Source organism: Zootermopsis nevadensis, unplaced genomic scaffold (assembly GCF_977971745.1).
Source record: "Zootermopsis nevadensis isolate Lab colony 2312 unplaced genomic scaffold, Znev_1.0 Znev_ptg000022l, whole genome shotgun sequence".
In the NCBI taxonomy this organism is placed as follows: Eukaryota; Metazoa; Arthropoda; class Insecta; order Blattodea; family Termopsidae; genus Zootermopsis; species Zootermopsis nevadensis.
The window spans coordinates 19,717,636-20,000,000 of NW_028259154.1; the positions used below are offsets into that span (position 1 = coordinate 19,717,636).

At 37.7% G+C, this 282,365-nt stretch overlaps 5 protein-coding genes across 7 annotated transcripts; 1 reads left to right on the forward strand and 4 right to left on the reverse strand.

Moving 5' to 3' along the window:
- The first annotated feature begins 21,476 nt into the window (after positions 1-21,476).
- Positions 21,477-236,420, forward strand: LOC110832267 (protein O-mannosyl-transferase TMTC1-like). 3 transcript variants are annotated; one of them, XM_087353257.1, is made up of 17 exons: positions 21,477-21,731; positions 22,258-22,826; positions 128,485-128,662; positions 151,120-151,193; positions 158,246-158,389; positions 161,741-161,813; positions 171,560-171,663; positions 181,176-181,365; positions 188,376-188,497; positions 188,757-188,921; positions 189,027-189,140; positions 199,137-199,280; positions 202,488-202,702; positions 204,045-204,180; positions 212,156-212,357; positions 233,700-233,927; positions 234,910-236,420. In XM_087353257.1, the coding sequence occupies exons 2-17, from the start codon at positions 22,471-22,473 to the stop codon at positions 235,093-235,095; spliced, it is 2,631 nt and encodes an 876-aa protein (XP_087209383.1). In that variant the 5' UTR covers positions 21,477-21,731; positions 22,258-22,470; the 3' UTR covers positions 235,096-236,420. The 3 variants fall into 3 exon arrangements, with proteins under 3 accessions (XP_087209383.1, XP_087209384.1, XP_087209385.1); XM_087353258.1 differs by having other exon boundaries at positions 21,477-21,727; XM_087353259.1 differs by having other exon boundaries at positions 21,481-21,608.
- Positions 236,421-249,427: 13,007 nt separating this feature from the next.
- LOC147873044 (uncharacterized) lies at positions 249,428-251,284 on the reverse strand. The gene has a single exon (XM_087353616.1). The coding sequence runs from the start codon at positions 251,178-251,180 to the stop codon at positions 249,879-249,881; it is 1,302 nt and encodes a 433-aa protein (XP_087209742.1). The 5' UTR covers positions 251,181-251,284; the 3' UTR covers positions 249,428-249,878.
- A 7,615-nt stretch (positions 251,285-258,899) lies between these two features.
- On the reverse strand, positions 258,900-260,548 carry LOC110838919 (uncharacterized). The gene has a single exon (XM_022082582.2). The coding sequence runs from the start codon at positions 260,534-260,536 to the stop codon at positions 259,697-259,699; it is 840 nt and encodes a 279-aa protein (XP_021938274.1). The 5' UTR covers positions 260,537-260,548; the 3' UTR covers positions 258,900-259,696.
- A 6,326-nt stretch (positions 260,549-266,874) lies between these two features.
- LOC110838918 (uncharacterized) lies at positions 266,875-268,251 on the reverse strand. The gene has a single exon (XM_022082581.2). It carries the CDS (start codon positions 268,202-268,204, stop codon positions 267,308-267,310), a length of 897 nt encoding a protein of 298 aa, XP_021938273.2. The 5' UTR covers positions 268,205-268,251; the 3' UTR covers positions 266,875-267,307.
- Positions 268,252-280,378: 12,127 nt separating this feature from the next.
- Positions 280,379-282,267, reverse strand: LOC147873045 (uncharacterized). Its single transcript, XM_087353627.1, has one exon. It carries the CDS (start codon positions 282,184-282,186, stop codon positions 281,335-281,337), a length of 852 nt encoding a protein of 283 aa, XP_087209753.1. The 5' UTR covers positions 282,187-282,267; the 3' UTR covers positions 280,379-281,334.
- Positions 282,268-282,365: the final 98 nt, after the last annotated feature.

Here is a 282,365-nt window from a genome sequence, read left to right on the forward strand (position 1 = left end):
ATACCTTGTAATTATGGGTTTTTTTAGCTTGGATCTAGATGGTGATAATTCACTTGTTGGACTACGTGTCATTCTGTGGCCATGCGTATGCATTTTATTTACCAGGAAACTCAAAACGTTTCTGCCATAATCTCTTACCTGTAAATCTTCAATACTGACTTCTTCCTATGCTCTGTCTTCTAGATATTATGTTGGGGGGGGGGGGGGGGTGAGATGCCTACTAAATATATCGTGTTGTGCATCTTGAAATCTTTATTTGTGCCTTATGAATCTGTAACATAGACTTACTCACCATGAAACCATAATAGAGAAAGTTTATTTTATTGCATATTTTCGGTAGAATATTTAGGGGATAGATGTTTGTTAGTGACCCCGTTTTAAAATTACTGAACTATTGTCATAATTGTTATTAGTGTGACATATAAGGGCGATGAACAGCGTTAAGCACTTTGTCAACAAATTCTAACTCGTAGTTTCGTGCTTAATCTCTGTCGATGTCCATACAGCAATAGTAAAAGGAAAGTCACCCACAAAGCGGATAAATGGAATGATAGGAAATACGTGAACACTGTTCAGCCCTTTTCATGTAATATTTTTTGCCACCAAGATTTATGGTCTGTTGCATCAACTGTGAAGATGGAAAGATTTCATTAATCTAAAGCTGACTTCCGTTTCAGCTGATGAGGTTAAGAATACGTCTACGAACATCTATTCTGTAATGGCTCTACTGTTCCCAACATGGTTATATTAATGTGTTTATCCGCACGATAGTTGTTTTAATGACTGGGAAACTAATAAGCTGTTGGCATTTTTCCTTGGAAGATGTGGTTTCTAAAAGCGGAGAAATAAGTTATTATTACACATTGTCATTAATCACATTATAACAATAAAAAAAAGTAGAACGTGTCTTTTGAAAAGCTGATCAGTTTTTAGTTCCCAAAACTTAAAGATAATTGTATGTAAACAACTACGAGGCGCGTCCTCAAAGTAAGTTTCCCACTCGTCCCACAGCTAGCAAACCTTATATTGCGCGAAGCGACTGTGCGTACGTGATAGAGCAATGACGTAGCATGGCGCATGCACTAACGGAACTTCCCGCGTTCTCACATTAGCATCGTTGCAGCTGTTGAAGATGGAGGTTCTTATTCCAGCTCCCGCCGACTGTGAAGTGCGGTCAGTGATAACGCTAGGCCGCACACGGCTCGACGGACAGCAGGTCTCCTGCAGGAGTTCAGCTGGGAGGTGTTTAATCATTCACCCTACAGCCCGGACCTCGCTCCCAGTGATTTCCATCTTTTCCTACACCTCAAGAAATTCCTGTCCGGTCAGCGTCAGCGTTTTGAGAATGACAGAGAGGCGGAGATGGTTGTCACACAGTGGTTCCAATCCCAGGCGGCAGACTTCTACGACACAGGTATTCAAAAGTTGGTCCCACGGTATGACAAATATCTCAATTCCGGTGGCGAATATGTTGAAAAATAGCTGGACACTTGCTGTATCTGTTGCAATAAATATTTCCATGAAATTGTGTTTTGTTTCTGTAAACGGCCCCAGGGAAACTTACTTTGAGGACGCGCCTCGTATATTAGCTGTTTTTCTTATGGTCACGAACGATATTTTAACCTGGTGAAAGAAATATTTTGACTATGGTACTTCTTTCAAAATAGCAACTTCGAATACCAGTACATAAATTAAAATATCAAGTTATACAGTTTGATTAGACTATTTGGCATATTTATCGCATTTGTCTTGGCGATCTGATAGTTGTGATTGAAATTAACATAGACACGTTAGTACTTTGCCTTGTGCACAGCAGTGAACACAGCTACTTATGTCAGCCATTTTGTTATAATTCTTTCTCTAGTGTGAAACTTTGTGTCATAATTAGATTACGGTGCGTATTTTGGTTGATATCGGTTGAAATTTTAAGGCTAAATATTTAAATAATTAATATTTGAGCTTTTAGACTTATTTACACTCAAATCACATATATGTTTGTAGTCCATATAAAAGAATACCAACTCCATTAATTAGTCGTTCTTGATAAGGTAGTAGTATCTCAGCTAGTCGAGGAATACATATCCTTTAATGGAACCCGAAAGTTCGCTATTGCGTGTGCAGGAACTATCCATTGTACAGTATCCTGATCCAGATGAATGAAGTTCATATGCCCACACCGTACTTATTTAAGGTCAGATTTAATAAAATGTTTTACAAATAAATATCGCAGGTCTTCAGATTTCTCGCCTGACACTTTGTAATTATTTCTCATCTCTTTCACTCTTGCTACATACCGCGCCAATCTTATCCTCCGTAATATTATTATCCGGGTAATATCCGGTGAACTGTCAATTACCAGGCTCCTCGTTGTGCAGTATCCTTCAACTTCATGTTGTGTCAAAATCTTCTGAGCACCCTGTTCTCAAACACCCTCAGTTTCAGTCCTCAGCTTGGTGTGAGAGACCAAGTTTCGTAACGCATACTGCCTCCTTCATTAGGGTGATGATGATTCAGGCAGTAAGCACCTCTAAAACGTAGGTTAATTTATACGAGACTACACGGTGCAACATCCCAGAAGACAGCAATTTTCAGGCACAATCATCTTTATTATATTATACCAGTCTTTAGTTGTATTAATATTTGATAAGAGGAAGAAATTTCCTTAACCGCGCAGTAGTAATAATATAGAGGAACTTTTCCATATGTGACGAGTGTTCTGTTGAAAACCAGAGGTTCTTTTAGAAGTTTAAATAAAATAGACTTCGTAAATGATCAATAATGTAATTAATATTTCCTATGTAATAACCGAACACGTGGAGAAGTTGCTCGATATATGGCAGCCTTTTTTTCCGTTATTCAGAGACGTTTTTGGCTTCCCTTCCATTAACTGCAAAGCCTTTTTCACATCAGATAATTGGGTTCTTCTACAGGCGATTCCGTGTTATTTGTAATGCCGTAGTTGTTTGAGTTAAAAAAAGCAACAGAAACCCGCAAGCTGACTGACAGGTTGACTGGTGGCAGCTGGAGGAGATTTTTGCCACGGTCTGTTTGAAATATCTGGAACGGTGCATGATTCCCCAGAATTTCCCAGTGTTTACATTTTAAAGTTACTTTATCTGAACCTAGTGGTATCATTTCGCATTCATTTGATCTGTTTGTAAAAAATTGGCCGTTCATGAACATCGTTCAATAGGCCTATACACGCATATTTTTGCTTTATGTATTTACAAGACCCATTGAAATTATTTCAGAACACATATACGAGACATATATGCCTGAGGTGGTACACGCAAGAAAACTAAAACACACGAGTTATCGACAGAATGAATTGATATAATATTTCGCTTAGTAATTTATTAATATGAAAGTTGCACGTTCATAAAATCATTTGCATTTTACGAGAATTGCTTATTTTGATAAAGTGTGGAATATTTCTTGTCCTTTGGTTTTCGTAAATAGAGTTAAATATATAAATTCGTCATTCTGGGATAACTTGCGTTGGATGTTGAATTCCCCTGATACATTAGCCCAGAAGATGACAACTGTAGTGTTTACTAAAACGCTGGAAACCGTCAAATTTCGGCACGTTTCACATATTATAATAGCCGTGTCTGCTGAAGCTATAATTTGGCATTTAATAAGGTATCTCTCAATATTTCTGCGTGGGCCTGGAGGAAATCCGAGTCACAGCAAGTTTCGCATCTTCTAATCCCCATAATACTAGGCAGGATATTTAACTTCTGTGCTGACCGCACGATACTTCCTTTCAGCTATGCAATTACCGAATCCAATGTTACGTTTCCTAGTCGTAGCGGCACAGCGGCCAAATACCCTCACTTGTAGTTAAACGTGAACTTTAACTTTGGTGAAAGTGATTGTGCCTGAACGTATTAGAAACTATCTTGGGAATACCATACTATTGTTAGTAGTAGTCGAAAAAAGAAGGCACTGTAATTGGAAGAACAAACTTTCGAGACTTCTAGAAACACAGAAGCGGCTGATCTATGCGATCCTGTGGGATTGTGCAAGACTCTGAGGAGACCTGAGGATAGGACGAAATGGATGCTTGAGAAAGAGAGGAGGCAAGGGAGAGAAACAGCAACAACTCTCCGGAACATTAATTTTCTTTCTCTTATCCCACATTCCTGTAGTTATCACAGGTGATTCTTGTACTCTGTAAGAATGTTGAACCAAATAAATCTATTAACGTCGTGACATTATTTGTGTGCCATTTTGAAACTAAAATCGATAATGTATTAACGCCTTTAGAAACAAGTGAATTTCTGATATTTGAAGCTGATATAACCTGTAGTTTTCCTGTAAGTATGAAATAATAAGGAAAGGAAGGGATGAAGGATGTTTTGAAAAAGTGTACAGAGGAGAGTGACAAGTTAGAGGCTAATTAGCAGTACAACATTTTCGTCAAGACACCTAAAAGCCGGAAACCACTTGAGTTGATTATATTAAAATTCATATAAAACACGTAGAATGACAGGATAGCCCGAATCCATGCGGATTAAGACAGAGCTCCCAGGAGTAACGGGCTCTTTTGAACACGGTAATGAAACTTAGAATTCCACGGAACAGAGGGAATTCATTGACTGGCTGATTGACTAGTTTCGTATTAATATTCATGTGTATTTATTCCCACCTTTTGTGAGTTTTTGTTTTTTGGCTTTATCGTGTTTATGAATTTTGATTTCTACATACTATTCTTTTACGTCCCACGGATGGATTGTGTGGTAATGCCTTTTTATTCCGGGACTTTCACTATTTTACTTTGTCCCGAGATAGGGATTAGCTCTATCTGGTGGGCCCAACTGTGTAGGAGCCTGAAGACGGAGATAGAGTCCCATCTCCGAAACGTCGTTTTACGTTTTATATTTACTAGACGATGGATAATATTAAAGAAAATTTTTATTCAGTTGACTCTTCACCATCGTCAAGAAGTTTTAGATTTGATATGATTGACTACTAGTTTTGTGAGAAGAAATTTGTTCCATTCAGTCATGTTTAAAATGCCGAAAGCACAAATTGTTTCGATTTTAAACCATACTTTACGAACCATTGATAGAATGTTGTATGGTGAGAGATACACTTATCTGAACTTACCGAATTACTGAGATCCATGATCCGTGTAGAGAAGATTACTTTTGTTGGGCAAAGGGAAGTGTAGCACTTCTTAACGGATTCGGTTGGTTTCGAACCCGAACTTCTGATAAAAACCTAGAAATTTTCCACGTAGGGAATGAAAATTTTATCAGGAGATGTTTCGTGTGTTAAGATATGTTTTTTCATAGCTTCTGAAATTTAAGGGACAAAATGCAGAGGTTATAAGAGGCAATTGTACCGCAGTCGGATTCCGGATCTGAGATCAATAACCAACGACACACAACTGCAGTGCAAGAGACAAACTACCGGGAAGTTGCGTTTGTGTCGTACATTTTCTTCTTCCACTCCCCACTCAGTTTTCGTACGTTTTAGAAAAGCCTGTCCTGTATTTTCCCCTCCATCTCTACTTGCTACCAAACCCCACGATGTAAGAGGAAAAACGCATTTTTGGGGGAATACCTCTGGCTGCTTTCTCGACCCAAAACATACCCCAAGCAAGGCAGCAGCATCATCAGCGACACATCTCAAGATGTGAACATTTGTTGTCCTTGTCTGGGCGTCTTCTTCGAGTTTAACGACTAGGTTCCCTTTCTCTCCAGCTTACTCGTCTGCAACCACTCTCGTCTTTGGAATCCAAGCCTTCAGGAGAAATCTTGTTATTTCACTCGAGATGTAACAAGACCAGTCAGAAGTCTGCCTTGTGCTGTATATACTTCTGTCATACTCATCCATAAACCCCGCACTCCAGCAGTCTCAAACTGTGTTATTGCCCCAGGACCCAAAACTCTCGTAGTCCGTCTAGTTTTACATTGCTTCATGAATCCGAAATCTTTCTTTTTGCTGTCCACCCTTCAGTAGAAGTCTCTATAACGTCTACCCGAGCTATAGATTAATTCGGTTGATTTTAATCCTGATTTTTAATATATCAGACAACGCGAAGCGAGATGGTACTAGACAGTTTTATAAAATGTGGCTCGTAAATTTCGTTTCATGATCTAGCATGACTCGTGAAACGACTGCTACCGGCTGATAGGCTGACCCTTGTTTACAGAAGGGGTCGGACTTTTCAATACGAAATTTAAATTGGCACTAGGGTCCATCCATCTCGAATTATACCGCTGACAGTTTTGTCAGGGGAAAAATCAGCTGAACAGTAAAGCTGACTACTCACCTAAAAGGAATGCATGGGGCATTAACTCCACTAATCGTATGTGACTTTCTTGCGTGGTGCGCAGAAACAACTTGACCTTTTCTGTAATTACTCAAGACAAACTAAAGAGAGATATGACCAGATACTTTTATTGTATAAATTATAGAAGGTATAATTTTGTTTCACTTTGTTGGGTCTTTATGACACTTGGTAGAATGATAAATTGAAATTTCGTTTAAAGGATAACATTCGCCTTCATCTATCTTCGTCAAGTTTGTCGAAGACCGATTTTAAAATCCGAGTGAAACCATGGCTGCAAAATAATTATGTTCAATTAAAAGTTCTGAAAACTTCTTAACTTGGAGACTCTTCTTTATGGTAGATCGTTTATAATTAGCTTTTAATAGTTACAGCTTATTACATTACGATGTTTACAGTATAAAAGAATACTAATAATCGGTCACGAGTCTTTGTCGCCGTACTTTCATTAAACGACAGTGGATTTTAAAAACAGTACGCTAATCGAGTAAAGTTGATTTCTACAGAAATTTACGTTCACTCTAAATCTGTCTTACGTATATAATTAGGTGAACGGAATAGCGTAGTGATAATAAAACATATTATAAATCTGACATTAAACAGCGTCAAACGTTTGTCTGCTTTAATATTGGCAGTTGTACTTGCTTGTGAGATTTGCATATTTTCTACTCATATCCATACATACACATCAATACAGTCCATACACTGCTACCTTATTTCTGCAATAGCCATCTTGGTATTGGGCCTGACTTTTCATTCACGCCGAGATCGTCCATGTGGTCTGTTCAGGTTTACCGATCATTTTGAATGAATTTATTTTTAGTTTGTCCCATGCATACATATCCCACTTATTTCAACATATAAATAGCATTTCGTGAAGAGTGAAAAATATGGAAATCTTTTATACGTAGAACATCGATTTCGAATTAATTATTAACACTGAATTTATTGGGTAAACATGTACTTACACGTACTTTGATACTGGCAACTTCAGTGTGTTGTAACTGTAAAGCAAATTTTGTTTCCACGTTAAATTGAATTAATATTTGTTTTCTCGAGAGATTAGATTTTTCATTTTTAGATTCTGTTACATAAACAGGAAGTACACTATTTTCCGTTGTAGTGGCAGGTGTTGAATTTTAAATGAGAAAGGAGAGACGTAGTGCCCAAGTCTCCGTCGTCTGTTGTGTGTACATATCAAATATTCAGCACGCCCTCTTTCTCGTTCGGCGTTCCTGTCTGTCTTAATTATGAAGTTTATTTCAATGGTACGAAATCTGCATCGATATTGTAACCAGCCCACACTGTCAACATTGATTCATATTAAATAATTTATAAGGTAACATTGGTGAAACTGTCGATTATTTCTTGACGCCATGTAGTATTTTGAAACGCTTCGGAGGAACTCTTTTCTGTCATCTTCAGGATGAGTCTTATTTTATTTGGAAAGAACAAATTTTAAGCCTCTCTGGGGCAGAAGCCATTTTGACTCGCTTTTACTCAGTTTCTTTAGATACTTGTGTTTTAAACTACATTTCATTGTCTCGTGAAGGTGTTTCTCTGGGTTTTGGAGCCTCGTGGTCTTGTAAGTAGATTCCAAGGCTGAAGTTGGAGACATTATGTTCGTCCGAAACGCTGGCGTATGCTGACAAGCCATGGCGCCGAAAACCGTAAGAATCCTAAATATCAATATGTGCATTTGTTTACATTTCAATTATTATGCATGATCTGAAGATATTACGACAACTAAGTAGAATGAACCCTTCTCTGGCTAATAGGCGTGTAAGGTGGTTTAATGTAGAAAACAGGAACTGAATTTCAACTTCAGTGCCCTGAGTACCAGGACGAAGATGGTTCTCGAAACGTTGGTGTTCTCTTCATTAAATGACCTTATACGGCTGGTAGCCCGAGAAGAATTTATTATATATCAATAGTTACTTTATTTATTTGATTAGAGGCTACAAAACTCTGTTTTTGATGCGGAATCATTTAATAAAGTACAGTTCAGTAAAACTGATCTAATTACTCGATTTATTTCAATGTTAAATGAAATAAAGTAGCAAATTTTACAGCATCCTCAAAAGTCTACTGTGAAAGCCAGTTCTTGATTGCTGTGAGGATAAAATGTGGCATAAGTCATTTATGAATGACAGTAAGGCCATTTTCCTAATTTATAGCTTATTTCTCATATAATACGCTATACTGCATAAAAGAATATACTCTCAAAGGACGCATTATTTTCGCGGTGCGGCACTGAATAATAGAAGCTATTCGGGACTGCGTATGAAAATTGAATTCCCAGAACACTCGCTATACAAACACAAGTTCCACTTTACGGTTTGAAGTTGCAGATGAGACACAGTGCACCCTGCAGATTTAAGCCGTACCTCAAGAGTGAAAAAGCACGTTGATGGCTGTTCACAGCGAGTGACAGTGAAAATTGTTGTACAGTACTAATACTTTATTTTGCATCGCCCAATATTTGAGGTATATTTTATATAAAGGAGATTTATAGAGCAGGTTCTGCGCTTGTCTTTTCGATTTCTAGGTATTCAAGTGTATCAGGATGGTTTTAATATAATGTGCTCTTTAAAACAACCCAAAAAATAAATATAGTGTTTATGATTTGAGGTTTTCACAGCGGTGAGTATGAAGATTTCTGTCTTCTGGGTTGTTGCGCTGTGCGGTATGGTCGGTGTTTACCAACGTTTCAGAGGTCATACTGCCTCCGTCATCAGGGCGATTCATCGTTAATTCCTGTCATGAAGATTTCTGTCTTCTGGGTTGTTGCCCTGTGTAGTCTGGTCGATGTTAACCAACGTTTCTGAGGTCATACTGCCTCAGTTATCAGGGCGATGAGTACGAAGATTTCTGTCTTCTGGGTTGTTGCGCTGTGAGTCTGGTAGAAATTTATCAGCGTTTCATAGGTCCTTGCTGTCTTCATCATGAGGGTGATGATAGCCAAGGACCTCCGAAACGTTGGTAAACATAGATCATACTACACTGCGTAACAACCCAGAAGACAGAAATCTTTAAATCTAGTGTGCTAAGTCTTAATCTTTCTGGGGAGTATAACAGCTTTTATATAATCTGCCTTGGAAAACCTGGCACCAAATATGACATACAAAAACGGAAAGAAACGTTTCTTCAGTGAGTTGCGTGTATTTATGAACACAATTTACATGGAATTCATCGTAATACGCCATGATTTGTAACTGTTCTGCCCGTAATATACATATATTATAAATAAAAATGTAGGAAAAGGTAATTTCAGAATTGAGGAGCAACTGTCCTCTGACATGTTCAGTGGATACTGGAAGGTACAAAGCGACACAGCACACGCAGAGAAGCCATTCCGTGTTAGTGCATGGATCATGTCTATTTTAGAACTCGTGACTGCATGCAATGAGAAAAGGAAGATGACCAAACGGAGGAAGACGCCGCGTGTCCCCATTCCCCTAAAATACACAAATGTCACTGAAGTACAAAACTGTTAATAAAATATACTCTTTAGTAGATTCTAGACTTTGAGCACTTCGATGTTAAATCGCTTTACAGAATTCCATAGAACTTTGATAAACGACTCGGTGGGATACGACATTAATCATGCTAACAAGCTAAATGACTATGGCCGGGCATGAAATAAACACAAAGGAACTGTTTCAAGCGAATTGACTCACTGGAAAATCGACTGATTTGTATGTAAAACATCCCCTAAAATGAATCCTGAAGGTGTTCAAATTAGGTTACCCCAATTGGGCTCTGTAGGCCTACGTGTGCTTTGGAATAGATTATTACATATTGACGTTGGTCTTTTGAGTTATAACGCCCTGTGAATTACAAGCATTTATTTCTCTCACATGCAGAATCTCTGGGATCAAGCGGCCTCTACACACAGTGTCTACATTAAGATGTATCCATGCGTGTAAACATCCACTCCATCACACGTGTACTTAGACGCAGAGATAATTTTACTTTACATTTATGAAAGTTGAAGCAACGCCAAACTGGAGAAGACGTAATGAAGATCTTCATTAGTTTAAATCCACAGTTCGAATATTAGTGGGGCTATTAAATCGATAATGATGAAATGGGAGTTGTATGTAGCACGAATAGAGAAAATGATAAATGTGTAAACAGATTTAGCTTAAAACGTTCAAGGCAGCGTACCATTTCGATGACAAAAGTTATGATGGATAGTATTAGAACTTAACTATATCCATCGAGCAGAGTTTTATTAGAAACTCTTATGTGTAGTTGATCAAGAATTTTTCCGTCTTGAATGGAACCAAGACAGAATAATCCAACTTCCATCTCTATGGATCTGTGCCATTTTAGTTAGTTGCTGTGCTATTGATTAGGAAGGCAATAAGGTTTATTTTCTTTTGAACATAATGAAGTACTGTGTATGAACACAAATTGTAGGTGAATTACCAAATTATTGACCGTAACGTCACGTGTCGCACATGGTTATCATTGACCTGCATAGGATTCGGCAGTGCGCAGTCGCTTAAACACGTAGCTTGCGTGCATAATAATTGTTTTGTTTTACTCCTACTATCACTGTTTTGTTGCAGGACCTGGTATTAACTTTTTGTCCAGGGCAAATGCGAGCTTTATTCCCTAAATGTAGTTATGGTTTGTTAAACACTTACATCTGTCTTACAAGCAAGCAAAACATATATTGAACACCATTTCTACTCCTACGTTTCCGTGTATTATATTCCGTTCAGGTTTTACCATTTTTTTTGTAATAATTTCTCATATGATAAATGTATGAAACCTATTGGTAACAAAACCTGAAGGCACAGGCTATCTACGTAGCTAGAAAGACAATATTAAAATGGATCTTAAATAGGTCCAGAAGGTTTAGACTGTATTGTAATGGCTCAGGATTGGTACGGGCTAAAAAATTATGTGAATTCTCTAATGAACCTTCAGGATATATTACATGAAATTAGTTATTTAGTTTGTAAGAAATGAACATTATTTGAATGTAAATATTTAAAAGGCGTTGAGGTAACTCGCTACAAGCAGTGATGTAAATATGATAATTTACTTGTCTGCAGGAAATGAGATTGGGACGTGTTCCAGTTGCATTTGAAAGTTAATTTGTTTGTATTAAAACAATGGTATCGGCCAATACATCACAGTATTTCATAGACCTATAGTATAGTAGTCATTATCATTGACAGGAAATACAACTGTAGCATATCCGAATGGTAACTAGATTATTCACCAACTGAATGTTTAATCAAATAAAATAGAATAAACGAATGATAGAAATTACAATTCACATATTGAAATAAATTACCGGGAGCATTTGCACAAACGCGCTAAAGGAATTAAAACAAGTCTATTTGACTAGCAAGCACAAGAAAAATAATAAAATTGTAATATTTCGTTGGCCAAGGAATACTGAAAATCTAAGTGTACCTTTCCTCCAGATAATCGTCTTGTAAGAGATCCTCAAGGGGTTCGAACTTATGAAAGCATTCTGGTGGGCAGCATTTGTCTTTCTCGTTGCATGTCAAGGGGAGTTGGAATTAGAACATTATATACAATTTCATAAATTTTCAATCACAGCCACATAAGATAATGTTTAGAAAACATCGCATTATAAATTTGTCATTTAAAGTATCACAATCAATTACTATAATCAGACGAGAATATTTCTTGCGGTCATGTATTTACTTTCCGTATTTTAAGAAATGCTCGTGTTACATTTTTGTAATACATAAATGAAGTAACTCCATGAAGCACAGTCCTCCTTTGTTATTTGTCTTTTATGTAACGAAGCTGCTGGTGGCTAAGACTAAGCGTTGAATTATGTGATGGTTAATGAATAATGAAATGAAAATGACGTGGAAGGAATTGGTTAAAGTTATCTTTCCATCTAATCCCATATAGTTTACATGAGAAGTTGAATTTTCAACTGGGTTTACACTAATCATAGAATGAAAATTACAATTTCGCCATAATTGAATTCTTTTAAATCTGTGAACGGTAACATTACCATATTTTGTATATAAGAGATAGGGAGACTTTTTGTTGAATTTTTATCCGGAAGTGCACTTATAGTGGAATAAATATTGTAAGCAGTAAAGATTTATACAACATAATTACAAGTTAAGAAATAATGGCACATTTATAATACAGACTTGAAGTCGGAATGACTTGTATCGACACCAATGCCTTTACAGGAACCAAATTTCTACTGCCAACATTCTCCTCCCATAAAGTTTAGGTTTATGTTACATTGGAGAAACATTAGCCTGTAAGCAACATCCCTTCGCATACATCATAAGTAGTTTGTGATAAGAAATTCAGAAGAAAGTTGAGTGTGACGTAACTCCGGTCAATGAAATGGCAGTAATGATCAGTCAGTGTAGATTGACGCCTGTCATACTATTATCTTCACACGGATATTAAGGCCTGCACGAAATAGTGCTTTACAAAACATGGCTAGCAACTAGCATTAAACGTTCGCTCACTCTTCTCAGGTGTGAAGTTACATATTTTATGTAAGACTAATACTTTAACTTCGAACACACTCCCTGGTGGCAGAATCCGCAGGTCAAACACCGACAACACCAAAGCCCGCCACCGGACACGATCCTGAGCCAAGCCCACTCATTTTCTATCCGCAATACTAATACACTCATGTGTTAAATATTGTTGAGTTCGAGGTTAAAATTTACGCTTTCCAAACTGTGATTAATTATGAAGATTTCTGTCTTCTGGGTTGTTGCGCTCTGTAGTCTGGTCGATGTTAACCAACGTTTCATCAGGGCGATGAGGAGGCAGTATGACCTCTGAAACGTTGGTTAACATCGACCAGACTGCACAGCGCAACAACCCAGAAGACAGAAATCTTCATACTCTGATGACGGAGGCAGTATGCCCTCCGAAACGTTGGTTAACATCGACCAGACTACACAGCGCAACAACCCAGAAGACAGAAATCTTCATACTCTGATGACGGAGGCAGTATGCCCTCCGAAACGTTGGTTAACATCGACCAGACTACACAGCGCAACAACCCAGAAGACAGAAATCTTCATACTCTGATGACGGAGGCAGTATGACCTCCGAAACGTTGGTAAACATCGACCAGACTACACAGCGCAACAACCCAGAAGACAGAAATCTTCATACTCTGATGACGGAGGCAGTATGACCTCTGAAACGTTGGTAAACATCGACCAGACTACACAGCGCAACAACCCAGAAGACAGAAATCGTCATACTCACCGCTGTGAAAACCTCAAATCATACAATTTAATTGATTATTAATCCTGGCTGATTCGTAGTTCTCTATAGATGGCTTCATGTATCTACAAGAGGACGTTAGAAATTATCTCCAGCTGGCCCAAATTGTTTCTGAAACAGATGAATTAAACTAGTTCAGAGCCATTAGCAGGTAAACAAAATATCGCTTAATGGTGGGTGAACTGAGTGGTCACGTATAATTTACGTGTCAGAGTTTTGTTCTATGCAGAACTGACATGTAAAAGCCTTCTGAGCTTTCGGCCTCAGGTGAATAGAAGCTGTTGTTCTATTATGACACACACATTGTAATGTCAGTTGGGGTTCATAGTGTTTCCATTTGGCTTTAACTAGTTTCACTTCATACACGCTGTTATACCGAAGTACAGTGCCGTAATGTGCAAATTCATTAATTTATTATCGATTCACTTGATTGTTATCCTTATTAAAGGATCTGGTCAATATAATCTTAAATTTGTAGGGTTACAGAGGATGTATAGCTTATTAACATTGACACATATTCTACTCTTTGTGCACTTTTACTCTTTATTTGAAAAATTATTAATTTGATATTTTCTTTCTTCGAAGATATATTTGTTTAAATCTTATCAGTCTAATCACAATAAAATTCCTATTAAATATTAAAATATTACCATAATTAACATTTAAATATTTAAAATATATTAAATGATATTCTCTATCGAAATGTTCGATTTACATTAGAATATCACTTTTTACTTTTTTCTTCGAAGAATTTTCAGAATACATATGTGTTTCACGAAGTTATTAGTTATGAAAGAGTAAGTTGATTTCAGATTTTCTCACAATTAAAAATTAAGACGTCGGTGGTGCCATTCTCTGTTTTAAGGGCCGTATATGAATTTCTAGCCGACATTTTCACGGTCTTATCGTATGTGAATAAAATACGATCCATGAATGGCACTCAATCGCCATATGTTGTTCTTTTATTTGCGTTCTCTGTACATGTTAATTAAAATTCGTACTGCGCTATTCCACTCTCCTTGACAAAGCCACCGTGTCTGGTATACGATGTTAAGTTCTTTGGTGTGAGAGCTAGAAGTTTCTAACAGATGTGCAGTAGAGGAAAATGAACAGAAATCACGTATTTTCATACATATGAATGCGTTGCTCGTATTACACACTCAAAAGAATAGTGGCTTAATTTGTAGAGAAATGTAACTCAGCGTATGACGTGACAGTATTGATTCACGAGGTAGCCATATTGTTCAAATCTAGGGTAAGGCAGTGGCTGTTATTATGACTGAAGATTTTGATAATCTGCTCAGTCATTTCAGCTATATAACAGCCGGGATATCTCAGTCTGTGTAGTGAGTGGTTACAAGTTGAGAAGTCCGATTTCGATACCCAGCGGGGACAGAATTTTTTTTTTCGAACCGTGGTGAAAGTACACCATTTAATTCTTAAGTTAAATTTAGTACGGTCTGTGACACACACACAGCCGTTTTGACACGGTATATTTCATAATCTTGTTACATGAGAAATGCTGGCTTACAAATGGAAAAAATGGATAGGAAAAAGCGAAGGGAGGACAACATGGCAAGAGCGGGTCGTAGTGTCTCAGCTGATTTATGAAGCCGAATTTTTATTACGGCCTCTTAACCAATGGACGCGGGTGATTCTTTCCCCTGGGCGAAAGCTTACCTGATCGTGAAGTTAATCACTCACATCAGTTTTTTGATGTGGTGAAGAATTTGTGGAGCTCGACTTTAATTTCTTACATACGCCTTCGTGGCCTGAGGATCAGGCAGGGAGAAAGACGCATCCTTTTTGCCCTATTCGGCGATAAAAAGTTTTGCAAAATCAATGTACGCCACTTTAGCATTTACTTCTTGAATGAGTACACGTATTAATGGTGGACGAACCAAGTATCGAAAGATTTATTGCAAGCAGATAATAAACAGTGGAATATTCATATATGTATGTGTGTGTGTGTGTGTCTTTCTTTGTTTGCAGACACCAAACTGCCTCCTTGCAAACACAGTTAATTTCCGGGGGGCGCTTTATGTGTAAAGACTGAACGTCACAGATTGTTCTCCACAGAACTAACTAAACTGCAAAAATTCAGATTATTAGCTTTTACATTTCACTATTAACAGAATGCATTTCGGTCGTATCGTACTGTAATCAACAGCCCAATTAAATTTGAACAGGAAATTAAAACATGTGTTATTTAAAAATAACGAATTTTAGTAGCTCGACAGAATGAAAAACAGCTGTGTTGTAAATAAATATGCGGAAAAGGTAAATTCTATGCCAGTCATGTTGTGATTTCCGCACGTTAATCACAGCCGATGGCATCGATCATTACTCTTCAGAGTAACTGAAGTTTCGAAACTTCATTCACGTGTGTGATTGGGTCTTGCCGCTACTTATCGCGGAGACCAGCATTTCTCGGGTGACTTTAGGTGAGGTTCACGAAGGACGAAGTGACACTGGACAAGATTTTCCCCGAGTTACTCGGTTCTGTCCTACTTATCATTATTCCACCAATACATCACTCACATGCATCATTGGCTCGTGATTTGTGCGAATTCTCAGAACAAGCAGCACATTGTTGTATCATCACGTCTTTAGTTGGAAGCTTCATATTTTATCTTCCACTTGGATAGTATGAGAGTAAAGGGAGAAGATGACTGTTTCAGAGGTCCTTGCTGCCTACATCATCTGGGCGATGACATATCGTTCTGATGATGGAAGCAGACCTTTTTGTACTCGCCGCCGTGAACACCTCAAATTCGTCCGAGTAAATGTAGTTTCTTTAGCTTTTAATAATATAAGTGAAAGAGAATTTGTACCAAGAACGGAAACCGACTGTTGTGTTATGCGTACATTTCCTAACTTGTGCTAATAACATTTACGTTATGGCTGTTGTAATTGTAAACGTTTGTGTATTAATACCGAAGGACACAGTTCATACACAGGAAAGTAAAGTAGATAAAAATAACGCTTAAAATTTAAGGAGAGTTTGTGACCTGTAAAACGGAGAATGTTCCGTTTATTAAATATTTATGACTAAGAATTTATGGCTTTGTATGTTTCCTGTATTCGTTTTCATCAAGAGTTAAAACAAATATTTTTACTTTGTCTGAACAAAGGATAACTGAACATTGAATTAATTATTCGGTTTTGTCCGTCTAATCACAATTATATTTAAGTTTATTGATATAATTTTACACCTGAAGATGGTTCGATGAAACCGAAACATGTTGTAAAAATGTTCCAAATGTAAATCGATTATTCGATGTGGAATATAAAATGATAATTTAATTATCTTATTTGTAAATTTTAAAATTTTAAATATAATTGTGATTAGACGGACAAAACCGAATAATTAATTTAATATTTAATTCACAATTTGACGCAATTATACTATTTTATGAACATTGAAATTTTAAGGAAACAGTTTCTCTTCGGTTGCGTATTACTGATATGTTTGGGCATATATAGCTCTTTTGCCCTGGTATAAAATTTGCGTAGATGTAGGTTTCAGTAAAACTAAGTTAAACTGCGCTACAATAATTGATGAGAACATTCATCATCAGGTATTTCACGTTACGGACAAAGCTGTCTGGCTGGCAGGACAGACCAGTGTCTCTCTACATAAGTATCTAACAGGTAACGCACACACATAGAAACGTTTCATTGTACCAGACTCACTGGCTACAAGGCTCACTCAATAATTACTGAAGACTAGTATTTTTAAAAAGTCCGTGCCCATTCATATTTAAATTTGCATGTCGTGTTATACAAAAATACAGGGCTGATCATTCCCTATTGTTTTTTCTAAGACTGCAGCAAGTGACCCATTCAAATAATTATTGTTTTTTTGAATCGTTGTATGTGTTGCTTATCTTTTGATCATAAATTAACCTGACTTTTTTACGTATTGAATCTGTACATCCGTCTTTACGTTATCGTGTCAGAAACTATAGTGCGTATTCTCAAAATAATTTTTATATTGGTAATTAACAATAAACGGTGTTGGGCGAATTCCACTTTACTCTGATGTAACCTATACTTTACGCTAAATGAAACTTTAATAACGAAAATAGTTGTCTACTGGGTTCCGATCACTCATTGTCCTAATGATGGAGGCAGCAAGGACCTCTGAAACGTTGGCAAACTTCTACCAGACTACACGGCGCTACAACCCAGACGACAGCCATCTTCGTATTCACGTTCGTGAAAACCTGAAATCCAACTTGAAACTGACAATGTTTCTAAAATTGTGTAATAAAAAAAAGAGAGAAGGTAGCTGGAATATTTAAGTTGTTAAAATGAGTGGCTACAGGTTGGATTCGATTCTCGGCGAGAGCATTTAATTTCGGTTCTCACTGCGACGAGTATGAAGATGGTTGTCTTCTGGGATGTATCTCATAGTAGGTAGATATTATCGACGTTTCAGGGTATATTACTGCCTTTAAACGTCGATCATTACTTACTAATCTAGACGGCACATCATCCGAGAAAACAGCCATCTCAGTGAATTCCTACTTTTTCGTCCAGACCGTATCTGTGACGCATCCAGTCTCAGAGACAAGAGATACCGAGGTTTAAGAGTTCTGAGTATGAAGTTTCTTACTCTCTCTCGTCCGGTGAAGAAGTCTATAGTGCGTGGAGCTGTACCTCCAAACTCTTTACGCCGTCATGGTGAAGTGCTTACCCTCAAGTACAACTTTTACCTTCTGTGGACTTCCAGGATTCGATTCCCTATTGGAGGAGGGGGGGGGTTATTTATTGATTTCTTCGTTCAAACAGGATGTGATTCCTACCTGATGGATACTGGAAGGATTTTATTCAAGATTAAAGAGACCGAAACGTGAAGTCAGCTATTAATCTCCACCTCGATTCGAGGTCTAGAATGCATAGTTTTATATGCACGCCTATCTGTTAATCTTCAAACATAAGGAAATAATTTACCGACAAAAGTTTTGACATTAAAAATTATTGGTAGTGCATTATTGGTTGTTTCATGTTCAGTTCTGTCCACGAGCTTTTTATTTTCTGTTTTGTTACTGTATCTCCAATTTTGGCAGTGCGCAATCCCCACAGAAGACCCACTTTTGGAAATTCTCTGCAACTGCTGACATCATGGAATATTTTACAGTCTTACGGCTTATCCGACGACGTTATAACTCAGAAGTAACGGTTCAAGTTGAATGAATTATTTTCTAAATCATCGAATACGGGGTTGTAAATTACTGCATCATACTGAAGAACTACCCTGATGATGGAAGTAGAAAACATCTTCGAAATTTCTGTACACGCTTAAGAATTGTGGTTGTTTATGAAGGGTAATTTATTAGTGTAAACAAAGTACTTGACATTACAATAAATCTTAAATATTGTATGAAGTTTTTGGTTGGATTCGTTTGGCATAGAATAGGCAGCAGTGGCGGGCTCTTGTAAGAGATTTGGTGGGCATTCTGATCTATAAAAGGTAGGGAGTTTGTTTATCATGTGAGTGATTATTAGCTTATCAAAAGCGACAGTGCTTTGTAGAGATAATATAATAATCACTACATTTTAGTATTTTGGACACACATAAAATAAATACAAACTATCATTTTGTTTTTGTACCTAGCTGAATTGTGACGCCCTCATGCAAAGTAGTTTTAATCGTCTCTTTGCTTGAGTAACTAGGCAGTTCAGCTCGGCACATCAATATTTCAGTTTATCACCACAGTAGAGCACGAAGTATGTGTTTGGTGAGTTGGCCTCTTTGTATCACAACATTCTGTGGAATTCCCTTGAGTCAGGACTTTACCCTGAGTATCAGCTTCTCGCAGTATGCCCACTACGTGACGGCCAGAAAAAGGATCATTCTAGAATGCTTGGTTTTGACGTTGGCTTAACTCTAGTGATTAAAGTAGTTTAAGAGCAACTTAGAATGCAGTACACAGGCATTAGTTGGATCTCATTTTGCTTCCACTGAAATAATGACATTCATTATTCTTTCTACCTTAACCCCCAAATTGTACCCAAAGTACTTAGTTTTCTCGGAGCTAATAGTCGTTCATCTGTTAAATAAAATCTGCATCTTTTATGAAGCATTGTTGGTCCATTAATGTGAACACAAGAGTCAACCACTGGTCTATATCCTGAATGAGATTAACTCTATTAAGTCCTTACTCTAAAGCTCTAAACTCTTCTTTAGTTTTCAGATTCTTCGACTGAAATTCTGCATGTATTTTTAATCTCTCCAATGCTGTTACTAACCTGTGTCTCATATATATATACCTATTTTTACAAATTAATATAATAAAACTGAAGTTGGGAGTCTCTAAGGATATCGCCGCTTCGTGTATTGTGGTATATATTGATCGATGCTTCAGAAGTGCTTATTGCTTCTATCTTCAGGGCGATAAACCTCACTGTGCAGCATCCTAGAAGTAGGCTATCTTCATACTCGTCGACGTGAGAGCCTGAAATCTCACAATAAAAGTGGTTTACTTAATTTCGTACTTCTCAGACCACTTTATTTTCGTTATTTGCCATTAGTGACAAGAACTAAAAAATATAATTGTAACTGTTAGTTCCGGAGGAAAGTGTAGACGCATTTACAGGATAGAATTATGGGGAAACTGAAAAACTTGTCGTGCTGTAGTTAGCGGCAAAATGTCCAGTTCAGTTGTGTCGGAAATTAAAAACAGCTCGATGACGCGCTTTGCGCGGTGGCTGTTGCATTTTTTTTATGAACTTCAAAGTTCAGTTTTTATTTATTGTTCTTTCCGGTTTGAACAGCGAAGTTTATATTAAAAAACATTCGTATATTCTGTTCCTATTCTCATAGATACACATTACGTCTACATTAGAAAGAGTAGTTAATTAATGATGGTCAGAAACATAATTATGTCTTAAAACAGAAAAAGTCACAAGTAATTATTATCGATAAAATGTTAGATTATTAGATGTTTAAGTCCATGGCACATTGTTATATGTTACCATTATCTTTAAAAGTAGTTACGTAATAGCCAGATTTACAATTACTTCGATAAGCGTACTTAGTTTCCTGCTTTGGGGTACTTAATGTGAATCGATCATTTAAAAATTATGTGAGTCCACTTTCTGAAAGAAAAAAGAAAGAAAGACGTAATAATCCAGCAATACACAGTTATTTTTAGGTTGATTTATTTTTCCCATGAATAATTGGCTATAATATGTTTTTCTACAGTTTTATTTTACGAAGATCTTTTGCATCGTGTTGTTTTACTAAGTATCAATATAATATTTAATGAGCATTGTACGACTCACGTAGTTCTATTCTTTTTACCACTGACGGGGTTACCAGAACCTAAACTAAAACCTAGTACCAAAATGGCAAGTGTCTAAGACTCTTACCATTTAACTTGGCAACATACTGTAGGTAAAACTTGAACCGAAGTGGTTCTTGTAGGAAACAAAGAATTTGCCTCTGGTGTTTTTCCATGGTAGCAATAGCTCATTCCTCTCAAAAAGCATAATCATGCGTTTCTGAAAATGATTTATATAGCATTGTAGCTAATTACAATAAACAAATGAAAAGTTCTAATTGTTTTGAATCTAATTATTTTGAGTATATGCTTTATTACTTCATAATGGAATAGGGAACTTTGCATTTATGTTACATCAACAAATAATAAATTTTGCATGTGGTGGTATTTGAGTAAATTCTTTCACAATACATTTACGAAATTTATGAATCAGAAACGCGTATCTTTTGTGCCTGTTAGCAGTTTATTGTTTTCGTTTGCCTTCTCCTAACGGTCTGTTACGCGCAAGTCTTCAACCATTGCGTTGTCTGCGCATGTGTTATAGACGTCGACACCGCGGCGACTACGTTCCTGGTATTAAGCTACTGGTACGCCTGCGTGAGTGAGTGTACTCTGGGCCGTATAAGTGACCGTGCACACTTGTTCTGAACCACAGTTGCAGACATTCGGCAAAGTCACTGCGACCATCAACCTTCGCTGGAGACTTTGTTTTCGGGGTCATAGCTTCATAGCTTGTTATCCGTGTATGTGAACGCATCCGATCGTAACCATAGCAACGCGACAATGCGAGTTCTAATTTCACAGCTCTTTATTTGAATCTTATATTCTACCAGTCTTTATATCAAAGATATAACAGTGCATAGTATGTAAGTCATTCGAGTGTTTATGTAGGTGTAACGAAGCGTGATGATGTAAATTAACTATTTCATGTTCCAAAATCGAAAAAAAGAAAATTGTATTTGCGTAATAGATCAATGTCGTCGTTATTATTATATTTATGTTTTTAGTGATATACCAAAATTTTTCTTGTGTTAATATGTAACAATATAAGTTCTGGAAGTTAACTGAGAGACGGATATATAATGTAGTAATGTATTACACTTTACGAAGCGTAGAGTTGATCGTTTATGTAGGCCCATGTTGTAACAGTAGTCGTTTCTGCTAATAATTAAGTTACGCATAATATTATTAACCTGTAGCAAAATATACAGAAACAGTTCGCATGTTTCTGAGTATTGGCCGCAAGCCAATTAGCATTTCGGAATAAATACCTTAATGTTATAAATGTTAAGTCGCAACATGATAAGATATTAATCTATTAATGTCTTTCTTGTCTGCTGTCATGCATTAGTGGGGAAAAGCATATTAACTCTCCTTTGGTTTTCATTCCAGTCAGTAATCGTTAAATCAATTCGTTACGAGGCATCTTAATTGAAAATCTAACGCGAAACTGGAAAAAAACAGTCTGTTTCTTTAACAGAGCGGTGTGCAACACCTTATTGCAAAACAAGCCCAGAAATAGTGCGCCTATTCGTAATTAGGAGTGGTGGTTAGTCGCGTGTGTGCTGATGAGGATTCAGTTCAGCAGCGCCTTGTGTTGTCACCATGAGGCTCGCCGGGGAGTCAGTATCTTCACCTGGTAGCTCCCGCTATAGTCGGTCACCACGTGGGCCCTCAAGGGCTCCCCTCGCCCGGGCGGCGCGGCCCCGAGATTCTAAGACCAGCAGCCACAGTAGTAATGGGAGGGTGTACGGCGTCGTGGGCGTCGTGGCGCTCAGTTGCTACCTCAACGGCCTGACCGGGGACTTCGTCCACGATGACATTCCCGCGGTCACGCAGAACAAGGACGTGCTGGGACTCAGCCCCCTGAGCCACGTGTTCCGCAATGACTTCTGGGGCACTGCGATGAGCGACGTTAACAGCCACAAGTCCTACAGGCCACTCACCACACTCACCTTCAGGTACGAAATTGTCGTCTGCAAATTATTGTATTGTGAGACACTTTGGGAAAATTATTAAAATTTTATCTATATGAGACCGACAACACACAAACCAAAATGTTAATAACCTAAAAACCTTTATTGTACGAAATTTAATCAAAACCCGTCATTACGTTGTAAACGTAAGGCTAATACAGCCGCTCAGCGAACTTCACGACCGACTAAGGAGTTTCCTGCTTTGAATTTGGAAAGTCCGGTTAAAATATTGGCCCAGGGACCAGCTGTCTTGTTCAAAATTTTGCGTAATGTTTCTCTGACCCTCCATTCATTCTGGAATGCCGCTTTAAATTAGGTCACGACTTCTTCCTTCCACAACTTTTCCAATACATTACTCGTTAATCAGTATGCGTGTATCTTTGTGACCTACTGACAGTGTCGTTAAATCAGTCACGAACAGACACAACTGTTCCTTTGTGTGTACTTATGAGAGATGGAGAAAGGCTTAGGAACATAATTGTCATTGTGAATGTATTTATCGTTTTACGGGAAACTTAATATTTCGTTGCGACCGTGTGATGAACCGTTTCGCTGCAAGTTTCTTCGATCAGGCAGTGGTGGCTTTCACTGGTAATTTCAGTGAACAGAAAGCCACACAACCGCCATTCTATCAAAAGTTGTGGAATATCTTTGTACCACAACACTCTTGCTTTCCTATTACAGGTACAAGAATAAAGGTGAACGACACGAAGCTGTGGATGATAAACGAGGTGGCATTTACGTACGGGAAACATTGGTTTTATGAATAAGATGACAATTTTTCAGTTCCAAGTAAACGCTTTCTGCATTTTAAAGGAGTATTATACACGTTTATTAAAAAATCCGAGTTGCATTTAGGAATAAATTGAGAACAAATTAAATTCAGGGAATGCGTGCTATCATTTAGGCCACAATATTTACCTTTTCCCCCCTTTTTGAAAAATAAAGAATATAAATACAAAATTTTAAATTTACCTGCTGTATGTGGATTTGAAACATTAAGGAAGAAGAAGACATTGAAGGTGTTCGAGTAATTATTTAGACCTGAGAGAGATGGACAGTGACAGCTTCAGGAAGCTTGAGAAAATTACCCGGTTTTTACCATGGAATTTGTTAATAGATATTGATTTTTTTACCGTTTTTCATATGTATTACTGCGTGGATAAAATTTGGTAGCACGAAATAATTTATTTTTCTGTGTAACTATCAGAGATGAAATCATTTGGTTTCTATGAAATCAATTCAGTTGGATTTGGTTATTGTTTTCAATTAAATCTGTTTAATTCAATTCAATTCAATTAATTTATTTACGTGTTTGCCAACAGTATATAAAAATAATGGTAAATAAATTATTTTTATTGTACAGAGTGTCCACGTGAAATCTTTGTGGTCTTCTTGTCTGGTGGATCCTTCTCAAAAACACGTCTGTAATTTCTTTTAACTGTAATAGTAGATTTCCTTGTGGAAAACCAAACTGATCATTGAGCTGCCTGTTGTGGAGACGCCATTTTGCGTATTGTCGACTGCAGCGCCGCCACTGATTACCTGCAAGACCTCTGGAAAAAAGGAAATAAACTTTTTGAGTTGCTCTACAGAGTACCGCAAACCGCGTGTTTCTATCTGATTGGTTTGTTAATGGGGAGAGATTTTATGTGGACACTCTGTATTATAGCAGAATTCCTAGTATTTGAAAAGTCGTATATTGAAGCTATAATCAAATAAGCAAGATCTATTCAATTCACAGTAGTAAACCACATTTGACCTTTAAATGTTATTCCTTTGTAGTCTTAGCTCTTTATACACGCACGTGTAGCATTGTACATCACTTTATATTCTTACTGTACAGTGAGTGTTCTTTCATAACCAGCAGGTTTGAAAATTTGAGAAAGGGACCTAAATATTTATACGCTTATTTGACCTCAGTCTCTACTGATCCTGCATTAGTTGTTTCATAATATAAAATCAATAAACGTTCGTCATAAAACAGGCACACCTATCAAACCACCGCGTGAAAATATAATTGACAAGGTAATTCAAGCAGATAATTTCGTTGGTTATTCTGAGCTGGATCCATAGACCTACGACCGTTGTGGCAAAAATAATGAAATAGGAGGTCTTCTCGGACGATCAGCCATGTACGAATGTCGTTGTAACCCAGCGTTTCAAAGACTCTCTTATCCTCTATCATCAGGCAAATGTAATCTACGAAACGTTGGATTGCATGATCGCCTTAGAACACTTCATGGCATTCAGTCGCCGTGAAGCTTCGAATCTTAACTAACACTGTGGCAGCAGTACCCGGATCCAACATTGTTTATACGAAATCACTACAGACGATTCAGAGCAACTTTTTGCCTAATTCCTCAATACCTATCTCTTAAAGGATCCATATTAATGTTTCCCATTATCACATTTTCGAGGCGATTTCCGTTAATATTCTGGATGTGATAGCCTTCTTGTCTTCCCTTCCTAGCCCTATGCCGACTCCATATTTTTGTCTAGATTTTACTATCCAGAACTGACAACTACTACTATGAGTAGAACCAACTGTCATTTTATTCGTAGTTGGAGATTTAACTAATAGGTCCGTTGAAATTCAAAGGGGATTCTTTCATTTCTTTATCCTTACTTCTTTTCTTCAAAGAGTTAAGGTGATTGGATTTTTCTCTCGTATTTCAAAGTCGTTGTCGAACTGAAAGTAACAAATTCAATTGGCCTTCAAATCAGGACGTTTTGTAACGCAACTAAAGAAGAGGATATAAGAGACCCCATTTATTCTGGTGCTCCAAAATCCGTGCAAAAAGAGTTTGTACAAGTGTTGGCAGTTGGATAGACGGGAGGTGTTGGAATCTCCCTGTAAACCTCCCTCACTAACATCGAGTTTAATCGTTATTGTCCGTGAACTACTCGATGAGTATGGTTAGTCAGAATGGATTTCTACTATAAGATCTAATTTGAAGTAAAGGCGAATGTTTTAAAAGCTATGTATACATAAACCATATTTGCATTGTATCGAAAATACTTCAAGTGATGTAAAATCAAAACTGCACGATTCCATTACTTCACTGCCCTTTAGTACTAATATGTATCCTGTTTATAAGTGATAGTATTGTGTAGAAATAGAAGCAAGCTGTATTTCCGACGTTTTGGAGATCCTTATTGGTCTAATCTTCAAGGAGAATTGTCTCTGTAGATATGTGGACATTTTATGACGCAATTGGTTATTATTAGACGAAACTCAACAGTTCCCACCAATCTATGGACATGTACTACGTATATCGACAAAGGCCGTTGGGTAGTTACTTTGTATTCTTCTTCTTCTTCTATGGCTCTCTGGTCCGCATTCGGTCCATGGCCTCCTCAATTCTCCTCTTCCATTCGGTCCTCTGTTAGGTCCGTCTGTCCAAGGCTTTGATTGAGGTTTCGAAACATCTTCCTTTTTATGGTGCAAGGTTGCTAGCCTTGCGACCAACCCCCAACCTGGAGGACCAGGGTACCTGTCTTAGTCTGACCTCACCCCCTCGACCAATCTGTCTAGGGAGGCCCTACCAGTAGCTATGCTACCGCCAGCATAGCTCTTGGGATCACTGAGGTACTCAAGCCCCACCACCACGATAAGGTGCAGGTACCATTAAGTGGGGAGTTACTTTGTATTAAGGACTTCTGAAATGTCAACACAATTTTATTATCATGTACAAAATATATAATTTATAATTATTAAAATTCAGTGGAAAGATGAATTATTATAAAGGTTTATATAGTTGAATGGGGTGAGAGTGTTCAGCTTCAAGTTCTTCTAAGTTTTTAGATTTTAGGAAATGCCCTTTATGGTTTTAAAGAAAGCGGTAACCTTAACCCAACGCATCGCTCAAGTTCAAAATAAAAGTTAACCTTTGTCCTTTTAAAGTAATAACGATTTAGTTGCGGGAGAGAGCAGATTCGGTCTTTTCGTGGCATAAATGCAGCGCTTTAAACGGCGTTCGAAACGAGCTGAAATGATAACACGGTGACGCTGAAAACTGTAAGGAATTAGAATTTCCTTCAGAAGGTTTTTGTTTCGACAGTAGCGGATTCTTCTTCGTGCTCTTCCATTCAATTTTTGTGACACAGTTTTGAGAACATGAGTTTTAACAGGCTGTCATCGTGCGCGCCAACTTCAAAGTTCTCTTTACTTTTATCCTGTGACTAGGAATAAAATGGAAATCCTATCGGATACAATATTAATTTGTACTTCTACCATTTCCACCCATGCAGAAAGAATTTTGGTCGAAGACTATTTATGTGGAGGCTTTAACTAATATAAATATGTAAAATATTTTCCACAACACTATATTATTTCAAAGAATAAATGTGCGCATCCTTGTAAGATATGACATTGGTACTCTGAATAAATTAATTTGCATTACATTGTATTACAAGTGTGTCAGAGAAGTTGCACATCAAATTAATACGTCATAATATAATGCTTTCCTTTTGGGTAGGAGAAACTTCAGGAATTTTAAGAAGAAAAGAGGTAATTTTGTTTGGTCTCCTGTTCTGTAAAAGACTATAGAAATTAAATTGTAATTAGTTGTAATAGTAGTACAATAGTAATAATAATGTTGTTCTCAGTAGCAGTTAATTTTCACCGTAATCTGACAATTTCAGTCCTGAGTTTTGGAATTTAGTGCAAGATTGTAATTGTAGTTATTTTTTTGTTTATCTGCTACTGATGTTTGACAATTTTTAAATTGATCATGGCATAAATAACTTTTGTTGTGAACCAACAACTCTGGTTTTTGTGAAAGACCGGAATAAATTATCGTTATTAAATGAAATTGTTTCTTTTTCAAGTCTAGTCGCAGGCCCTCCCGAGTGGCCGCTTGCCTTCAAGTCAGAATATTTTAAGACAATATGGTGAGAGAGAGTGGTTTCAATTCATCTGGCTCAGGATAGGAACCGATGACTAGCGGGTCATTTTTCGACACGGTAGTGAATTTTGTGGTTTCATAAAAGACGTGGAATATCTTGACGAACTTTATCATACACCACCGTAATTTTGTAAGAAGTCTTGATGTTGACAAATGTTATAGGAAAGTGATGCATTATGAAGTCTGTATCGATATTTTAAAAGCTATTTGACATATGAGAAAGACAGAATGCTAGATGGTAACATGTGTAACAGAGCTATGGCCAACTTTCAATATCCATTTGTTTTATGTACACACAATATGCCGTCTTGAGAAGAACATTTGTTTCAGCAATTTCAATACTTACGATGAGTTTCTGTTATACGAAACGGGGTAAATCAAGTTCTAATCTAAACGTGCCCTGAAATCAATCTTGAAAATCCCAGTACGTGACTTTAAAATAAAGTGTAGTAATTTCGTACATCTGGTTCGATACTTGTTTTGAAACATTTTTCAGCTTATACACGTAAGTCCCATACTTGTTACATGCACTTCAAGACTTTGCTTTCAAAGAATTTCAGAAAAGTGTAATTATTTATTATTAAAAATGCCTAGTTGTGTGTCACTATGTACTGTGTTATTTTAGGTTTAATCCAGCATAGATTAAACTTGAAATGTGAAACCAGAAACGTCTCTAATCGATCAGTAAACTTGTTATTAAGTCTCCGAAGATCTAACTTCAAAGAGCAGAGTAGTACTTGAGAAGCAAATAGTCGCTTAGCTAGTCAACAAATTACTCGGTTTCCATGGGACCTGGACTTTCATTCCAGAACTCGTATGAGACAGCCATTGGTTCTTATGTGAGCCGGATAAATTCAGTCTACATCGTCGCACCCTATTCCTCTAACATTCATTTTAATATTATCCTGTTATCTACTCTTAGGTCTCCTAAGTTGTCGCTTTCCTTAATTTTCCATGAATGAATGGCTTTATGCGTTTCTCATTGTAATCTATGTGATTGTATCAGTTATTATCAGTGACTGTCGTTACATTGACGTCTTCCGTATTATGCTTTTGGGATTAGTGCTAGAATTTTCGAACTACCGAATTTCAGATACACATTAGGATTAGTAATACTTTTTATATGTGAATATTAACTGCACAAAATCTTAAATTAACAGCCGCTGTAGTTAATTTAGCGAGAAGAAAAGCAAAATACTGTTGGATGGACTTTTAAAATAAATTAAGAAGTGTTAAAAGAACTTTACTGGACAACATAGCGAAATATAAAACCAACTGAATTTAACATGTTGAGTGAATACAAAGATACACTTCCCAATCTTTTAAAGAAATACAAACCACATGGATGAAGGAGTCATAGACGACCACTAACGAGATTTGTAGAGTTGAGGCTGGAATAGACCAACAAGTGACTTAATACTTTGACTGCTGGATGATATGATAATGATGAAATTAGTGGCTGGCAACTATCAACACCAAACTTGAGAAATTCTGAATGCAAGGATAATACGCTACTTGGCTGAATGCCTGTTCCCAATGCTTTAGTACATCCTGTACTCTTAAGAAGAACGAAAAATTGTCACAATTACGTTATTACTTTTTACGAACCCCAGAAATTCTGGTATATTTTATGTTAATTGTTTTGTTTCGAAATGCAAAACAAACCTTGCTTTCCTTCTGTTACAAGATTTGTTTCCTTTTAATCTCGTTCTAAGGCTCAGATGTTAACTTTGTTCATCTACTTTTAGATTCTCGTTATCTCGTTTCTGTTGCAAAATATATTAGGTTAGCACCAGAGAAATTGTCTTCTTCTTTTTGTGATCATCTCTCTCGGGCAATCAGCCGCGTTAGCTGGTTACCGTAGTAAACCAACTTTTCGGGAACAAACTCTGTCCCCATCTTCAGGGTTCTGATGTGACTGGATCCTCGGAAGTCGCCTGTGTGTTACACAGGCGACTTCCGAGTTTGTTCCCGAAACGTCGGTTTACTACGGTAACCATCTAACCCTGCTGATTGCCCGAGAAGATTTTATTGATTGCACTCGCCGCGAAAGTCTCAAAACCTGTATCATCTCTGTTGTCTGCCTCACGTTTCTTCATTTTTAGCTGCTTAACTATTTATAATTACTAGATGTGTAATGGTTGCCATACGATTTTAATGCCTTCACAGCTCTAAATTGGTACGAAGTGTCGACCTATCGATCATACTTGTGAATGTCATAGTGACTTTCTCCCCTCTCCTGGCCACATAATATATGTGACTCTGTACCCACTTCAGTAATAAACTGTTACCACTCCATGTTAACAGTTTACAAATGAGTGTTCTGAAATTCTCACCCCACGCAGTTATGACGTCGTCTACTCATTTAATTAAAACACGATTCCTGGCAACAAGACCACTTCAATAGGAATGTTCTGGTACCAAGAAATTATTCTTGATTGGCGTAGGGCTAACTGACGTCGTACGCCGTCTAACTTTCTGTAAGAGGAGAAGATGAAGGGAACTGTACACTTCGCAAAATATTGTAAAATTTCGGAGTAAGATACTAGGAGAACATGCAGCACGTGTGGGGAGGCTTGATATTGGATTAGAAAACGTATGTAAAAAACCATGAAAGGGAGAGACCACTGAAGAGATCTAAATATAGATGGGGTGTGGATACACTGTTTCGTAACTCATTACTTCCAAATAATGGTTTCTGCTGATCTCCACGTACAGACATTTCTGAACGTACACAGGAACATAATAAGAATATTCATAATTTTCACTCTTTACCAAACGTTAATTTGATCAAATGAAGGACGAGAGAAGAAATGAGAAATGCACACAGAATCTTCATGCAAAACACTGAAGGGACCGGATCGCTTAGGTGTAAACTGTAGGACACTGTCAATGTGGATATTAAATAAATATGTGGTGACGATGTGGAAAGCCTCGTAATGGAGTCGAGAGGAAGGCTGTTGTGAACACGAATTTTCAGCTTTCATAAATAAAGGTATATTCTTGACCAGATGAGCGAATGTTAGTTTTTCAAGAAGGAAGCACCTCAGTGGAATTTATTAACAGTGACATTATTGTAACGACGGAAAGGTCAACATTATGCCAAGATCACGACAATAAGAGTCAGACGGTATGCCAAGTAGAGGATTTTAATTATTACAAGGTCATTCGAGTATCATTTTTTAACCGCATATTTCTCCAGATCTGTAGGTATCTGAGTGCCCATACTCATGTCAGACTGAGGTAACGGACAGGTCAAAGTCATGTCGAGATCACGACAAAGTGAGTCTAAGCTAATAGGAAAATAGCAAAGTACGATCATTTCAGCGGTATGTTATCAGACTTCCCTACCTTCAATAGCCTCGACTGACTCGGGATAACTTCGGAGGACATGGATTCCTATTCGAAAGTTGTTCTTTCTGAGTCCCTCCATACGCTCCTTCAGTTTGGCCCTAACCTTTTGAATCACCCTGTATAGCAGATGTATTCATATTACTAGTAGAGGTCTTCCTCCATATTGATTGGCATAAAACCTATGAAGCTCTGTAATATTTATTACACAAATCGATGTGTTGGGTCAAAGTTAATATATTATCGACTTACTCGAATGGGGAAACCATGTATAGGACCAGCTGTGTGGCATTTGAACTTTTCTTGCAGCTAATATGATACAGTAACTAACAGCGGGCAGCAAATTCCTTGATGAGAAGGTAATAGTCGCTCGGCAGGTTTTACGGAAGGTTCATTACCGCGTTCAAAACAGCCCACAGTATGAGGTACAACGCAAGCCTTTAGTTCACTTACATATTATACCACATATATTCAACACCACTAATAGGAAAAGGATAATGAATGTTACCTTAGATTAGTCTCATATAGCCCTTCTGCTTCATTCATCCAACTTGGGTTCAAATATTATCTTTACCACCGATGTTGTGGTTTGAGTTCATAAATAAATATCAACGTTTCGGAGAAACATAGGTCACTTTTACACGGCATCACAACTCACAATTTCTAACTTCATCGTTCTCTAATTAGCGTCCAGCCGAATAATTTCTCTTATGCTGGTTTTTAATTATTTTTCGGAACCATTTGTTCTCGCAATTTATGCATTTCCTGTTTCGTTAGATATTTCATGACTTGTAGGTCGTTAGAACAAAGTGCCAGTTATTCTGTTCTCAGCAGTAGCCAGCGACGTGGGTATAATAACGAGGGCTGCTGTTTGATTTCTTGATTTGTGAACTTTGAAATAATGTGGTATTTGAACCCCCTTTTATATGACACGTTCTACAACTTAAATGTTTAATTTGCTATCCCGTAGGATGGTCACATACAGAATCGAACTTTGATAAATATTATGGTAAAATTAAGAGAATTTGAAGAGACATTTGCTTGTTCTTTCAAATTAGAACACTTCAGTACGCGATGAAGTGTGTTTAGGACAACATAAACATAATAGAATAGTGTAAGTATAAATAAAAGTTTGGTTTCGTTTTTGATAATACCTGTACGTTGTTAATACAGCCACTTCCCACAAAACTACTCGCGTAAAAAAAAAGAACAACTTAAAATGACAACGTTTTAACGTGGCATAAAGATTTTCTGCTAACAAAACTTTTTAAGTGGTCATGCATTATGTTCTTTTCTCTGCTGTGATGTGTGTTGACTAAAACAACGGAAGGATGGGTAAAAAGAAACGCGTTCTGCTTGTGATTATATACTGGAAAGAAACGGTAATTTAACACTCGTACAAGGGAAAGTAAAAGATTTATACGATAAAAGAGCATTTTTATATTGCTTCCATATTTCTCTGTCCAAAGTCTAAAATGATGTTTACTTATCGGAACTTGTTATCCTTAATGGATATTTTAAGTATAAAAACATCATCCATCAACACTAAACTTTCTTATTCTGTAAGTATTACACTTTTGTGTACAGTAGCATGCTTATAACAAGCACATAAGTTGAATTGAAGATGTGTTCTGCATGTAAGAATAATCTCGATCTAATGAAACAAAAAATATATTAGCTGTTATGAACAATTCTGATTATATTTTAAGTTTTGTATTACTTTTCTAAAATAGTATGAGTCTGTGAATACTGGCTTGACTGTAATATCGGTTTAACTCATTTGACGAGCAATAAATTTAGTGAATGTGTGCATAGTCAAACCGAGGTAAGAATGTGTGAAACACTGTACGTGTGGATGAAGTAGAACTGATGGAATTTCATTTTGTTTGTTCGGTTTTGGGGGGGCAAGAAAGCAAGCATAACTCATCAAACCCTAATGCTTTCTCTCATCATCTGCCAAAAAGAGCTATTCTTTTGACATGTTTCACGGCTTCTCAGCACTGCTTTTAAAATGATTAAAGCTCAACTTTAACTTTGAACGTAATTCTTTTACTTCATCCTAGGAGAAAGATGAAAACGTCTTTTTGAACAATCTCAAACTTGCGTTCTTATACAGCACTTCCATATTATCCATTAATAATAATAATAATAATAAACCGTTATTATTGTAATATTTGTCATTAACAGTGGTTATAAACACCACTTCCATCGTATCACAAGTTTTGAAATTGGTATTGTGTTATGATAGGTTAAACAATTCAATGAATTTCTTGAGATACTACTGCTCGAGAAATTCTCAACATTTTATAGCTCTATTACCGTATTCGGCCATGGAACTTCTTTTGAGCCAGTTTGATCCATTTCACACCATCATAACAGTGTATGTATTTTATGTGGGAATTTAAAATCATATTGAGGCGAAATGGGCGAATCTGTATTTTCATGTTATTGATTCTGAATTTCTGTGCTGAAAACTTTGTCACATAGCAAGCAAATAAAATTGACCACGTTTTTAATTTCTGCCCTCAAACATACACACAGACACATTATTGTTTCTAGTGTTTTTATTATTATTATTATTTAAATATATATTTATTATTCAAGTCTATACACAAACTTTTAAAATTGTTGATGTTAAAATTTAAAATTAATATTAATATTTTGCGCCATTCATCGTTATCCCGATGTTACAATATTGCGCTTTATACTACTACATGTTTCAATGTCATAGCATCATCTTCAGGTTTTTTATCTTTAAAACTACTCTATATTTATTAATGCAAGCTTTTCATTGATTTATTTGTTTTGTAGATTACTGTTGTGGGTGTTCCTTTGATCTTCTTATTATTTTGCATATTATTTTATATAATTAGTTCATTTGTTTTTTTTTTATGTTAATGTTTCACTGTTAGGCACATTATTTAGCTCATTTACTGTTCATTATTTTGCAATAAATTAATGAATTGATTTATTGTCATTATTATATTGTACACTTCTATATTTAGTTCATTATTTGTTTTGTATTGCTATGTTTGCTTTTATTATTTTCTTTTGTATTGTTAGTGCTTGGCTGTTATTGGCCTTTTTGGCTGTTGCCAAGCACTCAAATAAATGAATTGAATTGAATTGAATTTTTCATATTATGTTAGTTGTTCATTATTCTGTGAAACAATTAATTAACATCTGAGTTATTAATATTATTTATATGAAGCGCAATATTGTAACATCGGGATAACGATGAATGGCGCAAAATATTAATATTAATTTTAAATTTTAACATCAACAATTTTAAAAGTTTGTGTATAGACTTGAATAATAAATATATATTTGAATTTTAAACACAAACATGACGCATCTAAACTATAAACTTAATATTATTATTTAGTTGCCGGAATCATGTATGAAACGAAAATGGTTTAGGTATCACGGATTATATTGCAAATAGGATTTATTTTGTCAGTACACGTCACTAAATCCAATATATTAGAAGTCCCGGTTTCAAATGTTTAGCTAATTTGGCTGTATTTTCGTCGCATTTGACGGTAAAACGCTGTAAAAATTCTTCGACATATTTAGTCTGTCCATCTTTCCGCATGTGACAACACAATGAATTTCCATTAAAAAAGTTTTTTTTACTGAAATATGTCGACGCATTCCAGTTTTTGTTAAAATAGGACAGAAATATCAAGGATTTTAAATTAAGACTGACACGAATTTCTGCTCGCGGAGGTGACTGTGTGGGAACCCCGGTGTGGATATTTCTGCCTGAAACATCCTCAGCCATGTGGCAATAACGTGGGAATTCTGCACGCAGACTACCATTAGGCAACCCAGACAATCATAGGTCATGTATTCCTTATGCTATGCGTACATTTCGAATCTTGTTACTTACAAAAATACCATATATTTCCTTATAGATCTAATTTCCACACATGTTATTTTAGTACATTGATCTCTCATCGGTCCCTCAGGGACTGGTTATCATGCGTACCAGTTGGTTGCTTAGTACGTGTGTAAACATTATACCGCATAGAGGTGGGTGTTTCTACGTGTCTGCTCAGATCAGTCAGTAACCTATGAAATTTCTGAGCTTTACAACTGCCACTGCCATGCACGATTATAACATCATTGCACGCGCACATGTACCGAATGTTTCTCTCTCACGCATCAGCCAGAGGGAGAATATTTGTAAATATTCCCAAACACTGTGCAGAAATTCGCTTGTAGACCTGTAACGAACAAATAAATGTAACCAAAATTTTGTACAGAGTGAGCTGAAGTGTTTCACTGTTTCCGGTACATGCAAAATATTAATGTCTTATAAACTCATACATCTTAGTTTTAATGATCATAACAAAACTTGGCAGTATTGCACTTTAATATTGTAATATAAAATACAAAAGAATTTATCTGAAATATCCAAATAGGACCGACAGTTTGAATTGCGGGTTTAGGATAATCCTAGAAACATTAGGATAATTTGTGTTATGTTAAATTGTAGATTCAGTCCGTAACACTTCATAAGGTTAGCTTATAATGCGAGGAATTAGCAGATTAGCTTCTTTTCATATACGAGGTGCGATCGGAAAGTTTCAAGACTGCACCTATAAAAACCCGTACACTTATCTCAGGTATTAAATTCATCCATCACCCTCGAAGTAGTTCCCCTGGGAGTGAACACAACGATCCCAGCACCGCTGAAAAGCCTGGAAGCATCCCTGGAAATCTTTCTTTGTCAGCCTGTTAAGCACCATCTGCGATTCTGCCTGAATCTCTTCTATCGTCTCAAATCTCCTTCCCTTTAGCTGAATTTTCATCTTTGGGAAGAGGAAGAAGTCACACGGAGCTAAATCCGGCGAATAAGGAGGGTGCGGGATGACGGCCATGGTGTTTGAGGCCAAAAGCTGCCGAACTTTGAGGGCGGTGTGCGCTGGCGCGTTGTCATGATGCGTCGCATGTGCCGGCTGGCACACTGATTCACTATGAATGTAGGCCGCACACCCTAGCGGCAGAAGCTTGTACTACATCCGGTTCGCCGTCTATTGACACAGTCTTGAAACTTTCCGATCGCACCTCGTATTGTTTGTCTTAAGGGATACAAGCCACTATAAAAACGATATTTCCGTTTTTAATATAGAAAATATTAAAATGGAAGTTACTTTGTCCGAGACTTACTTAGTAGCTCAGCTTCATTGCCCGTAGATGGCGGGATACTATTAAAATGTACCTTAAATTAATTTTGCATGGTGTAAGATTTGAGGTTTTGTGAGACTTGAGGTTTTCGCAGCGGTAAGTCTGAAGATTACTGTCTTCTTGGTTGTTGCGCTTTGTAATCTGGTTGATGTCCACAAACGGTTCAGAGGACCTGCTACCTCCGTCATCAGGGCGTTTAAGGTGTTATGACTAGATTCTTGTTGTTCGGGACAGAGACCAGTAGCAGGGTTAAATGAAGATGGTAACGAAACTTGTGTTTCATACAAATCTGTTAATTTCTTGACTGGTTAATCTACAATTACGCTGTTTCCCCAAGAAGGACTCTGTTAATTGGAGTTAATTGTTGTTCGGTGCACATAACACGAAATGTTGTGTAACGAAATATCATTTTGGTGATAGGTTCTTGGGATTACTGTTCCAACAAAAAGAAGTCAGAAAGTAAATGTTTTGATAGGACGGAGGTGGGTTGCGAAATCTGCGGATGTAAGGCTCTACGAACTCGTCCCATTCTATTCATCCTGTTTTCCTTTCGCAAAAGACTTTCCATTGTGGACGGATATTACATGTTTTAAGGGCGAACACTGATATGAATGCATTGCATACAGTTTGAATGATATTTTTGAATGAACATAAAATACCACTCTCGAAGTTGATTCAAAACTTTCAGTATTTTTAAGGGGGAAAGGAACTGGTGGTATCGGTGAGCATTTCCGCTTTAGAATAGCATAACGAAATGAATGGAGATTTTTGTTGCTTTTCTATACATACGTTCCGTATTAAGTGGACAGATGTATTTTCACGTCGGCTACATCTCAATAGGGCATGGAATTCCCATAATTCCCATCCAGTGCCAATGTGATTCTGTTGTTTGCAGCGAAGGAAACATTTTGATTATCCACAAATTAATATTAGTAGCTTTTTTATCCCCTAGAAGGCTGTCTCGTATATTTATTCAGTTACGAAATCGCTTTTACCGCGGACGTGCTAAATTTCTTTGTACTTAAGTCTGAATAAGTTTTACTCACTCTATTTCATCCATTTGTTGTCTGTTTCTTATTAAAGGAGAATAATTGCTTTCGTCCCTTACCAATTTTTACACTACACCTGATAGGTATGATAGGACATAAATAGTCATAATATTGTTGATATTGGCCTTTTTGGCTGTTGTCAAGCTCTTAAATAAATGAATTGAATTATTACGATACTAATTATTATAACATGAAGAGTTTCGTCATACGAATAAGTCGATTATATTATTGGGCCTATGATGTGATCGACATGATATGCATGCTTCGTGAAAGTCGAAATATCTGATATGTAACCTTCTCCAGCATCCCGTTTCTTCGTTGATCTCGCGTTCAAGTATTCTACTCAGCACTCGTCACTTACGAGTGTTTATCACCCCTGCTTCGTGTTTGAGAAGTACCGGATTCAATGTATTCGTGTTTTTTTTTTCCGTCACCCAGGCAAATTTTGGTATAATTCATTTCACTAGAGAATGGTCGCTTCCTACCGTATCCTGTCCAATACATTATTCATCGTATTATTCGGGGCTACATAATATGAGCTACTGACAGCGTCGTTAAATTAAGTACAAATAAATCGGTTTAAATCTGTTCTGCCCTTAATGTTAGAGGCAGAGTTTAGGAATATAAAAATCAGAAACATTATATTATTATACCATCTATTCACCACTTCCATGTACCCGAGACAGACCTTGTCCCTAAGGTGCATAGGGCAGCAGCTATTTCCGAGATATATATTGTTTTTAGCAAGTGCTACATATAGTATATAATTTTATTTTATGACAGCGTCTTTCGGATTATGTTTGAAGATCCCAAAATGGCGGTCTTCTGCAGTTGCCTGATGTCGTGTTCGCCCGGGATGTTGGCCAAATATTTTATGAGTAACCTGGAGACAGTTCCTGTTGCTTCTATAATTATTGGGATTATATTATATTATTCGCCGTTTTATACCTAATTGAATTTTACAGCTAACTAAGATTGTACTTAAACTATTCTAATCTATTCGGAATTGGCTGAAGAAATCCAGTCATTACATTCTATTGGTGAGTCCAGTGTATCTGATACGAATTAGAGGAACTAATGGTCAATTATCGCTCTTGACAGTCAGTGAGTTCAATTATGTTCAAATTTACAGACAATTAATACTATTTGTGGTATACCAGGCCCCCATTAAATTAAACTTGGTCCTGATCAATAACACATGACAGCAAACTAACAAGTGATTGCGTCACACGAATGTGAGGGTGCGAACAGAATTTCCATATCTCCTGCTCTCTTATGCGGTAGTGATATTTTTGGCTTCTTAAGAGACAATGAGATTTATTCTTCGGGAGGGACGCCAGCTCTTCCCAGCAGGTCGAGGCGACCCGATGCTTCTCTGCTCTGCTATCTACGAAACTCACCGACTTTATCCATGTTTTGTGAACTGCATGTGGTTTTAAAGGGTCGAATGTGGAAAACCGAATGATTATGAATGATAAGCTGTGAAGGATGGGGAATAATGCGGGCGTGACTTTAACGTATGATCGTGTTTTGCCAGATGAGACTCACCTGTCAGAGAATCAAAGAAGAACTTCAGTTACACCAGCAAATTAGCTTTCTAATTAGTACACTGACGTACGGAATTTTCGGTCGTTTTAAACTACTGGGAGCGGAAACTCTGCATTTAATGAATTCTCTGATATAAGACCTTCCTTGAACAATGGAGATTTACGGTGCCTTTAAGAAGTTCATTACCTTTACATAATTCACTTTGCGATATTTTGAGCAGGTTTAATTCAATCAGCAACTTGTTACTGTATTTTAAGTAGGATCTGAGGTTTCCATGACAGTGGGTCCGAATATGGCTGTCTTCTGGGTTGTAGCGAAGTGTAGTCTGGTAGAAGTTTACAACGTTTCGGAGGTCCTTGCTACTTCCATCATGAGGGCGATGAGTCTACCAGACTATACGGTACTAAAACCCGGAACACTTCCATCTTTGTTCAAATTTTCTGTTTAAATTATTTGAAAATGCTTTCCTTCTATATTTAGGTGGTTCAGATTGTGTCATGTGTTGTGGCTTCCCCCTCCCTCTTATAAAAAATAATTTTAAATTTGTTGTATAATTTCCTACCGGTAGTATGGGTGGTTTAAAACTCTAATCCTTCAGGTCCCTTTAATGCATTATCCTGTGGCGTTCTTGTAAAATGTATGGAACTAAAGCATATGAAGGGCTGATTCTTCATACACCTGTTCACTTCCTCTAAGTGAAAAACTTCAAACGTGGCAGACAAGCACATTGTTTAACGGTGTGGCTTCCAGCAACTTTTCTGGGCGGACCATCAGCTGCTGTGTTCGAGTCTGAGTAATGGAGCAACCACAGGGCCGTTTGGGGATTTAGATACGTGGTTTACGTTCGCGCGGGCTTTGTCTCTCTTCCTCTGATAACCCACAGCACACCATTGTCTACCGGCAAAGCCATAGAAAAACAAAATGGTGCTGGTAACGATGTAGAACAAGTGCTGTACAGTATTAAGAGTGTTTCCGAACTTAGACCAGATTCTAGACTGCCGTGCTCGATTTATCTTGCTGTAGACACGTTTACTAACTCAGCAACCAAACCGCATAGTCAGTCCTATAATGCAGTCATCCAGTTAGTCAGATATTAGTCTTTCTTCAATTAACTCAGACACTTGAAATGAACAGAATTAAATTACATTCGAGATTAGTTCATTTATATAATTGCCTGATCTGTAAGTTATGCACTTATATTATACTTTTTTGACGACTATTAAATGGCCACTTCTTCGATTAATAATCTAGTTTGTTAATTAGTTAATAAGAAGGAACTAACACTTATGGTCTCAAGGGCCCTGATTTATGTTACAGACCGTGTGTGTTTCTCCACGGTTGTTTGTTTTAAAAATATGATGCCGTTCGTCATGGAATGTATTTACGCAGAATAATTAGTTTAGCATGTGTGAAACTGCCGGAATCGATATACTCAGATGTGGAACACCGATTTCCAGATCCAAAAGGGCAACGCGGATTTGTCACGACAATTTTCACATGTGACTCAGAGATGGGATTCGGCCCGAGATCCCTAGAGACACCAATGATCTCGCAGCCAATCAGCCACAGTGAAACATTTGTCAGGCGTCCTATGTGCGGGGATCATAGCGTAATTTCGTGATCCTGTCATAATTCCGGAGGATTTATATACAAACCATGTGATTCTTCATGTAGACCTACTTTGTAATTAACGTGTAATTCTATAATGATTCTTATTTATTATTAATTTTGAAGGTTTCATCTTGATGAGAAGCAGGAATACGCTGAAATAAGCCGACGGTGTGAAGTTTTTTATTATTAATAATATTATTACATTCACACTACATGTTTCTGAATTATCATATCATCTTCAGCCGTGTAACTTAAATATAGATACATATTGTATAGGTTGTTATATATATATATATATATATATATATATATATATATATAACTGTTTATAACTTGTTAAACTACGTTGGGTCCAAGCGAAGGTTTTTGCAATGTTCATACGTTCTACAAATAATACCTGTAGAAGGTTTATAGAACAGCTGTATTTAAGATCATTAAAAATTTCACTTTTTTATTTTTAACATTCGGTTTAAACATAGAAATGAATTTACAGTAACTTTTAAAATTTAGCAGCGCTCCTGAAATAAAATACAAAGATATAAATGTATATTTTTGTTGCGAAAATTTGTGGTGGCCTCGATACTGTCACTTGCTTCCCATATTTCAGGACCACAGGCAATGCAAAAGCGTCCAATCAGTCTCTTACGCCTGTGCCAACAATTTTGGAGAGCGATGAATTAACCGACGCAAATAATTTTTTTGTACGTATTACAGAACTCACACGAGTTTTCAGTAAAATCAGCAGAGGCGTTTATTTTTACAATTCGATAAAAATGTATTTTTATGATATACTGTATATATATAGTGTGTTTTAAAGTTAGAGAGAACCTATAAGCATCGTAACATCTACATTCATTTTAATTAAGACTCGTGTATTTTTTTAGACAGCACTGGCTAATGAAATTAGAACAGACACAAAGCACCCAGTTCATGTTTTTTTTCGAAAAGACTCTTAGTAGTTCCTTCCGCCAACTCATGCTGCCTGTTCTGTTGGAATTCAGGTGAACGTAACAATTTAATTTTAAATGTCATGTTCGCTAGTCTTTTATCAATTTACGTAGCAGTATTTTGAAAGCCTCTATTTAATTGTATCTTAAATAAAGTTTAGTTCGTGTAGGCTTTGAATGTGTTAAATACCACTATATTGGGGATTTGTGATCTGAAACAACATACCGATGGTCGAAACGCCGACGAAGGAAAAGAGATCTGACAAGGAAAAGATGTTCCTGATATAATCACGAAATGTAGACTGACACTCCAAGGCAACCACAAACAAATTATTCTGTTCGTATGTGACTTTTCCTTTATATTCGAAAAACACCGACTATGCATGGTAGAAGCAATGTTTAATCGCATTTGTAACCGTCTCTTAGCTACAGTCGTATGTCCATCCGTCCACTTTCAAATTAGTGTAATTCAACTGGCAGGGAGTCTTCAACCTGGAAGCAGCATAATACACTATATTCACTTTGGGTTATAACTAATGTATGTAATTTTATGTAACAAGGAGAGCCGAAATGTAGTATAATCTTAATCTAGTGCCAGACTTATACAGATTACATTAACAGCAGTACATTTTATGTAAATAATTTATCTGTACGTTTTAGTTTATTTCTGACGATTCAATTCCTAATATGGTGTAACAAATTTTATGCATTATGCAAGTAAATAAATTAAGTTCATCATTATTTTGTTTTTAGATGATTAAACTGTTAGTTTGATACAACGAAATGTATTATATATAGTAACTCGGGAGATACATGACAAATATTTCAGCAGACTTGAGTTGTATTGAATTTTGACTTTATAAACCAGTTCTCATTTCTATTAAGCGTTATCATATGAAGTGTTTAAACTGATGGCATTACTGGACTGCTATGTCTAAATTGTAAATGTTTCAACTCCGGAACTATTCAAGAGTATTGGTATTCGTGTTTTACGTCAAAATGTCATCCTCATTGTGCCTTGGCCTTCATTTTTCAAGCATAAACCATATAAAATCTACTTGTGGTGGTTACAGTTTAAAACTCCGAGTAGTTCCTACTGTCAGAAACCGATTCACATTTATTATGTAGCTGAAATTTTTATTATTATTATTATTATTATTAATTAATTCATTGAATTATTACAGCTATTCATAATTTTGTAGGATATTTACTTCCATGTACCTGAGACAAACCTTGCCTCTGAGGTACATAATGCAGCAGCTATTTCTCAAATACATTTTGTTTCTAATACGTGTTACTTATTATTATTATTATTATTATTATTATTATTATGTTGCTTGTTGTCTTGTGTAAGAGGAAATAAATTAATGGATGATGGAAAAAAACTGAATAATGTAAAACTCAGTAACTGTACTCTTAAATATATATTATTAGGAAAAGCAGATTAAGAAATATGAGATGGACTAAGCAGGCAGCGTGCATCGATGATAAGAGAAGTGCGTACATAGAATTTAGTTTGAAATATTGACGACTCGGGAGGTCTAGGCGTAGGTGGGAAGACAATACTAAAATGAATCTTAGGGAAAGAGTGTGGGATAGTATGGACTGAATTTATCTGGATTGGGACAGGGACCTGTTACGGTCCCTTGTGATCACTGTAATGAGGCTTCGGGTTCCACAAAAAAGGAATTTCTCGATTTTCTGAGCGTACTCCCAGGTTATCGAGAACTCTGCTACAATGAGTTATTTTTACCTGACAGCATCATTGACATCCGTCACACTATATAACTCTATGCAGTTGACAACGCGTCGTTAAATAAACGAACGACGAACTATGCATCCAAGCGCGTTATTATTCATAAACACTGTGTATGGTGAGTCCATTCGCTTGATTATCGTGCGACAACCTTAACAGCAAGCAACGGACCAGCAAAGGGCCTTCTCGTTGTTTCGTCATATTTACATAATCTGAAAGGCAAGATCCTAAACTCTGAAGGAAATGCTGGGGCAAGATCCAGTTGAGTCCAAACACAGCTGAGCCAACACACATCGCACAAAAGACAGACCACTCAGACTCCAGACGCAGCCACCATACATCAAAACAGCACAGAGTAAACGCCAGAGCTGATATATTTATTTAGGCGTGTTAGCAATTATAAGTTGAGAAATGCGCCGATTAACTTCACAGTGTGTGTCTGTATGATGGAAACACGTTTGAGGAATGTATAATTTGAGATTTTCACAGCGGTGAGTATGAATATTTCTGTCTTCTGGGTTGTTGCGCTGTGTAGTCTGGTCGATGTTTACCGATTCATCGCCCTGATGACGGAGGCAGTATGACCTCAGAAACGTTGGTAAACATCGACCAGACTACACAGCGCAACAACCCAGAAGACAGAAATCTTCATACTAAGAGTCGCCCTGATGACGGAGGCAGTATGACCTCTGAAACGTTGGTTAACATCGACCAGACTACACAGCGCAACAACCCAGAAGACAGAAATCTTCATACTCACCGCCCTGATGATGGAGGCAGTATGACCTCTGAAACGTTGGTTAACATCTACCAGACTACACAGCGCAACAACCCAGAAGACAGAAATCTTCATACTAAGAATCGCCCTGAAGACGGAGGCAGTATGACCTCTGAAACGTTGATTAACATCGAGCAGACTACACAGCGCAACAACCCAGAAGACAGAAATCTTCATACTCATCGCCCTGATGACGGAGGCAGTACGACCTCTAAAACGTTGGTTAACATCGACCAGACTACACAGCGCAACAACCCAGAAGACAGAAATCTTCATCGCCCTGATGACGGAGGCAGTATGACCTCTGAAACGTTGGTAAACATCGACCAGACTACACAGCGCAACAACCCAGAAGACAGAAATCTTCATACTCATCGCCCTGATGACGGAGGCAGTACGACCTCTAAAACGTTGGTTAACATCGACCAGACTACACAGCGCAACAACCCAGAAGACAGAAATCTTCATCGCCCTGATGACGGAGGCAGTATGACCTCTGAAACGTTGGTAAACATCCACCAGACTACACAGCGCAACAACCCAGAAGAGAGAAATCTTCACGTATGAGGAAATTGTCTACTAGTCTCCTATTCTTGGTTCAGACCAATCTCCCGATTAAATCCAAGTCGGTAGGAGATCGAAAGTTTGAACACGATGATATTGATGGTGTCATAATTGTTACGTGCTTGGCACGTATAAAACCCTGAAGATGGGTGCTATATATTCTTCCGAAACGTTGGTAACCACTACAAACCACAGTGTCACAACCCAGAAGACCATAATCGATATCTTTATCTCCGCGAAAACCTCAGATCTCATTTGCAGTAGGAATGATTAAAGAAACTTTGCTTCTGTGTTTTATTTAATGACGATTTATCATTTGCGAAGGATATATTGCGTCGGATGTCAGGATGATTATTTAGAGAACAGTGTAAAACTGCGAAGAACATGGGGTCTCCGAACCGAGAACAGAACAGGTAATTTCTCTAATGTAATGTAAGAGAGTTAATTACTTAAGTGTGGAGTCTCCTCCCGTACAAATGTTTTATTAAATTTGAATTTAGGCCTATTTTGGAGTCTGTGTACTGCACATAATGTACATTGTTAGTTTAAACTCTGTTTAAGAAAACTTATTAATAGTCGGGTAGAGACCAATTCATTCTTGGCTAGTTTGTAGCTGTGTGTACAAAGTTAGACGTAGTTTGGTTGGGTGGAGTAAGTCAATAAGAATGTAAATTGGAACGCAACCACGGAACTAGCTGGGTATAAGGCGACTGGTCTCTCTGTCTGTCTGTGTCTCTCTGACGAACAGAATTACGAGACGAGCGCCTCCCCATTTACCTAAATTACATCCCACCCATCCGCACTGCATGAACCTGCTTACGGCTCCTGACAAATCCACCCTCAGTTTCTCTATTCAAACCGTGCCATAATAACTTCAATCAAACGAAGCACAGTTTGATCGATACTGTGACATGGCTGTCTTTCAAAGTTCAGACCCAAATGGCTATGGTATTACGGTGCATGTTTTCAAAGCGATATACTCTGCATTTGAAGTTTTTCTAAAGGTATTTAAGTGTGATGGAATTTCATTATTGATAAATAGTTATTTCGTTAAATGTATTACGAAGTTTTGTCTATGTGACAGTTGTCGATTGGTTGAATAACTATCAGTTTTTTCAAGGCTTTTCAGAAGTAGTGTCGATATTACTTAAAAGAACTTTGTCCTTCGAAGGGTTAAAACAAAATAAAAACCCATTAAATATAGGTGAAGGAAGTTTCACATTTTTATAAGCGCCTTCTATTCCTGTCGGCTCTGCCCGCTTTCTGGGTAAATTTAAATTGCAGTGTATACTTTACCTTGAATTTTAGATCTTACATTAATATTTTCTTGAAATTGTTTATCCCAAGCTTTCCCAGTCTTTGCGTAAAGGCTTGTAGTACCCAGTTCACAGGACTCTGTCAATACCTTGCCCTAAAAGAAGTTAGTTACTGGCTTGCGTGCAGTCTCCTCCCACGAGGTTCGCAAGTCGGTCTACTCAAATATGAAACAGCTGCTCCATCCTACCTTCATGCTAACCCTCAACCCATTCCTCCGGTATAAAACTACAGCAGAATAACTGCTTAAAGGATCACGGCAAAAGCTCATCTGAAGTCAAACAAGGATATTTCTAAGTGCAATGAATTTTTGAATTGGTCTTCTGAGTTGTAACACCGTGGACTACTAGGTAAATACCAACGTTTCGGAATAACATGTTGCCTTCATAGTCAGACTTGAAGGTAGTGTGTACTTAAAAGTCCACGCGGAATTACAATCCAGATGACAAAAATTGGCATCTTTACCGCCATCTCTAAAAACTGATTTGTAATATTAAAGTAAAGTAAAGCTGTCCTTCTATACGCCATGTAGGCGTTTGGGGGGAGTGGAGGTATAGCTCCTCTCTTTCTTGACCTCAGCACTAGATGGGGGTGAGTGGTCAGCATCACGCCCCGGCCGGCTTTACCCCCGGGAAAGGCCCCGGTACCCATTGGATAGGAGGCTGGGTGGGCCGCAGAGCCGGTCTGGACGTGATTTGTAATATTATATTATGATTTATTTACTGCAATTGGGTTTGCACCCGGTGGCAGTGGTTGTCTTCTGGGATGTTGCATTTCGTAGTATGGTAGATAACTCATAAACAAATTTAAGTTTGAGTCCGTAATAAAATCGACCGTGTAAAAATCAATAGAGACATTCAATAAACTGGTCGTCAGACACTGTGTGTCGGTCACTACCTTACAGCAGAAAGCGTGAACTCTTTAAGTATCGGCGTATTTGTCTGGGTTTTGACGCCGTGCAATCTTATAGGCGGTTAGATTATGTATTGTCCTTTCAATAAGACGAGGCAGTGGATGCAAGCACAGAAAAGTAAGCGAACATCGCATTATCACTTGTTATAAGCGTTTCATCGTCAGTCAAGTGTGAAGGCGACAATGAACCACAAGGAACCCGCACTACAATTGATCACGTGATGATCTAGCAGTGTTGAAGTGTCGGTTAAAAGATGGCTGTCTTCTGGGTTATAGCACCTTGTAGTCTGTTAGAAGTTTACCATTCATAACTCTTATGATGGAGGCAGCAAGGACCTCTAAGACGTTAGTAAAATTGTACCAGACTACACGGCGTTACAACCCAGAAGATAGCCACCTTCGGACTCACAGCCGAGGAAATCTCAAATCCTAAGTAGTTTTTTACTGCTCACAGAGATCTGAAATTCTAGGGGAAGTTTTTAATATTACATAACCACACTCTGCCAAATAACATGAGTATATAGAGTCAATTACGTTCGTAAGCGAGAAATGGAGGAACAGCTGAACTGAGGCGGTGAGGATTCTGAGCTGGCGCAACCCTGGTTCATTTAAAATTCCAAAGCAACGACAAATATAAAACCAACACCTGGTGCAATGTGGAGCTCACACCGGGTTTCTGCTTGTCATCCCACGTGTTATTAAATTTTGTGTGCGGTGAGAAAGAAGTTTTGAAGCCAGTAAGCAAAATGGAAGGTTCAGCGCTGTATAGAACGCAATGATTACAGTATAGGGTACGTGATGGTTGGACTTCTTATTTCTCTGGGCACGTGACCTGCATGATCTCGAAGGAAACTCAAGTACACGTGCTGATAGGCTAACCAAGCCATGCATCAGCGCTTTGTTAAGCTTTATAACGCTAGTTTGACGACGGAGGACGAGTTTTTGATGTAGTGGAAGTGGTGAGTCATGGAGAGGAATCACCAAAATAGGTCTCAAACCAATGACCGTAAGGGATTGACAAAAATTTTAACACAGGATTTCCTAATATTTTCCAAACCTGTGGTCGCATTCACCGTTGTTATCAGTTAGAACATTGCAAGGTTTGAAATGAAAATGCTTTCTTCAAATGTCATGTCAGTTTATTAATAATTATGGTAGATTAGGACTACTCTTACAACTTAACAGTTTTATTAAATTTAAAGTCATTTGTGAGATATTTGACACTGCTTCGGCTGAAAGTTGTTAATTAATTTTAAAACAAAGGTAGGTTAGGCTTGTCACGCCAGTTGCGCAAAAACTATCGAGGTGTAAAAATGGAGTATTCACGAGCAGAACGTGCGTCCATTCTCGAGAAAGACTTCGCATAAAAATTGTTGCTGCTATTAGTGAAGCTTTTAACATTGCCTTCTCTGGGAAGTAAACGCCGTACAAGACAGCATTGCATCAACTGGTAACAGCATTTCGAGGCACAATTTGTGTTTGTCTGTGACAAGTGTTCATCGAGCGAGAAAAAGATGGCGTTTTGGCTGTACCGATTTCAAATTGTCCATCAGCTGAAACAGTTTAATATTGTCATTGCTTGCGTCGTTTCGTACGTAAAAGCGTGCACGTGTTTTTGTTAGGGTTCCATTTTAAATGGAAAATTCTTTGACAAAGTGTAATGTGCCAAAACAGTTGGCGTGGAACCGATGGAACTGACGAATAAAATGCTGGTACCATTACTCCTACTTAACAAATAGGCTTAGTACGTATTTTGGTGATGCATTTGTATTTAATACATGATTTGACGTAGGGTTTCAACAAGTTTATAGATCTGCATGTGGAAATGGGTATTTTTTTGAGAATTAATGTAGTTCACTGGTCCGTTCCGTAGAAGTATTATGCAAATTATATGATATTTTGCCAAGCCGGTTTAGTTGCATAACACTGGAAGGGCTGTGGTGGTGCTGGATTGTTGGATTTTGGAAAATTTACTGAGTTAACATCTGTCGCACCTCACTGGTACATACTTCCGTCTTTCCGTCCCTCTCACACATGCACAGAGAGACATTAAGAGTTTTAGGTGATGGAAGTTTCAGAATATCCCAAGCTTTCATAGCAGATTAGATTATGCACTGTTCCGGGAAGCTCGGCATCTTTAGAAGGCAAAGATGCTTTTCTGCCTTGATTTTTTCGCTCTTTTTTATTTTCGTGCGTATCAGTAAATTCACCCGACAACTTCTTGCAGATACAGTGTATGACAAATAGACCGTCTTATTTTGTTTAATGTCGTAACTGATAAGTTGTTGTAATTCTATGGAATTGAAAATAATATATTAATTTTGTGGCACTGTAATTCTCAAAATCTGGGTAGTCAGATGTAAAAATTTATTTTTATTAAAAATAAAATTACCACCTTATATTAATATATTTATTTTGTAAAGTTGTCAGTGTTGTGTAGTGGCTTATCAATGGCGATACCCGGTCGCTAACACAAATTTTTGGGTTTCTTTGCGCGTGCGTTGGGGGTTTTCAAACCCGACCTCCGTCACTGATAGGCTGTCTCGTCAAGTGAAGCTCTTGCAAGAGTTAGTTTGCAATAGCGTGTAGTTGACCGAAAATGTAACTCTCCGGTGGGGATGTGGTTAGGGAAGATCTCAGCACTTTCCTCTGTAGCTTCGTTGGGATTTTGCGCAAGATCGGCTAAGTGCACGTTGGTCTGGGTATTTACACTTGTATCAATGTAAATATTTTCAGGTCTTGTGGGAATGCGCCTGTCACTTAGCATGGCCTCACTCGGCACGACCACACAACATGGCGCAGTGTCCCAGAAGACTGTTATGTCCACGTTAACACTCTTGCTATCATCTTGGCGTAGCGTGTTACGGCGTCGATCAGGGGCCACCGTCACTCTGATGCTGTCTGGACCAGTGATCTTACGACCATCATTAACACCCGTTGCATTTATCTGACTTCTCCTTTGACCTCTTTTCCCGGGCTTTTAAGCTCTTTTTCTCCAGCCCTGGTAATTTTCTTTCCGTTTAGTGTGGGTAGGGTCTTCAGCTTGACAGGGTCCGATGGGGGGCTTTGGTTAATTCGGTGATAAACCTTCGGGTTCGGTAAGCCATCTAGTTAGTTAGTTAGTTAGTTAGGGTCTTCAGCTACAGATTGTTCTGTTTGAAACGCATCCCAGTCTGCAAGAATGCATGTAAGATTTAGTAAAATCAACATACCAAGAAAAACGTGTTGTTTTGTTTGTTAGAAAGAATTTACAGAACAGCATTACAGGATACGCTGAAAATGTCTACCACCTCCTCAAATATAAAGAAGTAAGCACCTCTGATCCGTCGGCAAATTTCTAAGAGCAACATCACAGAAGACATTCATCTTTAAACTCTCCCGTGAGCATGTCGAGATCCATTCGGCTCCTAGGCTGTCTCCGTGCGTAACTCGAAATTGTTTTGCACTGAGGTGCAGTTAATCGCATACAAAAGAAACAGTACAGTTGACTATTCCATGTCGACTGTCAATGGCTTTAGTTCAATATATCTCAGCTTCCTCTGCATCTGGAAGTAGTTTCTGTAGCCTGCATTCTAATCGAAACGGTCTAGTGTAAACTGGTATCCTACTACAGATCCCTTTTTAGGCAGTTAAGAAAAGAATACCTTTCTCCTATGGAACACGAAGTTTTGTTACAATATTCACAACAACCACTACTCGATTCTATCGTGAGTCAAAGGAATCCAGTCCACATCCTCACAACATATATCTTAAAGAGCTACTTTAATATTATCTTTCTTTGAAAGAATAACACTTTCAGTTGATAGATTTCCTTCAAGATTTTAAATTTTGTATGAATTTATCACCTCTCTCATGCAAACTGATTGCATAAAGAAGTCTTACAAAAACTATTATCTTACTGGCATACATTAGTCCAGTTTTATAGGCGTTGAATTTATGAGTTTAACTTTGTTACATTACGCGAGTTTACATGACTGTAGCTATGGTATATGAACGTAAAAAAATGCTCACGTGTGGAATTATTGAACGCTACGCTGGCTAATTTTATCTATGGTATTATTATTTCTGTGTTGGAAAGGAAATTCTAGACGAATAAAATTGTTATGTACCCCTAGTGAATTGAAGCTCTACTTCCATTGTGTTGCAGCGATGTTTATCATACTGAAGGTTTGTAGAGCGGTAGTAGGCGATTCGGACCAGTGGGTTGCGTGGTCACCTGATTAGCATCACCGGTAGAGACCTCCAGTATCATTTAACAAAGTATTGTTTGCGTTTCAAAATACTGGTCAATCGTGGTGTACTGTTGCTTCTCCCAGTCACCAATCTATAATTCATTCTGTTTACTGCGTGTTCCTATGCCATTACGTGTACATTTTAACGAAATACTGCTTTACTGTTACTCCGTATACCACTACAAAAAGGGCTTTAGTTCAAGAAAGACAATTGGGTATTGAAATGGGACTCACTCATCTCCTAATTTAATCAACGGTGTTATAAATGAGAACTATTTAATATACTGTTCGTAATTCGTTTTCTTTATGCGACACCATGTAGCTAACTAACTGACTAGATGGCTTACGGAACCCGAAGGTTCATCACCGAATTAACCAAAGCCCTCCACCTGGACCAGAAAAATTCAGTTTCCTTCAACTCCTATCTCCCATAGATCCCGCCTGACATTACCATCCCATCTACGTCTAGGTCTCCCCAGAGGTCTCTTCCCTTCAGGTTTCCCAACCAGTACCCGGTGCACACCTCTTGTCCCATCCATGCGCGCTACATGCCCAGCCCATCTCATTCTTCTCGACTTAATCACCCTGACAATACTGGGGGAGGAGTACAGATTTTTAAGCTCATCATTGTGCAGTTTTCTCCACGCCCCATCGTCTTCCCTCTTAGGCCCAAATATCCTCCTCAACACCCTGTTCTCAAACACCTGCAATCTGTGTTCCTCCCTCTGAGTGAGAGACCATGTTTCGCACCCATACAAAAACAACAGGCAAGATTATTGTTTTGTACATTTTAATTTTCAGGTTCTTATAAATCAGACGGGAAGACAAAATATTTTGAACTGAGAAGTAGCAAGCATTTCCAGAGTTTAATCTCCTCCTAACTTCCTCATGAGTGTCATTTTCATTTGTTATTGTTGTTCCCAGATGACACCATGTAGCTGGTAGGTATTTTCCAGCGTTTCGGGGAAACGTATTGCGTCCTTCTTCAGATCATGATTGGGATGTAAACTCACATATATCAGTATTATATGTGGAATATGAACGTGTTGTCAAATAGTAGGGAGACTTAGCTGCTCTTTTGACTCCACACAGTAAATGTAAATTTTATGGGTGATCTACCCATAAAAATTACATTTCTTACAAATATAAATACGACAGCGATAGACGACATCAGCTTTCATTTATGAAGTAACGAATTTCTTATTGAAGTCATTTTTAATTCTTTTAGTAAACGTGTCAGTTCCTGGTCATTTTTCAAAAGTAAAACTGAAGGTAGTATCAAATTAAGTAAAAACTGTGTATGTATACAAATGTAACATTCTGTATCGTTTGATACAGTCAATTTAAATCTTGTTATTACTATGAATAAATTATTATGCAGGAGCAAACATGTCTGACACGCCGGCTGGAAAGTGGATTGTCATTTGTAGTATTTCACGCATTCCTTTAGTCATTTGTCAGAATAAAAATGATTTCAATGTACCTCCAGGTTTACTGTCGGTAATTTCGCCGTCATGCTACACGTTTTGTGGGTGTGGGCTGTATCTAGTGACAGTAATTTTGGTTTTGTTACGACATAAATCGAGAACGTTGGAACCGTGCTCTAAAACGAACTGAATTTCTTGATTTTGTGAAGGTGGTTGAAATATCGAAATCCATTAGATTTTTTTTTTCCCTTATGCTTTAATAATATGTTAGCCGTTGGAACAGTGTCCGAGTAATAAATGTATCTTTATCGACTGTGAGGCCTCATATTATACAGGCACAACTGTTGTTATATCTTCAGCGATAAATCCTAGCAGCGAACTGCAATAACATTCACGTATCCTTAAAACCTACGATTTCATTTATTTACTAGCTGTTTGTTTTCAAATCCTTAAGTTCAGAGTGGATAAAAAGAATACCTTACGAAGGAATTTTAGCTCGTAAGTTTATTCGGTAATAGCGCCTATTATATCAGGATTAAAAATACAGCTTTCGGGCCGGTTGTTGACAATAAAAATCTTAATTATGCCTTATGCATTAAGTAGCTTGATTGTTTACTGGACGCCTTTAGATTATTCCTACTTTTGTAGTCCAGCCCGCGGGAAAAATTTATTGACGAAGTGGCCCACTTGAAACTTTCGGATAACCCTGCGTTACGTGACTGTTAATCATGCGTTTTTTACTTTGGAAGTGTGTTGTGTTCTGATTATCGGGTAATTTTATTCAAACTCCGGTATAGTTCCGTTAACGAATTCTCATGAATACATTGAAAACGTATTTATTTCTTGGTGTTACGCAACGAATGGACCAAAATCCACACGCAAGCGCCAAGCCCTACTCATAATCCATCTGACCTGTACAGTTATTCGCCGACTATATACTGATGTGCGTGTTACATACTTGCTGTACTCAAAGCATTAACCATATAGGCTATGTTTTGTTGAAAAGTATCTTGTCTCATTGTGACCTAAAGAAATTAATATTAATTGCTAGCACTGAAGGAAGCAGACTCTTCTATATACACAATTTTAGGTAAATGTCAATAATTAACACATCATTTTTTTAAAGTAATGAAAAATACAATTTTCACTAGCTGTTATTCAGTCATCGAACAAAAGAATACATTTTCATAAAATGATTTGTTAGTGTATTTAAGTCATTTTTCCTAGTCGCCTTACTACATTCCAATACACAACTGTGTATCTATCTATGTATATAAAATGTTAAATAACTTGATATGTTAGAGTCAAGTTTAGAGTTGCATAATTATTTTCAAGTTGCATTTGATTGAACCCTCAGTGCCCTAAAATGTGCCGAATAACCTGTTGGCGGTTTTAAATTGTTTGTTCAACATTAACGATACATTCATCTGCAAACCATTTGCTGCTGTTTACCAGTCCATTACTGGCGTTGCAGTCGGTTTGGTTAGTTCAGTAGTTATCATACTTAAACACATGCAATTGTATTCATTTGTACGAAGCCAAACACAGGCAGATTAATGACATTCCATTTCAGTTGGATCTGTCACTGCATTACGTGAACACCAATTTTGTGGACATAACTCGAACAACAAATTCAACGGCATCAGCTCTGATGTGTGTGGATTTGTAGTCTATTTTACAAGCAAATAGACCTGTAAAGTTACTGGCTATTCGCTGGACGACCCATATTCGATTCCCCTCGGGGGACGTAATTTCTTCTTCCTTGCCGTGTTCAGACAGACGTAGTTATTTAGTTCGCACCCAGTCTCACATTCTGTGGTTACCAGGGGTTAAGAGGCCACAGTGCGAAGTTGATAACTTTCCGCTGTATCACGACGTGATAAAGAACGCGTGAAAATTTGCTGTACGTTTTTAGGGCGTATCGCTGGAGTAGCTACAGTAGCAAGAAATGGGAAACTTTAGTATGTTATTTAATTCTTCCGTGCTCTTATTTAGTGTGTGTAGATGTTGATCCTGTTGGCTTATTTTCATGGCATTATATAGGAATATTACAACAGCTTAAATACAAGAATATAAAGGAAGAAGACCGCCAAGACTGGGAACTGTTTGCTTTGTTCCTTTGTGGTGTCTGCTCAGAAAAAAGTCTGATTAATTTTTTCGCAGTTTCTCATTTATAATTACATACCCATTACTTATGTATTAATATTATTTATACCCATGGTTAAGTACTTATTATATTGATAATTAACCGATTTATTCTAATAGATTATTGCATTAAACATTAATCATGGAAGAGCCCCAATATTTCTCTCTAAATTAAAATTATTTTACACGTGTAATATATGTCATTCTTGCACTTGATTGCGGTTGTTTGTGATAGAGATGTGCACTCATAACACACAGGAAGAATATTTTATCATTTTAGTCATTTAATTTCGATAACAGGACTGTTATTTACTGGATTTACCTTCCTGTTATGAAGAACTGTTTTCCGTTGTATTCCAATTCTGTATCCTATATATTTGACTTTTTATCATAAACATTTGTGATTATTACTACTATCCGTCAAGGTAACGTTAGTCTGTAGTTCAAATGCACCTCAAATCACAATCAAATATTTTCATATTACATATCACTTGTAGCAACGGATATTATTAAGCTTACAGTTATGTTCAAAGTTATCAGTTTTCTTCATAGTAAAAGTTTCTGCGAAGGAGAAAATGGTATGCCTCCCAACTTAAAATCTCATTCAATATTAAATAATTTCTGAGGCCGAGTCGACGTTGATGATTGATCTTTATCCACCACATCTCTTAAAACAGGGGGTCATATTTTATGCAAATCAGTATGATAATTCATCGCTGTGGTATTTGGTAATTTCAGCTTATTTAGAGAAAGGGGTTCTCAATTATGAGGGGGTGGACAACCAGTTCAAATGGTATGAGTGTGATCAGGTTAAAATATGTTATCTGGGAGTCACAACCGTGGAGGAAACACCCCCTGAAAAGAACATTGGCCGATAGCCGAATAGAGAAGGGCAGATATATGATATGTATTTCATATATTCATGATTTATATTGGTGTGAAAATTGGTTTTACACCCCTAGCAAAGAACGTAGATTGGATCAGTTTAGAAGATAGTGCTAAGGAGAATATTAGAACAGTGGAGAGACTTGGTAGCCGGAAGTTGGAGAAAATCTTATTATAAGGAGACTTTACAGTGTTAGGACGATAAATTAAAGGGAATAAAACGAGATGTGCATACGGGAGACACGAGAAACATGTGCAAGATTTTAGTCGGGAAACCTGAAAGGAAAGTACTAATAGAGAGATTGATATGTCAGTTGAAGGATTATATGAAAATGGATTTTGAAAAATATAATTTTGAAAATTATGTTGAATTGGTCTGGCTGAGTATAAGGTTGAGTGGCATACTCTCGTGAAAACATTTTGTATGTAGAAATCTGAATATTTCTCACGTAACGTTCTCCAGCAAGATTTAATTATAGTTTTACACTAATATTCACTTTCCATACACATTTTTATATTTAGAGACAAGTATTGAATGAAGAAAATAATACGTCAGTAAATATGTTGTACAGGAATTGAGGAACAGGTATTTTAAGCATTATTATTCCTGTCGTCCCGAAACTTCATTAAGCTTCAGACCAGAAGAAAGCTGTCAAGTTTTGACAGACATCTGACCGCTGCTACAACTCGCAGCGTTAGTTGTGAGTTGCATCTGCGTTCCGACAACTCTGCTTTCCGAAGGACTGGGGGGAAAAAGGGAAGAAATATCTTGACGTCCTGTCTCGTTCATTGCCTTTGCATACCGTCGTGTTTCTAAACAAATCGATTTCCATTTCCACATAAAATACTTTTTCAGCCCATGGAACAGCAGTGCAAGAAAAGAGCCCTGTGTTTACACTTGCGAACGACTGTAACAAATCAAAGTTGCATTAACGAAAAAATTGAGAGCGGGTTAAATTCCATTGCCATTCGGTTCAGAAACTTTTGACTTTCCGGCTGATACATAAAACCTTAAACATTAAAATAAATTTAAATGTTTTTGTATTATTTCGAATAACTTAGATTGTAGGAGTTTTGATAACAGGGCACCTAGATGATTATTTGATCCTAAATTGACTTGAGGCTGAAAAATACTGCGTTATGAGGAGCTTTATAATTTGCACTCTTCACCAAATATTTTAGAATGCTCAGATGAAGAAGGGTGAGATTGGTAGGCCATGTAGGGTTAGAGTAATAATAAATGCGTGCAAAACTTTGATTAAAGAACCGCATTTAAGCATTTTAAAGTTTAAATACGAATTTTATGATTATTGGTATTCCCGTCTCTTTGACAGTATGACTTAATTGAACGTTGCAGTTATTGCAGTGCGTTGCTGATTGCAATGATTACTCAGCTTCGCTCGTATTGAACAGAGGCTCCATCCGGCCATAAAGTCAAAATTAAAAGTTTCCATTTGGAATATCGATTTGAGTTTCCCATACCTGAAATAAATGCCGAAACGTTTTAATTATAATCACTGCCGTACAAGCTATTTTGTAGAAGAGCTCTGGGCAATGGGTAGAAAGGATTATGCAGTGTAATCAGAATCAGAAGTTTTTAATAGGCTGCGGTGTATTCGAAATAATGACAAAAACTATTTTTCAGTTTCTAGTATTGAACCCTATTTTAAAATAAAGTGATAATGAAAATCACTTTTATTTTCCAAGAGAATATGGACAATTAATACGTTCTCTCAAGTGTTAGTCGTACCATAAACATTTCAATTGCTCATAGGAGGTAATCTGGATATATGCTTCTTTATGGAAAGGTTTTATTCTGAAAAGACTTTGTCGAATGACTGATTAACTATGTTAGGGACTAATAAACAAAACCCTTTCGTGACTCGTGGCGAAAGCAATCTGTAACATAGCCACCCTCACTCTGCACATGGGCTCATACTAATTCTCATTTAATACCCATTACACGATATAATTTTATAAGCCAATTTTTAAATATAACCTTTTAATAATTTAGAAGACACTTTTTTATTTAATACATTCTGACGTTCTCTAATGTTTTATTAACAATATTAAATTACACCCTACTTATAAATATATAACATATAAGTCACATATGTTAAACATTTGTGCCGATATTAATCGATGTTTCTACATTATACACTCAAAATGATTGTATTTGGCGCGTGATTTATAGTTTCCTGTTTAAGCTTCATCGTACTCTCACCATTATATAACCTGTATTTTGTAGTGACTCTGCAGCTGATACTCGTCTGCGTACTTAGTGAGGTAAGCCTTGCATGTTGAGGGAACGTCTGAAGAGATATATTAAAACTGCTTTGAAACAAGCTTATGGATAATACCATTGTAGGTAATCCCTACTTTGTCTTGATTAATAAATTATATTCCCACTTACTGCCCAGTACTTTCTATGCGTTTGATTTATTTTATTGTTTGCTTTCGTTAGTCTGTAGTGGACAATGTGTACAAAATTCTAACCTGAAGTGGTACCGAAATTATATAATGATCTAAATGTTTTAATTGTAATTAATTCTATACGGGTAGTCTTATTTCAATTTATCTGTCATTTCCTCTTGCAAAGGTACGCCATATTCGGTGATAAATAGTACATCGTATTTCGAATATAAAATTCATAGCTTTTCTAAGTAAGGTGCTTTCACTTATATTTAGCTTACATTAAAGTCAATCTATTATACAGTGACAAAACTACAGGAATTACACAATTTTACAATCATCAGAAACAAGTCTTTTTTTTTACATTTTTCTTGTACATTAAGGATTGTATTTTGAAAGTAACACAGCCAAGTTTTAATGCCTGAGAAAGAGACCATTTGCGTGATGGAGTAGCTAATTATTGATCGATGTGGATAAACCATTAATATAAAAATATTGAGAAAAAGGCTACATATTACAGTAGTCAGACCTTTTAGACCTCCTAGTGAGGGCAATTTATTTTAAGGTCAGAAATCAGTTTTGGATCTCAGAACAGAGCAGGTAGAAGAAAATGTTTATGTGTAAGCGCTGAATGAAAATGGAATCATATCTACTCATATTTTAAAATGTCTGTAATAAAGATTGATGTATGTGTCGGTAAATAACATTTTCAATATTTTTTTCACATCTTTGATTTCGCTTTTCCCTCTTACAGTGATTAATTTATAATGAATTGCATTAATTCCAATGTACTTTTAATTTATTTGTTGTACATTCTGAAACTTCATTCAAATGTTCTACAATATGAACGAAGTAATCAGTGGCCACTTCCTGTGTAGAGATTATTGAACTGTGATATAATGAACGTGAGACTAAAACATGTATTTCTCTTTCAGGTAAGCAGACTGTCACTCTGTACCTGTAATACGTGTCCTAGAAATGTTGGAGAGGAGCGTAAGTTAATTTTTTCTGTTATTTAAAACAGTGTTTTCATTTTATGCATGCCGGTACGTGTGACTGAAAAAAATGGTTTGCCATTATTGTGTAATGTATTAAGTTTTAATTAATATTATTACAACTGGAAGGGAACGTACAGATTTTTCATATTAGGACTTAATACGTAAATGTAATTTGCATGAATCATAACAGAGATGGACAAATTTCAAGGAGCTAACGTAATTTTACATACTTTTGGCATTTTACCAGTGACTCTGAAATGTTTTTTCGGCTTTACTATTTCGAAGCCTTATAGTTTTCCCAAAAATAATCTGTGCAAACATTAGACAATTATTTGTTCCAGAAAATTTATATCCTAGTATGTGCAGCTTCGACAAATGTTGGTTCACTTCACCGGTCATACAAGAATTCTACTCATGAGACATTTCCTCTGCACCACTTCCTCAAAATAACACGTTCTGCACTCTCCACTAATTTCAAGCTTAGTTCTATTCAGAAGAATGTAGTTTTCCTTTATGTTGATAAAACTTATCTTCTTTATATTTTTTTTATTGTTCTGTCTGACGACAGGTCCATATGAACAGGATCCTTCCATCCTTTTCTCGGACTGGGACCTGTTCATATACGTTCTTGGCAGATGATCCAGAAGTGGTTTGCCATTGCCTTCTTCTGTGTGTGAATGGAGTAATTGTTGGGATGCCACGGAGAAACCGGGGAAGCCCCCGGAGGAAAACTCCGTGTTGCCCAGACCACGGCCTTGCCCAACACAAGTTATAAATTCGGGCGTCCTTTTACGCTGTAGTTATTTAAATAGCATGTACAACGTAATTGCGAGGCAAATGATCGATTTTATATTTTATACGATCCCTTGCACTCAGCATCGGCCAATTACAAGGCTTGTCACTGTATATCCCGTCACACAATGAAACACGTGGCCAATACATCCCTGCGACATGTGGATTTCGTAACCGCAATACAAATATTGCATTCGCCCAGGACCTGCATGTTGCAGAGAGTGATGTCTGTGATATTATTATTATCAACAAGTAGCTTTGTTACGAGGTACAGACGCGTATTTCTTTGTGCGAATTCTTTACCGCTACATAGAACATCAAAACTTGGAATATGACAGGTCGTAAATATAATTAAAGAGAGTGCTCATTGAAATTACACCCTCAGTAGCATCATTAGTAGCTCGTATTTCCTCAGTTCGCTCTGAACTCAATTTGTAGCTCAGGTTATCCGTCGACCTCGTTGTTTGTAACTCATATTTCCACCGCTTAGGTCTCTGCCGTAGGGACGTTCTGTAAGACTGGTAGTCGGGAAGGAGGAGCGTCTGCTGAGATTAGTGATTTGTATCTGGAGTGATTAATTGTTCCGCCCTGAGGCGAAAGGTAAAAATGAAATTATTCCCATTGGCAGGCTGTTCTATTGTGGTACTGAGCAAAATGATGCGAATCTTAGAGAAGAAACACCGCGAACTTAATTATTTGTGCTGGACATAAATTATGTTTAGGAATTGACGGGGAATACCAGGACGTCAGTGAATTGTCGCCACCTTCCGAGGTCTATATAAAAAACTTGAATTTGATGTGAGGTCTCCGCATACAGAGGTATGGTCAAAAACCACAAGTAGTGACTCTGGTTTCTTGCACACATTGTGATGAAACATTGTTTTTCAATAGACGTTAGATAAGAACGCTCCAACCTTTGTACTTAATCTTTATGTTATTATAACTTAAAACTTATGGACGTTATTACCTCTGTTGGCGTCCCTAAAAAGTGACAGATTTATTATATCAAAATTTTCAGATGGAACATGTTTGAAATAGAAGAAAGCATTGTTGTTGTTGTTGTTGCTGCTGCTGCTGTTGTTTTGTTTTTATTGTTGTTTGTAGTCCAGAATAACATATTGATATTTACCGGATATAAAGTTCCATCAAAATTATTTTCCTTCTGTTAGTGCCTTTTATAAACGCTGTGTTTAAGTTATTAGAAATATCCTTTTTATATGCGCCTCGTATTTATAAATACATAGTTATTTTTTATTAAGGAGGGCACGGAAATATGAAGAGGAATTTTCTTAATAATAGTAAACATAAATTTAACTCCTCCATTTTTAGAAATTTTATTTTTAAGTTCACAAATTAACCTGTACCTACTTCTAACCTCATTTTGAACCTACTGTGTTATCTTCAAAGTCCAAAAGTAACTTCATCGAGAAGAAAATGAACATTCTAGTTCTTATTTACACCGAAATTTCTCGATCAGATGAGTGTTTATTTACTTTTTAAGAAAGAGCATATTCTATGGAGATAGTTAGTAATATATAGAATGTCCCACGAAACGTTTGCCAAATGTTTCATGTTAATTCATTGGCATAATTCGATTGAAAAATATTACATCGCCTTTGGTAAAAATCTAATCTGCTAAATTTATATCAATATCCATTTGTCCTTGTTCCCCCACCATTATTTTAGTACACTTATTAGACCTGTCTGTAAATACACGTTCATTAACTACTATAGTTCTGAATCAGCAACAAACCTCTTCCGAGTAAATATTCAAAACTTCAACAACAGGTTAATTCTGTTAGTTTGCCCGTTTCAAGAGGGCGTGCACACAGCTAATTCTATTCTCTTAGAAATAGCAAACCACTTAAGTATGTACGTTAAACATGAATAGCAGATCATTCCTTTGTACCAGATTTAATTCTTAAATTTACCTGCGCATTTGTTTGATTTCCCTCCCTTTCCATCGATCATAACTACGTAACTATTCAGATTTTTATCCACGTTGGTATTAGAGTATTTAGTCGAAATAATGAAGTGAATAATAACTCTAAATTTGGCAGACGATTTGTGGGAACCATCTGTATAATGCTATTGTAATTACCATTCATTTGTGGTCCTTCCTCACGACAATCAATCTGTATACACAATTTCATTATTTTTACAAATAAAATATCATTTCGGCATTTAGGAAGCGGTGGCAATGCAAAGTGTCTCGGTCAGCATCCCATACTACTGACGTCATAAATCCAGAGGGTTGCCTAGGAATGGAGGATGCACGTATTTCAGATGTATAACCGTATTTTGTAATTGCGAATTCTGATTACAATGTACCAAACGTAGCGTAAGCTGTAATACTGGTATAATCTGCTTATCACTCTGTGAAACACAATGCGAATTCACAGAATACCTTCGCCAGGCGTAGTGTTTATTTGCTATGGTTAGTTAAAAATACTGCAGCAGGGAAGATGAAAATTTAACGGTGCACATTTGCGTTGTAAATAATGAGGTTATCTAATGATTTGGTTAAGTGAATTTGCGAGGATATATTAAGTATTCTCGTTTCAACCATATAAATTACAACTCATGTTAACTGCGAGTCACTGATGTAGTAAAGTTTATCTCACACCGCCAGATGCAATGATACAACTTGAAAATGATTGTAAATGGCATCTGAGTGCAGTGGATTATGTGTTGCACTGAATGGTTTTATGTTACACAGAATCCGTTATCAAAACTGGTACATAAGCCACATTTATTTACTTTTCTGCACTCGCATATGCTCGTATGCATAAAACTTGACTGAAAAAACTTTACTTCGGGTCATTTTGATATACTTCTACCGTAACAAAAAATAGTGTATAACTAGCTCAATTTTTAATTTAAACAGATTGTCGTGCACAAAATTCTGTTTTAATTTGCAGCAAGGTTTGTTTGCTTATGGCTCGCGATATGAGATTTAATTTAATTTTACGCTGAAAGTTCAAAATCTTTTTGTTTGTCACATGTCGAGGGAGCTAGTGATTAATATATGAAAAAGAATAATAATTTACTTGTTTTGTACAAGTGTGAAACACTTTGCCTCATTCCAAAGTAAATAAGTTGGACTAAGACGTTTTGAGAACAGTTTTTTGAGGAGGATACTTCAGAGAGATGCAACATCTGGAGGACGGAGGAGATGCATAATAAAAATATTTACGTGTATTTGTCAGTAAAAATTGTTAGCGATCAAGTCCCGTTATTACGAGGTGGGGAGAATATATGCCATGTGCGGGGGAGATAATGATGTACGAAAGATTTTAACAAAAAATGTTGAAACAAGAGAACATATGTGAAGCCCAGGTATACAAAGAAAAATTATGTTAAACATTAAGATGCTAGGATATAGGAAGGATTGTGATGGCTCGGTATTAGACTTATAAGACAGCCTTCGTCTATGATAGAGTTTAAGGAACACTTTTAAATTGAAGGGTAAGAAATTAATTTAAATTGAAATAAATGAGAAACTTGGAACTATAACATTATCCGCACGATGCATATAAAAATTTCACAAAAAGTATAATACTGAATTTGCGAAGATAAGTTGAGGCTTCTTTAAGTTTTTGAAGTACGATTTGTTAGGTAAGATTTTTACGTTACTTACGTAAGAAAGTCTGAATTCTTGGTTTAATTGGCATCAAAATTATTCTAAGGTAACAGGGCTGTTATCGAAACGAAATAGCTTAGTGCTGTGGTCGGAATATTCCGAACATATTACCCATCCAGATACGGAGAGTATATGGCTCTATTTACGATCGCAGCGAACTACTGAATCTCTTTGCGTTTTCAGTACCATTTGAAATATGGAATGACCGGAAACATGTGTTACTAGTTGCTGTATATGGCCATGTTGGAGCCACACTCATTCCTATTTCGTATATGAAACCGCGTGAGTGTTCGAGTTTTAGGTGATATTTGGATAAAGTACATAAAATTGACGCATAATGAAGAGTTCATGCATGTATGTTACATCTCTGAAATTCTGTGACCGTTGGTGTGGACGTGTACACTAAAAGCTATTAGGTTGTCCCTTTAAAGCACTGTGACAACTATATTTACTTCCTACTTCAATATTCTGTGATTGCATTTTCCAACAGAGTGTATTTTTGAGTTTCATATGATTCTCAAAATAAACGAGATTGTTTTTTTTTTAAACAGCATTAACTAAGTTATATTTGAAATGGAGATGCATTGTGCTTTATTTCAGGTAGGAGCTGAATGTTTTAACATAATACGATATTAGATTTCAGAGGGTTTATTCAATTAGTTGCTGTCTGTGTGCTGTCGGTCTTATAAAATTTTCTCGGTTCTGCTAGAAAATTTCAGCACGCGGTGGATAAGATGGAAGATACCATTAGCCTACATTTATATGTGTAATTAAAGGAAATAAATACCGTATACTGTAACGGGCGCCTTTGAAATTAATCTATATGTGTGCTTTCAGTACGTATATAATGAACTAACCAGCTACCTAAGTAACTACACCCAACAGAAACCTTCTTGGGAGCTAATATTCTTTAAGTATGTCGAGAACCTCCACCCCACACAATTTTTGTAACCCGAAGATATGTTACCGTGTTCACAAGAGCCCCCTAAAGTCTTTGTCCTGAGCCAGATGAATCCAGGTCACACTCGATACTCTGTTTCCTTCAAATTTATTTTAATATTAGTCGTCTTCTAATTCATTATTCCTTAGCCTTCTCTCTCTAGTACGTCATTTTATCATTTATTCTATTCATACGTTTCGCGCACAGCTCTTGCATTTCTGAAAGTACAATGGGGAATTTAGTGTCTGACAGAATTTGTTGGCCGTGAGCCACGTCCTTTTTGGTAGAATTGAGGCACACGCTGACGAGAAAATTTGTTTAATTTCATTACCGTAATGGACCTTCAAAATCGACTTTTCTTTCTAACACGGTACTTCAGTTATGTATACAATTATTCTGCTTATGCATTATATTATTCATGCAACAACATTTTGAATTGTTGTAACTTAATTTCAGTAATGGAAAATACGAGGTCTGATTGCCGGTTTCGTACAAGATATTCCAACACCGGTACTTTGGCGTGTTATAGATAACATGGCTGCAAGATATAGAAGTTTTTTAAAAAATATTTATTGGAATTCAGCGAGTTATCAACACATGTCCTGGTTCTTAATTTGACAGTCTTCGTTAATATGAGCTGTTGATCACAGTGATAGACACTTCAGAGACTGACGATATTAAGAAATCATATTTTCTGATGTTAGGGAACTATTTTTCATCATACAGACTGACATTAGTAATACAACGATCTAAACGGGCCTTATGTGGACTGCGAGAAGCCGGTTAAGAATCTGTCATATAGACTATAAGTCAACTGAATGAGTCTGATCTAGAACGAGGGAGAAGACAGTTGTGTCGTTTCGGATGGTTCCAGTATCGATTGCAGTTTCCACGAACTGGTGTTGTCCGCTGCGCTCTTGAAATAACGGAGCATTGCGACAGTAAATGTTGCATTGAAACTGGTTGCAGGATTAAGGTCACATGCAACGTTGTTCCCACAAACATGAGAGGACTTGGGAGTGACGAAGTCGACAAAGGAAACGAGGTCATTACATAACGCGAGACGACTTGAATTATATGTTGCTTAGTATTGTGAGGGCTGTGAAGACACAGAGATTGTGATTGGCCAGACTTTTAATTAGTATGGAAGGAATTAAAGTATATAAGATTTGCGGGGATGTACCTTGGAATGCTATGCCTGAAAGAAAGAATAGTAAATTACAGGGATTATAATATTAAGATGGGTCTTATAGATTTGTACTATAATGATACGAGATAGATGGATTTGTCTCAGTTTTAGTTTCCATTAACGTGGTTATTTGTTAGCGACATTTAAATTTATTTTTATATTATAAAGTCATTTTATGTAAGCAACTGCTGTAACTTGAGCCACAGACATGAGCAAAGAATGTTTAAAACCACGTTTATACTTTCCTTGTTCAGTACTTCTTACCTTTTTCTTTCGTCTTTAATCGTACACAACAGATGAAAGGCTGAGTGAATAACAAATAAAAATGCAGAGTAGGCATACGTTTTACCTAAAGGAGTTTTAAAAATTAATGTAAAAGCTCCGTCTTAATATGAAGAGGATTTGCTGCTAGTGGCGAAATAATTTAACAGTTTGTAGGTCTCAGAAAAGCAACAAAGTCTTACTTCTTACAGTGCCGTGGCCAACATTAACATATATTGCTGCTTCTTGAGAATGCTGTGTGGTGGTAAACGCGAAAAACTTATCACAGCATTGGCGGAAACTAAAAACTTTTTATACGTGTAAAATTTAAATAATTAATAAAAATGTAATAGTTAGTTTGTTAAGCGTTTCCTATTCTTTCTGACCCTCGCAGCTGATACGTTACCGGAAGGTCATTACGACACTGTTCAGTGACGGAGCTACGCAGTTTCACGTGGGGAAGATGTAACAGGGTACTCGGAGCACTTAATACGTCATGAGTGTGCACCCGGGGAAACATTAGAGCGTCGTTGTTTGTTGATAGCACAGCGCCTTGCTTCTTTCTCCCATCCACCCCCAGCATTCAACGGGCTGATTTTCTTGTTTCATGCGAACGTACACTTATTGCAGGACTTTACAAAAACGATTAGATTATTATTTTTTAGAAACTAAATTAGTTGCGAATTCATTCTTGATATGACTGGTCTACGTGGTGATCCAGAGATCACCATGTACATTTATCAGTAATAATTGAGCCCCACGACTGTGTGTGTTTGTGATGCTGATGGTATGTGGAACAACATCGGCATCTTCAACGGGGAGAGTATTTTGCTTGAAGAATTAATATCGATTCATTATACAACTTTCTTTTTTCCGGATTCTGTAGGTCTCATTCCCTACATGTTCTCATTATTCTTGTGTTTTCGTATTTCTTATTCTTGGCAAATTGTTAGTAGAAAGTGTATGTTTCTACTTTCATTTCTTGTCTCCTTTTCAGGATTTGCTTTAGTCCTGTCGGACATTTTCACAAATGAATTTATTACTGCTATAAATAATGTAACCAATTTCTTTAGGAGCATTGTCATTTTGTTAAAGAATTGTAATTTTCTGTCTCATCTTGTTTACACATAATCACGAATTATTTAATTTTTAGCTCATTCTGTTCTCAGGTTTTAACACGTCTTATGTTGTCGCGTTATCTGTCTGTAACGCTGATTGTACTTGGTATTCTGATATTGGCATTTTAAAATATATTTGTGTCCTGTCCAGTTATTGCGTTTTCCACTTTTATTGTTAAGCGTTTTAAGGAGTGAATTATTTACCGGCACTGATAATAAATGGACAGCAGTGCATGAGTGTATTCGTTGTTGATCCAGGGGACACATTAAATTGCATATTTTGCGGTGTGCCCTGAAAGAGTTATATTCATGTTTCTTTATGCAAAATACATACAAATCATACGTATCTGTAGCCTACTTACTGATATAGGGGTTTCGAAACAGTTGGGTTTGCACGTATGCAGGTATATTTGATTGACGTCTATGTAACTGTATATTGGTTTATAGTCACCAACAAGTCCGCAGACAGGTAGACATAATTTCTGACAGTGTGACATGCAGACAGCGCCAGTCAGGTTTCAGGTACCACTAGGGACAAATATTTCTATGAACAGGTGAACTTAATCCCAAAGCAATATCTAAATGTCAACCTGGCCTTATTAGTGACTTCAAAACTAATGTCAACATGTTGAATTACAATTACTCGTGTGTTGTACATGTCACAGTGCAACCTCAGCATGGTACAGTTACTTAAAATAACATTGTGTTCTCACGTCATATCTGTGAGTTCATTTGGAGAAAGGCGTTTTTAAAAATTATTTAACAATTATTATGAGAATTAAAATAATTGTTTTTCCGCATGAAGGTAAATATTTCTTATTACATTGAATAGCAGGGGCACTGTAAATTAAGTGAAAAGAATGCATAATTCAATTATCGTAGCTTATTTTAATGTGACATTTATGTATCTTTCAGTAAGTAGTGGGGAAAAATGCAAAATTTATTTTTATACGTCGTCCGCGGCCACTGCAAAACGTCGTTAGGTGCATTCACCTTCTGCATGCTAAGGCCTCGGTTTCGGATCCCACAGCCAATGACTGCCAGAATCTCCCTCCACCTTAATTTGTGGATTCTGCCGTAGTTTTACGTAAAATGTACTAGATAAGTCCGAACTGTGTAATCCGGGAGTCAGCGAAAATAGTTTCGAGAAAGACAGAAGTGTCTGATGAAGATGTTACGTAGTGAAATCCCATAAACATTGCTAATAAAGCTGAATTTTTATTTTTGTTTACATTTTTTGTTTTACGAAAATATCAAAATTCCTTTTATTTTGTTTAAGTATTTAAACAGTAGGATATACTTAATTTTCTAAATCGGGTGTATATTTTGTGTACTCCAGATAGTGTCCATTGTGTCATGTAATATCTGTCTGTCAGTAAATTTGCTATGTCAGTAGCACTTGCTATGTGCGGAGAAATTTTAGATTTTTTCTTCAGTGATGCCTGTAGAGGAAATGGAAAACGCTAATTCGAATTTGCTGGTGACACCAGAGGAGCGGATTAACTATTCAACCAGCGTGTGCTGCCATCTCTCGATTAGAAAGTCTCTTGAGACATTCGTACTTCGAATATTGGAATCCAATATATATATCGAATTTTATTGGGATAGGTGTCTACTTTTTAGTCCGTACCAATCGCTTATTTGAAATGGTTACAACCTCTGCATTGTATTTGAAAATTTCCTAGCTCGAGGAATTGTGTATTGAGATTTTCCTGTAGTTGAATTTACTTTCATATTTATGTGTTTTTTGGGATGACAGTATCCTTAAATGTTCGTAACAGAGATTTTCAAAGTATAATATCAAATAATTTTAAAATGGCACATGAATTTAATTCATTCATTCGATACAAGACAGGCCACTAAATTGAGATTTTGTTTAAAATAATAACTTTCTGTATTATATTGAGGATTATTGAAAATAAACTAAACTAATTTCTGATATTACAAAATGTGTTACATTCTGTCGCTCTCACATGTTAAAGAAAACTTTAACGACGCCATCGTTAGCTCAGACTGCACAGCGTTGAATGATATTGGCCTGTGATTAACAGAAATGAATTGAAGAGTATAATGTAAGGAAGCGGTTGTGGCCTAATTTAAGGTAGCTGTCCGATCTGCATTTATTGACAGGATGACGAAAAAACAAGAAGCCTCGAGATTGGAAGTTCTCGAACCAAAATAAACATCCCAATCCCCGTTTGCTACCTGCTCAAATCACCCTCCAAACAGTGCATATTCACCCTGAAGATGACTGCTGCAATATATGTCGAAATTTTGGATACGTTTCAACATTTGAGGCGGCTCACCACCGAAAGTCGAAGTTTTACAATCTATTTACTGCGTTTTAGCTAGACGGGATTTTAAATTTGCTGTTGCAGATTTGTAATTTTAACTACAATACATGTTTTAATAAGTAAGAAAGAATTATAAAAATTATAAAAATGTCTGTAATAGGAAGCTGGCCAATAAAATGCAGAGTCATTTCGTAGGCAGGCCTACGTACAAACTTTCTGTATTTAAATCAACTTTAAGATGGTCTCTTATGTCGAAAGATTTTTATGTTATAATTGTAAATGGGTATTATACATCTGACTGTTCTCCAGTAATCCACAAGACGTCATTCCTACCACATCGGCTTCTCAATGGTTACAAGGGCAACCTTTCTCTGTCCTTTCTCTGAGGCCCACTCAAGTATTTTTAAGTCAGTCAGTTTAGTGCATGGAGATGTGACTACGTGAAGCTTTGTATCAAAACCCTTGTAATCCCATGCACCTTGGTATACCTGTCTTAAATAAAAAAAATTATTATATCATATGACTATTCCGTCACACAAACTTCTACTTTATAACGAATATAATTGTATTAATACTCCCCTTTATTATGTTAGGGAAGAATTTTCCTGAAGAACCGAATCGCATTGATCCGGTTACAATTACTACATTTCTTTCTATTATCCATACCAGTACATGGAATAAATAATTCTTTCTACCCCCCTGAAATTCAATCCCCTTACATACTGTAATGAAATATTTTCCTCTAAGTTATATAAACTTTCTCTCCAACATATTAAAATATATTCTTTACGATCCTTTCAGATTCTCTTAACTTTCTCATTCTTTAGAACTACGAAGTTAATTTCCCCCCACCCCAAATAGTTACATGACATTTATCCTTGGTATTCCTCGTATTTAATTCTCTTTCTTCTTGAATTCGGCCTCCTGTAAAGTATACATATGTACATAACACATTGTAGACATAATTCATGTTGTAGTCAAATAACACAGTTAACAATCATTGTGATCTGCAATATTTGTGTCAAACAAATCAAACATTTTCATTCGTCTTTTCAAAGCAGCAGCTTAAACCCCCTATGTCGCCAGTCGTAGTGCTTGTAGAAGAAACAAGCTCACATCATAAGGACAATCATCAACACAAGTTATCCTTCACTTTAAATTTAATTTTTATTAATGTTCATGGATGTCCTCTACAAAATCGTTGAAATCCAACCTCTTGAACTAATGACCGCGCCATAAAGACGTGTTCAAAGTGGAGGTATCACGTTTTCTTAATTCCCTGCTCTGTATGTCTCACCGTAATAATATTTGACAAAGAGTACAAATAATAAATGTTCTACTTACAAAATGTTCTCTGGCCTTCATTTTCACCGCCTTATATACAAATATTCTGCTCAGTACCAACCATTAAGTTATGTTATACGCTCAATACATAAAATTCTTTACTAAAGTAAGTAAAGTTTGTCCCACTATACGCCATGTAAGCGTTTGGGGGGAGTGGGGGTATAGCTCCTCTCTTCCTTGACCTCGGCACTAGATGGGGTTGAGTGGTCAGCATCACGCCCCGGCCGGCTTTACCCCCGGGAAAGGACCCAGGTACCCATTGTAGAGGAGGCTGGGTGGACCCCAGAGCCGGTCTGGACGCAGAGGCTAGAGGAAAAATCCTCTGCCCCCGTCGGGGATCGAACACCGGTCGTCCAGCCCGTAGCTAGTCACTATACTGACTGAGCTATAAAAATTCTTTACTACGTTTTATAAATTTTGTTTGATGTATGTTTCAGTATTATGTATAGGCTTAAACCTCAGCTGAATCAGTTCTGTCATTAGGCAAACCGGCTAGACACCCTGACCATCCAGCTTCCTGTCCAAACTGTGCAAGTGTCCTCGGGGATAAATCAGACGGGACGTGAAACTGGCAGTTCACCTGCATCCAGTTCTGAGGTTAAGAATGCGTGTACCTAAACCCGAATTCGGTACAGAATTATTCACGAACGGTAGTTTTAATTGCATGTGTATTTAACTGGATGTAATTAAAGCTAATTCGAAAATAATTTTTATTTGTGTGGATAAGCTGTTGAGTAAATTATACGGGGAAGACAAAGGCTGTACTATGTACGTAGAGCTAGTGTTCTGATAATTTTATAATCTTCCTTCGAGGCTGCTTTTGACTAACGACTGTTTCTGTGTACAGTTAAACAATACAATTTTCTCTTCATCCTTTTAATCTGCTTCCCGTACAACTTCGGGTCGAGGTGTTCTGCTTTGTCGTCACATCCACCTGCTACAGAGACGGTCGAATTTTAATAAATCAAGGGAACAGGAAAACCTTTTGTCTTAGATATTTTCATCTTTTTTCCCTTCTCGCTTCCGAGAGCTACTTCCAATAAAATTATTCCAAAGGTTGGGATGAGGGACTGTATAGAAGGACTAAATTAATTAATCATTCCCAATTAACAGAATACAGTCTTGGCTTTATGAACCGTTATTAAATAAAACAGATATGAAAATAGTACGTCTCCATATCGGTTTTCAGACTGACAACTATTTTATCACGTTAAACTTTGTTTCCGTGAATGTCTGAGTACAGTGGTTGCTTCGAGTATCCTGGTTCATAACCTTGGACAATAGTAGTACTTTTATGACCTTACCTCTGACTCTGGTTTTATTTAAGACTTTCCTTTTCGTCTCACCATGTTCTTAACATGCCTTTCAAGCTGTCTGTCTGCTTCTGAGGAAGAATTAGTCCTTGTTGTCCCTGCCATTAAATATTAAAGTCTGAATGATGGCATATTTATTACTTCAATTGTAATTTCTTTAATGTCAAGGAGTTTATAAATATTCTTGTTGCTGCTTGATTTTTTTATTAATGACAATTTAACTAATATTATGTGCCCCTTACCAGGGTTTCCATACTTGAGCGTTCGTTATCATGTTGCCGTAGGTTTTCACAGAAGAGAAAATAAGTGTTTCGTATCATACAGAGACAGGGAATATTCTTGTAAAACAATTCGTAATAGTTAAAGAAACTTTGAGACAAACGATAACACCATACAAAGAGACGTGACGTATTACGGTATACCCCCAGGGTTTAAGTATACAAGTTGACGCGTATAATTTATATTTCCGGAAGATTCAGCTAAACGAAACGTCACAAAGTCAAAGTTTCAGATCTTAAAGGAAACAACTGGAAAAACACAGCAGATGGATACGAAATAATGGGAGCAAAATTCTCTAAAATCTGTATCACATATTCAAACGCATTCATGTTGAGATAAGAACAAAAGCGAATATTAAGTGGAAAACAAGAGACAGGTGTCATAATAAATCTAAAGGTTCAGTATTGGATAGGGCGCAGGTGCAGTGTTTGTAAATGTGAATTTTATAGAATTCAGTTCTTCTTAACGTGCAATTATACGAGGTGCGATCGGAAAGTTTCAGAACTGTGTCAATAGAGGGCGAACCGGATGTAGCACGAGCTTCTGCCGCTAGGGGGTGCGGCCTACGTTCATAGTGAATCAGTATGCCAGCCGGCATCATCGAATTAACATTTGTTTCTTAGTTACGGGCGTTTTGGTAGTGCATTACACCAACCCTCCTGCGATTTCGGAATGGCGTGTGCATCAAATTTTGTCAAAGACTCGCCAAAACGGCTACGGAAACCTATGAAATGCTAAAGCAAGCATTTGGGGAGTCCGCAATGAGTCGTGCACAAACTTTTGTGTGGCATTCACGTTTCAAAAATGGCCGAACCTCTGTCGATGATGACGAGCGTTCTGGACGACCATCTTCGAGCACAACGCCCGAAAATGTTACGAAGATTCGGCAAGCCATTCACGAAGATCGACGTCGTACCATCAACGACTTGTGCGACATTGTTGGGATAGGCTATGGGACCTGTCAGCTGATTCTAAAGGAAGAACTCCACATGCGACGCATCCTGTCTGAGGACCAGAAGCAGAATCGACTTCTTGTTTGTCAGGAGTTCAAAGATCTAGCAAAAACCGACCCAACTTCCTTTCTAAGCTCCGTGTGACTTCTTCCTCTTCCCAAAGATGAAAATTCAGCTAAAGGGAAGGAGATTTGAGACGATAGAAGAGATTCAGGCAGAATCGCAGATGGTGCTTGACAGGCTGACAAAGAAAGATTTCCAGGGATGCTTCCAGGCTTGGCAGCGGCGCTGGGATCGTTGTGTTCACTCCCAGGGGAACTACTTCGAGGGTGATGGATGAATTTAATACCTGAGATAAGTGTACGGGTTTTTATACGCGCAGTCTTTAAACTTTCCGATCGCACCTTGTAGTTACAGCAAGAGAATTACGAATAACAGAAAAGGAAACTCAAGTTAATGCATTCTGTTAGAAAAATACGCAAATAAATTATTTTCTTTCATAAAACTTACTCTTTTTTTCTATCACATTTTCAGTGTTGGAAATAGTCGTTCTTTTTCTTTCACTTTCTATGATGCTGTAGGTTTTGTTAAGCAGAACATTAATTACTTGTTATGAATTTTGTAAGCTGTAATTAACAAATTTGCAGTATTTAGTTTGTGTGCTTCGACTTCTTTCTAATTCTTACACTTTCTGCTTACTCTTCTGTGCCGGTTACCGCCTGTGAGAATAAAGCAGCCACTGGCACGATCTTCCGTGCGCTGGTACGAAATTATTTCAGAAATCATCCCGTTTTGTATCGGCGTGTTGTGTAAATTAACTGTTTCGTATCGGATAAACTTCATCGTAAGTAAGGAAGTCAGAGCTTGAAGCTGCTCATTGTGCTACAAGTAGTGCCGATGTTAGGAATCCACGGAGCATTACCTGTGTTCCCCATATAGGCCTTAATGGAGTGAGGCAGAGAGAATTTTAACTGAAACTGACTCTGTGGACCAGAGTATAGTATCTGAGAAGTTCTAGATGTTAATCTAGTCAATAAATTCCCCGTCACTTATAGAGCCCTGAAGGGTTCACAAAAGACCACCATCAGTTCCCATACTGATACAGACCAATCTGCTCCACACATTCTGACACTATTTTCTTCAGGTACATTTTAATTTGTTCTGTTATTTTTACTCCCTTATAAGTATTTTATTGAAAATGTTATTTCTGCATTTTTTGTGTATTTGTCTGTACTGAAAAATGTTACGATAATTTACTAATAATGTTCATATAACTTGGTTTAAATTATCTTCCTGTGCTTTTAACCCCATATGCATTGTCAAGTTAATGTTATTTTCATGTTTACATATGTCCTTTAAAAATGGAAACAACCCTTAAATTAATAGACAACAATAATTCAGTTCAAACCTTTATTAAATAATAATAATAATAATAATGCAGCGTTATTATAATGAATTACCTATAACGAACGTTGCTTTTATATCCTATTTTATGTATTTATTTAACTTCCGCAATTACTCTACTGTAATCATCAGCGATATTACGAAATGATCTGCTGAGACTGGTTTATTGCTCTGGGCAGTGGGAAATGTGAGAGCTATAGTTTTCAAATGCAAGCAGGTTCGTGCCACTTAAAAGCTGAAACGACCTCGTAAAATCTCATTCATAACACACAAGAATAAAATTCCTTATTAAGGAGTACGCGACATAAAGACTTCTATGTAACGCTCCATTTTTGTACAACGAATAGCGAGAAAATGGAATTAGAGAAACGAGAGAATTCAATTTTCTCTTATTAAAGACAAGACTTGTGTTTTTGATTTATGCTATTGAACGTTAACAAAGTCTGTTCGATAAGTCTTGCCTAATTTCTAATTAGGGCGACTTGTTTAAGTAAGAAATATACAAACGCTTTATAGTGTGTTAGGGCCTCTGAAAATGCTCTCTTTGTAATTTAATGAATATGCTTATATTTATTAGCTGGATTAACCTTTGAAATTGTCTTTATTCTGGATTGGACTTAAAGGAGCAGCTTCCTTCTGAAAAGCCTATAACCACCCAGTCACATAAATTCGCTCCTTTCATGAAACCAAAACGGTCATTACAGTGTTCACAAAAGCCTGAAACCTATCCCTGTCCTGAGACATTTCAATAATCCTCCCACTTAATTTTTATAAGATCAATATTAATGTTATTATCCCATCTACGCTTAGGTCTTCTTTTCCCCTACACATTCTTTCCAGACACTAGCAGTTTATATTAATTCCGACGATGGGTAAAATTATCGTTTGCACATTTTAGTCTTTGTAATTTGTAATTAAGAGACTAAACGATTAAGTATAGTGAACTGAACTGTAGTAAACATTATCCGATAACTTCTTTTGAGGCAGGTTTTTTTTTTTTCTTAGCTAACGACTGCCCCCTTGTCAAGACGTACTCTGCTTCATGGAGTCGGAATATCGATTCTTCTGGATTAATGCTTATACAATACATCGTAAATGTATGATTTTATATGTACGACTGTACACGGAGACTTCACGAAACCGAGTAGCCCGCATGGGAGCCCAAAGCCCGACCCTGAGCTGAACTCAGGCGTAGATTAAATATTTCAAATACTCTCGCATCTCCAGTGTAGTGCTGTTTCATACACCTGACAGGTGGTACGACGTTTAACATATTTTTGGTGTCAGAAACAATATACAGAATTACACGTTCTAGCCCATACAAAGTTAAATTATTTATCAGTCCGTTGTTGTTCTCGGAGGTAAAAAGTTAGGGTCCATTAGTAGCGTCTAACGTTATCAGATTTTATTGGCGTATCAATATCAGAAGTGTCAAAATATATACTTAATGTCAGTTTCGAAGACGCTTTCGTATCTATCTGCGAGTGCACATGGTGTCACGACCCAGAACATTGTCATCTTTACCACCATGATAACTTAAAATCTCAGATACTTAGTCTTTCGGCTCGTTTTCTGTCCACTACCTAATTCTGTCCTGTCATTTCTCATTATGTGGTTTTAGTGTTGTATTCACGATGAGCTTAAAGTCTTGGACCTGCAGGTACAGGAAAATGGAACATGTCATTAATTAGCATCCGCGTTTTCTTACATTTAACTTTAAGAGTAAGAAATATTGCTTCATACCTTGTATAAAGGTACACGGGTGTGTTCTAATTATTATTCCGCTACACCCGAAAACCGTCTATAGAAAATAAAGGTTCAAACTAATCCAGGCATGGAACATCGCTATCAGAATATTACAAACTACTGACAAACAATTTTAATGATGTGAGATAATGTACAGTTAGAGATGACCGGATAAGATAACGGCGGCCATAGATTAATCCACAGATAATCCTCATCCAGGTTAAACAATACGGTACAGAACCTAGCGCGCCATTTATGAGCATCAAGACTACTGATTGGTTTATAGCAGCAACTTCAGTTATTCCTCACATTGACCCTAAAGATGGAGACGAAGCTAGTCACCAAAACGCTGGTTTTTAACTCAGAATTTACACCGCTGATCGCCCGAGAGCATTTTAGAGCATTATTGTGCTGAGATGATTGTTTATTTGTCAAGAATTTTCTCCGTTTTTGCGTCTGATTGCATGAGCCATGCTCTGTACATCTTTCACACCAAGCCAAAGTTAATAGGGTCATACAAGTCTCCTAATTGGTCCTTTACTTAGCGTACATCCCATGGCAATCCATTGAGATGGTTAGAGGGTGGAATCTGAAAGGGTTTATGTGGGCGGGTAGGAGGTTGGGCTGACAACGTCGTCTGTTGAATATTTAAACAAGCCCCGGGTTTCTGAAACAAGATTGGTGGCGCCGTCTGCCTGTTACTGTGAGGACGCCGTCACAGTGTTCGTTGTGGTCCCACATGATGTTGGCACCTTCTTAGTCTTACGTCGGGTCATCTTGTGTTGTGCTGGGGCTGGCGTCACTTATAAGTCTGTATCTCTGTGAAGGATGCGAAATTCTGTCTGTTTCTGCAAATTTTGCAAATTTGTAGTCAGTTGGAAAGAAATATTCAGGATGTAAGTTTCAGGATTTGGAAGTAAATCTGGCGTCTGTCTGACTTGGTGATGGCGTTTTTACGGAAGTTAGCGCCACGTGGTTAAGCGTCTGGGATTCCCCACCCAGTCCATTTCCGAGTCCTGAGGAACGAGTAAGGGTTCACGTAAAGTGTTTCTTATTGCCGTTCGATTTAAAGTAACAGTGGAATGTGTTGTCAGGTTCAATATCTCCAGTATCCAATTTTATAATAATCCGTACAGCCGTTGTTAAGTTTTTTTGCGTACAGATGGGCGGATGTTATTAGGCGCTCCGCAGATTTGCTAACTCTCCTAATAATTGATATGTAACAAGATACTTTATTAAAATCTTCCAATAATATATATAACTAACTCCATGGAGCAGAGTACTTCTTGATAATCATTAGGAATTTTTCTAGTCTCCTAAAAGTCTTTCTTCTTAGGTCCAAATACCCCTCTGAGCATCCTATTATCTTTCAAAATATATTTAATAAAGCAGAAGGAGAATTTCTGGTGACTATACAGCGTGATGCCTCTTCTGTGAAAACGAATTTCATCAATCTTAATGTATAGTTTAGTTTCCAGTAAACTTCTATACTTGAAAATAATAAGCTGTGTACATTTTTTCTCTTATTTATGTTAGAGAGTTTTGCCATTGCAGTAGCAAACATGAACTGTATCAAATTAATTTGTTTTCCGTACAGTAAATGGCGTAAAAAGATTTCCTTCTCTCGATATGATGAACACATTCATTACGCGTGAGTCACAAATTTGCATTGACAGGCAGAGAAAAGCCATGAACATGCAGATCCTTTATAAAAATCTCAATTCGCTCTATGTAATACATAACGAGGCTGATGGAAGTGAGATTGAAGAGGTTCTGGAGGCGGCACGGGGGGTGGGAAGGCGGGCTTCGCTGTTTACCAAGTGCGTGATAAATTCATCATCGTTAATGTCTCCGGTATAACGCTCGACACAGTACCTAGTTAAACATTAAACCGAAACGTGTTTGAAATTTTTAACAAGAAAGGCTCTCGTACTTCCGTTGAAGAAAAAATCTTGCTTTATATTGTCTGTTGAATGGCGTACTTGGTGATTAATTTCTATTTATCAGGTTTTAGGAACCATTAGCTTGGCTGTCAGAGCGTCCAAGCTCGACATGGTAAAATTAGCAACAAGGTCATTCCTAAAATGTTACATATTTTCCTCAGAATAAAACAGATGACGAGATATGATATATTGGTGACATAAAATGAATCATCAATGTAGTAAATGGGCTGTTAATTATTATTGTACTTTATTCTTGTGAACGTTATTGGACACACCAAATGCATTAGAATAAAGTTGTCAGTGTTAGCTTCTGGTTTACGGATGCTTTCGTACCTACACACCAGAAGGAGTTTTATGTAAGGACTGAGGATAAGGGCGATTTAAGTCAGTACACCCGGTCTCGAGATCAAAATTCGAAACCCTGACTTCCCTAAAATAAAAAATGAATGCTTCTTCGCAAAACAGACGACACATTCCTATATATCAGAGATTAAAATTTAGTGAATTTATTTAAACTACCCCCCGAGGCTTTCGCATGCACGGGGTAGATGAGAAATGTTTCCAGAATTGGCGTTGAAAGACCCCGAACGGACGAAAGACTTAAGCGCAGATGGTAGGATAATATTAAAAATGATTTTATACAAAGTGGGTATAATGGTCCGTGGAGGATTAATCTAGCTCAGATTAGGGACCACTTTAGGGTTTTTACGAATTCTAACTACTTTCTGTCCATCATCAAAGAAGTCATCAATCTACTTTTGTCGAAAACTTGAACCTTGTTACTGTTAAGACTTTTCTTTAGGACTTCTCTAAAATGATGGGTAAAGTTTCAAAGTCGAGCACAAATGGAATAAAGACAAATGCTACTCTGAAACTTTCATACAGTATTTTATAAAACACCCTCAGGCGACTACTGTTTGTTCTTTTTTTAACGAATCTTGAAGAAAGTTAGAGACAAATTTTCAGCAAAGATTTTGAATAAAAACTCCCACTAATCCATTTTACTGGCCGATTTCTGTTAACTTGAGAGTACACTGACATGTTTCTTGGGTAATTTAACTACGTTCCTTCAACTACATGCATTACAACTTCCAATTAATTGTTAAGATATTTTACATACGTGTTGTAATACTTGTAACACGTGCATGGGGTGGCATTTAATTTCTGAAGACGCAGGTACAAGTTCAAAGGAATTTTAAATATGGACGTACTGTACGTAGACCGCCACGTCATTTGGAGATATCTTAAAGCGTCACGATAATTTCCTTCTACAAGTGCATCATCCATCGTATGATACTGTATGAACATACAAGTCTAGTCAGTTCCCTTTCTGGTTCTGCAGGCGTTGACAGGACGAGCAGCTTTGGGGCGTATAATCAAGTATCAGTCTCCCCGTTCCTCCAGCTTCTGTTCCTATCCTTGTCTCAGTACTTACTCATTTCTGTTGCTTCTCCTTCCTGACAATCTTCATCTTTCTCTAGCTCTTCAAGGGGAAACTGTGAATGCGAAAATCTCCTCTCCCACCCATACCCTCAACTACTCCTTTACTATCTTCACGAAATTACTTGCCATTCTTTAAAATGCAAAAAAAAGAGCCGTGGAAGTAGATTCTGTACTATCTTATGCGTTCTAATGTATTGAGATGAAGGAGTGTACATCTGCCACATCTTCAGTAAAGTTGTGTTCATATTAATGAACATTATTCTGTGGCTCTTATAACTTATGATGCCGTATAATCTTACTTGAACATGTCACATTTCATATTTAAACATCTTGGAAAATGTGCGGAACCTGCTACAAGCTAGAGCTTCTTTCCTTGAAAAGGTGGAAGTTATTTACCAGTAACCCCAACCTTCATCAACGTGTTTGCAGAAGTCTACAACTGGAATTTACTCGCAGCCCGTCTAGTCCAGTTCAGTCCAGTCCAGTCTAGTCCATTTCAGTCCAGTCCAGTCTAGTCCATTTCAGTTCAGTCCAGTCCAGTCCAGTCCAGTTCAGTCCAGTCCAGAACTTCACATAAAGTATCTGCAGCAATAAGCTTAATATTATTATTCCTATGTCTAGATCTTTCCCCTTATGTTTCTAAACCAAAACTATGTATATGTACTTCAATTCTAAAGGGTTTCGACAAAGGTTTTTGCACTTTCAGAGCTGGTCGCTTACACAGCTGTATGAGCGGTCTTATAATTTTTATTTTATCATTTAAATATTATAAACTACTGACAGAACCCGAACTTGGGTGGATAAGTTGAAATAATTGCACGATTTATATTGTCCAGTGACAGAGACTAGCTCTATCTAAGGGATCCAACAGAGTAGGTACCTCTCACCTGAAGACGGAGACTGAACCAGCCCCCGAAACGTCGTGGGTTTAAAGAACAGACGATGGAAAAAGCCCTGACAATGAATAATTTTAAATATGTATATATACGTTTATTAATTCCGACCCTGCTACATTTTCTACATGTTTCGTCCATCTTATTATTTATTTAATCACTCCAGTAAATTAGGTGAAGGTACAAACTTTTAATTCCACTTTAAGTAATTTTCTTCAAACACTTCTTATTTCCTCATCTGTCTTAAGTCTGGTTCCTCATAAGTTTGTTGTGAAACACTGAAAATCGTCATCGATGATATAACACAAAATATTTTGATGTCGATCTACAAACGATTGCAGTAGTTAATTTCTGTGACGTAAGTTCCTCTTTACCGAATCCCAGGACATACATTTAAGCACTACGTAATAGAGACAGCTCCACACATTCTTACCTTTGTTAAAGAAGTCCCGAAACCCGTCGGATGTCAAACTTCTACTTCGGGTGTCGACGCGACGAAAGAGAAAAACTCCTCGTTCAATTTCCGTGGAAATGAGAGAGTTGTTTTGACTCGTGGCTGATGTTTGAATAAAATTGCAGTTCGTAAAGCATTTCCGTCTCTCGGTTCGTAAAATATAATGTTTATGATCTCTGTGTACTTTCTCCTGAATATTTATATTAGATAAGGGTAGAAAACATATCTGTCTGCGTGGAAAACCAGTATTTCATTTCATGAAATTCCTTAGATTTTCTTTTCCTTGAATTATTTAGTCTTATCAGAAACATTGGTGTTTTCTCTCGTCCAGTCGCAACGTCCGCGGTGAAGTTACTGAAGATATCGTAGGAGTGATGAAGGTGGTGAAAAGGACGGGAGGTTGAATTAGAAATCTCGTGCTGCCTAGAACCCAGAGTGTATTCCTTCTCGTAGTGGAAGGGCGAACGGACATTGCGTGACGCAGTAAGTCCGTGTACCTTGATGGGCCTGTCTCCTCCTCAAAGGATGACCTATAAATTAAAGGAAAGCAACCTTCCTTCTCCAGCTACACATTCGGGCAATCTTTCTCCTTCCCTCTCATCTGCCTCGTGTGCAGTCCTTTGTACTGCCGTCACATAGAACCAGTAGCAGAAAACAGGACGAGCAGAACTGAGAATTTCTCGTGCAAACGTTTTCCGTGATTAAATGGCATAGTGCATGAAAGAGGCGTTTTTGTTAGCCTGCCTAATCATCACCGAGAACATTAAATTAAGTTTCCTTCTTTCCGAGTGGAATAAATCTCCTCAGGGTTAAGTAAGATACACAGAAAGTGGTGATGTTACAGACTCTGAATGTTTTAGTAGGAACTAATTTCTTTCTAGAAGTTTAGATATGTTGGCCTCTGTCTCATTCAGGCTGCTGTAATTTACGTGTAATAATATTATTACACAGAGGAGGAACACAATAAGTTTACAAGCTTATTTAAAAGATTTATATTTTTTTTAAAAATAATTTTCTTCAAAGAAAATTCTCCAGTGAACCCGAAATTGCTCGTGAATTCTAAATATTTCGTGATTAAATTGTTTCGTTTTCAATTTTAAAATAGGAATTCACTGATGCCACACAATTCATTTATTGTTTCGCATTACTTGCTCAAATTAAGGGGCATCTGTTTCTTTGTTCTGTTTCTTACTTTCTTTGAGGTTATGTGATCTGTGATGGTTAAAACTAAAAGTTCTCTTAATCATCTTGTGCTGGCTCTCTTATCCATAAGCCCCCAGGTGAAGATGGAGGCAGTAAGCCCCTTCGAAACGCAGGGCTTTGTCTAGCAGTGTACTTTTGTTGCAAATAAGAAGACTATATGATTGTGTGGTCTCGTAAAATTAAACTCTGTCCAATTTCGTGTATTTCTTCACGTACATATTCTTGTTTTACTGCACTTGAGTTATCCACGTTTTAAGAATGTATACGGTCCACGGGTTGAAACTGATGGTCAACACGGTTCCCGAAGGGCTCAGATTCCCTAATGTATCCCGCGGGTGAATTTCACGGACTAAAATTTTGAAAATTTATGATAAGTTGTATGAAATATTTGTGTTTAAAAACACAGCTGACATAGAGGTTCTAACGCTAAAAGTAAATTTATATTTATCACATATGGCCGAATATTGAGTATCTTATGGGAAAAATGTTTATGTTAACCGTGTTACCCCGGCTAACACTTTTATAAACGTAAATAAAAATCATGTCTTTCGTAATTTATTGGTGTTTTACACATTGGAAGAGAGCATAATTTTTCACAAATATTGCATCGTTAGCCAGCTAGTTGAGTCTTACGGTCGCTGCGAACATAACTACACTAATATCACCTGGTTCTTTGATAATTTCATCTCTTATCACTACATGACACCATGGGGTTAAGGCAGAATAAACGTATGATGTCACATGCTTTCATTTGTAGAAGATTAATTTAATGATAAAAAGAATTATTTAGTATGAATTTGGTCGGTTAAGGAATTAAAATTTATTGTAACTGGTTACGTCGTTAGTATGATTCCATTCATATATTTGACCTTATATATAGAAAAATATATTTCCCTTACATTCCATTTTAAGAAAACCCGGACGGAGAATGAGTACTTCGGCTAACCCTGTTCAAAACATTTTTGATTTTGGTGAATAACTTAATACGTGTAAGACTTGAGGTTCTCACAGCGGTGAGTATGAAGATATCCGTCTTCTGGGTTATTGCGCTGTGTAGTCTGGTCGATGTTAACCCAGAAGACGGATATCTTCAACTTAATACGTATTAGAACATTTGCTGTGAAGATCGAAATTGGAACCTTTTGGAGATTTTTGTCTCAAGACCTTTAAATAAGTGTGTGTTATAACTCTCATCTCTCTCAAATTGAATTTAATTTTGAACAGAAATACCATTTGTCGCTTCTACGTTCGTAACGAAACCCTAAAATACGCATTTTTGAAACCCACAAATTGTTGGTTTAATTTCGTAAAAGATAACAGGCAAATTTATTTTCACTTACATAATGACAATCAATTTTTTAGATAATATCTATTAATATGGTTGTTAACGAGATAGCAGGTTCGTAACAATTGGAAGGTAACTGGATTAGGCAATACGAGAGAAAATGTACAATGTGAAATTGCCACTTTTTCCGTCTCATCTTCTTCGTGACTTGAGAACACCTAGTTCACCAAAGTTGTTATCTAAACTGTTATTTGATGGTATCTTTTTGAATTAAACATATTTTATAGTTGCTTAATCCATGTAATGGTAGAGGGGCTATGCTCACGTCCTGGGCGTATCTTTTACAGATTTCCCTTCCCCCCTGCTACGGATGAAGGATCAGTATTATCCTAGATAACAGCAGTTGCTTTAAACGCATGAATAGGTTAACTATAATTTCCACACGAAGAACTGCGTAATGGTTGATGGAAATGCTGACGTCACGTAGAATGAAACGTGACGGCGTAAATTAGGGTTATATCTCCCTCTAATGTTTATCTTCACCTTTTGTTATAAAACACAAGCGCAGCAGACTCTGAAAATGAAAATTAAAAATATACTTATACCTATAATAAAATACTTCGCTAGGTACGTACATGACGTAATTATTTTCGACGAATATTTCATCGCAGCTAAACACATTCTAGACGATCGTAATAACATGCATAACAAGTTAAAATAAATATGGAAGTAGAAAATAATAAAAAAAAATTAACTTTTTAGATCTCAATTCCAATTAGGCATCTACAGGAAACCGACATTCTCAGACAAAGTAATACATAAAACATTAAACCATCCTAATTGTCATAAACAACCGGCTTTCAATTTCCTTTTAAAGAGATTACGTAAAATACCAATTGCCAAAGAGGAGTTTGATAAAGAGACTATGCTTATTCGAAAAATAACGTACAATAACGGTTATAATTCCAAAGACATAAAAAATCCTATGACCTAATCAAAACACCAAAAACCCCTATCAATGCACCCCAACCCACCACAAATAATAAGATATGGTCCAGATTCACATTCTTTGGCACTAGTATTACAACACTTACCAAAATATTGAAAAAACACGAATGTGAAAGTGGCCTACAAGGTCAATAATATCATAAAGTACGGATGTAATTTAAGAATACAACATAATAAATAAAATAAAATTGGTGTATATCAGTTAAAATTCGGTAGCTGCGAGCAAGTCTATATTGGCCAAACCGACAGGGAATTTAAAAGCATATTTAAAGAGCATGTCCACGACATTAGATATAAATGTAATAAAATCAAAATTCTCTCAACACATCCTCGACCATGGACACGAATACGGCCCCATGGAAGATATCATGGACGTATTAAGAATATCCTCAAAAGTCAAAATGCTTGACATTTTAGAAAAATTCTACATCGTATAAAAGTAGGAAAAAGTTAAACATCATAAATGAACAAAACACCCACGACTGTAATGTATTATTTTACCTGGTAGTAAACAGAAACAAAGTTAAATTTTATATGCAGTAGATGGCCACACTGGTTGGTCAGAATGTTTATAAACCATTCACACTTTTTTTTTAAACTGACAGTAATACCCACAGACAACACAACCATGGCTCACCGTAGACCAACAACAAAAACCTTAACTTAAGCCAGTGGACATTAAGCTAAGTAACTCAATTTAGATAATACACCAACTCATGTGTAGTTCAGTGTAGTATTACATGAAGTTTGGTTTTATAAAGTGCGACCTTTTTATGCACACCGCTTTATAAAAACCATCGTCTTATGAATTCTATGATTTAATAGACGGACTAATGTATTAATGTTTTGCCACTGATGATGACCACTTGAGGTCGAAACGCGTTTGGCACTAATTGTTTTTTTTCAAAGTGGAAACAGTTTTATTTGTATGCATGATTTGACATATTTTAGATAAATATACTTATAAGGTTAGGAGAGTTTTCTAGATAAGACGCCATGTCAGTGATGCCTGTCCACAAATAAAGACAAGTGGACTATGATAAGGTGTTTATTACACTCGTGGTGGTTCAGTCCGTCATAATTTTATCTCTGCGTGTGCCTGCGTTGATAAAACAGCTATTTGTAATGTACAAACAGCTGATTTGAAATGCTTAAAGCACTGGTAGTGCTGGTGGACTAGTTTGCAAGTCGTACTTTAATAGCTAGTCGTTTGTTTCAATAGAGCAAATTGAATGTTAATTAATGTTGATTTTGTAATCTATCTCGTAAATGTCTGTAATTCAGTTCACATAAGATCGCTTTAGCAGGCGTATGTTATTGAAATTCCATTCGCCTAAAATACCACAAATTTCTCTAACTTTATTTACCTGAGTTTTCATGCAATTATATTATTCAATCGGCGTGAGATTGTTAAATTTCTGAGATTTCGTAAGTCTCTGCGATCCTGTTTAACAACCCATTTAATCTTGCTCTGCTAAGTCTAGAATGTATTCCTTATATTTGTGTCCTTCTGCGTTCGAACCTGAAATTGTAGACCGTCAATTCCAAGGCTCTTGTTACCTTTTCAGTTTCTGCAGATGAGCACTGGTGTCGTAACGCAAAATAATCATGACCTCTGCCTTCTTCGTTAACCTCAATCATCGCTCGTAACAATTACGTGTTACGGTCTATAACCTATTTTCTTCCTCCATTTAGCTGCTTCTGATTTCAACCCCTCCCACTCATTCTGTTGTTATCCTAACCAACTGTCATTAATGTTATAATTATCAGCGTAACATCATCATTGTAAAAAAATATATGCATTTGTTCTCATATAATCTGCATCCGTTGCAAATAATATAACCGAAAGCTGTCGGTCTTTATTTCTGTTTTTATTTTGCCTTGAACATATGTACATCCAACCACACCGTATTTAAACGTGAAATAATAAAATTATATCTGCACTAGAGAACATAAGTGCCAGTGAGTTAGACAAAATTTTGCAGTGGTAAATATGTTTATATGTTTTTTTTTCATGAGCGGGAGTGTAGAGTAAATGCGGAATAGTTTTATAACTAGCCAGACATATCCATTAATACAAACGGAACAGGATACAATTATGACAGAATTTACATTGTGAAAACGGGTGATAAGGGTAAGCATGCACTTCGTTACATGCAAATGTATGGTTCACGTTAAAGCCCGGCCTTAATGGCATTTCGCACGTACATTTAACGAGGCAGCCACGAGAAGTAGAATCATGTTCTGGATTAATCGTATACGTTCTGATAATGTTCGAAGTATAGTCGTTTGCCGTTCGGTATGACCCTGTGTTGCCAAAAATGCGTTACTCTTATATCTTCCTGTTATTTATAACAATATATTGTTCGTTGTCTCAGGCATTTCCTTTCAGTATGCTCCATATGAGAAAAGAAATCTGGCTGGAGACTGTCAGATAGATTTATTTTAAGATAGCACAATATAGAAAAAAAATTTGAGCCGGTTGCTATCTCGTTCAGCATCCTGTACGACGGGATGCAATGTCACAAGGGCTCAGGTGTGTGTACCTCCATCACGTGATCACTATTGGTAAATAGATAGTGGTTTTATCGTTGAGATTTTCTGAGTAAATTAAGATTATTTTCGAATGACTGATGTAAAAATTACGTAAAGCTCATAGCTCAAAAACTTTTCCACCATACAGATTCTGTTACTGGATGCAAAATAGATGTTATTAAGATCGAAACATTTTAACTAAAATATTTTTTTCGAAATATGTTTAACGATGTGCATTGATATATTGTTTCTGATTCCATACACTGCGGAAACTGTAGTGTGATTAGTTTGCAATTCTTGATTTTTATTTTGCAATAAATACCAAATAGTATTGGTGGTAAAATTAAGGATGATAAGATGGTCTGGGCAAGTAGCGCGCATGGGGAAGATTAAAAATATTGACTGCAAACCCTGAAGTAAATAATAGGCCACTGGAAAGAACTAGTTGTAAACCGGGGGATAAAATCAAAATGTAACTCATGAAAATAAGTTTTGGGGCGTGGACTGGATTCATCTGGCTGAGGATATGTACCAATAGCATGATCGTGTAAACACCATAATAAACCTTCTGATTTTATAAAAGATGGAAATTTTTTGTCTAGCTGAGCGCACTGTAGCTTCTCAAGACGGATTGCGCTCTATTGGAGACTTGGAGTTTTCGCTGTTACACTCAGGCGCCTGCACGTAGGCTTCATGTCACACTTCTGCCTCTGAAGCTGCCGTAGAGGAACGGCAGCGATGGTTACATGAAATATTTCGCTTCATTTGCCCCAGTAAATAAACCACTTAGTGTCGTAACAATTTAAAAATTGCACATGCACATGCTCCCCTTTTGTTCGTTATAATTAGAGTCTACCAAAAAGCTTTCATGTGTAACCTGGCACTGCCTCTATGAGTAGGAAGAGTCTACTTGCCATGTGCCCAGCGCTGCCAGACAGGCAATTCTTGTACGTGATTGGTGAGTTCAACTACCCTCTTTGGAACGTTGCCACCAGTGAACCAGCCTTTGGACCGACCGACTGACCGTCCGTCATGAGGCCACTCCAAGCAGTCGACAGCGCTTCTTCTAATGAGCCCAAATTTCTGTCGATCCCCGATCTTTTCGCTAACTCGGTCAACTGCTGTGATGCCGACTAGTTTAAAATGTCGGTAATCCTAATGTTACGTCCTGTTATGTATTTTTCACAAACCATTCAAAGAATAGTGTATACATCTCCCACTGTGTCTCCTCAAACAAATTAATGATATTTGAGTCCAGAAGAGTTCAGTAATGGTCATATCTGTAGGAGGGCTTCAGGCTTGTACGTTCCATTAGATCTTGTATTTGAGGATATATGTGATACGACGAATGCAGTGAGTTCTTCCCAAAGACGCAGATGTTGATAATTATTATGACGATTGTGATGATTATGATGATAACAGCAGTGGTGGCGTCTGTAACATACTTCGAGATGTAAGTAGTAATAAAAAGAATTTTACACGAGTATGATTGGATCTTGTTACCATCTGCGCACGAGTTAAAAATAGTAAGTCGTGTCTACGTCACAGTTCATTGCTAAATTGTACACTTACAATGACATACCTGAATATAACATTTACAACAAAATAATTGTAGTGTGTTATAGAAAGTTGGCATTTGTACACAGAACTCTTTGTATGTATGTATTTCAAATTTCTCTTAACAATAAAAAAGAACCTCAGAATTTCAAAATCAGTGCCCGTTCAATGGGTAAAAGACAGTGGTTTACAGTACAGCACTGTATATAAGAATATCAAACATTGCTGTAGAATTATTAAAGTGTTAAGTTCTCGATGATGACTCGGTAATATTAAGAATCCGAATCCCTACCAGTCTCACTGAGAATTTAAGTATATTTACTTCCACCACGGTAATGCTGGGGCAGTACATTTAAGTTGGCTACGGCAGCCTCCAACACCATTTCTAAATCATTATTCTTCATCGGCTGTCTGTATCTTTTGCAGTTTCAACATTTACTGCAATGTCGTTACACAATCTAATAAATTAACATATTTAATCGCTGAATAAATTTTGTGCAAACAACTTGTCGTTGGTCTTTATTACCGTCTAGTTTATGTTAAAATTATTTACATATGCATGTGCATAAATTATATTATGAATCTATCAATTATAAACGTTAAGGGCGTCTTAATTAATGTAAGAAACATTGACTTTGTTTCCCTAGTTGTAATGCATGATATTTCCAATTTATATGCAGTGCCAATGATATGAAAGGCATGAAATTATTCGAAGTGTTCTAGAGTAACTGTGGTAAATATTTTATGTATTTAGAGTTTAAACTTTTTAACATTTTTTCTATTTGCCCCTGTGTGGTTAAATTCGAATCACAACCAGCCACAATTATCTAACCTAAATTTTTCACATTTTATTACTCGGAGACTGACCTTTGCTTGCATATAACAGCATAATAAAATTACATTTTCTGACTTCCCTTTACCATATAGAACACAGACATAGTTGTGACGGAGAATATTTAAAAATATCAGGAGTATTCGTCCTCAGAATATATTTCTTCTTCAGAAGGAGTAATAAGAATCTAGAAGGAATAATACATTTGGTAATCTATATTTCTTTTTCTCGTGATATGGCTTATATCCAGTCTACAGTAGGCTTCAGCACTCAAATGCATAATTTTATTTATGTCATAAAAGAAGAAAAATGTTGAGCAGAGTACGAGCCAGAACATCGTAGATCCAGTTTGTACCCCTTTCCATTTTCGATATCGTACTTTTCGCTACATTACTGGAGTAATGCAGATTTTCCACTCCACATACCTAATCGAAGAGTTTTTGTATAGTTATATATAGCTTCATGCAACCCATACCAGGAAATCCTCTTTATTTTTCCAATGGCGTTCGTTGGCCACATCCAGGAATTGAAAACGACTTGCGAATGTGCTGCTCCCAGCAATTTTCCTTTATTTTGAAAGACTGCCGTGGAGCTAAATATCTAATACTTGATAGACTTCAAATATTTTCAGTCAGCGGGAGATTGTATTTCGTATAAACTATAATTATTAACATTTTGCTAAGAAATATCTTATCACTTGGAGCCAGTTTTGCAGAAAGAAGCGTTATTTAAATAATAATGTTAAAGAATAGTCCTGTTTGTCCGCAATTTTACTCTAACATTAGAATTAAGGTAGAGTAGATAACATTGTCTCCTATAAAAACTAAACACCATGACACACAGACGTGTAAAGGAGTTGAGATATGACCACGCATTGCTAATCTTTGTGCTCGGTAGGGGCAAGTGGCTAGTTTCACGTTCCGGCCACCTTATCTCTGAAGAAACAATCCTGTACACAGCAGATATGAAACAGCGTGAGACTCTTAACTTTCACCTACACCTGTAACTTAAGGTTACGAGTAAAAGTTTGGGAAACAGTCTGTAGCTACTCGTAAGGTGATACCAGTTTGGTAAATAAGTTATAGCATCGTGGTTATGATATATCGATTTGTCAGTGCGAAAGAAAACGAGAAGAATAAGAAAGCAGAGGATGAGTTCTCGTGCAGAAAGGAATGATTTTGCTTTCATGACTGACTGTAAGGATGTCTGCGGAAAAGTTTTTTGTACCATGATAGAACATGCGACGAAGTCTACAAAAAATAAAGATGAACCCTTGTGACAAAATACCTTACCGGACTGAAGTAAAGATTAACACTTTTGAAAAGTCGCCCTGAAACTAGAGTAAATCCTACGAAATAATTTTTACATGAGCTTCGTCGTTTAAAGCAATAAGAAAATCTGTGAATCCAGTGTATTTTATTCAACAGTCTGTAAAAGTCGGGAAATTATTGGGAATTGTTTTTTAATTACAATTGTCTTTCATGTGACTGTTACTTCATTTACCACAAAAGTTTAGAATACAAAACTCATGTGTGTATTATCGTTTAGCTGAATACACAAAGTGCCAGGAGTGGATACATATTGTTATAATATCAGTTTCTCGTCTCGTCTCCCCATATTCCATTGCATTTAAACATGAAGATTTCTGTCTTCTGGGTTGTTGCGCTGTGTAGTCTGGTCTATGTTTACCAACGTTTCAGAGGTCATACTGCCTCCGTCATCAAGGCAATTCAACCCAGAAGATAGAAATCTTCATACTCACCGCTGTGAAAACCTCAAATCTTACGTATTTAAACATGTTTACGTGTATCTTGTTCTTGGGAACTTTATAAAGTTTGCAGATAAACACCACAAATTCTTCTAAAGAATCAAGGTTTTATAATTCACATGGATTTAAGGTCGTTAATTTCCCTGTAGAGCCCTTTATATCAGCAATGGGGACTTCTAAAGAAGTACCTTAATGCAGCTCCTTATTGTACATTACAATTATTGAGATAAAAATGTCATTATATTGACTTGAAACACAACAATTTCTATATACTAAATCAGAATCCCAAGTGTCTAAATGCCGTTTTGTAGACACTATAACGTATAAGGACTCGTTGCATTGTCTTGCGAAACAGATTCTAAGAGCGTGTTTGAGGAAGGGCAAACAATCTCTTATTATATGCCAGTATGTCGCCGGCTTGTGGTTTCTAAGATGCCATCCATGCCCGAGTTAGGGCCCTGACAATTGTCACCCTCTGCACCAAGCAAACTATTAAGGACCGAAAGGAATTTTACTTGTTCCTCTTACTTTCCTTTCTTTCACTTCTACTTGAGAGCAGTCAGACCGTTATATGGAGCCAGTGAGGAGGTAGTAACACCAGATGGCTCCACTTTAATGGCGATAATAATGACGCCGACACCCCGCAGAAAGCTGTTGTGCTAAAACCATGGCGGGCTTCTAACACTTTTTCCAATCTGGTTTTAGTATAGGGTGTTTAAGTCTTCAGAACTCTGTGGTAACTCCGCTGTATGTACCAAGTTCCTTTACATTCAGTAATTCTGTTTTTTAGCAATGTATATTTATGAGTTTCGAATAATTCTCAGGAAAACAGTAATTATTTTCCTCGGCAGCATAAACCAGTTTACTTCTTTATGGAGACGCGTTTTTCTCCTTGCGGTAGGAACAGTGTGTTTAAATATTATTCGAATTCAGTTCTCAACCCTTTATATTATTTTCATCCTACCATTTATCTTCTTACTACTCCTCATCTCCCTTCTTCTTCTTCTTCTTCTTCTTCTTCGTGTTTCAAAGTGCGAAGAGTTAAAGTTTCATATTTTTAATAATACTAATGGAGGTTTGACTACTAATAATTTTAAGTATGGTGGCAGAATGCACCGGAGAAATTATGTTGTAGCTTATCCGTCAGGTGGTAATACTTGTTCATCACTTATTCCACCCCTTTGTTTCGTTCGGGTGTTGCATACCTCTGAGGGAAATACCCTACCAATTTAAATGCAGATAACCCACAGTTCTAATTCCTCCGATAAAATGTTTATCAATATTACAACCAATGACATGAAAACGACTGTATATTGTCGAAACTTGGAATATATCAGATATACATTGTGGAATGGGCAGTTCCATATACTGGTATAATTAGCCATTGTCACCTCTGAATTTCTCGATTCTTAATATTTCCTTTCTACTACTTACATCGCGTAAATAGATCTGAGTTGCCTTTTCTTCTGTTCCAGTGGTATATTAACTTATGAATTGTGTATATCGACTACAAACACATTGCAGCTTCGTACAACCTTCACACATTAACAGACTGTCGATGAGAAAGTATGAAACGAGACAAACTTCTCGAACGTTCCTTGTAAATAATTTCTGGACATCAAATGTATATTCCGTCTACAGTTGAAGGTTAATAATGTTTGGTATTTTTAGTTTAATTTGTTACTGCGTAGACACTTGTATATTAGGAAATAATTTTGCCTCATTCAATTACATTTTGATGCTCGTGGGGTATAAATGTGACGAGCACGTGATATTACGGGGGCAATTGCTGCCGGGGAATTCGTACTGATGTCTTGTTTCAGCGAAGCGCATTACATTAGGCTTCAAGCTTCACATGGACCAATGTATCGCTCACAGATACCACATCCAATCCGACTGTGGAACACAAGTGGTCTATAAACTGGAAATCAGGGTAAATTGCACGGAGCGTGAAACTCGTCGCTCTCTGCCACCGTGGTCTTATTGAAAATTAATAAGTACCTCATTTAGTGCAAAGATAATCTGTAAAATTTTTCCATTGAAAACTTTTAATTCTCACATAAAAGAATTTGCTTTATCCTACAGTGCATAGGCCTATCTGAGATTCGAACATGGTTTTAGAATTGCGTTTTGTATTCCTTGGTATTAAAGCATACCTCTGACTTTCCAGCAGGTACATTGCAGTGAACTGTAAAATGTATTGAGAGCACAGTTAACTCCATAATCTCATTGTGAGAACATAAAGCGAAGTCAGTGAATTTACTTAGAAGCTCATACTCCATCTACAAACATTGAATTTATTATCACTTATTCATGACCCATCTCAACGACTGAATGCTATCAAATAAACTAAGAATCAGTGAAATAGGTATACGAGGTGCGATCGGAAAGTTTCAAGACTGCGCCTATAAAAACCCGTACACTTATCTCAGGTATTAAATTCATCCATCACCGTCGAAGTAGTTCCCCTGGGAGTGAATACAACGATCCCAGCGCCGCTGCCAAGCCTGGAAGCATCCCTGGAAATCTTTCTTTGTCAGCCTGTCAAGCACCATCTGCGATTCTGCCTGAATCTCTTCTATCGTCTCAAATCTCCTTCCCTTTAGCGTTGTCATGATGCGTCGCATGTGGAGTTCTTCCTTTAGAATCAGCTGACAGGTCCCATAGCCTATCCCAACAATGTCGCACAAGTCGTTGATGATACGACGTCGATCTTCGTGAATGGCCTGCCGAATCTTCGTAACATTTTCGGGCGTTGTGCTCGAAGATGGTCGTCCAGAACGCTCGTCATCATCGACAGAGGTTCGGCCATTTTTAAAACGTGAATGCCACATAAAAGTTTGTGCACGACCCATTGCGGACTCCCCAAATGCTTGCTTTAGCATTTCATAGGTTTCCGTAGCCGTTTTGGCGAGTCTTTGGCAAAATTTGATGCACACGCCATTCCGAAATCGCAGGAGGGTCGGTGTAATGCACTACCAAAACGCCCGTAACTAAGAAACAAATGCTAATTCGATGATGCCGGCTGGCACACTGATTCACTGTGAATGTAGGCCGCACCTCCTAGCGGCAGAAGCTCGTACTACATCCGGTTCGCCCTCTATTGACACAGTCTTGAAACTTTCCGATCGCACCTCGTAGTTTTGCCACTGTGAAGGGAAAGAAGGTAATTGAGGTGAAAAAGGGTGTTGAGGGCATTATTCAAGCTGTCGGCCATTTTATCAGTTGTCATAAGGTGTCATACATTTTATTACATTGTTTTTGTTTTCGACTTTGTGTCTCTTAAGGAGATTATTCAATCTCTAAGTCGATCTATCGAGTTAGATTGTCTGCGTTCCTCAAAATGTTTACGTAACTCTCGAGGATATTTTCACAGAACTAACTAGAGTTCGCATACCAGAGAATCACAGTTTTATTAAATTATTTATGGTTTATTTAAAGACGCTGTCAGCAGCTCAAACTATACCGCCGAACGAAAAGATGATTACTAAAAAATTAAGTGGAGTATAATACGGAACGAAGTGGTCTTGACTTAACTTAAGGCATTTTTCCGGCATTTGCCTAGTACAGCTGAGTAAACCACATTCATTTAGGAATGTGTCTATAGTGAACTGAGACGTGTACTCCGTTTTCACAACTCTGTCGTCTTTTTATACTGAACAGAATATTAAAAAGGAGTATTTTACTGCCCATTCCATGTGGTAAACAGCTTGAGTATGATGGTGGGGATTAGATTAATCTGGCTCAGGATGTGGACCAGTGGCTGGCACTTGTAAACACTGAATTGATCCTCCAGCTTCCATAGAAGGGAAATTTCTTTGCTAGCTGAGCGGAGCAGCTGTTAGTGATCAATGCGTTTAGTTACTTGAGAGGATCGGCTGACTGGACTACGTATAAACGTCCATAAGCTTGGAATGCATTAGGCTTGAAGCAGGGGAACATACGATATTTGTCTGGTTCAGGATTCAGTATGAGACTGCGTGAATCGAGGCTAACTACTGAAAAGCGAATCTTATATTAAAATATTCTCGAATGTCTGATCTCATAATACGGCACACTTAATCCCTAGTATGAAAATCTTTTCGTAGTAAACGCTGTTGTCTAATGAAGTGTAATATTTGTGATGCTAATGTCCTTTTAACGTTATTGCTTTGTGTCCGAGTTACAGATTCCAACATCCAACATTCCACATTTAACAGCTTCATATCTCCGTATTAGAATTGGTATAGGCCACGTTATTTGTAGAGTCCTGACGTAATCAACAGGATTCCTTTGGCATAATGACCAGTGCTCGTATATGACCGTTCGCCAATCCCTTTAAACGCCGTAGTACTAGCCCGTTAGCGGCTACCCACTGCACAGTTATCAGCTGTTCCCCCCGCACTGTTGGCTTGCAGGAGACTTGATAGCGGTTTATTAGTCTCAGGGAAGAGAAGTTACGGGTGTCCTAGGGGGAATCTCACTAGAAGCTTGGGGTGTTGGAATGCGTTTCTGCTGAAATTATGAGAAGAGCAGTCTCTGCATTACAGACTACGCTTGAAGTTAAATAACATATGGGAAGTAAAATGGGGTTTATGTGGTTCAGATTTCTGCAAGGAAAATGAATTGGAGATAGCAAGATATTTATCACTTTAAACTAAGATGCTCCAGTATCATGGAGATTTTGTATTATATATATATATATATATATATATATATATATATATATATATATACGTACATATTATAGTGAGCGGTAATTATACAAGTAACCGATAATTAGTTACCTAGACGTGTTTTTAACTCGAGTACTTGAAAGTTTCGAACACTGCTTATGAAAATAAAATATCAAACAAATGAAAGGCAGTATAAATTATTTATATACCATTGCTCATGAAATATTCAAAAACTACAACTACACTGTTTCACTTCTGAAATTAAAATTATTTTTTACTTGATAATGTTAGATAATTTTATAATTGTTTGCTGTAAAAAAGAAATGTTTCTCACATGTCAGTATCGCAACATACGTTTTTTGGAACAGGTGTTTATTATACTCGAAGACAGCACATGAAAGACAAATATGGAATAGCACATATACTTGCCCCGATCACTAGCCAAACCAAAGACATTATCGCTTCGCAAGTAATATTTAAGCGTAACTAATAGAAGGTTAAACAAAATGTAAAAATAAATAGATTGTAATTCATACTCAAAATATATTTATTAGGTTGAACGAGTGAATGAAGATGAAACAGGCAAGAGTTGAATGGATGTAAATACTTACAATTTTTTTTAAGAAAATCTGAAGCGAACAGTGTCGAGCATATATTGTGGGATTGTTTTAAAATTTGATCTTAACACAATATGGGTGGGTATTGACTGCATTAATTTGGCTCTGTAATGACTCCTCCTCATCCACTTTCAAAATGGCAACTGAAAATTTTACCGAAATGTTGGTTAACAACAAACATTTTAAATGCCTTTAATACTCATAAAGGCAGTACTTTGGGTCGCATTAACGAAGGTAACACATACGTGGCAATGTTACTTAAGTACATTCGATGGACCTAAGCTACTACTACACCGTGCTCGGCTTCACAGTCTCTTTTTTTTTCATATTTCCTCGCGAGGCCTATTCCGCAATGTCAGTAGTAAGCAAAATCATTTGTGTTCAAAATCTCAGTTCAACGGTTACATTATCTCGGCATTTACGTACGTAGGCCTACATGCAATAGTTTCTGTGAAATATTTTTAATTACATCGACAGATATCGTTATTCTTCTTAGCAGATTTTTAAATATGTTGTTTATGCCACGCGTTTTTTTATCATTACATAAAATATTAAGTAGTGCATTAAACTGCGTTTTTATTGCGGTCGGTGTAGTTTAATTATTGTGGACGAAAACAGGCATCATGCAGCCTATACGATAATATTGTAGAAAGTAACCCTTCAAAGTAGCCATCAAGGAAAGTGGTTAAGCATGGTCCTCATTTTCTGGCTATTATGTAATTTAAGTTTAAACGCTGTACTCAGAAATGAAGATGTTAACAATTTTGACACCATCAGCAACAACGTTTGGCCTAAAATGCATGGTTTAGTCGATAACCTTAAAAGTTTCTCTCTCTCTCTCCCCCTCCCCCCTCTCTCTCTCTCTCTGCAAGTTTTGATCCAGTTAATGCTAAACAAATTATACCAGAGATGAGCGTATAAACGAATTAAAGTTAAAAAAACATTGTATCTTCGTTTCGAACGCCCGGATTAAAGTGTTCTGGGAGTAAGTTTCGAAGCTTGCATTTCTTCAAGTGTGTCAGACTATGTGATGAGTTTAAGAAGAACTATAAATAAATTATTATAAAATTTTGTTTATCATATGTTTGCAGTAATTGTCTCCACTAGTACCATGTTCGAGATGTGTCAAATATGCCAGATATTCCCAAAATGGATTTCACCATTACATCGTTTCATTTTAAACAGGCAAATATTTCAGTTCGGCAGACATACATCAAGAAACTCAAACAAGACCAGATGTTTGTTGAAAATGTTACTACAGAATTTGAGTGGGAAAAAAAACCTCATGCGTATGTAGAAATTCAGAGTTTGTTGTTTTGAAATAGTAGTCCCTTATCATACAAAATTGTGGAAACATTTTATTCTTCCTTCATTTCATGTTACAACGTAGAAATGAGAAAGGAAAAAACAATTTTCCAACCTGTCATATTTAAGATCGCTCGTAGCTATTTCTCTGTTTCTTTACTTTGTTTGTTATATTCATTTCCCTCAGTGCATTCTCCGTGTTACAGTCGGCCTGACATTTCAGAGACAGTAAGCTCCAAAAATTGTAGCTGGCAAAGTACACAGACTATCGTTGGAAAGCCGTCTATGCCACAATTTTTGGGCTGGGGCTAAATTCAGATTACAAGACACAGATGTGAACAGGGTGTTGCCAAGGAAAAGAAAATTAAATTTATAAACATTTCCAGAGACTTCCTATCCTGGTTTTAAGGAAAAAATCTCTTCCATTAATCTTTGCCATGCACATTCTTTTGTGTTGTCATACTTGACAGTTAAATAGTTTAAAGTAAATTGTTACAGAAACACATTTTATATTTAAAGTCGATTCACCTTGTACCTGCCAACGAAATTCTGAATGTTAGGCGATTTAATTTTCAGTGGCATAAGTTGAGGAAAACCTAGAAAATACTTAACCTAACCCAAAAAGTGTTTAAAAGAACGGAAAAACCGATAGAAACTTCATATTTAACACCTTTACTTAAAATATTTAAGATTCTTAAATATTTTTGTCCTTCATTTTACAGTTTTATCAGTAGCGCAGACTATTATCAGTGAAAGTTTTCTATTCCGAAAATTGTCATATATTCCACAATCAGAATATTGAGTTTTCAAGTAAAGAATGCCTAATCAGTTGGGTCCGTTACAGAAAAGGACTAAGCAATATAAAATTACTGCATTTATTTTGTTTCTTTAAATATTTTAACACAATTTGTGTATCGACTTTAAGAGCAACACGTACATTCTAGAGTCGTAATATTGTCCCACGCATAAAGTGGAATGAAATTACTATTCCATTTTATTCTTTCAAGTTTGTTCTGACAGTTCATGAGTTATCATTAGTAGTTAAAGATTCAGGTCTCGCCTTTTTAAGTAAAGTTAAATATACTGTAAGCCTACTTTAACAATGAAAATCATTCTTTATTACGTCTTGTTACTGTGTGTGTCAGTCTCTGTACTTCAGACTAAGGTTAAGGACTATTGGCGAACAATTGTGAATAAGGTAATAAATGTTCTTACACTTATAAAAATTTCCAGTGTTTTGAAATTGTGGTGCCTATTACTAAATTCTTTTAAAGTGCCCCTGTACAAATTCGTGTTTCGGGTTTTAGTGCAAGGTTACACCTTTTACAGCAAGCACGCATTTACTCTTAATATGAAACACCCGGAGCACCGCAGACTCAGAAGACCTGGTTCAGTAAAAGAACAAAAATATGTTTCGTGTAAAATGAACACTATTCCGGGGGCGAAATATTATGCAAAGTGTTGTGAGCATGAGAACGAAATATGTAGGAAGAGAGCATCTCAAGAAACTAAGCGAGAAGTGAAGATCTTCATAACAATCTTACGAGAGATGAGAAGAGGTTAGATTAGGGATAATATTCCGTATCTTCTGTACTTGATGGTCGATGCTGGAACACGAAAATATGCTTCTTCCGGTGCGGACTGTGAGAGGTTTACCTCCCGACTTAATCTTGAAGGACATGTCTTCCGGTGAAACGTAGCGTGTATGACCTCCATAAAAGTTAAGGATTAACGGACATTATATTGTTTGAACTGTTGGATAATTAACGGGAACTATTTGAAAGCCTTTAATAAACTGTCAGAAATTTTGGCCACCTTATTTGAAGCCATTGTTACTTGTACCATCTAAATTTCTACTTCAGCTTGTTGTTGGGATATGTTAGTTGTCTTGACACTCGTTCTTTGATTGGTTGGTGTACAAAAATTAAGTATATATTAAATCTTGTCCATCTAATCACAATAAATTCTTATTAAATATTAAAATATTACAATAATTAACATTTAAAATATTTAAAATATTAAATGATGTTCTTTATCGAAATATTCGATTTACATTAGACCATCATTTTTCATGTTTTTCGACATGTTTCAGTTCCTAAAAGAACCATCCTCAGGTGTATATAATTATATAAAGCTTCATTTAATATTTTAAATATTTTAATATTAATAAGATTTTTTGTGATTAGACGGATAAGATTTAATATATACTTATTATATCACAATATGACGCAACTTTACCATCTTAGTGTAATAAAATGAATTGTAATTGATTGTTGTAAACAGGACAGGGGCACTTTTGAACAAATGTGTGTTCCTCCCTAATTTATATCTACTTTTGAGGTACTTCGTAGAAATAATAATGTCTTAATGTCTGTGGAATACTTCTGCCTGAACTGTTCTTAGGCCTTTAGTTTAAACTTCCTATCACCGCATGGAGGATTTTGCTGAAACTGCACATTTTCTTTGACAGTGTTCACACGAAACGTATGGTTCGCATTCTACTTCGTATCCTGTGCATACGTGGTTCATTGCCAGTCCGGAGAGTGGCTGTTTTTACTAAGACTTTTCGTGATTTTCCTCAATAACCCCATTTTTTTTTTTTATATAAAATGTTTTGTCAGTTTACAGACTTTCCTTTGCTTGTTTAAGGTTATCTATAATGTTACCAAATAAAATATTGGTTAAGTTTGGATGATATAGGGACGCTGTGGTGGTTATTCTACACTCCTCCACACGTCTTCATAGCGTGGTGCTTGATTAATCACAACGTAAAATGTTACCTTGAGCTCAATGGTCTTATAGGGTAAGGTTAGACGCAAAAATAATCAAAGCACAATGAAGCAAGATTTACAAAATAACTTGGTAGTATTATTATTACATTATATCGTGAATATACTAAGGAAACCAGTGAAAAAAACCTTAGGTTAACCGGGAGTTTAGCACAGTTTCGAACTGAAAACCTCCTGAATAAAACATATTAAGATACAGAGCTGCTCTGTAAATTTTGATTCTACTGAAATCGACTTATACGTATTTTTCGATTTATGATAGTGTAAGGAACAGAAAGACAGTCTGTTCTTATGCTAATTCTAATTATTCTATGCGGAGGTTATTTTGGAGTGAATACAAATTAAAGTCGGTAATATGATACTTAGAACAAAAATTAAATTGAACATTTGAATATACGAATGATGGAAGAGGAAACAAGGGTTCGTAATGGTGATATATTGGATCCAGATTTTCAATAAAGAGACAAAGGAACAAAAAAAAACCTCTTAGTGAAGAAGACATTGGAGAACGATGAGTGAGCAGAACATTTCCATGACAAGTGGGGCATCATAATATTAGGAAGGGGTTGCTCAAAATGAGAAATAAAGTCGGAAGTTGACGCCAAAGACCGCTCACTTGTTAATAACATTTTTCTTATTCCTTTCAAGTATAGAACTGCACGTCGTCTCCGGTTCTATTCCAGAATTTATGAGAAATACCGTCGTCATTTGTTATTCGTGGACTGTAATTCAGAATTGAATTCGGTGGCCCTTTTTTTCTATAACTATGTTTAGATTTTCCACCCACTTTTCTCTGTGCGAATTTATTTTGTCTTTTGTTGTACGTCTTCTAAAATCGTAATTATTCATCCTGTCCGGAAGACTTAATCTTCTGAATCTAATGCTAAGTTTAATATTCATGAAGTATGACACGGACTGCCAGTACTTTACAAAATACAAATTTCTTTCTTGTTTTTTATATTTGTTGGTGTGTATGCATGTTTCCGTTTATGACTTCGTCATATTCAAATGACTCATCACACCTTGCTGTTTTTTTAAAATATGAAGCTTGTTGTAAGTCTTATCTGCAAAGACAATCAACTTGTGAAAACCTGGTGTGGCATGTTATTGTGCAGAACACGGACTATGAAATTAAATAACTGTTTCGTCAAATTTCTTCGGGTAGCATCATCATCAACATCTCTGATCAATCTCTTAGTCTGTTCGTTTACAAAGTTTAAAATTGTTTGTTCTGCCAGAAGTTTCTGGCGTCTTCCCCTTCAGTTGTTGCGGATTAGAGGCTCGAGTTTTAGCAGTTGTTTTCAAATATTATACCCATTTCTTTATATGAGTCTTGGGCGACAGAAAGCGAGATTCACATACTATTAAAGTGTACGGAAACCGGGAGGTGGAGGGAACAGCTCCTGAGGAACAAGTGGTTCACCGTTGGTGAAGAGTTGGCCTTCAAGAAAATTTTAAGCACTACGAATGACACGGAGGTCAGGGATGTAGGGAAATTTCTGTACAAAGTAAGATGTAAAAGACAGGTCAAAATTAGGAATTTAGAACTGCCACTGGGGTAGAAGGCACGAGAACAATACGAAAGAGTTATGTAAATAGTATTAGGGATTAAGGAATAGTCATGTAGAGTAGAATTAGTGAATAGTTGTAGTAAGCAGTAGTGCGAATAGTGCTACGTATGTAAGGACTGTGGCCGTGAAAACCTGGTGTTTGGCGGCCACAGATCTCTGTATATAGTTCTAAACCAAATATATATATATTATATTATTATATGAGTCTTAATTATGTTGTTGCGTTGTATTGAATTCCTGCGTCCTTTCTTATTGATATTTATATCTTCATTACATTTACGATCCGCCATTCTGAATCTTGCGAGCTTTCTGGTGTCTCCATTCGAGCTAATTATTTCGTTAAGGGCCGGCACTGTATAACATGTAAAATAAAGGCATAATTGTTCTGATACGTTTTCTTTGATATTTTTTCCACTGTTATGCTTTTTGTAGTTCTACAAAATGATGAAATATATTTTGTCTCTCAGGACCCCTACATAGAAAACTAAATAATCGAAATTCCCCACTTATTGAATATTTTAATTGTATGAAACAATTTTTTTCTCTTAAAGTTTATTGTCTCTTAAATACAATTATCTCTGCTTTTGTGGTAGAAAGCTTCATGATAGTTTGATACAGATGTAAAACTTCAGACACGTATTTGATATGTACTCTACCCGATTCTTGACGGTGCTTTCGTCTTGCTTACGCGCGATTTTTTCAGGGATATTAAATCAAGAGGGACCAATTACAAATTTGTGTATATCACGTATGATCATGCTTCCATCATCTTGACTATATAAAAGCTCCAAGATTCAAGGAGCGTCGTTGTGGAACCTGTGAATCTGTATACATACACATTATCTTAAAATTGAAAAGATGTCTTTGTGTCAGAATTTCTGTTTGTCATTATTAAATACACTAAATGCTTGAAATTTCTACTCGCCCACGTGGAATCAAAATAAAACAGTCGTAAATAGCTGAATATTTGGATTACTTTTTAATCGCCCTCCCATATAATTTTAGTGAAAATAGAGTTTAACTCGAACTGCACTGCACCTAATAGCTTCTCGTTGTTTTTGTTATGTAATAGCTATTAAGTTACATTTTATTGCTGTGTATAGAATTATTAAATATATTTGGTATGCAGACTAATTAGCTAGCACAAAGGCTTCGATCCTTTTATATAAACTTGGTTCCACGCATGGACAGTGCAAAAATACGCTCAAATCTCTTCTAACTAGTATAAAAACTCTTCAATACTTTGGGTGTGTTTGTTAACAGTTATTTTATAAAGTTGTTGGTTTGTAGCAGGAATTTTCATGACTTTTCAGATGAATTAGTGATGGAGTCGCGGTATATATATTTTTATTATGAATGCGTTGCGTTACATATGTGCTTTCGAAAACGTACCTGGTATTTGAAAAGCGAGGTTAGTGCCTCGGGCTACATCGCGCCTAATAACATGGTAATTAATGAATAATAAACTTTTCAAGGATATGAAAATAAATGACCGTGGCCTTTTTCAAGGTATTATCCCGGAATTTTCTTGAAGGACCTGGGTATGTCCAGAATATAAAACAGGAGTGGTGGTAATTATAATTTTAAATTCTTTAGTAGGTCTACAATCAAAAGACTAACTATCTAGTGCAATAATGTATTGATGTATCATTCTCTTTGAAACTTGTTGAAGCGTTAGATCTCTCTGTCCTTGCCTGGGGAACATGAGACATCAGCTTAAGTTCAGTGCCCTCCTCACTGGTCTCAACAGCACTCAGTGACTGGCCGTCCGAACGGGGACTAGATGGAGAAAGATCTATCGGATGTTAATCCAGGCAGAGAGAGGAATGCTTTACAGACTGAGCTCAGTCGCTCTGCTCTGCCCTTTGGGAAATTCAAAGTGTTGAGATTTCTAGGATTTACCTCTCCCATCCTCGCCCACTTTCTGCAAACTGTCTCACTCATTCCTTGCCAAACCCTTTGGTGGTGGCTCCATCTCTTTACAATTGTAACTTCATCAGCGCGGGAATTTATCCCTAGGGAATCGTGTCCAGTGAAACACAGCTAAGTATTGAAGGAGAACAAGACTCATAACAGTGCTTGGGAAGGTTCGATAACCAGCTGAGTAAATGTTTGCTTATACCATCAGCTATGTTTCCGAAACGCACAACAGTTAATTGATATTAGGTTATAATTAATTACGTCATATTGTTTCTTGATAGCATTTGCGTTCCAGAATTCCCGAAACTTTGTTAAAAGTCTCTTAGCGTCAACTTTTTATTTGTCTGTGCATAGTCCTCGAAGCTGGATAATTATCCTTTGTTGGTTTATCCTATCTCTTTATTCGAAATATTCGCATCTGCTCTCCATTTCTGGAGGATGTCTCCTCTATCCTTAATGCAAGTGATGTACTTAACATGGCGATCCATCGCTTTGACAGTTTACCAAAATAGTTCTACTGAAGTGGAGTGAAGAACCTAAGTGGTCAGTAGAGGATATTACACAATTATGAATTTCGCGTCACAGGACGTCAATTAGTCTGTCTCAGCGCATGGAGGAGAGTTGTTCTTCAGAAGAACGTGCAGTGAAGTTTACTTTTGCTGAGATGCTTTCAAACATATGAAAAACAGCCATTCATCTTGCGTCAGAGCAAATGCTTTTCCTCTTGACGAAATCTCAGTTGATGCAGTTCTTAGTAATATATATATATATATATATATATATATATATATATATATTAATCTCATTATAGATCTTTCTAGCAGCAAATTTCTGTTTCTGTTGTCGCCAGTAACGCACTTTCGTAGCTTCATCAAAGCGAAACTCATCAATCACCAATATTAGCAGTAACATGGGGTCTCACCAGTTAAATAGCGATTTTCATTGCGGGGGCCGGGATTGGGCAAGTGATCAATCTATCACCGAAACTCTTACTTCGTGCCCGCGGGGTTATTTCGTCCCGTACTGACGCACGATGTAGGCAGTTGTTCCTGCTGTGTGGATCTGGTCAAGTTCAGGCGCGATATAGTTTCTTTATTTCTTAATTTGAACTACAAGGAGCAAATAACAGGTGAATTCGTTACTGTATATAACACAAGGAAGGACGGCTAATATATTTACAGCCAGTTTGCAAATGTACACATCAGTTCAATGCAGTAATACTCATATGAAATTCCAGCATTAGACTCGTTCTTGAACCATTTCTATCCATGACTTATCGTCAAAAGGTATTTCTCGTAGAACCAGTTTAATGTTATTCTGACATCATCTTCTCTTCATCAAAGTTGTATTGTTTCAAGACGATTTCCGAGTATAATTCCCTCGTCTGTCCGTCCTATCTATGGCATGTAAATCATTTTATAAATGAATTAAGTAACCGGTATACATAACAAAATACATAGTTATATGTCCTACCAAACTAAATATGTCATTTTTATTAGTTCTATGTCCAAATATATATTTTGCACTTTGTATTCAGACACTTGTAATATTTACCTTTCACCCAAAGCAAGTGTTTTAATATAGGAAGTATCACCCGTTTCATACCCAAACATTTATCATTCGTAATTTTTGAGACAATCGTCTATTGCTGTCCGTGTGTACACTTCAGATCACCTGTTACCAGTCATTTCGGACATTAAGCTTTGTACCTCTGCGTATGACCGACTATCCAACTCTGCGCTGTAGGATGTAAGGAAATTCCATTTTTGTGAGAACTTTAATGTTATTTGCGGTGTCCACAAGAAAACTACAGTTGAACTGGACAGATTAGAAGCAAATAAACGTGTCGTTGAGGTCATTACACAGAAATAAAAACCTTTTCTTTGTCAATTTAGCCTATGAAATTAACATTAGAGACAGATGCAAAATGTATTTTATGAAATATTTTTTAAATGTATTTGTTGTTTGTATAAAATTGTTTTAGTAACATAGAGCGCATTACACTTTACAAACAGAAAAATCGATGTTTTTGATTTAAAATTATTTCAGTTACAAGAGATCGAGTTTTGACAATTGTGAAGATATCAGTGTTGATCCCTGGCTTGTAACGACTTGCGCAATTGTAGGTTAAGTACTGACATGTCCGAGAAATATACTGTCAGTCCTGACGATGAAGGCAGAATGTTTATCTTAAATTTCACCGCCGTGGGAACCTCAAATTTCATAGAGAATTGTATATTTATATAAGTTATTAATACTGTTTTGTGAAATTTTTCATTCCGCCGTTGCTTATGATACGTGGTATGTCATCCACTGTTAAAGTTACAATGCGTTTCTACCTTGTGGTTTCGTGTCAGTTCGGCGGACTACACAACCCACACATCCCCTATACATTAAAGGTTATGTTCGCCCAGCTCTACTTAGTTTGTATCTTTCCTGCGGCTACATTCGATAGGATTAAGCATGGATGAAAAATTATACGTCAGCTGTCTATCATCGTCATATTTGCCATCAATCATCACAGTTCTACGAGACGATCGGACAAAGGGGTTCCGTGCGCAGACAGCACTCGGGCGTACAGTGTTACCTAAATTTTATGCTGCAAAAAGAACATACTGTTAGCAATGTGCGTGTGTTCGAGTAGGGAGAGGCCTCAGCAACATAATAATAGTGATTATATCTGTCCATATGTATTTTGAACCTTAATGGAAGTGGGCATGTTATAGACATTTTAGTACTCCATCAATATCCCACTTACATTCGTAATCCAAAATCAATTATTGATAGGCTGTTTTTATCCCACACTGTTACTATGGTATTTGTGATGGTAGGCACAGAGTAAATGAATGGCATATATGATACAAACCTTCGTCCAAGGAGTCCTACCGAATGTCTATAGATCAAGCCAACGAAAAGTTGGGACCCGCAGTGCTCACGCACTTGGAGAACGGGTCGTTCCCAGTATATGATACAAACTACACTTTTTCTCTTGGAGGTGTTGAGTATTGAACTTCTTTTGAATATTATCAATTAATCTCCTTCTCGGAAGTTCTCTTCTAGTCCTTGGACGATCGATTACTGTCTTTCCACATGTTTTTTGAAATATCATGCTTGTGTGCTGTCTTAACTTACTGTCCGCTTAGCTCTAAAATCATTTCCCAGTTATTTCTGTATTTTACTATTAATTTATTTGAATCTCTTAGTTATTCTCTAAAGTTTTAAATCTTTCTTAATCTGTTAATCGTTTTTTTCAGAAATAAACAACAAATATGTAATTATGGCTGGCTGTGTTCCATAATTATTTCTTTCTTTATAGTGTGCAAGGTAAGAAGCCATACAGCAGACTTAGAAAGGTCATTAATTTTCATATTTATCGGAATTAAGTGATCCCATCTGCTTTGTATTATTTCACTTCATTCTGTGTATGCGTTGTACGAATTATTTTAATAATATACACTTTGGATAATATAACTTTTGAAACTTAATTATTTCCGCGCCTCCATTTCTATTTGAGTTTGACCGGTGATACCCAGTAAAGGTTTAAAGTGATTTATTTTTCACGTTATGACGTTTTGATTATCGTTTATTAGTTCGCAATCTGTATTTCAAGTGACGTGAAATTTGAAATTTACAGTAGAGCATTTATTAGGAAAGTAAGTTAACTGAAGCAAAGCCCTTAATCACTCAGGTGTCCATGAAGTTTAGTAGCACGGTACAGGTCATTACATTTCCCACAATAACCCAAACGTAATAATAAATAACTTATTAATTGCTATGGTTTACAAAGTATCGCGATCGTTGGTACATATTATATACTGCTCTGAGTTTCTCGTTTTCTACCAAGATTTTAACCTAAGTAGACTTAATCTGTATTATGTTACTTAATCCCGCTTTTTCGAATTGAGCTACCTGCGATAGATGCTTTTTACGCAAAGAAAATTTACTAGGTTGTAAGTCGCTAATTTAAATGACATATGCATTTTCATTACACTGTTCTGGTTTTAGTAATATAAATCTTATATTGCAAGTTTAACTTATTAAATGGCATGTGTTCATAAACGAAAAATACTGTGATGCAATTGTAGACCGTCTTACAAAATTCCACAATTATACACCCCGAAGCTATTATAATAACTTAACTAAAAATGTCGTTGTGATAAATCCATTCATTGCAGCGTTTAACAAAAAGTCACTATTTTCATTCATCAGCTGGAACATCACGAGTTCATAACAGCCCGTTGAATGACTCAAACCTAAAAGTCATTGAAATATGTGTTCGTGTTTAGGTAACCGCTGGAGAAGCCTGCATTATGATTCTTAAAACCTCCTGGTATCCTCTCTTCTGATAAAAGCAAAATCATTATAGATTCATGAAGTTATAACTGCACACTGATTTTATCTAACTGGACGGACAACGGAAACTGTTTCAATTTTTTTTTTTTGAGGGAGGGGGAGAAAGAAAGTTTTAACGGTGTCAGAAATGTTGGGAACTGAAGAGATACGATAACATTCAGGATACAATTTGCTGATATAATGAAAATCCGAACAGGTTTCCATCAAAAGCCATTAAAGTCCAAAGTGCCTTATCTAGTAACGAAATTAAAATTCCTTGTCGAAGAGTAGACTGCCACATTGCCGGCACGAACAGTAAAATAGCTTTGTAGCAGAAGTCGCGAGTAGGTTATCCGTTTCTTTCTTTTTCCGTTTTGAACAGTTTCAGTTCTGTTGCTGTTTTCGTAATAATTAGTAATAATATTCGCGAGAAACTCTCATTTAAATACAGAGCAAACAAGCGTGACATCGTATATGTTTTATACAGGGTGATTCAAAATGTTAGCGCCAAAGTGAAGGAACGTATGGAGGGACTCAGAGAGAACAACTTTCGAATAGGAATCCATGTCCTCCGAAGTTATCCTGAGTCAGTCGAGGCTATTGAAGGTAGGGAAGTCTGATAACATGCCGCTGAAGTAATCGTACTTTGCTATTCTCCTTCTAGCTTAATTTTGTTCTTTATTATTGTACAAGAATTATATTAGCAATCTTACAAACCAAATTATTTCAGCGGTATGTTATCAGACTTCCCTACATACAATGGCCTCGACTGACTCAGGATAACTTCGGAGGACGTGGATTCCTATTCGAAAGTTGTTCTCTCTCAGTCCCTCTATACGCTCCTTCAGTTTGGCCCTAACCTTTTGAATCACTCTGTATAATACAGGTACTCGATTAAACTTACTCGTAAATTTAATACACAAATGTCTTGTTAATGTCTCTGTCCTTGACCGTTTGTTGTGTTGTTTGTTATGCTTGCATGTATTTCTAGACGTTAGAAGACTCAACTGCCTTACCCAGCGATATCTTATCGAATAAAAGTTCTGAGTGGTGTATCCATAACTGTGTACTAAATAAACTTTTCATTTCTTGAATAATACGTTGTCCGTTACCGTTTACATTGCCTCTGGATGTCACGATAGGTCGCGGCACAACACACACAATGTCAGAAACATGGTTTAACGGATCGATTTGGGTTAATTTTAACAGACCACAGTCGTATCTGGTTGGTATCAGTTCGAATCTCGCCCAGATTTTTCTGGTAGGGTTTTAGTGGATTTTGTAGTTTTTCTAGGAAACTATCGGGATTCTACATTTAAGAAGCCTGATAATCTATTACCGTGTTCACAAGTCCCCGCCATTTAACAAACATCTGAGTCTTTAGAACATAATCGCACACTTTTAATTTGAACCTCTCAGCAACGTCTAAATCTCGAAGAAAGATCTTTTCTCTTGTAACATTTGAGGTTTTCACAGCGGTGAGTATGACGGAGGCAGTATGACCTCTGAAACGTTGGTTAACATCGACCAGACTACACAGCGCAACAACCCAGAAGACAGAAATCTTCATACTCATCGCCCTGATGACGGAGGCAGTATGACCTCTGAAACGTTGGTTAATATCGACCATACTACACAGCGCAAGAACCCAGAAGACAGAAATCTTCATACTCTGATGACGGAGGCAGTGTGACCTCTGAAACGTTGGTTAACATCGACCAGACTACACAGCGCAAGAACCCAGAAGACAGAAATCTTCATACTCATCGCCCTGATGACGGAGGCAGTATGACCTCTGAAACGTTGGTAAACATCGACCAGACTACACAGCGCAACAACCCAGAAGACAGAAATCTTCATCTTTTCTCTTCATATTTGTATAAAATATTTATTAATTTGTTATCTTACCCATGTGTTCACAAGATCTCGCAAATATATAATGTCAAGGGGCATGGCACCCCGATCCGTTAAAAGTCATTTCAACCTAATCTCACACACCTGCCTCTTCCATATAGATTTACCTTACCAGTTTTAAGTTAAAGTATATATTAATTTCTCATCTTCCTAGTGCGTGCTGCATGTCCCACGTTTATTATCACCATTTGGAAAGGAGTATGAATCATGAAACCTGGTGTTTATAGTTCAGTGATGTATGTTCAGTAACATGTTAATTTTAAACACGAGCAGTTCTAAACATTTATGAGTGGTTTATACGCAATACGCACTTAAGGGCTCTAAATAGCAGGCACTTACGTGTTTGGATTCTGTTAGAAACGAATATCCTACTATAAAACAATCTCTGTGTTTTGTGGTCGGAATAGGTAGGCAATGCATTGCATAACCTGCAGTGTTTCGAAATGGTGAGCTTATATACCCCTGTGTATTATTCCCGGATCTCTTGCCAACATAAAACCACTTACTTGCTTTACGGAAACACTGTTTCTGCTTCATTTCGAGTAAACGAAGCAGCGCTAATGGCACCAACTCACCAACTGACCCTTCATGTCATAACTATTTACACTCTCAAAGTCAGACTTACAGAGGCGCCTCCCTCCTCGTATTGTACTCGATGAGTTCAGCATCCTGAGACCTGGCTGTGCCAAGTCAAACTTTGCGAAAGCCAAATCTGTTGCAGCATTCAAAAGCTGATATTAATGACGAAGTATATAACATTCAGTTACAAAGGTGTTTTACTTTCCTCCTTGAACTTTATAATATAATTTTCAGTTTGTTACGAAGTCGAAAGAGAAAGGACGTAAACCACAATGGACATCGGTATTTCAGGAATTATTTTAACCAAAATCGATATGAACTTAATTCATCTGGCTCAGAATGGAGATCAATGACTGACTTTTAAGAACAGCGCATTTCTTAACTACCTGAGTAATTGCCAGCTTCTTAATAAGGACTCTTCTCCAGTGCGGCTCGTATCTAAAGCAGGCCATGGGTTATCTAAGACAGTGGTATTCAACCTTTTTTGTTCGCGTACCCCCAGATATAATTTCTCTTCAACTTTGTACCCCCAAAGTTGTTGGTGTATAATTCAAGTTATACATAGTATATAATCTACATCTAAAATAAATTAAATAAATTACATTACTCATTATTCAGTGTTTATCATAAAATAATATATATATATATATATATATATATTAAATTTCACGTACCCCCTAAGATGTCTTCGCGTACCCCAAGTTGAATACCACTGATCTAAGAGACTGATTCTAACCAAAATATAATATTTAGTCGACTAATAATATAAGCTGTCTATATAAAAGAATAAAGTTCTTAGAATAGAAACACGCGGACTAACTTTCCACAAAGCGTTCATAGACTTGCTATTCCATATAAATTACCTACAGTATTGTATGTATACTTTAGTTTAAATCTGGGTTGTGGATGCCTTTCATCACAGCAGATAGTGTTTTCACTCCACTGAGATGGTTAGCTCAGTAGCCATATTTTTCTTATTCGTAAGTGAAATCCTTTAAGATGTTACTTACTACGTCTTTCAGCATTAAATTGTCTCATACAGCGTGTTCGCTCTCTTTGTTACAATAAGATTTTTGTGTGCACTGGTAGTTTGGAACAAGTGGTTTCGTTGCTTATTAATATTTTATAGCGTAAATAAAAGATTTGTGAAATAAATAGTTAAGATAGACCGAGTATGCGATGTGACAATACAACCTAAGCCTTATCTTTTCGTAGTGTCCCTAAAGACTGATGAGATATGAGAGTGGGAAGATAGAAGCAGAGATGGAATGAAGAAAGGATAGGTTATAGGAAGAAGACAAATGGAATGCTGACAATTTTGACGGATTATTTGAAGTGAGGACAGTGGTAGCAGCACTAGTTGGGGGGTTGGTGGTGTGGGGTTAAGCATAGTAGTGTTGATGGAACAGTTCTCAGTTGTGGTTATTTATCATGGAAAGAGGGATGCAGGAACTAGTTCAAGATGAAAGGGATGACTGTACCTTCCCCCTTGCTTACCCCTTTGTCTCACCCTTCTGCAAGGAGAGACACGCGGCATTCCGATGTCCTAGCGAAGCCCGCTTTTCTCTACTTTATCTAACCTGTCCCTTATTTTTCCTCTGGTAGAAGAGCGAATGGCGAATGGATTGCGACCAGATTTACCGATCGTTCTATCTCCTTCACCACTTCCTTTCAGAAACATCAATCTTTTCTTCTATCCCTTATTTTTCCCTTTTCTCTTGATATCTTGTGGATTGTCTCAAAAATCTTCCTTACGAAAGTAATTTACTTCTAAAACGTAGCCGGTTTCTTTTACGCGGTTTTTGTTTTACGTAATTTTGAATACAGAAATCGCAATTCTGCCAGATTGATCAAAGTACGCGGCGCATTAGAAGATTCTTTTTTATCGTCGTGAGAATTAAATTGAAGACGAATTTTGTAACATTTTGTCTGGGACTTAGATGAACCAGTCATTATTTTTAAGGTAAACCATCTTTCGAGTTTCCATTGTATCCGTCTGTTAATCACGGATTGACCGAACGCCAAGGTCGAGTGGTTTGCACTTTTGCTTTGTAATCGGGAGGTCCCGGGTTAAGATATTTTCCTAGTAGATTGAGTCTCCTGACTGGAAACGCCATTAAACAAGATTTTAATAAATAATCGCGGATTACATGTTCTATTAAGCTTTCACAATACAAATATGTAGTGAAGAACAGATAGGCTTAGGAGTACGGCTTACATCACTTGCTTTTTATAGAAGTCAGATGAGGCTTTTAGAACTTTAAAGTTGTGATCAGCTTAACCGTAGATGTATGTTGGGAATAACGTGTTTATACTGTAGCTATTAAATAAATGTTAACGCCAGCGATGTTTTCCAAATGACAAAGAACGCATTGAAAAATACTTGAGAACACCGTAATGATACTTCACTTACCATACGAGACGGGCATTATTCTGACTGTCAGTTCATAAACAAGTACTCTGTTCCATGAAGTTGCAGGTTTCAGTTTGTTATGAACTAAACTCGAAGAAACGTCTGTAAAGTTATATTTCCAACTGTTTTAAAGAAATGTGTTGGGAATTGGAGTTTTCTAATAGATGGATGACTTTACACCTGTAATTTGTACAAACTGAAACTTATCCTGACTGCAGATAGATACGATACCCTGACTCCAAGGTCAGGTTTCTAATTTGCAAACTTGCGTTTCCCGCAGTGTTTGTGGATGATAAATGTCTGGGGTTTTGCAAACTCAAAAGTAAGACTTGGCTGCTATTTTGTAATATAAGATTACGTATATACGTTGGTTGCTATAATTCTCAACTTGGTACATTTCCAGGATTTTCTTTACAGTGGTAGTAGTATCAATCATACCATAAACACATTAAATTCGCCAAGCAGTCGTAAACGAAGTATTCTACTTAAATTAGGTTAACTGTTGTCTGAATTGCTACTTAGTCGCATTAATTAAGTATTCCAGTGATCTAGGCTAAAAAATAAATTCTTATAACAAATGTATCCTTTCTTAGGCTAATTTTATCCCTTTTTGTACAAAATGTAGCAGAATATTCTCGTCCTATTCAGGACTGTGTTCAGGTGCAGCGTACTTAATTAAACCCCTTCTTCTTCCGAGATTTTCTTAAAATTGTCCTAAAATAACACACTTGCTTATTTCTCATATCATACATATTTAATAAACTCTTAAATAATGCTTATAATTACGTATGTATTACATTAATCTTCTATGTACATCTTTAATGAACTTCAAAATCATAAAAACCATAAAAATCATTCAATAACCAATAAATCGCTTTGAATATTATAATTATTTTCGGTTGCCTAGCAGTGTAACTTAGAAACCACCAAGCACACAAGGCGAAATCCGGAAAGATTTCCTATTGTAGAATGTATTGATTCTTACTAACAATTATTAATAGGTTCTTAGCATTCCTGATAATAGCAGCCATTGTTGTCGCAATAAATTGAAATTGTTTTTGCCCCTGTTGACAATATTAAAATGGAACTTTAAAAAAATACGTTTAATTAAAATGGAATGGATTAATCTGGCTCAGGATACAGATTTGTTGCAAGTCATTACAAACAACATAATGAACATTTGGGTTCCATAAAGTCAGCCATTTCTTTACTAACTGTGCTACTGTTAGCATCTCAAGAAGGACTCTGCACTCATGGAATTGACAATATGATGCTCTTAAGTGCACTTTTAACGTAGCTGCTTGCGAAGTATGAAACGGTAATCCTCCTTGGATGTTTGTGTTCGCAGGGTGATTCCAGAGACAATCATTGATCTTTTTGTAATCCCCTTTTAAAACTGTAACTAAGAATTCTTTCTTCAGTTTTCCTTGGGTATGCAGTGACGAGACTACGTGAACTAATTGGGGTTGAATTGGCTTCCATCTCATTTAGTTTTAAATTAAACCACAAAGTGGAGCTTCTGGGAAGGGATTTTAATTCTTTTTGTAAAAAGGAAGAAAAAGAGATAAAGAGGGTTTAAAAGGAGAGAAAGAGAAGAAATTAGGGTAGAATATTATAATGATAATAATAAAGTTGAAATTTTGTTGAGATGAAAATTAAGGAAATACGAGGCAAGGAATAAAATCTAGGTCCCTTGTACAGCTTTAAGGGCGTTCATGGAAGAGAGAAGGGGGTTAGACAAGAATGATAACTTGAAGACGTTCTCTTAATTGCGAGGAAACTGTTCTTGTAATCACTCACAGCCATCTCTTTATCCTCGACTGCAAATTAGGCACTGGAAAAGGCGTCCTTTATTTTTCAATCTAGATATCACAGCCCAAACCAACGGACCATGCCCGATACTTGCACCCGTCATGACTTTTCAGCCATTGGAGTTCCTCAACTTTCCATTAGGACTCTTTTCCCAACTCCGTTCTTCAAGTTTTTATTCACATTACGTCTGTCGACAGAAACCGCCTGTCTTTGGGCACGCCATGACGGTTTTAATCCACCTAGATATGTACTTTTTTTGTTTTTATGGAATTTTCCCTGCAAGAAATATGTTCTCGTGATGACAGCTTTCTGTTGAAATGTACATTCTGCGGCCTGTGACTTTTGATAGCCACTACCTGGCACCGTCCGCAAGTCCGGTGTTGTCCACAGTACATGAAGCTGTTCTGGTGTCCTGGCAGCTTTTGTCATTGAGGATGAAGGAGGTAAATTGTTCCTCTGAAAATTAGATAGAAATACTCTGCAAGTAGAAGAAACCAGGATCGATATAAATATTAAAGTATAAAATGTCATATTTGAGTTTAGCAAGTATGCAAAAAGCCTGGAACACCGGAATACATCTATATCTCGAAAAGTCGTGTAAATTGCTGTCTTCCTTGAAGTTAGTAATGGTAGTATTTATAGACACTACTTTGCTTCTGTTTCTAAACAAGATAACTTGTTCGCAATACGGAAACCTCGGATTATGCCTCCTGCAGTGGGCAATGTGGAACTTAAGTGTGGTGTACTCTGATAGATGACTTTTCCTGAACAAAGTGTTGAAAATGAAACTCCGTTTCAAGTCATCCAGGGAGGTGCACACGAGGTAGGTAGAATTTCCGATGCGGTGGTGGTTCAAGTTGAAGCCTCATCAACGGAGTGCCACGTGCAGAGCAAACCACCGTTAATTAACATGAGGGGGTTCACCGGGGAAAAGGTTCCACAGTGGAGAGAGTGAGATAGACGACCTAAAACTGAAAGAGAGATTAATATTTGCCGGACATGTGGCGAAGACAATATGATTGACGGAAGGTTTAGAGCAGCGAAGTGTGTACATGAACATTGTTTGAGGGCCCCGCTGGTGGTGTGTGCTTCTGATACGTTCATTTCATTTGCTGTGACGTCATAATAGTCGGGAGACGGGACGGATTGGTTACATGCCTTCAGTCACACACTTTCTCCTCCAGCATTATTATTAAAATTGATGTAAAACAGTGGCTGGAAAGCGACTCCGATGAAGTACACATATTTTAAAAGTATTGGCACATTCTTTGTTGCAGTGGCCTCTTACGAATAATATAATTGATTGTGATTAATGGAAAACATTTTTTTTGTTAAGGAGTTGATAAATAAAAACAAGTTTTAATTATTTCGTCTGAAACTGAAGACTCAAAATGGAGACAGGGTGTTTCTTCGAAACTTTTGCATCTACCGAAGAAACTACAGAGAAACTAAACTCAGAAAAACGTCATTTTAATTTAAATTTGCTGTTCTCAAAACTAAGCTCCAGATCCTAGCCTTAGTTGTAGACGAATGTTGAGACGTATGATAATTGAAGTGGATATAAAAGATGTAGTAAGATGCAATTAAAACCATTAATGAGGGACTTATAAAATATTTGGGATGCAGATAATTTATGTACATGTTTCCAATGAAAAATAAGCTATATTAAATGTGAATATGTATATATGAAATGAAACGCTTGTGAGCTAATAATTTAGCATTTATGGAGCGTCTAATGCGTTTAATATCTCTTATTCTTTTGTTTGGACAATGAGAATAAATTATTCATAGTTACTGGATTTAAAAAGTATTACGTGTATGAAAGATGTAACACACGAAAACAGGAAAACCGTGTCTCCGACATCTTGTTTAATCTCTTGTGTGGATATTAAAGAAACAAATGAAGTTATAGCGTAGAAGACGCTGTTAAATACTCGACACAGTTTAAAAAAATTTCATGGTGTAATACACTACGATGTAATAAATTCGTTTTTCAAATATGACAAAAAATTAACTTCGAGACATACTGTACCGACTTGACGAGCTATTTCATTACAGATTTTATACATTCTAAAATGTTCCACCAATTCTTTCTGCAGTCTTAAATTTCTAAAAATTAAAATTGTCGTTTCTACTTTGAAGTAAACATTTCTACTATGTAGTCTTGTGACAGGGATTATGTAAAACAACACAATATATTTTAGTCAGAGCCGATATTTCAACTCGAGGACTTTCAGATAGACAAGCAAGACAAATAGAACTGTCCACCCGGCCGCGAATTTCAGGGTCATTGAGCTCAATGTTGGAAAGGATACCTGTCCCGTGTTAAGTGGGTCCTAGAGAATATGACCTCCAGTTATAGAGGCTAGATGATAATATTTGAACAAGTCGTTATATACAGACTACAAGAGACGGGCCTTTAAGGGTTTAATCTAGGGCTAACAACGCCTCATTACAAAAGAAACTCATGTTATATAGTTTGTCTAAAGGTTTTTATGAAGGTACGTCATGCAACTGATCAATATTCTTAGACATTTTTCTTTGTGTATTAACGTTTAAAAAATTGTACATTTTGTCTCGAAAGGTGGATGCGTGTTCATCATGGGGCGAGAGTCTGATACTGACTGTCTAGACATGTAAAGATATTGACATTAGCACTTTGTGGTGGATCCAATTGATGTAGTTTCTTCAGAATACGGGAGTAGAGTCAGATTCTTAAACGCCGTGAGTTTTTAATATTTTGTAAATCTTTTAAATAAATACAGGAAGAAAAATTTCCAAATATACACATCAGTTTAATGTAACAAAATTGTATACGGGGTCTCGGACTTGGAGGATTTGCTGCGAGTTCTTGTAGACATCCGGTTTCCATAAAATACGAGTAATTTCTTGGCTTGTTGAGCGAACATTATCTTTTGAAGAAAAACTTTGCTCCAAAAGTTGGTTAGTTTTTAAAACCTGTTGTTCACAGCCTGTAGTAATGATACAGTTGTTTTTATTATTGTCGTTCAGTTGTTTACACTGTTGATAATGGCAGTGTCAGAACTTTAAATGACTCTCTCGATAACATTTCGCACCAGCAGGAATGTTAACTGGAAAACTGAGTCTTCCGACTTTGTGCTCTGATGACCAAAACTGTTTCACGACTTAGTGATACTTCGTAATCACTGCTCTTACATCAGTAGGAAAGATGATTTCTTTTCACCGGAGGAAGGATTATAGTCTCCTTGAATTACAGCTAAATGTAACGCTTCGTGTTTTGATTTGAAAGTTAGCGTAGAAGTTTGATTTGTCGTCTATTTGGTGAAGCTGTACCTTCAAAAGTATAACTATTAAGTCCTTCGAAAATGTGGCAAAATTTAAATCCATGGGAACGACAGTATGAAGTCAAAGCTGCGTTACAAAGAAGTTAAGAAAAGATCCAGTAATTTCCGTCTCTTCTCTGTAAATGTTAAGGTTAAAATGTGTAAAACCAGAAGTAAAATTTAACTCTCGTGTTATACTGATGTGGAAATTGGTCTTTTCGCCATAAAGGAAATATAAATGGTAGCCTATTTCAGAACACGTACTGTGGAGAATATTTTTATAGAACAATTTCGGATAATACGGAGCACTATTTTGCAACGTTGACCGTGAATGAACATGCATATAGCGTAGGTTTATGTCTTCATGGCCACGTCTGTAGGCAGAAAAACACTTATATCTAACTTGTATAATGCTCATTTCTAACGTAAGCATTAGTTTCGTGCAGGGAAGGGTTCAAACTCAAGATATCTCCATTTCGTTTTACCGCTCTTGTCAGTAACAGCAGATGGTGCAAATTTCGATTTCGATTTTAAGCGTTAACTGCTGGTATTTTGTAGTTATAAAGTTATAACTAGAGAAAGTATCCGGTGTGAGGATTGGTGATGATGGCGAAGCAGTAAGAGGGAATAGTATGGAGGTTACAAATGCATGGTAACTAGTAAAACGCTAAACATACCAGATGTAAGGCAAAAGTCGTGAATAATTCAAGCGCCTTCCTTCCGTCCTTGTTGCGAAAATCAATGTTGTGCAGTAGGATCGCCCTTGCCACAGAACGCCCGCCCTGTTTGAATCTAGAAAACAGGAAACGAGATCCATTCAAATGTTTTAAGGCTACTGGCACGGAGTAGGAGTAAGGATGAAATACTTTGAGAGACGGTTTGTTGTGTGTAGGAACGCACTGGAAAGCGGATGGCAGCGTTTTGTAATCTGCGCAGAGGAGAAGTTAGCGACACGTTAGAGTGTGCAACAGAAATTCCAGAATAATTGGATCGTCGTAGATGTAAGTTCTTCAGTTCTCAGAAGAAAAGGCCCCAGAATTTTCGTAGGGACAGAGTTAAAACTCCCTGTAAGTAGAAGGATCTTGCACATATTTTGATACCACAGATGTACGACCGAATATGTTCTGGTTGCATAACAAGAGTGGATTAGCATGTACATCCGCAGAATTCTCCCTGCCCTGGCTTAGGATACCGCGTAGTCTAAGTCTTGAGATTATCCTGAAGATAAAAGTGATATTTTTCCCCCCGATATCTTGCTAACTACATATGCGGTGGTTGTAACTCGTAAGACCACGACCCACATTTAGCCTGCCCTGAAAGTCTGAAATCTCGTACATTTTTAATGTGTTCCCTCGATGCTACATACTTCATAGTTATTTATGTTTATGTATTGCAGGTATAAATATGTTTCTACTGTCCTAATAAAATACATTACGCTGCAGAATACAATATATATAGGCCATTGTATTGCCCTGCATATTATCCGCAACGGAAAATTATGTAAATGAAAACTGTAGGCATATATCTTACTGAGATTTGTCTGCGTTGTTCCGTGTGTATGACTGTATATGAAACAAGCAATTTGTCTGATGGAATTTATTATTACGTATACAGTGTATTTATTTTTTATAACACAGAGAAAGTTATGATTTCTCATTATTGAGTCATACGCGAAAAGCATAATATTAAAATTATATTTATCGGAAACTGTTTGGTAGTTTCTTGGATTAAGCATACAGACGGACAGAATAAGGAAGATGGCTGTCTTCTGGGTTGTAGCGCCATTTAGTGTGGTAGACGTTTACCATCGTTTCAGATGTCCTTACTGCCTCCATCATCAGGGCAATGAAGACCTACTCATCATCACGCTGATGACGGAGGCAGACTACACTGTGCTGCAACCCAGAAGACAGCTGTCTTCTTGCTAACCGCCGTGAAAACCTCGAATCCTACTTAAAGAAGTAAAACCTTATTTAGTGATTAGTTTGTAAAGTAAGGTAAAGTTTGTCCCACTATACGCCATGTAGGCGTTTGGGGTGAGTGGAGGTATAGCTCCTCTCTTTCTTGATCTCGGCACTAGATTGGGGGGTGAGGTGAGTGGTCAGCATCACGCCCCGGCCGGCTTTACCCCCGGGAAAGGACCCCGGTACCCATTGTAGAGGAGGCTGGGTGGGCCCCAGAGCCGGTCTGGACGCAGAGGCTAGAGGAATCGGGGATCGAACCCCGGTCGTCCAGCCCGTAGCTAGTCACTATACTGACTGAGCTATCCCGGCTCGATTAGTTTGTATGAAGATGAAAATCATGATCTGTCGTGCTGAAGGAAGAAGAAATAGCGTCTGATAGTATGTTTGAGTTTAGATGAATAAATCTTCTTTGTAAGGAATCTGTAGTTTTGTGATCACTGCGCGATGGGATATCTGTCATGAGACAAGTATACGTAAATAAAATGGGGTACATTTTGTTAATGATTTTCCTTTCTAAGGTCTGAAACTTACAGTATTCTATGTAGGGGCGTATCTCCACGTCTGCTATAATGACGTATGGCATGCCAACGAATCTTGTATTTGGAAGCATATTTCTTTCCTATACTAGGAAGAAAAGCAGTCTGGAACAAAATAACGACCGCAATAAATTGCCACTTCAATTCATACGGCGACGTAATTCAGGAAGCTGTTATTTTACAATCACTATGCATAGGAGGTTTTCTCTCCCAGTGCAAAAGCCGGCTCTAAATATAGATACATTTCTATACCTATGTCCGAAGCATAGGTTCTTGTTTTATGAAGAAAGTTTTGTTGGTGCAGTCACGTCTGTGCGCATGTATTCGTAACGACGTTTGAAAAAATGGACGACATTTTATGAAAATTTTTATGAAGAATTTAACATCAGAGTCTTTGTGTTTTTAAGTTGACTGCCGTTAGTATACCAACACTACGACCGTGCTAACATCTTAGGAACTCAGGTGGGAGCGACAATAGCCCTACTCTTGAAGTTTTGTGTTTTACTCGTAATAGATCTTACGGAAAATATTTCACTTTTCCAAAGGCAGATTTTGTGTAGAACTCAGAACTACAACTTTGCGGTTGCAAATCTTGTTTTCTTTCTTTCGATATGATGTCGGCAAGGAATTTCAAGAACAGTTGAGTTAATATCTGAAATCTGCGCAATTACGTTAATTAAACGACAGGTTTATTACTGTCCGAGATAGCATCTGCTGTATATAATTTAGTCACGTATTAATTAATATGAAAAGCTAGAATACAAATTAATTAATTATGTAGATTACATATTAGTAACTCAATACCCAGGTAATTAATAGGAAATACTATCTGTCACAGGTAACACCTGTCCCGAGACCTGACAGCGGCGAAGTCCATGATAATCCATAATTGACCTCCCTTCTACATTAGTTTCAACTGACAATGAAAGTTAATGTGTGAACTGGAAACCATAGTTGGTTGGTAGTTGGCGTATTTTGTTAACACTGACAAAGGATGAATTTCGGCTCTCAGGAAAGTGTTTATTTTTGAGTTTATTCCTTTTCTTAAACTTTGTACTTCTAGCGGAAACATACCACAATCCATTCGCAATGGACGGTGTTGACAGCCTGACGCAAGTTCTGTTTTGTGGCTCTTAAAATAACCACATTTTATAGGCAGAGAAGTCGGTAGACAACTGTTTAAACATTTACAATTTTATCTCCAAATATTTTCCGGTTTTACTTACTAAAAAATGTTTCACGTTATATAACAATGTATTTGATATAAATTCCTAAACTCTTTCATGTAATTTCTGTTATTCATCACATAAAAATGCAGATATTGTGCATTTTTCCGGGGGTAGTTTCTTGCAGGAAACTGGCAAAAAGCCTTTACAGCATCTTTTATTAAACTGTTTATAACTTTTATTTTATTTTTGAGTAGAAGCATCAACATTTATTAAAATTTATACGAGAGCGAAACTGATCAGGCACCAGCTACTCTCTTTAAGAGTACCTCTTTCAGCTTTCCCGCCTTCCACGCTCCGATTACACCCACCGGGCACAATGATGTTATCGATTTCACATCATCTCATAAATTTAATTACACAGTTTCCGTTTCTCTTCGAATTTTCCTCGCTGGTGGATACCGTTTAGAAATTCGTCTGTCCTTACGCATGATTAGCTAGAATGCAGATTGCACGCCCTCCAGATCTAGCTTATACGACCGGGGTCATCGACGAAACATGACGAAAGAATCTTTTTCGGTTCATTTTAAGACTTACGTTTTATACAGCCGTAGAAGTCAACAATAACCCTGTCTTTATACGCCATCAAAATAACCTGGAATTCGTATCAAGTTTTGGAAAGACCGCCAGCTTTCCTCTCCTGAAAATTGAAATTAATTATTAATTATCAATAATGGCACATTAGTTAACCTTAAATAGCAACGGGGGACTTTATAATCTTAAGTATTCCCAAAATACTTCGGTGGCAAAATCAATAGGCATAAGATGGACAGGACATTTAGGAACAAGGTAAAAGAACTTCTGGATCTGTGAAATACGAAAATGTTTGTGACTAGCTCGGCGACTCTGTGGAATTAGTTTCGAACGAGATGCTGGTTAGCTGGTTTAAGTCCCCAACAGAGTAGTAACCTCTCTTCCCATTTTACCTGTTGACGAAAGTAAATCAAGTTTCCGAAATGTGTTTAAGATAATCAAAATCAAAATAGCATGTCCATAATAACAGCCATCTTTGTTGTAACACGCCATCTTAAGAAACGTTTGGATTGGACACCAACTGGGTATTGATTAATACAGATTTGTGTTTACGTCATGTAGCTGAGAGATTTCATCTCGCTTTTGTCGACTTAATTTTAAAAATGTAATTCAATTTATGCAAAATATGAAGGAACGAATTGGTAATAAGACTGCGATATAATAGAGATAGCATTTAAGTATAATTTTAATGAAGGAAATGTTTTTGTTAAAAAATGGAGGCTCGACCTAATCAAATCACGATAAGTTTTGTGTAGCTGTCTATACCTTCAGAATTACCGACTGTTGCAAAGGACAGACGAAATTGAAACTGGCAGATGCTAGAGACACGCACTTTGTCATGGCTTGACGAGCATTTGATTGGCTTGCAATATCTAACCCCCATGAAGAAAAATGTCATTACATTACTTTTTTATTTTATGAGGGGGTCGGAATAAAAATTGCTAACCAATTTTACTCTTGATGGGGATTCAATCACACTGCCTAAAAAGACTGGATAAAATAGACTATATAAATTTCATACTGATGTTAATTTAATTTGACCATGTGCATTGGATACACACTAGAGCGATATGTGCATAAAATTTTTCATGGTAAAATTACGTATTTTATATTAAACAAAACTGTTTTTATTTTTGTTTCATTATTCTCGTGATAAAAATCCACGTTATTAATTCACCATAATGTAATTATATTCGATCTATTGTATTTTATTAACTGTTACGTTTCTTAGATTCTCAAATTTGAACTTTGATACATTTTAATGAATTCCCTTAACAATTATTTTATAATTTCCGATTGTGTTTTTTATGTTTGCCAAGAAGGGCTTAAGTCAATACATATTAATATTTGACTTAAATCGATACAAATTAGACTATATTTGATTTAAATCAATGTTACCAAGCACCAAATGTTTTCCGGAGCACCACGGAGACGTCGAAAATAAATTATGACAACTGTATGTCAGTAGTCTTCAGAGTTCTCCTTGTACGACAGATGAAAGATGTAATATTTATCTAAGTTTGTGTTGTTGAACCATAGGGTACTCTACAAATAAAATAATGTGCGATAATAGATGAAAGGGGAAGAAAACAATTACGCTACTTACAAGACGCATGTTACGGACTGAAAAGGAATTTGAATAAAGGGGGTGACAGCCATTGGTACGAGAAAAGGAGAGGGATATGGGAAAACGCAAAGAGGTCGAAACCTGGAGTAAGATAAATTGGTGTTTGAGAGAATAGAACTGATATAACAAAGGTTTAAAAAGCATTAACTGATCTGTTTATCCTTCCCTGCACCAATAATAGTGACGTTGGAGAGGTGATTTGTTAAATCATTTAGGTATTTAACTAGCAGCATTACGTCTGCCTTGGCAACTCACCTAAATATAAAACAAGACAAAGTGATTTAATTAACATCCAAGAAACACTTCTGCCTCGAAGGAAAGAGGTTAACCCAATGCACTACATTGTATTGGAATTAAATAGGAAACTAAGGAGTTTATCCGATATCCTGAAGTTCTTAGCGGAGTCTGGTGTAAAGTAAGTAAAGCAGTGATCTTTTTTTGTAAGTATATAAGCGCGTGAGTCAATATTGCACCTCATTGCAGCCAAAATTTCTCTATCCCTTCCCTAAGTCAAGTAACTTTGTCCATGAACGTTCCTTGCGTAGTTGAGAAGCAAGTGTATCACGGTCTGGATTCGGGAAATGAGGATGCAGAATGTAAATAGGCTCGGGAATGTTCGGGGTGAAGTTTGCATTGCGTCGGAAGGTTTTCGTTGTCATGGAACAGAATCGTGTTTGAGACTCGGCCATGCATGCAAGGAAATAACAACCATTTGGAAATCTTCTTCGGCGTCTAACTTAATGCGTCTGGGGAGGTGCTTGGATATATTGGCAAGCGTGTAGCTCGACCAGGAACCTTCCTACTTCCCAATTCTACAGAAAAGAGTTCTGCGCGTCTGAGCCGAATACTTCTACACTTCTTATACACATATATTATTTAAATCTTGTCCGTCTAATCACAATAAATTCTTATTAAATATTAAAATATTACAATAATTAACAAAAAAAAAATGATGGGCTAATGTAAATCGAATATTTCGATAAAGAACATCATTTAATATTTTAAATATTTTAAATGTTAATTATTGTAATATTTTAATATTTAATAAGAATTTATTGTGATTAGACGGACAAGATTTAAATAATATATATTTATAGCACAATATGACGCAACTTTACCATCTCATTTCTTATACATAGTAATTGTTACAAGTACACAGATTTTTGAACGATAATACGTGCCATAACATTCTTATACACGTAGATTACTGCTCGTACTTTGACCTGGTTCGAAAAACAAGCTTTTTTTCTATTGATTCGCCATACTGAATGTGTGTATATTGGTGTATTGTGTCAGTGGAAGCGTATTGTTAAATATGAAATATAACTACTAAAAAGTAGTTGCGAATGGGGGAATGTTTAACTATCAATCTTACTTTTCTTCGTATCTGAAATCTGTCGATCTGGATCGTCTGCCTGCCTCATTATATTATATAACAGCCTTGTGTTGATAACGTGTGGAAGCAGCACACAGTTGTGTCTGTCATCTCAGAACCTACTTCTAGCACCTACTAGAATACGAATTAAATATGCAGGTTTTTTGTCCTAATGATTTCGTTACTAGGGAAACCATTGAAATGTCATCCTGTCTTCGTACCTTGTTTACGTTCCTACAGGCGCCTGCTATCAAGACGTATGCAATATTCAAAGCCTCCTCCAACACGTTTCTGTACTTGTGTTTTGTTTCTCTGCAAATCCACTTATTCAAGCGTCCTCTAATCTTTAAGTACAGTCAGTCTCGGAAATAATGTGAAAGTAAAATATATATTTTGAATTTGCTTCGTCATACTCGGAATAATAAGGTATTGGCATCAGAAATTACTTTATTGTTGTTATTATAATAATAACTTGTAAAACTTTAAAATAATATTAATATTTGGAATTAAGAACGACGTAGTAGATGAGAAATGAAGAAAATGTTGTAATGTGTGTTTCGCCGATTGTGACCACTACCAGTGTTTTAGGAACATGAAATGAGGATGCTTTGTGTAAGCGACGCGTGCGGAGACAATTCTTCTAGATCTTTGTTCGGAAAGCCAAAATAAAGATCAGCTTGTAGATCTAAGTGTGTGTAATGTTTAAGTAGCGATTGAGAAAAGAGGTTGTCAAAATATAAACTTCATAGTGTTAGACCTTGAATATCGGTTTCTTTTAATACGATAATGAAATTTCACTTCCTACAAAAGCTCAAAATGTGTTGAGTTTTGTAATAAATATAAACTCGTTAAAGTATATACTTCTCATGGAATTTAGTAAAAAGAACAGTAGAAATGTGTATTCTTAAAGTAATTCTATGAAATTGCTGTTCATTGGCTGCGAGAGATGCATTTGGTTGAAGAAGAAGGTCCTAGGACAATGCGTGCATTAATGCACACAAGAAGCGGTGTTAATGGGTGAGACATCACAATGCAAAATGCATTCTCTATCCAAACAGACGGAAGGATATATACAGTACAAAGGAGCTAGACTTTACAATGAAAGTAAAGAGACAAGCAGGGCACTGTAATGGATATTGTGGTTTTTTGAAGACAGGAATATAATACAAAAAGGGAAAAGTAGCTTACGGACGGAAGATTGAGCATAGAGAATTTAGAATATGAAATGCAAGTGAGAGGAATTTTTTTAGCCATTAAATAAAACACTTTTTCCTGTAAGTTGTTGAACAGCATTCATCCGATGTCTTGCAGAAATTTACAATACTGGAACTGGAAAGAAATACAGGAGAGATGAAGAAAGTAGGAGAGGAATGTCGATAGGACGGACAAATGAAATAACGGGGTACGAATGTGGTAAAAAGGACGATGTAGATACGAAGAGGTAAAGGGAAGTAAGAGTGACAGGCATTAAGATGCCAAGATAATCATTCCCCGTTGAATTTCAACGGACTTTAACACTGTTTTACATTACCGAAAGAAGGCAGAATATTTCAAAGTAATTTACAGAAGGAATAGGGTAAATACGTTTCAGAGTTTACGTGAAAATATAGACTATGATGGACCGTAATTTACACGTATTCTTATATTCGTTAATGAAATATAGGGAATGCTTTATGTTTTAAAATGAAACTCTGTATGAAATTCAGTAGGGAGGTTAGCATACGCTTTTAAATCACAAGTTGTATACACAAAAGATGGAGACAGTCTATTTTTTAGAATATTTGCCTCGATGATAGGGGATAAAAATTGGAAACAAAGTTTGAAATGCAGAGACGAAAATATGTACACAATCCCTCCCACCCCTAACATACATATATATATAAAATTCAGGAAAGAATGAGGAGTAGGAGAGTGACGTAGTCTGCCTTCAGGAGATAAAGTAACACAACTTCGTTCCACGACATCACTCAGCTTCGGTTAGTCTGACTGAACCAAGTTAGTTCAAATATTCCCCTAGCTTCACTTCGCTTCTTGTACTGCTGAAAGCTTCTCTGTATAGGCCTATGCATCCCTTAGAGATATATGGCAGTATTATACATGCAGGGGTGGGTCCTTACGTGTTTTATATACATGTATATAAGAATTATTTTCTGTATAAAAAGTTCAACTTAACCTTTCTTCACAGTTCCGTACAAAGGGTAGATAATGCAGGCGTTATTTAGTATATACGAGACCTCGTGCCCGACCATTCAGAGATAATTGAAAATTCCTTAAACTTATATTACATTTATTATATACTTAAAACATAATGTAAAGGCTTTCTAATTTTATTGTAACAAGGAAGAAAAGAAAGTCTTGGGGAATAAGAAAATTTGGTTGATATTTATGAAGTTTTTGATCGAACAATATGCAGTGGAACTTTGCTTAAGAGATCTGAGGAAGAAATCAGAAATAAGGAGAACACATACTAGGAGGAGCTTTATTATGTTCTCTATTTTGAAAAAAACATACAATTATGTAATGTTTTCTGCAGTTGCAAGTTTATACTAATTAAGCAGTGAAATGACAAAAAACATTTTATTCACTTTATGTTGTACATTAACACATCAGGGCTACTTTACATTTATATCTGCAAAAGTTATGGAGAATAATCTGACAAAACTTTATTCTAAATATATCTTCTGTTGCACTCGACGTTTCGGAACTTGACCTTACTCCGATCCTCAAGCAACTCGTTATAATTATAAAGGCATATAATATAAATTATGTTTATTTAAATATTAGATAAGCAAACGGAACTGAAACTTTAAAATTCTGAATTGCCTGCAGGCTGAAAGACCAAGTTTTATTGATCATATGAATCAACAGGCAAACTTGTAGATATTTATACTTTAATCTCATGGGAAGAGAGCCGCTTAAAAATGTATTTACTGTTTCCAGAGCTAACTACCAGGTGTCGGGGCTGCAGCCTCTTTGGTTTCACGTGTGCAACGTATTCCTGCACGCTGCTGCGTCTTTGCTGTTCACACGCGTGACCCTTGCTGTCGCCGGACTTCAGCCAAACTTCGCCGGGGCTGCGGGAGTCCTCTTCGCTGCGCACCCCATACACACTGAGGCGGTGAGTGCACAAATTTTTATATCAAATTAAAATGTCCGGATAACTTGAAAATGCATTGAATTAATCAGTGCAAACTAATATGTGCTGACCTCACGGCATCAGAAAACCAGGAGATAAAAAATTGAAATAAACTTCTAAGTTGGGAGTGAATATGTTCATATGTCCGTATTCGGAACTATTTTTTGCAGATTTATTCGGTGTTTGGTATTAAGAATCTTCACGAAAGACTGTCGGGTGTGTTTAATTTTGGTTCATATATTAGACTTGGTTGTCTTCGATGGTCTATTAACATTTAATTATTATATAAATTGATACAACGGAGTAGACCCTAACGTCAAAGAAAGCTGTTAAATAATTTCAACATTTGACTTCCAGCCACTCGCCTAAAGGCGATATCTTACAATTTTTCAGAAAAGTTAGTAAATAAAACAGCAATCTTTTGCCACTTTTGTAGTTTGAGTTGTCGTGTGCAGGCACAGACTTCGCAGTTTAGTGGTATCGTGCGATAAAAGTTAAAATAACCAAAAAATGAAAATGTGTGCTATTAGTATGACATACATGCAGAACAAATGCTTAGACGTAATTTATTTCTCATGTTTCCGAGACTGCTAGGTAGAAGAGAGGTCCGCTTCATATAATAGTGATCCCTTTTATGGAGAGGAGCAGTGGAGGTGGTCTCAATTCTTCGATAAAGTTTCGGAAAGGAAGAAGGTGAGAGAGGCTCTTCCACCAATATTTTATCCATATTTTATATGAGAAAGTTATTGTTATAGGCCGATGGAGTTACTTTGGGTGGGAAAGTTTGTTCTTCTTAGTTGTCCTCTGGCTTTCACCTTGCCCACAGAAGTTTCTTTAAAGTGGAAGACTGGATTTTCTTGCAGAACGCTTCTCTGCCACGTACCTCCCTCTTCCCCCTTGTTTATCTGAGTTCATTATAGTCCTGAAGCTTACTACACATGCATAATTCAAAGCGACTGTTCGTTACAGTAGAATTTCAGACACAGACTGTCCGTTAAATTTATACACTTCCAGAAACAACAAATTATTTGCAGCCGCTAATATGTGTACCAGTTTGAACCTAGAAAAGAGCAGACATATTCTTTATCTTTAATGAGTGACTGATAAGGAGTTCATATAGTCCTACGTTCTGCTGTGCAGCGCAAAATGATGGGATAATTGCGACTGGTTATGTGGAAACAACGTAGAAGAAAATGGTTGTGGCCTATTTTAAAACACTGTCATAGTATTTGCCTGGAGTAGGTTAGTAAAATTACTAAAAATCTTTTGTGGAAATGTTGAATATTAAACTGGAATTAAAGCGTTTTGTTTAAATCAGTATCATTGCTGTGTTCACAAAATTACTCTATCGAATCCTATACTGGACATAATCAGTCCAATGTACAATTCCACATCTTATTTCTTTGAAATACGTTTTAATATTATTCCCGTAACTATTGATAAATATTCGAAGTGATCTATTCATTTTATGTTTTTGACTAAAATTTATATTTCTTAACTCTCCGAAGCGCCGTCGATTTCATTCTCCTTGTCATTTAACGTAATTTTTGTTCAAGATCCACATTAGCATGAAATTCATCTTGGAGGTTAAAACACTGGCACAAATTCCACCCCCCCCCCCCCATCCCCGTAATATTTACTGAGCACTTTAAACATACGAAAGAGTTAGACCCGCTATGATACATTTTGAAGGGCGAAATTACTTTTATTTTGAAGTGTTTACATTCTTGAGTCCTGTACTTCATTATATTTTGCTCTATCTGCTTTAAAAGGTGAAGATCGCTTGTTCTGACGAAAGGGTTCAAAATGACCTGCTTAAAATTTCTAATGCGCAGTAGAAGTCTGGCTGTAGTTAGTTTCTCTGTAATGTATTCCTAAACTTTTTTAAAGCCTCTTTTTACCACGAACAAGCTATCAATCGTTAAGTTACACAGGATCCAACTGGAGCCTTAATCGTGTGGTTTTCTTGTTCTCTGTGATTGGTCGTTGTCGGTTATGTGATGAAGAAGAACTTGGTCTCGTTGCTTGTGCACAATCTTCAACATGCCGTTTAATAATGATGCGACATAAGAAAGGGTGTCACCAGCACCAACCTCATGAGCGATGCGCGTTGTAACAAAGAACAGCTCAGTGGAGCTCGTACTCTGATCACAGATGAGCTCTGCTGTGGATCTGAACATCCTCCCCTCAATCAAGGATCGCCCGCGCTTGGAACCCGAGACATGCAACACGCGCCTTTAGATTGAAGGTACTCGTATATAATTGGCTCAGGACAGTGACCGGTGAGGGGTCCCTATGAACACGGTAATGAAACATCCAGTAAGGGCGAGGAATGTCTCGACTATCTGGGCGATTACAAGCTTCTCAACAACGTTTTCTGTAAATTAAGTTTATTTGTTAAAATGTTATTTGAACACATAGAAGTTTGAAAATAGTGTGTAAAAGTTATATAAAATCTTGCACGTGTACTGTTTTAAGCACAATCTAAAACATAATCTCCGGATTAAAAATAGTTCGTTTAGAGACCACTAGGATGACCCAGACGTAAGTGGGAGGGTAATTTTAAAATGAAACTTGGAGAAATAGGATGAGGTGCTATGGAATACATTAATCTGGGTCAGGATAGGGCCCAGTAACGGGCTTTTGTGAACACGATAATGAACCTTTAGGTTGGGCTGTTGCGTCGTGTACTCTAGCAATCGTTTCAGAAGTGCTCCCTGCATCCATCAACAGGACGCTGTTGATGGAGGCAGCAATGACCTCTGAAACGTTGATAACATCGACCAGACTACACAGCGCAACAACCCAGAAGACAGAAATCTTCATACTCACCGCTGTGAAAACCTCAAATCCAACCTTCGGGTACCATAAAATGTTGGGAATTTCTTGAGTGTCTGAGCGACTGTTGGCTTCTTAGGAAGGACTCGGCTCCATGGCGTAAGTAAGGCAGTATAGAAAATGTAGTCTGTTGCAATACAAACACTTTGTGTTACGTATAAACATATCTTTGCGTAATAACTTAACGAATTCTTGAATGATAAGCTTTATGAATAATTAATCTTCCAAATTAAATACTGAGTTTAGGATAAAATCTTTGTCCTACCGAGAATCAAACCCCTTTGTTTGTTGTTCCAAACCTTAACAGTCAGCTGACTGCGATACCCCGGCCGCATTGCCTTTATATTGTGCGTTCTTTGTAGTTACGTCGTTCCACTAAAGTGTATTACTGGTGCTATAAATTTCAATGGCAGAGCTACGAAGGAATATGTCAGTGTCACGAGTTTCGCATTCATTTACCAGGTCAGGATTTAAGATATCTTGGCGGGTGGTCTTTGCTTTACGACACGATCAACTGCGTAGCCATGAGGTTGTGGCGATGCACGTCAACTACGTGACAGGAGTACAAGTGTTTAAAATGGGTTCGCAGCAGAATATGACGTTAACAACTGCCCGAACTAACTCGACTTGTGGCGCACTTGTCAGTATGTTTAACCCCTGCACATTCATTAAACTGAATTATAGGGGTTGGCTAAGGGAGATTTCTCCTTTCAGACAATGTTACATTTGCTTGAAGGTAGTTTTTTACTATTCACACAGAATCCGAGAATCTAACTAATGCATGTGCAATAATTAAAGACATAATTAATATTAATACAGCCCTGTCAGAACAATTATTCACTGTCCATATTAGCTATGCAGAATCAAAGGAATTACGAAGTAGTTATACTTACAATTTGTGCAGTATCCAAGTAACTGACCTTGTTAATATAACATATAAATTAATTTAACGCATGCAGTCGATATAATATTCGATAGAGTAATTCATACTCAGTGAATTGAAACAAGTTTAAGTGGCGAATTATTCACATTTAGCAAATTTTAAACATATAGAAAGAGCCGATGCCAAATTAAAACGTTGATTAAGAGAAAGTTAGAGTAGAAGTACTGTAACTACCTTCAGAATCTATATTGCTGTCTGCTACCTAAACACGTATAACATAAATACTAAATATGGCACTCATATATAATTACATGTAAGAAGATACTTGTGACATTGTAGCACTACATATTTTAGTTTGCGTTTTGAAGCAATACGATATGATCAAGTTTTCTGAACTAAATCGTAGCCAATGTCCCCCGAATATAGTCTCTATCTTTTCATGAATGTGAACTTCGCCACGTATCCCTATAATATAGTCTACTGACTTCTTATTTATGTTGATTCTGTGAGATTCTGTTATTTAATTTTAACGAATATAATATCAAATTAATGCAGCAAAATATCACTCGTCGGTCCGTGTGGCAACTCCTCCCCACCCCCAATTAGTTATTGTCATGTCTCGTAGAGACAAATTACCTTTAATGCCTGTCATATATGTTCATATCTCACTTGTGATAAGAGCATCGGGTTTCGGATTTAGTAATTTTGTCAGAGAGACTGTGTAGTGTTGTATGCAACCCTGCCCCTGTTGGCAACACATTGTTTTAAAATACAGTGCAAATTTGAATTTCTGTGCCGTGCATCACTTGAAGAACAGGGCAAAGTTTTTAAGTCAAGTCACGCCTCCTTCTTCCTGGCTGCTAGGAATTCTTCTTCACTTCTCTCTGCCTTTTTTTCTCAGCTCATTGCTTCGCCCGACTAGCGGCTCGTCTTCCCTCGTTCGTCTCGACCACGCTCCGAGTCGAAGAGGCGCTCACTGACGTGTTTCAGATCGGGGTGCATTCCTTTTCCCGACCATTTGAAACAGGCCAAGTAGAAGGAAGAAATTTGTGTCAGAAGACGAAAAAGCGATGGCAAGAGAGCAAATTTTCTTCTTACGATAGTAAATCTACGCTGCATGTTGCTGGGAATGTTGTCTGACATTGAGACAGACTGAAAATTTCTTGATTTGTGTTGGTTATGTTGTTCAGCAATTATAATTGTCTGTTTTGAAGATGGTGGCAGTACGTTTGTTACAAACATTTGTATCTACCTACAAGTCCGCTCGGCTTTACAACCCAGAAGACCAACATGGATGCCTCCACCGCCCGAGAACTTTAAATTTTTAACAGTCTGTTCCAGTACCTAAGCCCCCATGTTTGAAGGACTGGCAGTAAATCTTACCACTGTTCTGATGGGCCACCTTCATTCTCAGTCCCGATATTTCCCTGGAAAGAGTCATTATGAGATTTGCTAGGTTTCATTGCTGATCTGAATCCTCTGGTAAAGAGGAGTTTCCACGGAGTCCGGAATTAGAAGTCTGGCCGCCTAGATCATATCGTCTACCGATAATGTTATATCTTATTGAAAGAGAGAGGTTTAGGTTTTAACCCGTTCATGGATATCCATTTCTTTGGCGATAAAGAAGAATATAGATAAAATATGTATAAATTGTTATTTGAGAAATTGATGACTTCTGGTGTGTTGATCTCCCGACTCAACGCCATGAGAACTTAAAATCCTAATTCGTTATTTCAGTTTAATATTTTGGGAATCTGTATATATGTGTCTAAATGATAAAAAAAATATTATTGATGTCAAATGACTTTAATATCTTAATTCGATTGAATACAGACATTCTGTTAATATCTCGGGTTAAGTTTATGAATGTCGAGTGATAGGATGTTTAATGAACTGTAAAGGATAATTTAAAGTCCTGTTCCTTCCTTTTCCTTCTTGTGTATCGTCTGGCATATCACCAGCAGTGCAAAGTGACGAGCTTGGTTAATTTGAAGAAAAATCAACATAAGTTTGTTTCCTCAGTTTTTTTTCAATGCATTCAAGGGTAATCTGATAAGCAAATTTCAAACTGGGGCAAATATCAATTTCATATAAAATTCCACTGCATTACATTTTCCGGTACGACACAGTGGTAAGACGTTTTCTTCGTGGGTTTCACAGACAGCGCAGAAAAGTATTTCTCCGCACAAATGCAACAGAATGCAGCATACGTTTACTACGTTCTTTCGTATTTTTATCAGACTTGAAGAGCGTGCATTCTAGCCACGCATATGAAATGTTACACTTTACATGATATTTCTGCATTCCATTGTGTAGATGAGTCAAATTTTCTTCTTTGTCTGTAAAGGAAATTCAAAGAATGGATGTTCATGGCCTGTACATGTACAAAGCGAGCAGTTTCGTTGTGCTGTTTGAATACTAACCTGTATGTGTGTATATGTTTTGCATCGTCCATTTCACTGTGTATTTCTAAACTCGTGTTCCTTCAACGTGTTTTTCTTTGAACTTTTGTAGAAGGGTATTAAGTAGATTTGACGTGCTTCAGTCAGACAAAACTAGTCTAACACAAAGGAATAAAATCCTTCCAGATAAGCTAATGGTCGCTCAGATGGTCAAGCAACTCTCCGCCCCTTATGGTATATTAATGTTCAATACAGTGTTCACAACAGCCCACCACAGGAATGTATCACGATTCAGTTGATCCAGTTTACATCAATATTCTCCGTTTGTTTAAGATCCAATTTAATATTATCCTCACATTTTCATCTAAATTTCCAAAGTGGCCCCTTTTCTTTACCATTAACCACCACAGTTGAACATTGAGCGCGCAAATTTGTGCAGACACTTCTATCCAAGATGCCAAATTTCAGAGATCCTGTGTATTTTAAAATCGAAATGCAAATAAGCATATAACATGAGACACTCATGACGAAGTAAATTACACTATTGATGTAATGTAACATCAGTGAAGTCAGTACTCCTTAGGATAGGACCGAGGAAGATGATGTTACAGAATATAATAAATTCACAGAGTGACAGATGAAATAATATCAAAATTCATGTCGAATTACGGTCTACGAGGAAAGAAGTTGCATTGGCAGACTTCGTAAACTGTGGGCCGAGTTACGCTCATACTCTTGAGGAGGAATCAAGTTTCCGAACTAATGTCAGCAGCAATGCCCTTGTTATTGTATTCACGAATTGTCGGCATTTTAAGCACAAATGCAGCGCCCCCACGGAGTTACTCGGAAGTACCTGTCGGCCTGTCTCGCACAGACCGTGTCACGATTCAAAGACAGTATTAATTGTTTGCTTCGTCATTTATCTTCTCTTTGTTCCTTTACGCAAACTCGTTTCAATACAGAAACATTATTTTTTTTCTTTTTTCTTTTTGCTTAAAGTTTAGCGTTGTATATAATCACTCACTGCCAGTTTCAACATGACCTATAGTCACCCTTTCTCAGTTTGGAGATAGGAAATGAGATAAACTTGTAACCCTAAGTTTTGTTTGCTTTTGTCTGTAATTTAAAATGGTAGCAAAAATGCTCCACCCTTAATGCGAAACATGGAGTAGGACACAAAAGATTCTGTGGCAACATATTATGTTATAATTACTTGTCAAACATAAGCGTGAGACGTGGAGTTGTCTATCGTGCAACACGCTAATGGATTTAAAGCAGTAAATCTCATATAAATGGTTCCAGTAACTTATGGGTTAATAAACTTCTTGGTTCATTTGAAACAGTTGTAACCTTTGGATGACTATTGCCTCACTAATTCATGCATACAAACTTAGTAACACAATGACAAAGTTTATTCCTGAATTTTGAATATTTTCTGGAGTAAACTTGTTCGAGTCCCGATCGCCTTGTAGGCTACACTTACCGAGATGTTTAATGGGTTTTCTCAGTTTCTTTAGACGAAAGCTGGGACAGTACCTTACTCTACCCGTTCCTTCTAAATTCGTACCTACGCACGATTATTATAAAGCTTATGAGAGCATCTTCATGTAACTTAAAGTGTAGGTTAGTCATATACATCACACTTGCCTACAAATATTTATTCAACAGAGTCCAGCGTGTAGAAATTATATATACATATGACAGGTTAAACTGGGAGAAAAACAAACACGGAAAGTACATTTGCATATTACATTGATCATTGGCTTATTTAACAGTACTTTCTGAACTATATGGGTTATGCAATTTATAGCGATACTGTAATGATTTGTGATCGTGATAATCATGAAACTGCAAGCCAATAAGCATGTCCTCATATCAAGACTTTGGCTGCAACATCAGAATACTATGCGACAAGCGACATTATCTTAAATGAATGTGGTGTGACGACAGCTCTTTTAAGAGTATGACATGTTTTCAGCTAATTTTTACAGTGATTTTGCTTTAGATGAAGCACAGAAACGTGACAAGGAATGTAGCATATACGTGATAATTTTAAATTTTTATTGCAATACCTGAAGAAATAATTCAAATTAACATGCTAAATTATGTAAAACTTAGCTTGCGCAGGAATTTTATAATTTGTATATAAGTTTACGACATAATTATAATAAAAATATTTGAGGTTATGTTCTTCAATATTTAGATTTCTATGAGTGGCTGTGATAGTAGTACTATCTTATGTGAAAATAGGCGTCATTAATCTTCCACAAAACTTCTCATTCCTTTTCCATAGCACTTCCTATGATTCAAAACGTGTACAATGTTCGAGGCTCTTTGTTTAAAAGTTACGATGTAACCATGTTAACTTTTATCATACATATCGTATTATTTTCGTAATGAGAGTGAACTTTAGATTACATTGTAAATATATATCTTTACATCACATGACACTGTAAGTAATGGAAACAGATTAGCAGGCAATTACGCTAATGATCTGTTTATTCACTCCAAGCCATGTGGACGTAATACTACTACTCTGTTATGCAGCGTTGAACTTCGTGTGGGAAAGGTAATAAGAAGACAGAGAAAAGTAAATATTTTACTGTATTAATGGTTTAACGTTTCTATTCATGGCTTCCTAACCCATTCTATGCTGGGTCTCCTGCGGATTAAAAAATCCCCTTCTGCAATTTTATTCTGGGTTGAGTGGTTGGCATTCATAGTTTCTAATATGGACGTTCCGATTTTAAATATCAGGCCTGAGACTGGCTATTCTGTTAGGAATTTTATGATTTTCCTCAGTCCCTCAAGGTAATAACAGGATGCTATCTTAAATTCGGCCATGATCCTTTTGTTGTTCATTAATTGTCGCATGATCTGAAGCTCTGTAGCCTGAGTTATTGACGCGTCATCATACAATCGCAAATAAATAATGTATTTGACATGAAATTTTGTTTCTTTAAAAGACACAGATAGTTGGAATTAATCTATGGGCAATAGAAATTTTAAATTAACTCAACCCACGTGGGTGTCATTATAAAGTAAGTTATCTCTATGTCTATTCTTCTGGCTAGCTTCCTTTTCGAAACTCAGGCTGTGGATTAATTTTCTTGTCGTATGGATGATATAATTCACTGGAAATTTTGGTCTTGATGTTTTGCATTGTGACTTCGTGCATCTTTGTGGGGTCCACCCGTAAGACTACGTGGTTTCACAGCCTGGAACATGACAATTCATATTTCCGCCATCGTAAAAACATCAAATCTCATACTTTTTAATGTAAAATTAGGACGCGGCGTTAGATCGTGCCTGCTGTCGAAAGTTGAACGGCTGCACTCTTGTGCTCGCTAATACAGGTGTTAAATATAGAGAATAGATAACGAACACCACGCATTACCAGTCTGCATGATAGCATCTGACCTGACAGCTCCGTATGTAATCCTGTTTGTAGACTGCAACTGAGTGTCGTAAGTTGTGCGTGATGAGAGGCAAGGCGTCTGTCACTTACTTCAACTTTCGTCTGAGCGGCTTCGTGTTCTTGCATCCATTACGAGGACCATACAATAAATTTAAAGAGTTAACTTTGTTTTGTACCTTGTACGTGTGTAGGAAGAGTTTCGATGCTTGTTTTTTTTTTCCGCATAAACACCTTATAATTCAACTCCATATTACCGAGCGTCATACAAGTTTCCCGAAACGTGCAGTGAATATTTCTGGCAGTGGCATCTACATCTGTACTGTAAGAAGATGTTGAAGCACTTCTTCAAGTCCCGCCTTCTGATGCACTTCAGTTATCTGAGGACACACGTCTCAGCATTACAAACAGCAGCAACGACTTACAGAGCTTGTCAGGAATGTCTGAATCGTTCAAGCACTTTGGATGGTAACATAAGCATTTCCCTTCAAAATGAAACTATGTTAAAGTGAACGTGTGTGAATTATGTACCCGTCAAATGGACCAATTAACCTATTACATTTAGCAGGGTATTTCTGGATAAGATAATTGTTGTTCAGTTGATCAAGAAATTCTCATAATGTTACGGAAATCGAATGTTCTTTACCGACTACACGAGAGTCAACCACTAGTCCATCTTCAAGGTCCTGAGTTTGACATTTTATAACACGCTGGTGTTTAGAGTGAGGAATTGTTAGCATCCCGTCCAGTCCCAATACTGAAAGACTGCGTCTTGTCGGCTATTCCTGACTCTTCATTCAATATATCTGCAGCGACCCACCGAACCTAGAGGCGTTTTCCTCCATACGCCTTCTACCTGTTGCTGTTCAGTAAATAAATCTTACAGACGTGACTGTGTAAGTTTACTGAACTACGTTCAGAATAATTGGAATATCGGAGATCAAACATTTGTCCATCTGCCGTTTACATTCTGTGCCGAAACTAATAATTGTGAAGGGAGAGTTTGAATGACATACAAAGCGTACTTTAAAACCTCCTTTTTAAGAGAGTGTAGGATATGAATCAGTGGAATCTCTCTGTTTTATCATTCTGTGATCGTAAAATCATACGACAGGCTGTTGAAATTGGTGCTTCTAGGTTACCGACTACAATTCATAATTCCTGTTAGTATACAACAAACAGAAGTATAAAAAAATAGTTTCATGAATGGTTCCTTGATCGGTTTGCTAATAATTCTGTTATTTACAGTTCCATGCAAAATGTCGCATCTCATGTGTATATAGCAAATACTTCCCACACTGCGTTCAATATTCTTCTTCCTGTGTTGTATAGTTTAATTTCATCGTTCTTAGATCAAACCAATGTAAAATAAATTAACTCATATTCCTTGCCGTATGATGCTTACTACTTATGTAATTTCATGCTCATATATTTTCCATCATCATGGAATAAGCGACAACTCATAATAAAATAAGAAACTTCTTCTAAAACAATGTCAAGGCATGGATTCGATACTTCCCATTGAACGTTGTGACCATAGTTTTCTTTTAATTTTGTCAATTTATTTGCATGTGGAATTAATTACCATTATTTGTGTAATTACCTGGTCAAACAGTGGGGTAGTAGTTCATTCAAAACAAGTTTAAACTAACTCCGTGGGACAGAATCAACCGTCTGAAGTCAACCGTTGCTTATTATTTTTGGATCCAGAAGGTTCATTGCCGTCTTCACAAAAGCACGCTATTTGTTCCTTTCCTGAGCCACGTATATCAGTTTAGACTCTCACAACTTACTTTTTAAGATCCATTTCAGTATTATTCTTCCAACTACAACTAGATTTTCCAAGTGATCTTTTCCCTTTAGTTCTCCGACTAAAATTCTGCATTCATTTCTCATCTATGCGAGTTTTCTCCATTCTCCGTCCTCCTCATTCCACTTCGTCACTCGTACAGCATTTGGTGAAGAGTGTAAAGTATGAAGCTTTCTCCATTTTTCTTTTTCCTTCCTTCCACTTCGGTACAAACATTCGTCCCAGCGTCTTCTTGTAAAACACTCGAAATCTATGTAACCACGTAATTTTAAAATTGTGAATCTGATAATAGCCAGGCTGGGCCTTAGGTTACAAAGTTACTAAAAGGGGTGTTGAAAGGAAGCTGAGTGTGGGATACTCCCCAAGAGGACAATGTTATTTATGTCCGTTGTTTTGGAACAAAAACGTCTACAGAAAAAAAAGGACTTAGCAGACAGAGACCAAATACCAGTGACTTAGAAAATTGAACCAATCTCGTTTCAGAACACTGAAAGCGCCCTATAAATTATTCAAGAAACTTTCAATGTAGACTGAATGGGAAATCAATAGCATGTTTTCTGAACAAACTCCACGCACTCCTTTTCCACTCCCTCCCCCCCGTTGACGTCCCCACTACACTCTAACTGAAAAACGTCCGCTTGTCAATTATCACGTACAATCAATTGATTTGAAAACAATGAGCCTTCAAGAAAAGTTCGTAAAGCAATTTTGTTAACGATCTTACCTCTGTCTGCGTAGATACTGGAGGTATCACATTGTGAGAACAGCTTACATCTGTTCTGTTAATTACATGTGTCATCTAACGGGATAGCCTAGAAAATTATAAATTCCTTCATGTCCCTTTCAGTCGTCCATTAAATCAGGTTCAGTATTATTAAGACAGAGGCCAACAAGTACCTGTCCGTGTTCACCACACTCTGAAAGCTCTGAACTTGTGAACTAGATGGATGTGACCATCCAGCTTTCTGCTGTGGCATTTTTATCCCGCTAATAATTGCCTCCGGTAGCCATTAAACAGGAGGTTGGGGGGACCTCAGGATCTAGCTTTGACACTGTTACAGAAATGAATATAGAGCTTCGTAAATGAGGAGACCTTCTAGCCCGGAACCACAGACTTTACTGATTGAAAAGTTTATATGATATAAATATTGTTTGTTGCTGTTTGGACTGTTTCTTGTAGAATAATAGATTCTTTCAGCCACAAATAAACACGAAGGCCAACGATGTAGGAGAATCACAGTGAACAATTAATATATCATTGCGTCTAATGTGAATAGCTTTGAAATAATAGATACACATGTTCCTACGTTCGTGTTCTGAAAATAGGGGCTGTCACATGCGATTTTCATATTTGCTAAAACTTCCACGAACGTAAAGCGGGTTTAGATTTCATTAGGTTTAGTTAACACATGGGGCAACCGAATTATTATCTCAGTCCAAAGATCCTGTTTGCTATAAAATAAATTTTGTGCTGTTTTAATTTGCTAATATTAAGATAAAACAAAAATTTAGATTTGCATATGACATTCGTTAATGAATTATTCACAATTCCCTGAACCGATGTAATGGCATTTGAATAAAAAATTTCTTGGATATTATCCATCGTGTAGTAAATAAAATATAAAATGTCGTCACCATCGTCAAGAACTTTTAGATTCGTTATAATGGCGTTTCGGTTCCGTCACCAAGGTGCCCTGGGTTGGGACAATTCAGAATGGTGATTCGTGTGATCGCAGGTTCCATGTTATTGACGCTGCCATTTTAGTCCGCTATTTTGAAGCCTAACTAATCGATGTTGGCAGTATAAGGGTTAAACTAGGTATTTTACGTACAATGGCTCGTAGGGTGCCTTGGTCATGAATGGGTTTGTAAAATCTCCGATGGAGAACAACATTTCCATTTCGTTGCCGTCCACACCCGCCTGTTTGCACACGCTGCTCCAACAGTGCAATTGAATACAGGTGAGTGAATGTTGACAAATTAGTGGTCGTGCCGTTAAAATAAGCCTGTACAAAAAAGTTGAATTGGTTCGTAGCGTAAGTAAATAGATGAATAATTGAGTAGGTTTCACAGTCAAAGTAATATATTATCACGGTTATGATAACCATACATCTATTGTTTTTGTCAGCATTCGTTCAAATTTAATAATAATTAGCATAGTTCATTTACTCGGACAATAACGCGACCACCAATGCGCGTGTATAGTCAGTAACGGTCAGTTAAATCTCATGCTTTACTTGAAATATTTGTTTTCGATAATCATTTCACATGGCGTTCTTTCATTTCTAATTTTATCTCGGAGAACCGCATGTTTATATAAGACCGAAATTATTCTATGGCGGTAGTCTGTTATTCGTAACACTTATTCATTTATTGACACATGTTTTAAAATTTGAAACAGGAACTTTGCAGTAGCCTGAAATTTATGTTTAGCTTAATTCATGATTTTTTTTTTAAGTTTTCTGTCTGACGACAGGTCCATATTAACAGGATCCTTCCATCCTTTTCTCGGACTGGGACCTGTTCATATACGTTCTTGGCAGATGATCCAGAAGTGGTTTGCCATTGCCTTCTTCTGTGTGTGAATGGAGTAATTGTTGGGATGCCACGGAGAAACCGGGGAAGAAGCCCCCGGAGGAAAACTCCGTGTTGCCTAGACCACGGCCTTGCCCAACACAAGTTATAAATTCGGACACCGCCGGGAATCGAACCCGAGCTAGGCATGTTGAACATTCTATGGGAACTAACATTTAAAAAATGTGATATTTACTATTTATGTCAAATATATTTTAGTCTCTTAACAATCACCAATATGTCGACTATACGAATAATTAAGGTTACATCTGGCAAGTACAATATATTCTGAATTTGTGCTGATGAGAATAATTCACACATGTGGATCCATAATTTGAAAATAAATTGTGCATAATGTGATGTCCTTTGCGTTCCCCATTTTATTTTGGTCGTCTGTGTTTGGTGGTTGCTACCAGATTATATTGCGCAGTTTATAAAGCTAGGCGTATCTACTGCTGTTTCCTCTTTAATCAGTCATATACAGCTTAATTTATACATTATCCAACTTTCATAAGCCTTGTCACCATCAGATTACGCTGTGGTAAATAATAGTTAAACATATATAATGTCACATACTTGACTTTTAGAGCCTAAGTTTAATCATGAATTTAATTATTACATTTCGTTAAATTCACAGATATAATATTCCAGCAACTTACATGAAAATGTTTCTCCTCGGTTCTATAGTTCTGCCTGACAGACGTGTACATATATTAATTAAATTATCAGCAATTTAACAGGTTGTAATTTCTCGTTGATATATTTTTAGTTAAGCTCAGTAAGTTACCTTGAAACTTTTACGTAGGCATTTGTTGATCATGTAAGATTTAAGGTTTTCACAGCGGTGAGTATGAAGATTTCTGTCTTCTGGGTTGTTGCGCTGTGTAGTCTGGTCGATGTTAACCAACGTTTCAGAGGTCATACTGCCTCCATCATCAGGGCGATGAGTATGAAGATTTCTGTCTTCTGGGTTGTTGCGCTGTGTAGTCTGGTCGGTGTTTACCAACGTTTCAGAGGTCATACTGCCTCCGTCATCAGGGCGATGAGTATGAAGATTTCTGTCTTCTGGGTTGTTGCGCTGTGAAGACTGGTCGATGTTAACCAATGTTTCAGAGGTCATACTGCCTCCGTCATCAGGGCGATGAGTATGAAGATTTCTGTCTTCTGGGTTGTTGCGCTGTGAAGACTGGTCGATGTTAACCAACGTTTCAGAGGTCATACTGCCTCCGTCATCAGGGCGATGAGTATGAAGATTTCTGTCTTCTGGGTTGTTGCGCTGTGAAGACTGGTCGATGTTAACCAACGTTTCAGAGGTCATACTGCCTCCATCATCAGGGCGATGAGTATGAAGATTTCTGTCTTCTGGGTTGTTGCGCCGTGTAGTCTGGTCGATGTTAACCAACGTTTCAGAGGTCATACTGCCTCCGTCATCAGGGCGATGAGTATGAAGATTTCTGTCTTCTGGGTTGTTGCGCTGTGTAGTCTGGTCGATGTTAACCAACGTTTCAGAGGTCATACTGCCTCCGTCATCAGGGCGATGAGTATGAAGATTTCTGTCTTCTGGGTTGTTACGCCATGCAGTATGGTAGATGTTTACCAACGTTTCAGAGGTCATACTGCCTCCATCATCAGGGCGATTCATCGTTAATTCCTGACATTAAGATTTCTGTCTTCTGGGTTGTTGCGCTGTGTAGTCTGGTCGATGTTAACCAACGTTTCAGAGGTCATACTGCCTCCGTCATCAGGGCGATGAGTATGAAGATTTCTGTCTTCTGGGTTGTTGCGCTGTGTAGTCTGGTCGATGTTAACCAACGTTTCGGAGGTCATACTGCCTCTGTCATCAGGGCGATGAAACGTTGGTTAACATCGACCAGACTACACAGCGCAACAACCCAGAAGACAGAAATCTTCATTTGTTGATCAGTTCGGAAAACAAATATTATTTCCTCAGTAGCTGTAAGCCTCTAACTGATATTGAAATAGACTTAAAATTGCAAATGTATCTTGAAATAGTACATCCGACTTAGGTAACCGATGTGTTGGAATGTTTCTATAAAACGTAAGTGGCGTGACATAATAACATAGACATGAAACGGTTAAAGGAAACGGACACAGAGTAGGTCTGCTGTGTCTTTGTCTCTTCTGCCTCGTTTCACTTTACGGTGTTCATAGCAGTAAAATCGATACACGAAAAATATGAGTCATGCCACTGAAATGATTTTCGAACGACCGTATTAGTATCGTTTGTGGCATGACTCTTCTGAATTCAATCTCTTCTCACTTCTCATAAATAATTGTATATGTTTGTTAAGTATCCTGTGTTTTATGACGTCAGTTCATTTACAGGATAAGCACGGATTTAATGTAAATTAATATAAGAAGTGTGAGAATATTAAATATGAAGATCTTCTTCCGCTAGGTCTCAATTTCCGTTCATTAGTATCCGAAATAAAATTGGATCACTTTAAGAAACGTCGAATTATATATTAATTATTTTTGTATTTTTGGACACAAGATAATGTAGGTCGTAGTAGACTGATGAACCGAAACTTATTTCCAGTATTTCCGAGACAGTTGGCCAATAGTTTTGAGCTCGCGCTCAAAATGTTTGATGTAACGTTAAGTAGAAGTGCGTATAACTTGGGTTAGTTGCGTTAAGCATAACTGGCAGTCTGCTGCTAGCAGTATTACGTATATGAAAGTGGTGATGGAGCAAGTTTGGAGTTGACCTAAGTAGAGTGTCGTGTTATTGTGTATGTAATGACAGTGGAGTTTCGAAGCTGCGGAGAGTATGAAGGCAAAGAGATGCGAGAGGATGGTGAGATGGAGTAATTTGAGAAAGATGCTCCGACCGCTCATCTCAGAAAGGTAATATAGTAGCAGACAACTGCAGAAAGGATGGAGGCTGTGTTATATGAAAGGGGTAGGAGACGTGAGAGGTGTGCAGCCTCTACGTAACGTTGAGGGAAATATAATGACACTTTACTGAATAAATTTCTGTTATTTTGTAAAATGTTTTAAGTAGATAGTTCTCACTGAAATGGGATGCTGTCTGCGATACAGACAACTCGTATCTTCTCCCTGCGTTGGCTTTAGTTACCAGTGGTATGTTAGCTTGCCATAAAACACCTCGTATCACTATAATGGGAACAAAATATGACGTGGCACGCATATTGGCATGTAAGATGAGAACGAATAAATTTTCTCGAAAATCGAGAAACTCTAGGCTACAAATTCATCCTATCAAGGTGGATGGAAGATTGCTGAGGTCTGATTGATACTGACAAAGAACTGTAAAGTATTAAAATGTATATAATTTGGCACCAGTCCATTTTTATATGTGGTGGATTTTGATTAGGATTATGATGCTATGCAGTTTTAGAGAAAGATATTATCCCCGTCTTTATTTATATCCCGAATATTGTGGGTTGAAGGTTCCTCCGAAACGTTACTAAGCCCCTAGAAGACTGCAAGGCGTCGTAACAAAGTGAACCACAATCCGCGTGTTCACCGCTGTGAAAGCCTCAAATCTCATTTGTAATTAGTGGTCATGTGATAATGTGCCACCTGGCGTAGAATCGAACCTGAAAGCTCCTAAATATTGAACAGGAATTTGAAAGTTTTACTGTATTTCTTTATCTTTAATTACTTGGTATTGGGAAATATAATAAAACCCGAGATATTTCTTAGGTAGAGTTATTAACCCTCTAAAGCTCAGTCGTAAATATGTCCGGATCTGCCTTACCAACTCTAAATTTTGCCCACAGAGTGCATTTATTGCTCACATACGAGGTGCGATCGGAAAGTTTACAGACTGTGTCAATAGCGGGCGAACCGGATGTAGTACGAGCTTCTGCCGCTAGGAGGTGCGGCCTACATTCATAATGAATCAGTGTGCCAGCCGGTATCATCGAATTAGCATTTGTTTCTTAGTTACGGGCGTTTTGGTAGTGCATTACACCGACCCTCCTGCGATTTCGGAATGGCAGATTTTCATGAACAAATCAAATTTTGCCAAAGACTCGCCAAAATGGCTACGGAAACCTATGAAATGCTAAAGCAAGCATTTGGGGAGTCCGCAATGGGTCGTGCACAAACTTTTGTGTGGCATTCACGTTTTAAAAATGGCCGAACCTCTGTCGATGATGACGAGCGTTCTGGACGACCATCTTCGAGCACAACGCCCGAAAATGTTACGAAGATTCGGCAGGCCATTCACGAAGATCGACGTCGTACCATCAACGACTTGTGCGACATTGTTGGGATAGGCTATGGGACCTGTCAGCTGATTCTAAAGGAAGAACTCAACATGCGACGCATCATGACAACGCGCCAGCGCACACCGCCCTCAAAGTTCGGCAGTTTTTGGCCTCAAACACCATGGCCGTCATCCCGCACCCTCCTTATTCGCCGTGTGACTTCTTCCTCTTCCCAAAGATGAAAATTCAGCTAAAGGGAAGGAGATTTGAGACGATAGAAGAGATTCAGGCAGAATCGCAGATGGTGCTTGACAGGCTGACAAAGAAAGATTTCCAGGGATGCTTCCAGGCTTGGCAGCGGCGCTGGGATTGTTGTGTTCACTCCCAGGGGAACTACTTCGAGGGTGATGGATGAATTTAATACCTGAGATAAGTGTACGGGTTCTTATAGGCGCAGTCTATAAACTTTCCGATCGCACCTCGTACGATTCTCAAAATAAACAAACATTCCTCTCAAAATAGCATTTACAAATTTGTCATTGTAATTCAGATACTTTGTCTTTTCCCTGCGGTAAAAACTGGATATTTAAATATTATTTAGATTATATGTAACGACATCAGCAGAAAGACGAAAGAAACATAGATAAAGAAAGAATGGAACAAGGAAGACCTAACCTAAATAAGTAGAAGCTTGTTGTGAGGGAGGAAGAAGTACGCAGGTGGAATGTATCAGGCAGGAGGTAGAGACGTGTCGAGACACACGCGAAAGTTCTTCAAGTTCCGAGCATGGTGGGCGACAAAAGGCTACAGTGACATCAGCAGCAAGCAAGAACAACGAGAGATATATCAACAGTAGCGTGGGGGAGAAGGTTAAGGGGGGATAAATTCCATCCTGACGGAGTAAGGATATTCCTCCTACGAAACGTTCAATTGATTTCCTCGGTAAATTTATTGCAGCCAGCAGTTTCCAAGCTGGTTAATCCACGAACATAGCCATAGGAGGGGAAAAGTGTGAAAGGAGACGCGAGTGAAACTGGAGGAAACTGACTAATCGATTAGGCAGATCCGAAATTGCGTATATATTATTTAGTGAAATGCTTGTAGCTATACGTGTAAGTTCGATTAACACGTATTATAAATTAAACATTATTCAATATGGTAATTCACATCTTTGCTTAATATCTGAAAAAAGCGTAAGAGTGAGACGTAAAACATCTCTCTCTAATTATATTTTAATATATGGCTGTTTCTCAACCCGTATAATTAATCTGTTTTTGTTATATTCTTATTTCTGAGTTTAGTATAATAATTCTTAAATGTTCTCTGTTTGTCATATTTTTTATTCTACATTAAAATTCTTCTCCAGTTAGAATGTAAATATTAACCGAAAGACATGCAAATATATAAAGAAAGTGTCCTTGTACTGTTGGTTCCATATTTTAAATGTATGATGGGTCGTAAAAGACCAAGAGAGGGCTACATACAACACAGTAAGACAGGGCAGTAAAAAAGACTCGAAAATGTTTCCCTCCTTCTCTTGTAAGATTGGAGCAGGGAGAATTATGAGGCAATATGGTGCCACGCCAACTTCTTTCTCTTTTCCGTTCTGTCGGTGCGTTATTTGCTTACGTTTTGGCGACTGTTTCAAGCTGAGAACACCGCACATTTCGTTTGTCTTTCGTGTCCTACGCAGTGTCAGAGACCAAATTCCAACAGAAACTGAAGCGAAGTTTACAGCTTTCTGCAGTCCTCCCATTGCCTCTCTGAAATCCAGAGAGTTGAGAACAATAAACTACTCTGAAACGTCGGCTAGTATCTAACCCGACTGCAAAGCGTAGCACCCAAAAATGTAGCTGTAGATGCTGTTTGTTTCTTAGTTTTCTCGAAGACTATTTTGAACTGTATACGTTATATAGCATCGGTTTGAAGATGATTCTGAACGTAAAAGATTGAAAGGGCTTAAAAAGATAATATCCTGGCCTGTTTAAAGTAAATATATCGTGACTTTTATGGAATAATTAAACAGTATATCTTCGGTTACGGAATCGATATCGAAAGTCCCAGAATAAGGTACGTGTTTTATAATGAATTGTTAAATCTAGTCTTCTAATATTAATGTAATGAGGATATTTCGTGTTTATGCTGACACACCACGGCCTTTCCACTGTACGCGTTTGTTGCTTCGGTTTCCTCGTTTCTTAGTCTTAGCGGCACAGCCGATAAATGTCCTAATTGTAAAGATGTTTTCTTTTATTGGCGTGAAACTTAGTGTAAAGGAATGTGACATCCGAACCATTTAAAACAACAAAGGAAGTGAACAGAACAATGAGTGAGGAAGTATCAAGTGAATGAAGAAAACAACATAATAACAGAAGATTTCTGTCTTCTGGGTTTATCGCCCTGATGACGGAGGCAGTATGACCTCTGAAATGTTGGTTAACATCGACCAGACTACACGGCGCAACAACCCAGAAGACAGAAATCTTCATACTCTGATGACGGAGGCAGTATGACCTCTGAAACGTTGGTTAACATCGACCAGACCACACAGCGCAACAACCCAGAAGACAGAAATCTTCAGACTCACCGCTGTGAAAACCTCAAATCATACATATGCTTCATTTGATAAACACTTCCTTTTCTTAATTCACAGAATTATGAAATGTTGTAACGCTTAATTTGTTCTGCGAAAATATTATTAAAGCTCTTTGATTGAGTGTGAATGGTATTTTGGTAAAAAAAACGCTCGTGTATATTGTTAACCGTACAGGTGAAAGTAGTTTGAGATTGTAAGTGGTAATTATGGTGTAGATCGTTGCGTGCCTTTAGGAGAAATCTTCCTGATGTGAGGGAGGGTTGTGAGAGGAGGGTATACATTCAGAATGAAGTAAACAGGATTCACAAATCTCGCAAAAAGAGGTAGGAAATGGAAACGAAATTGAGGGAAGACGACGAGAAGCAGAAACTCTTGGGTGTGGGGGTGAAGTAGATGGATGGTCCAGAGGCTGGAGGGAGGGGGTGGGAGAAAGAAACAAAAGAGTTGAAAGAAAATATAGAAACAGCTCGGCAGTATTGAAAACCTGAGACATCTTAAAATGGTCGGAATTTGTAAGAAAGAAGCTTTCAGAACGTGTTTAAGAAATGCACTGTAAATACTGAGCCCTGCTGATGTTGGCACAGCATTTATACATGGCGACACCATATTTAACCATAAAACAAAACGTTCTTTGTATAGTACACGCGTTCTGTTTTCTCTATCCTGCTGGCATTCTTTACACCTACCTTTCCTTACTTGTTACTAATTGTGATGTTTCTTCTTTCAATGTGAAACTGTTAACTGGGTTGAAACTCAGCCCATTTTCACCAATTAAGAAAATTTACTAATGATCTGATTATGTTTTAAAGCGTAATTTGACTCCAATTATCAGACATAATAGACATACGAGACAATGTCTATGCCAATGATGAATGGGTCTCCCTCTGTCATATTTTCAAGACGTACGGATTCGCCAGTTCTCACTGCGAAGTCTGTTTTTTATGTTGCATTTGCTTGCTATATAATTCCGCATTCCCCAAATATTGTTCCTAAAAAACACACGTTATTTTATAATTTTGGAAAATCCGATACTTTTGCAACATAAATTGACTGCATAGAATTATGTAATAAATCAGTAACGCACAGAGGTGTAATAACCATAGAAGCATTGCACGGGGAAAATAGTAAGTTCTTTCTCTTGAAATAGTAAGGGCAAAATTATTGATTATCAGAAGCGCTGTTTTTGATCAATGGAACAACAAACCTGCTTCAATACGCATAAGAAAGAAAAACTTACTCACTCTTTACAGAAATGGACAAAACAAACACATTAACTTTCTTGTGAATAAGATCGAAATAATAAAATAGAAGGAAACAATTTTAAAAAAAAACATTAATCTTACGTCGTAGCAATGAAAATGTCTTAAAAACTGCAGTAATATTATTTAATTTAAACTTTAAATTCATAACTATATTCTAGTTTTACTTAATAATACGTAAACCAAATATATATTTATATATGAACGAAAGTTTTATATTTCTAATCTAGACTTCTTGTAAGTAAAAAAGAGTGTTTGTATATTATACTTTATATTGCAGTGTTAGTATGTGCGTTTGGCGTTTCAGATGCCCATCTTTTCTGTTTTCGTAACCTCAGTGGTCAGGAGACCACATTTTATGTGTAATGACTTACATTCTCTGCTCCCTAGCAACAGCTGAGTTATAACACTCTTCGTGTTACAAACTCAGTCCACTAAATCTTCATATATTTCCATTTTTCAGGTGACTGGTATAGTTGGGAGAGCTGACGTTTTAGCCTGCGTCTTCTTCCTACTTTCCTTTCTGGTTTATCACGGGTAAGTGGTTCTATTTATCTTAATTACGGCCTGTAGTATCATGCCTTTAAGTTTTCCACACTAACTTGCTTTAGACCTTTCTCTGTTTTGACCTTAAAGTAATTCATGTAAAATACTGAAGTCAGCGTAAAATACTATATCATGAAATTCTTTTGTTTCCTCCCTGTCCTTCCTTCTGTCGTTCTTGAAGGTCGCTATGAGACCATTTACAGAATTCAACTAATGCCGACCCACTTTCGTCGCTAGGCAACCGTATACGATTTAATTCGTAAAGCTATTTTGGCGTACTTGGTATTTATAAGACTTGTGAGTAAACTTTTTACTGTAGTTACGAAAGGTGGCAACTATTTTAAAAAAATAAGTAACTTCACGTAGAAGAATCATTCATGAGAAGACAGTAGTGCGCTCACCTAGTCGATAAATTGCCCGTCTTTAGTGAATCTCGAAGGTTAATTACCGTGTTCACAAGAGCCCGCCGGTGACCGTATTCTGAGAGATGAATCCAGACCACAAGTTTCCTAAACTGTTTTTCTGAGATTCATTTTGACTTCATCCTCTGCCTACGCCTAATTATTTCGAGTGGTCTCTTACATTAGGATTTCCGGTCATCATTTCGTACACGTTTCTCGTTTCCCCCAATCGCGATACATGCCTCGCGAATCCTTGATTTCATCATCCTGATAATATTTGGTGAAGACTATTACTTATGGAATTCGTTATTACCAATATCTTAGTTTTAAAACCTCAATTTAACGACGAGAAAGGATAACTCGTTTTGTTTATTGCAGAACATCGCCTTTCACGTTTTATTGGTCACTTAAGAGGCTAAGGTGTCCCTTTATTAGGTAGGCAATAGTGTTTTCGAAGTTTGTTAAAGGTGGGTGTAGAAGATTTATCTAGTGTAAACATATTAATACGCATTAAAAAGAAGTTTATAAACATGTCTTATAAGAAGAGAGTAATTTCCTTATTTCAGAGCAGTTATTATTTACAAGAACGAACGAAGGGCCTACACTTCAGCTAGTGTTTGTAGGCCATATAGACCTATAAAGGAATAGTCACGAAAAATAGACAACATTGCATCACATTGTTTAAGAATAAGGGTCTAATTCATATGCAACCAAACAGTGGAAACTTCTGGCGATCGTAAAGAATGCCTCCATCGTTACGCATTTTATCCTGTGTGGGTTTTACCTCTTCATAGCGTTTTAAGAGTCGTGAAATGTAAAACAAGAACTTTCTGTGAATGCGAAATTAAATTAAAATAAAACTATAAAAGGAGGGATATGCACAAAATTAACTTATATTTAATTCCGTAATTGGACAGGTTTTTCAGCTCGCAAAACAACTGCGCTGTTTTCCAGAGAATTTTTCATCGGATTCGCCTACAACATTTCTTCCGACAAGGAAAGTAGATGGTCTGTGTTGGTTTTTCTCTAGACTTTTGTATCGGTTTTCTGAGCGGCAGAAAAGCCCCAGTTAGAGCTAACACATGGGGCATGATTTATATACGCGTTTGGGCAGTCTCTTTTGTGTTGTGTATGTGCACGTGTGTTGAACTTCGTATGTGCAATGCACGAATATGGAGTAATTTATGAGCTCCATCTTCATTCATCTGTCCCACATTACTACGTAATATATTTTTCAGCTCAGTGTTTTTTTTTCCGTGTGTTTAAATATGTTAAGGTTAGTAATATAGTAGTTTTTGTAAGAAAATAACCTTTATAAATTATTTCGTTATAAGGATCTGCAATAAAGTCATATTAGGTACAAGCCCTACGAGAAGAAGCTTATCTACTGTGACTTACATGGCAAGATAGTGTTCACAAATAACACATTCAGGCTAATATAGGTTAAGGCTCTTAAAGTTCATATACTACAAATTCCTAATTATCTTTCCATACTTATTTGTGTCATATAGCTCATGTTCATATTGCATGGGGAGAACGCTCATTTCTATGTTTGTAATTTTCCGGAATTGAACCATACTTGTCGGAAAGTAACTCAGATATCCTAATAATTACGCTAAGTTAATTAGAATGGTAAATCACACAGTAGCAAGACTGCCACGATCGCCCAGGTCGCCACGGTGACCCCCCGCATTAACCCTGAGAGAGAGAGAGAGAGAGAGAGATAAGAATTAACCCTACGAGCATTCTGCTATTATTTAATAATTCAGTCCGTACCACGAAGGGAACACAACATTTTACCATTAAAAGATCGGTTTGTTGACGCTGTTTAAGAAAGGAATCGCTTATTACAATGAGAATCATGTAGAACTACAGACTTTCAGATTGTCAAGTAGGTGGTTCAGATATTTACCACTATGCTTCGAAAGGTTAAGCATGATAAGTCGAATATCGGTGTGTATTGATTTGTATTTGTTATGTCTAAGTATCGAATCTTCGTTATGCTAATTCAGACATTTTAAGATTCTTCAGGAAAATGTTGGAATAGCGCATTATAATATTCCACGACCAGTTTCCACACACTCTTTCAAAATCAGCAAACAGTACTTGTTTCCAGTCTTACAGGTCATAAAAACAGTTATTTTTTAAAAGAATTCTCAATCTCGTTCATTTTGCGAAGTCCCTGTTAAAAGTGGGGTTTGATACTAAACGTTCTCACATCCTTTCACATAGGTACTCCGAAAGGAGGTATTCTTCAACTTCACGGTTTAGGCCTGTGGCCTGTTCCGACTTCAAGGCTTGTTAAAAAAATTAAATTCCCTCGAAGATTGCCAGTTACGGGCGCTGCCATATTTGAGCCTCTAACCACGCTCCTCGTGTGTAAAGGAGGTAATGCAGAAATTTGCTGTATGAAAACTTGAAATTCTTGGTCATCAATCTTCCATGGCTGACTTATTTATCTGTACCGAAGAACATTGCTATAACGAGAGAAGATTTTGTGTAGCTCAAAGGGATACGTCCAAGAAGTAGTAGATCACAAAATCTTTGAAAACTTTGACTTAAGACAAAAGCTTTCTTTCTTCTCTCTTTCTCTCTCTGTTCTTAGGCGTCGATCTTTTTGACACACAAGTCGACTCGAACTTAACAATCGATTAATCTTATTTTTCCTGATGGAGAGCAGTAATCTTGTTATCTGTAAAACTTTCTGGAGGTGAAATCTTGATGGCAGTGTAAGGATGCAATTCAACAAAGATGGAAGATGTGTTTGGAAGTGGCAAAATATATTTCAAGTCGTAGTTTGAGACTTCCTTCTTATTCTCGATGTACTATATAAGCCACTTCAAATTTGGCTCTTAATTTAGTTACAAAAGGCGTTCGAAGTTTAACTTACTTAATGTATATACATACAAGAAGTTCCACTTGGCAGTTCCAAACTGCAGTTTTCCGTCTTTTTGTCTTTATATTACCGTCCTGCAAATTAAGCTGGCGGCGTCCCTCTTCGCAGCATTGCTTCTTCTTAGTAAACTATAATTGGGCCATGAATGACCTATGTCACAAAAATTGTAAATATTTCTTACGTAATGTGTATTGTATAATAATACTAGCTTACAGAACAGAAATATAGGATATTTGAAGCTTTCGTGGCGACGTAACTCAATAACATCTTCTCTGGCGATCAGCCGCATCAAATGGTTAAAAGACGAAACCGACGTTTCAGGGACAGAGAAATAGAGGAATCTGATAAGGGAATAATGGAATTTTGTGAGAAGGTAGGACGTGTATTCGCGTAAAAATTATGAAAATGAACAAACGCCTACGTTATAGCCATGAAGCCTAAAGAGAATGTACAATTTGGAAACTCTGTTTATAAATGGGAGCTTAACATTAATACGTAATATGCAGAAATTGGATATGACATTGTGGGGTGTACGTTAGTTTACTCTGTGATATTAAATGTAGGTTTTATTGATTGTATTCTTTTGATGTGGAATGAAGTGTCTTCATCCTCGTGGATTAATCTTAATAAACTTCCTGTTCCAGCTCCTGAATTAGTGTATCCATGATATGATCGTTTCCTTCTATTGTTTGATGTATAGTGACAGAATGTAACAAGGTAGCTCCTCTCTGAACAAATTATACAAAAGAATTAGTTTAATATTTTAATTATAGTGTAAAATATTTGTATTGATATAATCGTATATAAACAATTCTCCTGCTAGCAGTAGAGATTAGCAACCCCAGCCCAGTTTTGTATCATTAACAGGAAAAACGCAATCAGAACTAAACCCGTCTTTATAGTTGATATGATCGAATGCTCCCTGAGATTATCTCTCGAATATAAAACGTTGAAGAAATCCAGAAAACAAAGCGATGTCTTCTCCGAGATTTTTATATTGATGTGGAAGATGGGAATAGGAAACTAAACGTTATCCAAGTTCCGGAAATGCTCTTTTTAAGAGGATTGAAAACGTCGACTCTCCGGGGCGTTGTAAGAAAGGAAATTGTGAGACAGATCCTCGGTGAATTCACCATAAAGGAAAGATTTAAAACTATAGAAAATTGACTGCAGTACGTACAGAGTGTGGAAGTTTATAGAATTCATATAGAGATTATCCCACTTATTAAACAGAGGGGGGAGAAGGGTTAAAGAATTGCAACATCTGTTTCATCGACTACAAGTAGTAGCAGTGGAAAAATATGTTAAACTATTTATTTTTACGTAGACAGATATGCAGAAACCCTTAAAATGGATATTGTATCATGTAGTCTTCTAGTAACTTACCGACGTTTCAGAGGACGCATTCCAAAAAATAATACAAAATAACATTCCTCTAAAAGTACTTGCTACTCACCCAAAACTATTAAGGTAATGTACCTACAACGTCATTTTAAATTATCACAATCGTCACTTCTTCGAATTACTTGTGAGTCTGGCGTGAAAAATTTATGCTAAATTCTTGACTATATTTCCTTCGTTACCCCACAGGAACAAGTACGCTATAAACAGGATACTCACGAATATTTTTTTTTTTACGTCTTAAAAACAAACATTCCAGACTGAATGCTTTGGTATGTTAACAACAAATTCTTACCCTGCCAGTTAACAGATAAAATGCTTCTGTAGGATTTTAATATTTCACGGCTGTGAGACTGAAGATGGCTGTCTTCTGGGATGTTGCGCCATGTAGTCTGATCGAAGTTTACCGACGTTTTCAGAGGTCATTGCTACATTCATCATCATGGCGATCGCCCTGATGATTCAGGCGCGACATCCCAGAAGACAACCATCTTCAAAATGCTTCTGCATTACAAAACCCTTTCCTGTCGTCGAATCTGTAAAGTGTACAAGAATTGCAGCATCGGAAATTATTTACTTGATCTCGCCGTGAAGCTGTTGCCACCGTACCTAACCACCTTACAGCGCCAAACACTGCTTCTACGTCTTGATGCGATTATTAACTCTGCGTTCCGCTCCGAAATGTGTCTTCCCGTATCGTAGTCGGTGACTTGCACGAGCAAACTCTCCCTCTCTCTGAGCATGAATCCAATTAGTACGGAAAATTTAAACTGGTAATGACTTTAAAGGCGGCAATTCACGTTCATCTTTATGACAACTTTGTTCGCGGTACTTACGTCTTGCCATTATCGTCACAATTATCATAATCATTATTATAGACATACAGAATGTCTTGTGTCTCGAAGCTATAACAAATTAACAGTTGCGTTTCGATTGTTGAATTTTGTATGCTATTCGTGTTGATGTGTTTAAAACCTGTAATATAAGTTTACTAGTAACAGGCGGTACTTAACTGATCTTAAATTTTATAATATCTTTAGAAAATTAGTTTGACCCCATTTGAGACAATCTTGATCATAAATTTAAGTTACCGTGTAATCTTGTATATTGCTGAAATTAAGTTTTAATAAATTACGAGTAATGAAGCTACACTTTAAACTTGATATCTTAAATAAAGTAGGCGATGAATAAATTTTATTATAGGTTTAGTATGCCATGGTTGTAAACGTACTAACTCACTTAAACATGCAATATAAAAATTGTAAATACAAAAATAGAGCTGCTTTATGCCACTGGATATAACCTGTTAATATAATAAAAGATATTATAGAGCTTTCAGTGTTATACATTATTTTTGCCAGTCCTTGTTTTAATTACTTTCTCAAAGTAAACTTTTATTTTTGTGTTAAGAATAATTCCACACGTGTCGGTGTAAATTCTGAACTTGAAAAAAATTTCACTGTTTTTTGTAGAATTCCGTGTTGAATTTAAACACATTTACATCTATTTGTGTATGCTTTTTGTAATACAGGCAACTAATTTAATTTATGTTGTTGTTCTGTGTTAGTGTTTATCATGTTTTAGAGCAATTAGCTTTGGGGATTGAACATTTTCAACTACTTATTGTTCTGTTATTTACGTAATTGTCATTCAGTATATTATTTTGCAAAGGAATAGCTAGAAACGAGACTAATAATTGTCATTGTCACTGCATAAAATCAGTTTATAATCCGACGTCGTAAAAACTATTATAACAATTAGACTAGCTAGTAGCAAGTAGATAAAAATGAACAAATTGCAAATGTGTACATATTACTGAATTTTGTTGGTATTTTAGATCATTAAATACAAATAATTTAATAATACAAATAAATACATCACACCAGAGATAGATGGTATAGAAGTTTTGATGTCCGGTGAATATTAATAATGAATTCTTCTTTATTCTGAAGAGCGTTCGAAACTACAAATTAAAGAAAATAACCAATTTGGATCACCTTCTTTGTCTTTTCGTCTGTCCGAATTAACAAGAAAAAGGATATTCATGAAATTTTACGTTTGAAAAAATTACCAAAAATTTGAATACCCATTTCATTCTGGTTAAAAACTGAAAACAAGAACTATTAATATAGGTGAGGATCTGCATTCGTTTCTGGTCTCGGAAGCGGCATGGTGGGGAATCCCTAGGCTACCTTGGTTATTATTCTTGCCTGCGATTCCACAGATAGTCGCGAAATGAGAAATTTTTCTGACAGTTTTTGAAGTTGGTTCGGTAAACAAATTTCTTTCTGCCAGACTGGTTGGTATGTTATGTGAAAGACCACTAATACTTCTGATTGTTCCAGGCACAGTGGAGGACCTGGGTCTGTCTCCGTGTTGTTGAGTGCCGTGCTGGGTGGCCTATCAATGCTGGCCAAGGAGACGGGTGTCACCGTTATGTTGGTCAACCTCACGTACGACCTCTACAGATCTTGGCACTTCATCAGAAGGTCAGTAGACATGAATGTTTAAAACGTTATATTCCATGTGAATTACATATTTTAAGAATTGCCAAAGGAATTGTTGACCCATTTGTGAGAATACAGAAATAAATGTAGTAATCACATTTCTTTGTAATATAACAAACTGCAGTGACTCACTTCAGTCCTATCCCCGTATTTACACGTAGCAACTTCCGACATTAAAGACTTAGTCGTTCTTTAAGATTCTGGCCGACGATCTCCTAGAATACACTTCGTACTTTATTTCTTTGTTTTCACCCGATTAACAGAATTCCGATCAATCGTGACGGTTTGCACTATTGTTTGTCAGTTATTCTTTTACAAGTTTTTATATTTGTTTCTTTATTTAATTCTCTCCCTCGATGTCACTTTCCTTTATTCCTCCGTTCTGTAACTCTTTTTCTTTTTAAATGGATTCTTGAATACACTGTTTCGGATCTACCGAAATATACACCTGTCGCTCTTTTACTCATGACAACACAACGATTAGAGATTTGAGGTTTTCACAGCCATGACGATGCCAATGTTAGTCGTCTAGGTAGTAATGACATATGGAATTGTAGGAAGATACCAACGTTTCGGAGGAACGTGTGCCTCTATTTTCAGAGCATTGAAAGATTAAGTGATGATATTCGCACACAAATAGGACATGAGAATACAAATGAAGAAATTATAGTCTGAATGGGGTCCAGTGGTGGGCTTTTGTCGACACGGAAATTAAATTTCCGGTATCTTAAATGCAGGGAATTTGTTGGCAGGCTAAGCAAATAGAACATTGATGGAAGATACTACACAGTGGAATAACTCAGTTCTCTTAACCATTCAGTATAACATCGGCTGAGATATCATTCTGTAGACCTCATTAAGTATCTGTATTTCTTATTTTAAGACATAAAAGCTTTTGTCCTTTTGACAGTACACGTGAATTTTCCGTAAATAGGGAATACCTTCCGTCTGTAAGCATGTAGCCCTGTTAAGTAACTAGATCAGCAAATTCTCTCCCTTTCTTCTTCAGCACATTTATTAGTCATTTGTTTTGTTCTGCCCCAGGTTCACCTTTACACAAGCCAACAACCAAGAATTTCAATTACACCGTCTTACGGCCCGAGCTGAACGTAGCTACCCCACTTAATATTTTATCCTGATACCTTAGCCCAGCAAAACGGAGTCAACAGCCACACTGCTCTGTTCCTTGTTGAGGGATACGCGTAAAGAATTTATTTACTGAAGACCATTCTCTCTTATAATTTCCGGTACATCTCGACTTTATTACACAGAAAAAGTTCTGGCTCCCCAGTACACGTATAAACAATCTTGTGATATGTAATAGAAGATACTTTTTCTTTGAGATGAAAAATTGAACTGTGGTACTGTTATTTTATAAATAGTTTCTTTAAACACAAGTATACAGAAAGACATTATAACTTCAAAAGACGTATATATTATTTTGGATAAACTACATAAAATAAACGCATTGTGGGTAGATCATGTATATGAGTATATGTTACGTGTTCATTTTAAACTACCGAAAGATTTTGGTTAAATTAGGTACTACAGTTCTTCAAAAAAGTTGTTGATCCAGTAGAATACTTCTTTAGTTGAAGCTTACACAGGAAGTTCCCATGACTTGTAAAGGGACCTGATGCCAAAAACATGGAAAGTTGCCGGCACTTCTTGTTGCTTCATTAACGCCTTGTGTATTTATGAACTATTTGCTAGTACACTTTATGCATTTCTTAATTTATTGGTTTTTGTGTGCCTTTTAGAGCTGCATAAATACTGCTCATTGCATGTGTCTGTGTTCTTTTACTCGCGAATAATATTGGAACAATGAACACCGTCGACTCTGGAGCATTCCTGTTACGTGTCGGTTGGGTGGAGGGGTGGGGGGGATATTAAATTTCCAATACTTTAACCACATTCCTATAAAGAGAGAATTCGAAATTCCAGTTACAGGAACATTGGTGGTTCTGTTGGCAGTGGTATTGACGTAATATGTCATCCGTATCTACTAGCGCAGCAGAAATATCGCGAATATTTGTCGGTGCGTGTCTCGACAAATTTGTGATTTATATTATCTATGTAATTTTGTTTGACAGAATTTATTCTCCGAATATTATAATGGCTTACGTAAATACGCTTGAGTCAGTCACGAGTACAAAATACGATGAAACTAGGTAGACCCACTGAAGGTTCACAGAATTATTAATTAGGTTCGAATATTGTATTAGCCTCTGTTACAAGAAAAGTTTTAGAATTACTAACTGGTCTTTGTAAGGTGTGATTTTGGTAGCAAGAAGAACAAATGAAATTTTATCGTTATATAATTAATAAGCAGTCATTTGAGAATATATTTGTGCATGGAAAGAAACGTTTGTAAGTGGGCGGAGAAAATTGCATACAAAGAAATTCGTAATTTTCGCTTTTTTCTGAGATTCTTCGAACTGTGATAACAGTGGTAATGAGATTGGCGGGAAATGCAGCACGCGTAATGAACCAAAAACGAGTATGTGAAATATATCGAGGTACGTAATTGTATGTTGGGAGATAGTTATGTAATGTATCGCATAGATTGTTGTGGGTTATATTTATTTGGCGGTATATTTAAAGTTAGATTCTAAGAACGGAGTCTATGTTTTCATTGGTTTTTTTCAATCTTCAGAGGCAGATTTAGGCCATAATATTGTTACTGTGATCTTACAGTGGCGTCACAACCCCGAATACCATAGTAATATCTTCACTCCGTGAACACCTCAAATATCAGATCTTTTTCCGACGTTCCATATATTTACCGTTATTTCGGATATATAACGAAGTTTGAGAACTTCAGGGCGATATCGGTGCGCCATGCAATCTCCCTGTGTGTCTTGGAGGAACGTGTCACTTTCATCTCCTGCCATGATAAGAGAGATAATTCATTTCTCTGTAACGTTAGTAACTACCTACTACACCGCTTCAAAATCCACATTACCGCGGTCTTTATTGAGGATAGTCTAGCACAGTCGATATTTGAATCGGGTACCTCCAGAATACAATCTCGACTTGCAAAACTAATCTGAATAATCGATATGGGAATTGGTTTTCAAAAGGTTAATTTCCTTCCGGCAGCTGTACACCACTCTTACTGTGCAGCCTGATGAAGACTCCAAGTTCTTACCGCCTCTTCTATCGTTCGACCATAAAACATACGACTTCATTTGTTCTTTCTTTGTTCGCTTAAACTATGTTGCAGGTAATTTACATGTAATCTTGGTACGCAAGTTCGAGACTATTTTTCCTCTCCTGATATATTTTATAGTGTGGACCTAATTGTGCTTTCGCTTTCTTGTGTGTTTATAGGAGCCTTTTAGAAGTCAGGTGGAATGAAGAGACTTTGCATTTCTCGAGAAGAGCGGCGAAAGTCCTCATGTCGGTAAGTACACTTCATCCTAAAAATACGAAGCTAGCGAAACGCCTGTCCTTCATACGGGTTTTTCATAAATTATATTCTACCGAAGTAATAAAATAGCTTAATAATATTGTGGTATGCTGGGTTGTGACGCAATGTAGTTTTTCAGGTGGTTCATTCTTACCCTTCATTTAAGAATCCGTGTTATTCCTAGTGCTTCATATTAGAAAATTACGTCTGACTTACCGTGGATAAACACACACATGAACGAGATAACATTTCCTCTTTGCTTCAAGTTATAAAACCCGCATATAGAATAGTCTCATACAGACCTACATTTTAATACGTTCAAAACATGTAAATGTCGTTGCTTAAACATGTAATGTGTTGTAAATTTTATTCGTATTTTTCAATTAAAATTATGGGCGATTCTAAATTCTCTTTGTATGATATTCACGTTCTGGAGATGGTGAGTATGAAGGCCACTGTCTTCCTGAATGTTGCGTCATGTGATCGTTTCCCTCATGATGGAACGTCGATCTATTTTTTCGAAATTTAATGATACAACATCGCATAAAACAATCATATTTACCCTTTTCTTTAATTTTCATTTTATGTTCTTTATTGAACAAACTTATGTAACTCGGGTAAGTTGGAAAAGAAATTATAAACGTGAAGATTTCTGTCTTCTGGGTTGTTACGCTGTGTAGTCTGGTCGATGTTAACCAACGTTTCAGAGGTCATACTGCCTCCGTCATCAGGGCGATGAGTATGAAGATTTCTGTCTTCTGGTTTGTTGCGCTGTGTAGTCTGGTCGATGTTAACCAACGTTTCAGAGGTCATACTGCCTCCGTCATCAGGGCGATTCTTAGTATGAAGATTTCTGTCTACTGGATTGTTACGCTGTGTAGTCTGGTCGATGTTAACCAACGTTTCAGAGGTCATACTGCCTCCGTCATCAGGGCGATGAGTATGAAGATTTCTGTCTTCTGGGTTGTTGCGCTGTGTAGTCTGGTCGATGTTAACCAACGTTTCAGAGGTCATACTGCCTCCGTCATCAGGGCGATTCTTAGTATGAAGATTTCTGTCTTCTGGGTTGTTACGCTGTGTAGTCTGGTCGATGTTAACCAACGTTTCAGAGGTCATACTGCCTCCGTCATCAGGGCGATGAGTATGAAGATTTCTGTCTTCTGGGTTGTTGCGCTGTGTAGTCTGGTCGATGTTAACCAACGTTTCAGTGGTCATACTGCCTCCGTCATCAGGGCGATGAGTATGAAGATGTTTGTCTTCTGTGTTGTTGCGCTGTGTAGTCTGGCAGATGTTAACCAACGTTTCAGAGGTCATACTGCCTCCGTCATCAGGGCGATGAATTTGCAACAACCCAGTAGATAAAATTCTTCATACTCACCCCTGTGAAAACCTCAAATCATACAATTATAAACGTATTTGGAAACGTCCACCCCGACATTTTTCTTGGTTGGACAGCAGGGGATTTCGGACCGAAGCTCCTGTAATTCCCTACAACCTATGTCTGTGACGGTAGGCCCTAAAACGTAGCCCTTCCCGATGTACGACCCAACTCGTGGGAATATGAAAGACGAGAAGTAGAGCAGAAAACAGCACTAAATTATTCGTCATGTCCCGCCATTACCCGTATCCTACTTCGGGCTGTCCAACCGCATAGCAAACACTGCTCTAGCAGACTACCCTTATCTGACAGTCAAACCCATAACATCGGATGGCCCATAAAGCGACTTGTTTACTCAATCCAAATTCCACGCATTTTCTTTTGGAACTGGTTCTCGAGAAAAAATCGCATTGTGTAATCCACATACTGACTTAGTGATACTGAAAATGTAATGAACTTAGCATTTTAGTGATAGGTACAGTTGGTCCTAATCTTAAGTGACGTAGTGACTTAGTGTCAGAGAGTAAATGATTGCCCTGAAATGTAACAATACATGAAGATGGCTGACGTTATGGTGTTGAAAAGTGTAGTCTTGTTGATCGTGCTCATGATGGCGGTAGTAAGCATTGCTGAATAGTCGGTAAACTCCTACTTCCAGACTACACGGCGCTACAACCCAGGAAACATACGTCTTCGTTTCGGAAATCGTAAATATCTCTGCATATCAAAATGGGTACCCTCTGATCCCTGTCGATAATAATGGTACAACTTTATTTGCAGGCCTGAGTTGAAGACTGAGACATTTACAATCTCTGAAACGTCGTCAGTGTATCCAACTTCAACTCGGTCCCATTTCACGCAAATATTTTATACTTTAAGACTGGTTTTTATTATTTGTGAGCTGGGGAATCGAATAATGATACTATATCCTGTGGCATTAAGATAAAATATATCTAAAGCAAAATACTGGTAAGTATTCTGGAATATTTAAAAAAAAATGTGATTTTTTTTACTCCATCATGAAAGTAAATTGGTTCAGAGAAGCATGTCTTGGTGGAGACGTGGTGTGTTGGGATACAGTACACAGGTGGGTAAATACAAAACAGTTCGCCACTGGTTCTTATCCCAAAGGAGATAAGCCTGTTTCACAACGTCGCGTTACATTTCTTTAAGATAATTTTAATATTATCCTTTGTCTTCTACTACCTCTCCCAAGCGGTTTCTTTTATTCAGGTTGTTCGGCCAAAATACCGCATATCCTTCCCCTACCCACTGTTATGGGCGTGGCATGTAGCACGCATGGAATAAATCAAAAGTGGGTGCAGATCGTAATCTAAAAACGTTCAGATAACAGAATTGATAGGAGAATAATGCGTATATGGATCGTAGGGACTATCATAGGCTTGCTGGCAGTTTCAGTTACAATAAGACACCACCTCAACTATAGTAATACTTTTCTGATAATCTGTTGATATTTGCAAGAAGTGAAATCAAGAACAATGTGGTATACAGAATGAAAAAGAAAGTGTTTTGGAGAATATATGAGCTCTAACTAGAGAATCCTACACCTTAAAACGTCTGTTGTAAACTAGAGAATAACGTTTCTGTTGTTGTGTTCTATAGTCGGCCCACTACAAACAGTGTTTTATTATATTAATAGAAATGAAAATTCGTTTATTGAAATGCTATAATACCGCCTAAATCTATATTTCGATCGTAACAAAACCACAAACACTTAGTATCCATTAAATTTGTAATTTGTATGAAAGTTTAATTAATCAGTGCATTTACGCGTAAATTAAATTAATATTTCAGCAGTATTCGAGTATAATCCATTGTCGATCGTTGCAACCACAGTGCTGCCGTGTTCCGCGAGTGTTCCGCCCGATACGACACTATGATTTGTAATTTTTTACACTTCAGTAAATTCAGCGTGCAATACATGTATGAACTTCTCGCTTCAGAACTGATTTATATGTTATATGATTACAATTTATATACACTGTCTGAAAAACTGAATGCACTGCGTATATCAAGGATTGGTAAAAGCATAAAATATTGTTTCACGTAAAGTTGTTTCTTTCTGATTGTAAATTTGTCTTATGAAGCATCATTATTTTAATAATAATACATTACTAATTGGAAATTTGCTTTTCAAATAGGTAAAAACACGTTGTATGTATGTATCTCGTATGGAAGAAATGAGAAAGAGAAATGAACGGATAGTATGTTTAATATGCAATGTGTATTATATAAATATAATATTTAAGTGTGTGTCTTATGCCTTGATGATTAAAACATGTTTTATTGTTTTGTGATAAATATTGAATTTATTGTTGCAAGAATGTGATATTGGAACTTCAAAACAGCAAGGTTTCTGTTTAATACTGACGGTGGATTGGCTGCTTTTATGTAATAACCATGACCTTAAATTTGGAATAAATCAACAGTATGAACGAAAATATCGATTCCTTTGACGTAAGTTACGATTTATTTCCGTAAAGATAGTGGAATATATAACTGAGCTTAACATTTGTTGACCTTCTTAGGCAATGCAATTTAAATCCTGTTATAATCCAAAATATCAAAAATTATTATGAATGAGTGGTTCAGCCATTTCGTATAGCGTAACAAACAGGCACATTTTCACCTAACGCACATCAGCTGACAGTACTTCAAAATTCATTACGCTTGAAGACAGAAGAATGACATTACCATCTATCAGAAAATATCCGATTACATATCGTGTTTCGTTTGTATAATTCCATTATAAAGGTGAAGTCAGGATTTCTTATATTACGATGGGGTTTTCATATCATTGGCTTTATGTACTCCATCTTATTGTTAGATTCACCCCACTTCCTGACTCCGCAAGTCTCAAGATTACAGTCGTGGACTTATTGCCTCCTCCACGCTCCATACGTCTTCGTGGCGTAATGTTTAATCAAACACGGGGATAACGTACCGATACCTTACGTAATATACGATAATTATGATAATTAAGTAAAGAAGAGACGTGTACCACTGCCAATGAGAATTCACAAAAACGAATCCACTCAATATTGTACCGAATTCCGGAAATGGTAGATAGTTGACTACCTGAATAACTGTCAGCTTCTCAATAATTAATTTCCCTTCCGTATGTGATATAATACAACAGGAAGAGCTCGTGTGGCTTGTAGTGGCCGCTCGCATTAGTGCCCCGATAGATCGAGATAATGTGTTACCTTTGCAGTAGAACGTGAAACATTTTACGTTTATGCCGTGTAATAAGACGTAAATTTCCCCTGACACGGAAGTATAATTTACCCTGTCACACTGGTGGACGTCTAAAATGTATGTGCAGTATATAATTAGAGTGCTTGGTATATATTACGTAATCATATACCATGAAGTAACATTAACAAATATAAACAGGCTAACGTCGAAATTGAGGGGAGATGGAATTAGGAAGAGCCACTGTTACAGAGTTTAGAAACGCCTACCGTTACTAAGTTACAAGTCTTTAATATTAAAACATGTAAGGTGATAACTCTATCTACTAACTTAATGGTATGACCCGGGATAGCTCAGTCAGTATAGTGACTAGCTACGGGCTGGACGTCCGGGGTTCGATCCCCGACCAGAGGATTTTTCCTCTGGCCTCTGCGTCCAGACCGGCTCTGGGGCCCACCCAGCCTCCTCCACAATGGGTACCGGGGTCCTTTACCGGGGGTAAAGCCGGCCGGGGCGTGATGCTGACCACTCACCCCCACCTAGTGCCGAGGTCAAGTAAGAGAGGAGCTGTACCTCCACTCACCCCAAACGCCTACATGGCGTATAGTGGGACAAACTTTACTTTAGTAACTTAATGGTGCAAGTTCATCTATGGTAAATTGATGTTTTCTCATCTGGCAAAGAAATTCCGTGCGCTTATGGTACCCGAAAGAAGCATAACTCTTGAATCTACACTAAGACATAATCTACTTCATCTATTAAGCTGCTTTTCTGTGAGATCCATTATAATATTAACCTCTCACTTACATTAAGGTTTTATAAGTGATCATGTATGTAACGAGGATATACCGAATGCAAATCGTCTCTCAGATAACTTGTAATTAGTTCTAGCGTTGTACAGATGTTTACTTTACTTTAATAACTGAATCTCGACAGTATTTTCCCTGTCTATATTCGTCTTCTCGATCCAAAATTTAAAAAAAAAAAGTACCCGGAAGTGGCCTATATTTTTTTACGCGAAGCTAGATGTATAAGTCATTGATATAACTGGGTCAGGTTAGGTTCTGCGATGTACTACTGTCAGAAAATTAATTTAAGTTTTCATTACGTTTTAAACCAATATATTTGTTATGATTTATGGTATTAATGTCAAATGTAAATAGTATGTGCTAAAGAATCAATCAAAATCATATCAAGCGTTGTAAAACATTGCATGTCTGTCATTAGGTATCGCTTAGAACTAGGAAAATATGGAACAGGAGAAGAGGGAATGTCGTGTAGGCATATGGTTTTGAAATTTATTTAAACCAACCAATTGGTGTTAGGGAATGAACTTTCCTGTAGCGGTGAATATAGAGGACGCTTGTATCAACATGTGATGTGGTGGTGGTTGTAGTGGGTGACGAGTTTACTGATCGCCACAGTCAGGAACAGCAGTGGAGATATGATCGGACACTTCGCTCTCCGACCATTAGGTTAGTTGTGTCATTATGTGGTTAACTGTTTATGGGTCGCGTGTCATGACCAAGTAATGTTTAAGTGAAGGGATTCTGGCCGCTCGCATGGGTTGATCGGAGAATGAAACAAATGACAAGCGTCCTTATTTTGTCCGTCTGATACATTTTGGTTAACATATCTTGATATAATAACAATAGGATAATGATAATGATTATGATGACGATGACAATAATAATAATAATAATAATAATAATAAATGGAAAATATATAGTTATCCCTCACAATAAAACTATATAATACATGTAACACATATGAAAAACAAAAAGTATTTCGGAAATAGCTGCTGCACTATGTACTTCAGAGGCATGGTTTGTCTCGAGTACGTAGAAATTATTATTATTTGCTATTTCAAAGCACATAAATTAATGAATTGGACTGATTTTGTAAGGAACAGAATGAGATGTGTTCCTGACTTAGTAAAATAATTGTTTTTTAAATATCGAGGATGTATATGTGAGAGTTTTTAATGTGATCATAATCTGCTCTAGCATTCAGAGTTTGCATATATGTTACGTAACATTTTCTGCTGTATTGTTAAGATATATTTGTATTTGAGTAAGCTGTAAATATACAGTATGTCAGTTATTGTTATTTTTCCGTCCGTACGTTACGTAAATATGTCATAAAATAACGAGCTTTGCATTTGTAAAAATATTCATATGCTGGACCGAATATGGCATAAAAATAATTGGAAGCTCAGAAACTGGTTGTGAGATGCGACAGTAATTTTGATATTCTGATGAATTTCAATGTTAACTGTCATAAAACTGATTCTATTTATCTATGCATATTATTGACAGTGTGCTAAGAGAAACACTGCTTCAATTATATGAGATTTGAGATTTTAGCCTTGGCGATGTGGACTAGCAGATAGGTACCAACATTTCGGAGGCTTCTATCCTGAAGCTGGAGGCATTATGTAGCTCCGAAACTTTATCTGCCTAGAAGATCGTAAAAACCTTTTCGTGTTTAATCTGAATTCGTATCCTAAAGCTGATTATACTGTAGGATATTAGTATTTAATATCTAGTTTTTATCACTTTGCATGTCGGAGTCTTTTTCACCAGACAAATAAATTGTGTAATTAATTACGTCATATCGAAGTAGCACAGCGTGTATTTTATTGAACGTTTATTGCTCGGGTAACGATCATCGGGAATTTTTTGTGCGAATTGACGTGAGCAGAGCTATCGGTTGCAAGCAGAATGCTCTGCGTGGGTGTCAGGGAGAAAGCTCTCCTAGCTTTATCTAAACCTCATTATCAAGCGTTACACCGGTTAACACTATCATGAGTCTGGTATAACCACCAAATTTTGCGCGAAGTAAATTCTGTGGCCTATTTCACGGGATGTACTCACTGAAATGTGTTAATTGCATATCTAAATTTGTATTAAATTTAGTTCTTACGTTTTGGGGTTGATTATGTTTAATGTAATAAGTAGCCATTATATATGAGCCGATATCCAAACATTAATAATATAACAGCCGTCTGGTAAAGCTCACAGCCAATCAGATGATCCAGAAATTTCCCGTCCTTTATGGACCGGAAGGTTCATTACATTGTTCACAAAAGCTCACAACTGGATCCTGTTGTGAGACATGACATAGACCACAGGCCCAGATGTCACTCCTTTATGGAAAAAAAATATTTATCATGTCACCTAAACTTAAGTCTTCCAAGTAGGTATTTCGACTAAAATTCTGTAAGCATTTCTCATCCCAACCATTCTTGCTACATGCCTCTCCCATCTCATCCGTTTTCATCATGAGCCTGCAACAACATTGTTGTTGGAAGTCGACATTAAATTCATGGTCCCTGTGTCTTGCCATCGTCTTGTAGTGTTCATGTCACTGGGCTAGCGTCTCCGAGTCTTGTGATTTTTATTCCGTATCGACGCTGGCTGATTGCCTAAGAAAATTTCTGCGCATTTAGTCACCACAAAAAACTTCGAACAATTTCTTCATTTCTACACGTAGACTAATTTGAGATACATTCTTGGTGGATGAATCCGTATAATTTTTACCCGAATTTAGTTATACTTAACTTCAGTGCTCCCCCCCAAAAGAACGTATAACCTGTTAGATAAAAAAGCCAACATTTCGTACAGTTTCGAGCGATCTGGCGCTATTCCAGTGGCTGTGTTTCCCTGGGATGTGGTGATGTCAGTAAACCTCAGGTATACGCTGCGATATTTTCCGAGGCATCAGTTTTTATGACAGCTATGTTACACGGCCAATATCCCGAGAAAAATGTGTTCGTAGGAAATATTTCTAAAAGAATTTATCACGAAGGCAGTTTATCTAGTAGACTAAAAAGTTTTGTCCAATGACAGTTGTTTAACTAAACGTGCTTAGTTATGGCTCTGTAACTATGCGTGTTACATTTTTCGGTTCATGTAATCGCAAAATCGGTGCAAAAATATAGTGATAATTTACTGGATATGACTCTACAGAACAATTGCGCCCATCTGACGTTTCATAGATGTAATCTTCGCTAAAGGATGCTTGCTTATAAAATTGTTCAGTTGATCTTTCAACTTCTCGAAACCGATTAAGTGAGTAAGCAAAAATGACACCTATCCACAATTTTGATTAAGAGAATCAGTGAAAATTTCGGGTCGAATTTGAATATGAGTTTAATGGCTACAATTTGGATTCAACCCGGGCTGTCTTGAATACTCGGCTAGTATATTAATACTTAAAATTATTCATTGTCAGGACTTTTTCCATCGTCTGTTCTTTAAAATCACGTTTCGGAGGCTGGTTCTGTCTCCGTCTTCAGGTGAGAGGTACCTACTCTGTTGGGTCCCTTAGAGCTAATCTCTGTCACTGGACGATATCCAGTGTTATTGTTATATTATTGTATTATTGTCCAGTGACAGAGACTAGCTATATCTAAGGGACCCAACAGAGTAGGTACCTCTCACCTGAAGACGGTGACAGAACCATTCTCCGAAACGTCGTGATTTTAAAGTCCTAACAATGAATAATTTTAAGTGTCAACTACCGTCACGAAAATCCTTTATCGTTAAATTTGTATATTAATTATCAGTATAGCGACATTTACTAAAGACGGGAATAGAGACATCTACCGAAACGTCGTGATACAAAATGTATTTTAGCCAGTGTACAATATCCAGCATAATATTGATTTACATTAAGTTTTTATCTGTGCTTTTATAGTACATCTGTGCCCTGCTGAAAATGTATTCCGTTTATTACAAAGTAAACAATTTGATTTCCATAATATTGCTGTAATTTCATGCATGATTCTCTCATGTTTATTTCAAAGTTTCTGGCACAGATTTGTTTAGATCCATCTTTGCCTATAGCTGTGTAGGCAGGCAAATAATTGAAGCACACATGAAGACCAGCTGATGGAAGCAATGGGAAGCCGTGTTTTGTGTTGTATCTCAATAAAGAAAATAGGTTTTTTGTTCCACTCAGTACGGGCCTTCGATTTCGCATCGTTTATCTTGCGTGGATTATCTTTTGCTTCAAATACAAGTTACGCGACGCTGCGTCCAGATTAACGATTTATTCGCCCGTATGAATATGCATTGGTTCTAGTTAAAGTTCCAGAGTTTGAAACGTGTAACCGTAACACATTTTTGTTTCTTGTTTGCAGTTAAGCCTGTTGTTGGTGTTTCGACTGGCGTTGCTGCAAGGATCGCTCCCCAAATTCTCGAACCAGGACAACCCAGCAGCTTTCCACCCCTGTCGACATGTCAGGTTAGCCTCACTTCATTACTCCACCCACTTTTTTTTTTTTTTTTTTTTTTTTTTTTTTTTTTTTATGTACAGTGAACTTCAAATTTTATTTCTCCCAGAAAATGAATGTTTAAGTAAAGAACACGTTTGACGCAGTTGCAATACGTTCACGATTTTAAGTTTATGTGATTCGCTTGGGAATGATATAAGTGCATAAGTGACGCGTTATTTAAAATATATGTACTTGCAGACTAATTGCATATAACGATTTTAAAAATATAATTACCATAATCTGTCGCTATATCATACGCCCAACAGATGCAATTGTACATTATCATAAATTCTGTTCAGAAAAAGTGTCGTTATGTTTGTTTTTTTTTTCTTTTTCTTTTCTTTTCTTCCTGTCTGACGACAGGTCCATATGAACAGGATCCTTTTCTCGGACTGGGACCTGTTCATATACGTTCTTGGCAGATGATCCAGAAGTGGTTTGCCATTGCCTTCTTCTGTGTGTGAATGGAGTAATTGTTGGGATGCCACGGAGAAACCGGGGAAGAAGCCCCCGGAGGAAAACTCCGTGTTGCCTAGACCACGGCCTTGCCCAACACAAGTTATAAATTCGGGCACCGCCGGGAATCGAACCCGAGACCCCAGGATTACAAGGCCACCGTGGCTATTCGTTATGTGGTATTAAGAACTAAATAATTTATTGTAATAGTTAAAATCTGGAACAGACTGGGTAATACAGACTTCAATATATATTTAGATTAAAACTAAAAAGTAATGAGTGTTCAGCGTATTTTATTTTGATGTCCCGAACTTTAATATCGGTAATAAGCAGTCAGGATTAGAATAATACACGTTTTGTATTTTCAACGAAGTAGTAACGTAATTGATGGATATGAACAAAAGTTACATCAGGCAGACAATCGATTAATTATTATCTGTCATACGAAGTATCGTCGAAATTCATCAGTAGTTTGGAAAGTGAAGTGTATATGTTGTATAAATGTGAGATGTGTGGAGAGCCTTCGTGGATTCATCTTGCATGTTGAAGTCCAGTGGCCGGGTCTTTTGAATGTCAGGAAATTTCTTGACAAGTTGAGTGACTGTTTCTTTCTGATGTCGGCATCTGCTCGGAGTTAAGTGTAATTATATAGTTATTATTTCTTTCTTGCAAGTACAGTGTTTAAAAAGTTGATAAAATATAAATCTCTAAAATCATTGTCGCTCATTAGGAGTTGACACATCGAACAAGATCGACGAATTGAATTGAATTGCGTAATTTTGAAAGAGATCTAATGAGAAGGTTAAATGAAAGAATATGTCTGAAAAATGGGCGTTTGTGGCTGGCAGCACTGTCCGGTTAGCCGCCCAGAAACGTTAGGGAGCTTGACCGCTGGGGGTTGTATAACTTTGGGCGACGTGAAAGAGATAGGGGGTGGAAGGGTATGCATAAAATTGATGGCAGGATGTAGTTTGGACCTCGCACAGTCGATTGCAAATGCCATGTCACGAAAGGTTAACAGTGCCATTTCTCCCTGGGGGCTCGTCCTAATACTACTCGCCGAAAAAATATGTGTAATGTACTCAAATGAAAATCATTCTTTAGTGAGTTAATTTCGATAATGGTTTTAAAATGTGGCTTTAACATGGTACCGAAACGTGTTAGATCCTACATTTTTCACAGGATACACGCATCGTTATTCTATAATATCACTCTATTTGGCAATTGCATTTTTGTCTCCCTTTATGATACTAATAGATCAAACTGGTTTATACTTATTACAGATAACTCTCGTTATACACGGGGGTTGGGTTCTCCGAATCGCCGCTCACAACGAATAGACGTGAAATAAAAATTATAATAATCGCCACTTTGATGTTAAATTAGCGCTAGAATTCTTTGATGTAAAGTTTATAGTCTGTATCAGATTTCCTGATAAGCCTGGAGAGGTTTCGACGCTTTAAAATTTGGCCGCCGATAGCATACTGATGCGCCCCATAATAATGATATTAATCGCGGATAGCAAAAGTGCAGAAATCACATTATGCTGCACACTCGTAGTGAAATAACGTATGTAGAGAACGGGTGTGTAATCGAATAACGTTAATCTCATTTATTCACTTTTACGCTGTTTTGCCTTAGAAATGTTCAGAACAGTGGCCCTTCTGTTTACTTCGATGGAGAATAAATGCTCAAAGAGAGACCACAGGTGTTGGTACAAAACTGTAAGATGGTAGATAAGAAGAATTATGAAAATATGATCCACATTTATTAAATTTTGTCTTAAGTATTTTCATTGTGTTAATACGTAACGCTAGCCACGGTGGTCTAGCGGTTAGAACGCTGGCCTTGTAATCCTGGGGTCTCGGGTTCGATTCCGGGCGGTGCCCGAATTTATAACTTGTGTTGGGCAAGGCCGTGGTCTAGGCAACACGGAGTTTTCCTCCGGGGGCTTCCCCGGTTTCTCCGTGGCATCCCAACAATTACTCCATTCACACACAGAAGAAGGCAATGGCAAACCACTTCTGGATCATCTGCCAAGAACGTATATGAACAGGTCCCAGTCCGAGAAAAGGATGGAAGGATCCTGTTCATATGGACCTGTCGTCAGACAGAACACTAAATAAATAAATAAATAAAATAATACGTAACGAGACATATTATTTTAAGGCCGGTTGCCTGAAACACAGTGGTAGTGTTGCTACTTAAGGTTTGTGTTTTAATACGAGTTCCCAACGTAACATTAATTCTTACTGAGTTACAGAAAATCGTATTCAGCTATCAAACCGCCATTAATAATAATTCAGACAGGCAAACAATGATAATAAATACATATACAAAAACAAACAAACTAAACTAAATATATAAATGAATATTTATAATAGATCAATCAAACGCTTCCCGTTTTGAGTATAATATAACCAATTACAGGCAAACACTGTTATAATATACATAGTTAAGAGTATAACAAATACTAGACCCTTTCCTGTGCGGAGAAAGTGCCTTCAAGGGAGACAACTGACTTCGCTGAACATGATCGTGTTCACAAAAGCATATCCTCAACCAGTTGAATTCAGTCAATGCCCTCACACTCTTGTCCTTAATCTACAAATAGTTCTCCCAACTGGTTTCTTTGCTTAAAATTTTCTGACTAAAATTTGTCGGGATCATTGCGTACCGTTGATCTGATTATCCGAACGACAACACTTGATGACAGTGTTAGCTAGCAATGACATAAAATTCTGAAAGAAAGCTCGTTTATTTAGCTAATTCTCTCTTAATGGTAATTATGCTGTTGTTCTAGCCACGGGTATCTTGGCATAACTGCTGATATGTCAGACCACAAGCCTTAGTTTTGATTGCAGATGTTACGGTTTCCATCGATCTCCAGCTAGCTGCTACTAACCTCAGTTTCATAGACTTGATTGTTCGCGTGACATGCAACATTAGAGGAGCTCCGGTAATGATTATTTAGCCCCAACCTTCCTCGTTTTCTCTCTCCCCTCACTTCAGCAGTCAAGCTAAACTTTGTTCTAAATTCAGTCCGGTTCGGTATTCAACAGAGAGTAACGTTAATATTTCAAGGTCTGATTCGTTTTATTTTAGATCTGTGTGCATTAACAAGCGTCTCTGCAGATGGAGAAATTATTTTGAAAAAACAAATTTCAGGTCATTATACTGAATTTAAAAGGCAGTGCCAAATTATATCATACGTTACAAACCAAGTGTTTCCGGTCAGAACTCATTTAAACTACTTTTCTACTGCAAAGAATATCAGCCTCACAAATCTTACGTTTTAATTTATAATCCGACAGTAAGATTTATTTTTATTGGTTATCGTGTTGGGCTCGTGTGTAGATGTTCGTAGAATCAAATTGAACTCGGTTTATAATATTTTTATTGCTTGTAAATAAGTTAAAAATTGATATTTTTGTCACTTATTATTATTATTATTGTTTCTTTTAGTATATTCCCTCTTATCCTTCTACTGCTGATATCCTCACAATCGACCTGTTTTCCACGCATGCGTCAGCAAACTGAACGGTACAACCAAGGTGTAAGTAAGTCTATTGGAACTGACTCGACTAGACTTATGCGCAGCCAGAAATTAGTGGCCTCTACAAAATAATTAGACTGTATATGTCGTAAAACGGATTTATCTAAAATGTTTACAGTGTTCTGTAGGATATTTTCTAAATCGTTCTCAGTGCCGAGGTAGATTTATCATGCCACAGAACGATAATTCGTTTGCAGAAGGAATATGAAAGTAATGGTTAATGCTGGGCCATTAATGTGATATCGATCTTTTGTTTGTTTGAACTTTCACATGGTCTTTATTGCATTCCGCTCGTAACCTTTTCTGTTCGTCACACTAACAGGTGAGGGGGCGTGGTGGTTCGGAATGGACGAGGAAAGCAACTGTCTCCCTGCTTGTATATCAGAACGTTCAGTACAAAACGTTGCACAAGTCGTATAACTGCTCTACTAAATGACATCCTTTGCTAAAGGTTGATATATTACTTATTTAATGACACTGTATGTATTTTATGATTTATTTAAAGTCGAATGATGGTACGATTACGTTAGGGCAAATGAAGAGTAACATAATGTTATGTTATAATAGAAGCAAATTCCTGCCAGTGAAAATTTCTGACGGTGAAACTTTGACGTACCGTACGTTTTCGGACACGGATTCCCTTCAGATATTAATGGTGCTGGAATCCCAATTTCGAATTCTGGCTGGGGTAACTACTCATCAATGTAAAATCTAGCTAGAAGCTGTAACTTTGGGCTATGAATAATAAAGGATGAGAAATTTTACAGAAATGATAATTGTAAAACCTGAAACAAAGAGAACACTTCAGACACCTAGGAATGTATCGGTGAGTAAATACATCTTAAATAAAAAAAATGTCGGGTTCTGGACTGAATCCAGCTGGCTACTTCTGCGGTCCAGAAGCGAGATGTTGTTGATAACTTTGTCAGGAATCTTCGGGTTCTACGAAAGAATGGGCAATTCTTCCATCGCAGGATTTTGCAGGAGAAGCTCTGTACTAAATTTACAACTCACCCCATGAGTTTCTCATACAAAATAAAAAAAAATAGACAATGTATTCAAAATCTGAAAGACAAGATATTCCTATAAATCGTTTATCGTTATACATATAAGCGTATATAACCATTGTGCGAATATTGTGGAGGGAAGTTCATGACACAGTGTTATCACCCGCATCCTATTCCAGTGGTATTACTAGGCTTGTGTTATGTACTACCGCGTCATAACATACAACCAGTTTTCTTTCCAAACCGCTGGACGGTCGTCCTTGTTTATACCAGCCATCATTCATCCTATTTATTCCTCGAATGTATATCGTCTCCCTCTTTTGTGATATTCAGCTGTCTTTTTATAAACGCGCCCTGAATGTAGTCCATTCTCCTCTTTCATATAATGTGATGCCATGTCCACTGAGAAACCTGCCATTGTTGTGTCTAGATCTAAATTGTCTATCGGTCTCAAAAGATGCCAGGTCTCTATGGAGACGAACTTTGGAATGAGGACTACAGGCTTAGTGTGTTCAAAAGAAATTACTGTTAAGTATCGTCGGAAAGTTTGGCTGCATCTGGATAATGAGAGTTTGATGCTACCATTTCTTCTCCCATGGTGTATTGGATAGTTCCCCTGCTTCGTATTATTCTGGAGACCCCTAGTACGAATCTCATCTCATCTCCAATATTGCCTGGAATTCCGATTGAGTTCGTGTGTTTTCCGGGTATTATTGGATTAGTAAATATTTATGAAACTTTGATATATCATGATCATTATTACAAATTGTCCATAACGAGTTTCGATCTACTATATTATCCTTTTATTACAGTGTTAATTGTTTTAATTTTAATTTTGTCACATTTTTATCAGTGTTTCAGTTTTTAGTTTGTTAAAGTGACTTTCGATTACTGCAAGTATTCGTGTTTATATATTTGTAGATGGTGGTTATTGGATACCGAATTATACACTGCAATTTTGGTAAGGATATTTTTTTAACATACAATTTCAGTGTTAGAACATTAACTGTATTTACGTCATTTATCCGCTTGTAATTGTCCATAATCTAGAAACTATAAGTCTTCTTGTCAGGGTCTGATTTTGAACCACAAGTAACTCGACGACACTACTCGTAAATCGGTTTCAATTTAGGTACAAACGGTTGTACCCACGCGTAACGTTACAAGGCCAAGACTTTTATGGAGACGACACTTATCAAAGATAAGTGAATTTTTTACGCATTCATACCGGATGTTAGACCAAACAGTGTACTGGAATCAGGAGTGAATTCCGGTAAAATTAATATTTCTACCGCCAAACTGAAAAACTGACACAAATGAAATTGCTGGAAGAGGAAATTTAAAATTCATATCTGCGATTTTGATAAATAGGACCTATTGCAAAAGCTTGTCGAAACTATTACCCATTGTCAGTCTAGCTCGCTTGGAAGAATGAGAAAGATATGGGAAAATAAAATTAAACCTTTGAAACCGAAGCTCGTCTACGTAATATTTACAAAATTCAGTTCTTATCTGAAAGGAAACACATCGCTTATCCATTAAAAAGATCATTTATATAACGTTGTTTAATGAATTTATCCGTCTTTAAATTAATTACTTCGTTTAAAGATTGTTTTATATTTTCTAGCGTGAGTAAGAAAAGTAATTTTAAAATAAAATGTATTTATTATTGTACTTCAATGATATGCCTACCTATCTAACATGTGTTCATGATTTCATGCTTGCTTCCACGTTATTTAAATGGGAGGAGACTTCGCGGGAAACATTCAAATAATTTAACTCGGCTCTCGACTTTTATTTTCAATGTTGTTTTTTCTGTTACTACATATTTTGAAGGGAAAAGGACAAAGTCGATAAAGAAGAGAAGAGATGGGGGAAAAGAATGACGATAGAACAGACAAATTAAAGGAAGGGAAAATATAATTCGTTAAAAGGTTGGGAGAGGATAAATGTGCAAAGAGTAAGGGAAAGTAAGATAGAAATAATTTTCAGTTGAATTTAAACAGCCTTTTAACACTGCTTAACGTATAAAACGGCCTTGCTTAAAAGATTATATTACATTAAGCCTGGTGTCAAAACGACTACCTACGTTAACGTTATAATGTTACATGCATGATAGAACAGAAGTTGGTAGCTGTACTGAGAATTTCCTTGACGATAGTATCGAATGTTGTTGTTAATACAAATTCAATGTAATATCCTCAATACGTATTCTCGTTAATGGGATTGCACTTTAAAAATTGGTTACATGATACTGCAGTTGAGCTAGGTAATATGGGATGGGGGAGGTTGAGTGTACGGGTGCTTTCAGTGTTATTGCACGCGCCAGAGCGTCACCATCAACATATTGTAACCTGTCAAGCCGCCACTCGGTAAAGCAAGGTAATAAAACTATGTATATGCATGAAACGTAATCCGAAATTGAATTTACTTTTTAAAAAGTAAACTGTTTAACTGTAAACTTTATAATTGCAAGTTGCATCTTTTTCACAGTAAACTGCCAAATAGGCTTATATGTCAGAATGATTGTCTCAGAACCAGTAATTAATTTATGGTACGTAGTATTTCAGGTTCTACGGCAACGCGCATGAAGACGGTTGTGTTCTGGGATGTTTCGCCTTGCAATCTGGTGGATATTGACCGATGTTACAGAGCAGTTTACTGACTCCATCTTCAGGGTCTTGATGATAAAGGGGATTAAACTCCTCAGACACCGGCCACTTTCTAAAACGCTAAGTGACGCAACATCCCAGAATACAGCCAGCTTCAAGTTTTACTATATTTATTTCAATATCAGATCCAAAACTACATTTTCTTTTCCTGACATTTGTGGTGAAAAACATAACGAAAGGTTACTGAGGAGACAGAAATTGCTGACGTAATATTTTGGGGTGTGCTAAAGGTAAAAGCGGAGAAGAGGAAAATAATAAGATGAAAAGTATGTACTAGCAACGTCAGCAAATGTAAGAGAGGGCATGTCAGTCCGTCTACCTGTGGATGGGCTATACGATATCAAACCTCTTCAGTTCCAAAACAAAACAAAAGAAAAGCAGACGTAAGATGTGGTTTGAACTTAATACCCACTGACGTGAAGGACAGAAGGATAAAAAGATGTGTCGGTGGTTGTCAAAGACATCAAACCAGAACTTGAACAATATGTCCATGTTTTTGTCCAGGAAATATTCCAGGAGGTACAAGTTTTATGCGGAAGCTCGCTATACTGAAACCAAATTTTGTACAAGGAGTTGATCAGTTATTATTCTTAAAATTATTTGTGAAATTTAGCCCTGGGTGAGACCAGTTTATTCGAAATCGTGTTTAATTCTGTGCCTGAAATTTAGTGCAGTATGTGGCATTTTTAAAGCTAGAAACACATGGCAACGTCTTATACATTTTAACAAAGATCTTTCATAAGATAAATTTTGCCGATCTGTAAAAAATATCTCTTCAAAATCAAACCTTGGCGTTTTGTCGCTAAGGAAAGTAACATCTTTACGGGCAGCTAACAGGACTTCGCTCCACCGAGGGTAAGATGTGAGACACCACATCGTGAGCTGCGTGGTGCTGAGGTTGTGGTGACACTGTGGCTAAAGATGTCTCCAGGACACGAGGCAGCATCTCGTCGCATTCATGCATTCCACCCGAAAGTTGTAGTGCGGGTGCTTGAAGCTTCAAGCAATGTTCCTCCGAAACTATGGTACATTCTTACGAGTTCACATGGCGTTACAGCCCAGAATACCAGCATCGAAAATAGGTTCATATATTGTACTCTTTGCCAAATATTTTACGGTCATCAGATTAAGGAAAAATTATTAATTTATGGCAACTATAATTTATCGTTTAACATGATCAGAGTCTGTCGTATGCCTGAAAAAAATTGAGGGGTACAATGTTTTAGTAACAAACCCTGAATAAATGTGAAAAACTTATCTGTAACTGAGATTCTTAAATACGTATAATGTGATCAAGAATTCGGGTGGTTTAACATACAGTCCACTATTGCAATTACTGTAATCAATGTTATTATTCATTAAATTATGGGAACTTCTTGAATAAGCATAGTGACTATCTTTGTCTTAAAATTGATCTTGAAGAAGGGAACTTCCTTTTGAATTTTGTTACCGTGAATATGTCCGTTCTGACTTATAGCCTTTCTTTGACAATAAAAGTCGTACTGTTGCCAAAATTTGTATTTTTTGATTACAATCATCTTGATACTTACCACCGTGAGATCCTGAAATCTCTCTTCTTAATGTCGTTTCTCTCATGCAGTAGCATTACAGTTGAGATTGAAAGTGCATTGTGTTTGGTTGCACTTTAATTGGAGGATCGTTAATCGGCCTGGGCTACTGACATTAACCACTAGCCGCGGTTCATCGTGGCTGCACCATAATCTGTGTGTATTCCCTCACGTTTTCTCGTAATGATCTTCATCCTCGCAGTATCACTGTCGGTCTTGCAGATTCCTGACGTTCTGCTATCTTGCGGCGTTCAACTGCTGGTTGCTGTTGTGCCCGGCCACGCTCAGTCACGACTGGCAGATGGGCTCCGTGTCGCTCGTCACCTCTCTCGCAGACTCCAGGAACATCGCCACTTGTCTCTTCTTCGGATGCTGCATCCTAGTCGCTTACAGGGGCATCGCCGACTTCGAGGTAAGGCACTCGAAAATACAATTTGGCAAAGTATCTCCACTCCACTCTGTGTCCAGGATGGTTTCCCTCGTTTCTAATATTGCAAGGTAAATGAAATAGACCAAAATGGTCGTCGTAGGTTGTGTAAGCAGCTCAGAAGAGGGAGACGTTTTAGTGGGAGAAATACTGAGTTGAAGAGAAGCGGGCTGAGATAAGAGGTCACTCGAAAGACCTTGGCGTTAATGAAAGGATGATATTAAAATGGTTTTTAGGGAATTAATGCTGGAGATCGCCGATTTGATCCGGCTGACCCGGAATAGGGGCTGGTGGCGTTTGTGTGGACACCGAAATGGAAATTCATGTTCCACAAAAGTAGTAAATTTCATGATTACCTGATCGTACTACAAGCTCCTCAAGAATCACTCTGCTCCATGGCATTACCGAGTTAGCTAGTTAGAGATGAAGAGGGGTGGATAAAATTAATCTTCTAATTATTTATTTTTTTTAAATTACCACCTGATTTTACGTACAATAACTGTACAGTCTGTCCGCGTACCGTCTTTATGGGGTTTCGTTTCATTTTGAAAATAAACAGCAAGGTTTTCCTAAACAATGTTAAAAATCAAAAATATGTTAATGATGTTCTAATTCTTTTGTAGTATTCAAGAACCGCGTTGTCGAATACTATCCAGATGAGACTCGTCCTCTAAAGCAGGGGTTCTCACCCCTTTTTCGCTGGCGTACCACTAATTCTAGTTTAACGCACTGATTGTACCACTAACCAAGTGCGTTCAGGGAAAATTTATTTATGTTAATATTATCTTTTGATTACATTACTTAGTTCGCGTACCACCAGTGGTATCGCGTATCATAGGTTGAGAAATGCTGCTCTGCAGGATTAAAATGTGTCTTAGGGTAAATAGGTCAGTAAGTTGGAAGGTTGACAGAAACTAGCTTCATATCATGCTCAGTTGTGCACGTCCATATTAGCGGCTTTAAATCCTTGGAATTAAACTTGTAATACGAGAGAGTTAGTATACCGGGACCGCTTTCTGTAGAAAAGGGGTTACAACTTTTGAAGTATAATTTTACTAACTGCTTCAAGCTTCATCTTAGGTGCCAGTTACGTTATTCTTAAACAGGGATATAAGTAGCCTCTATCTTCAGAACTCAAAAGTTTGGTGATTTTGTCGCTCGTCCTAATACCAAATGCCTGTTTTTATCCTAGCTATGACTTCACTTATCTATTTTCCTCACGTTTATATTTTACATAATTTGAGGTTACTCGGTGGTGTGTGTTGTATTATTGAAATGTTGCTGATTCCTATTTAGGGTTGTAGAGTTACCGTTATAATATAACAGTTACACTAATGAAAGGACATTTTGAAAACTATAATTGAATAAACATGTCACTAATACTACAAAATCTACATGAATCTGGTTCATGTTTTGGAAGTCGAAGTGGGAACTAAGACAGATGAAGAATAGAAGCTACGTACGTCAGATTTGTTACGTTGCTGATTGGAAATCTTCGAAGACAAATTTTACAATATAGGAATAAGTGCCAGATTGAAATTGTGCCTAAACACGTAAATATCAGACAGTAATTATTATTGTTAAAGTGAAAGAAAGTTTTGGGATTTTTTTTTTCGTTTCTGCTTAATACTTTTCTCTCGTCAGTTCGAATGTGGCTAAATAAGTGATGCACATAGAATATGAATGTAGAAAACGTCCTCTAAGACGTCTGCTTGCTTAACCGCGAAGCAGATTTGACGATATTATTAAAGTAGATCTTAGAAATGTGTGGTATGAGGATTGTAGAAAGGATGGAACTTGTGGTCGTTTGAGGGCCCTGATACCGGCCGCATTGTAGAAAATCCACGTGTTTTCATTTAATTAATTGATATAGTTTGTTACTAGGGGACTAAATTATCGTTGTTTAAACGTGTTTAAATACATTTCAAATAGGAATTCTCGATATGACACAGAATCGCCACAGGTTCGTGTATGTTACGTTACTGCGTGCCTTCCTTTGCTCGTTTATGGGCGAGAACATTGCATTCAACCTTCCTGAGCATCGGTTTTATAAGCGGTAGGGATTCCGTTCCACTTTGACTCCTGTCGACTATGTGAGGATGGGGTATGTGTGGTCAGCAGATGAGCAATGTGTGTGCGCGTGTTTCCCCATGCTTTCCCTTGCCTTCTGGCTGCTGCAGTGGACGTTGAGGATCGATACTGAGAGAGCACAGCAGTAGTGACAGAACTACTGTATGGAAGCAGCCAGCCCGACTTTGTATCAGTGGCGTGCATTCCGTAATTACCACTTTGGTTAGCTTGATGTTTCGGGACCACCTCCATAATTACTGTGCTCTAAGTAAGAAGGTGTCTGAGAAAGAGAAGGCGAAGGAAGAGGTCTGCACCCAATACGCACTTTCCAGGTAACAAACAGTGACGTGTAAGTATCGTAAAATATAAAAGTTTGCAGATCAGGATAAAGATAATCCAGTTTGTGTATGATTTGAGGACTTTAAAGGGTCAAAGGTCATCCTTTGTTTCTTAATCCATGTGCTCTGTAATTTTTTTAATAGTCTAGGACAGTGGTATTCAACCTTTTTTTGTTCGCGTACCCCCAGATATAATTTCTCTTCAATTTCGTACCCCCAAAGTTGTTGGTGTGTAATTCAAGTTATGCATAGTATATAATCTACATCTAAAATAAATTAAATTACTGATTATTCAGTGTTTACCATAAAATAATGTTTTTTTTAAATTTCACGTACCCCCTAGGATGTCTTCGCGTACCCCAGGTTGAATACCACCGGTCTAGGAGATACGTTTCTTTGAATGTGGTCGACATGTTGAATCCAAATACTTTAACATTTAAAAAATTCGTCCACTACAGATTCTGGTTTTTCGTACTTCTAAAATGTTTAATATACACACAATAAACTATAGCTACATATAATTAATTAAATCCGTAAGATGAAAGAGAGTCACTGAATTTAATTTAGTTTATAATTTACATTCTGGACGGTCATCATGTAGAATCAGAATTTGTAAAATTTTGCAGTTTTTATATTTGTAGCCTTTTCTATGTGTCTTCCATCTTATGCCGACGGTACGATGAATTAAGTGGATTACATAACACGAGAAAGAAGAATGAAGCCGAAGGGGGAAGAAACTTTGGTAGAAGGCGTGAGCACAAGAAAGCTGAACCCAAAGTCTTCTTGTCTTTGATGTTCTGGAGTTGGTGCTAACTTGAGTTGAATTATACATACAAGAGAAGAGGACAAGTTGGCCCGCTGGATAGATGATGAGTTTACTGCCATGGAACTGCTGCCTCTACTCTCGTGTCCTATTCAAGTTCACTGTGAAGGTTCCAAAACCGGTGCTTCATTTAATTGGCTTTGACTAACGACGCACTGTTTGTTGTACTACAATGGTCTCTGTGATATATCAGATGGTGTTCATTAATTTCAGATTGGAAGGGCGGTTATTATACCCCACTTTACGAAACTATCTGTAACAAAATGTCTTTGCTAGGCACTATTAAATAAAGTTCAGTTTAATGAAGGTACTTAGAGCAAGAAGGTCAAAGTAACGAAAACTTTCTTAGTACCACGTAACGCAGTCGTATTAAAACATAAATAATTTCGTACAACCTAAAGAATTTACATAACTCTGGCTGGTAACAAAGAGTGGTTTCCAATATTCTTTGTAAATACACCCTTAAAAGCTATAATTTTACCAAATGCCTTTAATTTCAACATCAATTTAAATTTTGATAATGTAAACAAAATGACGTTTCGAAGGATTTTCCTTCGTTCTAAGCTACTAAGGAAAGACAGCATCTCCTTTGGTCTCAGGAGACCGAGCTGCTGCACACATCGTCTCAGCAACGTTTAAATTTATTCCTGAGTCACTTACATTCTTTTAAAATATTTGTTTTATTTTCAAACCGGAAATAAGCTTTGAGTCCTCTTACTCTTTAGAAAATAGTATTAAAACGAGGTAAAACGCCAAAGAACTATGTGTGAAATTTCCGTATTGTGGCTGTTAATAGTAAAAACATGGTTCTTATACTTGAATAAAATGTCAATTGGACCCACAGGATTGTCGAGTTTTGTGGCCCGTAGATTCAAAACTCAGGACAATTGAAGGCATAGATATCAGAGGAACGAAGGAATACCAAATTTCTAGAAATTCAACCTATAGGCGGTGGCTTCGTGCTGTGTTACAATTCATGTCTCATGAAAAGTGTTTCGTACAGAAATGTTCTTTATTCAGGTACGTAAATCTCTGTCATCTTATTTAACAATCTTTTCAGAAGCTTCTCCTAGTTTTATTGTAAACATTGTTATTCAGAATTACGTCTACTTATTTGAAGCTAAATGGGACAATTTAGCATCTTGAGATCACACCATAAATAAAAAAAATAGCGTTTAAATATGTGCCGATAAAGCAAACGAGCGACATGTAAATTCTCATCAAAATGCAGAAAAAGTTCGGTCGATGTCTGGGGAAGTTGGGTAGCGAGTACAGGGGTTGGTCTACTCCATTTTGTCGGTCGGGTGGGATGGGATAAATATGAAGGCAGGCCGAAGGGTGTAATTACGGTGATTATGGTGGTGTTGACTCCAAGAGGGAAACGTACATCCGCATGCCTTTCCGTTAGACCCCCGTCGTCTTCCTGACACTAACCCCCACTGTCGCGGTTACCCCTACCTGCAACACATCCGTATCACAGCGAAATTTGCTTTATTGGAACATTTGTTCTCTCCTGAGTATAAGCAGTCAGAGTTACTATAAAATATTATAATTCACGGACTTTTCTTATCGTAGTAACATGAAATTAAAAAATAAACATTGGTGTAAACTTGAGGATAATATTAAAATGGAATCTGAGTAAATAGCGTGGGATGGTTTTGGACTGGGTTAATCTAACTTCGGATTCCGTAAAATGAATCAAGTTTTTCATTATCTACCTGAATTACCAAATTTCTCAAGGACTGTACTACGTTGAGTAAATTAGGAAACTGTAAATGATTACCTGTGTAGGCCTATTGTTTTGTGGTTATAATTTTGCTTGTTTCGCTGCTCCATGAAATTATTCGCCACAAGTGGCAACAATTAACCAGGCCCGTACATGAAATCTGTGCAGAATTTCACCATCCAATCCTCAGCAGCCTCTTTGCATAGACAGAGTGCCTGTTCAAGCTAGAGATGTACATATTGACTAGTACCTACAGTAGAATGCCAGACTGGTCGACCAGCCGTCCCCGTGGCAATCAAAACCGCCCCTCCTTACAACCCTACGCAATTAGCGGATTTGTGGTGGGATCTCTGTCCGTATTCACTTCGGCTATAGTGTACTATGATTATGTTCCAAATTTAGAACGTCAACATTTAATGCGAGTACGATGAGATAAGAGGCTACATTTGAGCCAGAGTCGGGCACTACGTAGTTCTGAAGGTAAAAACCTATCCCCCCCCCCTCACTATTCGGGGCTCTAAAAATAAATCCGCTTTCTTCGACGCCTTTTAATGAACGTGTTAATGCACAGGGTATTTTGGCGACTTGAAATTTCGCGTTATTTATCCCGCGAAAAGGCTTGAGCAAACAAAGACTAAGCTTCTGTTATTTCAAGAAAGCTCAACTTTCTCTTATTACGAATACGTGAATGCATTTGTCTTCCCACTGCTTCAAATGTATCTTATTCTGTTAGGAGAGGAACCGTATGCAAACAAGATTCTGTTTTGTTGCGGTGTGACATGGAACAAAGAGGGAAAGTTCTGCGGCTTGTTTCGACTGATTACGGGTGAATGCTAACCAGGTGGGATGGAGGAACCTGTATGATGGGAATAAAAGGGGTTGTGCAGAGAAAATTACAGGCTGAGTGCAGCCTTGATTAGAAGCAGAGTGAGATAAAAACAAAAGAGAGGTTAAACAGAGAGAGGAAATGAAATAATTAAGCTTAATGTTAATAAAAGGAATCTGAAGAGACGGTGGCAGCGAGAAATACAGATTTGACTTTGAAGTTGTCGTTCATGATTGGCTATGACATTCCGATCACGTGATCGAATAATTTCGAAATGTTTCAGCTTCTTAGAAAGAAAGGTTATAATCCATTCCCCATTATCTTTTATTTTAATTAGAAATCGTCAGACTTCGGAACTCTCAGTGCGTCGTATGACCTTTGTGTTGCAGTGTTGCATAAAACCGTTGCCTTGTTATTAAAAATCCTTCGCTGTCAGTGACAAAGAGATTTTAAAATTCCATTTCAGATTGAAATGGCTACGTAACTCAGAAATTTCAAAGTGATAAAAAGTGCCTCTGTACCGAAGCTCCGCCCCATGAAGACGTATGTGGCAATGGACGTAAACTTTATACATTCCTATTCTAGAGTGAGCTGAGTGGTCAGCTTCAATTTCAGCTGCTGTAACACGCGTGGAATAAGAGTTGAAAAGCACGTGGACGTGGATGGAGATTGTTGAAACCTATACAGGACTGAACTTCTGTTCAGTATCGGTGTTGAACGTAGTATTTCTCCCTATGATAAGACCATGTACTGAGAGTGATTGACAACAAAGTACTAAGAGGAATATATTATTACTTAAGAAAGAATAAGATGCAGGAGAAAGGCGAGAGCTACGTCCTCTCTCTCTCTCTCTCTCTCTCTCTTTTAAGTTCACATATTCTTCTCATCAGGGTGATGAAACTTGTCTCCATGATGATGGAGGCAGCAAAAGCCTGTGGAACGTCGGTAAACTTCTACCAGACTACACGGCGCTACAACCAGGAACAGAGCTATCTTCGATTTAATAGTTGTTATTATTTATATGTCATATTCCGTATTGTCTTCTAATTCACCTTTTTTTCTTTATAATATTTGTTTGTATCCAATTATTTATCATCACTATAAAAAAGTTTTATAAATTATAGATCATCGGCTCTTCTCTCTTGGGATTCACCATTAAATCAAAAGGGTTCTTACTGCAGCTGTGTCCAATTGTGTTTCGCTTATTTGCAGCAACAGAGGCATCCGCCCTTGCTGCTCGGAGGCCTGTTCCTGGTGCTGCCTTTTCTACCAGCAGCCAACCTCGTGGTCACTGTGGGCTTCGTGGTGGCGGAGAGAGTGCTCTATATCCCCAGGTGAATACACATTACACAGCCGGCTCGTTGCTTTCGTGAAAGATTTATTTGGTGTATCGTAATTATCTGTGGATCTTCTGGTTCCTCGAGAAACTTTCGTGCCTTCCCGTGAGTGCCAAGCTTGTTTGTATTTACCTTGGAACATTCGATTGGGACAACAGCCACGAACGTAAAACTCTGTCGTAATTTTCACTTATTCAGAAAACAAGGATTACGTTTCGCCTTTAAATGAATTCAGAGGCGTTGTTTCTCTGCCCAGCCTCGGGATGGTGCTGCTGCTTGTGTATGGCGCCCAGTTGCTTTGGGGCGCGTTTCTGCGCCAGAGACCTCTGCTGCTGTGTGCGGGGGTCGTACTGCTCGTCGTGTTCTGCGGACGAACTGTGGCCAGAAACAAGGACTGGGCATCCCGACAGGCGCTCATCAGGTGAGATCATCTTCATCGCATTTCGTCAAAGAATGGTGGTTCATCTCCCCGGCACTTGGACAGGGCGAGCAGTGGTGAGCTGATTGCAGTGTGTGTGTGTTCCAGGGCGGGTCTGAATGCGCTACCACACAACGCCAAGCTCCACTACAACTTCGCCAACTTCCTGAGGGACACAGGACAGCTGGATCTGGCTACTAAACATTACAGAGAGGCGCTTCGGTGAGTGCAAATTTCGCTAGGAAACTTTCTACTTCTTTGTTCGATCCGTTCGATTCTCGCAAGTTATCGGGAATAGTTTCTACATCGACGTACTTGGTTCATGTTTTCTATTGTAACTGAGGCTATAGTAACTCCAACGTATAGAAGCCTTCTTGTGAAGCTAACAGTTGCTCAGGAAATCAGAAAGTTACCCAACTTTTATGGAACCTTGAAAATCATTACAGTTTTTCATTACTCCGCTACTAAAACTTATCCTGAGACAGATGAATCAAGTCGGATCCTTATATCCTACTTCTGTGATACATAATTAATATTAAGGCCTGTGTTTCCAATTTATCTACTCCCTTCAGATTTCTGTTTAACATTGTTCGTGCATTTCTAATTTCTATCATGCGTTTTCCATATTCGCCTATTTAATACTCCTTGAACCGATAACTTTAATAGTTACTGTAATATTTGGCCAAGGTTCCAAAAATTGCATTGAATGAAATTACACAAATTGGAGGAAACATATTTCAGAAATTATATTTGATGTTAGATATGAACTGGAAGAATTCTGGGCTGAAGTGTTTGTGATCACAGTAAATATTCTGACGAATTGAACTTTTTCAAAGAATTTCTCCTTCCTTTAACAAAGATTACTTCAGTGCGTGTAATTTCATCACCATAACTCTAGTGTATGCGTAGAGTGTTCCTTTACTAGAGGACGTAACTTGGTAATCTCAGACTGTTGTTGTGATCGTGGATTCGGAACCTCTTCATGAAATCATTCAAATCGATAACAGAAAGGAAACTCGTAATTTTTATTGTCAGTCATGCATGTATCTCTCCGATTTTAATATTATGAAGGTAATAACTTGTAATTACTCGCCTTTTATAACAAACCTAACCTACATAACCTGATCTAACCCAAGGTAAGCTATTCTAACATCACCTTTAATAATATTACTCAACCAAATTTAAGCTAGACTAAACTAAATCATACTTTCCGCCCATCTAATTCACCGTACTTAAATTTTTGTAGTGTCTCTGTGATTTTAAGAAACACGTCACTTCTAATTGGGAAGACAGATTAATTTATGAAACCGCGTACTTTCACCGCCTGAGACGAAAATAAGGCTTCCGTCTTTCCCCACACGAATTTACCGACGTATGAGCATACGTTAGACAGATGTCTATATTACATGTTAAATTTCGTATTATATTTACTGGTATAATTAAAAAATATGAAGTTAGCTTACAGTGTTTACACATTTTGTTCAAATATAAAATCAAACCTTCTGGGTAAAAGCTTGATCCTGCACCGCTTTCATTTAGCCTTAAGCCCACACAGATAATTAGGGACAAGAGCCATAAATTGATTCGTGTAATTCCACGCACCAGTGACTTTTTTCATCACTATAACGCTCTATAGCAGCTTGAGTGGTCCAAAATGGTATTTGGCATATACCACAATTGAATTCGCAAACATTAATAAACATTGTCTATTGTACTCAACTTCCCAATACCCCATTTCTATCCCTGAAGTAATTTTCATTTCATTTCATTTGCATTTTCACTTCGCCATGCGTCCGATTAGGGCTATAGGATATACCGCGCAGATAGTTCAAAATGTCACTATCAGCGGACAGCCAGACAGTGAAATCCTGAAGACTAATTATACAGGGTTGAATGGAGAGGGTGGATTATTTGATTGAGGCATTGATTACTCGTTCCCTGACCTCTTCCTACTATATTTAGAGAAACTATGCCATCAGCGCGCCACCACCGCATAGTCATATAACGTAGGAACAACCACAGAGTTATGTTTTATAATTCAACCACTTCCACAATAGCGTTTTACTGTATAGACGTTAATGGTTTTTCGAGATAGAATGAGGGCAGATTCTTGTCGTTGTCTGTTGGAAATTATTACGCCATAAGGCACAATCCTGAATGGAATATGCCACGTACATTACTAAGACCTCTACCCCTATACTGCAAAATCATCCGCTCTACATCGGGGTATCTCTTCACGCCCAAGTACGAGAAACCATCTTAAATCATTTAAACATTTATGCTCGTGACAGAATTGGGTGCTTCTCTCTCATAATCCCCCAGTATTCGTAGAGGCTCTATGAAATTTATATAAACTTCAAACTGTGTGTAAGGCTAATGTATGCGTAACTTCTTTTCTGTTTTATATTAATGCTAAATTTATTGCTTATACGTTAAATTGGAACAACAGATAACTTAATATACCATTCGATATTGCGTGTGCTGGTCATCTGTGTGTTTCTAAGAAATATTCACTGTTTGTCACAATCGACTGTCCTCTTGACGCTTTCCTCCATCATCGCCCTGATGATGGAGACAGCAACGACCTCTGAAACGTTGGTAAATTCCTTTAACACTGCGTGGAGCTGTAACCAAGAAGATATCCATCTTTACTATTAGATTTCAGTCTGGGAATTAGTTTCACTGCTACGTAAAGTCGGCGTAGTAGTTTTTGGCCGGTGGAGCTGGCGGACGGGCCTACTCCGTGTACCTGACGTGGCACGGTCAGTGTATGTCTTTTGTTTGGGCACAAATGACTCGCTCCTAGCCTTCGCCTTGAATATTCCACCAGCCAAAAACTACTCCGCCGACTATAGTAAATGATTGCTCTGATTTAAGCTAGAACTGAACTTACGTTTATGGTCTTGTACCGAGTTAATCGTTCTATAAAAGTGGTACCACGTTGTTGAGGAGTAGAAACCTGTTTTATAACAAATACTTTCAGTGCATAGACATATAAGACAAAGTCGCCTCCTAACACTGTTCCTTTGTCATCATTACTATATCTCACAGAGGTTATATACGTATTCTGTCACCTTGTCTGTCCCTTTTCGTTCTTATTCTTGAAAGGAAATTTCCACTGCCTTTGAGGATGAATCTTTTGTTACAAATAATGATCTTCGTAAAAGTGATCTCATTACAAATTCAGTGAATGAATTGTGAGGCATCCAATTAAATCTAGAGAATTACTTAGCTAATTACTAACTCAGAATCTGTGAAGAGGAACCTTTGATGTCATGCTTTAAAATATTCTGTTAATTGAAATGTATATTAGTAGAAATGTTGCATAGGGATGAAGCAGGAAGTTCTGTAGAAATTTATATCTTGCACCGCGTTCTACAGAAATTATAGCGGTAAGTCTCTGAGCCTGCCCTCGGAAGGTACCCCGTTAAAATCTCTGCAAAATAACCGGCTACTCTGACAAGGGCTTTCAATGTTTTTTTCTTATTCTGCCTAGGCGCGTGCCTGGATACTGACATTAAATGGGCCACAGCCTTCTAATTTTAAATATTTACTTTCTCGCCATTCGTGATTATTTACCCGTGTCGTTCGATGCTATATATCCCATGCAATTGAACTAGCTTCGTCAAATAATCCATAATTGCTTAATTATATTGTATGAATAATCCTCTTTTCTCAGTTAATCCTAAAATAAAATAAGGAGTTAATTTAACTTTCCTATTAAACGAACTTTAATACCGACAAATTTTGAGTTGTCGGTGTTGTACTTAGGTAATATAAGTTTATGATTCAACAATAAAATGCAGTTTGAATCAAGTTGGTGTGCTGGTCTCACGTGCGAATCCATTTAATTCATGCAAGTTATTTTCATTGTTTCTCCTAACACCATCTCCTGATCATCCCTTATAGAATGAAGTAAATAAGTGTTATTTACCGCCAGGAACTGTAGGGTTAATGGTAGATAAACCGAAATTTCCGCTGTGGTAGAGATACATGAGGCGAGATGGAAGAATGACTTGCCGAGAGGTCGTAAGGGCAACATTTTCTTGTTCTTGAGACTTAGGGATTGAATCAACTGGGAGGAACGAGCTACTCCACCCAGTGACACATTTATCGTTATTGTCTTGTCCGGGATGAGATAACAATTGGTTGTCACGTCCAGCTGCCAGTAGCAATGGCAACTTTCTGCCTCCTCCGTGGCAAGCGCTCACTGCCCATTGTGAGCAAAAGAATCAACGCCATTAAAAGGAAACGTCCTGTCTCCCACCACCCATTCCGGGCAAACAAGGGATGAAAAGAAGAAGGGTAGAACAGGAAGAGAGAATAAAGTGTGGTGTTGTAGAAGAAGTAACACTGTTTCGATGAAGATTACAAATGATTCCGAGGAAATATTTGTTGATTGTTAAGTTGTTTAACGAAGAGTTATCAACTACGTAAGTTTTGTTGCGTCTTGAGGTTGGATGGTTACTTTTAAATTGGAAAGAAGCTATCGTTACATATTTTAAATGTCCTATTGTAGCACGCTTATAGAGGGACTGAGAAAAACAACGGAAACCTGAATCATATTCTGGTGCCCCTCCTCCCAATAAGGTTGTGCTTCAACATTTGAGCCAAGTGTTTTCGTTGACTGGGCACTTTATTTTATTTCTTACACATTTACCATTAAAAAATAAATATTTAAATGACAGTAGAACCAGTTGTATTTTCCATGTCTGTTCTTTTTTCTGTAATGCGTTGTCCTCTGTACGTGATGTCCTTACGACGAGCACGTCTTCCGTATTACAGCAAATTGTCAAGATTTAATTTTTACGTTGAGATCTGAACTGAAACAGGTTAGAGAACAGCTGAAGGAGGAAATAAAAATAATATTTAATGTAAGCCTACTTCGGAGAATTTGAGACCGTTATCTGTGATCTACATATTAATTCGCTGGTTATGCAACTCTTGATTTTTCAACTGCTGCTGTTTATAGAGTAGAATACGGTGAGAAGTTATGAATGTTGAATATTATGGAGGGCCGCAGGTACAACGTTTACCCACCTGCCTTTCAGTCATTTTCTACTACTATCAGAACTGTGTAAGAGCATCCTGGCACCCGCAATCATGCACAGTGAATGTGGCAGCCACTATGTTTGTCGAAACATCGGAAAACATTCAGCACTCGGCCGAATTACCCTCAAAAGCTCTAATTGCATAGGCTGTTATCTGTTTCTGTCGAAGGTGACAAGTTGAGATTAATTATAACTAGAAATGAAGTGTCCTTGATCCCTGTGCGACCAGATACTTGGAAAATGGTTTCGAACCTGGATACTCTGCATATTGAACATGTATGTCAAATGTAAAACTTTGTATGTTTATTATTCATTAATGCTTCGGGCATGTTGTTACCATAACATTGCAATTTTGGTATATAGTTTGTACTAACCGGCACACATAAAGGGCGATTCCATTTTTGCATAATGACATCGAGAGGATAGTAAACAAAATTACTAACTTCCAGAGCGGGAGTGTATTTCAAATAAAGTACCAACTCAGTGGTGATGGAAGACTCCGCATTGCCACAGCCGCAAATGTTGATCTCAAGACTAATTTCAGTTAGTAATTCGTGTTATGAAGATGGCTGTCTTCTGGGTTGTAGCGCCGTGTGGTCTGCTAGAAGTTTACGAACGTTGCAGGGGTCCTTGCTGTCTCCATCATCGCCCTGACGATGAAGGCAGCAAGGACCCAGAAGACAGCCACCTTTAGACTCACCACCGTTAAAACCTCAAATCCTATATAATTCGTGTTATTTTAAATTATGAAATGATATAATTTACTTTTTCAACTCTTTACCATTTAATCTCATGGAGAAGGCCTGCTTCTTAAAATAAAATTACGAAGAAAATGAAAAATAATAACCCCCCCCCCCCCCAATGTGTTTGTGAATTTGACATCAGAAACACCTTTCACGTTTTCTCTTAAGGTTTTTCATGTTTCAGGGTAATGAAATTATTTTCTCCTGCAATATCTTGACATATTAAGTCGTCAGGTTATGTCTTAATTGTCGTTCTTGAAGTTGATATTTACTATGGAAATTTGTAATAAATGAATGCATTAATTTATAAATTAAGGTGGGCAATAGAAGAGCCCAAAAGTATAGAGTTACTTTTTATTTTACAAATTTTTAACCCCAAAATATCTTGCTGTTTCGTAACGAATTCTTTGAAATAGGTATCACTCTTCAGTCCAAAGTGGGAACAGGAATAAGATATTTCCTCTTTCATTTCAATCATCTTCATGTTTCGTGGGTTGTGGGGGGGGGCTGTGTTTGCACTGCTCCGGCTGCAGTACTGTAAGTTGTTGGCAAATATTTGTTTCCAGGGACACTCTTACATATCGTGTTTTATTGTCGATTTTATTCTTGCGTAGGAGACTACAACATTAAAAATAATAGAGGTCTACGTTTGTTTACATGCTTTAGCAACAGACACAATGAAAGAAATACAAGAACTAAGCAAACATTATGGTAACACGTGCGTCCTCTGTTCGTTGCGTTTAGTTGAATTGAATGGCCAACAGAGTGAGTGGTAGTGTGCCAGTAATTACGCTGGCTGCTTCGTATTCCGGTGGTCCCGGGTCTATATCTCGCCAGGATACTAAAATATTAGTATGTACATAACACAACAGCAGAATATTATTACGTCATCTACAAATTATCTTATTTAAGTCGTCAGATTGTTGGATATTTTACTTCCACGTGGCCGAATTGTAGAGTAGGATTTGTCACTGCCATTGTGTATGTAGGTTTTACGATAAAAGTTGTCTTCACAACGTTCTAAGAGCAGATATCCAAGTTAAATAGGCATGGAACTTGTGTTTCTAATTTGCAAAACATCTTTCTTATTCTAGTTTAGCCATTGTCTCACGATATCCCTGTCAGTTTACTAGAAATGTGCTCGAAATAATGCAACATTGTGAGAAGTAACGAGACGTTATCACGCAACGCAGAACTAACACTGACAGTTTTTCTAAACCTTCTATGGACTTAAGGTAAGACTGGGCAACTGTACATAAAGAACAAAAATAAACAAGTGCACTTGTTCTTTTATTCTGGTACAGAGTTCATATTTAAGGTTTTGCTGTTTTAAGTTTGTGGGGAACAGTGGTTAAAAGAATATATTATTATCAATGTCAGATACGAATATAAGTCGTGTTTGTTTCTGTGCTTACAGCCTTAAATATTACGATTTGACAGATTTCCACGTAGTCTTGTTGAATTTTATATAAAAGGACTTAAATGGTGCGGGACTTTAGTTTTGATATTAGCAATTATTTTGCGAATTATTGGGAACTAAATCTATGTACTAACAGAAAAATTCTTCCGACTTAGTTAAAGTGCACCAAGCCTGAGGTCCAAGTACTGAGCATTTATATTAATGGCGAAAATTTATTTATTTATATAAGTCTTAATCTAACCTAGAAGCCAGACTCTTTTGCAAATTACGTGGAGCGTTTCTCTCTCTGGCCAGCTGTTCCATTTTAAGAGTTTATTTTTGCTTTCTTTCCGTCTAATATTACTCTAATAATGATACGGTGCTTTCTTCTACGACCTGTGAACTTACCGAATACCTGGGTAGTCACTTCGCCTTGAATATGGAGACATCTCTGTAACGTCGGTAATACAGCGTACATGTGCACGTTGCATCACCCAGAAACAGGCTGAAGGATTGCACTTCATAATTCACAAGGCAGATTAACAAAATATTAACAAAAAGAGGACAGTTCAGACAATTGTTAAATAACTGAACGACCTTTATTTGTATTTGGGAGGTCCCGCTTTAAAATCTAGATCCGCAAACCAGCTATACGGACTGAACTTCTATTGTTTTCCTCAGTGATTCCAGACATATGACGGGATTACACCATAGATTAGGTTACAACCACTCCATAACCGTATCCTTTTTAATTCCTTATCATTCGACGTCATATAACTTGAGCTGCTAAATTACAAAGTTCATCTAAATGATATTTAAAATGTCAGTACCTACCTCAAAGCAAACACAATGAATCACCATTACAAAGATCAGTTGGTAAATTCTGTTTAAGGGAATAATCGCTGTCTATTCTGAGATGTCATATATTTCCCATAAACACATTCTGTGAGCAAAATGCTGACTTATATAGTAGGTGGTACGTATTGTTGCAAGTGTCTTTAATAGTCAGTCGGAAACGCGGAAATTATGTGCCGCTAGTTCCAAATTTATTGCATTTTGAGCCTCGGTTTTGGAATCTGCGCCTTGAGTTCTGTGTGCGGGAGCAGAATACAAGCTACAAGTCAGCCAGAGCAACGGCATGTGACACGAAGCTCACGTTTGTAGCTACAGATAACCCTATTGTCATACCACTGCCGCTGAGGTCATGCTTCGGGTATCGTCCTTGCATGCTGGACCTCAACTTCCAGTGGTGCCCTGGGGTCGACCACGCGATGTGCGTTGGCCTTAGGTAGCGGCTGGTTAGGCATTAGAACTCTGTCGACTGAGATGTTATGGCTGCTACTCACGAATGGGATGCTTGAGAACAGTGGCGGATAACTCATCTATACCCTCTTGTTTCCTTTAGTCCTCTCTGCCAATGGGTTTATTGAACGTCATGTAAGTTAACAATGCATGAAGCCACACAGTCCCAAACCTGTTTCGATGCGTTCTCGTTATTTACAATACTGAAATGTTCATTACCGTGTTCACGAGATCCTGTCACTTGATTCTAACCTGAGCCAGTTAAATTTGCTTTATGTTCTCTCTGAATTTTTGTTTAAAATCCTTTTTGATAATATTGCCTTGCCTACGCGTAGGTCTGCCGTCTCCCATGCGATGTCTACACTTCGGGTTTCCCAATTATTTTTTTTTATGCATTTCTCATATTCCGGTGCATACTTGGCGTACATGGGCCATCGATGGTATTCGTCTTGAATCTTTCACCATAATAATTATGCAGGCAAGTGACCGTCGTTAAATATATTACAAAATAATAAATCTTCGTTCTCCGAAGAAATCGTGTTTTGCCAAATTTTAATTATTGTAGAATGTAAATATCTCTTTAGCCTGTAACTACAGCTTCCTTAATACAAACATACATAGGCCCTCGCGTCAGAATGGTTATCGTATCTTCTTCTTATTCGGGAGGACCAGGGTTAAAATTTCGGTCTGGATACCGTCAGTCTTGACTGAGGTCGTTCTTGGTATATTTCAGTAAACGCTAGTAGAGTGTTTTAATTCGGCCACGACCGCTTCTTCCCACTTTCTTTTCTAACTCATTACGTAGTTATCATTTAATGAGTCAGTGTTTTGTCAACTAGCATTGTCGTTTAATAACCATAAATTATAGCTTTTCATTTTCATTTTTGTAAGTCTTGTTCTGTTCCTAAAATTTAATATCGACTTTAAGCCACTGTGGTCAGTTCTATGTATGTTTTATTAATTGCGTAGTGAACATTAAAAATAGTTTTCAGATTAAACTGGTTTTGACAAATCTGTTTTAATTGGCTCTGAAGATTCTACCTCCGCCACTGCTGAATATAAGGGGTATAAATATGTAGTGGACTGAATGGGGATCCGTCTAACCTGCCGTGACAAAAGAAAACCACGAGAGTTGAAAGAAAGAAGGAGGTAAAAAATAGAGAATTAAAGAGGTGGAATTGTGCAATAGAGATTAGCTCTAAAATCTGAAGATAAGAATATAAATTTCGTGAGAAATAACAGTAAATTATCTCGTTTTGGAGGTTTAATGACTGGACTAATTGCCGTTCCTGTCAAAAGTAATTAAACATTTCACTTATTTCGAGCCACCGGTACATAATTAAACCCGGTTTCTTGAGTAATTATCTTTATTCTCTGTACATTCATATGCATAAAGTGCTTAAAACATGTTCTAAATAGTTCCAACAGATCGGTCCTTTCATTATAAAATATCGTTTTTAAACGTCTCACAAATCATGTCTCGAAGTGTAAATTCATAAATATGAATTAAATATATTAACATGAGTATTAAATACGTAGCATGTGAGGATGCGGGCTGGATTCAGGATTTATTCCAGCGGCCGGCTTTTGTTAAAACGAGTGCGAACCCTTGGATTCCGTAAGAGGCAGGGAATTTCTTGACTAGCTGAACAACTGTTAGCTTTCCAAGAAAGACTCCTCTCCACGGAGTAGGTTAAATGTGTTCTTTTTGATTATTCGGCAGACTGTGGCCAACTTACGCAAGTGCCCACAACAACCTGGGCACACTCATGACGGGAACTGAAGAGGCGGAGAGCCACTTCCTGGAGGCCATCCGATATTCCCCCAACCACGTGAACGCGCACTACAACCTGGGGCAAGTGTACCGGTGAGTGACAGAACGCTAAGATAAATAACTTCAAGACTTCTGTTATCAGAACTCTTATGTGGATTCTGTGCTTTAAGACAGATAACAAAGTATGCAACCGGTATCGAAATATTTCTTATCGATATATAAACAAAATCCCTCAAAAGGTTGGTAAATACCAGAGTCCCTTCGTAAGCAGATATTTTGAACCATTTATTATCAAAATAAAACAAGTCTTCATGTCGCCCTTCTATATTTTCTGAGGCGGTAATGAAGAGCACGTTAATCCTATTTTATAATCTGTGCATCCCTGCAACTGACATCAATGTTCAGCACATTGAATCTCAACATTTCCGAATACAAATACAACACGTAATTACAGCTGGAGTACATCGTTAGAACAAGAATGCCCGAAACAATAGGCCCGGTAATTGTAGTAGTGGCCGCCACTCGCTTGCCCTTTCGCCGTTGTGTTTATTGGGAGATTTTCCATTGTGCAAAATGACAAACCAAATTGGATATCTGAACGCCTAGTGCGTGTCTCCCAGTTCCGCGATCTTTTAACGAACCATTTAATTGGGTCTCTGGATCTGTAGATTTTTAAAGCGGATATTCTATTCATTTATTGTAACTATGTTCGTGTTTGAGTAGTTTCATTCCAAAATATATATTATAATGTTTCTCTGTGGAGATCGTCCATCGGGAATGAGGAGCATTTTTCCAGGGCGTCCCTAGTGCCGGCGATGAAACTTTACTATTTGTATGGGAGAGACGCCATACTTTGTACTGAACAAAGAACATAAGTACGCCTAGCATTCAGTCTTTAGTAACTTCGATGTTCACATTTTACAACAGAATCAGAGCATTCAGGTGGAAGGTCTACAAACACATTTTCAGAACTTTTTTTTCCCAGCACTCTGTGTTGGATCACGTAGTAGTGATACAACAGATTTGCCTTTGAAAGAAGAAAACAGATTGAACGCAGCGACGCATGAACAAGACTGTTCAACGTTTTAGCCTCAGCTACTCGCAAAGCGTGTCTGTGAAATTATTTGTGACATCTCTTACGCATTTTAAGAATTACTTTTGTCTGGGAAACTGCCTCTGTGTGTAAATCTCCCGTAATTACTTTATCTGAATTTAATCTGTTCTAAACTTTTTTTCGTAAGTGTATTTTTTATTTACATACAAATATTTTTTTAGTAAAAGCAGCCATTTTAGTTATTGTGGGTTGCCACCTCGACAGGGTATCAAGTTACGTAGGAAAATTTAGAGTTAGATGACGTTTGACTGTATTGCAACAGCTGCCATTACTATGTAAGACTTAAGGTTCTCACAGCGGTGAGTATGAAGATTTCTGTCTTCTGGGTTGTTGCGCTGTGTAGTCTGGTTGATGTTAACCAACGTTTCAGAGGTCATACTGCCTCCTGCATACTGCGTCCTGATGACGGAGGCAGTATGACTTCTGAAACGTTGGTTAACATCGACCAGACTACACAGCGCAACAACCCAGAAGACCGAAATCTTCAGCTGCCATTACTGTTTCTCTGAGTTGAGCTTAATCAGTGTTCAAATTTCTGTTTAACTCTTCGCCAGTTTTGTTTCTGTTCTGGACCACATTATAAAAGCTTTTATCCTTGAGGTTTCAATTTTGTTTACAGAGAAAGGCTGATGTAGTTGTTAGTATCCAGTTAAATTTGATAGTGACTTGAAAGCCGAATTGAATAGAACTAAAAGGCATGTGAAGTGTTACACTATTTACGTAAGCAAGAATTACAACGTTGATTGCAGCCATTGTGTATTGACAGTGGAGCACGCGAGATGAGATTCAGGATTCGTCTACTGAATCGTTTGTCGTCCTTACAACTGTTTTATCTCTGTCTGATCTTATCTCGCGCAAACTTACTGAGTGGGCGTGGTAAAACAGACTCATGATGAGTGTTTGAGAACCTGTCTTGGTTCTGAAGTATTTCAAACTCCTTGAATTGGAAGACACGTGTTACGTATTTTGAGAGAGTTTTGCTATAGAGATGAATGTAAGCAAAGAAGACACTAAATGTTACATGCTTTCAAGACATTAAATATTGTTTTGTATTCGTTGTATCTCGACGTCCACACGAAACACATAAATTTACACATGTTATTTACAAACACTTCATAAAATACTTGATACTTCATTATGCATTCCTTGTACATAATGCATGAAATAAATGCACACGTGTTCTTCCGTCAGTCTGCTTCCATTACAAACATGTATAAACAAAATGCTTTCAAAATCTGATTTTCCATTGCTTCTTATGTCGCAAAATGCTGTGTTTGTATATTCACGTGTTTACATCGTGAGAAAGGTGACATTTTGGCGCTCGTATTATGGCTTTACTGACGTCGCCGATAAATATTACGTGCTCAGAAACTGAGTCTCTTGACATCAACTGTTATTTAATCGCGAAAGCCAAACCATAAATTAAACTCACTATACCAGACATGACATTTTTATATTTAACAGCAATGGAATTCCTCAGTCGCATTTTGTAGTCCACGTGTAATCCTAAATCAAAAGATTGGACGACTTCAATTGTATGGACTAATACCTATTAACATGTCATTTAAATTAGATGAATCTTGATTCCGATAACCTGTCGGATCGTAGCAGGAACACGCAGGCTGCATCTCTGGAATTCTTGTGTTCTAATCGTATCGTAGTAAAACTTACATTGGTAACAAGACGGTCTGATCTAGATGTTTCAAGTAACTTCAACAAGCAGAGTGTTGAGAAGGTAACAACCCCTCAGCTACTAATCCTGATCTGATGAACCGAGTACGTACCAAAAAAAAAAAATTTAAACCATTTTAATATTATCTTCCATTTTACGTATATTTTGAAAATATTCTCTGTACTCCTATGAAAAAACGGGCTGTGGACATTTTCAAGGAGTGAGCGGGTGTCTGTAAGACGGTAAGTGTCTGCAGTGTGAGGAGTAACCACGTGTCTCTGGGACTATCTTCCTCTTCTCTGCAGGATGTTGACTGTTTTGAGTGTTCTCAGGATAACTTGTCCAAAGTATGTACCATGAGTGGCCGATTGACCCATTGTAAACTAGCTGAGTCATTGTCTGCAATGTGATGAGTGTCTGAGTGTCTCTAGGATGACATACTCAGAATCTGTACGGCCGTATTTACCCCAGTGTCCAAAGTACGAGGAGTGACCGCGAGTGTCTTGTCCTACAGTAAAGTGAACCGCACCGAGGATGCCGCCCGCATGCTGGAGCGCTGTGTGCGTCTGGACGCGGCTTACGTCCCGGCCTACCTGCTGTTGGCGCGGCTGTACCAGGGTCAGGAGGGACGTGACCCCGCCGTGGGGCGTCTCCTGCGTCACGTGGCGCGCCTGCAACCCAACAGCCCGGACCACCTGGCCGATCTAGCCGCCTGGTTGCACCGCCAAGGTGAGGCTCACAGCATGCACCATTTTATTGCTGTCCGTAACACTGTACCGCACCGACAGCAAAACATTTGTTTGCATTTGACAGATTCTGTTTCTACCCGCTTTCAGCAAAATATCCTGAACGCTTAGTTCATTGTTTCCCCACGTCCACCTTGTATTGTGTGTCTCCTGTTGAATATCAACGACAACGCTGAACTGTTGGGGACTCTGAAGATGGCCTTATTTTGGGTTTTTGCGTCATGTAGTCAGGTAGAAGTTCCTTCCTTCACCAGAGATTTCTAGAGTGAGCAAATAGAACAGGATGAGATGTTAGGAACATGTAGTACGCACGGGAAGGATAAACACGTACACAAATTTAATTAAGACATTTGAAAGCAAGAGGGCACGTGGCCGACCAAGGTGTAAATGGGAGCATAATATTAAAAAGGTTTATAAGAGTAACATTTGTAGATTTAGGCTGGATTCATTCGGCTCAAGGATGGGGCCCAGAATCGGGCTGTAATAAATTTTCGTGGTTTTATAAAAGATGGGGAATTTCTACACCAGATTAACTACCATCGACTCGGCTTTTACTTCTGAGTTGAAAATACCATATAACACCTTAACGCCTAAACTACGTAAAAGTGCAGTAAACTCGGGCTAAGTGCCAGGTCAGAGGTGAAATCCCAACTGAGAGCCGATTTTATAAGCTTGCCAGTTGGTTGGACCTCTCGTTTACCTCAGGGACCGTGACAGATGAGTATGGATCATCGTTGGAATGATGATTGATGGACCTGGAACGATGTTCGAGGAAGAAAAACGTTACCAGACGCCATTTTCTCCGCCATAAATCATATGTGGCTTTTCTGGATAACATTCGTTATGGTACACCTGTCTTATGACACATTGAGAATGTTACTATAGCAACTCTTAAGATTTAAAACTTGTAATTAACAAGTTAAAATGTATATCTTTTTCGTCATTTTTAATTAATTTTAGAGACAACGAAAGAACTCCTAATTCCTTGTATAAGCCAGCACACCTTGTCTACCAGTCCCATTTGACCATTTTGTTGTATCTCTTTCAAAATAGCGCGTCCTTTATGAACATTTTGTCAGTGCTGAACACCACATTATTCAATATTTGTTCCTTTCTAAGAACTTTCGTAACAGAAATCGCAAAATTGTATCTATTCCTTTTTCCATGGTTTTCTGTCCGTCCGCATGAGAATTCAAGAAACGCTGAACGAACGCGAAAATGTACACTCAACCTTTTATCCGATAAGGATCTTGTGTGAGCCTCATCTTAGTTAATTTATCGACACAGTTTAAATTCTTTTTTCACCTGTAGGTTTATTCTTTCAGGTCGCTATTGGGAAGCACTGACGTACTATAAGAAAGCCTTAGCATTTTCGACTGCCCATCGGCAGTCGTTATTGGGAGCTTCTAGAATACTTAGGGCGAGGGGACAGTGGCCCAGAGTGTATCAGCTAATGACCAGGTAGGTTGCAACATTCATTCAAAGGCAATTGGGTATAAGACTGAATATTTATGTATTAGATCCGGAGTTCTCAACCTTTTTTTATAATGCCGTGTTAGACGATAAAAACACGTTCGGATTATAAAGTGCTCAAACCAATATGAGGCAGACAACCTGGCGTATTACAGTTGCCCCGTAGCATTGGTTATCAGGGAATGGAGCCTGAACCAATTCACGTCGAGATTTTGTCTGTGTTTCGCACCTGAGTTTCATAAGGTTGTTACCCTCTACTCCTGTGTCTTCCGAGTGGTCTCCTTTTCTTCAGACTCTGCAGTCAAAATTTTGCATGTATTTCTCATCTCCCCACGCGTGCTACATGCATCACTCATCTCTCTCTCTCTCTCTGTCTTCTTCTTTCTTTCTTTCTTTCTTTCTTTTTTTTTTTTTCATCGTGATATTATCTGCAGAAGAAGATAAATTATACAGTTTGTCCATCCGCCCGTCACTTCGACTGTTTTAGATTCAAATATTCTCCTCAAAAACCTGTTCTTAAACACTCGAATTTTATGTTATTCTCTTCGCCCCTACGCAAAAGGAGGTAAAATTATAGCGCTGTTTATTTTAATCTTTATGTGTTAGATAGCAGGCAGGAAGACAAAGGACTCTGAACTTCGCGATAGCAAGCATTTCGCGAATTTAATCTGCCATTAATTTTATCGTAGGTGCAATTTTGATTTTTATCATTAATAATATTACTTTGTTATTTATGTAATAGTATTAGTATTGAAATGCGCAAGGAATTCGAGTGGAAATGAACATATAGCATCATTTCAATTTTAAAATTCTGTCTTGGAAGGAGCGCCCAAATACCTCTCATTTTCCGTTTAGATTGATCCCTTCTTACGTAAGCTTCAAGAACTGAACGTGGCATGACTCGACAAGGAATTGCAGGAACTGCTTCGACTTCCTGTCTTCCTGTTTCGTCCCTGCCCGTGTGCTGAGGTGACATTCTCTCCCAGTACCTACTTTCCAGTTTTGGGTGGTTTAGACAAGCAATTAAGAGAAAGTTGATTGGTTTTGTACAGATTCACAAACATAATTAGCTGTTGACGTAAATAACGGCTTCTTCATTAGAAAGTTTTGAGTAAAGCAAAATGTCGTCAGAAACCGCTTCTTTAATGATATTCCAGTTATTAAAGGGGAAGGGATTAATTTGTGAAAGTATTATCAACACGTAATTTTCCATTCTTTATGTTGGTTCCACTCGTCATTATTTTGTGGATAATTCTAATTTTAAAAATAAATATTATAAACCTTAGGCCCACAGTACTGGATCCCACGAAGTGAATAAGATTTAACTCAGTGGTATTACATCTCTAATTACGAAGAATAAATCGTGGAAGATGAACTGGTCCGATGACGTAACATGAACGGGATACGTACAGAATCTTAGTCGGAAAATGTGAAGAGAAAAATCATTTGGAAATGCATGATCCTTAAACAGGGTCCGGTTGGGAATTTTTTTTAACAATTTTGGTTCCATAAACGGCAAAGAATTTCTTTGTACGGTGTCAGATAATGTGGAAAGAAGGTTATGACTAGCAGGCAACAGTTTGAATACACACGATATATCTCTTATCAAATGTTATTAAATCGATTACCATTTTTTAACAAGATTGTTTAAGAATTCTTGCATACGTGCCTACTAGCCTATTTCATCTGTATTAATTTGATCACTGTAACAGTCGAGCATTTGGTGAAAATAAAAATCACGCACCTCCTTATTTTGCATTTTCCTCCGTCTGAGGACGTTACTATAACGGAACAGGTTTAGTTACGTGATTTATGATGATATTAACTGTGCGGATTTGTAGGCATATTATGCCTTAATACAGTGTACTGCAAGATATCGCACGCTAGAGCGTCAGTTGTCTCGAATGAATGTGTAAGTCAGCATTCAGAAGGTGATCTTTTTGTGTTACGTGAAGGAAACTTTGCATTGCAAGTTCCAGGCACCGGAAATGTAGCGTGGAATTGCTCTTTGTAATTAGAAAGAGACGTTTCCATGAAAATTACCTTGCAAGAACCTCGTATTTAGTCCACAGAAAAACAACACAGCATTCTGTGTCAGTAGATGTTACAGTACCAGACATTTTCCTTTACGTGAAATATGAAAATTGAGGAAATTAGCGAGAACTAATGGGAGTGCAGACACTTTGTGGAAAATGTGTAGATGTAATCAGTGAGTTTAACATCATGCCTGGTTTGCTGTTTTAAACACGTGTCAAGAATTTAGTTTTCTGTTAAATTAAAGTGTTATACTTTTTAAATATGAAATTACGGTAAAAATTTGAGGCAACTGCCAAGTATTATTGTGTTCATTGAGTCTCCCATTGCCGCTAAAAATTACTATTTTTAAGCAAAACCCATCGTTCTTGGAGATACAAATAATTAGTCTTCACGTATCTACGAGTACAGTGCACAATTGTTTGGATTTCCTCTTCAACTGAAAGTGATACAAGTTGCATGCATCTGTCCCCCCCCCCCCTGCTTTCAGCAATAAAACCACTATTTTTTCACCGGTAGCGATGAAATGTTACAGCTACATACATGATACCATGTGGTATTGCATCTCGTCATATCAGGTGCTGAAAATTTTCGTCAGCAACTGTTCGGGAGACAGAAAGTTAGTGAATGAGCTTTGTAGACTAGATTGTCTCAATAAACTCTATCAAACAATGCTCCCAGATTTCACCCCCCAGATTTTACCCCGAGGAGCCTACTGAAGGGGAATATATGCGGGGGTAAGCCTCGTACCAGTGACGATCTCAGCGAAAATACTCGTCAGATGATCATTGCCGTTCGTGCGGACATGATACGACGTGTGTATTCGTCAGTTTGTTTCATACCGTCCAGGGGCTGCCACTTCGAGCACTCTGTGTGACGGGATGCAATTTCACAAGGGTTGAAGTATGTGCCTGCAGGATTTTATCAACATAGGTACATAAATAATGGATTTTATTCCTGGCAGTCTGGGACCTCTAGCGAGAGAATCGCTCTCACAAAATGTAATCCGTCAGTTTGCTGGATTTCAATATGCATTGAATATCTGCTGGCATTTTAATATGGCCAATGGCGATAATTTAATTGGTGTTAGTATAGGGTACTCGTTAAGAATATTAGGTTTACATAAACATTATTTAAAAGATAACTACGAGTTTATAATAGGCCTCAGCTTGTTACAGGAAAGGCATAATAAGAAGATGTGGTAAAATGTTGGTTGATAGTTATTTTAAATTTCTTCGAGAAGCATTTTATATACCGATACGTAAACAACACAAGTAAAGAAAGATTATAGTACTTAAGATTTTAAAGTTCTCCGCGTTTTACCTAACCCGAAGTTTCATTACAGTTCCGTGTTCATAAGAACCCGCTTTTGGGCCATATCCTGAGCTATATGAAGTTACAACACAGCCTTAAACCCCACTTTTTTTATAATCCATTTTAATATTATCTTCCCACCTACGTCTTATATCAATGCTTATGTGCCCATGTACCTTCATTAAGGTTTTACGACTAAAATTTTGTGTATATTAATAGTTCCGTCGCTCTCATACTCTTCAATTTGATCACTGGGTTGTTACGCCGTGTAGTCTGGTAGAAGTTTCCAGACGTTTCAGAGGTCCTTGCCTTGATTATGGAGGCAGCAGGAACCTCTGAAACGTCGGTAAGATTCTACCATTTTCAGACTCATCACCGTGAAAACCTCAAATCGTGCGCTCTAATAGCATTTGGTGTTGAGAAGTAAAAAGTAAATTTTGTGTATAGTTTGATGTTACGAACTGTCATTCAACGCGTGTTCTGCCGAAGTCGGTAGGTTAAACTCACGAAACGTAAACCGGAAAGGGACTTCCGCATTGATGGCGCCAGTCAAATGAGCGCATTGTCCGTGTTACTGGAAATTTATCTGTTGCGAATTTAGTTACTGAAAAATGTTTCTGCGTTCCCATACATTTTTATTTTTTATTTCGCTGTAATAAAACCATAAAACTTTAATTCGTATGATTTTTCCTAACAACTTATTTTACGTGCGCTATAGTGGTCTAGCGGTCAGAACACTAGCCTTGTAATCCTGGGGTCCCGGGTTCAATTCCCGGTGGTGCTCAGATTTATAACTTGTGTTGGGCAAGGCCGTGGTTTAGGCATCATGGAGTTTTCCTCCGGGGGCTTCCCCGGTTTCTCCATGGCATCCCAACAATTACTCCACTCACACTCACACAGAAGAAGGCAATGGCAAACCACTTCTGATCATCTCTGCCAAGAATGTATATATGTATGAGCAGGTCCCTGACAACCTGAAGAGGATGGAAGGATCCGGTTCATAGTATATGGACCTGTCGGCAGACAGAACACTATAAATAAAAAAATAAAATAGTTTTTTAGTACTTGACTTGATTTTTTTATAACTATTAATTAATATTCTGTATTTGAAATTCAAGTCTCGGTACTGATAACAAAAACTGCAAACCCCGAACTCATACATAATTTAATCGAAGGGTTGTGATCGTCAAACTGAATGTAACTGCAGTAGGAGTCTCTCCCTCACAGAATGCAAGTTGGTTCCTCACAGGGGGAAAGACACGCAAACAGTTTCTGTTCCCATGAGAAGAACTTCGTTGCAACACGGCGTAACCATTAGAATTCTACCAGATCAGGGTAGTGAGTGAGGAATGCTGCAGCGGAAACAGCCATGTTCACGAGCAGTGATGGGGGAAACGAGGAAGACGGGAAACGAAACGGGGGTTGGGGGTGGCAGAGTGGCGGTGAAATGTAGGCTAATTTAGTCGCAGTCTGCATTGCATATCCTAGCCCTGTCTGCAGTAACAACGTCAGCAGAGAAATGTGTTTGTGGTATTTTTCTTCTTTTGTGTTTCGGTGCCGTATCTTATTCCAAGAGTTGCTTAAAAAAAACACACATTTAGCCATTCTGTAAAGCATGTGACAGTGATTGATTCATTTGTACTCCTTACATAACATTATTAGTGTGATAGAACCAAATACGATGGGGTGGGCTCGGGCATGTAGAAAGCGTGAAGGAGGAGAGAAAGTTATACAAAATGAAATCACAAAACCAAAATTAATAGACCACGCGGAAGACATGCGCAGGTAAAAGGATACTGTTAAAATATATTTTAAATAAATAACTTTTAAGAGTGTGGACTCGATTCATAGTGACCACATCTTGTAAATATGACAATAAAACTTTGGTTTCCATAAATCACGAAGAATTTCTTGATTAGCGACGAATATAAACTTTATAATGACGGTATTTTATGGAGTTAGTAATTATTTAACTGCTCGAATCCTTACACCAATATTAGGCGTATGTTGAATAAATGTAGGTATAAATATATTAATAAATTTGATGCCCTCATTATTTTATTCAGTAAGTAATTTACATGTGTCTTTTGAATTCTTCAGCGTAATTTTTTTCCCCTGAGGCAATAAACATGCAAGAACTTGTATCCTCTTGCCTGGTATTAAAGGGACTAAGACAAATTTTTCACACATGCTGTTTCTTCTATGTATATGAATTTGTAGTGCAATACCTCATGCCTCATTAACTTCGGAGTTCATTTATTTAAGATGAGAAATTTATTTCCTCAGCTGGTCAGTTTCTCCTCTTCTGGGTCCAGAAATCGCACTGTTGCGCTCACAATAACCAAAAAATGGACCCCTATACTTAGCCAGCTGAATGCACCACAAAACTCGCGACCAACTTCTAAAACCAATTTTTATACTAATTTTGTGTCCGAAGTGGTAACTTACTTTTAAATTTTCCAGTCAGACGTGTCACTCGTTATCTCTCGTATGCGTACTACGGATCTACTCTTCACAACTTTTATTTGGCCATGCTATTAATATTTAGAGACGAATATAAGTTAAGAATCTCTTTGTTATACGTTTTTATCGAGCCCTTTGTCACTTTCTCCCGCTTAGATCCAAATGTTCTCCCCAGCATCTCGTTTTCAGACGTGTAGCCTGTAAAGCGAACTAGCCAGAATCGTATTTGTGTTCGAGTGCTCGCCTTTAGGTACAAGTAGCAGTATTTGTATTTCCATACACGAGCACGAAGTAGTAAGGGGACATATGTGAGTATCCTGAAGGAGTGAAAGAGTCGTTGGTGCGTCAGCTTTGAGAGGAGAGCAAAGGAAGTAACGAAAAATGAGGATGGAGATCTCTCATTACAGAGCAGACCGAGAGGGAGAGGAGAAAACAAGAGAGAGGGAGAAATAATACAGCGGCGAGTGTGGTAGAGGATAAATTTGGAGTGTGCATGTAAAAGAGAGAGAAAAGAATGGAGACGTGGTAGAATCCAAAACAATGACATAAAACATTCTTCTAAATATAATCGAAACGAAAAATAGATGGAGCTGAAAAAGTTCAAGATATATATTAAAATAAGATTTTAATTTGGCGTTCCAATAGCAAAAAGGGGCATCACTATCTTGGAGAATCTGATAAAATGTGGTTTTAAAATGTTATCTATTCATATCCTTAGTACACGTCCTTCTAACTTCAGTGTTAGGGTATAAGTTGCGTCGAATGTTTAATATTATCACCTCAAAATGACTGCTGCAGTTCAATAATTTTTAACATTCAGCGTGTTTCATCCTTAAAAGACGAACGTGTATTAAGATGGTTGTCTTCTGGATAAACTTCTACCAGACTACACGGCGAAACAACCCAGAAGACAGCCATGTTCAGACCCACCGCCGCGAAGACTTCAAATCCTTCTTGAACATACACTTCGTTATTGTGAAACTGCTTTTAAGAATTTTCAGATTTAAAAGGCATTTAACTTCATGTCGATGTTTTATTAAAATGTGTTGATACAGTCCACTTTTGCTTTTCTTTCGAGAAAAATAACGCGACCATACGATACCTGCAAAATTTATGACGGATGGTCTTTGTCGTATATCCTCTAATTAATATAAGTAGGCGTGTACAGAAAGTCACATACAGTTCACCATCCTTACGAGGCTACACTTCACTGGTAATAGTGAACCATAATTCCAGTTCATAACTGTCAACGAATGACACATTTTGAAAAACGATATTCATAACTGTTATTTAATTAATATCGTTGAGCTATGAAAATATATATCAGAGATTAAATTTATAATTCATTTATTTTAATATGTACAGATATAACGTACATGCTCTCACGAAACTCTGACTCTCGGTGCCCCCTGAGGTCATACACACAGTAATGTGCTGTGTAACTGTAGCCACGATACATACAACTGCCATTCTTCAGAACAATTCTACCCGAGTCCTTTGTGCATCGGGATTTTGTTGCAGTAAAATACGTACAAAAAGTAAATAGTAAATAACGCATATGTACCTCAGGCTAGCAGATGTCAAACTGTTGAAGTTCACATTTCAAACGGGAAATAGGCCGACCTTTTATTAAATTTAAACAAACCCTATGAACGTTATACTGTGAAACTCCCATAAATAATAATTTTTAATCGTTTAGTTAAGTATCCGGTTACAATTAATCCATGATATAAACTTAACACATAGTCAATAAATTATGTGTTATTTTAAATCGTCATAATACGCTCGATACGATGAAATTTTATTTTGCAATAGTTTATTTAACTAAATTACTACAGATTGGATCATAAACGGGATGTAGACTAGCATCGACTGACTCAGGATTACTACCATTAGCGGACTCTCGTCATCAACACGTTAATACAACTTTGGGTCATATAACATGAGAGAATTTTTGACCAGCTGAGCGACTATTAATTTTTTTGCTTCACGTAGTTAGAATTTTAACTTTTCCATACTCCCTTCCTCGATGTTATATTCCCTTTAAGTTCGTAGTAGGAGCCGTGGTATTGACTAAGGTATTAATATTTTACGTAATATGCAGTCCTATATTCGGTAAATCTTCTTCTGACAGTTTTTGTGATTTCTTTAGGTTTCACGTAATGTCACGTGATGACCGGACTGGCTTTGTTTATTCGGGCGATCTGTATCCTCGGAGATGGGAATTAGAGCGAGAGTCTTCCCACAGGAACTTAGGACTCTCACTCTCGAGGAGTCCTTCAGAACAGCAGGATCACCAGATACGTCAGAATCATCAACACGGCTTCAGACATCCGAACGACAACATATTTTGTGTAAGTATATGTAACTTATGTAATGTGGCGTGAGTAATCAGTTGTGTGGTGATGACGTTCTTCTGGGTTCTAGCTTGGTAAATGCCACAACATAGATCCAGGTACCAGAATAATTCGAAATAACTTCGTATGTGTACAGAGGTCTTTCACAACGTAGATACTGGATCCCACATTAGAATCTTTGTGGATATTTTTAATTTTGTTGTGTGTTTCTGCCTTTTTATATATCTGGATTTAAGTATATTAAAATACAAATAATTGTGGCATAACGTAAAATATTGTATTCATAAGTCACGAACTTCTACAATCTTCATTCGGAATATTTTTTTTATTGTGGCTGAAATACATTCAAAATAAGTATATTATCTGATAGCATAAAATACGAGACATACGATTCTAAAGAAAAGAAGAGTTTCCGTGAGAAACTAATATTTTTCTGACATCAAGAAATCCTCTAATAAAACCCAAACGTTGATCTCCGTTACTTAATAATATTTGTTATCAGGACTTTTTCCATCGTATTTTTTTTTTAAAATTCACGACGTTTCTAGTGACAGAGACTAGCTCTTTCTAAGGGACCCAACAGAGCAGGTACCTCTCATCTGAAGACGGAGACAGAACCAGCTTCCGAAACGTCGTGAATTTAGAAAGAACAGACGATGGAAAAAGTCTTTACAACAAATAATTTTAAGTGTAAACTACCGAACAGAGTTGATCTCCGTATTCTTTATTGGAACAGCTTAATGAATCCACACCTCGTCTTCACGCCTTTTTATTATTCACTTTAGTATTCTTCTTCTTGACTTTGCGAAGGTCCCCAGTTGATCTGTCACCTTCTGCAAATTACAACTATGCAAATACTGTGTGTGTCATAATGGTGTTTTAGTGAGATCGCCGCTAATTTTCGTGGCAAATGGCACTCGTATTGCGACTGGGAACAATGGAGTTAATGCAGCACAAATGTAAAGATAATTGATTCTTTACAACGCGGCATACTGGAATGCCCTAGTAACTGGTCCTCACTGATTCGATTGTCATGTATCTTAAATTGTTCGTAAAAGTCACTGTTGAAACCCAGAGCTTTATATCTGATCCAGTGTAATCAAGAACATCTCCCTTGATGTATAAAAGACGTAATCATTTAATGGTACGTTAGTTGGTTCACTTAATTACTCTGATACCCATTTAGATATCTTTGCGCGCGTGCTGCCTAGCCTTTTTCTACATGAATGTGGCTTCGTCGAAAACGAAGATTTGTTTGATACTGGGAAAATTTTGTTTTCAGCAACCGATTATTATAGACGTACACGAAGCATTAATGTAGTGTGTGACGTAGGGAAATTAGGTGGCGTGTTTTTAACCATCTGCCGCCATTTCCAGGAAAAAGTAATCAAATTCTAAGAGTGGCTCACAAAATATTAGGTTTATGAACAGATATTCGGAGATAGGGATTAGCTCTATCTAGTGGGCCCAACTGTGTAGGAACCTGAAGACGGAGATAGAGTCCCATCTCCGAAACGTCGTTTTACGTTTTATATTTACTAGACGATGGATAATATCCAAGAAAATTTTTATTCATTTGACTCTTCACCATCGTCAAGAAGTTTTAGATTTGATAGATATTCTTTTGTTGGTCTGTGAAATTTTTCTGCGTAAAATTTAAATACATTCTATAAGTAAATCATAACGTCGGTTGAAGATTTATGTGAATATGTTTTATGCAATATATTCGTCCACACACAATGTTAACGATAACATGTGGTTTGTTTCCGTCAGGTACTGAAACATATTTTACGCTTACCGCCAAATGTAAAAAACTTATAAACGCTGGTGCGGAGTGTTTGTAAGCCTGCATCATTGCAATTGATACTCATCTTTAAGCGCTGTATTAGATTATTGCGCCTCCCAAGAAATGACGTGTTTAAATCAGCATATCGAAACGCAAATAGAAACTCGTCTTTCGTCTATATTGTTTGCCAAAATTCTGAGAACCTTACTTTGCATTTCGTATTTATAGGAGCTATTACGTGATTATTTTTTAAAGAAATTCCCAGTTTTTTTTTTTATGAAAGCCCATGATTCGTTCCAGCATCGGACCCTATTCCTCTAAAATCAATGTTTGTATTTCCCTCTCATCGAAATCTGCATCTCCCATATGGACTCTTTCATTCAGGTCTTCAGGATAAATTCTGGTTAATTTTCCATCTCTCCTATTCTGGCTGCATTCGCCGTAATGTAACAGGCCTATGTGGTAAAGGCCAGAGACTATAAAACTCCTCATTATGCTATATTCTCATGTTACTTGCCTTCATTTAAGGACTTAGTATGCCTGGGTTTTGACGTTTACCGTATTTTGGGAGTAATCGCGTGCTTTGATAACTACATTCATGTCTCGTTCGATATTATGTCCAATAAGTTATCGATTTTCTATGAAGCTGGAGAAGTTGACCTCGAACACAGGCAGCAGCTGAGCTAGGAAGCGCGGTATGTCACACCAGTTGCCTCGCCATTGTAGGAACTCTGTCCTGTGAATGCGGAAGGGTCTTCACAAATCGAAGGGGAGAGATAGTACGGAACAGCAGAAAAGAAATGGGATGTCAGCGGGAGTGCGCGTACAGAAGAAACTAAAGTGGACCCGGTGGAATGGCTCGTTGAAAAGTCTGAAGGCGCAGGTAGATGATCTGGTGGAAAATAGGATTTTATCGGTTCATTCGTTGTTAATTTAACGATGATTTACCAGCCGCCTAAGTTATTAAAATCCGAATGTAAGAGGAGTTTAAATTATAAATTTAAAATGGTGTTAAAGTGAGCGGTCGGAATTACTGTCCTGTCATTTCTATACAGAGTCTGACAAAATAACATAAGACGTCAGCGAGAATATTCGACTCCCGAGACGACCTTTGTACTCGGTATATCCGGAATAGGCCAATCGACGACGAAGTTTGGCGAATAAAATATAACAGGAACAAAAATAAAAATATTTATTTGCATATTCGAAGGTCATATTGATGATCTAGTGAGTATTTTGGTCTAAGAGAGTGGCGTCATGAGGGAATGAAGAATATCGCGCATCGAGTGTCTTCATTTTTCGAAACCGTTTTACATTAAAAAAGGGGAAAGACATATACGATGAAATATATTTTTTAATTGTATGTCATTGGTTACGTAGGCTGTAAGACGCAGACAGAAATGTGGAAACTAATCTAAGAAGATATGCAGCCCTATTCTCATCTTGCGGTTGCTATTGAATTGTTATATAAATCAGAGCTTGAGTTTCAAGAGAGATGAAATTCAATTCATCCTTGGACATTACGTGAATCTTTTAGCAGTGAAAGGTGATAGTTACTTGAATAGACCCGGATACATAAAGAACGGGAAAGAGAAAATGTGGTGTATTTTATTTAACACAGCAGAATATATCGAACTTTTTATCCACGAAGAATAAATGAACAAAATAAGATGTGAAAAGAAACAGGAATTTCTTATCAGTATCCCAGCGGTCCCCGATATTTTTCTGATTTTATATCACAAGTTTGTGTTCTTTTACCTTGTTCTTGTTATGTTGCTGAATATGATTAAAGGTCACATCTGAAGATCTGCAAGTCTGTTTGGTCAGTGATTTAATGTCGGAGTTCAAATGGGATTGAAAGCTTAGGAAGGCCACTTTAAGTGGCTAAAATTCTGAGCCAAATTCAGTAAAATTCGTTTGAAGAAGAGACATGAGTAGGTAACTGAGAGGAGGAAAATAAGATAGAAGAATGGAGGAAGAAGAAGGCGTGAAGGGCGAAGGATGAAAATAAGGACGACGCGGGGAAAATAAGACGTGTTACAATCTGTCCCAAAAAAGTTAGATTTTACGAATGATTCTATTTATATTTCCGCGTTGACAGGAATTTTAAAATGACTAGAGCAGAGCGCTACTTTCGGAGCTCCTCGGGGGGTTGGTTGCGTTTTAAAATCTTGGGTAAGAAACTAAACCAACCCCCGAATGGGGGGGGGGGGTTAAAACACTTGATCAAACCCCCTTCGGGGGAGTTGGTTGCTTTTTAAAATCTTGTGTAAGACACTAAACTAACCCCCCCGAAGGGGGGGTTAGTTTAGTGTCTTACTCAAGTCATTTGTTTACTCGGCATTGTTATGTTGGTATAACAATGCCGAGTAAACAAATATAACGTAACATTGTTTGATGACGTCATTTTTTGACGACGACGACAAATCACAAATGTTTATATTATTATAAAAAAAGAAGGAGAAGATACTTAAGTCGTGGCCTGAATTAACCACACATGCTTTACGGTAGTACTAAAATTTGGGAATATTACATAGTAAATAAAGTTATGAAAGTCGCTGAAACCGGGTTAACAGAGAGAGAAATGCTAGAAAGAAGTGCACTTCAAAAACCGTGGGTCAAAAAGGAAGAGATGATAAGAGTGCGAAAGACAAAGAGTTATGACACGTCTAAGACGCAGAGTAGAGCCGACCAAGCCACTGATGGAAGGAAGGAGTGGGAGGAGTTCCTGGCTTGACATGACTCCGTGGCGGGCGGAGCTCATAAATCGGGCTCAGAAGGAAAAAGAGAAGATACGAAAGAAAGAAATTACTGTCATCGAATGCTCCCGTTATTTCCGGTGGCATTCCACTGATCTATCAGTCGAGATCTCTTCCTGACGCAATGGGTAGTTGCGCTGTAATATGACAGCAGTGATTTCCTGCTCTTACATACCCTGTCCTTGGTTTCCGCGAATCGAATCTGGGTCATGTCATAAAATGTTAGGTGTTGTGTAGTCATTTCTTTCACTGTCTGACTGCAGTGGTATTCACCTGGCTTCATCCCTTCTCACCTGACAGCAAGATTACAATCATTCTTACCTTTTGATGAGCCTATTTCAGAGAATAAGGTAAAAGCCACTGCTATGTTTTTCCGTCAATACGTGGTCGGAAGAACACTGGCTTTGGAGCCAGGTAGATACTCCATGGTAGTGATGGTTTGATAACGCTAGCAAGTGATAGAACATTTTTCGTAAGAAATTATTACGGGATGTTTCCAACATTTGCAATTTACGCTGTTGTGACAAGGAAATTTTGAGTAGTTTTTCAGGTGTATCCGCGTTAAGCCTTATATGACTGAATCTCTTAAATTACGGATTTATTTACCAGAGTTTCTCTAGTATATAATTATTATTAACTATTTAGTAATGTGTTTAATTAAATGTTCCTAAATCATATATACTTATCTTGTCTGCAAATATATATGCTATTTTGTCATTTTAGCTTACAGAATAATTTCTTTATTTACTTTTCGTTCATTAGTTAGCCCGTAGGTCATATTGGGTCGCTTAGTGGATCATGGATTGCATATCATTTGTCAGATTTTCTTTAATTAGCTTGTGGCTAGCGTAGCTCACGCCGGAGGGCGACCAGTTACACTTCGCTGATCTGAAATACACTTTTTCGTTCGTGAAATTAGCCTGGCGCCGCATACAGTGATTGCGTTGTCACAGATATACAACATGATTTGTTCCTTCGTAAAATTAGCCACCGTGTCACACGGCGTCGTCTGAGTGGCTGTGCGTTGTAAGTCACTCACCCAGAACAATTACCACTCCTGAAATTATTATACGGGCCACAGATTGTGAGGTAGCTCATAGATTCTATTACAAAACAGAACATTTGTTTTTGTTCGTGGTGTGATCGTACTGAAAATATTTGGTAGTCTAAAGGCAAAAGGTTTCTGGTCCAGAGTACACCTGAGTACTGTAATATACGATACTCCTCTCTAACCTTTGCAGTGTTGTGGAAATCTTGATCAGCGCAGTACCATAAGTTTGCTGACACAGGTGAATGGGCTGTGCACCCTTCCGGTGAACTTCCTGCATGTCACGATGCTGACACCGCAGTCGACCGTTGAGTCTGATCGGCCGCGACATGAGCAGCATTCCGATTGGAATAATGAATCAGACAGTGCGTGTTTCCATATATGCAGTTTGATGCAAACCACTAGTTCCCAGCGCCACACGTACGAGGTGCGATCGGAAAGTTTCAAGACTGTGTCAATAGAGGGCGAACTGGATGTAGTACGAGCTTCTGCCGCTAGGGGGTGCGGCCTACATTCATAGTGAATCAGTGTGCCAGCCGGCAGTCTGGAAACTTTCCGATGGCACCTCGTATTTGGTTTAAATTTTACACAAAGGAGATTTTTGGGACTTTTCAGTTTGTTTCTTACTTTTCAGCGATTAAGCAACATTTTTAATAGACGAGGTCTAATTAAAGAATCTGGGGTATACTGGGATACTGGGAACGACCCGTTCTTCAAGTGCCTGAGCACTGCGGGTCCTAACTTTACGTTGGCTTGATCTATAGACTTTCGGTAGGACTCCTTGGACGAGGGATCGGTCCGTCACGAGGCCTCTACCTGTATACAGGACAGCACAACACATAAAAACACGGACAGACATCCATGGCTTAAGTGTGATTCGAACCCACGGTCTCAGCGACAAAGCGGCAGAAGACCCACACCTCAGACCGCGCGGCCACTGCGGACCCATAATTAAAGAATCTTATTCGTACAGTGTGACTAAGATAAAAATTACGTAGTATCTATTGTGTATTTTTCGTTCTTGAAATTGTCCCGTAGTGCATCAAGTCTTGTGTTTCGCACCGCTGACTTCAAGTAGGCTGTGCGTAAGCGTGTGTCCTCGTGCGAGAGAAAGTTATCGATAAGTAACATGAACGTGGGAAATTACTGAGTCTTGGATTTCGGCATTTTACTGTCGTATCAAAGTCGGACTAACTTCAGTATTCACCATTGATAGGCCTGTCGTGAAGACGGGATCCACAACCATTGGGAGTAATCTGTGATGTCTTAATGCCATGCTATGGCTGGCATAATATATGCCTCTCTGACTGTTTCTTCAGGTTTTGTAATACATCTGTAAAATAAACCTCTCGGTTTGTATTAAATACTTGTTCTTTATGGCTGAAATCTACCCTTGAAATCTTCTCGACCAGTTAGTGAATTCTGAATCAGGTGTGGTTTATGGAATTGTCGAGAAATTTCTGGATACTTGATGCATTAGTCCATCATTAATAGCATGAAGTGTCTTGTGATCTTTGTCTATGTTGTTGCATACAAATAAATTATAAACTCCAGCCAAATGTATTGTTAACAATTGGAAAATGTCTCTACACAAAATGGTGACAGATCCAAGGTGGTTGATATTTTAACCACTGTACTTCAATAGTTTTAGCCAAAGCTAAGTAACATCTTATTGAAATTCTAAAATGAATTTTTAAATGCATATCAGTTACGAGCATAAGGGTTATTCGGTTAACCACTTTATTCCAACCTTCAACAGAGTTATGAAATTTCGTATAATAATTTACAGGTAGATTCCTGGTGTGACTAATCAGTGACTAACTTCTGAATTGGAAGGTCACGTTCACATTCTGACAGGGAAAATTAAAACTATTATAATTTATTCATCACGATATGCAGAACGTCGCAGACACTTACACGTTCTTTTTGATAACGCCTTGCTTTACCGGCATCTTTTCCTGCAGCACTGTTGTGCGTATAGCCTAAACAGTATTCTGCAGGCGTACGGGCGAAAGTCCTTTGGAGTGGCGAGAGGAATATGTTCCTGTTTGTTTCATTTTACTGTTAATATTTAGACAAATTACAAAAGAGAAAGATTATAATTGAAGTTTAGAAATGTGTAACTCTGTGCGTCATGTAAATCTTTTTTTTTTTTACAAAATTAAACTTCATGGGAAAAATATATTACTTTCTTATATTGTATTAAAATCAATCTATTCGAGAAAGCTAATAAATGCTATATATGTTAATGGCGTGTATATTTTTTATTTCAACTGATACGTTGTAGGTTGGTCCGCCTTATGAATAATGATAAACTTTAATTTCGTGTTAGTGTAAGGATATAACGCATGTTCAAAATATTTTTAAAAAAATGTTTCTTTATTTTAAACATCAGAGTCACAGCAGAGGAGTAAAACGTTGTCTATAAAACTATATCAGTATAAATTACGCACAAGAAATTATTACTAAATTTTAGACGATAGTAAACTCAATAATTGCTCGTCTGTGCTAACATCGCAGAATATGATGAAGCACTAGTAGTATGAGTTCTTATGATTCCTCATCGCATTTTTAAGTACGTGAAATCGCACCATTAATATTAAAAGTAAAATTAAATTTTTGTCGTCCTCTTATTTAAGAGATATCATAATATCTGAGTTCTAACAGGCTAATGGTTTATTGTGTGCGGAAGAAACACTTCTACCGATCATCCGCGCTCCCAAATTCCCACGTCCCAACAAACAATAGCAGATTCTAGTTCTTTATATCGCTCCGTTGTTGTTTTCCACCTACATCGCTAACGTTTATTTTTTATATGTGACGTCACCAAGTCTCACAGCAGTTTTCATGAAAGGAGGCAGACAGGAAGGAAGTTCTCTCTTATATTAAAAGCTGTATATTACACCCGTCTCTCTTTTGGATCCGTCTGTCCGTCCAGGCTTTCCGCCTTCTCTCATATACCAATGGAGTTATCAGTGTCTTTTATTTTTTCTCTCCTTCCGCCGGGAAGTTTGAGGCACTGGGGTGGTTTGAAGGCGAGGTAGAAAGCAAGATTAAACAAGATTATTGCCTCTTTCTCAATTTAGCTTCCATGGCAAGTGTGTAGGATGCGAATGGTCCTGTCTCAAGCAAGGGCTACTGTGTAAGCCTGTGCCGGCCTTGCAGATGGAGTGCCTGATTTGAAGAACGACCTACAACCAATGAAATAAGTTTGGAACCCCTCGAGCCATTAATGTTACGACTCCTATCACTTTCCTGTTTGTTTCTTCCAAACACATACGTAGTATCCCTCTCTCTCTCTCTTTCTCTCTCTCCATCATCCGTCGTAACATCGCCCCCCTGTTTCTTCTGTCATCTACTTCCCTCTCGGTCCCCCAGTGTTCTTCTTTTGCTTACGTTTTGGCGCGTATGTTCTCCCCAGCTTTGTGTTCGGGACAGAATTATAAAGTAAGTGTCCGGGTTTTACCTGTACTGAACCACTAGGTAAAGGTAAGAAGAATATTTGATACGGACCACTCAAATAGATGACAACTGCCGTTAACAGAAGGCACGTTCTCTGACCGCAGATCCTTTCGTCTTCTGTACGTTATAGCACGAACCTTGCTGTAAAACTATCTACTGAATTTGTTATGGCGGCGGCCCGGGGTGGGATGTTAGTACGGTGTTTTATTTGCGCTCATCGAGCAGCGAGCATTGAGCCCTTTGAAGGGAGTGGGATTGTTTTACGGAGGGATTTTGTTGAATTGCAAAAGTGAGAGCGAAACTTGAAGGGAGATGGTGACCTTGAATGCGCAGTACCATGAGTGGATTAAGTCACCGTCATGATATTTCCTTGAAAAACTTGGTTAGTTGATATAGGTGTTTTGGGGCGGATCTAAATTAGCGAAATGTATTTTAAATCTGTACAAGATGGTGTGGTGGCGTGTATTAGGTTCAAATCTCGTTCGACTTACCGGTTATCCTGCATGAAGTATTTGTTGATTTATTGAGGTTTCTTGGTCTATCCAAGAGAAATGTTGGATGTGTCTCGGAAATAGTTTACGAAATTCTTCTTTCCAATCGTTTACTATTTATCACTCGTGAATATCGCCTCGTGTTAGTCTACCCAATGTAATCTCTACAGTAAAGAGAGTTTCGGCAAATAACCAAAGACTGTATCCGAATATGATTTGAAACCTCGATTTAAGCTCTTTAAATCGCATTTTTTCGGAAACCAAGATCGGTGGGCTGTAACGTATTCTCCATTTTTTTCAAAAACCGTTGTCTAGGAATAGATGTCACGTAAACTTTATAGTCAGGGGTCTGTCTACAGTAACCCAATCTCTTAAAATGTACGCTTTTGTAACAAGGTTGGCCGACCTCACGGTTAAGTAGGTAGCATTTGTCATATTCGTAAGGTCCAGGGTTCATATCTCCGTTATTCAAAACTGAGGTTCTACATAACCACTCTCTTCAACACCATTTTTACTTCATTATTAACTGTACATTTTAGCATATATGCTATATAATGCAATTAAAAGCAACACTAATTATACCAAGAATAAACAGTTCAACAAACAACTACCAAGTTGTCTGCAAAATTATTAGTTCAATTCTAGTCTTAAGAAATGTAATTACAAGAGCGATACGAATCCAGTCGGATTGAGGTTTGAAACGAATTCCGACTGAAAAAAGAGATGAAATAAGAAATGCTACAAAAGAAAAGTGTTTATTAGAAATGTGAAAAGAAACTGAGACAGAGATATAAGAAATTGGAAAGGTCCCAGATGGTGTCCTGGTGCATATGAGGCTCACCTCCGGCCCGACTAGCAAATTGTATCACTTGTGGATTCTCCTCACATCTCCCAAGACCCACAAGGACTTGTATTGAGCTCCGCCCGAATGGGAACGTCTGGCTCGCGGGGGTCGGATGGGTCGATGCAGGATTTGATCCATCTCAGAGCACAGTTTGATGAAGTCTAGGGATCGCACACAACATTCGAGCGATTCCTATTACCGAAGTGGGCCTACAAGCATGTAGCCGCCTGTATTTTAAAACTTTGTGCATTCGCAGATACTATTACAGTGTTCATGTTTTGGGTTAGGGTAGCCTTTCAGAGCGCGGTGATAACTACATGTACCAGCTGCTTTTGAAAATGTTATCTCTCCATTTTCCGCACAGAAAGTATTGATTCCGTATGATTCTCAGAGTAACAACCGATTGTTTTCTTAAACAGTATTAATCCATTGATTTTTGTAATGGAGACCAGTGTGTTTTCTTTGTGGTACGAACTGAATTCCTGAATATTATTTAGAAAAACTTTAGACTTGAAAGCACAGGGGTTAAGAATGCGGAGAGCTTTACTTCTGTTTCCCAGTACATCTTCATTGTGTTGTGATAAGTTAAGCGCTGGCAGAGCTTTGCCTTTGAATAGCTATTGAAAACCGTCACGCGGCTTTGATATTGTAGCGTCCTGGAAAAGTAACTGGAATGTAAGAGTGCCAGAGTTGTCCGGGCGAGAGGAACAAAAGTCCTTATTTCCCATTCTTCTTCTACCAATTGTGTGCGAGCCCTTGCCCTCCCACCCCCGTTTCATTTCGATCCTTTCGCTTTGAAGCCACTTCCTCTCAAAATCTTCTTTCGCTCAGGGAGGAGAAGAATCAGTACCAAATCAGATTTTTCCTTGTATGTGACGTAACAATCAAGTCCTGTCTTCCCGAAACGGAATCTGTGCGGTAGTCATTTATTCCTTTTATGTCGCTCGTTTGAGTGTATGCGGTCCTCCGTCTTCGTTGATTCTATAGCTGTGATGCATCTTAAAAACTTTGTCTGTTCAATTTTTCCTGTAAAAAAAAAAGAAAGGCAGTCTTAACTCTTTTTATGTTACCTTAAATTCAATAAGCCTCTTCACTTCGTACAGGCTAATACAATATTTCAAAGCAAAGTTGCGAGTGTCTTTGGACTTTGGGAATAAAATAATGACGAAAAGCACTAACATTGTACCCAAGTTCAGTTTGTATCGAACGTGCGTCTGTTAATCACTTTCAAGGGATGGAATTTCTTAGTACTTACGTGTTTAATATTTTATTGCTGATTTTGTTGATTATATACGAAGAAAATGTATTTTACATGCAGCAGCGGTCGACAAGTTTTGTTTTAGACTAATGATTTGACAGTGAATCGCCCTGATGACGGAGGCAGTATGACCTCTGAAACGTTGGTTAACATCGACCAGACTACAGAGCACAACAACCCAGAAGACAGAAATCTTCATACTCATCGCCCTGATGACGGAGGCAGTATGACCTCTGAAACGTTGGTAAACATCGACCAGACTGCACAGCGCAAGAACCCAGAAGACAGAAATCTTCATACTCTGATGACGGAGGCAGTATGACCTCTGAACCGTTGGTTAACATCGACCAGACTACACAGCGTAACAACCCAGAAGACAGAAATCTTCATACTCTGATGACGGAGGCAGTATGACCTCTGAAACGTTGGTTAACATCGACCAGACTACACAGCGTAACAACCCAGAAGACAGAAATCTTCATACTAAGAATCGCCCTGATGACGGAGGCAGTATGACCTCTGAAACGTTGGCTAACATCAACCAGACTACACAGCGCAACAACACAGAAGACAGAAATCTTCATATTTTTAATCGCCCTGATGACGGAGGCAGTATGACCTCTGAAACGTTGATAAACATCTACCAGACTACAAACCCCAACAACCCAGAAGACAGAAATCTTCATACTCTGATGACGGAGGCAGTATGACCTCTGAAACGTTGGTTAACATCGACCAGACTGCACAACGCAACAACCCAGAAGACAGAAATCTTCATACTAAGAATCGCCCTGATGACGGAGGCAGTATGACCTCTGAAACGTTGGTTAACATCGACCAGACTACACAGCGCAACAACCCAGAAGACAGAAATCTTCATACTCATCGCCCTGATGACGGAGGCAGTATGACCTCTGAAACGTTGGTTAACATCGACCAGACTGCACAACGCAACAACCCAGAAGACAGAAATCTTCATACTAAGAATCGCCCTGATGACGGAGGCAGTATGACCTCTGAAACGTTGGTAAACATCGACCAGACTACACAGCGCAACAACCCAAAAGACAGAAATCTTCATACTCTGATGACGGAGGCAGTATGACCTCTGAAACGTTGGTTAACATCGACCAGACTACACAGCGCAACAACCCAGAAGACAGAAATCTTCATACTCATCGCCCTGATGACGGAGGCAGTATGACCTCTGAAACGTTGGTTAACATCGACCAGACTGCACAACGCAACAACCCAGAAGACAGAAATCTTCATACTAAGAATCGCCCTGATGACGGAGGCAGTATGACCTCTGAAACGTTGGTAAACATCGACCAGACTACACAGCGCAACAACCCAAAAGACAGAAATCTTCATACTCTGATGACGGAGGCAGTATGACCTCTGAAACGTTGGTTAACATCGACCAGACTACACAGCGCAACAACCCAGAAGACAGAAATCTTCATACTCATCGCCCTGATGACGGAGGCAGTATGACCTCTGAAACGTTGGTTAACATCGACCAGACTGCACAACGCAACAACCCAGAAGACAGAAATCTTCATACTAAGAATCGCCCTGATGACGGAGGCAGTATGACCTCTGAAACGTTGGTAAACATCGACCAGACTACACAGCGCAACAACCCAAAAGACAGAAATCTTCATACTCTGATGAAGGAGGCAGTATGACCTCTGAACCGTTGGTTAACATCGACCAGACTACACAGCGCAAGAACCCAGAAGACAGAAATCTTCATACTCTGATGACGGAGGCAGTATGACCTCTGAACCGTTGGTTAACATCGACCAGACTACACAGCGCAAGAACCCAGAAGACAGAAATCTTCATACTCATCGCCCTGATGACGGAGGCAGTATGACCTCTGAAACGTTGGTAAACATCGACCAGACTACACAGCGCAACAACCCAGAAGACAGAAATCTTCATACTCTGATGACGGAGGCAGTATGACCTCTGAAACGTTGGTTAACATCGACCAGACTACACAGCGTAACAACCCAGAAGACAGAAATCTTCATACTAAGAATCGCCCTGATGACGGAGGCAGTATGACCTCTGAAACGTTGGCTAACATCAACCAGACTACACAGCGCAACAACACAGAAGACAGAAATCTTCATATTTTTAATCGCCCTGATGACGGAGGCAGTATGACCTCTGAAACGTTGATAAACATCTACCAGACTACAAACCCCAACAACCCAGAAGACAGAAATCTTCATACTCTGATGACGGAGGCAGTATGACCTCTGAAACGTTGGTTAACATCGACCAGACTGCACAACGCAACAACCCAGAAGACAGAAATCTTCATACTAAGAATCGCCCTGATGACGGAGGCAGTATGACCTCTGAAACGTTGGTTAACATCGACCAGACTACACAGCGCAACAACCCAGAAGACAGAAATCTTCATACTAAGAATCGCCCTGATGACGGAGGCAGTATGACCTCTGAAACGTTGGCTAACATCAACCAGACTACACAGCGCAACAACACAGAAGACAGAAATCTTCATATTTTTAATCGCCCTGATGACGGAGGCAGTATGACCTCTGAAACGTTGATAAACATCTACCAGACTACAAACCCCAACAACCCAGAAGACAGAAATCTTCATACTCTGATGACGGAGGCAGTATGACCTCTGAAACGTTGGTTATCATCGACCAGACTGCACAACGCAACAACCCAGAAGACAGAAATCTTCATACTAAGAATCGCCCTGATGACGGAGGCAGTATGACCTCTGAAACGTTGGTTAACATCGACCAGACTACACAGCGCAACAACCCAGAAGACAGAAATCTTCATACTCATCGCCCTGATGACGGAGGCAGTATGACCTCTGAAACGTTGGTTAACATCGACCAGACTGCACAACGCAACAACCCAGAAGACAGAAATCTTCATACTAAGAATCGCCCTGATGACGGAGGCAGTATGACCTCTGAAACGTTGGTAAACATCGACCAGACTACACAGCGCAACAACCCAAAAGACAGAAATCTTCATACTCTGATGACGGAGGCAGTATGACCTCTGAACCGTTGGTTAACATCGACCAGACTACACAGCGCAAGAACCCAGAAGACAGAAATCTTCATACTCTGATGACGGAGGCAGTATGACCTCTGAACCGTTGGTTAACATCGACCAGACTACACAGCGCAAGAACCCAGAAGACAGAAATCTTCATACTCATCGCCCTGATGACGGAGGCAGTATGACCTCTGAAACGTTGGTAAACATCGACCAGACTACACAGCGCAACAACCCAGAAGACAGAAATCTTCATACTCTGATGACGGAGGCAGTATGACCTCTGAAACGTTGGTTAACATCGACCAGACTACACAGCGTAACAACCCAGAAGACAGAAATCTTCATACTAAGAATCGCCCTGATGACGGAGGCAGTATGACCTCTGAAACGTTGGCTAACATCAACCAGACTACACAGCGCAACAACACAGAAGACAGAAATCTTCATATTTTTAATCGCCCTGATGACGGAGGCAGTATGACCTCTGAAACGTTGATAAACATCTACCAGACTACAAACCCCAACAACCCAGAAGACAGAAATCTTCATACTCTGATGACGGAGGCAGTATGACCTCTGAAACGTTGGTTAACATCGACCAGACTGCACAACGCAACAACCCAGAAGACAGAAATCTTCATACTAAGAATCGCCCTGATGACGGAGGCAGTATGACCTCTGAAACGTTGGTTAACATCGACCAGACTACACAGCGCAACAACCCAGAAGACAGAAATCTTCATACTAAGAATCGCCCTGATGACGGAGGCAGTATGACCTCTGAAACGTTGGCTAACATCAACCAGACTACACAGCGCAACAACACAGAAGACAGAAATCTTCATATTTTTAATCGCCCTGATGACGGAGGCAGTATGACCTCTGAAACGTTGATAAACATCTACCAGACTACAAACCCCAACAACCCAGAAGACAGAAATCTTCATACTCTGATGACGGAGGCAGTATGACCTCTGAAACGTTGGTTAACATCGACCAGACTGCACAACGCAACAACCCAGAAGACAGAAATCTTCATACTAAGAATCGCCCTGATGACGGAGGCAGTATGACCTCTGAAACGTTGGTTAACATCGACCAGACTACACAGCGCAACAACCCAGAAGACAGAAATCTTCATACTCATCGCCCTGATGACGGAGGCAGTATGACCTCTGAAACGTTGGTTAACATCGACCAGACTGCACAACGCAACAACCCAGAAGACAGAAATCTTCATACTAAGAATCGCCCTGATGACGGAGGCAGTATGACCTCTGAAACGTTGGTAAACATCGACCAGACTACACAGCGCAACAACCCAAAAGACAGAAATCTTCATACTCTGATGACGGAGGCAGTATGACCTCTGAACCGTTGGTTAACATCGACCAGACTACACAGCGCAAGAACCCAGAAGACAGAAATCTTCATACTCTGATGACGGAGGCAGTATGACCTCTGAACCGTTGGTTAACATCGACCAGACTACACAGCGCAAGAACCCAGAAGACAGAAATCTTCATACTCATCGCCCTGATGACGGAGGCAGTATGACCTCTGAAACGTTGGTAAACATCGACCAGACTACACAGCGCAACAACCCAGAAGACAGAAATCTTCATACTCTGATGACGGAGGCAGTATGACCTCTGAAACGTTGGTTAACATCGACCAGACTACACAGCGTAACAACCCAGAAGACAGAAATCTTCATACTAAGAATCGCCCTGATGACGGAGGCAGTATGACCTCTGAAACGTTGGCTAACATCAACCAGACTACACAGCGCAACAACACAGAAGACAGAAATCTTCATATTTTTAATCGCCCTGATGACGGAGGCAGTATGACCTCTGAAACGTTGATAAACATCTACCAGACTACAAACCCCAACAACCCAGAAGACAGAAATCTTCATACTCTGATGACGGAGGCAGTATGACCTCTGAAACGTTGGTTAACATCGACCAGACTGCACAACGCAACAACCCAGAAGACAGAAATCTTCATACTAAGAATCGCCCTGATGACGGAGGCAGTATGACCTCTGAAACGTTGGTTAACATCGACCAGACTACACAGCGCAACAACCCAGAAGACAGAAATCTTCATACTCATCGCCCTGATGACGGAGGCAGTATGACCTCTGAAACGTTGGTTAACATCGACCAGACTGCACAACGCAACAACCCAGAAGACAGAAATCTTCATACTAAGAATCGCCCTGATGACGGAGGCAGTATGACCTCTGAAACGTTGGTAAACATCGACCAGACTACACAGCGCAACAACCCAAAAGACAGAAATCTTCATACTCTGATGACGGAGGCAGTATGACCTCTGAAACGTTGGCTAACATCAACCAGACTACACAGCGCAACAACACAGAAGACAGAAATCTTCATATTTTTAATCGCCCTGATGACGGAGGCAGTATGACCTCTGAAACGTTGATAAACATCTACCAGACTACAAACCCCAACAACCCAGAAGACAGAAATCTTCATACTCTGATGACGGAGGCAGTATGACCTCTGAAACGTTGGTTAACATCGACCAGACTGCACAACGCAACAACCCAGAAGACAGAAATCTTCATACTAAGAATCGCCCTGATGACGGAGGCAGTATGACCTCTGAAACGTTGGTTAACATCGACCAGACTACACAGCGCAACAACCCAGATGACAGAAATCTTCATACTCACCGCTGGGAAAACCTAAAATCATACAGACTTATAGGTAGTTGCCAACATTTCAGAGAAACATACTGTTTCTATCTTTATGTCTTACGTGGGGTTGTAGGAAAGTGGATTGTTTATATAGAGTCAGAATAAGGATGAGCATAGAAACAAATTACTAAAGAGAGTTCAGAAATATGGTGATTGTCTGAGCCAGTGAAGGAGTCCCCATCCAAAATCGGAGAGAATGGTTGGATCGGGAGAGAAAGAATTAGCCCTTTAAAGGGTCAAAGAAGGGCAGAACGAGGGTGAAGTTCAGGGAAAGCCATGGGCTTGGAACAAGATGAAGATGATATGTGTAAGAGGTGGATTATCCCATACCAGAAAACGGACACGAAAGAGGGGAGATTGAAAGAAGTACTTTGTAGTTGTAATTTGAATAAGACAAAACATATGTTAAAGATGGAGAGTACAAACCGCAAAGCTAATAATCTGTCAAAGTATTGGAATAGCAGATGAAATAAGTTTAGAAAACGTAGGTAAGCAGAATGATTAAGTGGAAACCACGACGATTGGTAGACATTTTATGCAAGTGTTAAGTGTTACTCAATACGAAATTATAACAAGATCTAGAATAATTAATGATATAGTATTATGTGGCAATGGATGAAATTAACAAAGTTCTGTCAGATTTTTTTAGGAATACTACGCTGTCCTTAAAACTGTAAATTATATATAGAATTGTGACTGTTTAATAAAAGAAGATATGTGATGAGGTTATCTGTTAAATATTGGCAACGAGTCTTGCATATAAAACAGTAAGAATTTAATTAAGAGTTGCAATGATAATTCTGTATGTTGGTTTCTTATGGCTGTCTGTCCTATCCTAAACGAAATACATAGATTACTTGACGGAAGAGAGTCTGTAATAGGCGGATAAAAGAAATCAGATTACGAAGGTCGTCATAATATTTACTTTCCAGCGCATATTATTAGAGTGATCAGATCAAGGAACATGGTTGGGTGGGACTTTTGGCACGCATTGGGGACATGATTTTTCCTTCCGACAACTAAGATGAAAACCCGAACGATAGATGTCCCTGAAGAAACTTTGGCGTACACAGAAGCAAACTATTAGTACGCGTTGTAACAAAACTAATGTGTGTGTGTGTCCGTTGGGTACGACTTGCTCAGGAATATTTCTGGGCGTTTTTGTGTATACGGTAATGAACTTCCTGTTCCACAAAAGAATGAAAATTTCTTGAATAGGTGAATGACTATTAGCTTCCAAAGGTCTTTGGTCCATGGAAGTAGCTGGGGTTATCATTCCTCTTCCTTTGAAGCTACTTCCTTTCAGAATCTTCTTTCGCTCAAGCAGAATAAGAATCAGCACCAAATCAGATTTTCCCTTGTATGTGACGTCACAATCAAGTCCCTTCTTCCCGAAACAGAATCTGAGCGGCAGTCATCTGTTCCTTTTTGAAGTCGCCATCTGAGGGTACGCGGCCCTCAGTCTGCAGCTGTGATGCATTTTAAAACTTTGTCTGTTCAGACTTCACAGAGGGAAAGAGAGAAAAATTCAACTCCTTTGTCTTAACTCGATAAGTCTCCTCACTTTTTGCTCTCTAATAAATATTCTAAAATGTTGGTTACGAGTGTGGCTGGGACATGGGAACGAAGTATTAAATAAAATCACTAACCTGACTATAACTCACTATTTTTAGTGTATAAATTGTGTGGTCTACACAGCTGTTGTTTTATAAATAATCTCGAGCTTTCCGTTAGCCAAAAACTTGCGTACGATATCTGAAATTAATTATATGAATGAACTATGAAATATTATCATAATTAGTGGTAGAAGAAAGCTTGAGTCTAGATATAAATTTCGTTAATGCATCTCACATCTACAAAAATATTCACAGGTTGTATCTGATGTTTAGACATTTACTTAAAGTACATATGTGAAGTGGTCGTATGCACTTTCCATACATATCTGTAGGCATGCCTCAGTTTTGTGTTTTTAAATAAATGGTTATATCTAATTCAATGAACATAACTCTACTTTAAATGATGATATCGCTTAACTGGTCAATAAATCCCCGACGTATATGAAACTTCACAAGATCCCGCCCGTGGTCAAACGAATCTGATTCATATCCTCAAAGTACTTTATGAATTTGTCTCTCTCTCTCGCTCTCTCTGTCATGCGTGCTATGTGTCTTGCCCACATCATCCTCCATGACTTGCTAGTTAATCCGTTGTTGTTCTGGTTACCCTCTTCTCAAACGCAAAGAATTTTTTTCCTTGATATCGCAACTATAAAAAATAATCATCTGACACAAGTGATGTTTTAGTTGGGTGGGATCCTGTTGACTTAATGAAAAGGTGTTTGTGACGTAAATTAATGCAGGTAATTCGTGTTAAGCGTCCCGTTTCCAGTGATCCAATTAATTGTGCTTATTTGGATTTAGTAACTCCTGTTCCAGTTATTACGCCCTAAGATTGGATGAAATACGTTTCAAAGGCTGCCACACTTTGATCGCATTTAGCACTCTCTTGTACTTAAAACGTCTCAGCTGCCTGGTTACGTGCTGAAACCACTGCTTCTTCAGATGACGAGAGTTCCAGGCTTCAGTTATCACATTGGATATTGAAACGGAGTTCGGCGTAGCAGTGGCTGACTGAAGAGGGTGGCAGTTTCTCCGAAACGTTGGTAGCTATCTACGGATCCATATGGCGTTACAACTCAGAAGACCAATATCAATATGTTTACCGAAAAGTTAGGAAACCGAAGCGGCTGTGATCCTGTAGCCATTATTACGCATTAGGGTCGAATCTTGTGGTATTTTTATATAGACGCTTGAAAGAAATGTTTGATTTGCCGAAGCCATTTTTGTTATCGAAAAATAAAACAAGTAGATGTACACAACTGCACAGTTTATCTGCTTCATACAGCCGCTGAAATTCGTAGCAAAGAAGAATGTTTGGTTTTGCCGCGAAGGAGGAAAAACAGATTTGCTAGAAGGATAGAAACAATGCTCTGGAAACCCTCACGCCAGTGACAGGTATGAGAGTTCATAAAGGATAACATAAGGTCGAGGAGATTGTGGAAATGTTTTGTGCTTTTGTCTTGGATTTACTTTCATGGTAAATTGAATTCTGTGTGTTTCATTACATAAATTCTACACATTTGACCCCAAGCAATAATACGATTGTGTCATCTAACTTAAAATCCTTATTTAAATGCGAGGAAAACAACTGCTTCGCAACTTCTGTTGCTATAGGTAACGAGTGCTGACATTTGCATTTATTTCTGAAGGGCTTGAATATGGAACAACAGCCATCATACTTTGCTGTAGATACGGTGTTTGAGAACACGATGGTGAGTAGAGTATTTGAGCCTAAGAGGAATATAATGACAGGAGATTGGAGACAGTTCTAAAAGTAGAGTTTCATAATTCGTAATCATGGAGAGATGAGAAATCCATACAACATATTAGTTGGAAGGTGGTGCCGTTGTTCGTAAATCTTTCGTAATGCTTATTTGTAAAAGTTGATACTGCACTCTTCTATTACAGCAGACAAATACAGGACTCCAGTGTACAATTAAACTTTTTAACCAAATGGCAGGTTATTATAAGACTGTCTTCTTACATTTACGAGTGAACGGATATTAACTTATTAGACAATTTCTTGTTGTGTATAATGTGTTTATAGTGCAGTTAATAGCCTTCTTAGTAGTGGTGCTTATAGATGGTATTCAAATTTGAGTAATTTTAGACTCTTCTCAGAAAGCTGTAATTTGCTTTAGTTCTACTAGTGAAATTATTATGGAACAGTAGGCGTGACGTACCTTGACTGTTACATTGTAACCCGTTACGACTATTGAAACAACTATAGACCTGTACATCAAACAGGTTTTTATTTTGTGTACTGTAGGCGAGCAGAAACACCGTCACGCACAATGATTTGGATGGCCATTCTGTCAAATATCTACTCAGAGGAAAATCCCCTAGACGGAAACCACGGCTATGGCGTAAACCAGCCATGAACCGGAGTTTGCCACTTCGTCCCGGATCCGCTCCGGACCCAAGTTGCTCACTGCCCGGATATAGCAGCCGCTTCCTTGGGACTGACCACAGTTCCGGTACAGCGTCTTTTAGCCAGGCAAGTAACCTCTCTTCTGTTGTTCACTCGGACTCCAAGAACATGGTTGTCTGCATGTAATTTTCATTGATCGTGTAAACATTTCTGTTCACTAGACTGTTTTCGTGTACACTGACCACAGGCCCATATAATTTGTAGCTTGTCCCTAATATTATAGTATATCTTCTTTTCTTTCTAGGCACCTTATCAACATAAATTCCCACAAGACTGTTCCCATTTTCTTAGTCCTTCGTGTATATTTTACCGTCTTTTCACATAAAATACGTCGAGAACTGCTTAACGAATATATAAAATTTATTAAAAATATTAAAAATATATTAAAATTGGCCGTCAATCACAATATAAGATAATTAAAAGTTCCTTATCGAGTACTCGATTTACATGTGGAACATTTACCTTCAGTAATTTTCGTTTTAAGTTTAATTTAATTTAATTAAAATTTATTCTGTTATTTTCATATACTTTTGAAATTGAGAATATACATTCTGTAATGTGGTAATATATAAAAATATTTAAATTTCAAAAATGATAATTACGTAGAAAATGTATAAATTCTAAACATTTGTATTATCTTGTAGAAATTTAAAAGATTACAAATGTTGAATTAAAATCCTCCAAGAAAATCAAAAACTTGTAAGGGTCTCAAAATTAAATTTACATGTTGAGAATGAGGTAAATTTTCTATATATTTAAATTATTTCGAAATTGCCGGTTTTTTTTCCAAGTTCGCTTATCTTTACATTACCATATTATTCAAAAATTTAAAAATACGACATGTAGTTGTTGTAATATTTAATAAGTGTATTTGATATTGATTATAAATTTCGTTTTCTTGTAGAATACGACACTAGCCCGTAAAAATCATCTCTAAAAGTGTAAATAAACGTCTGCTTACATAGGCCTTTTGAACTCCAAAGACTTTATGTAGTTGAATGCGGAACATGATTCAGTCAACTCGTCTGCTTAATTTTGCGTGTGGCAGGGTTACCACTACAGCAACTGGGCACTTCAGCCTACGCCGTTGTTGCACGGAGATGCAGCTGTGGCTGTCCACGTGGAAGCGCCTTTTCCGGTCCCCATAGCACGTGATCGTGAAGTATTCTGCTTAGGAGGTATTCCTGAGCCCAGTGCAGAAGAGGAATTTTCACCAGAACTGATGACTGGATGACGGACTCAACAAAGAAATTTCGGCAGTCCCAGTAATGCCATTTTCATGGTGAGATGAACTGGTATGAAAATTTATAAGATTAGAAATTTTTAATAATATATTTAAAGTTTTAAAAAAGTGAGAAAGTGATTTTAAGGTTGTGAATCGTGTGGAAATATTTCTTTAAGCTGTAGGTTAATAAGGCAGTTTTTTTTATTTTAAAGTTTCCAAAATTCATCGATTATACAGATAATTGTGTGCATAAATGCGAGAAGAAATTTAATACGTGAATATTGCTTTTCAGAGGGAATATTTGGGTGATATTGGTTGGATGGCATTTAGTGTGTTTGTTTTCTTATTAATAGCAGTTTTTCATAATGTTACGTCAGCACTTTTTTCACAAGTAGTTTGAATAGGAAGATTGCAGTTATTTTGCAACTTACAAGAAGCTCGTTGTGATGAGGATAGTAGCTCTGTTCTATATTTATATGAAATAAATTAAGGATAAACTTCGGATGTCTATATAAACACAAGGTATCGTTAGAACGATGAAATGTTTCGATTAATTAATTTTAAAAATATAAAATATGCTTCTTTTCCCATTGCCAAATAAATGCTTTCTACATTTACGTACGTGTAACTTAAATAAGATACGTAACACATTTGGGCTTTGAATAGGATCACCCAGAAACGTGAGCTTTGGAACAATTTATATGTGCAAAAACAAAAATATTCTGATGCCAAAAAATAATGTAAATCATTAATCAATTTAAATACGCCATTGTGCAATATGTATCGTTTATGTTGATCAAGGAGGAGAAATAGTATCGTATGCATTTTTTTAGGGAATTACTATGCTGAATTACGAAAAGTAATTGTGTAGAAAGAGTTTTTTTATATTATAGTATAAAAATACAACAATTTTATCATATTTATTTGTATGTTTACATTGCTTTAATATTTCGTTTGTGTTTAGAAAAGTGTCACGAAATTTCATGCTTGTGTAAGATTGTACATACTTTCAAATATCTGGCAAAATAAATGAAAAACGACTTTTTAACAACACAACAAAACACTATTTTGTCTTGATGAGTATTTTAAGCATGGAATGAATTACAATTTTTGATAGCAGCGTATAAATAATGTGTAAAATTTGCAACTCGAATCTTTTTTTCCACCATTTTGAATGCCTGAAGTCGAAGAACGAATAGACTTGCGATACTAATTGCTTTTTCACTTGTCATTGACCAAGAGAGAACGATGAAGCACTGCACTATTTGTACTTGATAAACTGTAATGTTTTCACAGATGGGATAATGACAATAAAGTAACAAGTAACTACTGAATTGCTTGACTACTTAAGATGGCTGTCTTCTGGGTTGTAACGCCGTGTAGTCTGGTACACGACGCTATAATCCACAAGACGTCCATCTTTGGACTCGCCGCCGTGAAAACCTCAAATCCTACGTCTGGGTTGGTTAATACCAATAAACATAGCATGATCGCTTTGCGTGCGGCACTTTTTTCCCGCTGACAGTCCGCCAACGCATTCATTTGACCCTGAAGTTATTTTTAATTCACTAGCCAATCAGGTATCAGCATCTCAAGGACTTCGCTCCAGCTGCAGAAGTAAGTTCTGTGTATCGTTCGATTTGTTTTCTAATACTCATTACAGACGGCACAAAGTTTTCTGCCCGTGACCCCTTAAAGGGGGATGAAATTACAATTAGCTGGTTAGAATTCCTCCCCTATCACCCACTCTCTCTCTCTCTCTCTCCATTGTCCTACGCTACTATAGGCTGGTAACAAAACGCTTTGTCGATAATATCGGCAGACGTCATGACGTGTACCCAACTGGTGGATGGGTTAGGTTTAGGTTCCTGAATATGAGACTTGAATTATAATTGTTAGGTGCCATTAATCACTGGGCATGTGATGGAATATATATTACACACTCCAGTTAATCTGCTGTCGTCTTTTTACGCTGGTTTGAAGCTTCTCTCTAATTACGGAAACAATGTTTGTATCGATCAGCATTAATCATTACTATCGGGTCAGGATGGAAACCGCACAGCCACTGGATTTTGTATTTGATGCTGCATTCCATGATTGTTATTACATTTCTTCTCAGAACTTAAAAAAAAAGTTGGTACTTGTGGGTTATCGGGACACATCGCTTTAAAAATAGGTTAGGTTAGGTTAGGTTATCTTAGGTTAGGTTAATGTGTGTGTGGATAAATGACATACATATACTTGAATGTTATATTTTATTTCAATAAATGACAAATTATTATATTTTATTTGGATATGCACGAGATTTTGTGTCCTGATAACCAACAAGTACCAAAATGTTTTACGTCATCTCGACCACCAGTGTGAAAGTCGTTTAAAGCCTTCTGTGTCTCTCGCTGTTTATTTGTTCATATAAGCTTATGTAACTTGCAACGCGAGTACTAGGGGATGACTACTAGAGGATAGGAGATGGGGAAACGCATTTGCTTCAACATTTCTCAACACAGTTACTGAATTGCAACGTGAATTGCTTTTAAAACAAACAGAAAACCCACAGTTCTGATTCGGACACACGTGTGGCCTTGGGAACGTCACACGCTGCAAGAGGCATGACTGGCTGGGGTAAGACACGCGTGACACGAGAACATACAGACAGACAGAGTCGTCGTATTGGGGAGTTTACTGGGTCAAATGTCACACCGGTGCCCAGTTACCTGAGGTTTGTGGTTTTCCTCAGCTACTCCAAGAATAATTATCTGGCACAGCATCTTGAAATTGATCATGACCGCTTTCTCGCACAGCTTTACATTCGATTATCGATTTTTCTCGCACAGTCTTTACTTTCGATTATCGATTAATCGTCCTATCACTTGACACTGCACAAACGTACGTTTTTAAAGTCATTAAATAAATCATAAACAAGCAAATGTAAATAGAGGGAGGAGAGATGGTATTCAAAACATGGCGAGAAGAAATTAATATGATAAAACGAGAATATAATCACAGATAGAAGAGACTTGTCATCATTCCATAAGAGGACATTATGTTATGTAAATCATTGTACAGAGAAATAAATGAATTTTATGATCTGAAGTTCATTTGCAGTGAGATTATTCTGTACACGTTGTGATCCACTAACCATTGAAAGTGACTGTCCGTGAATAGGTATACGATGAGGGGGAGGGGGAGGGGGTTAGCTATCGACAGCAACATCCTGCCTGTCACTGAATCCAGTATTTCTGTGTCTTAGGTCAGGTTAGTAAGTTTTAATATTCTGTGATTCGCGTAGTGTGCTGAGCGTCTGACAGTGTTTTTCGTGACGGTGGTTGCAATAAACAGTTAACAAATGCGTAAAATGTGTTATTCAGCAGGTTACGATTATGTGCTTACCTGGATCCGGACAGAGGAGTATTTGAATGTGAGTACATAAATATTTAAATTCATGAACTTAGTTGTTGTTTAACAATTTTCTAACGTTACTTATTAGACGGTAAGAACTTTCTGGTATAAACCAAAGCCTGTTTTATGTAGACCTGTGTCAACAAGCTTAATGGTGTCATTCAATGATTTTGAAATTATGAATTAATGTTACGCTAACAGGTAAATTTAAAATTGTTTTAAAGTTTTAAGTTGATAAGTTTTTATGGTAATGGATTTTGAGTCCCGTTGGTAATAAAACACTAGAACGACGTCTAACCACTTACATTGCCCTAATTTATGATGGTCTTATAAGAAATAAACAATTTTACTATTACTATATGGAGATTGTGGGTCTCTTGGGGATATATGGACGCGTTCGACCGTATTGTAAAAATGTAATGAAAACTTAAAAATAAATCATTCAGGAGCACAATACTTAAAGTTTGGATCCTTCATGAAAAACAAAGTATGTCCATTACAAAAATCAGTTAATTCTGTTTAAAGGAATAATCGCTGTTTATTGTGAGAGTTTTAAGAAAAAAAATACACGCTCTAGGAAAAATGTACGGTTGCTAAATTTTAAAACTGGTGAACACTGCCATTTGAAGGTTTAAATCGCCATGATTATTTGTAAAATAAAATAACGTTTTATATAATAATTTGAAATGAAATTGGAACTATAGAATCAAACTATTCGTTTAAAATCCGAAGGGTAAAATGCGACAGTCCTAATTTCGTACTTGAAATGCAGCGGAACAGGGGGCACGTCGTTTGAGCTTGACAGCCAGCCAACCCGATGATACTTGGAGTTGTAAAAGAGATTCCTGTTAACGGGCAATCGACAGACAGACACGGGGTGTGAAATGCCAACTTTAATTAAGGCTCTAAGTCTCCTTGTCCCCTGTTTCAATCAAATGACAATCTAACCGTCTTGGCAATAGGACATCCGTTTTTCAGCAGAATTGCTACAATGCGCTGCACCCACGGCTAAGTTTCTGAAGCAATTGTTGCTTATTACGCATTTCTTGTGTTTATGGACATTAAATAAAAACTAGTACAATGTATTTGTCCATCATCACGTTTGTTTACATATACTTCAAGCCGAATACATGAGAGCCTCAAACGACTGTATCGGGAATATTTTATATATCACCCGATCCTGTTACTGGAGACGTAAATTAATTATAAACTCACCTAAGGCAACTGTTGAAAATGAAAGTTTAAAGTAAAGGATTTTTGTTTTGAAAATATTAATATATATACATTGGTTTTAAGTAAATTTGGGTTCATGTTGGACCTTTAAACGAAATTATATTCCGACAAAATAACAACGTATAGTGTAAATTTCCATTAGCAAAATTCCATTAAAAATCCACCGATTAAATTTTGGGATGAAAATACGACTTTTACATTATGCTATATTTTAAATGCACTTTGACAAATAATGTGTTAGAAGAAATCGTATAAAATTGTATCACAACCGTCAAATGCAACTAGGTCTATAGTGATTAAGATTCGAATGTCCTTCAACCACATAAGGTGTTACCAACCTTTCCCAGACCATGGGCCACATTCGCCGTGCCGTACCAACTTGCTGGCCTTAGTTTTTGTAAATTATTATAATTTATAAATTATTATAATTTACAGAAACGCCGTGGGAGTTCTGAGACTTTGGGTTTTCACGGCTATGAGTGTGATGGTTATGTTCTTCTGGGTATTGTCAACATTTTGAAGAAACATACTGTCTCGATCTTCAGGGATGATACAGCAATGTTTGCAAGTGGAGCAAGTTTTCTAGGGCTGGGGAAACATTTTTTGTTCTTAACATACTTACGGCTGCACATACTACATGTAGGAGGGATGGAAAAACACATGAAGAATTTTAGCCCGAAAACTGAAAACTTTATACTTGAGTTCAGGTGGGAGAATATTATTAAAATGTATCTTAAATAAATAGGACATGAGAGTGTAGACTTGATTCATCTCTGTTATGATAGAATGCAGTGTCGGGCGACTGTAAACTATGTATTGAAATTTCAAGTGTCATTTAGTTAGTAAATTTTTTGACTAGCTGAGGGATTATTAGCTCGTCTGCTCTATGTTGGAGATTACATCGGATCTCTATGGACCAGATATTGTGTATGTACTTTGCTCAACAAAAGTATAACAAAAATCAAATTATTCTTATCGATGAGTAGTACCATGATTTTTTTTTCTGAATACTTCTCGATTTTTAGGCTGTGAGAACAAAGAGAGTTAACAGAATGAGGGGGTCGTCTTTGTTGGTCTATATACTGTAGTTAAAGCAAGTGAATTGCCCATTCACCGCACGACCATTCTTCTCTCTCCTCTTCCATCCTCCTTCCTTCATTCGGCCCGAAACTCCTCCCAGTGTCAATATTTGACCAAGGGGCCAATTGCCGGACTATTCTCGCATGGTGCTCTGTCCAACTCTCCTCGCTACGTAACCCAGTAGTTTTCCTCTTCAAATCCAACCCTGCTCATTTTTTATTTCCTACCTTTTGAGTAACATCACAGAAATACTCTCCTCTACTTCTTCACTCATATCCCACAAGCCTTGCCCACTTTCGCCGCTCCATCAACACCGAGAAAGAAACTTCTGTTACAAGTTCAGACTTAATCTCCCGAGCTTCCGTGGTCCATTCCCAGGAATATTTGAACGGCATAATTTAAACATTCGAACTGACCTCACTTTAAAGATCGACTGCCGTGTTAGAACATTTTACTACTATCATTTTTTTTCATCTTAAATTCTAATTAAAATTTTCAAGAGGATGTGTATTATATCGCTGGCGAATCCTGGTTTAGAAGTCAAATTCTGTGGAAATGCAACATTATGAGGAGAACGCGTGGAAGACATGCGTAGGTTAAAGAATAATATTAAAATGGATGTTACGAAACATCGTGCCTGAGGTTGTAGACTGCATTAATATGGTTCAGGATTTTGCCCAGCGTTGGGTCGTTGTAAACACGCAAATAAAATTCCCTGTTTAATGTTTGATGCTTCATTAGCTGAGTAACTTTTAGCTACTTAATAAGGACTCTGCTTAACGAATTTATTGAATTATATGTATCGCAAGAACGGTGAACTTCATCCCGTTCAACACCAAGTCAATCAGAACAGAACTGCCTCGGTCTCTGATAGTACGTCTAATTTTCCTATAATTAAATAAATCTCGTGAGTGTTTACATTAAGTGTATAGAATTAATTTTATCATTTACACATATTTTCCGTTTAGTTTTTACCTCAAATAAACCTCAAAATTACTTCTCAGTACACAATATTTCTTCAATCGCTTTCCCTGTGAGATATAGACATAAATCCTATAAACGTTCAGTTTAATTCAACGATGCTGCACCCCCCCCTTCAGCCAGTTATTTCCCCTCTAAAAAAACAACCCTTGACCGTGCTCACTACATCAGAGAGGGGGCTGAATTTAGTCGATAGTAATAACGCTGTACATGATTTCTGCCAAGCATCATCTCGTGATTTATAGAGAAAATTAATAAACTGCCTTAGCCCCAAAGAACTGTCCCTCGGGTCTTGGCCTCTTACCTCAGTTCAAGTAATCACATATCTACCCCAGATCCGCCCAAGTCTTTGCCCTAGAGACTTTCCAACCCTTATTGTATTGTAGCGTGCATTATTAATTTCAAATCAAAAACAAGATAAATGTATTTCCTTTCCATGCTTTTTTTTTCTACTTTGTTATCCCCAGACTGCGGGGTTCCTCTTTAGTTATAAAGTTACAGCGTTTTGTATTGAACTGAATAAACCTAGGATTCTCATACGTGTGTTTTGCAATAAAAGAATTAAGCGTTTGGAGTAGTATTTCTCAATGAGCTTTCTGAAAAACACAGAACTAAACCGAACCAAAACATTGAGTCGTAAGCTAGCTCAACTTAAGTCCTGCGATACTGAGCTGACAACCCGACATCGACCTCGGGATTCCTGTCGTCTCATCGCCGACAAAAGTTTTCTTATAAACCGTAGGCCAACACCCGGATAAGTCGTTTGCATGTATATTTTATACATAGCTCGAGAAAATATTTTCCAATTTACACAGAACTTCGCATTCTTATGCCTCGTACTCTGAAAGAGATTTTGGAAACAAAAAAACTCGGAAAATCTCTTAAAAAAATACCCTAGTTTGAGTCCTGGTGAGGGTAGTTTCTGTTTAAAGCAACTAAACATGGCGAAAGAACGGAACCAAACACCAATTTTTCTGTTTCCGTGGGGAGATTAAGGGAGCAAAGTTTACATTTCGAGATCTGCCCTGGGTTCGAGTCCGTGTTAAGATGTTGAGTTTAGGAATAATTTTTCGTGTCCTAAAAAGCAATCTCTGTCGAATGGTCAGGCCTGTGATAAACTTTTTGGCCAAAAAGTTTCGTTTTAAATGTAAGGATTTGTTTAAATTCGCCACAGTCACACTAAGGTCGCTCCGTTGGTTCGGGAATAAATATATGTTTGCATAAATTCTATTGGTGACGAGACTATATCGTGCCGGGAGTAAAATACCCTGAAACCTTTATTTCCCATTTGGTTACACAGGATGAACGATATCTCTCCAGATAATTCGGTTCTTTGGTTCATTGATCAAAGGAAATATTTGGCAAAACATTCTTTGCTTAATCTTCTGTAGCCAATTATGCATATTTCATCGGCAACTAACTGATCAAAGGGTGTAATACCTTTCTAGCTCTGGCGATCCATGTCTGCAGTAAATTTTATCTCTGCTTGTGCCGATGTGAAATGAGGCTAGTTCGGATTTTCACTCCCTTTCTCTTGCAGTCGCCTCCCAACGTTCATTATCGGGAGCATTCAGGATGTCTTATGTGCTGCAAAAATTGCAATGGAATCCAATTTCAAAGTTTGGAAACTTTGCTGCCATCTCTCTCCCAGATCTGAAACTATTTAAACCTTATACTATCAACACAACGGAGAAACGCATCGAAGTCTCAGGAAGCCCATTTAAAATAACTTAGCTGGGAAAGTGTATGCCATTGCGGAGATGGGAAGGGAAGTTTAAATACCAGTTATTTTTGTAATGACTTCGAAGTCAGATAAAGCGTCTTCCAAAAACAATAAATATGCCACCTTCAAAATGGTTGTATTTTAAGAGAGAGAAGGAAGTTTATAATTTCCTTGTAAAAGTAATATTTCCTCTCCTTGTTTAAATTTATCCTTATATTATTACGCTAACCTAGTGAATTTTCTCAGTTTGAACGAATTTCATATCCACGCCTTTCAGAAGCAAATTACATAATAATCTGTCATTCAAGGAGTTAATATTTCGTGACCAGTTCCGGCCTCAGTCGCAAATTCTGTGTGGTTATTGTACATATATTTTTTCCAGTTCTTAAACATGTCGCAATGCAGAAGTGGCGTTAACTAGGTGTACATTATCAATTATTTTAAATAATAAAATCCCTTCATATCAGGTATAGGAAGCTGTTAATTTCTTTTACTATTTTAAGAAACCTATTCGGATCATAACGTACCTGAAAATATTTGCTTGTATTTTTCAAGTTGTAACTACAGTGTTCATGTGACGTTCAGTGAGATACAATATGATAGATATTTACTGTAATTCAAAAAAAAGGTAAGCGGCGAAGTTGTGATCTATTTTGGAGGATTGTTTTACTTATTCTATTGTAAATATTTAAAAAAAAACAATTTTGTGTCAATTTCTATTAAATTACTCTCTTTCGTAATAGATTTTAATTTGATGGCAGATTTCTTCTCTGCTTCATTTCCCCAGTGGGAACCAACGTTAAACATTTAGGCCAGTATCAACAAGTAATATGGATGTAAGAGTGCTTCATTGAACACGCAGCCCAAGTGATATCTATACATGAACCCCTTCACTAACAAAACGACGATACCAAAGGCAACGCTATATCCCATTGTTTCAGCTGGTTCGCTGACTGCAATCAGTACGGCCGTAATTTCAGCTGTTTTGTCGCTGAATGAACAGTTGTCAGAGACAAACACTCCCAGTGTTCGGAAATGTTGTTTCCAGTCAGTGTATTGTTGTCTAACTGAGTATGTGGTCGCTGTTCAGTTGCGTTTGAAATGTTACACAATATATCAGGATTAAAATCTTTCGAGACCCTTGCAAGATCATTTTACAAAGTGGACCATAAATCTCTTTATCTTTGAAAAAATAGGCACAATTAAGGAGGCAATGTTCGCGATTTTATTCCTTACTCTAGTCTGGTTCTTGATGGCAATGTGCGATCAATCAAATGTGAGTTTCCATCATAAGACACTTGTATGCTACCAGGCGGACTTCCTCGTATTAAGCACTGTGTAGTACCTCGAGTGAATTTATGTGCTGAGTGATGGATGACGTCGACAAGACAGCCTCCCTTCATACGTGGGCGCATATTACACGCACACACAGCCAGGAAGAAAATTACATGCCCCGTTTGTGTCGTAAGAGAAGCAATATATTTACATGCATTAAATATGTATAGAATTCTCCGAATTATGTGACATATCGCGTAGTGAAGAAACAATCGCGAACATTTAGAAACTTGGAAAGGGAAAATAATTTTGTTTTATATACCGAAGTACGAAAATTTAATAAGGACGTGATGGTAACTGCATTAAAGATTTACTGTCTTATATGCGTTCTCTTTGTAGGTGATGACATGGTGGAAACCATATTTACGACGTTTCGGGTGCTTTTTCCGATTCCATCTTTAAGTCTAAATCGCAGAATCCACTAGCGCCAACGGTAGTTTAAGTAATTTAATTTAGAGAGATTTGTCTTGAAGTAATTTCTGTCACTGCGCGAATTATGTGCAGTTTTCCCCAACATCATGTCACTTCATCCACAGTCAAATATTTTCCTAAGAACCCTCTTTGAAATTACATTCAATTTGTAAGGTGACGTGTATAAACTAATGTCGATGATTGAAAATGTGCATACATGTGTACCATAGAATAATAAATTACCAGTAAAGTACAAGCTAGAAAACAAATGTATATAGAAATAAACGGGCACGTGGCGGGATTTCTTAGGTTAGGTTGGGTTAGGTTAGGTTCGGTTTAGGTAAGGGTAGGTTATATAATGTTGTTTTACGATGGGTTGTGTTGTACTGGAGAATTTGAATGGTGTTCATCGGGTGGTCGTGGGTATGTCCTGGAGAAGTGCCTGAGAATCCTGGAGAATTCCAGGTAAATTTCTGGAGAAATCCTGGAAAAGTCCTAGAGTAGTGTTGGAGATGTCCTGGAGACGTAATTAGGAAATTGTTTGTCATGGAGTATTGCTGGAGAATTCCAGGAGTAATCCTGGATAAGTCCTGGAAGGTTATTTTTATATCCTTAAGGCCTGTACGCACTAGGGCACAAATCTCGCGGCACATGGTATCGGCACAAAGTCGCTTGATGTGCCTCGACATGTCGCAGTGTGTTCCGCAACAAATATCATGTGCCGATACATGTGCCCGGTTATCGGTTGAGAGGCGGCAACACGAAGGAACATCAAAGGACGTGTCGAGTGTTGCAATAGCTTGCGTGCAGTGTGGACGTGTCGCGGGACCAGCAACGAATGTACAGTGGTCGAACGATCGTGTTTTAAAATTGATTGAATTATACCACGGAAATCAATGCCTATGGAACTGGCAACATGTCGATTATAAAAATCGGAATAAGAAGGCTGATGCATGGAACAGCATCGCGGAAGAAATGGGAACACCACGAAACATCATCGAAGCGAAAATGCACAGCATTCGTTCACAGTTTATGCGCGAAAGAAAGAAGATTCAAAATTCTATGAAGAGTGGTGCATCAGCTGATGAAGTGTATGTTCCAGCTTGGTTTGCCTACCTGCATTTGTTTTTGTTTTTTTGTTTTGTTTTGTTTTTTAATAATGTGGACCCTGGCGATTCATCAGACACTTTAAGCCAACACAGCCAATGTTCAGGTGGAATAAATATAAATAAATACATGTACGTATACTTCAGAGATGTATAGGAATCCCCAGAAACCAAAATGTAAAGATTATGGCTAATCTTGTCTCTGGTTCCACTGAATCTCGAAATTTTGTGATAGTCTTCGCAATTGAACTCCCGACCATTTGCAACAGTACCTCGAAATCAGTTGTCGTTATTCTGGTGAAGTTGCAAAATGATTCGTCTGACATCTGTAGGTTTGAAAGTACACAACGCGTATCCCTTTCTTCTAAAAACTTTCTTACCCACACTCTCTTTTTGCGCTTCGATTTCGTTTCAGCTAAAAGCACAGGTCAACAGCACCTCCTCTTCCGACATCTTAACATACAATGTGGACGGATGTATCGGTGTTTCATGTCCGCTGATACTTGTATCGCAACATGTGCCCTAGTGCGTACGGGCCTTTACATTTACATTCTGTCGGTGATTCTGTCAAGGCTGTTCATAACGAGCCGGTAGATAGAATTCTGTGGAATTCGCTGAACCCGCTTGTTGTTTCAAAATAAACTTTTTCGCTGTCGTGCAAGATCTAAAGACACTGCGTACGTTGCGACAGTGAAAGGGGATTAGTTATATCAGAGAGTGGTTTGCAAAGTGGATAAAGTCCAGCGGTTTACTCAAACCATTACCACGGGGGTAGGGACCGAAATTGCCCATTCCTAGTAGCTTGTACGATATATCGCCCTCGGTGTTTCGCCATATCCCACGTCAATCCTCTTCACCCCACTTTATTGGATGACACCAGGCGACATCCGTTTTATGTCTGCCCCACAAAGAGCTTTCTCTGTGGCCCTGAAAGGAATAACCCGCCTACAGCAACATTCCATGCCAATGATTTAACAGAAGACGTGTTCTGTCAAAGAGCATGTGAAATATTTTGTGTATTTTGCTTCTATTTGTATATTCTCACATACATTCTGACCAAAGTTACTTCATTAAGATTTTTTTACTCCAAAGAAGTAGTTTAATTTCAACCATGCCTTTAGAATGAGGTTTGGAAATAGATATATGCCAACTGTTCTATTATGAAGCCGCCTCTAAATCATTAGATGTTTATTTATTCAACGTCGAATGAGTTGAATGATGGTTATGTACAGTGAGTTGGAGAGGACTGAACAGAAAGCGGTCGTACGTGTTTCGAGACCGAATTTCCGTACTTAATGTGAGTCATATTCACTTTAATATTATCGTCCTTTTTATTCTTCGGTGTCCAAATTAATCTGTTTCTGTATGATAGTTCGTAATATTTTTTAACAAAATGGAGCAGAGGTGTTCACGCGAAGCTGGAAATAGTTCGACTAGTCAATAAATTCCCCATTTTCAGGGACCCACAGTGTCCGTAATGTGTCCATATCATAAACTAAAATATGATATTCATCAGATTGACAGTCCGTCTGCATAACGATTCTTGGTTATAGTTTCAATGTTTATTAATAATGCACTACAGTGCACGACTGTAATCTTGAGACGTGCAGGAAGTCTCCTTCACCCCACTTCCACACCCCGCAAGTCTCAAGATTACAGTCGTGGACTGTACATGTTTACTACTAATAGATATGACTGCTAATTTCTATACACATTTCCTGTTGTTGATTTGACCAAATAGTGGGTTATGTCTTAAGCAACTTACCTGTTTTTGTAGAGTGTAGGTGTAGTTACCGGAGGAAAGTTGTAACTTATTTCAGAACATAGTTGATTCTTAATAAACATTGAAACGATCATAATCAAGAATCGTTGTGTAGACGAACCACGAAACTAAAGTTCAGCACACAACAGTATGCATCCCTTAAAATTTATATAATGCTCAGTTGCTATTTCCTGAAAGGGGAATACGTATTTCTACAATTGTCTTTAATTTAAATGTTATCCCTTGCCAATCCACGAATGAAATTTCTCGACCACGGTCACTTATGCTCTTAGTCTCGGTTATGATTAGCGTCTTACCAAAAACTTAACATGTTTTCATTGCTAGTTAAATTTAACCGCGTCACTAAATCGAGGAGATATTGGTCTAATTTATGTTCAAAGGTCTGCACAAGAACAGAGATGAACGTTTTGCTAATTAAATCAGAGCGGAATAAATATAAGAATATCAGACAAGTCAAACATTACCTCGTGTATCTTCAGCTGTCAGGTGAGAAGACCGACGCAAGTCCGCAGACCGACGTTTGGGAAATACTATTATACTATGTAATTGAGAAATTAGAAACATACAATAAACTGTGTTCTACTATTAAAACTACCATGAGGGCGAGCGGAATGACTCATGAGAGTTGAGAACAGCAAAATGAACAACCGAAAAAGTAACCAAACACAAGAAAAGTAACTAAAACTTTACGACGCTAGAGATGAAATGGCCGAATTCTGCCCATTTCTCTGTGCAAAGTTCTTTTTGTGACCACATAACAGAGACGAACAAAAAGATTAACTGATCTTATAGAGTAAAGCTCATAGAGTAGGGGGGTCCTCTGAAATGGTTTTCCGAATATTCCAAGTTAGTTTATAGCTTCGCATCTAATTTGTTAGATGAGGTGTCTTTGGAAAGCATTTTGCTGGGTTAGATATAAAGTTTTAGCTTTCATTTAATTTATACAAGTAGATTCCAAAGTGTTTCTGAATTTATTGGTTTGGTGATGTTGCCATTCTGTAACCTAACCAAAGTGGGAATGCGTTGGTTTCCCCATCTGATGCCCTTGTTACCACTGAACCATAAAGAAAGGATCGGAAGAAAGCTACTCCGCTTTCCCTAAAAGTAGAAACAGTTGCCACATACTTCTAAAAGTAGAGATTTGTTGTTGATGAAATTCTAACAGACGTTCAGAGACAAAAACGTGTTTTGTTATACTACACTAGGTTAAAATAGAAATTTTAAATTAATTTGTTATTTGTCTTATTAAAATATTGGTTATAGGTGTATTAAAGGCCCATGACTTCTAAATTAATTCTTAATAGACTCTTTATTAAATAATAGTTTAAATATATAACAAAATTCTGCTTAATATTAAACAATACATTTATTTTAAATCATAGTTTACTGTAAGAATAATAATCAGGTTGCTTATATAATATATAAATACTTTACTATCATAAAACATGCATAGAATCTGATAAATATAATATAAATACAACGCCATTAACTTTAGCGAGAACGGGCGTTGACTGTACAAAATATTTTTTTACAAACGGGGAAACAGTTCTTTTCCTCAGCAAGAGTGTGCAACTGATAGTTGAAAGTGTATTTAAAATCGGTTTACAACTGTTACACCGCTCCATGTCAAGCCAAATGTTGGTATATACCAGTGATACTACAAAATGTAGGGATGGACAAATTCAGCTTTTTATAATCATGTACATGCTGGAATGTATTTCTCGCACATTCTTGTTGGTCCCTAGTAGTAACCATACCCGCTACCGTACTTTCCACCATTGGCGCCACCGTAGCTACCAGCATCACCGTGGCCACTGCTGTGTCCATACGAAGACCCTTCACTGTGCCCGCCCTTCTTGGCGAAATCCTCATTATTGGCGTGGTAACCTTTATATCCTTCTTCACCTTTGTGTCCCTTTTCTTCATCAAAATGCTGCCCCTCCTCAAACTGTCCCTTCTTTCCTTGTTCGTTTTCATTAAAAGCAGCATCAATGTGACCACCCTTCTCGTGGCCTCCCTTCTCAGAGGATTCCTTTTCTTCAAATTCGCCGTATTTGCTATCATGCCCACTTTTGTTAGCATCATCGTAGAAGGAGTGTTCCTTCTTGAATTCGTCCTTGTGATAAACGTTGTGGTACCCGGTCGTCTTATGCCCCTTCTTGTGGCTACCCTTCTCACCATAACTTGCACCCTTGTAGCCCTTGGCGCCTTGATGATGTTCACCGTACTGTTCAGCTTCATCGTGATGCCCTTTTTTCTGACCTGCCTCGTCACTATAGTAACCTTTCTCCAACTCGCTGCCCTTCTTCCCGGCATCGCCCTTATCATAAGCTTCATAGACCTTATAGCCCTTGTCACCTTTTTCTCCGCCGCTTGAGTGATGAGCTGCATTGTATTCGTCTCCGCCACCCTTCTTGAAGTCTTCCTCCTTGTAACTGCCACCCTGTTCACCGCCCTTCACACCATTAGCATAACCAACACCCTGGCCAACACCACCTGCGATGTATTTGCCTCCAGAACTTCCAAGACCTCCTCCATAATAATTCCCAGCTCCATATCCACCTCCAAGTCCTGCACCACCGGCGGAGGTATAGGAACCACCAAGGTGTCCGAGACCGAATCCTCCAGAACCACCAACTTGGTTGTACGATCCTCCCAGATGTCCGAGTCCCGCTCCGTACCCCAGACCTGCACCTCCCGTAAGTCCTGGGAAATGATGGTATCCGGCGCCTCCTAGACCTGCCAAGTAGTGGCCGCTGGAAGCCGCGTCATTGTCCGCGTCACTGAGCTGAACGTAGCTGGCAGGTCCCTTGCCGTCACTTCTATAGATGTAGCCAGTAGCGGAACTCTCCAGGTCTGATGACGCCGATCTCGCCATGTACATCTTGCCGTGAACGTTCTGTTTTATGTCACTGATAGGATCTCCTACTGACACTACGTCTTCTGATGTTTCAACTAGAAGGTCTGAACCACTACAACTGAAAACTTGGATAAGAAGACATAACGCTCCAGAGAACTTGATGACACTCCGAACACTTGCCATCTTTGTTAACACTTTGTTATACAAATTAACGAACTTAAAGCCACACTTTTAAACAGGCACCGCACTGGACTGTTGACTATACAGACACCTCTGCTGAAAGCAGGACACTGAATACCTTGTTAGCCCACCATCTTGCCTTTATATGTACGTGTATCGTAAATTAAGACTCCCTCTTCATGAGTGAAATTTAACGCTTGGTTAACTTTCTAACCTTATTTCATTGTACGTCTGGGCAATGTTAGTGTAACGTTAATATTTTTAGCGAAGGAAATCGTTACTTGTTGTGTAAATGTGTGTTGGTATTTCGGCCGCCTGAGCCCCGCCCACACTGACGTACCCTTCAACATGGAGGACAATAGTAAGCGAGACTAAAGCTTGTTTTCCCGTCCCACTCTAAGCTGCGTATCTCGCAATAGACAAATGCTGAATCATACCACTATGGTGTTAAAGTATTTGATATTATTTTACAAATTTCATCGTAATTCCGTTGATTGTCATGTGTCATTGATACAGAAAATACAGTAGGCTTACCTGCTTGTATGGCCTTACCGGAAAGAAAGCGTGACAACGTTAAACCTAGCTCGGTATGTGCAAGCACGTGAGGTTCTGTGTGTTGCAGGACTTGGGTGCTTCGAAGCATAAGTGGTTTAAGAACAGATATTTAAATGAATTTGCCTTAAAATATATGTTACGGGTGTATTATAGGTATTGTATTTTAAAAAAACAATTTACTGCCTGTTCAATGTAATTTCCGCTTCAATTTAACGTCTGTATTAGTGATTTAAAACCGATGTGAAGTAATTATTCAGATTAAAAATGCGGATAACACATGTATAAATCCATTTGCAATGTTACTACTCCTATTTTCCACTTTACTCCGTACTAATAGCTCTCGGTGCGCACTCAGATGTCGATTTCGTTGGGCCCACAGCCATTACGGAAAATCAAACTACCGCTGTATTTAGCCAGAACAATTAGAGCATTGGTTCTGCATAACTTTTGCTAGCCCGTGTGTTTTGGAATGTTGGAGATCGTATTCTTAACGCTGACAGGATAGGGCGTTAGGTTAATTTGAATCTGTAATAAAGTGAACACAAAAAGTATCACGATCGAATTCTAATCTGCTGTCTGCAAGAGGAAAACCTAACACACAGGGCTCCAAAACTGCGTTCGAAACGTCAACCAAAGAATAATCCAAATGAAAATAATTAACTGTATATTCGGTACACGTGTTCAAAACACTACATTAAAAATTACAGTCTTAAGTTCTCGAAAGACCTGAGAATCCTCGCTTGTTTTTGTGTTTCCAAATACAAAGCCAGCGGAACGTGACCGGTCGTTATATACAATTTTTTAGCTGTTTCAGATTTCTGTACTTAAGCCATGTACTTGTCACTTACATGACCGTAAGCTCTTAAAGTATCAAAAATTTTCGACACAAAGAGTTGTTAATCGCGGTTTTAAATTTATTAATCTGAGGCATAAATAATTACCCAGTTCCATGGCGGATAGGCCTTCTTGAAAAGATGATAGTCGCCCAACGTGTCAAGAAATTCTCTTTAATTTATGGAACTGAAAGGTTTATCACCGTGTTCACAAGAGCGCACCACAGGTTTCTACACTGACCAAAATAAATCAAATCCAAAACGTCACATCCTGTTTAGTTTTACGTTCCGTCTACGATTACATCTTCCGAGTTGACTTTTCCCTCCAGGCTTTCGAATGAAAAGTTAGTACGCTTTACCCAATTTTCCATGCATGCTACATGACCATCCCATTTCATCTTTCTCGACTCTGCCTTTCTAATATTTTGTGGATAATACGTATTATGGAGCTCCATATGTAACAAACTTTAGTCCACTTTCTTTATGAAAGGGAGAAATGGTTACATAAATATATTTTTATGAATTTAAATATGTTTGTAGGTAAATAATGACTTTATTCCGCTTTTCCTTTCATCAGTGGAACAAATTAGCCTTATAAAACAAGGAATGTGTAGGCATACAAAAGAAAAAGAGAACGGCTCGGGGGGGGGGGGGGGGGGGGGGGGTAACGAAAGAAACTTCGTATGCAGTTTGTGTGATTTGTGAGTCAATGAGCCGTGTCGCTTGGCCTACACCACGCAGTAGTTTGCTCTCTTGCATAAGACTACAGTCTCTCTGGAACTGAAGGTTGTTAATATTGGTAGTTCTTTTACAAAAACTTTTGTAATTTGATGCAATGCTTCATAATGTCGTAACTAGCTACAGCGATGAATAAAAAAGTTATGAATATAAAGGTACGTTCTACGGTGGAATTGTCTCGTATTTCTCCACTTGCGGTGTGTGTGGGTTTTGTTGATTCATTACGATTTAAATTGCCCAAACGCTAAGTATGTTGGAGTTTAACAAATCAGGTTTCGAGTTCACTTCTGAAGAGAGCAGGGCCCTGTTTCTGTTGAGGCGCCTGAGAATTAACAGAGACACGAATATACAGCCTTCATTGTGGCATTATTAGTAGGTAACTAGAATATTTTGCGAATCTGTAAAAACACTTTAAATGAGTTTTAAAAGTTCTTGAGGTGGTTTCGGGCTAGTTCAAAATATTTTCCGACTGCCATAAAGAGACTTAAGAAAATAAAATAAAAACTTTATTGATTGTAACCGAAACAGATGCGCTAATTTAAGTCACTTCGCTTAATATCATATAATGATTATCACCAACGAGTAGGCGTATGCCAATAAAGGATACTCTATACGTAAAGGATGAATATTCATTTGCTTGGTCATTGGTTTAACAATGGTGTGTGAATATTAATTAAATGAAGAAAGGAAGAAAATTACGCAAGATGAAAATAAGAAAGGAGAAAAAATGATCTCGAACTATTTTTACTGCGTTGAGACGTAGCACGCAAAATAAAACAGAAATCCGCCGATCGACGTGACAGATTTTTAATCGAACCAAGTAGTCCTAAGTAACAATTTGCCTCTCTTCGTTAAGCAGAGATCTAATAATGATGAAGGATAAAGTAAAAGGGATTTTGTGAAGGTATAGATTGAATTCAATTGGCTAAGAACTGGATCCGGTGATCTGCTGTTGTTAACAAGTTAATGGACCTTCCGGTTAATAAAGGCAGGGAATTTCCTGACCCAATTGGATGACTGTTTGGTTTAGTTACTCAAAAAGTTCTCCTTACTTAATTTCTCGCTTTGTCACTTAAGTTAAATGCCCTACATTTGTTTGTATGTCAAAGCTTTAATGCATTTTCTGTGGCATAGATAGTAGGTTGTGACATTATTCTTACGTTAAACAGAAGTGAAACCATATCAAATTAAAATTTCCGCTTAGTACCTATTTTGACCTTTGAATCCATTGTGAAATCGGGCATCGGAATTTCAGCGTTTGTCCTCTTGGGTGGCAAGGCAACTGCGGAACCAAATTTGTTCTGCTTCTGCGGTTTCACAAAATCAAGTATTGAACATTTGCATCATTAATCTGAAGAACAGAAGTTCTACGTTTCTGGCCCCAGTCTGAAGCAACCAAGCTCATAATTTATTGCAATGTGAAAATCGTCGAACTCTTTGAACACGCGTTGTCAGAGACACGAACACCCAGGACATTGAACAATGGGGGTCTTGCCCTAATCAACAATGCCAGACGCGAAAACGGTTTATAGTGCCAGATGATAACTGAGGTAAAAATATATAAAAGGTAGGGTTTTAATCGTTTTATTCTATAGTCTACATCCAATCCGTGACCGTCTTCTTCTGTATCCGATTCTATTCGTATTTTATAATAATTTTACAGCTGATGTAATTAATTATTAATATACTTTGACAAGTTTAAGACGTCCGCTTATTCGGTTATTTTAGCTAGTTTCACGACCGAATTAAAATTTAAATAGTTTAGTTAGATAGCTCAGTCGGTATAGTGACTAGCTACGGGCTGGACGTCCGGGGTTCGATCCCCGACCAGAGGATTTTTCCTCTGGCCTCTGCGTCCAGACCGGCTCTGGGGCCCACCCAGCCTTCTCTACAATGGGTACCGGGGTCCTTTCCCGGGGGTAAAGCCGGCCGGGGCGTGATGCTAACCACTCACCCCCGTCTAGTGCCGAGGTCAAGGAAGAGAGGAGCTATACCTCCTCTCACCCCAAGCGCCTGTATGGCGTATAGTGGGACAAACTTTACTTTACTTTTAGTTTAGTTATTGGAGAGTACATGTACCTCTGACGATTATGGCTGACAACAATATGATGGCGTTGGAAATTTTCAGATTATGAGTGACATCTTTGAGGTAGTAGGAATGTGTAACCAATCTTCACGTTAAAACAACTGACATGATAATAAATGAACAAGGTTCTCAGCCTCAAGCGATTCTTAGATTATGTGTAGGAACCAGTGGCGGGTATTTGAATACGTTAATGATGCTTCGGGTTGCATAGAATACAGAGAATTTCTTGACTAACTAAGTGATTTTGAACTTCTCAATAGGACCCCTGTTTCTAGGAAGTTGTTAATTGAAGGTAAATGTGACGCTTGAGAAAATCAGCTCACCAAAATATTAATGTGGGAAATTTTAGTTCTTACGCAGTGTGTGGTTAAACATACTTTGTGATCGCTTTACTGGTTTCATTTAATTATGCCTATAATGAAGTTATGTTCTGTGAATCTGTGACTTGCCTCCGCGTTTCGTTATTCCTTTTTTTTTATGTTTACCAAACAGCTGTCGTCGTCACAACAGTCTCAGCTGCTGGTTCTGCCGCAAATGTTTTAAACTTTCTTTAAGTCCTTGCAACAAAATTTGTTTCGCTTGGACTGAGTACAAATTAGCGGGCGTTCCGAGTCAATGAATTCCAGCAGCCACAAGCTTTGCTTTTGTTATTTTAAAACTGTTACTGTTGCTTGTTTCGAGTGACGGCCAACTCAGGTTTCATTAAAACATTAGCAGTTAAGAGCAGCTTAAAGACCATAACAAATATTGTTGTGCCATAACTACAGTAACGAAAGGATTGATCGTAACTGACGTTAGACAGTTTATTATCTGGGTAGTAAGAGATAATTTTTTTAATGTTCTATTCCAAATCGACAATACTATACTTTCTCTGGTGCCTTCACGAATATTCCGGAATATTTCCTGTTGCTAGACGAATGTTTGTTCTTTCCAATCTTATTCATGCTTACAAATTTACATTTAATTAAGTCAAACAAACCGTAATATTAACCATTTTACACGACTTCAGTATATACTAAGTTTTTTACACTTCTAATTATGCTGTAAATGTGTGTAACAGGAGAAATCGCAAACATTGACGTAAAATAGGTCTACTTTTTATTATTCTGTGGGCAATCTATGGACGGTAAAGGCGGGTAAGAAAATGAGTTTCCCAAGAGAACACAATGCCTGTTAACAGCCGTTTTCTGCCCCAGAAGTTGAGGTGGAATTTTCTTGTCAGTGCTGGATATTTAGATGTTATAAGGAACTATAAGCTTGTATTATGTTTAAATTAGTTTGTCTGTGGGATGTTAGCCTCTTTTATGTCTCTAGACTGTAATTATGTACACCTTAATAATAAACACTCTTGCCGGAGCTAGTCTCAATTTTGGACTTTCCTTTCCTTTAACTTTTTAATACTAGTTCAGAATGGTGGATCAACAGATAGGTTTTACGAACTTTTTTACCTGATAAAGGGAACATGATCTAGGTTCCGAAACCTAGAGTTTTATCATTTTAGGCGATAACCAAAACTCAGGAAAACAGTTAAATAAATTATTTTCATGTAAATTTAACTTATATTTTTATGCAATTCTGTTAGCTTATAGAACGTAAGATGGAGTAAATGTTTATGGATCTCTTTTATTAATTTAAATATATTGTTGACAACAGATATATGCTTTAATCATACTCTTACTTGCCTTTTCCATAAAGTTACATGCTTTGTCATTGGGAGATACTTCATTATAAAAAATGTTTCAAATTCAAAGACACCGTAATGTAAGCAACTTTGTTTTGCGCATGTTCTTATATGGGCCCACGTAGTTTTCAGTTTGCGACTGTTCCTCAACCCGACGTTTCGGAGCCCACTTTCTAAATCTTCTCCGTTTTATCGTACTTCGCCATTTCACCGCCTCATTCGATTTCATGGAACATATGTTGAAAATAAATGACACCTGCCTACTCTTAAAACTGATTAAACTAATAGTCGGCTCAAATTTCTGATCCCGTATTTCTGAACACTTTTAATTACTATTTAGATAAATGTCTTTTTCGCTGTTTGGAGTCATTTTATGTAGTTGGATCATGTACATCAGCTTATGAGTAATATAATGAAATTAAATCTTAGTGTGGATTACTTCAAACCAACTGTGCCTTTCTTAGCCCGAGTTCTAACAAAAGGGAGCTGATCTGTGTACTTTCCCTTGCATTCCTGTGTTAATTCTTTCATCTTTGGTTTATTTAGTCTGTTTTGTTTGTTTTTTGTTAGGTTTTTATCCTTGCTGCTGCTAATGGTTCTACACTTTTAATTTTATTTCATTGATTTCTTCAAGTCTGGGAAGTTGTAGTATAAAAGTAGAACGTTAAAATGTACGTGAAAGTGTATCGGGCTTTCTTTTGTTCTTTACATTACCTTTTTCACCACAATGAAGACAGATTTGCACTCTACATATAAGTTCTAAGATTTCGTGCGGAATATGATTTATTATGATTACGAAGGGTTTTCCCTGCCACGAATAGGATAATTACAAACATATCTGAATTAGGAACGGTGTGGAATGAAATGTTCGTCCACTAACGTAAGATTCTATTTCAGAATTTTTCGAGATGATTCAGAAATCACAATAGACACTTCCGCATTGTACCAGTTCTCCAAACGAAAGATGTCAAACTGGAAACTGGAATACTCAGAAGTGTTCACCATTTAACGGAGACGCCCGGTATGTTCATTTAACCCCTTCCGTCTTTTATGGAAGTTTTTGAGTATAGAATTAGTTTTAATATTATTATTGGAATTTATTTTTTTAAAAGAAACAAGTGTCTTTTTATTCGAAATTATGTAATTCTGTTTCATGTTTCTAATCAAGCACGTATTGAGCTCATATAATAAGACAATTTAACTTTGTACCGATTACATTTACCAAGACATTGTATATTGGATGCACTACTTAAGACGTAGCTCAAAATCAGTCACGTACAAGAACGGCGAACAAGCCGAGAAACATGGTACAGAAATGTAGAAAATTTCTTAGAATGAAAAACGCCTATACACGAAGATAAGTGGACCAAATACGCACAATTCGGAGTACACTAAACAGTATGGCACGCTTGGAATCATCATGTGCAGTATTTGAACTTAACGTAAGGAGGAATCAAATGTGTGTGTTATATATTTTACGTTCTATCTAGAGAGGCTTTTAGAATACATTTATTAACCCTCATTCTGGATTCATGAAAGCACTTTGCTTCATTCAAACCCATCGCCGAGCTGCAGCGAACGTAAGAGCGAACAACAGAAGACATACAACATTTGGAATGGCTTAATTCTAGAGCTGCATCGTTCCACTTTATAAACAAAATAAACACTTTGTTGTTTATTTTTCGACTCTCTCTCTCTCTCACTCTCTCCCCTGCATTAAGTTTGCATGCTGCATTAAATCTGTTCTCTTGTTTGCATACTGGACATGAGGGACAGAATGGCAGATAGGTGAAGGAATGATAAATAATGGAACCGAAGCCCTGAATAAATACGTTTGATTTAACTCATAGAGGATGAACGTTTATTGATCGTCTCACATCCATATTCAGGTCGGGAGACAAATTTACGCACATTGCATGGAGGTAACAAAGAATACAACAACAAAAACAAAACAACATAGACACCGACATAACAAATAAAACTGGACCAATGATATGTAAATTATATTCAAAGAAACTAAACAAGGGCTTATGTTAATACATAAATTAATGTTAGAATACATGTGTGTAGAATAGATTGAATTGTTAATATACCGTGAGTTTTTAACAAGTGATTGTGGCAGTACATATCGCGTCATATATTTTATATACGTTTATGGAACACAAGCAATTACAGTCCATAATAATGAAGGTATATGACGCTGATTTACGAACTCTTATTTATTATATGAAGGGACATAATGAATAAAATGAATAAGTCTTCAGTAATAAATACTTTTTCACTTTTCTGTAAGGAGAATGTATGTTCATTTTCTACGTAGGTTGGATTTTTGCCCGTCTCGTTAATTGGGAGTACAATGAAATAAGAATTTGTTGCGTGTTTTAGACGATTTTTCAATCAGTGCAATAATTAATTTGTAATGTGCTTCATGAAAGTATTCAAATAAACGAAAAGTAAAATTAAGTTCATAGTTTGTTTAGACGACTCTGTAAGTGAGTTTTTATAATTGTGACTCTCGTGATTCGTATCGGAATTCTGTTCACGATGTTTTGTGTCCCAGCTCAGGCACAACAAAAACAGCGTACGTTTGACCTGGAGACCAAGGAGAGGCGAAACGGCAATCAGCTTAGCCGTGTCCGCCGTGTCCGTGTCCGCCATGGCCACTGCTAAAGCCCCAATCCTTGTGATCGGAATGACCTCCCTTCTTGCCATAGTCTTCGTGGTGTCCGTGGTGTTCTTCGTGGCCCCCGGCTCCCTTGTGACCTTTGTGGTCGTCAAAGTAGTGTCCCTTCGAATGATGACCTTTCTTGCCGTGGTGGTCGTCATGATATCCTGACTTATGATGGCCGCCTTTGTGGTGCCCTCCCTTCTTGCCGCCGTGTTCATGGTGGTAGCCGCCATGTTTGCTATGATGTCCTTCGTCGTGATGTTCATCGTAGAACTCCTTATTCTTCTTGTACTCGTCTAGTTTGTGAACCTCGTGCTGTCCCTTGGTTGAGTGTCCCTTGTTGAAACTGCCCTTCTCGCCGTACTTGTGCCCTTTCTCGCCCTTCTCACCCTTATGGTGTTCGCCGTAGTAACCACCACCGTCGTGGTGAGATTTCTTGTGTCCGCCGTGTTCATTGTAATGTCCACTGTGGCCTTCTTTGTCGTGGTGGCCCTTTTCGCCCTTCTCGTGTCCGTGGTGGCCCTTGTATCCTTTGTCACCCTTGTGCCCATGACTGGCGTGGTGGTCTGAGTGGTGCTTGTCACCTCCGCCCTTTGACCAGTGGTGGCCATGGTGGGACTCTGCAGCCACCAGGTCCGATCCAGCAGCTTCAGCGTCGTCAGCGTCGCGACGACGGATTTCTCTGGCGATTGTTACGTGGATCAGACACGCCACCCCTAGGATAAAGAGGTACAGCGGCAGTCTGCATCCCACTGCAGTAGCCATCTTATTGAACAACACAACACTGAATGATAGCATTAACTCGCCTACTTCTCTATTTATATGGTATAAACTTTCTGTTCGGCGTTATAAGGAGGTGGAAGAGGGAGCAGTTTCGCATCCCTCTTTTTTTTATTCAAAAGGCGAAACGTAGGAGGATTCTGCTCTGTTCGATTCCCTCCTCTCCCCGTCGCTACTTCGGTTCTAAAATGACTATCTCGGTTCCCCCGCTACCTCGACCGGTCCAAACGTTGCTATAGCTTTCACTTTTTTCCTCATAGCCACAGCTTACTCACCCACGTTAAAGTTTTAGATCTCTGGACACAAAACAGTAATGGAAAAAAAGTGACTAATTGCGAATTCAATTTCCCGCGGTCTCTTGTTTGCAAGCGGTACCGCTCAAGTGTGGCGTAGTCGACAGTTCAAGAGCGGGCTGCCTTGTTATGGCGTGTATAAGGCACGGTAATTGAGTTCTCACCCAGTTGAAACAGGTGAATGCAAATTTTGTGTAAAATAACGGTTTCGTGTCTACACCAGCTTACACAATCAGACCTGACGAACCGAGACTTTAATTATTTAACGTTTTAAGTAGGTTGCCTGCTTTGTGAACCAGAGAAATTAAAATGAGGCCACAGTACAGTAACACTTATTACATCTCTAAAATAGAAACTTCGCTTCATTTCTTTACTCAAGAATTCAGAATATCGCATTTAATTCAGACGCCGAATTTCCAATTCAAATAAATTCTTAGTAGACTCCAGACTTTGTGTTATTTCTCTGAAAGGCAGAATGTGGGTTGTTCTTCTTGTACTAATCACCCTACAAGCCCAAATGTAACATAAAATGAAAAATAGTTAAAACTGCAAATGTTCAGTTTTTAATTCATTCAGCGAGGAAATCGTCTAAATTCCAATAAAGTCTACAACATTCGTGTACTTAACGTATAGACTAGAGCAATGAAGTTATCAGCTTTATGTATTTCATATTTGTGCTTGTGATAAATTGTATTTACCTGAGATGGATACTAAGGTGTAACACCCATATAGGCCGTGTAATTATAATATAAAATAATAAGAATTTAAATGTGTGTATACTTAAACCGAATTTTTACTAATTAGGATTTTAGGTTTTCACGGCGATGAGTCTGAAGATGTCTGTCTTCTCGATGTAGTCTGATAGACGTTTACAGATGTTTTAGAGGATCTTGCTGCCTCCATCATCAGGGTGATGCAACTAGGTTCTCTGAAACGTCTGTAAACTTCTACCAAACTACACGGCGCAAAAACCCAAAAGACAGTTATCTTCGAATTTTTACTTATTAATTTGGTGTTTAATCGCTGCTTTTTATAACAAAACACTCCTTACTTCTCACTTTTCTCAATTATAATAGAGAGAGTAACATATTTCAGGGGTGTTTCGTACGTTGTAAAATACCGATGTCAGATTTGGAAGAATAACCCAGATGGGCGAAAATGTGTACATATAATTTCGATCTTACAAATAAATAAATAAATAATGTTTTGTTTGCAGAAATACAATTGGTACAGGACTTTATTGATTTAATATTCTAGGACACTGATTTAGAAAATATTTTAATGGCCAAATACATATTATAAATATATGTAGTTTGATTGTATCTAAGAATGCTGAACAACTATAATCGTATGAAATTATTCTGATGATAAATATAATTATTTATTCTCTCCTTAAACATAAAGAAGTTACATGACAGGAAAATATGAGAGTAAGTAGGTTACTTACTGCTGTTGATTCAAATGTCAGTGTATTGTTTTTGAAGTAGTACAGGTATATTCCCTCTTCGCCTTGCTTTAAAGAAGGCATTTCATTCAAATAGACAAATTATTGTTAAAAGGAAACATTGATTATTCCCTTACTTGATGTTATAGTGGGTAATGACAGGTACAAGAGTCGATAACTCTTATGCATTTTCTCGCTGAGAAGTACGCAGTACAAAGTAGCATTGCGCTGTTAATGTCTATGAAGACGTTTATAAACATTGAATTTTTAAACATTACTTTTAAACGCAGTAAACTCCATTTGAAACTTAGAAAACGTCTCTTTGCACTTTCATATGTACATGAGGATTTCCATTTTTACAAAAAGTTACTGATTCAGATTTATAGTGTTAGTAAAATATTTTTCAGAAGTAATTTTAACGAAATGTAAATACATCAAATAGCAATGTCTCTTTATCCATTCTTTGCAGGAACTTTCTAAAATAAAAGTATAATTAAGAGATAGCATCTCTGAAATACGAAATTAATTTGAGTTAAATTTTATGTTTCACGGTTTGGAATAAACATTGTTGATGGACATCTATTTTGGTTGCATCAGTCCATTAGACGTATGATACAGAAATTACATGAAACTGAAATACAACCATAAAGCTGTCTAAAGAATGGCGTTACCGGACAGAAGGTTGTAACATAATGTAAATTATAAGTCTGTTTTAGACAAAAAACGTTTTTTAAATATTTGTCAATAATATTAATATTTTAGCGCATTAATAAATGTTTGTATTTGCTGTATGTAAAAATAAATTCCAACAACGTTAAAATATACTTCAGTACATCTTTTCAAATTTGTTACAATGATGGTCTGAGATTCCTACAGCCGAATCCTATCAAAATATAGCAATGCTGCTATGTGGAGTATAATTTTTAATTTGTTTTGCATAGTTCATTTTATTAACAAAGACTTGTAAGAAGTCGTGTCAGCCGTCTATTCTGACCGTGGTTTTTCGTAGTTTTCCTCAGTCTAATGCAGATTTGAAATAATTAACTCCATTGAGCAGTCTTCTTTACAAATCGTTTTGATGGTAAAATAGTCCGCATTTTATATAACCTGAGAGCCCAATACGTTTTCCATAAAAGCTTACCATTGTACCATATTATGAGCCATTTTAATATGTTACTGCTATCTATGTGGAGCTCTGATGGCCTTTTAACTTTATGCTTGTCAATCGAAATCTTATACGCATTTCTTATGTCCCATGCACATTATTACCTTGAAGAAGGCCACTGTCACTTTCCCAGTTCTTTCAAGTTTACATAAACAAGACCATTCTGTCACATTTTACAGTACTAAATAACATACGTAATTCTTATGGCGTAGCCCAATAACAGCCACGGTGGTCTAGCGGTTAGAACGCTGGCCTTGTAGTCCTGGGGGTCTCGGGTTCGATTCCCGGCGGTGCCCGAATTTATAACTTGTGTTGGGCAAGGCCGTGGTCTAGGCAACACGGAGTCTTCCTCCGGGGGCTTCCCCGGTTTCTCCGTGGCATCCCAACAATTACTCCATTCACACACAGAAGAAGGCAATGGCAAACCACTTCTGGATCATCTGCCAAGAACGTATATGAACAGGTCCCAGTCCGAGAAAAGGATGGAAGGATCCTGTCCTCAGACAGAACACTAAATAAATAATAAATAAATAGCCCAATAACCTATTGTCTATAGTCAGAGTTAAAGACGCAGAAGGGAATTTGCTGCTTAATCTAAACGAGGCCTATTTCACAGGCCGTGAATCTGAGGATCGTATTTCTACAGATATTTTATTTTATTTCTCTATTTTCTTTGCTTGTAATTAGGCCTAATTTGCTACTAACGCAGCATTTAAATTATCATGTATCCGAAATCCATTTCCTCTAACAGCCATTTCTTTACTATGTACCGATTGTGATTTATCAGCTTGCGATCAATAAATTGACACGTTATAATATAAAACAAATAGGCAATTCGAACTTTTGTATAGGATAGACATCGCAGGATTTGTAAACGAAATAATAATTTAATCATTTTATAATTAAATGATGTGAACGTAATACTGTTAGCTTTCACGCATACAATTAAGTTCGTGTTGGTTCGATATTATGTTGGGTCTCAAAACCTAAACATTCAATTCAGTTAATTATTTGAATTTAATTGGTATACATTTCCTGTAGTTCATCCCCCTAATTAGTCTCAATAAGTATTACCCACGAAAACAGTATTTAAAGTCCAATAACACGCAATAATTATAGACAACTGCCGAAATTTAATACGTCCTCACTAGCCGAACTGGTGACGTATCTCTTTACAGACATATACGAGGATCGTCCACAAAGTAAGTTTCCCTGGGGCCGTTTACAGAAACAAAACACAATTTCATGGAAATATTTATTGCAACAGATACAGCAAGTGTCCAGCTATTTTTCAACATATTCGCCACTGGAATTGAGACATTTGTCATTCCGTGGGACCAACTTTTGAATACCTGTGTCGTAGAAGTCTGCCGCCTGGGATCGGAACCACTGTGTGACAACCATCTCCGCCTCTCTGTCATTCTCAAAACGCTGACGCTGACCGGACAGGAATTTCTTGAGGTGTAGGAAAAGATGGAAATCACTGGGAGCGAGGTCCGGGCTGTAGGGTGAATGATTAAACACCTCCCAGCTGAACTCCTGCAGGAGACTTGCTGTCCGTCGAGCCGTGTGCGGCCTAGCGTTATCACTGACCGCACTTCACAGTCGGCGGGAGCTGGAATAAGAACCTCCATCTTCAACAGCTGCAACGATGCTACTATGAGAACTCGGGAAGTACCGTTAGTGCATGCGCCATGTTACGTCATTGCTCTATCACGTACGCACAGTCGCTTTGGGCAATATAAGGTTTGCTAGCTGTGGGACGAGTGGGAAACTTACTTTGTGGACGCGCCTCGTAGTTCAATATATAATAAGGCTATTTATTTTACAATACAGAAAATATATATTTTCAAACTGATTATTGGAATATTTATTGCAGTATCTCTGATACAACATTGAATCGTGTAGAGAAATAGTGAATTATTTTCGTTAAATTAAGTTACTGTTTCCTCTAATGGAAAACTTGTGGTATAATAAACATAAACAGACAGTGAATACATATGAAAATGAAATAACCTTTCTACTGAAAAACTAACTATCGTGGAAGAAATATCACTATCAGAAATTCGAATACTCTAGATTAGTAAATTATTGAGTAGGCCTATAATGATTGGAATTTTTATCTGATTTAATATTCCACATATTTAAGTTTAATATAAATTTATAAATTGTGAATGTTTCTAATAAACTGATGTATATATCTTTCTGCGTTATGAACCGTATTTGAGAAAAGTGATAAATTTAGATCGGAGCTACACATACTGTACGATATGGCTGAGACTCGTGTAGGATAGTCTTGTAAGTCTGGTGTGGACTCACAGTAATTCTTCTAGATTACATTTGCATTGTTTGACTGGTTACAAAGAAGAAACATAATGTTGGACTGGCAAATCCGACCTGCACAAGTCATACGATCATTTTGTGTGATGAAAATGAAGCAGATAAACTTATAAACGTCTCAAACATGCTTTTGTTTTGTGTGCACTTGGTACAATCAGATGTAATTCATGTAAAACTACAATAAACACGTAACAAGAAAACGCTGGCTTTGCGTTCTGCTTTGAATCTGCCAGCAGTGAAGGAACCAACCAGTATCGAGGAAACAAAGAGGAGAGAGAATGCTTAGGTAGGTAACTCCATTGAGCTGAGTTTTTCTTGAAACCTGGTAGTCTCTTAGCTAGTCAAGAAATTTACATTTTATAGAACCCAAAAGATTATTACCGCCACCAGTCCCTGTCCAAAGGCGGATGGATCGAGTCCACATCTTAACTCACTATTTCTGTGAAATCCATTTTTATATTACCCTTCCATTTTCTGATTGGTCGCTTTCTTTGAATCTTTTCAACCAAACATTTTACTCACTTGTCATATCCCCATCCGTGCCCACACGGGCTTTCGTTATTTGTTGAATAAAAAAATTCAAAGTCCACAGTTTGGAATCGATACACTACCATCCATCCCGTGGTTTTTGTATAACGCAGGGAATGACTGAAGAGTAAATGCTCGTTAGCAAAATTCTCCATATTGTTTTAACCTTAGTTCTGAAAAGGCAGCATAGATCTCTAATTTATGAACAGTCTTCGATGTCTGGTATATACAAGAAAGATTTCAGAAATTAATCTCTAGGACGCTCGGTTATTCTTCAACTTTATCACCTTTCCAACATCACCCTCATCTTCAGTGGTAAAATCCGCACCTCGCACACTGTTTTCTCAGGATACATTTGAATAGTGGCCTCTTAACCTGCGCCATTATCCCGAATCTCACTATCACAGTAGGGAATTAATTTAATCGCTTCCAGCGGGCATTATATGAACGTTATTTCACAGTCTTTGAAAGTCACTGGTGTTATTATTGGAAGGGACTAGAGAACTGGAATTTCTGTAATTAATAATCTTACACTAAGTCACAAAGATATTACGTGTATCTGACAAGGAATAACGTTTAAAACATGTTTTCTTTTCAGTAATCTTCTGTATTTTCTTTGGTTGTTACATCTAGCAACAAAAATAAATATTTTAACAGATAACAATCAACATAAACAACAAAACAGAGCTCGGTTTAAGTCATATTTTTAGAGGACAATCCTGGTGTTAATATTTCCCGCATCATTTTCGTGATTCTGACACTAAATTTTGCAAACCCATGAAACTATTTACTGTTCTTTTGCGATGTATTGTTAATGGCTTGTGTCTTAATACAAACAGCAGTCGATTAACTAAACATAAACAGTGTCGAAAATTACTCTGTCAAAAAAAATTAAATGTAGTGTAGCTAAAATCGTTGCATATTGAATTACGCCTCTAAGTGATATGTCTTCTGCAACTGAAACCAGAAACTGAGACGCAGGAACATTTAGTGCCTGTGAATGTCGTTGGCGTGTGGCTTTAATGATGACCATGACCATGGCCATGGCCACCTCCGCCGCCGCCGCCGCCACCACCGTGGCCACTGCTGTAGCCCCAGTGCTTGCCATCAGAGTGACCACCCTTCTTGCCGTAGTCTTCGTGATGCCCGTGATGTTCCTCGTGGCCGTGATGTCCTTTGAAGCCCTTATGCTCATCCTCGTAATGGCCCTTGTCGTGATGGCCCTTCTTCCCGTAGTGATCGTCATGGTAGCCGGACTTGTGATGACCTCCCTTCTTGTGGCCACCTTCCTTCTTTTCGTGGTGAGCATGGAAGTCTCCGTGTTTACCGTGATGGCCACCCTTGTGGTAGTCGTCGTAAAACTTGTGTTCCTTGTGATATTCATCTTTGTGAGATTTGTGATGGTAGCCGTGGGTCTTGTGCCCCTTCTTGTGGCCACCCTTCTCACCGAACTTCCCGCCCTTATGACCCTTTTCTCCCTTATGGTGTTCACCATAGTGTCCAGCCTCGTCGTGGTGTTTCTTCTTGTGGCCTCCGTGGTCACTGTAGAAGCCACTGTGATGTTCCTTCCCGTGCTTGCCGTGGTCTCCCTTCTCGTGGTGATGGTGACTCTTGTATCCTTTGTCACCCTTGTGGCCATGGCTGGCGTGGTGATCAGAGTGGTGCTTGTGGCCACCTCCCTTCTCGTGGTGGTGTCCGTGGTGCGAGGCAGCAGTCTCTAAATCCTCTGCTTCCTCAGCAACTCCCTTCACTGGTATCAACGCGGAACTTTCTCCTTGTAGTTCCGCATCTTCCAGTGAAGCAGAAAGAAGATCTATGGAACGGATCTCCCTTGCTGTGCACACTGATTGAAACAAATACAGAGCTCCGAAAAGGAGAAATGCTAGGCGCCAGGAGCGCCACAGTGACGTTGCCATCGCAGCACCACCCTTGCAAATAGTGTTGTTGTGACACCTAGTGCTGAACTGTCTTTTAAATCTCACGCGACCGCTATTTATATTACAGTTTTCCATCACTACTCCGCCATATGCAACTTTTCTTTCTATTTGTTTAGGACATCTTTTTGCTCCTTTTCTCTCACGAAACTCCCTCTCCATCATCCTCCCCTCCTTATCTTTGTTACCATGGAGAGATTCTCCGCTCAGCCGGAAAGATCTCTCGCCTAGTAAGCGAGGAAACCAACTTGTTACCAAATATGACAATAATTCTGTGTATACATCATTTTCTGCTATTTTTCACGCCTCATGATTACGTGGTAATTCATTCAGTTGTATTTTAAATTGCATTATGGCTGCTTACAGCTCTGTACGATTGCGTGATTTTATGCAGGCCTGAGAACAGCGTCATTCTTTGGAAATGTCTCATAACTCATGCGTGTTCCGGCACTCATTTAATATCATCATTGCAACTGACGGTGGTCGGTTGCTTCACTTTTAAAATAGTTTTGTGTCTGCATACATACAACGAACGTTCGGCATCCCAAATATTTGGACAGTAAATTTCCTACGTTTGTGACGTTTTGTAATTAAAGTTTATCGTGTGTATAATATTATAAATTATTTTACTGTTTTCACAATTGCAGTGTCCAGCTTTGTATTTTACTTAGGATACTGCTCATTTAATATCCACACAAGCTGGCACACGTGATTTAAGGTATTCTGATTAATGTATTTAATTAAATAAATTTATTAAGATGCTTATCAATACGATTAATGGCAAATAAACTGGAACATAATAATAGCTAAAGTAACTAACTGCATGGAATGCAGTCTTTGTTGAGAAGTTAATAGTCCGTCGCCTAATCTAGAAATTCTTTGCTTTTGGTGGAATCCGAAAGTTTATTACTCCTTTCACAAATAAAATGTTTGTTTCCTTTTATTATTTTGTTTTCTCATCTGATTGGCATTTGATGAGTGTAATTTGAATTAGAGCAGATTATGAACATCTGAATCTGATTGATGTACTTTATTATTAATGTGTAATCTGGACCAGGGGCAAATTGTATCATTAAAGTAAAAAATGAACAGGATATGGAATAACAGGTGCTTTGGGATTATCACAGGCAAGTAGAAAATGAGAAACATTAAACCACGGGGAATCCCTAATTTGTCAGGCCACATGGCATGTTACGGTAACCAAATCAACTATATTAACGATGCGACGACATGTAGCTCGGACAGGAGAGGAAAAAAAATCTTTCCAGCATTTGGTGGGGATATTGTTTGGAAAGCGGGCTTAAAATTGGAGGATGATATAAATGTAGACATTGGTAAATACGTTGCTAGAAATTAGACAGCCGCTTGGTTTGGTGTGTTGAACACACATAGGACTCTTTAACCAGGTAATTTGACGGTTCGGTAGATTGTTTGCTAGCGTAGTAAAATAATCCACACAAAATTAATAAAATAAATTGTACCACTAAGTCATTACTTTGCCACATAGTGTATTTATGGGTTTCACATGACTCTCAAAAAAAATCAGCTAATATTTAAACAACATTAACCTGCTGATCTTTGTAAAAAAAAAAAAAAGACGCGCTGTGTTCTTAAAGCAAGAAGATAAATTAAAATATTTTATGTAAACTCAGATCTTCAAAGGGTTAAACGCACTTCCTGTTTGATCTTGAAAGGTCAAGTGATAAGCATCTGAAGGAAATACCGTGTGCCCCGTAAGCTGGTTTCATTTAGATCAGCTTCTGGAATGCTCTCAGGATTTACGAACAATGTAATGAAGGTTCGGTCCCTATAAAGTTACTGGGGATTTTCTTTTACTCCCTGAGTGACCATTGGTTTCTCGAAAAGGATCCTGCTCCATGGGGTTAGTAATGTTTATTAATTTATTTACTGTTTTCCTCTAGGTAATATTGTCGTAATTAAGTATTCAGTATTTTTTTAAATCGTACACAAAATTTCCATGTTAGGCAGAAATTTCCTTCCTTGTAGAGAACTGAATTGGCCGTTAGAAATTCTAACCCATACTCGAAGCCCCTTCAAACAAGACCGTGTTGTTAATTGTTTATTGTGTGTGTGAACGCGGAATAATTATACTTTTGTACGCCTGCTTTCAGGAACGCAAAGTTGTAGAATTCAGATAAAATGATGTACACTTTATAATGTTTTCTATAACAGTGATAGTGCGAACTACGAGTATGTTCGCGTGGACTTAGACCGCCTAAACGCCATGCCCTAGGGTTGAAATCTCCCTCCGATTATGGATATTTACTGTAGCTTTTCTACCTTGCACTGTGAAGTAGACTTATGTTGTGGGTTGATATCGGCCTAAGAACTCATGCAGAAAACTTTATTACTGTTTAAAAAGTCCTCTAATGAGAGAATGCGAACTTAAAATAAATTTGTAAAGCCCGAGACAAAATATGAAAATTCTAATAATAAATTGGAGAGGATTTTGAATAAATCTGTTAGACTATTAGGTTACATGTGTCCGTAATTTATTTCTCCCATATTCTTTATTTTAACGTACGAAATAGCCTCTAACTCCTGGAGTCACCATCAAGTGGTACAACCTTTTTTAAACAACGAGGTATGGGGACCGAGTCATGGTGGTATAACCTTTGCATAATAGTTGGGCTAAGTGGCTTTAAGAGACTAGTGTAGAAAGCATCAGCACTACTGGTACTGCTTCTTCTTCTTCTTCTTCTTCTTCTTCATGTCCAGCGACCGATTAGTAGAACATATTTCTTTCGAATTTCATAAAGGTATAAGACTGTAGTAGGCCACATAACTCATTATGTAACAAATAGTTTATTCTTTATTTGAATTTAAACTAATATTAATGCATTAGGTGTTTTGTATTTACTGTGCAGTGGTTAGTGGTTCGTTATTTGGGAGGTCCCGGGTTTTGTATGTCACCCCGGAGACCGGCTACATTTAGTGGGATTTTCCGTAATTTTTCTCAGTACTTTCAACATAAATGCTAGGATACACCTTAACATAGGAAGCGACAGATTAAGAAGATTTCTGTCTTCTGGGTTATTGCGCTGTGTAGTCTGGTCGATGTTAACCAACGTTTCAGAGGTCATACTGCCTCCGTCATCAGGGCGATGAATTCATCGCCCTGATGACGGAGGCAGTATGACCTCTGAAACGTTGGTTAACATCGACCAGACTACACAGCGCAATAACCCAGAAGACAGAAATCTTCATATTCACCGCTGTGAGAACCTCAAGTCTTACAAAGCGACAGATTATTTCCGTATCCTTTCCAATCCTTAATTCTCAGTCATCCCATAATTAGACGTCATGAAACCATTATAATAAAAAAGACATCATTAAAACCCAGGCGCAGTGAATTCGGTCGTTTAACGTGTACATTGTTATGAGGCAACTTGCTGTCCGTCTCCGGTCTGATGGCGATAGCTACATGAGAATTATCGGAAAGCTGTAGCTGGAGAACCAGCGACTTGAGAATTTTCTACTGTGTGAAACAATGTTACGAGTGGTTAGTTCCGGACCCGCAAAAGTAAAAGAGTTAAAAGACAAGATAAGAAAGAATATGCCGCGATCAGTGAACTAACAGACAAGATTAGTGAAACGCTTCTTTGGATAATTTGTCGAGTTCCATTTTCACCGTTCAGTTATAAACGTAAGAGATCGCTATTTCCCATGGTTCTGTCTTGCTGCTGGAACGAATGATAATTAACCCCATTAATTCTTCGCCTGTAAACTCGACTGTGTGGTCCAGTTGCTCGGTTGTCCAAGTGAGGATGAATCGATATGTCTCAATGTGCTGTTTTCCTCTCATGATTTGCATTCCTACGTCCCTTGTACCTATCGAAAAATATCCAAAAGGAGTTTAATTATGGCACAAGCTTAAATAATAGAGAAACAATCAAACTTGTTCTGCATAACACAGAGTATCGTTATTTTGTTGGCTTCTTCTCTTCTAATTCTGGCTTAAACCTGTTGTTATTTTATAGATCATGAAAGACTTCAAATAATAAACTAATTTTACAAAATTTGTTTGAATACCGTATCATTGGAAGATTGTCTGAGTTAGTTATCTTCTGCTCTTTGCTATCAACAATTTTAAGGTAGGTGCTCCAAGATGTTCTAATGTGGGAGGAAATCTATCATTATTTAAATAAGTTACTGAAATCAGTTTCTACGATACGTACATCATAGCCTGTTTAAATTCGGAAATTCTTAAATATTTATGGAGCCCTTTATATATTTTATTAGAATCCTTGGACGGGTTCAGCCAGTCACAAGGCCTCTACCTACGCAGAAAAACGCGGACGAATATCCACGCCTCGAGTGTGATAACTGTAAAATTACTAATTATTTCTTGTAGCGTCTCTGCGCACACCCAGGAATTTAAAGGAAAGACAGACGTTGCCAAATCTTTCTGGAAAGTTTTTTTATTATTATCTTCGATAAACCTGCGAATCGCTTGGCAACGGTTTACTCTGGAAGTCTTTACATTGAACACTAACAAATCATACGTGTCTCAACGTTATTTTGCACGAAGTGCTTGAAATAAACGCATGATGAAGACTGCTCATGATTACTCTCACATTTGATTCTATTTGTCTCATTAAAAAATTCAACGGTCCTGTACTAACACAAATTACTTAAAATATTTCAATATTTCGAAATGTGAAAACAATCGAATTAGAGCCCCAATGTAACACCTGCCCTAATTGATTATCCACTCGTCTGTTAGTTATTACTACATGTGCCTAAAGCGTGATACACACATCTCTTAATTAATGTCCTCTTATGCAATTACCTCATTACCGGATCACGTAGACCTTCCGGGTATATTGGCAAGCTTGTCAAACCACAGGTTCGATACCCGCTGGGAGAACAGACACTTGATTGATCTGCTCTTGATCGTGATGTGCCAGTGCCCGTAGCCGTCAGCCATGATTCAGAGGCCTATAAGCATTCTTGGCTACAGCTGGATGAATCTTAGTCATGGCTAGAAATATCCCACTTTTGGGTTAAGGAATCTTCGCCCGGTGACATTGATTTATACAAATCAATAAATTTCGAATGTGTGTGACTTCAGTTACTTATTTGTCCTAGTGACATGTTTCAGATCAGAATTCTAAAACTATGAATCATTTTAGTCATTTGGTAGGATTGCGTGGAATAAATATCAGCCAATCAGGAAGGCCTCTACCTAGAAAGGACAGCACAACAGAGAACAGAGGAGCGTTCTTTAATACCATAGGAGGGATTCAAACTCACATTCCAGGTTTGCGAGCTGTAACCTATAAACGTCCAAAATTTTGTTTGTAATGTCAATTTCCCGTTACTAATATTGCAACGAGTATTAAAATTGTTGAATCATTGAACATGAAACTCATCTTCGTGTATTGGTGGCATATTCTCTTTAAATAAGTAGCTTAAATCGAAGTCAAAACTAAATATGAGATTCTCGTGTAGCGAGTATTATCAGTTTCTCACTCCAATAAGTAAATAGAGAACAGAATTTCTGTAGATATTCGGAAAAGAGCAGATATTAGTTGTAGACAAAGTGTAACCAAACTTCATGACCATGTTCAGTGAGGCAGAAATCAGAACTACGTATTGGTGTACCCAGTAGATTGTAAATCACAATTTTAGAGCTATTCTTACACTTGAATAGCTACCTTTTTGAATTCAATTTTTTACAACCACTTTTAAAAACATCGACTGGCTGTCTTTTGCTGGCAAGTCAATGAAAGAAAACTAAATAAAATAGAATGTTAGTTTTTTTTTAGAAAACCAACCATCACTGATAATATTATCCACAACATAGCACAAAAAATTGGTCATGTAATATTTAATACGACGGATATATAAAGTCCAAATTTCTAATAAATGAGAAAAAAAATTATAAAAGTAGTTTTCAATAAGAATCTTTACAACAACAAACTCATGATAAAGTGTTAGCTAAAATTGGTTGTAGCGAAGTGTAGTCTGGTATAAATTTACCAACGCTTCAGAGGTCCTTGGGGATCATCACTCTGTTGATGGAGGCATCAAGGACCTCTGAATCGTTAGAAAACTTCTATCAGACTACACTTCGCTACAACCCATACAACAGCCGTCTTCTGACCGACCGCCGTAAGATCCTCAAATCCTACTAATTAAAAGCTAAATCATTTGCTGTCAGTAGTATAAAAAGGGTAAAGTGTGTTATGTTTCCACACACAAACAGTGAAACTGGAATTATTACAAAATATTTCAAACACAGAGACGTGAAAACAAGGTACAAAACAACAAACATACAATCAAAAACTACTTGTAGAAAAGTCCAGTACACAAGCAAACATTAGCCTTTCAAAAAAATTGTATAATTTAACTAACATCCTGAAGTTTCAGTAAAAAGTACGTAGACCAAACTAGCCAAACTTTCTGGACCAGACAAAAATATCACATCACAATGTAATAAGAGCAGCTCTAAATACTCATTCAATATTTTAGAAACCTACAACATATTTGAACCCAGAGATGGAATTGTAGATTTGTTATAAACGTGGAGATGGGATCCCACACAAAGTCTCTAGAACGATACTATGCACACAGGAACATAAAAATCGACAATTTAAGCTTAAATTATCCATTCGCATACAATGAGAATTTCGTATTAGAAAACCTGCGTAAAAATAATAAACAAACAGACGGCAACACATAATATGCAGAGAAGTTGAGACAAACAGAAACCAGTGAAATCTCGACCAGTGTCTGGCGCACATCAAGCCGTGTCTCACCTTCGCTGAGTACCACACAGTAAATCATATCCACGAACATAGCAGCGTGCAATTAGACTACGCCAAAGTACCACTTCCCTTCTGAGGACCCGCATTACGCAGTATGGAACCCCACCGGCACACACCCAACCCTCTCATTTACGTCCCAGTAAGTTACGAATTATTTTTCGAGGCAGCAAAGCACGGCGGTTAGCACGTTTCGTCGTTCCAGTAACCCAGTATCTTGAAATCGCATATAGAAACTACCAGGGGCTTTGTACATAATACTTTGTCGTTTCCATTCTAATGCCACCAGAAACATAAAAGTTTCTAGTTTCTGCTCGGTGTCCGGCGCCTCTGAAAACGTCTGACGAAGGATTTCCGACATGTAAGACTTGAGGTTCTCACAGCGGTGAGTATGAAGATTTCCGTCTTCTGGGTTGTTGCGCTGTGTAGTCTGGTCGATGTTAACCAACGTTTCAGAGGTCATACTGCCTCCGTCATCAGGGCGATGAGTATGAAGATTTCCGTCTTCTGGGTTGTTGCGCTGTGTAGTCTGGTCGATGTTAACCAACGTTTCAGAGGTCATACTGCCTCCGTCATCAGGGCGATGAGTATGAAGATTTCTGTCTTCTGGGTTGTTGCGCTGTGTAGTCTGGTCGATGTTAACCAACGTTTCAGAGGTCATACTGCCTCCGTCATCAGGGCGATCATGTCTGCACTGATGCCTGGGAAATCGCAATGCGTTGATCTCCCACTAACACTTGAAAGTAACAATAGTAACAAAGTTATCCTGAAGATACCCAACCCAGGTACTTCAGAGCGCAGAAACATCTGCATGTTTTAACATAATGTGCCCGCTATTGTTCGATTTTAATCAGGAATAGAAAATATCAACGCATTTTTAGTATAAGTACTCAATACAAATTTTTGCGAAAATATGTTCAGCCTGTGTCGAGTTGTTACGTGTGGATATACAATTTTCCTTCTTCTTTTAAGTTTGGATCCGTAATTTAATTACATTACTGACACGTTTGTAGTAAATCTTGGGATTAGCTGTATCACAAAGATGAACCAATATAATTCACACCATTACTTTGCCTGCGGTTTAAATAAACCGTAATATTTTATTAATTAAAATGCATTTGTAACAGCTTACCATAATTGACGGATATGTTGGGTTTTGCTCTAAGACTTTCTTTTGTTTCACGTAATAGAGAATTGGCGAAATAAATTGTTATAGTATTTAATACTTGTCTACCAGCGTACGCTCTGTTTGCTTTAATAATTTTCTTTCGTGTGCTATTTATTTTACATTCATTATTTATGTACTTTCTCTCCTTAATTTTTATTTTATTTCTTTGTGTCTTTTCTGTTTATTTTGTCTTTCTTTTACTTTCCTATATATCCGACATTAATTTCTTTCGTTTGTCCGTTATATAGCACGTTTGAATGTCCAATTATTCCTGTATTTATTTACTTTTAATTTATAGTACAGATTTGCTATTCTTCCCCTATACTATAGAATTGTGGTTTTCTTTTTTAAGCCCAACATCTGACTGCTGAACTCTGACCCCTTCTTCATTTAGTCTGCTCTTATATTTCCACAACATGTGTCTCTTTTGACACTGATATTATTTATGTTTAATTTACCAAATCAAGAATATTGTCCACTCCTCATCCAGTCTGCGGGAAGGTAATACGAACTGAAGGAGAAGTGTGTTTAATCACTGCAAACGTGAAACCACAGAATGACAGCTCGATCAAAAGAAGTGTGTTGTGCTGTTAGACATATGTATTAGAACGCCACCACAAAACTGAATCTGCTCTGTACTTTGGACGTCATATAAGTTCCAATGATCCTCTTATATTTTTTTTAAAAAACAGTGTTCTGGTGTGGTATGGAAATACAAAATTACACAAAAAATATTGTATTGGATACGGATTTTTTTTAACTTCAGTTTATGTATTATATTTGGTGACTCTATTAATTTAGAACAAGTCTTATTTTACATAAAATAGACTAATTCGATTATAGCTTAATTAAAAGGAAGATTTCGATTACAAATATATCAAAATCAAATTAGTTAAACAATTTTTATTTTCGACTCCAATAATATACTTCATCTAAATTCGTCAAATAGTTTAGGAGATTACGCTTGAGGACGAACAGACAAGACAGCTTCTTTATTCGTTAATTTCATGCACTTTATACAAAGTATTTACTTTTCGTATGGCCGTTAAATAACATCACAATTAGTTCTTAAATATTGCATGGCACTAGGCATTATATATTAAGGAGTATTTAAATTAAGTTACAGACTCCTAAATGACAACACTTGTGTGATAGAAATCACTGGTTAGTTGCACTTCGTACTTTCTAGCTGTTTGTGACAAAAACTTTTAATTACTTATTGACTGTTGAGAGTTCTGAGTAATTGCATAACTGTTATCTTACGGTGGACTGCGTGTCAATGACTGGAACGCAGTTCCCTATCAGACACGCTTGTTCCTACACGGGTCTTACATAAACCACGTAACCAGATTCGCTACCTTCCTACGTAACACGTTTACTGTTTTACATTTTATTCAGGTCTAATTATATTAGTACTCTGGGACTTATTGGAAATTAAACGCTTTCACGTGTCCTACGTAATAGGTTTCAGATGTACACGCACGATTTTAACCAACTCACCATGGAAAAGTCATTCTTTAAAAGCTGGTCGTCGTACATCTGCTCAGTAAAGTACCCACAAATAAAGTGATGGAAAATATATATTTTTAGAAGCAATTTTTCTTGAACAAATCTAAACAAATGGCGAAGTAGTTTCTATGTCTGTGCAAACCGTCTTAAGGCCATGACGGGTGATAAAATAGGGATCCATGCATCCTAGACATCGTCGCATTCAAGTAATTTGTTCAGTCTTGTATTGTCTATTTCATTGGTTATTTTTGTAGCTGAAAATAACTCAATAAACAAGAAAACCATTCCTAAAAAGTATTGTGTCCGCCTACGGGATTCAAACACAAATATGTTCTGATATGATAAAATAGTGTATATATAAAGATATATACCACGTTCAAGATCTGAAAACGCTGAAAACGTTAATCGGTTTGAGAGGTGAAAACTTCAAACATTTTGAATACTAAGGGGCTGAATAATTTATGTACATTTAGCCCTTCACTGACCATAAGTGAAAGTTTCGGGTTCGAGATAAGTCGATTGCAGAATGGAATGTTCCGTATACACACCGTTGTATCTAAAAATAAAGTTATTTAAATTTATTAATATTTTACGCCTTAAAACACTTTGGTACATGTCGGCGTGTTTAAGTTTTCGTTTTGGTGAAAGAACAAAGAAACAAGACGAATGGGCTTGTAGAGCCTTGGAATGTAATTGGAAATTTGTGTTATTTATGTGAGCCTTAAAACAAATTAAAATCACTTACATGCACCCGTACTAATATTACTGTAACTGAAGTGTCATATGTAAGTTTAATAAAAGACTCAAAATGTCTCGGAATGTACACACAGAAGTTCAATCAGGACCTTGATAAAGTGGTTCATAAAATGAAACTAAATGGAACATGTCGTAGACATAGATGGATCGTATAAAGATCTGTGAAGGTAATACGCGATCAGCAGGCCTGGTTGTTGGATTTTAAAGTACGTTATATACCATTTAAAACGCAACCCAATATCAATCACATAACACAGTACACAACTGAAAATCAGAATTAGGTCACCCCTGTGCAATAGACACTTCAAAACTTCTGCTATGACATCTGGGTCAAGGTCACCCTGGTTCTTAGGTCCTTGCTCAAGCCAGTTACACAAAGATTCTGCAGGTTCTAACATATATTCATAAGTACAGTGTGTTCTTTCTCAAACATTACTTCTCACAAAAACATCGTTTGCTACTGTTTCTGAAACGTGTACCACTGCGTGTCCTGGCAAGGAAGTACCTATTAATAATTGTAACAAAATTTCGGGACACAGGAGAAGTAAATTTTCCTGTACGAAAAATATTGTTTAACCCTTTGTTTTGAAGTTATATGCTTGTTTGCACAAATAATAATGCAGGACTCATAAAGCTAAGAAACGAAACATTTCTAATTCCTTCGTTCAGAACACAAATACGTCGATGTAACTAGTACCAGCAGAATGCTTAATCTGCCATTTGGGAATATTGTATACCTCTGCCTAATCTTCTGGTTACCTTTATGATTAGAAATCCCAATCTACAATGATAATTTTATAGGGTGATATACCGTCGAAACAATTTTTGTGTGTACATGTGATTTTAATACATACTCTCTATTTCTTGTTAATTCTATATAAAAGCATATAAACAAAACTGTTTACACTTTAATGGACAATACCAATACACTGCACTGCATGTAGGGTATTAACTGTTAATTCTATTTTAAATCAAGGGTGAGCAATTATTTTTACCTGAGACTCGTATGATGTTATTCGGTAGTAAATGTGGATCGGAAAAATCACAAAAACATATTTAATTAAAATGTGCTTAAATATCAATCATTCCAGTTGTCTGAACGTAGGCGTACTTTAAATTTACAGAAGAACATTAAGTTAACTTTATTAGAAGGCCTGAGCCTAATTCCACACGATATTTTAAACCCTGGGTTTTTAAAAATACACATGTTTTAGATCTAATGTAGAGTCGGCTCCACTTGACTCCATCATGACCAACTTTAACTAACCATGAAGCATGAACCTGAGCTAGTCAAAGAATTACTCATATCTTATGAAACCCAATATGTAATTGCCGTGTTCGTAAAAGTATGCCACTGGTCCCTTTTCTGAGGAACGTTCTGTAATAACTCTCATACGTCTTTTATATAACAGCCACTATTATATGTATTATCCCCCCTCTCCGCCTAGGTCTTCCAAACGGTGGCTTCTCTTCAGTTTTTCCGCCTAAAACTCTGTATGCATTTCTCATCTCTCCATGCGTGCTGCTTGTTCATACTCGAGTATAGACAAAGGAAATGTAAACACCATTGATAGTAGTAGAAATTATAATATTTATACATCTGTCAAAATGCCGGTGTTTGTTGTAATTTGTATGTATTTATTTTCTTAAAGGGGATAAGGTAACAGGAAGACGGACAAAATTTAAAAAATTAGGAGCATTAAAAGCTCTAATCTTATAAAATATTTTTAGATGGAATAAATAAAGGATAATGGGACGGTCAGTATGGAACAGATAATTGACGCGTGCTGTTTTATAATAAATCATTTCAATCCATATTAAATTAACTGGGGCTTTCAGAACAATCAACACTTTTCTGCTCATTTTGCTATGTGATGCGTAATTATCTTGAATTCTTATCTGTACAGCTGAGGTGATGTAAAGAAGAAGACCTTTAATGATGAGTAGAAACGACATTTAATATTTCAAAACATCTTTTGTTATGTCCATCACGTGAAGTGCAACCAGTGTAAAGTAACAAAGTAACAAAATAACTTTGCAAAAAATATAAATGACAAAACTGTAACAGCATACACAAATATGAATACCCATTTTTAATAAATCAAATGTTACTATTAATACCACCTCTTGTAACCTTCTGGCTACCAATACATGATGCAAAGATACTAGTATGAATATCTTACGTGTGATAAATTGTCTGGTAAACATGCGTCTGTCTTCAATAGCGTGATGCATTCGTATTCGTTGATAGTCTGGTGTGTACTGTCCGCTTTATTTATCTTGGTGTCTTAAAGGAGACGGACCGGGATAGGGAAGTTAGTACCCTACGCTTTGCGCAATCTGTTTTCTCAGTACTGTAGCCAACATGATGATTGCGAAGTACAAACACATAGTAATGTGACGCGGAAGTACTGAATTACAAACTACGCCGAAGTGTATAAAATAAAGATTCTGTCTTCTTCTCCCTGTGGCTCCACAACCCAGTGTGGGTCTTGGCCGCCTCCTATCAGAGGTTTCTTGGTCTTTGAAGTGTGCATTTCTGAGAAGTGAGTGACCGGATATTTCCAAAATAAGTCAATGACATATATTATCAGTTTTCTATAAAGCGCCCTTACCAGTAAAAATATTTTGACGGATTTGCGGTAATAGCATTCTGGCGATCTCTCAATTCAGTTTTGTCTCAGTTTACCTGTCCATTGTCATTCAATAACTCGAAAATAATCGTCAAGAGCGATAAGTTCATTGCACAAAATAATCTAGAAATTTCCACCTCTCAGATTAAGAGTGGTTTTTGTCTTAGCTACGTTACGTGTTCCAAAGAATGTAAAACTGGCGTAGAAATGAGGATCTGCAATATTGCTATTGTTACCACGTGATAACTAAATAACTTAGTGTCCATGACCTTTGCTGTAGCCCCAGTGTTTTCCTCCGTGGTGACCACCCTTCTTGCCGTAGTCTTCGTGATGTCCGTGATGTTCCTCGTGGCCGTGATGTCCCTTGAAGCCCTTATGCTCATCCTCGTAATGGCCCTTGTCGTGATGGCCCTTCTTTCCATGATGATCGTCATGATAACCAGACTTGTGATGACCTCCCTTCTTGTGGCCACCTTCCTTCTTTCCGTGGTGAGCATGGAAGTCTCCGTGTTTACCGTGATGGCCGCCCTTGTGGTAGTCGTCGTAAAACTTGTGTTCCTTGTGATATTCGTCTTTATGGAATTTATTGTGGTAGCCGTGGGTCTTGTGCCCCTTCTTGTGGCCACCTTTCTCTCCGTACTTCGCGCCCTTATGACCCTTTTCTCCCTTATGGTGTTCACCATAGTGTCCAGCCTCGTCGTGGTGTTTCTTCTTGTGGCCTCCGTGGTCACTGTAGAAGCCACTGTGATGTTCCTTCCCGTGCTTGCCGTGGTCTCCCTTCTCGTGGTGATGGTGACTCTTGTATCCTTTGTCACCCTTGTGGCCATGGCTGGCGTGGTGATCAGAGTGGTGCTTGTGGCCACCTCCCTTCTCGTGGTGGTGTCCGTGGTGCGAGGCAGCAGTCTCTAAGTCCGCAACATCGCTGTCATCCTTTCTGACTACTATGAATTCAGAAGCCTCTGCTTCTAGATCTTTGTCTTCTAAGGTTTCTCCAGGAAGAAGTTCAAAGCGTCTAAGTTCCCGGCCCATACAGACGGCCTGGAGTAAACAAAGAGTCCCCAGAAAAATGTGGAGACGCCATAGTCTCCATGACGCGGTTGACACCATGCCAGATTAATTCCGTTCAACCCCAGAACTCTCTATTGCAGAAGTCGAGGTCCGCGTAGCAAGAATAGAACTAACTGTACTGAAAAATGCTACCTGTATTTATACACATTTTTTCCGCTGCTGCATCTGCTGTTGATGTTTTATCTGCATTAATGGGGAAATAGTTTCATGAGTTTTCC

What these genes read in the sequence shown, in the direction of transcription:
- LOC110832267 (XM_087353257.1), top strand. Translation starts at nt 22,471, where the DNA reads ATGAGGCTCGCCGGGGAGTCAGTATCTTCACCTGGTAGCTCCCGCTAT. An exon ending in ACCCCATACACACTGAGGCG is followed by an intron (nt 128,663 to 151,119) that starts GTGAGTGCACAA and finishes TCCATTTTTCAG; the next exon opens with GTGACTGGTATAGTTGGGAG. An exon ending in CACCCCTGTCGACATGTCAG is followed by an intron (nt 171,664 to 181,175) that starts GTTAGCCTCACT and finishes TCGGTCTTGCAG; the next exon opens with ATTCCTGACGTTCTGCTATC.
- LOC110838918 (XM_022082581.2), bottom strand. Translation starts at nt 268,204, where the DNA reads ATGGCAACGTCACTGTGGCGCTCCTGGCGCCTAGCATTTCTCCTTTTC.
- LOC147873045 (XM_087353627.1), bottom strand. Translation starts at nt 282,186, where the DNA reads ATGGTGTCAACCGCGTCATGGAGACTATGGCGTCTCCACATTTTTCTG.
- LOC110838919 (XM_022082582.2), bottom strand. Translation starts at nt 260,536, where the DNA reads ATGCTATCATTCAGTGTTGTGTTGTTCAATAAGATGGCTACTGCAGTG.
- LOC147873044 (XM_087353616.1), bottom strand. Translation starts at nt 251,180, where the DNA reads ATGGCAAGTGTTCGGAGTGTCATCAAGTTCTCTGGAGCGTTATGTCTT.